This window comes from Peromyscus leucopus, chromosome 5 (genome assembly GCF_004664715.2).
Source record: "Peromyscus leucopus breed LL Stock chromosome 5, UCI_PerLeu_2.1, whole genome shotgun sequence".
Classification (NCBI taxonomy): Eukaryota; Metazoa; Chordata; class Mammalia; order Rodentia; family Cricetidae; genus Peromyscus; species Peromyscus leucopus.
This window is the reverse complement of record NC_051067.1, coordinates 62,558,198-62,846,555: the sequence shown is the minus strand read 5'-3', so window position 1 is coordinate 62,846,555 and position 288,358 is coordinate 62,558,198. Positions and strand designations below refer to the sequence as shown.

At 40.5% G+C, this 288,358-nt stretch overlaps 5 protein-coding genes and 2 long non-coding RNA genes across 16 annotated transcripts; 3 read left to right on the top strand and 4 right to left on the bottom strand.

Annotated features, from left to right (window-relative positions):
• Positions 1 to 1,249: 1,249 nt before the first annotated feature.
• On the bottom strand, positions 1,250 to 53,322 carry Cdc123 (cell division cycle 123). Of its 2 annotated transcripts, XM_028891745.1 has the most exons (13): positions 52,957 to 53,322; positions 49,385 to 49,456; positions 45,520 to 45,577; positions 44,914 to 44,946; positions 37,033 to 37,128; positions 35,520 to 35,626; positions 20,831 to 20,879; positions 17,622 to 17,697; positions 14,337 to 14,459; positions 13,332 to 13,360; positions 6,070 to 6,198; positions 2,101 to 2,238; positions 1,250 to 1,529 (listed from the first exon to the last, which is right to left on the bottom strand). In XM_028891745.1, exons 1-13 carry the CDS (start codon positions 53,151 to 53,153, stop codon positions 1,503 to 1,505), a joined length of 1,134 nt encoding a protein of 377 aa, XP_028747578.1. In that variant the 5' UTR covers positions 53,154 to 53,322; the 3' UTR covers positions 1,250 to 1,502. The 2 variants fall into 2 exon arrangements, with proteins under 2 accessions (XP_028747578.1, XP_028747589.1); XM_028891756.1 differs by lacking the exon at positions 44,914 to 44,946.
• Positions 20,379 to 31,517, top strand: LOC119088049. The gene is made up of 3 exons (XR_005091621.1): positions 20,379 to 20,417; positions 23,992 to 24,091; positions 31,379 to 31,517. It is a non-coding gene; the product is annotated as an uncharacterized LOC119088049 (long non-coding RNA).
• Nudt5 (nudix hydrolase 5) lies at positions 52,428 to 77,761 on the top strand. Of its 3 annotated transcripts, none has more exons than XM_037205976.1 (10): positions 52,428 to 52,509; positions 63,535 to 63,640; positions 64,887 to 64,954; positions 68,442 to 68,491; positions 69,917 to 70,024; positions 71,521 to 71,616; positions 72,226 to 72,327; positions 73,986 to 73,994; positions 74,127 to 74,180; positions 75,742 to 77,761. In XM_037205976.1, exons 2-10 carry the CDS (start codon positions 63,578 to 63,580, stop codon positions 75,849 to 75,851), a joined length of 660 nt encoding a protein of 219 aa, XP_037061871.1. In that variant the 5' UTR covers positions 52,428 to 52,509; positions 63,535 to 63,577; the 3' UTR covers positions 75,852 to 77,761. The 3 variants fall into 3 exon arrangements, with proteins under 3 accessions (XP_037061871.1, XP_028747599.1, XP_028747615.1); XM_028891766.2 differs by lacking the exon at positions 52,428 to 52,509 and adding an exon at positions 53,377 to 53,512 and having other exon boundaries at positions 75,742 to 76,185; XM_028891782.2 differs by lacking the exons at positions 52,428 to 52,509; positions 63,535 to 63,640 and adding an exon at positions 67,108 to 67,198 and having other exon boundaries at positions 64,885 to 64,954.
• On the bottom strand, positions 68,498 to 71,526 carry LOC114708473. The gene is made up of 3 exons (XR_003736804.2): positions 71,435 to 71,526; positions 71,081 to 71,222; positions 68,498 to 69,465 (listed from the first exon to the last, which is right to left on the bottom strand). It is a non-coding gene; the product is annotated as an uncharacterized LOC114708473 (long non-coding RNA).
• Positions 77,762 to 78,186: 425 nt separating the features above from the next.
• On the bottom strand, positions 78,187 to 104,788 carry Sec61a2 (SEC61 translocon subunit alpha 2). The gene is made up of 12 exons (XM_028891739.2): positions 104,620 to 104,788; positions 102,805 to 102,872; positions 100,794 to 100,859; positions 93,924 to 94,002; positions 90,521 to 90,652; positions 90,284 to 90,393; positions 85,105 to 85,258; positions 84,068 to 84,228; positions 83,616 to 83,813; positions 81,836 to 82,027; positions 81,032 to 81,108; positions 78,187 to 79,253 (listed from the first exon to the last, which is right to left on the bottom strand). Exons 1-12 carry the CDS (start codon positions 104,624 to 104,626, stop codon positions 79,067 to 79,069), a joined length of 1,431 nt encoding a protein of 476 aa, XP_028747572.1. The 5' UTR covers positions 104,627 to 104,788; the 3' UTR covers positions 78,187 to 79,066.
• Positions 104,789 to 110,862: 6,074 nt separating this feature from the next.
• Dhtkd1 (dehydrogenase E1 and transketolase domain containing 1) lies at positions 110,863 to 149,845 on the bottom strand. Its single transcript, XM_028891729.2, has 17 exons — positions 149,574 to 149,845; positions 141,850 to 142,005; positions 139,628 to 139,839; positions 138,449 to 138,643; positions 133,345 to 133,614; positions 132,007 to 132,178; positions 129,437 to 129,635; positions 127,096 to 127,408; positions 125,847 to 125,931; positions 124,884 to 125,023; positions 122,026 to 122,176; positions 120,841 to 120,947; positions 116,420 to 116,584; positions 115,408 to 115,490; positions 114,835 to 115,004; positions 112,436 to 112,521; positions 110,863 to 111,091 (listed from the first exon to the last, which is right to left on the bottom strand). Exons 1-17 carry the CDS (start codon positions 149,725 to 149,727, stop codon positions 110,987 to 110,989), a joined length of 2,763 nt encoding a protein of 920 aa, XP_028747562.1. The 5' UTR covers positions 149,728 to 149,845; the 3' UTR covers positions 110,863 to 110,986.
• Positions 149,846 to 161,459: 11,614 nt separating this feature from the next.
• On the top strand, positions 161,460 to 283,151 carry Upf2 (UPF2 regulator of nonsense mediated mRNA decay). Of its 7 annotated transcripts, none has more exons than XM_028891689.1 (22): positions 161,554 to 161,640; positions 166,909 to 167,288; positions 171,159 to 171,938; positions 182,171 to 182,331; positions 189,455 to 189,649; positions 195,468 to 195,617; positions 198,008 to 198,111; positions 208,427 to 208,512; positions 224,456 to 224,564; positions 231,585 to 231,698; positions 239,741 to 239,857; positions 241,581 to 241,766; positions 245,457 to 245,660; positions 246,561 to 246,836; positions 249,163 to 249,346; positions 255,005 to 255,144; positions 262,259 to 262,360; positions 262,599 to 262,697; positions 268,105 to 268,269; positions 272,030 to 272,171; positions 273,381 to 273,501; positions 281,873 to 283,151. In XM_028891689.1, exons 2-22 carry the CDS (start codon positions 166,927 to 166,929, stop codon positions 281,880 to 281,882), a joined length of 3,807 nt encoding a protein of 1,268 aa, XP_028747522.1. In that variant the 5' UTR covers positions 161,554 to 161,640; positions 166,909 to 166,926; the 3' UTR covers positions 281,883 to 283,151. The 7 variants fall into 7 exon arrangements, with proteins under 7 accessions (XP_037061870.1, XP_028747522.1, XP_028747515.1 ...); XM_028891682.1 differs by having other exon boundaries at positions 268,102 to 268,269; XM_028891709.2 differs by lacking the exon at positions 281,873 to 283,151 and adding an exon at positions 162,536 to 162,726 and having other exon boundaries at positions 161,591 to 161,640; positions 268,102 to 268,269; positions 273,381 to 273,505.
• Positions 283,152 to 288,358: the final 5,207 nt, after the last annotated feature.

The window sequence follows — 288,358 nt, the reverse complement described above, 5'->3', positions numbered from 1 at the left end:
TGGTTCCTTGATAGTGAGAAATCTCTTACTTGTCCTTGTAAGTATGCCCAAACTGAGTTAAACTCCAAGGAAAATTAGAATTTTCAAGTCAAGAAAAATATTTCCTATCGTAATATAAGATCCTACTTTTATATGGGAAAGTAAAGAGTAATCCACTTCTTTTTTTTATTTTAAAATTTGCTTATTTTATGTGTGTGCACATGGTGTGTGTGTGAGTGCATGTGTGTGTGCACATGGTGTGTGTGTGTGAGTGCACGGACGTCAGAAGGCATTGGGAGTCAGTTCTCCCCTTCCACCATGGCCTCCATCAAACTCAGGTCGCAGGCTCACGCACCTTTACCCACTGAGCTATCTCAGTCCACACTCAGGTCGCAGGCTCACGCACCTTTACCCACTGAACTATCTCAGTCCACACTCAGGTCGCAGGTTCACGCACCTTTACCACTGAGCTATCTCAGTCTGTAGATGTAACCAACCGTCTTATTAAATAAGAAACACAGAACCAATGTAAAAGAGAAAGCCGAGAGGTCAGAGCTCAGAGCTAAAATCTTACCCTTCCTCCTGAGAGCTCCTAGCTTCCCGAAAGAGCTATTTCCTGTGTGTAAGTCGTTTCATAGTCTTTTGTTCTGCCTTCTCATTGGTTGTAAACCCAAACACGTGACTGCCTCATCACTGTCTGTATGTACAGCCCTCTAGGTCTTAAAGGCGTATGTCTCCAATGCTGGCTGTATCCCTGAACACACAGAGATCTATGGGATTAAAGGCGTGCGCCGCCGCCGCCGCCGCCGCCGCCGCCGCCGCCGCCGCCGCCGCCGCCACGCTCTGTCTATGGCTCTAATAGCTCTGACCCCCGGGCAACTTTATTAACATACAATCAAAATCACATTTCAGTACAATTAGAATACCACCACATCAGTCCACACTCAGGTTGCAGGCTCACGTACCTTTACCCACTGGGCTATCTCAGTTCACACTTCTTTACTTTTTAAATGAATGTTTTTAGGTCAGCACACAAAATAATGTGTTTCCCCATAGCAACACTATAGCTTGTTCTGTCATTCCCCTGCCCTGCCCTCACACTGGTCCCTTTCCTTCCCTCAGCACTCACTCTGCTTTCTCTTTACATGACATCTACTACCCTCCCCTTCCCACGTCATTCAAGCTCTCTTCTTCCCTCTCACCCTCTCTCACTGTTTCTGTAAAGCATAACTCTGACCACGGACCGGACAGGTATAAAAATGGAAAGAAATGTATTTCATAAAAGTCATTTTATTATCAGAACAGTATGCTTCCTTATGTTTAAGGTCTGTTTGTTATGTGATTTTTTTACGAGTACCAAAGTGCCTTCATCTTTCCCCAGGTGAACACACAGGAATATAAAAACCTATGACTTTGCACACTGCCCTCAACACTCCGTCTCGCTGGATCACTGGGAGTTGTGTTCTACAGGCAGCCTCCTGGGGAGCTGTGTTTCCCTCTTCTATTTATTCTCAAGGCAGCACTCAGTCGTCCTCTTGCTGATTTCTTTTCTGTAAAGGAAACCAAGAGTATGGTGAAGCAACATATTCTAACTGGAATGTTTGCCCAGCCAAGGTCACTGTTTCTGTCAGAATGTGTCATTTTCTGGAGGTCTTCACAAAAGGTGTGGCTACAAATTATGGGAAAAAAAACACGCTTTAACCAATTTGATAGTGACAACCCTCAGGCATCTGAATACTTTCTTCTCTTTCTTACATGGTGCACACACTCCGACAAAGAAACATACATGGAAACACATATATTCACAATCACCATGTAGTAGCAGAGGAGACTTGGTCTTCGGACCCCACAACAACATACATACTTAAAAGCTGGCAGTATGCAAATTTTTCAAAATGAGTATGTGGCATAAAAGTATCTTCTGCCATCCTGACTGATAAATTACCCCTTCAGCTCATAGTTCCTATTTACTTACAAAGTGGCCTAATTCTTTCATTGTGGTCCTTTAATTCATAATTAGCGATAAAAGTCCAGGTGGTTCAGGACTAAAAGGAAATGTCACAGAGCACACTTGAACCCCAACTGAAAAGGATGGCCCGCACATGAACGTCCATACTCTACCAGCTTAAGAAAATCGATGAGCTTGTGAGCATCCTCCCCGGTGGAAAGGTCCACGAAGTCCTTGGGCAGCCGGTAGCTCAGGTAGGGGCTGGGCTGTACTGTGACTTCACTGTTGGTGCAGCGGAAAGCCGGGGAGTCCTTTACAGAGGAAACAGCAGTCTGTCATTGTTCTTAAGGTCTATTTTCCAAACTTAAAAATGACACTAGCACAATCTCAATGCCATTGTTCTCTTCTGTACTACAGAAGGAAGAAAACAAGATCCTAAAGTAAGAGAAGGTGCCAGAATTTAAAATAATTCTACATGGTCACTAGAAAGGGAATAGAAAGCCTTTCAAAGTAGCGTTCCATTTAGAGCTGAGTGGTCTCTAAGGGCTGCCTGCGTACACCACAGTGTGCTATGGAGAAGCTCCTGAGCAGGACAGGGCCCAGGATTAGTACCCTCGGTGTCCAAGCACTCCCATACAGGCCAGAACTCTAATAATTTCACTTTCTACAGGTGTGCAGTTGGGAGGTATGCTCCTGCAAGTACTTTGCCCTTGGAGAAGTAATTTGCCCTTCATCATGAGGGCAAATGAGTACCCTGGATTCCATAATCTTTTTATACCCCTCTTAAATCATCTGCCATCACACTGTCTATATGAACTGCAAGTTCATAGGTCACTAGTCTTCCAACTCATTCTTTAGTACATTTGGTCAAGTCTTGCGTATGATATTTACATGTTGCCTTGTGCCAAAAAGGAGTCCAGAGACAAAAGGTCTTGGCTTTAGACTTCCCAGGTGGCAGTTATCTAGGTGAGGATGGTTGGTGTCCAGCAGAGGAAGACAAGACAGGAACCTGAACAGGTCGGGACCAGGTAGCCCTGAAAAGCAGGCCACACCTTACACAGATAACCCAACTACTTGACAAGAGTCATGTGCTCTGTGGGGACTTTGTTCTGGGGATGGGAGACAGAGTGGGGGACCGGAGACAGATGGTCAGTAGTGAACAAATCAATGACCAGACATGTCAGACAGTGAAGGAGTTATGGGACCAAAGAGCTATGTGCTAAGACGACGACGACCATCTTAGAGGGACAGTCTGGAGGCTCTTTAGAGAGGGGCCATCTGGGCTGAGAGATGAACAGGGAGCAGAGCAAGCTTTGGAGGCCGTGGAGATGACTAGATCAAAGACTTTCAGGCAAAGCTGGGCTTTTCAGGCTTCTTAGGTTTCTAGAGTAGAGGGAGGTCTGGGTCTCTATGGTCCAAGGACAAGCAGGGCAAATATTATGGAAAGAGCCAGGAACCAAGTCCTGTCAAGTCCCAGCCTCTAAGATTTAGAAGTAAATGAAAGACTGTGTGGAGAACAACCGTGTAAAAGTACTTCTGTTGAACAACTATGTCTCTCCTACTTGGGCAAGTAATTCCGTCTTTCAGTTGAACAGCTCATTACTCTAAAATACCAACAGTGACAAAGTTCCTTCACTGGTTGATATGACACACACGAGCAGTGTCTGGCACTGTGTTAGCCCCACAGATGTACCAAGGACAGGAGAGACACCGTCCTTAGAAACCTGAGTGCAGGAGGAAGCACATCAACAGGTGCTTGAGAAGGTTTGGCAAGGACCGCATTCGGCTGAATATTGACCTCACTCAGAGGCGCAAAGGGAAGACCAAAGAGGGCCCAGGACAGAAGGATGACGACAGTAAGGGGAAGCTGAGTGAAACAGAACTGGCTCCTCATAAAGGCAGAGAAGCGGCCGGAAGAGCAGGAAGAGAGCGTGTATCCCTCCAAGACAGAGATGGTGAGAACAGAAGGGCACCTGCCAAGCATCAGTAAGAGAAGGGCTGTGTGTGTTATCAGAGGTCAAAAGTCACTCAGGGCCTTTGCCAAAGGCAGGGTCTACGGAGTGCCAGAAGACGAGGAATGTGGGGTGACGCAAGTAAGGTCAGGCAGCAAGGACTAGGGAAGTGGCTGTGAGGAGACACCGCTCCCAGCTCTTGCAGCAGTTCCCTGACTGGACTTGTTAGAGTCGGCTGTTGAGCATGGGTGAACAAAGGCAACTCAACTGCAGCCTCCACTGAACAGAACTCTTCCTCCTCTCCCAGCAACCATTTCCTTTGCCTGTAGCTCCTCAGGCAAGCATGTTTAAGGATAGAAAAGGGTAATACAAATTTGTTTAAAGAAAGGTTAGCTGTGAAGATGGGAAAAGGAATGAGTGTAGTTGCATAAATAAATGTTGTTAAAGAAAAAAAATTAAGATGGGAGCTACATGAACCTGGCTGACCCCTAACAGACAGGAGTAGACAACAAGAGGGTGGAAAGGAAGGAAAGAAGAGGGGAAAACACAACATGCTAAGTCCAGCAGAAAGCTCAGGGCTCAGGAGGGCAGGCAAGGTGAGCTCAGGTCTTAGGAGGACAGGCAGGGGTGAGCTCAGGGCTCAGGAGGACAGGCAGGGTGAGCTCAGGGCTCAGGAGGGCAGGCAGGGGTGAGCTCAGGGCTCAGGAGGACAGGCAGGGTGAGCTCAGGGCTCAGGAGGACAGGCAGGGTGAGCTCAGGGCTCAGGAGGGCAGGCAGGGGTGAGCTCAGGGCTCAGGAGGGCAGGCAGGGGTGAGCTCAGGGCTCAGGAGGGCAGGCAGGGGTGAGCTCAGGGCTCAGGAGGACAGGCAGGGGTGAGCTCAGGGCTCAGGAGGACAGGCAGGGTGAGCTCAGGGCTCAGGAGGACAGGCAGGGTGAGCTCAGGGCTCAGGAGGGCAGGCAGGGGTGAGCTCAGGGCTCAGGAGGGCAGGCAGGGGTGAGCTCAGGGCTCAGGAGGGCAGGCAGGGGTGAGCTCAGGGCTCAGGAGGACAGGCAGGGGTGAGCTCAGGGCTCAGGAGGACAGGCAGGGTGAGCTCAGGGCTCAGGAGGGCAGGCAGGGGTGAGCTCAGGGCTCAGGAGGGCAGGCAGGGGTGAGCTCAGGGCTCAGGAGGGCAGGCAGGGGTGAGCTCAGGGCTCAGGAGGGCAGGCAGGGTGAGCTCAGGGCTCAGGAGGGCAGGCAGGGTGAGCTCAGGGCTCAGGAGGACAGGCAGGGTGAGCTCAGGGCTCAGGAGGACAGGCAGGGTGAGCTCAGGGCTCAGGAGGGCAGGCAGGGGTGAGCTCAGGGCTCAGGAGGGCAGGCAGGGGTGAGCTCAGGGCTCAGGAGGACAGGCAGGGTGAGCTCAGGGCTCAGGAGGGCAGGCAGGGGTGAGCTCAGGGCTCAGGAGGGCAGGCAGGGGTGAGCTCAGGGCTCAGGAGGACAGGCAGGGGTGAGCTCAGGTTTTAGAAGGGCAGGCAAGGGTGAGCTCTGGTCTTAGGAGGGCAGGCAGGGGTGAGCTCAGGTCTTAGGAGGGCAGGCAAGGGTGAGCTCAGGTCTTAGGAGGGCAGGCAGGGGTGAGCTCAGGGCTTAGGAGGGCAGGCAGGGGTGAGCTCAGGTCTTAGGAGGGCAGGCAAGGGTAAGCTCAGGTCTTAGGAGAGCAGCCAAGAGTGAGCCCAAGGCTTTGCAGACAACTGAGCTGAGTAACTTCTTCCTCTAGAGGGACTGAAAGGATCTGCTAAGAGGAAGATAGGAACAATGGCTGGAAGAGGTGGAACCAGCCTGGAGACCATTGAGATGAACGCTGACCAGGGACAGGCATCACGAAAGAAAGCAGAGGTCACACTGTGAAGAGACGCTGCTCTGGGTCGACATGCAGCCACTACTCTCTGTGAACACTCAGCAGGAAGCAAGGACCAGAGAAGCAGTGATAAGAACTGAGGGTTAAGGTTCTTCCAAGTGAGCATGACAGGCAGAGCTAAGACAACTAGAGTAAGTAGAAAAACTCTGCTTTCCGGGTAAAGGAATGAGCCACATGGACTCACTCTGACAGGAAGTAACAGCCAGCAAAGCTGTGTCCACTGGACTCCTTCCCAGTGGTCCAGGTCCTGCGTACTCAATCAAGGGCATGGTGAATGGACTGAAAAGGTTGGTCTTACCTGCCCCTGATCGTCCCCTTCACTGAAGTCACCTCTTAGGTTGTTCTCAGATGTTAGCTCTTCCCAAGTAAACAACAATGAGTCTGTGACTTCCCCAAATGGATTAAAATCAATCAACCATACCTTTCCCTAGAGCACAGACAGAAAAAAAATCAGCTAAGTATAAAATAAAAACAAACACAACCTATACTCTTTTATTAAAAAGGCATTTTCCTATTATGGTCCCTTAACTATCATCTTAAACTCTTGGAAACTACTTCAAAAGATCATTCCTCAGTGTCCCTTCCAAGAGTCCCCTGTCAAAGCAGACAGAGCTAAAGGACTGACTGATGTGGAGGGGAGAAACCAGTCAGAAGGGTCCCATGAAGGCTCACTTAACACACTACAAAGAGTACAGAAATTTTTATTTTATTTTATTTTTTAGTTTTCAATATGGCATTTAGTTTGCACGTATGACAGATCTTGAAAGCACATGAAGGGGAGATGAAAAAGATTCTATCAGCTTTTAAAAGGAATTTCTTCTCTTCAAAGACAGTCTACTAGATGTCACCTAAGGGAAAGAATGCTCTAACTGTTCAACTGTGCCAGAGTCAGGGAGAGCTGAGCAGAAAGTGGCCAGTAGAGACTTATCTGAACTGAGAATGTGTGCAACCCTAGGAAATCAAAGCCAGTGCATTTGATCACAGAGCCATGTGGGACAAAGTAGACATGTTTACTTGAAACTTTCATCTTTCTTCTTCTGGATTGCTGTGTGTGTGTGTGTGTGTGTGTGTGTGTGTGTGTGTGTGTATGTATGTATATTGGTTAGGGGTACATGTATACAGCCAGAGGGAGATGTCAACTGTCTTCTTCAAATGCTCTCCCCTTACTTTTTGAGACAGAGTCTGTCACTGAAACTGCAACTCACTAATCAGGCTACACAGGCCCAGCAAGTCCCAGGGACTGTCCTGTCTCCCCTTCCCCAGTACTGAAATTACAAGCACATGCCATTGCACCCAGCTTTTCATATGTGGGTTCTGGGGACCAAACTTAAGCCCTCATGACTGTGTGAGAAGCCTTCTGAACTGAGCCTTCTCCCCAATCCCTGATTTTCTACTGACATGTTCACTTATTATAACAATTAGATGTTTTATTATAAATGTGAAACTCTCATGTCTTGATCAGATAGCTGTATGTACAAATTTGGACATGCCAAAGGAACGAGAATGCTGTCTTCATCTAGGCTAAAACAAAATTTTAGAGAAGATGAGATACTTTAATAGAGCTTACTTCAGAAATATCCAGTCAGTGGCATGGAGGCATTAAGAAGTTGTCACCACATGTCATGTGAGCAAGGTTTCTATTTAATATAACCCCAGGAGAAATCCTACAAGCTTCTCTTGCCACTTGAGTCACCGGCCATCAGTCAGCCTGGCATGGCACCACACTTGTTTGGGGGGGGCTATGAGTAAGACAGCTTTAATACACTGCCTGTTGTTTTAACAACATGGTTATCTTCCTCTCCAAATTCTTTCTTCTTGACTTTTGTTGGTTTGTTTTTCGAGACAGGATTTCTCTGTGTAGCCCTGGCTGTCCTGGAACTCACTCTGTAGACCAGGCTGGCCTTGAACTCAGAGATCTGCCTGCCTCTGCCTCTGTGTGCTGGGATTAAAGGCGTGTGCCACCACTGCCCACCTCTACTTGACTTTTTATCACCAACAAAACCATCTCATTATCAAAAGAGGAACTCTCAAAAGTGTGACACCTGTTAGCATAGGAATATTGACTTCTATAAACTAAACTATATCTCAATATAAAAACCAAAGTAATCTAATTTAAAGACAAAAACAAATCATCGGTAGCTGACAGCATTTACTCCAAAAGTCAGATGCCATTTCCAAAAGCCCCCAAAATAAAGTAAGGCAGCTGTATCGATAACATAAAACTGTGCAGAATTTTATGGTTGAACATGCTTTTTATGTGACATCTCAAGCCCCAGTCATCCTGAGCAGATAATTCCATTTAGGGAAATTCATAAGAAACAGAGTCAGACTAATGTTTCTAGTATCAACCAAATGACCACTCATCAAGTAAATGTCTCTGAACTAGGCACTGCATACTGCTTTGGAATATAAAGACCAATCAATAACAAGATCACAATACATTTCCTAAACAACCAAAACCCAACACCACCCACAATAAAAAGCACACTGGTTGGACAGAAGCAACTTCAGGGTGTTTATACCTGAGATTACAGCAGAGCACAGGATCACCTGGCTGGCTCAGGGACTGAGACCCACCCTGAATGTGTGCACAAAGTCTGAAGAATGGGGTCTTGGAGGGAGGGAAAATAAAAAGCAGACAGAAGCCCACAGCGCAGTGCTGGGCCCATGCACTCTCTGTTTCTCTGCTTCCTAGCATCCACGAGCTGAGCAGCTCTGCTCTAGCACCTTTCTCTGATGTCTCAGTCACCAAAGGCTCACAGCGATGGCCCAAATGGCCATGGACTGAAACCTCTGAAACTGTGAGCCAAAAAATCCATATTTCCTTTTATTTACATCATATGTTTCTTCAAATAATAAAAGGTTGACACAGAAAATTTAGTGTTATCTAAGAACATAACTTCAAAGTATATTACTTAGAAACCAACAAAATTAGAAAGTAAGATATTTTAGCATACATTGTTGCTCAGTAACTAATAAATCAAGTAGCCAAAAAAATTAGGATTTTTTTCCATGTGATAAAATCTACACATATATAAAAATAAACAAATAGCACAAAAGACTCCATTTTCTCCTAGTCAGTTGCATCCGTTTACCACTCACTGCCAATACTGTTCATCAGCGGTCTCATCCCCTCCCCCAAATGTGTTGATTTTCAAGGGATCCTCAAGCACCATTTCCTCCAGGAGCTACAGATTTTAGCAACAAATTTGATCTAGATATAGCTACCAGTAGAATACAGCACACACAAGCCAAACCTCCTTTGGCAAGCACATACAGAAAGTTTCCAAGGGCATGATCAAGTTACAAAGCCAAACTTACACTAGCAAGACTCAAAATTAAACATAGATTCTGTCCAGAAAGGAATGAAACTGCAAGTTAATAACAATACAGCACGTCACAACTGAAAAGATGAGAGAGGGACAAAAATGATTTCTTTAAGACTCTAAGAGGCAGGTAATCTCTGCGAGTTTCAGCCCAAACTGCTCCACACAGTGAGTTGTGAGTTCCAGACCAGGTAGAGGTACATAGCAAAACCCTGTCTCACAAAAAAAAAAAAAAAAAAGGGAAAAGAAAAGAATGTACATAATGACTCTCAATTCTACCAGTATATTATTATCCCTGAGGGAGCTTCTGAAAACCTTTTTTCAATGCCCCATCTCAGACTTATTGAATGGGTGGGTCACCAATGTGCCAAGCACAGAACAGTAAGACTGTAGCACTGAATCAACTTGCCCAACCACAATAAACACAGACGTGTCAAAGTGTCACCAGGTACAAACTCATTTCAGTTGTATTTCATGAACCAGACCACTTACATACATGAGTTAGCTTTCTACAAGAATAGCCACACAATAATATATTCAAGAAAGTGTCTAGCAAACTCTTATATATGTGCCATTGAGTAACTGCAAATGAGTTTTACAATATGGTCTAAACCTCTGAACAGAAACTGTCATGATGTTTAGACTGGCGTGCTTCTCACTTTTAAAAATGTAACATGCTTCAGATCCTCAAGATCTCAGCTACCATTACTCTTGTACTCGTCCAACTTCACGTTAAGAAATTCCTCAACTCTTTTTACAGGCTAAACAGCTGCATCTACCTGTCAGTCCTACTAAGTCAGTGATCAGGACACTTGCCAGGGACAGAAGGAGACAGCTTGCCAGATTCCAACATTTTCAACTGCCGGTGTATGAAATAACCGCTTTAGTATCTGTACAATGTGGGCAGAGAACACATACCTTACAGCATTATAAAGAGAGATATGGATTTCAATGATACTAAAAGCCCTCTGGGAAAAAAGCATGTTCTAGACCATAGACTGGGTTTATCCTGCTCTAATTGCCCTGATGCTGCCTGCAGCAGTCATTCTTCACAAGCATTTACATGTCTGCCACTTCCATGTCAAGATAATAAATTCCTCCACTGTCCGAGGTTGTCTTGTTCAAAGCTTCCTGTCAGAATCGCAGCAGCTAGCACAGTACAGATTCATAAATGATGGCCCTGTGAGTGATCTGCCAATGTCTGTAGTAAGAAGCAGAGCTGAGCGACAGCAGGGACTCCTGCCTGCAGGATCAGGTTTCTATCCATCAACTCACCCCGCCTCCCACTCTTCTGAGGTTTATCTCCACAAAGCTGAAACTTTCTAAAATATCATTCCTTGTCTTTACCCCATTTCATCTATCCTTTTGTGTATGTGTGATGTGTATATATGTGTGATATATGGTCACATATGTACATATATGTACACACGGAAACCAGAGGCTTACATCAAGCTATCTTCCTGGATTTCTCTCCGCTTCACTTATTGAGGCAGGGTCTCTCACTGGACCCAGAGCTGGCTGATTTGGCTACTCTGGCTGCCAGCCTGGCCCAGGAACTCCTCGTCTCTACCTGTGGAGAGCTGTGTTTACAGGAGTTACGCCATGACCTTCTGTGTGGTTCTGGGGACTGGACTCCGATCCCCATGCTTGCACCACAAACCCTTTATCCACCGGGTTCTCCTCCCAGCTCCTACCTCACCTCACTTTATAACCCTTTCTATTGCTTAGTTTCTACCATCACTCTAGAAGACAAGGGGTGACGGACTGGAAATGTTTTGACTTAACAGGAGGAAACAGCTAACAGTTAATAGGAGGCACGATTCTATGGGCCACAGTCCCTTGGTCAAAAAGAATTCGAAGTTGTGAGAGGCACCACAGTCACAGTGGAGCAGGAATGAGACCCCTGATGGTAAACGGGCCAGACATGAGAAAATATATTTGCTATCTTCTAATAGCTCAGTCATCAAGCAGGAATCACAGGACAATCTTCAGACCAAGGTTTCTCTGAGATCACGTGGCTTAAACAGTGAACTCCCTGCTATGGGAAGCTTGGATTAAGTCAAGCCTTTGTTTTCTTCTCATTGAACCAGTTTGCAACACTTTTAAGATGTTAATTGAAAGTGTTAGAAGTTTCTCAAAAGAAGACATACAGATGGCCAACAGACACAAAAAAAATGCTCAAAACCACTCACCAGAGGTGTGTAAATTAGAGCTCCAATGAGATACTACCTCATGCCAGCCCGAATAGCTGCTATCCAAAAGAACAAAGGTAACAAGCGTTGGCAAGGATTGGGGGACAATGAGTGCTCATGTATTTCGGGGAGCAATGTAAGCTATCCCAGCCCATGAGGAACAGCATGGAAGTTCCTCAAAAAGTTAAAAATAGGCCTGCATTCTTTCTGACAATGCTGATGACCTGGGTTTGATTCCTGGAACCCACATAGTGGAAAGAGAAAAGCACATGCAAGCGCATCCGCCCTCTCACACATTATCAATGTAAAGATACAATGAAAATGGAAGCACCGTATGACCCAGCAATCTCAGTCTTGGCATCCATCCGAGGAGGGAGGGAGTGCCTGAAGAAACTGTTGTCCTCCCATCTGTATTTGCAACACTGTTCACAACAGCCTCAAGTGTGGACAGCCTAGGGGTCAATCAGCTGATAAGTGGATAAAGAAAATGTGATCCAAATACACAACTGAATAGGTTGAGCAATAAAAAAAATTGCTAGCCAGTTGTCTGAGCCAATACGGGTGAACTAGAAAGCCTTACGTAAGTGAACTAAGCCAGGCAAGGGCAAATACCACATGATCTCATTCATATTTGAAATCAAACCTGGGACCTCACAGGAGTCAAGAGTAGAAAGGTGGCTACCAGAGGCTGGGTAGAGAGCAAGATGGGCAGAAGTTGATCAATGTACAAAGTTAATAAAGAGGAATAAGAAGTTCTGATGTGCTATTGCATACCAGGGTGACTATCAGGATGTTCAACCTTTTAACAGTGAGATAGGATATTGTCACCTCAAATGTACTGGGTCCCATTCATAGCTATCCTGGGACACATGTGACCACAGGCTGCCGTTTGGAAATGCCTGCTAGATAATGATGATGTACTGTGTGGTTCAATGAACCAAGAGAATTTTCAATGTTCTTACCATAAAGAAATGACAAATATTTGAGTAGAAAGATGTTTACCCAGAACTAAACATTACACAGTGCAGACATGTATTGAAACGCTAAATTCATTTAATTTTTACATTTTTATGTATTAGATAAAAAATAAATTTAAGTTTAAAATGTCAACCTGGGGCTGGGGAGATAACTCAGTTGGTAAAGTGCTTGCCTCACTGCCATGGGGGCCCAAATTTGATCCCCAGAAACCACAGAAAAATGTCAGGCATGGTTGGTACACATTTGTAAGCCAGTACTGGGGAAGGGAGACGGGAAGACCCCTGGGGCTCACTGCCCAGCCGGCCTCATTTAATTGATGAGATCCAGGCCGATGACAGCTGCTGCCTTGGTGGAGACAGGCAGCATTTCTGAGGATGCTACCCGAGTTTATCCTTTGTCTATGTGCACAACCCACATCCACATGAATACACATAAATACACATGTGCAGCTTTCACTCACTCTCTCTCTCACACACTCTCTCTCTCTCTCTCTCTCTCTCTCTCTCTCTCTCTCTCTCACACACACACACACACACACACACACACACACACACTTATTAAAGGAAAAAATAAAGAATAAATGTAAACAAATTCACATCTTTAGTCTAAAGCAAGTCATACAAAAAACCTTTCAGTTGGCTTTAAAAAAATTAAGTACCAAATGACAAATTCCTGGCCACTTAAACTGTGTACAATGAATCATTTTCAGCAGAGCCAGATCTCCCAAAACTTGTGAAGAAAGACATAACGTAGCCACTTATTTATCTACTTGTTCTTTTACTAGTCCCTGCATTTAGGGCACATGGTCATAATCCTAACACACAGGAGCAAAGGCAGAAGGGGTCATGAGTTTAAAGCCAACCTGGTCCGGGCCAGCAGAGCTACATGGAGAGACTGTTGCAAAACCAAAATTACTGAGTTTATTCACGTTGGGTATGCTACTGTAAGGAACAGCCTCGGCTTGAGGACACATATCCTGAGCAGCAGGCCTTTCACAACCTTAATGGCTGGGAACTATGCTCGCCATTCCTGATTTTTAAGCAAGTCAACTACAGGCTACTTACCCTACTGTCTCTGTATATATCGAACACAACTGCAAAGAAGAAAAAGCTCAGTTACTAATAAACTAATACTTTTATAATTAACATCTTTTTTTGAAAACTCAAGTATGCTTTATTACTAACACAGCAGATCATTAGCCTTGAATACTTAATACTTCTAAATCTCCAAACTCAGTCAGTAATGGTGGCCCATGCTCCTTAGCACTGGGGAAACTAAGGCAGGAGGATTGCTACAAGGTAAGGGTCAGCTTGGACCAGTGGTATCCAGGCCAGTGGACTACAGTGTGAGACTCTGCCCCAAAACCACAACCATTTACTGACTCACTGATGAAATAAAATTCCAGACATAAAAGCACCCTGGGCTGTGTTCCTTGTGTGACTGCCTCCTCCTTCTCTGCAAACCAACGCCAACATCATCTGAACCAGCTGCTTACATGGGCAGAGGAAGCTATCACCAGAGAAATACTAATAAAAGGAACATCCATCACTTATCTGAGGCGTGAAATGAGTAAAATTTGTCATAAGAAAGCACAAAATGTAATTATGAGACAGCACAATTCATCTTCTTTTTTAATTAAATCTGCTATGGAACCCAGTCGTGGCAAGTAGAAAAGGCATAAATCATAGGTCTAATTCTAGGTTATTCAAGAAACTCTCTCAACATACCACAAATTTTCAGTTCCTCAAAACAACCCAGCTGTTTGCTCTGCAGTCACTGCTGTCTTTGATTACACAGACAGAAAGTAAAAGGAGAAGAAGCACTCTGCTCTCCACACAGATTCTGTGAAACGCACAAACATCTCCAAGCACGGAGAGAGAACTGCCTTGGAATCAAATAACATTATCTAATTAAATGAGGTGAAATGGACACAAATCATCAGGGATAACAACTGGTAACATAGTAACATGCTAAAAGCAGGGACCTTTGAGCTGAGTGTTAAAGATGGACCATAGGGAGTGAGGCTCAGTAAGCAGTCTCACGTGACTGCACAGACAGAGAATACTCACAGTCTTCATCTAAGAATTTATACTGTATGTGTTTCTTGAAAAAGTCTTGAATGCATCTGCAGATTTCTTCTTTTTGTTTAGAAATATGGTCATAGTATTGCGTGTAGTCCCTCTGAGAAATACCTGACAAGAAAACATTCCACGGCTGTTAGCAGACAGTACTCCTAAAGTGCCAACACGTAATTCAAAGTAGTAATCAAAGCCGTTGAAGCTGGCCAAAGACCAAGCAGGTGAGCCCTGCAGCACAAGGACTCAACTACAAAGGTCACGTGGACAAGAAAATCTTAAGCTCCATACTGCCATGCATTCTTAATTTTGAAAGTAGTTTCTTATTTAGCAGAATGGAAAGAATTCAGTTATAAAAAGGCTTGCTGACTAAAACATGCAAGTGACAATTCTAAACCTGTGCGTATATGCTTTTATTTTCCTAAGACCGTCTCTTCAAATTGAGATCCTCTTCCATTGTGGGAAGGGTAAAACAGCCCTCTCACACACCTGTCATGTGCAGTGTGGGAGGGGTAAAATAGTCCTCTCACACACCTGTCATGCGCATGCTGTATTTATAAAGCAGTCTACTTTTCCTGTTTTGGGGAAGCTATCTGTCTTCAGAGGCTGATCTTTCAAGCTACAGAAAATCAAACATTCCTTTTTTTAAAAAGTGATTTCCAAATATACTGAAGGGGGTGTTGTATGAAGCCCTCAATATATTTAAGTCCTAGGGAAAAGGTTTCTGCTGTAAAGAAAGGCTTCCAATTCCTTAGTCACACACTCAGGTCTCTCTCTTCAGCATACTTAAACTAAGGAGTATCTACAGTCAACTGCCTACATTTATTTCAGTTCGGGAAATGAATGCCAATGTCACATTCAATGAACAGTGGCGAGCATTCAGTTACTCTTTGTCCCCTTTATTAACAAACTTTATAGAAAACATGCGTTAGCTGATGAGAACAAATGCAGAGACCCACAGCCAAACATTAGGCAGAGCTTGGGGAATCCTGCAGATGAGGGGGAGGAAGGATTGTAGGAGCCAGAGGGGTCAAGGACACCACAAGAAAACCCACAGAATCAACTAACCAGGGCTCACAGGGGCTCACAGAGACTGAAGCACCAATCAGGAAGCCTGCATGAGACTGACTTAGGCCCTCTGTATATGTTACAGTTGCATAGATTGGTCTTCTTGTGGAACTCCTAACTGTGGGAGCAGGGGTTGTCTCTGAGTCTTTTATCAGCTTTTGGGACCCTACTCCTCATACTTAGCTGCCTTGCCCAGCCTTAATACAAAGGAAGGTGCCTAGTCTTACTACAACTTGATATGCCATGTTTAGCTGGTATCTATGGGAGGCCCGCCTTTTTCTAAATAGAAATGGAGGAGTGGTTTGGGGCGAGGGTAGTAGGGAAGACTGAAGAGAGGAGGGAGGGAAAACTGCAGTTGGGATGCAAAATAATAATAAAAATCACTAAAAAATGTATTGGAAAAATTTTAAAAGAACAAATTATCTTCAGCATTTAGCCTGAATAAGTGATAGCTAACAAAACAAGCAACGCATTTGTTTGTTGAATATATTTTCTTTTGCTCATGTAATAAATAGTGCCCTAATAACAAAACAAAGATTGTAGGGGACATCTTAGGGCTCCCTGTAGCTTCAACTCCAGGCAGATTCTGTAGTAGAATATTATTTTAAGGTGTATTACTTTTGCTTATGTTGCATTTGTTTAGCTCTGTAAAGCTGTGTTACTGTGCCTATCTAAAACACCTGATGGTCTAATAAAGAACTGGCCAATAGCAAGGCAGGAGAGAGATAGGCGGGGCTGGCAGGCAGAGTGTATATATAGAGGGAGAAAACTGGGAGGAGAGACCTGATCTAGGAGCCAGAGAAGGAGGAGGACTCCAGGGCCCAGCCACACAGCTACACAGCAAGCCATGGAATAAGAGTAAGATTTACAGAAGAGAAAAGCCCAGAGGCAAAAGGTAGACAGGATGATTTAAGATAAGAAAAGCTGGCTAGAAACTAAGCCAAGCTAAGGCTGGGCATTTATAGTTAAGTATAAGCCTCCGTGTGTGATTTATATGGGAGCTGGGTGGCAGGCCCCACAAGAGTGCACGATCCAAAAAATACCAACAATAAGATTCAACACGTCTGAACTCTATGGGTATCTGCACTATGTATACATACCCTCCACACAGAAACACACATACACATAACTAAATAAAATAAATCTTTAAAAAAAAGAAAAGATTGTTAAAACTTGGCTAAGATGTTTATAACAAGCACTTTATTGCTAGTAATACAAAACTTTCTTTCTTTTTCTTTCTTTTTTTTTTTTTTCCCCCTTTTGGTTTTTTGAGATGCCTGTCCTGGATCTCACTCTGTAGACCAGGCTGGCCTTCAACTCACAGAGATTCGCCTGGCTCTGCCTCACAAGTGCTTGGATTAAAGGTGTGTGCCACCCGGCAGTAATACAAAACTTTCTAACAGCAAGTAGGTAATATTACAGATATTGTGTGTTGAGCATAGTTAATAGCTGTGCCCTCCAACTCTAGAGTCCAGACAAGACTAACAGTGCTATCTTCCTGTGTGGAAATTGAACATATGCCCAGGAACCTTAGTAACACAGAGCTCAAGACTCAATACCAAACAGAGGCAGCAGCTGGCAGCAAAACTGACCATTCCCCTGGTCACTGAAGTTATTCCCTTCAAAAGCTTTGCCTTCTTTCCTTTGGTTATTTTATTTTTTTAATGAAACATGATAATTGTACATATTTATGAAACAGTATGACATTGTGATATATATGATAAAAATAATAAATATTAATATATTCACACAATGAAATACAATTCAACCATAAAAGAACAAAATTCTAAAATTTACATCATAGTTCTCTTCCTCTTTTTCAAAAAACAAAAATATTTATCATTGATTTGTTTAACGTGTGTGTGTGTGTGTGTGTGTGTGTGTGTGTGTGTGTGTGTGTGTGTGTGTCTGCCTGCTCATGCACGTGTGAACACACACCTGTGAGCAGACAAGTCCGTGTGATAATCAAAGAACAACCTATGGGGACTAGTTCTCTCTCTCCTTCCACCATGGAGGCTGCAGAACTGAGCTCAGGTCACCAGACTTGGTGACCTGTACCCACTGAGCCACCTCACCAGCCGTCTTCTTTTGAAGATTACTTTGGAACTAGGGCTAAAACAGAGCACTTGCCTAGCATATACCAGGATCTGGGTTTGATTTCTGGAAACATGCACACATTAAAGATCACCTTCAAGGATGAAAAGAACTCACCAATAAGCTTGTTTTCCTTGACAAAACATCGGAATTCAGCCCCAGGAATTAATTCACACCATTTTCGGAGGACAAGCTGTAGATAAAAAGAATAAATATAACAGAGGTCTACAAGAAGACCCTTTCACACCAAGACCTTATTATGATTGCCATAAAAGTGGTTTTGAGAAAACGAGGCCACTCAAGACAGGAGATGTGACAGGAGATGCAGGCAACAGAGCTGTGACCATTACTCTAACAAGGAAGATTTGTTCTGAAACACTTTAGGACAAAATGCATCTTGTCAAAATTGTGTGTATATTGTGCACCTCTTGAAGAGTATCAAAAAATAAATAATTTTAGCACTGAGGCCCTGTGTTCCAGTGAAAAACAGCACAGTGTTTTTCAAAGCTTTAAGATGGTGTATGAACTACTTCGGAAGAGTCTCAGTCTCCCTCCTCTTCCTCTACCCTTCTCCTCTCCTACAAGAAAGGGAAGGACCAAAATGTTACCAATGAGGACATAAGTAGGTAGTGTTTCCTCAATTTTTCTGGTATTTAAACTTCCTGGTAATAACTTCCTCTTCTTAAAGAAAAGTAAGTTTTTTTATTAAATGTCTTAAGACTTCAAAATGCATTGAGTCCATCATTTATTATTGTGAGCTCTGGGTTGAGCCTTGCAAATGTGGTATTTTAAGGAAAGATGGTTCAGCAGTTAAGAGTACTTGTTACTCTTGCAGAGAACTTAGGTTCAGTTCCCAGCAGCTACATGGAAGTCCACAACCTCCCATAGCTCCAGTCCTAGAGGATCCAATGCCCTCTTCTAACCTCCATGGGCACCAAGAACACATATGATACATATATGATGGTACATATGTATACATGATACATATATGTTGGTATAAAAGAAAATGAACAAATTAAATTTAAAAAAACAAAACCTGTGAACCTCAAACTAAAATACTATACATTCTTATGAATTAAAAGTTGACCTTGGGATAGGGTGTGTGCAATATGGCTATGGAAATTTTATTTAGCAACAAATAAGCAACTGTAGCACACTAACAGCAACAAATAACACACACACAGTAGTTGATTTCTAAAGCACAAAGGATAAAGCCTTTCTCCTTGCCTAATCTTTCTGTTGTCCTCAGAAGCAACCAGAGCTTTCTGGTTCTTATTTGTCTTTCTAGAAGTAGTCCAGGAATACATAAGTATATAGCATATGGAAACACTTTTAAAAATACAGACAGAGGCATATGCTACACGGCATTCTGCTTGCAACATTTTTCACTTTAATTACTTGAGGAATATCACTTCGCTAGCCTTAACTTTCATATCTTACCATGATGCTGCTGTATCAAAACAAAAGCAATACAACAGCAAAGGACTGGTAAGTAGATCTTAGCTTTAAATGACGACATTTCAACCAGTATTATACCTCAGTGAAAGACGGTTCTTATGCAGCTAGCACCAAGTGCCAACACAGAGCAGGTGCATCACAGGAAGTTGTTCAGCAAAGCAGGAGGTGTAAATATGTAATATGCATACAAATAATGCTATAAAAGATTGGATGATGGCATGGGTAAAATACACTATGGAAATCAGTGGTGGAAAAGCTCACATTTGCATGTAAAGATCCCAGGAACGGACACTATTAACTGTTTAGTGGCCTAATGATAAATTCAATGTTCTACAATAATCAGTATAGCTATTCAACACAAAGAATATTCAATACAGTGAGTATCAGTGGACAATATTTTTTCTTTGTAATGCTGAGGACAAACCCAGGGCCTAAAGCATGGCACACAAAGTAGGTTGCATCCCCAGTCTGTAGACGAAAACGTGTATTATACAGAGATGTCTAGAAGCAAATAATAAAGAAAAAAAATTAATCATGGCACTAATTCTAAGATTATAAAACCAAATATGAAAATGTTCTGCAATTAACAAGCAAAGGTGATCACACTTGCTTCAAATTTTTCAGAAACTGTGTTTTAATGATGCAAATTCAAAACCAATCAAGAATAATTACAAGTGATAGCCTACTATGTAGCATCTAAAGGACAAGAAAACTCCCGATTTAATTAATTAGTTAAGAAATTAGCTGTATTTAACAACAGTACCCATTTGAATACTTGTATGTACATTTTCAAGAACTGGAATAAAGCCTGGAGTTTGCAATGACTACAATCTCTACTAAAGCAGCATCACTGCCCTCCACTCTTCTCATGTTCTCTGTAAAATGAGGGAATGATGTAAAGAGGCAGAGGGAGGAGGATGACTTTCCTGTTAGCGTAGTTTGGACCCTACTTTCAGGGCTTGATCTCCCTCCGGCTTGTGGTGCTGTTTTGAAGCTATGGATGAGCTGAGCTAGCTATGGTAGGTGGTGGCCCTGGCTAGCAGACACAGGTTACAGTACGGTGCAGGCTCTGAACCAGATTTGGTGGGTGAAAAGTACAAAAGCATTTATTTTACTCAAGAATGTGTCTATTCTCTGTGTACAGTATTCTATATTCTGTACATGTATTCTAATATATAGCCTATAAATAGTACATACTCATTTTCTTTCTGTGGTGGCTTGAATAAGATTTGAAAGCTTGGACACAAGGGAGTGGCTCTATTAGGAGGTGTGGCCTTGTTGGAGAAAGTGTGTCACTGGGGTGGGCTTTGAGGTTTCAAATGCTGAAGGCAGGCCCAGAGTCTCTTCCTGTTGCCTGCCAATCTGGATGCAGAACTCTCAGCCACCTCTCCAGCATCTGTCTGCCTGTGTGCCACCATGCTTCCCACCATGACAATGGACTAAAACTCTGAAACTGTAAGTAAGCACTAATTAAATGTTTTCTTTTATAAGAGTTGGCCATGGTCATGGTGTTTACAGCAACAGAACATTGACTAAGCCTCTCTCTTTCCCTCTCTTGTTTGTTTGAGATAGGGTCTCACTGTGTGGCATTGGCTAGCCTGAAAATTGCTTTGTAGACCAAGCTGGCCTTGAACTCAGTGATCTCCCTCCCTCTGCTGAGATTAAAGATATGTACCACCATGCCCCACCTGAATAATACATTTCTTCTACATGTAGGATAAATTTCTTTTATTTAAATATTTAAATTTAGTATTTCTATGTTCCCAGAGAAGTTAGTTCAATTATTTGTTTTCATTTACAAATAAGCAGCACTATTCCACGACCTATGACTGGGACTCTGAGTGTCATGAAGGGGAAGAGATGCTTACCTCATATTCTATACAAGGATCTGGAGAATCATCAGTACAATGAATGAACCTTTGGAGAGAAAAATTCAACTGAGTATTTTTTTAATGTTTGTTTATGCATAGACATGTTCTTAATTAATGTGAGGATCAGATTTCATAGAAATATCCAGAAACAAGGGACTAATGCAAATTCAGCCAACACTTATTAAGCATTACTTGGTGTTATACACTATGTTATCTCATTTAATCCTCAAAACAGCACGAGAACCTCATATACATATAATCTCCGTTTTTCTATTAATGGGCAAAGAAACTAAAATTCAAGTGTCCAAGCTTTATAAGTAAGTTAGGACTATATACAACACAGGCTGCCCAGCTTCTCAGTGAAGGCAGGATGCCACTGTCCGCACTCTCAGTGTTGGTCCAGCTGCTAAGTTACCAGGCTGTATACTGTTCTATGACCACGAGCTCTGCCACTGAGAGCCACACAGTGACCACACTCCTTCTTCAATGGAGGTAGGATGACATGCCATTATCTACCTTAGTGCTCACTCTGTGGATGAGTCAGCATGCTGACTATTGCTCCATGAACATTAGCTTGGCCACTGAAAGCCACACACAGTGGCTGTCATTTCAAAACTGTTTGAGAGAACAATTCCACCCTCCACTTCACACTCCCCTCTAAGTGTTGTTTCATGAACAATAACATACAGGAGTATAAAAACACCCATCTGTGCCGAGCACTGGGCCAGGCACCAGAAGCACAAAAACACCTAGGACTCTGGTGTCCTTTAGGAGGTGTAACAGAGAAAGCTAGCAAGTGCACGGATAACTTCGGAACACTGGGTGAATAAACTAAAATACTCTGACATCACAAATGAAGAACCAGCTGGCTGGCTGTCATGTGAGGAAGGGAGAGGAGGAAGTCGAAAAGGAGTTTGTGTGAAAGGCAAAGGGAAACGTGTCAAAGAGGAAGAGGAGGACGAAGGCAAAGAGTACATGCAATCAGCACTGGTGGGGTCAGAACACAGGGGACGTGCCAGTGATAAGACGCATGACAATCTGGATGGAGGGCTGCTTAGATTTTTTTTCACTTTGACATAGACTAAAGTCACCTGAGAAGAAGGAACCATATTGAGGAACTACCTCCATCAGATTGGCCTGTGGACAAGTGTGGGGGGCATTTGTTTTCTATTGATGGCTGATATGGGAGGGCCCAGTCCACTGTAGACAGTGATACTCCTGGGCAGGTGGTCCTGAGTTGTATAAGGAAGCAAGCTGAGCAAGCCATGGGGAGCAAGTCAGTAAGCAGCACACACACACATACACACACACACACACACACACACACACACACACACACGCACGCACACGCACGCACGCGCGCACACGCACGCACACACACACCCGCCCCCCCATGCTCTCTGCTTTAGTTCCTGCCTCAGCTTCCCTTGATAAAAACTGTAAACAGTAAGAAGATAAATGAATCCTTTGCTCCTTAAGTTGCTTTGGGTCTGTGTTTTGTTTCACATCAAAAGAGAAGCAAGCTAAGACAAGGAGAAAATCCAGACGATGCAGCCCTAGGGGTGATGGCGGGGACTATAAGGGAGATCGTTACACTTCAGTGCATTAAAACTGCCAAGATGGCCACCATGTTTGAGGTGGTGTGGGGGAAAGACTGGCAATGTGAGGCAGACAGTGAGAAGGCTTACTACAATAGTCTCAGGAAGTGATGGGAGGCTAAGTGAGGCGACCGGAGGGGTGGGGGAGAAGAAAAAGCACCATACAAAGCCATTGAGAAGGCCAAGTCACTCTAACTTAGCGAGGGATTAAAAAGGAAGGGATGGGGCTGGAGAGACGGCTCAGTGGTTAAGAACACACACTGCTCTTGCAGAGGACCCGAGTTCAATTCTTAGAACCCACAGTTCACAACTGCTAGTAACTCCAGCTCCAGGGGATACATGCACATATACAGGCATACACACATGTAGACGTACATAAATAATAATAATTTTTTTTATAAAAAGGCATGACAGAGTGACCGGGATGCCTCTGGGATCCAGTGGCTAGCACAGGAGGAAAGCAGGTGGTGCACAGTGAGGACAGAGCAGACTGCTGGAGCAGGGACAGCTGGAGACTGGGAAACCAGAGAGAAGCTGAGCAAGCCACTAAGATGAGGAGACCCCAGAGAGAGGGGAAAGACAAAGGGATCTAAGAGCTGAGCCAAGGAAGGAAACCTGGCAGATGACAGGATCCTAGAAACAGCAACATCTAAAGAGTGAGTGACAGAAAAAAACCTCAGGGAAGAGTAAGTAGGAACCATGAACTGGCACCCTGAAAGGCAAAGGTTATACAAAGAAAATAGTAGCCAGAGCAATTTTTAGAGGATGCCCAAAGTCAGGACTGGGGAGATGGAGAGGCCAGCAAGGGTGGGAGGTAAGAAAGAGGAAGTTTGCCCTTAGGAGCAGCTTTGCTATGGAAGGCAGGACAATTCGCTGAACCCAGAGCTTGCCAGTTCAGCTAGACTGGCTGGCCAGTAAGCCCTATGGATCTCCTATCTCCCCAGAACTACAATTACAGGTGTGTGCCACCATGTCCAGCTGTTTACCAGCTGTTTACCTAGTTCATCTGGGGGTCCAAATGAACTCAGGTCCTCACGCTCCCATGGTAAGCATTTTACCGAATAAGCCCTCTCAACAGCTTGTTTTTATTTTTAGTTTAACAGTGACATGAACCATCGGATATAGTTTGACAGATTGGGAGCTAAACAAAGGATGGTTGTGAAATGGCTTGTACATGTATATAACTTGTAATATATAATATACATAACTTATAGTCAAGAGGTATTTGTGAAAAAATAAGCATGAACAAAACAGAAAGTACTTTCCCCCTCTGTGGCTATTATGGTTTGAATATGAGATGTCCCTCACACGCTCCTGTGCTGAACACTTGGTCTCCAGCTGATAGTGGAGTCTAGCTGACCATTGTGGGGGTGGGTACTTGAAGTCAGACCCAGTCTAATCCCTGTCCGGCTCTGCTTCCCAGGCACCATGAGGTTCGCACCTCTCCACCATGACACTGCCTTACCACAGGCACACAGTCATGAGGCCACAACTCCTGGGATTAAAGCCACACACTGTGAGCTGAACTAACTAGACCTTTTTCCTCTTGCCTTCTCACAGCAGTTACGATTCACCTAACACAGATGTGCTGGCAACCAAGTGCTCTACCAATGAAGACACAGAAATTCTCTGGCACCATTAAAAAAAAATCATTTTAAAGGTATCTTGAGCCTGGCGGGTAGTTAGGTTCATGCTTAGCAAGTAGGGAGACTTGGATCCATTTTGGAGGAGGGGAGTGAGCATCAAGTCATTCAAACGCATACCCAAGTGTGAAAGCCTTTTACTTCACTGAATGTGTGGTCATGTTGGTATATCTGCAATCATTTGTTTTACACTGCAACAGTAATAATTTTAGTATACCCGATTGGCTAAAATCTAGAGAAAACAGACTTTAATAACCACTAATAACTGGGAACCAAATGATATAATCTACAACACATTTCAAGAGGAAAGTACACACTGTACTTGGTTAAGCGGCCAGAGGACTGTTTTCACAGTAGTGAATGTTTACATGTGCCACTAGAAGCCTTCACACTGCCATCCCACTGAATCCTTGCAGTGAGTGATATCATTATCATCTCCATTTACCAACTGAGCAACCAAGGCTAAGAAGGGTGAGGTGATAAGTGGGAAAGAAGCATCCAGTCTCAAGCCACACCATGTCTCCCAGGGACGGAGGTGCTGGCACTCTCACTGAAACTGTTAAGTTTAGTGAGTAGGCAGAGAGAGAGAGGTACACACACACACACACACACACACACAAAATATACATACTGACAAGACTTTAGCTTAAAGCTGTATCAGTGTTAAGAAAAGAAGCTGGGCAGTGGTGGGGCACGCCTTTAATCCCAGCACTCAGGAGGCAGAAGCAGGAGGATCTCTGAGTTTGAGGGCAGCCTGGGCTACAGAGGGAGTTCTACAGAGGGCTACACGGAGAAACCCTGTCTCAAAAAAGGTTTAAAAAAGGGAGGAGGGGAGGGAAGGAAGGAGGGAGGGAGGGAGGGAGGAAGGAGAAAATCTATCATTAACCAACATTATTTCCATGAGCAAGTTGGAAAACCTGTTTTAACATGCTCCAGCATACACTGGTGCTATCTGAAGACCTCATTTTCCCTTGAAAGCAAAAATCCCTTGCTTCAAATTCAACTAAAGTATGTTACCCAAAGGAGCTATACTCCAACACCAGCTTTGAGTATTTTTAAAATTTCTTAAGCAAAACTAAGTCTTACAGGTTGCTTTATATTAATCAAAATTGAGGCCATGAAATGTCAGGTTAATAAAGATTAATACACTTGTTCCATTCTTTAAAAATAACCACCCTTTCCCCACCAGGACCAGCAGCATGATAGACTAAGAATATTAATAGAGTTCCTATGTTTTGACAGCCAGTCACACAGAGACAACTAAGTACTCTGGATTAGATTACCCACAGAAATGAGAAAAGACAAGGAATCCAATGCACGGTAACAAAACAGGAACTGCTTGGTGTGGTGGTACATGCCTGTAGTCCCATGACCCAGGAGGCTGAGGCAAGAGCACTACCATGAGCTCTAGGTTAGTCTAGACTACATAGTAAGTTCCAGACCAGCCTAGGATAAAGTGTATAAGAAAATAAAACTAAAAAGGGAAGTAAGGAAGAGAGAGGAAAAAAAGAAGAGAGAGAAAGGGAGGGAGAAAGAAAGGAAGGGAACAATCAAAGGACCAGAGGTCAAAAAAAAAAAAAAAAAACCATAATCAAGGCCTTAGGTTCTATAGTAAGTGCCTTAGCTACTTTTCTATTGTCAAAACACCATGACCAATTTGGGGTCACAGTTCCAGAGGGTTAGAGTTCATGATCATTATGGCGGGGAGCACAGCAGCAAGCAGGCAGGCAGGCATGGCAATGGAGCAGTATCCGATAACTTACAGCTTGATCCACAAGCACAAGGCAGGGAAAGAGAGACACCGGGAATGGTGTGAGCTTTTGAAAACTCAAAGCCCACCCCCCCACCCCCCATGACACACCTCCCTTAACAATCCGAATCTTTCCCAACAGTTTCAACTGTGAACCAGGCACTGAATGGCTATACTAGCTAGCCATCAAGCCCATGTCTCACCTCTCCACCCCCAGTGCCAGGGTTTCAGGCAGGAACCACCAGGTTCTCTGTGTAGCTTTGCACCTTTCCTGGAACTCACTTGGTAGCCCAGGCTGGCCTCGAACTCACAGAGATCCGCCTGGCTCTGCCTCACCAGTGCTGGGATTAAAGGCGTGCGCCACCACCGCCCGGCCGTATCTGTCTTTTATTTGGGTGCTGTGGACCCAAACTCAGGTCCTCATGTTTGCACTTTATTGACCAATTCATCACCCCAGACCATTTTAAAAATGCTTCTATATTCTTACAAATACTGATTCAGACCCTTAGTCATCATATTACTACTCAAAAATAAGTGTATTTATACACATATTTACATTCTACCACCTTATAACATTATTTTTAACTGGTTTAACATTTATGTAATTTTTAAAATGAGTAATTTGAGAACATATGTGGTACCGGAGGTTATTGATGTAGCTTTTTCTTACTGAGATGATTAAACAGATGGCCAAGTACATTTATGAAAGGAGAGGGTGGTGCTGAGCTGTCTAGAGGCTGAACAGAAAAAGTCAACAGGAGCTTGTCCAGGGGCTCATCTTGAGCAGATGTCAACCATATCATAGTAAGACCTCTCTCTTCAGAAAAGAAAAGTTGGAAAATTACAATATTGTGCTTCACACTAAACAAGGTCTAACTATATGAAAAAAAAATACATGATGGGCAGAAAGACAAAGGACAAATTTTGAGCAAGGAGAAAATAATGTATCAAAGTTTTGGTGGTATAACTTTTCTTGCTGTTCAGAAAGGCAAAGCAGAAGTTTTGGCATGCAGATGCCATTTCTTTATCATTTTAAACTATGGTAGAAAGGGAAAGATAAGAGTGAAGTAAGGTGATTAGATATGTTCATTAAAGTTTTCATTGATCTTTTCTCCAAAGAGGCAAAATACTGTATTTAAAAATTAAACCACCTATGGTGGTTTGAATGAGATATCCTCCATGGTCACAGACACTGGAACACTTGGTCCCCAGCTGGTCACACTGTTTTGGGCTGTTTAGGAGGTGTGTTCTTGCCAGAAGTCTATTATAGGGTGGGGTGGGGTGGGGGGGTGCTTTGAGGTTTCAAAGCCCCACATCATTCCTAGTTAGCTTTCTCTACTTCCTGCTCATGGTCTACAATGTGAGCTCTTAGCTGCTCCTGCCAGCATGCCTTCACTCTGCCGTCAGACACTGACCCTCTGGAACCATAAGCCCAAATGAACTCTTTAACAAAGTAACCGAGACACCATCTAAAGCATATACACTGTCATCTAAATAAATGAAGCTGAAAAATAATAGTGGCAGTTATATCAGGTCTACTTGTGCACAAAATTTTGCTCCTGAGACTTTTGTTGAACTTCATTGAATTATAGAAGTCTTATCAACAGTTTTAGTTGCCTATGATTATAATCATTTATTAAAAAAAAAAAAGAGAGAAAAGAAAAGAAATTCCAGCACAGCAGCAGCCAGCCAGCCAATCCCACCTCACCAGCTGGGCACCACTACAATGAACAAATGTGTGATGGAGAGGTGGGAAAGATGGGAAAAACAGAGTGTGTGTGCACTGTGGAGAGAGGCAGAACTGGAGACAAGATGGTGGTGACAGGTGTGAGAGACCACTGAGGTTGACAGTGAACAGGCCATTGTCCAGTAGGGTTGGTGGGGTGGTGTGCAGCAGCATGGAGCTTACACAGACACACTTAGTCCCCAAACACACCACCGGACTGTGGGATCACCCTGGCTCCGGTCAGTGATGGAGGCCCAAGATAAGGAACAGTTCACTTTCTGGATTGGACCTCCTTGAAGGACCACTGTGGTCCATGATGCCACCAGAGGCCGTGTTGGTGTATGTGGTCCATGCTGCTGCCCTAGGCCATGCTAAAGCCTGAGATGAATGTGGATCCATGAGGTCTGTGCCGCTGACTGAAGCCTTGGTGATGTCCTCCACCTTATTGCCTCAGGGAGCCATGTTGATGTGAGTGGCCTGAGCTGCCAGCTGAGGCCATGGTGATGTCTAGGTCCAGGGTCCTACTGCAGCCAGGGTCTGTGTTGATGTCCATGGCCTGTGTTACCACCATAGACCACTCTGATGCCTGTGGTATGTGCTGCCACCTGATGCCTTGGTCTGTGTTGTTGCAGGGGGTGGGGTGGGTGGGGGAGGTAAGGCATACTGATCTGAATGGCTGCACAGCCACCTAAGGCCATGGTGATGACCAGGCCCATGCTGCTACCAAGGGCCATGTCTAGGCCTACGGTCCTACTGCAGCTGTGGTCTATGCTGATGTCCGTGGCTGGGTCCATGATCCTACTACAGCCGGGGGCATGTTTATAGTCTGTGGAGGCCCATGATTCCATGTTCTCACTGACTGTGGCTACTTCTACTATGATACTGATGACTCCAGAAATTAATTGAGGGAGGGAGATGGAAGGCTTTTATGACAACTGCCCCCCACCCCACCCCACCCCCCAAAAAAGTAACAGCCTAGACAGGAAGCCACCAAAGAAAACTCTCTAAAAAGTGTGATGGGGATGCTGAAGTGTAGCTCTCCACAATTGATGGTTTCTGGCAGGGGTGCAGGAAGGGAAGGACTCAGTTCTATTTAAGGGGCAGGCCACTGAGAGTCAGACCATGCCCCCATCGGTATATAAATAACACATATTGGACTTGAGTTTTCTTGTTTGTTTTTTCTTATTTTTTTAAAAAAGATTTATTTATTATGTATACAGTGTTCTGTCTGCATGTATGCCTGCACACCAGAAGAGGGCATCAGGTCTCATTATAGATGGTTGTGAGCCACTATGTGGTTGCTGGGAATTGAACTCAGGACCTCTAGAGGAGCAGCCAGTGCTCTTAACCACTGAACCATCTCTCTATCCCTGTTTTTTCTTATTATTCTTATTTTTATTTTTACTTTTTTGGTGGGACAGACATGGAAGGACTGGGAAGTGAGTGTAATTGGGGTACATGATACAAAATTCCCAGAGAATCAATAAAAATGTTATATTGGAAAAACAAAACAAAACAAAAATTAATAGCAATTAAAAAACATTCGGTTTAAAAAAAAATTAAGCTGGAAAAACCATGCTTACTACTCCTTTCAAACATTGTCTTGGGAAAAGTGAAGATTTGAAAGTTCATTTTTTTTTAAAAAGTGGTCTTCTTCATGCCCTCCTGCCTCTGCATATTCGCTGACCCACACCATTCTCTCAAATCATCCAATGATCACGGGAGAAAAAGACTGAGTATCTTATTCTTTACTGGTTCAGTCAAACAACTGTTCTTTGTGAATTCAAATAAACACACAATACATTAAGGGCTTCTCAAAAATAAAACCAACAATAATATATAAAATAGAAGAAGAAAAAGGAGGAGGAGGAGCACTCAGAATCTTGCCTGTGCAACCAGTTTTTCCAACTTTACGTAGTAAGTGCTGTGGTGTTAACTCACAGTTCTTGTCCACATTTCCCAAACAATGCCCATTCTTTGACCTCATCATGATCGCCATCATTCACTCATGACTATCTTATAACTGATTTAATCTTTTTCTCATATTCTCAACATTATTTCTTGTACAGACTTTCACATCACTAGTTTTTTTGTTTGTTTGTTTTTGTTTTTCTGTACATAGAGCCTGGAGGGGAATAACTTTTAAACTTGTATAGCAGTCTGAGGTAGAGACATAGTTCAATGGTTTAAGAATAGTTACTGCTCTTGTAGAAGACCAGAGTTTGGTCCCCAGCACCTATATAGGAAGGTTCACAACCTTCTGTAACTCCAGCTCCAGAAGATTCTATGCCCTATTCTGAAATCTGTGGTTCAGATATACACATAACTTTGAAAAATAATATCTTAAAAAAAAATTCCAGAAGTGAATAACTTCCAAATTTTAAGCTAAGAGCCCTTCTGTGGGGCGTTTACCCACCACCCCCACAGCTTCCCAGAGTTTTCTTGAGTGCAATCAGCAGGAAATATTAGATAGAAGGATTTATAGCAGAGAATCTTGCGGAGATAAACAGATAAAAAGTAAAGGATAGCCTCGAGAGGGCCTGGAACGTATTCCAACGGGCCCAACTGTCTCTGGCCCAGGGTTTTTATAGAGACGCCAAGGGGTGGAGCAAAAGACCTCCTCCCCCAGCACAGCCAAGTGCAGACCATCTCAGACACCTGCACTCAGGCCTGTGGTCCTGATCATCCTCTATTCGGACCTGCTGGGTAAAGCCACGAGGAACCCAAGAACGGGCTCCCACACCCTTCTGTATTTTGTTGTCTCGCTCCATACTACCCAAGATGAGACCTTGTCCAGTGTGTCTACTTCGTATATACTAACCACTTGTTAGTAATGTAGTATCTATTTTAGTTATCAGTTTGACTACCTTGGTATTGTGATGTTTATGTTCAAGTAACCCCATTTTACATAATAATAATAATAATCCTGAAATGCTAGCAAGTTAAATATGCCAAAAGAAGCCATAATGTGCCTCCTGGAAGTAAAAAGGTGGGGTTTAGTCACATATATATAGGAAAAAAAAGTATGCATGGCATTTAGTACTCTCTGTGGTTTTCAGGCATCCCCTGGAGGTCTATGGGCATATGTCCTGCAGATAAAGGGGGACTTACTTTAAAATAACCAGTTTTGTGATAATACTAAGAAAAGTACTGCACTGAATGTAGCTAAGTGTAAACTGCCAAGACAAATAACAATTCCCCGGTCAAATCTATTTCTCTTTAATCTGAACCCTTCATGAATGGATTTACTTTTCTACCCACTCAGCCTTTTCTTCTGTTATCTGAACATTAAGTGTTTCTTTTTTTTTTCATGTTTGTCCTACTGAAGTGACGATCAATAAAACAATTAATGCAAGCAGTCTTGTGACTCAATAAGTTTAATCACAGAGAATGCTGATGTGTGGGCAAATAATGCAGTCAGCAAATATTAGGCAGATTCATTGTGCTATAATTCAACCTCCACTTTCTAAAACATCTAGTCTACAGTCACCAAGTAAGACACAGAAAAAATCGAAGTCAGAACTTCGGCATTCTATGGGAAATTTTGCCTATAGCAGACACTGGGTAGATGCTCCAGCTATTCCCGCCTGGCAGCCTTGCTAACAGAATCTGATTGTCCAGACCCTAATGCACCCGTGCTTCACAATCACCCCTGATAGAGCTTGACTCTTGAACGCCCCCTAAAGCCCACGTGCTAAGTGAAGTCAGTTCATGTGTCCTGGAGCCTCTAGTATGTGGGACCTACTAAAGGAAGGCAGGTAACTGAGGGGTGTGCCCCTGACAGAGATCTTAGGACCCTGACCACCTCCTGTCTTACTCTGTTTCCAGGCTGCTGTAAAGTGAACAAGCCTCTTCTATCACACATTCCTGCTATGATGTACTATGCTGCTACAGACCAAAAGAAAATGGGGTAAACCAACCACCAGCTGAAACCTCTAAAATTGTGAGTCAAAATAAAGTTCTGCACTTGTAAGTTGTTTACCTCAGGTATTCTGTCCATGACAAAAGCTAACTAACACATCCCTGCTTCCACTTCATATAAGCAGCCCTCAAAGCACAAGCCTGGAACTGCCAGGAAACATGTTAGAAATAATATAGTCGGGGCAATAAACCCTATGTGTGTAAACTATTTTCAAATGGCTTTTGCTAACTTAAAACATAGGGAGGGACTGGATAGAGAGCTCGGTAGTTAAGAGCACACACTGTTCTTAACTCCTTTGTGGACCTGGATTCAGTTCTCAGCACCCACATCAAGCAACTCAGCCACCTGTAATTCACCTCCAAGGGATCTGACGCTCTTTTCTAGACTGTCTAGGCACCTGCACTCATGTGCACATACTCCATCACACAGACATATACATAAAATTAAAACTTAAAAACATCCTGTGTTATAGCTGTTCTGCCTATGACTTTGAAGTACATGCCCCTGGGGCATGGCCTCTTGGTGACCCTTAAGACCTGAGATGCACATAGGCATCGCTCTCTTGGCTCCCTTATGGGACTGGCTGCAGGACTGATTCAGGCGGCTGGAACAGCGTTCCAGAACCTGTGTCAATTCTGTTCTGTACAGTGAGTTTTCTCCCTTAACAAATTCTTTTGCCCTTTAAACAGACTCCGTGAATTTCCCGTAATATTCTTGACTATATCACAATATTGATTTCTTTAGCCAAGGTATGACTCAAAGTAGTGTAATCAATACAAATTTATTTTTATGATACAGTAAAAATTTGCACAAATCAACAATTGTGTATTAGAATAATCACTGATATCTCATTCTATTATATAATTTAATGGGAATTCTGAAAAGGACCTATAACTAACAGTAGCCAGCAGTGGGGCTTTGAACCACAGAACAGACTTAGGCCTCAGCAGAGTAAAACAGTGCATGATCTTGTCGAACCTAAAGGATTACACTCTTAATCTCTGAGAGCTTCTGAAAGCTGACATCGTGACAAAAGTTCCTTTTGATTTTTTCTACTTTGTGGTGCTAGGAATCAAACCCAGGGCACCAAGAAGGCTAGGCAGGTGCCCTACAGCTGAGCCACACTTCCAGGCACAGATCTTCATTGTTCACAAGTTTTACTAATAAAGAATTTTGTTATAACGGCATACACACTGTTAAGTACTTGGCTTATTGCTGGCTATGCCAGTGATTATCAACACTATTTCTAGGAACACATCAGTAATGCCCAACTAAAGGGCTGGAGGCTGAGTGCACAGCAATTGTTCTCTCCGATACCCTAACTGGTGATAGTAGAAGCATGGCCATTTATGGGTGAGCACCCTAAATCCAAGGCCTCACATTGACTTGCTGACTTTTCCTTAAAAGTCAAAAAGAACAAAATGTAAAACATGACTGATAGTTTTACCATCCACTGATGAATGTCAAAGCTGATTTTTAAAACCATCAGCTTCAAAATGAAAAGTAATGTGAAACTATTTTTGGAAAGGCCAAGATGTCCTCACATTCTTACTGCAATGAATACTAAAGGTCTGTAAAAGTCTGTATCAATTAATTAACAGATACAAAGCAGTCTGAATGTGATAATAGTTCAAGATCTCTTACTCAAAGCATTAGGTGTTTAAAAAAAAAAGCTTTAAAGGGGCGGGGGAGTGAAGCAATGACTTTCTCCTAACCAGAGCAATCTGCCAGAATACAAATGCTGCTGCAGTTATTAAAATGAAAACTGAGGGCCACCAACTCCCAGTAATACCTGTGCCTGTGCGACCACAAAAAGTCAGCAACTGCATGTTAAAACAACACGTGAAGCTGGGCAGTGGTGGCGTACGCCTTTAATCCCAGCACTCAGGAGGCAGAGGCAGGCGGATCTCTATGAGTTCAAGGCCAGTCTGGTCTACAGAGTGAATTCCAGGACATCCAGGGCTACAAAAAAGGAACTCTGTCTTGAAAGACTAAAACAAAAACAATACATGCTTGGGTTTTTGTTGTTGCTGTTAATTTTAATCATTTCTATAAAGCCAGAAATGAATGGCTATAGAAATTCCTGGATAACTCTCTTCCCTCTACATGCTATTTTTCATGATGCCAGAGACTAAATGTAGGGCCTCATGCATGCTAACCATATATGTAATGACTGAACCACACCCTAAATAATAATAAACTTGGGATACAAACACACTCGTCAATGGCTACAACACATTGTTTTCTCTTATCAACACTCTAATCCCATATACAGAGCCCAGGTGTAACAGAGCTGATTGTGACTGTCAGGCAGTGGACATACCTAGCCATGCCAGGATCCCTTCAAAATAAGAGCTGAGGCTGAAGCAGAGTGAACTGCCAGAACAGACCCCACTGCATGGTTAGGAATAAGGGTGTGCATCCACATGCAAACACTGTATTTTTGCAGCTTATAGCAGAACTTACAGACTAGTTTAACTGAGAAGATGTTTAGAAGATTAATAGGAGGGATGTCAAGAATGGCTGTTGTTTGGTGATGAGACAAAAAAAGATTGGGGTGCACACACACACACACACACAAACACACACACACACACACACACACACACACACACACACACACACACACACGCTTTTGCTTGCTCACTCTCTCTCTGTCTCTCTCAGTGGTTGGTGCTCTGCCCTGCTATGATTAGCAGCAGCAGCTCAAGTTTTGTTGTTTTGGTTTTTTTTTTTTAAGACAAGGTTTCTTTGTGTAGCCCTGGCTGTCCTGGAACAACTACTCACTCTGTAGACCAGGCTGGCCTCAGACTCACAGAGATCCACCTGCCTCTGCCTCTGCCTCTCGAGTGCTGGGATTAAAGGCATGTACCACCACCCGACATAGCTCAAGTTCTTTAGCCACACAGTTATCATCAAGGAGACAGTAATTCTACTTAACAACAACAAAAAAAAATCCTCAAGACTTACTTTAAGGATCTTTATGGCAGAGCTTTATAAAAGAAAAGAGAATTGCTCAAACACATCATGCTACCAGTATCTAGTGGCAAACCATCGAGATCAGATAAAATAATGATAAATGTAAGTATGTAAAGACACAGAAAGATGTCATGATATGCTGATAACATACTGTCACTATACACTGCAAACATAACCTACAGAGCAATTTGAACAACTGGATCCCACTCTTCAAGTTGGGCTGGAGAATTGGCTCAGCAGTTAAGAGCACTGGCTATTCTTCCAGAGGACCCAGATTCAATTCCTAGCACCCATATAACAGCATACAATATCTTTAACTCCAGCTCCAGATCTGATACCTTCTTTTGGCCTCCAAAGGCACCAGGCATGCATATGGCACACAGACATATACACAAGCAAAGCATCATATACATAAAACAAACAAAAAAGTCCTAAATTAAGGAAAAAAAATAGGGCAGGTGGGCTGGCAAGATGGCTCAGGAAGTAGACAGAGGCAGTTGCTCCCAAGCCTTGCAACCTCAGTGCGACCCCTGGGATCCATATGGTAAAGAGAGAGAACCAAGTCCTATAAGCTGTTTCCTAACCTCCACAAGTGCTCTATGAGTTGTATACACACATATACACAAACACATACACACACACACAAAACACACATATGAATAATTTAAATAATCCTTAATAGACAAAGACAGGTATATTTACATTATATCTATGAATCAAACAAAATCTGGAAGTATATACAGTTGATTATATAATGAGCTTACCATGCTTTCCTGTTTTTCCTCATTAGTAGTTACTAATTTTTTATAAGCATATTTGAATTTTATAATAGGAAAAAATTACTAAAATGTTTAATACACACACATACACACACACACACACACACACACACACACATTCTTGATAGTTAGGCATAGCCACTGAATAGCATTTGCTGTAAAAGAAAAAGAAAGGTTTGCTTTAAAATGCCACTTGAGGGCCACAAAGTAGCTCATGACACAGAAATGTTACAGCACAGCTCTAGAGAGTAGAATTTTACCAACAGGAGGCTACTCACAAGACACTTACGGCTGTGTGAAGTCACGAGTGATGAAATCAGAACTCTTGAAAAGCAGGAAGATGTCACTGAGAGTTTTACACTTCAGAGAACTATTCATTGCTATCCAGTATGCATCCTAAATAATAAACATGTGTGAGTTAAGACACATCCCACAACTGCAGCACATAAATGAAAGCAATAATGCACTTTACTTCAAGGGTTTAGAGAACACAGCCAAGCAAATTTTAGCAGAACTGTCAGATGTCAAATAGAACTGTCAGATGTCAAATATACTTCTCAACAAAAAGAGCATGACCAGTGCACGCCAGACACTCAGTTATGCATACTGAAGACCAAGATGGTTCAGTAGGTAAAGGCATTTCCCAAAAGCCTGGATCACCTAAGTTCAATCCCTGGGCTACACATGGGAGAGAACCAAGTTCTACAAATTGTCCTCTGACCTTGAAGTGTGCGTGCACAAATATACCCACAAAACAAATAAACCAATATAATTTTTTTAAAAAAAGTGTAGTTATGCACACTGACATAGTAGGATCCACACATTTCAGCCCAGGGCAAATGCTTTCCAATGTTTTTCATGTTAACATGGAAGGCAAGTTAATGAAGTTACATACATCAGCTAAAAGATTCAAATGGTAAAGAAACAGCTACTCTCCAGAATAAAAGCAGTCATTTCCATCCTTCCTGTTTAGGGAGACTGACAGACAAACATCCAGACTTGGATGGTCAGCACAGTTAAGACCCTATTTATTCAAACAGAAAGGAAGAAAGTGAAACAGTCTCAACCATCGCCTCCTAAAACAGCGACTGTGCTGGACATGTGGACATAAGGGAACAAAGCTCAGTGGGGTGTGACTAAGTCACACTTCCATAGACAGACCAGACACTGGATAAAATACACACTGAAAAACACTGGTAATTACCAAAACTACCCAATTATCCACACTACGTGGAAGAAAGCACTGGTGTATACAAGTCAATCAATCAATAAAGGGACAAGTAAGGAATTTGCAACCAAAAATAATCTTCCCATCTTAATTGGAAAACAAAGAAAATTTTAAACATTACTCATACAGACATGAAAAGTTGACTGGGAAACTAAAAATGAATTTAAAAAGTTCTACATGATATAAATTTCTCCCAATGAAAAAGACAATAACTTCTGGTTAAAGAGAGTATACCCATCATATTTACTTATTAGAACTTTTCAACAGAAAATCTTGCTCTACTGAGTAGGTGATGGTTTAGAACATGCAGACTATGCACAGAAGGCGGACTCTGGCACAGCTGACAACACAGGAGGTCAAACTGTCTTTGGGCAGAATACATAGTATTGCGCAGACGCAGGGTAATACATGCAGAAAAGTCAAGAGAATAAAGCAGAGGGAAAATATAATAAACTCAACAGAATTTTTCTGGAATTAGGAATATAATCAGATCTTCCATGGAGCTATAAAATGAAGTAAAGAGCAAAACAAACAAGTACTCAAATAATAAGATTTTTTTTTTATGTGCGCCTACCCTTGGGGCACTCCAGTTAAGTTTAGGGAAGACATTACCCCCCAGCAAATTGATAGCTTCCTGGACTTGAGTGTTGAACTCAGGAAATTCTGGTGCCTACAGAGACAGAGAACAAACCATGAGCAAGTCAACAACACCAGACACGGAAAATATGATCAATAATTCAAGGTTATAGTCAGAATGTTAAAAACAGAATTATTCAGGATACAAATTATTGTTCTTATTCCCCCACTCGGTTAAATAAAATCAGCAAGGAAATAATATTTACCAGAAAGAGAAATAATCAATTTCTCAACAGGTACTTTCCAAAACAATCAAAACTCCTATCTCTGAAAACACAGCTGTAACCGAGTACATGGTCCCTGGAGAACAAATCACTGGCTCTTTCTGAATACTTACATAACACCGGCATTTAAAGCCATCTCTGATGCCATAAGCCCTGAAATCCCACCACTTGGCAAGTAGAAGCAGGAATTAGGAACTCAATATATATATTGGCTATATAGCAAGTTCAAGGTCAGTCAGGGCCAAGGCAGTGTGTAAGTGTGCTCTGCACAACAAAAGTAAAGACTTCAGTTTAGACCCTCAGTACAAAAGTCAGGCATGGCTGCCCACACCTGTAACCCCAGCACTGGGAGGGCACAGACAAGCAGACTGCAAGAGCTCGCTGCCCAGCCAGCCAGCTCAAGCTTATTGAGACCCCCTTTTAAAGGCAGTGAGATGAAGAGCAACAGAGGACCACACCCAGTATCTTCCTCTGGCTTCATGAACATGGACGGGGACACACACACACACACACACACACACACACACACACACACACACACACACACACACGGACTAATGAGAGCTAGTATTTTTTGAAAGAAGAGACTGGGGTATTGCTTGTACATACATTCCCGGTCTCAGAAATAACACCCAATGTTTAAAGGGCCATTTATGGAAAATGTTCAGTGAAAACAAAAAATACATAATGTGATAGACTATACCTAAATGCTACTATTTACAGGCAAGTTTTAATACAAAGAGTACCTCGGTAAGTTAGAACGTCCTTTTCTTTTTGGTTGAGTTAGAGACAGGCTCAGTCTGGGGCTTGTTTCAAGCAGGAAGTGACAGAAATACTACTATTCAACAGGAAGATAGGCTTGACTGCCAACGGGCCCTGCCTTAGGCTTTAGGTAAATATCAAGGGGGATGGAAAGAGGACAAACTCTTCTGTCACTCTCCGACTGCATTCGCCTCTAGGAAGGGGGTTGCTGCCCCCTACTGGGCAACTGCAGGTTCTGAAAAAAATTAACCAAACTCCATAGTAGAAAAATATTCTGACAAAGTCTAAAATTATCTATACACTACAAAAGCCAGATGGCTCCTATGGACTCTCAAAGATCTAGCTCAGTGAAGAAAGAAAAAAACTGAGAAGATTCTGGGAAAAAGGCCAAAAGAGTAAGTTCTTAAAAATGGAAATGTATTTCCCAATTAGAAACAACTCATGGGTAGGTTTCGTTTGATTTGTAGGCTAAGACTTGATCCCTGGTCTGTGCGTGCAGTCAAGCACTCTAACACTAAGAAACACTCTCAGCTCTAGAAAGGGCTAAATGTAAGCAAGATGCCAACCTATAGGCTGGTTAACAAGTTCTTTCACTATTTGATAGACTGTACCATATCTCTCTTCCACTAGACTACCATCAACTCAGCTTAGACACAGTCATGAAGAGCTGTCTATGAACATTTGAGTTAGGAATCCTGTATTCCCACTTGTCTCTCCCATCAAAAGGATGTAGGATTGGTCATGCAAATTACTTTCTCATAATCACCAGAAGCTGCTGGTCTGGCTGTCCTTGAGCTGTCAATAAAAGCCACTTATCTAAGTTCTGCATCAGCAGTAGTTTCTATAAGACATACAATTGGGGCAATAGAGATGGCTCAATGGTTAAGAGCACTGGCTGCTCTTCTACAGGACCTGGATTCAATTCTCATCACCCACATAGCAGTTCACAGCTGTCTGTAACTCCAGTTCCAGGAGATCCTAACCCCTCTTCTGACCTCCACAGGCAACAATCAGGAACGTGGTACATAGACGTAAAAGCAGGCAAAACACCCATACACATAAAATTTAAAAATAATAATTACAAAGACAAAATAATTTCATTTTCCTACTCCACAAAGCATTGCATGGAAGGACTGCTATATATTTCACACATTTTGCTTTGGTTTTTGTAGTGCTAAACATTGACTCCAGGGCTATGTGCACTTTAGGCAATCTGCAAAAACCCTTGGGTTTTGTTTTTTGTTTGTTTGTATTGTTTTGCTTTTTTTTTTTGGAGACAGGTTCTCATGTAGCACAGGCTGACCTAAAAATCACTATGTAGTCAAAACTGGCCTTGAACTCTTGACCCTCCCTCTTGATCTTCATTTTGCTGGAATCACTGCCATGCACCACTATGCCCAGGTCTGTTTATAACATTTTAAAAGATTTGACTGGTTCTCTCAATCTTCAAAAGCATTCAACCTTATGAAATACTAAACCATGAATCCTACAGAAAAATTTAAATTATAAAAGTTTACATATAGCACACCATTATGTGATTTTCACTGTGAACAACTTGGTAAACTATAGCTAACTCATAATGATGAGAATCAAGTCCTATGGGTATCCTGAAAGGGATCCAGTTACCATCTCCCATCCCAGAGGATTACATATTCACTTAATACACCTGATCATTATGCCTTTTCTTTACATTCTATTTTTAACCAGTTTTAATACCTGCACCTGGTTCCTCCAAAAGTTAAAAGTAAAATCTTTAGAAATGTGTTAAATAAAGTTTCATATCTGCATTAGAATCATGATTTTTATACTCTGAAAATGACTAATAAACAGGTGACATTAATATTATTGTTTCAAGCTCACAGCTCAATTGCCAGTTTTGAACACAGACACCAGTCAGTTGTCCAGGGGAAAGTTCCCATTGTGAGTGGGATAAAAACCCACACATTCATTTGATATCCCTAGACTTTCTGATGTCTCATCAGCTGCCTTTCTAACCTCAATTCCTCACCACAATCATTCAAAGGCTAGGTTTCTTTTTTCCTTTTTCTTTTTTTTGGTCCTAATTGTTTTTAAGAACTACAAAATATATATAAAAAGTTATATTTGCTCATGTTCCTAGATTGAAACATTCAACAATGTGGCATATTTAACTCGAACCCTTATGTGTTTTGCTTGTTTTACTTTTTCTTTTTCCAGTGAAGCAAAGCTAAATTGTTAGTTGTAGATTTCTTTTTCTTTTTTTTTTCTTTGTGGAGCTGAGGATCGAACCCAGGGCCTTGCGCATGCTAGGCAAGCACTCTACCACTGAGCTAAATTCCCAATCTCAGTTGTAGGTTTCTTAAAGGAAAAATGTTCCTGAGAGCAATAAAGATCCTGACCATCATTATAAACCTAGTGTATATTCTTCTGCATTCATGACTTTAACTCAATAGTACACATACTTGTCCATAAATATGGCATTCTAAGAATTTTATATAACACTATCACTTGCTATGCACACTTTTATTTTTTTAAGATTTCATTTTTTTTATCTTATGTACATGACCGTTGTCTGTCTGTATGTATGTACGGTGTTGTATCCAAGTCTGACACCACAGAGTCCAGCAGAGGTCAACAGGTCGCTCAGAACTAGAGTTATAGCTGGCTATAAGCTGCCATGTAGGTCCTAGGAACCAAGCCTGGGTTGTCTGGAAATGCAACCAGTGCTTTTGACTGCTGAGCCATCTCTCCAGTCCCTATGCACACTGTTAACAACTTGATTTGGAGGAGGAACACTGAGATGAATCCAAGTTGCATTGTCTTTTAGCTGTATTTCCCAATTACAAGTTCACCACGGTGCTTTTGAAGTCTGGATTATTACTTCTCTCTTTGTTTTTGAGACAAGGCCTTTTTCAGCCCAAGATGGAGCCCAGATTGCAGTCCTCACACCTGAGTCTCCTGAGTGCTAGGATTATATGCATGTTGATTCATATTCATTCTCTCTTTGGCATATGGGGGTGTTCCTCATTTGATAGCTTTTTAATTATACTAATGAATGATTTACTTTGGATTTTCCTTCAATGGACGAGGCTTCACTATCTCCTCGACTAAGAGTTATCCATCCATGAGTGTTCCTACTGCCCATCTCTACTTATTTCTACCCGGAGAACCTAATTACTTAAACAGACATTAGTTTTTATTGTAAAATGATGTCAGACTTCCAGAAATGTAAGATCAGCAAGAATGCTCACATACTATTCAGACTGTCCCCTTTTCACCCCATCGGCTTTATCATGGTTCCCCAAGCCCTATCTATGCATGTCTACTTATTTATCTTTACATTGTGTAATGAATTCTTTTCCCATGCCATTTTAGAAAACACTGCAATCACTAAGTCCCTTTACCCCTAAATATGAATATTTATTCCCTAAAAAGCTGTTTAAACATTCTTTTATAAAAGAGTAAAGTGATCGCAATCAGGAGGCTTACAGAAATCGAACATCATTGCCTACTTTCTAGGTTGTATTGAAGCTTGCCTACTGCCCTAACAGTCTTTTACAGCAAAAGAAAAATCAGAACTTTTTCCTTATCTAGAGTCCAGTCCAAAGCATCCACTGTAGTTAGGTGTCACATTTCATTAATTTCCTATAACCTCTAACAGTTAGTTACTCTCTCTGTGGTACTTACTGCATGACTTTGATATTTTTAAAGAGTAGATAAAGAGTTGGTTTCTGGCTCTTTTTGTCATGTTCCCATCATCCTTTTCCATTTCTTTAGTTTCTGGCATAGCAAGCTACTGTGGGTCATTTTACTTTCCCAACTTCAGTCCTAGGTTTCTCTAAGAAGTTTCAGTTTAGTGGTGAATAGTTTTCAGAAGCAAGCATAATGGCATGAAGTATGTTCCCTGCTACCATGAAGAATGTCACTGATTCTATACCTTCTCAGTACACAGGAGTATGGAAAACAAACACACACACACACAGAGAGAGAGAGAGAGAGAGAGAGAGAGAGAGAGAGACAGAGACAGAGAGAGAGACAGAGAGAGAGAGAGAGAGAGAACTCTGATTGCAAGACTTGTCTATTTATTTATTGTATGAGTTTATGTGCAATGTGTGTGTAGGGGTGCCCAAAGGCCAGAAGCCATATAGCATGAGATCTCCTGGAGCGGAAGTTACAGGTGGTTATAAACCACCTGATATAGATGCTGGAAATTGAACCCAGGACTTCTATATTAGCAGCAAACATTTTTGCCCACTGAGCCATCTCTCCAGTTCCCACTGTTCTGATTTTAAAGTTTGTGTTTCTCCAAAATTCATGTCAAACCTTAATCCCAACCACAGTGATATTGGGAGGTATGACGTTTGGAAAGTTAAATCATGAGGGGCTAGCTATACCTTCATAAATAGAGTTAATAGCTGCAGAAAGGACATCAGAGAACCCTCCAGCTCTTCATCTCCCCTGCCTCCTTAGCAACAAGGGGCTACCTTGAAGCAGACACTCTGTGTACCTTGTTCTTGGGTTTCCTCTGAAAAATAAATCTCTCTTGTTTCTAAGTTACTCAGTCTGGGAAGGGGACACATGACATGAGAGCAGAAAGAGAAGCTCCTTGAGAAGGACGGGAGCACAAGGAGAGGGGAGAAGACACTGGGGAAACAAAGAGCCAAGTGTGACAACACACATGCATGGAGAGGTCATGATGAACCCCATCTCTTTAGATATGGGAAGTACCTGCTTTCCATGAGCGATCCCCAGAAGTCACATAAAAACTCAAGGCCCACATCAAGGTAGAGTGGGAATAGGAAGAAACCTGGGGCTTACTGGTCAGCCAGCCTAGCCTAATTGACAAGTTCCAGCCAATGACAGACTCTGTCTCAAATGAAGTGAATGATGTTCTCTCTCTCTCAATCTCTCTTTTATTTCTTGTTTTTTTCAGACAGGGTTTCTCTGTGTAACAGTCCTAGCTGTTCTGGAACTCACTTTGTGGACTAGGTTGGCCTCGAACTCACAGAGATCCACCTGCCTCTGCCTCCCAAAATAGCATTCTTAATAATGATAAGGTTGTCCTCTGGACTCCACATGCACATGGACATGTGTGCATGTGCACCTATATACATGTGCACCTGCAAACATACACATAATGAATAAATATTAACAAACAGAAATAAACTGTCCAGTTATAGTAATACATTGTCTATCCATCTATATTATTTAAATGTGAGCTCATACACTAATTAAGATCCAGGTCAAATGTATCAGTGGATTATGGTGGTATTCTATTTGTACTGAAATGTGATTTTAATTGTATGTTAATAAATAAAGTTGCCCGGGGGGTCAGAGCTATTAGAGCCATAGAAAGAGTGTGGCAGTGGTGGCGCACGCCTTTAATCCCATAGATCTGTGTTCAGGGATACAGCCAGCATTGGAGACACACGCCTTTAAGACCTGGAGGGCGGTACTTACAGGCAGTGACGAGGCAGTCATGTGTTTGGGTTTGCAACCAATGAGAAGGCAGAACAGAAAGACTATTTAAAGACATACACACAGGAAGTAGGTCTCTTTGGGAGAGATAGGAGCACCGCAGGAGGTAAGATTTTAGCTCTGAGCTCTGACCTCTTGGCTTTCTCTTTTACATTGGTTCTGTGTTTCTTATTTTAATAAGATGGTTGGTTACATCTACAGTGGATGGATGGCTCCATACCCATAAGTACATACATAGCACAAAGTGGGTGGGTAATCAAAAAGAGGACATAAAGTTGGGAGAGGAGATGAGAGTGGGTCTGAGAGTTAGGGGGAGAAGTAGATATGAATATGATCAAAATGCACTGTATGTAACTATCAAATTCTCAAAGAGTTCATAGAAATATTTTATTTTAAAAATCCTGGCCATGGGGCTGGAGAGATGGCTCAAACAGTTAAGAGCACTGCCTACTCTCTCCTAAGGTCCTGAGTTCAATTCCCAGCAACCACATGGTGGCTCACAACCATCTGTAATGAGATCTGGTGCCCTCTTCTGGCCTGCAGACAGAACATTGTATACATAAAATAAATCTTAAAAAAAAAAAAAAATCCTGGCCACATGTTGCTTCCCATTGAAGCATTTCTAGATGTTCCCAGTTAACTGTTCCCTCTGTTTTAAAATCCTGACCATCTCCCTCCTACCTTAAGTCATCCTTCTCCCTGGTTAATAAACCCTCTGATGGCAGAAATTGAATAAATACCTTTGTCCCACAGAGCCCAAGTGAACGGCCTGAGTATGACAGAATCACACTGATCTGAATGGGATTTTCATATATAAGAGTGATATGTATGGCATCTGAAGTAAACAAGACAAAAATTCCCATCTCCGCATCTGTTGGCATGGTAATCTAAGGAAATAGCATCACTTTTAGACATCTCCATGTCTTCTCATGTATCCTTAAAATTGTATCTCTTTAATCGAAATAAACAAAGTACTTTTGAGTAGTACTTCAGTCTCACTTGAAAGAAATAACTTTATGCCATTTAAATATCCTTGAATAAATGAATACAGACTTTCCACTTTAATTCCTCTTCATCTGGGAACCTCAGAGCTAATATTTGGCTTGATTCCATCTTTCAGGATCTAACAGAAGCAAGTTGTGCATCAAATGTGTACTCTTGATATTTCTTTTGTAAGGAAAAGGGGAAGAGAGCGAACTATGCTTGCCTGTTAAGCAATGATATAAGCTGTTTCTACAAACAGTAAGTGATCACCCACAAACAGTGAGGCACCCCAAGGCACACTCATCACACTCAGAGGCAGGCACTTAAGCCTTGAGGCTCATTCTTGTGCGACAGTGTGAGGCTGCCCCATGTTGGTGCGGCTTTGCTCTTACCGTAAGTGTCGCTGTGTTCTCATCATCGGACCACTGCATGGACGAGGAGAGAAAGAACACATTCAATTTGAATACCATGTTGGGATAGCAAAGGCAGTATGCTACCTAAAAATGACATACAGGAGACATCTCTCTCTGAACATGCTATATGAGGAGACGGCTCAGTAAAAGCACTTGCTACTCAAGCATGAAGGCCTGAGTTCTAATCTTCAATTCCCACATAAAAAGCCAGAGTGGCTGGGCACATGGAACCCTCGTGATGGAGTGGGGTTGAGGGTAACCCTGGGGCTTGCGGGCCAGTGTTAGCCTAGCTGAAAAGCAGTGAGCTCCAAGTTCAGCAAGAGAACGTCCCAAGGAAATACAATGGAGACTGACAGAGCAGGATACTGGATGTCCTTCACTGGCCTCTGCAATGCACACATATGGGGCACATACATAGTATGCACAAACATATATACCACACACATACACCACATATATGTATCTATGACATATCTATGTCAAAGTAAGACTTTCATGTAATAAAACGTAAGGTAAGATCTGTCAAAAGCATTTCAGAGATTGTCTAAATGAGAACAGATACTAAACAGACTGTTCTCTACTGACCTGTGTTTCTTCTGCCTCATTGTCACTGTCTGGCTGGGAACATGTTGGCGGATCTTCCCTAAGAAAACATAAAGCAAAATTTAACTAAGAAAAATACTTTGGTGCCATGAAGTCATAATTTTAAATGTACTGAATTTATAAATAAGTAAATTAGTAAGTAAGTAAATAAATAAATAAGATAAATGCAAAACAGATAGCTTTAGGTTTGGAGAGTAATATAAACAAATGTTCACCTCTTGAGACAGAAGCTAATAAAAATATGGAATTAAAATAAATAAAAGCCAGGAGGTTGTAGTGCACACCTTTAATCCCAGCACTCAGGAGGCAGAAGCAGGTAGATCTCTGAGTTAGAGGCCAGCCTGATCTACAGAGCGAGATCCAGGACAGCCAGGGCTACACAGAGAAACTCTGTCTCAAAAAACCATAGATAGATGGATAGATGGATGTATGAATGTATGAATGTATGTATGTATGGATGGATGGATAAATAAATAAAATGTGGAATTAATGGGAGTATACTGCCAGTAAGAAATGGCAGAATGAAAATGTTCTGCCTGCTCAGAAATCACTCAAACCAGGAAGGAAAAAAACCAAAATCCACCTTTATTAACACTGTAAGAATCATGTACAACTTTGATCCAAATATTTGAGGAAGTGGTAGTAAAGACAGGGAAGATAGGATGAGGGCAGATACAGAGGGGAAATGGGAAGAGCTTTCCACACAGCTAACGGAACAGCACTGGGCGCAAAACCAAGACTTCTTGTTTGTACAAGGAAAACTGAGCATGTACAATGGAGTCAAGATTACTCTGGATCTCCACAAGGAAGAAAGTAAAAGGCGGGATGGAGAGAGAAAAGGAGGCAGGTAGGCAGGCCCACAAACTTCCCACATATTTCTCTGCAGGGTTATTCTGACTTTCCACCCATCACATTCCAGAATATATTTCCCCATCCCTCTAATTTAGACTAGCTTCAAGACTCATTCTGACCCACACAATTTATCCAAAGCAATAATAGCACCTGATTCTGCACTAGGCTAACAGCAGTCCTCACAGCCTTTCCTCACACTGCTCTGTAAAGAAGCTAATGCTAGTATTACTGAGGATGAGGAGGTCCACATGGAAAAGGAGACCCAAGTGACAGCTTTAACTATCAGACCTGTGAGGTAGTCCATCTTATGATGACCCACCTCAGCCTGGTCACCAAATGACTACAGCCATGTGACTTTAGCAAGACCAACAGAAGACGTGCCCAGGGCTAAGGATGAAGAAGATCAATTTTTCCATATGTACCAGTTAACAAGAGCGCCGCCCACAGTTGGTTGGACATTAGCAGATATCATGAGATTCCCGACTCAGAAACAAAGGGCTCTGTTACTCACAGGACAGCACAAAGCATCTCTGAATTAGTTCCCTCTTGACCCTCCAGTCTTACAGGGTCAGCACGGAGTGGCCCGAGTGTCCTCTTAAGGAATCTCATCTTTTACAAAGAGATCCAAGTACACCTGCTCCATGCATAACCCAGGGAGATATCTAACCTGCTTTTATTCTGGAGGGAGACACCCTGTCTCCTCCTCAGGATGCCTGCTTGTATAAACACTCCTGGAAAGATGGTCAAGAACAAAAGTTGGCCGTGATTCTGCTTGCAAGATACGCAGCAATGTGAGAGACGCTGCCGGCAATCAGTGACAAACAAAATGGGCCCTGGTTTAAGCTGCTAAGTTTGAGGTGCTGTGTTATGCTGCAATAGATAAGGGGTCAAGACAATTATTATGCAATATGAAATATAGAACATAAAATCCCATACCATTTACCTAGGGAAAAAAAGCAAAAACCAGAATGACATGGGACTTTTAGATCGAAAGATAGCAAAAAGAAGACAGACAGAAACATAGGATAACTTCGGGACCTGGATCAAAATCCAACAGTCCCTTCTGCCTCTTCAAAATGGCTTTTTATACAATGCCAAGGGACGAAGCAAAAGACCTCCGCCTTGCTAGATCACAGCACACCGCACAGACAAGTGTAGACCCTTCCAAACACCTGGTAACCAAGCCCCTGGTCAGATCATCCACTTATGCAGCCCTGCTGGGTAAAGCAAGCTCAGATTCTCAGACCCTGAATAAGTTCTCACTAAGAGGCCTCTGTGGGTCTCTACAGGTACTACATTCTTGTTTCTCTTAGTTTACCATTTTATTGAAACAAGCTCTTGAATGCAAATGGGAAAAGCTTTTGAATATATATATATATATATATATATATATATATATATATGAAAACATTTTTATTCCTATCTCTCATACTCATGTTGGTGAGTGGAGTAGCTGGCTTAATATGAACTTCTAGGCAGAAAATTGCTCAAATTCCGACTTTGAAGGCACAATTCACCGTCTTTCAATATGCTCTACGGTCCCATGTACTATGTTCTACAGTCCCAGCTTTGTGAGCTGTCACTTGTGCTGGGAAGGGCATCTGGTGATACAGCTGTGAGTCATTTCTGCTCCTGGAAGTAACCCCTCCCCCATGTTCTTCTAAGTGGCTCCAATATAACAAATTAGTTCACCAAATTGGACTCAGGTCTGTGCCCAGTCCCCTATGTGGGGTGAGTAGACACCGGCTCACATCTCCCCATGAATGGTGTTATAGAACACCCTCAACATTCCACATGGTGCTTGCCAATACCTGATACTCATGCACGCATCTGACGGATGAAAAGTCAATACAGAAGGCTCTTCAATGTCCACAGCATGGAAATGTATAAAATGTCTTCTAACATTGGGGTCAATAATACTGTGAGTTATTATATATACTACACTTGGGAGTAGCAGTTTCCTTTTCAGTGCACAAGATTCAACTCAGAACTTAAACTTACCATGTTAGGCAGAACCCTAATACTGAGCTTGCAGTCTTTTTTCTTTCTTTTTTTAAAAATTATTTCCTTATCCTTTAATTACACCACACTAATGAGACTCTACTTTAATGATTTTCAAGTTATTAAAAGGTTATCAATGGCCAGGGAGTGGTGCATAATGCCTGTAATCCCAGCACTCAGGAGGCAGAAGCAGGCAGCTCTCTGAGTTTGAGGCCAGCCTGGTCTACAGAGCAAGCTCCATGACAGCCAGAGCTACACAGAGAAACCCTGTCTTCAAACACAAACAAAAAAAGAAAGAAAGAGGGGGATGGAGAGATAGCTCAGGGGATTGGAGAGATAGCTCAGCGGTTAAGAGTACTGGCTGCTCTTCCAAAGGACCTGGGTTCAATTCCCAGCATCCACAGGGCAGCTCATAATTGTCTATAACTCTAGTTCCAGAGAATCTGGCAACCTCACACAGACAAAACAATGGACATAAAATAGGAATAAATAAATAATTAAAAAAAATTTTTTTTAAAGAAAGAAAAAAACAAAAAAAGAAAAGGGGTAATCAATGCCAGAAATACAATCCAGAAAGCTACACTAAAAATCCAGCAGGCAATAACAGGCCAACTTGCACACACACAGTAAAGTTCAGGCCAGTGTGGGATATGACAAAACTATTTCAAAAACACAAACAAGGGGGCTGAAGAGGTGGGTCAGGAGCAAAAGCACTTGCTGTGCAGACATGAGGACCTGAACATCAATCTCAAGGACGTGCTTAATTGTTTCTTTATTTACTTTGAGATAGGCTTTTACTGTGTAGTACAGGTTGACCTGGAAATTGCTGTGTAAACCAGGCTGGCCTTGAGCTTACAGAGGTCCATCTGCCTCTGCCTCCTGAATGAAGAGGATGGTATGCCTAGGCTAATCTATTCACCCATGCAAAAATATTGACTTAATCAGTACACCATTTCTTTATGATTATAAAGAATTGTTTTCTGATATACTTTACCTTCCTGAAACCACCAGAGTCCCATCGTCGAGTAAATAGTCTTTCACATTCTGAGGAAGTGGGAGAATGACACTGGAAAAAAACAAAATATACCAAAAAAGGGCATCATTTAAAAGGACTAGCACAGAGGAAAGATGTAGACAGATTTTTGGGAGGGGAAGGGGCATCAGCTCAAAAAAAAACACCACAGGGACTTATTATTAATTATAAAATCTTGGGTTATAGCTTAGGCTTGTTTCTAACTAGCTCAGTATAATATGAATACACACTTCAGTTTACATAATTACCACAGTAGTTCTTACAGTGAAATAAGAAAAAATACCAGCCAAATCCAGAGAACCAGATAAAAATCACAACTGATCAGAATGCTGAGAATGAGTGACTACGGAATGCTCACCTCTAAACGGGACATCTATATCAACCTCACACCTGAGGCTCAGGGAACATTGCTAAAGAGTCAGAGGATGGGGAGGAGCACTGTGGAATGCTGTTTTCTGGACATGATGTGGCACTGCACTCATGAACTCCCAGCAGCTGTGGTTACCAACAAAAGATCAAACAAAATCCCAGCATGAAGTGGGGTGGGGAGTTCACAAGCCCCACTCCCAGCTGAGAGCTATTGACAATTGATGGTTGCTGTGGGAAAAAGGGTCATTTTCTTAGGTGATGTGGATACTGGAAGACTGCCCAAACTCCAGTGGGTGGCCTTACCCCCATGCACACACAGGCATCACTAATTGAACTGAGATATTTAAAAAAAAAAAAAAATACAGGATAGGAAGTTGGGAGGTAGAGTGTGTTACTTAAACCTGAGAGTATAAGGGGGAAATGGCATGAATAGGATCAAAATACATCATATACATACATGAAGTTCTCAAGGGATAAATAAAAATTATTTTTAAAAATAAATGTGCATAACCAGCTCTGAAGCAAAAATAATAAAACACTAAATAATAATTCTAAGACAATAGTCAGAAGGTGTATTTTCAGCACTAAAGCAGACAATGGCTGCCATATGCCTTCACTTGATTTGTCTGGATTGTGGAAGGGCTGTCTTGTTGGGTGCTAGCAACATCACCAAGTTAAATAGAGGGCATGGCTTCAAAAAGAATACATGCTTTTAGTCTGGACAGGTAGGAAGGCTTAGTGGGTAAAGGTACCTGCCATCAAGTCTGATAACTTGAGGTTCAATCCCCAGGACTCACATGGTGGAAGGAGTAAACAGACTCCTGTAAGTTGTCCTGTAACCTCCACATGCCCAACACACACACACACACACACACACACACACACACACACACACACACAAATTAAATAAATAAATGAATATGAATAAACATTTTAAAGGTGGGTTTAGGTAACACAGCTTAGTCATGGACTGCTTAGTGATGCCATAAAAATCCCACTTATTGGCTTATTTCCACTATCATCTTCGTATACGTGGCATACATTTTAAGTGAATTAAAATATTAAATCCAAAAGGTAACAAGCAACATTTTTGTGTGTGTTTACTATGTATTAGAAAGAGCAGCAGCACTTTAAGTATTTTATTTTACGTAACACTCATGACAATCCTACTACTTCCTGCATTTTCCAAATGAGGTTTAGGGAGATGAAGTAATTTGCTCAAGATGCTGATAGGACCAGAATTCAAACTCAGACAGATGGTTCTGACTCTACAGTCTGACTGTTAATCACTGTATGCTTATTCTGCTTAAGGCGAAGGCACACTATGTCAGAGGTTACAACAGACAGTTACACACACACCAAAGGACAGTTCTTAAGAAAATTCAGGGCCGGGCTGGGAATGGTGGTGCAGTCTGTATCCCCAGCACTTGGGAGACTGAGATAGGAAGGTCACCAGTTTGATAACCAGACTCTTTCAAAAAGATAGACAAAATGAACAAAAAAGGATTTTCAGCACAAAAATAACTGACAAGTTCACAAGTGAACCATCTGTCATACCAACGCCAAAGAAATAATCCAAACATTATTTCAGACCCACAGCTTAACTTTAATTATGTAAGTTAATGAAGGACTGGAATTTCAGCTAGGAAAGATAACTAGTGACAGACAGCAATTACTGCTGCATCAACAGCTCTTCTTTGATGTGACTGGCCATCTTCAAATGCAAGAATTATCTTATTTTGTGTTACTATACATTCCATTACCACATGTGTAACTAGAAAGAGAACCTATGTTTGAACAGAACGATGGAAAAGAAATGTCTTTTGAATAACCTTGGAAGTTATTCCAAGAGCACTGGAAAGCAAGTGCTCTTCCAAACCTTCAAAATTCAAAAAGAGAACAGAATGAAATGGGAAAGACAGATGATGTCCAAATAAATGACAATCTAGGTAAGTCTAAAGGAGAAGTGAGCAAAATGCAAGAAATCCTACCTACCCATGGATACCCACGGCCTTTGGAGATATATATATACTATCTATCCCTGTTAGTGAATGAAAGTCTTATCTACATCTTTCATATTTTATTGTTGCTTTTGAATGGCTGGAGGCAATTCACCAGAGGCATTCTGCAAACCTGAATAGATTCCTTGTTCTAGGCCAGGGAACTAGAGGACAAGTACAATCCCATTCTCTTTCCAGATGGATTGCTGCTTCTCAGAACACTGGGTCATCAGTAGCAATGCAACCATCTAATGCTTCCTGTACATTACCATAACGGAGCTTCACAACAGACTTAGGTCGGGTCAGTATCCCTGCCCTCATTTTACAGTGATGGAACTCAGTAACTGTCACCAGTCGGGTTAGTCAGTGGCTCTTGTAGAATATTATTTTAAGATGTGCTACATTTGCTTATGCTGTGGAACATTTGCTTTAATGATGCAAAGATGTGTTGCATTCCTTTGCATTTGTTTAACTCTGTGAAGCTGTGTTACTGTGCCTGTCTAAAACACCTGATGGTCTAATAAAGAGCTGAACGACCAATATCGAGGCAGGAGAAAAGGCGGGGCTGGCAGGCAGAGAGAATAAATAAAAGGAGAAATCTAGGAGAAGCAAGAAGAAAAGCAAGCAGAGGAAGACATCAGGCGCCAGCCACCAGCTACACATGTAAGAGTGGATTAAGATTTACAGAAGAGAAAAGTAGAAGCCCAGAGGCATAAGGTAAGACGGGATAATTTAAAGTTTAAAAAAAAAAAAAAAGCTGGCTAGCAACAAGACAAACTAAGGCCAAGCATTTATAATTAAGAATAAGCCTCTGTGAGTGATTAGTTAAGAACAAAAACAACCAACAAGTGGCAAGGTGGACCACCCAGTTTTGCTTTGTTTTGTTTATCACCTTGTGCTTCTGTCAATTCCAAAAGTATCGATCTCAATTTACCCTGCCTATGACCCTCACTGCTTTCCTACCTCTCTTGACACGCTCCAAGGACTCGCAACGGGAAGCATGGTAAATTCTGATCTTCTTTGCTAATCTTGCCACTTCAAATCTAAGAAGTCGACAGCTCAACGCCGACGCTCCCACTGAGTCGTTGGAGGGCCTGCCTTTTTTAGTTTTCTGAAGGAGATGGGATTAGCCCAAACACCGCAGTTCGCCTCCAGGTATCTTACCTCTTGATGGTAAGGCTTCGGAAGAGCGGGTACCAGGCGGAGAACTGACAGTGACTAACATGCTCCTTCTTCATCCTCCACCCGCCGCGAGAATCGCTGCCTTTCTCCTCTCCCGCCAGTACTCTCCCGGAACGTGGCGTGTCACTTCCGGGGGTGCCCACCGAGCTAGGTTGATGAAAGGGACTCTTCCGGTCCATAAAAGTCAGGAGGCGCTAGAAGCTAAAGTAATGGTGGAGGTTCCGCTTAGCATGACCGCACAGACTCACGACACACAAAAAGAATTTGAGTCCGGGAGAGAGGAGTCATGAAAGTGTAGAATTTTAGGAAGCTTACAACTCCTCTTTCGTCTCTAAGCACCTCGACCCGGAAGGTAATTCTCCGAAGCTAGGAGTTTCTACGGGTGCCGGGAGGAGGACGTGTGCACATCCTCCTTGCACCACGAGAGGCGCCCGGTGTCTCTAGTGGTAGCTACTGCTTCTACGAAGAGACTGCAGCTTCTGTCTGATTGTTTTTCCTTTCCTCCTCCATCCCTTCCACATCCCACAGCTTAGTATAGGTAAGTGGGCGCAAGCCAAGCTCGGTACTGAGTGTCCTTGGAGAGGGGAAGGGAAAGGAGGGCGCGAGCACCGCTGATGGTGCTTAGAATGCTGCCCGCCGCGCGCGTGTCTCCCAGTCCGCGCCTGAGCGCGAGAACCCGAGATCTAGGCGAGCCAGCCTAGACTACTAGAGAACTAGGAAACGGCACAGTGGACGTTTGAACATATTAGCCCAGGCATCTACAAGAATGGTCCCTTCTCATTCGCGAAAGTAGATTTCAAGAGACACGGGGAAGAAATCCCCCACGTTCAATCCTAGGGAGGAGGCACGTATTTTACGGTCCTGGAGATGAAAGGAGATGTTCGTCTGAGAAAGCAAGGAAAAGAGGAAAGTTGTCTTTTAAGCTTAAAGTTCATTTAGTCCAGTCTCGAGAAAGTTACCAGTGTGGAAAAGCACAGATTTTTACCAGTCTCTGCAATGGTGAAATGTGGTTGAAAGAGTTCATACGTGGACTTACGGTATTTTTCTCCCTACTCCTTTTTCCATCTACCTCCCTACAAAGTTCAGTTTTGTTTTTTAAAAGAAGGAAAAACCACCAGCTGCAAGAGATAGGCCTTTAAAACCTATCTCTTGTTGCTTCCTATAATTTACAAGTCTTGGGCTTGTTCCAAGCACGTATTTGTCGAGAAGCACCACATTTCAGATATCCGCCCCCACCCAAAAAAAATTTTTTTAAACTGCCTAAGCAGTTTAAGTTAGAAAGATAAAACCCTAGCCACTGTTGACTTCTTTAGAAAGGTGTTTGTCAGAATTAATCAATAGAATACTTTGTATTTTGAGTTAGAATATACACACATACCAGAAGTATAACTTGTTTAAAAAGTACAGGTGAAGTGGTTGGAAGTATTGCTTAAAGAATATATTTTCAAAGCCAAGACAAATGTGTTACAATGTTGCAGTGTACGTTGGTGGGTTTTGGATGGCAGAGATTCCTATTTAAGTACTTGTGAAATCCAGAATTAATCAGTCCCGTGTTTTTGTTTTGTTGTTGTTGTTTGTTTGTTTTGTTACTTTGAAACAAGGTTTCTATAATCCTGCCTGTCCTGGAAGGTTCCATGTCAGTGGTTCTCAGCCTGTGGGTTGTGACCCCTTTGGGTCGTATGACATATCCTGTATAGCATATGTTTACATTACGATTCATAACAGTAGCAAAATTATAGTTATGAAGTAGCAACGAAATAATTTTTTGGGGGGTCAACGAAATAATTTTATGGTTGGGGTCATCACAACATGAGGAACTGTATTAAAGGGTCACAGCATTAGGATGTTGAGAAACACTATAGACCTCAAGGTAGCCGCAAATGAGATCCACCTGTCTCTGTCTCCCCGTACTAGGATCAAAGGGATGCACCGCCAAGTCTGGCTTGCCCTTTGTGTTTTGAAAAGCAAAGCAGCAATAATCCTTATCTTCCTTTCCCTTTATCTGGAGATCGTGCTTGCATAAGTGAGAAGCCGCTAATACTTGTTTTTAATTGACCTGGAAACAAAGTTGCAGTGGGAGGAAAGGTTAGCACTGGAGTGTATTTGGGTAAAGTGTTTTTTGTCGAAGATAGGAATTGATATACCGGAGAAAGCAGATCCCAGGAATGTTACTCATTTTGGTAAAGTAATACTTCAACAGCCCAGCAAACATTTGGGCCCAGAGACTGAGACCGTTATTTGTAGAGAATCAGCTAAATTGTAAGCATCAGGAAGAGGACAGGACAGAGAAGGAAACTGGAACAGAGTCTTGTCTATTTGGTGGCTTGTTTTGTGGTTTTTTGAGACAGGGTTTCTCTGTGTAGCCCTGGCTGTCCTGGAACTTGCTTTGTAGACCAGACTGATCCTGAACTCACAGAGATCCACCTGCCTCTGCCTCCAGAGTGCTGGGATTAAAAATGGTGGGCCTACATTCTGTGTTTTCAATAACTGTTTTTAGTACTGCAGTAGATTCTGCTACAGACTTAGCCAGAACTCAATGAACTGACACCACAAATAAAAGATGCTCAAGTTTTGAACAGTAGGGCTAAATTATCTATTTTTAACTACCATGTTTGTTTTATATTTAATTTTTTTATATTCATTTTCTTCAATAAAAACCTTACAATACAATGGTGGAAGTAATCCTATTTAGTGTGTACCAGTGCAGGTGGGCAGTGAGCAGGCATGTGGAGATGGAAGGACAACTTTTCAGCTTTTGGGAGTCAGTTCTCTCTCCACTGTGGGCTCCTAGGATTCCACTTGAATACTCAGGCCTGCACAGCAAGTGCTTGCTGAGCCATCCCACCAGCCCCTCAGGTGTGTGTGTGTGTGTGTGTGTGTGTGTGTTAATGGTTTTAATGTCAGTATTGTTAGGAGCAAGGGGATTTACTCAATGATTCCGAAGTGAAAAATCCTATTTTCTTCCTTGAATTCATAGCATAACTTCTAGGTAAATATTTCTAAACCAACAAGCTCAGTGTGTCCAAATACGAACACTGACATCTTTTTTCTACTGTTCCAGTCTCCTTTAAAATCTTCTGGGAACCACCTTGTATTCACTTCCCTAAAATAATTTGCTTTTAGGACAAAATAATAAGCTCTCACTGTTGTTTGTTACTGCTAAAACCCCACCACACACTCGAATCCAAACTATCTCTTGTCTGAACTATCACAAGAAGTTCCTTACAAGGCTCATTATTTTGCGGCTGTAGTCAATTAACCTACCCCAGGGTCATGACCATCAGTTTCCTTTTGCTCATCTAGAATTAAGTGGTGTATTAATAAACTGGGGTAAATGATTTTTTAAGTCCCCAGTCTCAATAAATCTCAGTCCCTTTCCTTCCTGTCTATTGCCCATCCCTGCCGGGAGAAGGGGCGCATTGTACGCTTGAGTGGCATTCCACCCTTACCCATGTGAGTACAAGATCTCTCCATTAGACTGAGAAGAATTTTCAGTGAAGGGAAGGGCACTGAAATCCATTTGATTTGGGTACCAAAATTTTACCATGTATAGTACAAAAGAGTGTGTATTTTCTGTTTTAAAAAAGTAAACTTTTAAAGTTGTGATAATAGCTAAAATTATTTAATATTTCTATACTAGTTATTCCATTCTTGGTTCTTTATTAAATGATGCGACTTTTCTATTTTTTTTTAATTGACATGTATATACTGATTACCTTCTGGTTACTGTTTCTTCAGACCCTCTCTTATCTCCTTCCCATCCATGCCAACGCCCCTCCTCCCTACTTATGCCTTCTCCAGATTCATGACTTTAGGTCTTGTTGTGTGGACTTTTAGTCAGAGTCATCTGCGTGACCATTGGATTTGGGTTGTCCATTGTAGCCTGGAGGGGGTCACCAGTGGCTGCTCAAATGATGACAGTGATTCTTTCTTTCCCTGAATTTATGTGTAGAAAGTAGTTCAACAGTGAGGGTTAGGGGCCCCCTGAGTCCCTCCTCCATCCTTGTCTGGCTGGTGAGCAGATTCATTGAGGTAATCAGTAGTTTGGAAGAGTCCTTGATCGCAGTGGCTGCCGTAAGATGGCATTTTGCAGCCCTTCTTCCTGTCTGCCAGCTTTTTCTTTTCTCCCATTCTTCCCCAGAGCTTTGGCAGGAATGCTATAAATGTACTGCTTGGGGTTCAGCACTCAACCGTGATTTACTCTCAACACTATATACAGTCGTAAAACTTCATCTCAACTCACTGGAAAGAGGCTTCTTTTGGTTGAGAATGGTAATTGTCTATGAGTATATATGTGCATTTAGTCAGGCAGTGGCACATGCCTTTAATCCCAGCACTCTGGAGGCAAAGACAGGTGGATCTCTGAGTTCTGAGTTTGAGGCCAGCCTGGTCTACAGAGCAAGTTCCAGGATAGCCAGGAATACAGAGAAACCTTGTCTTGAAAAAACAAAACAAAACAACAACAAAAAAGTTCATTTAGACCTATGTTCTTCCTCACTATGAGCTTTTGAGCAGGTTTGCAGTACCAATAAGGATTCTATCCTGTGGAGAGTAGGTCTTCTCAAATCCAATAAAAGGATAGTTGGTTGTCCCATAACAGTTGTACCACTGTTGCCTAAGTGGGCCAACTTAGGTACAATCTTTGCCTGGCCAGCCAGTGTCCGTTTGTGGGACTTACAGCTGGGTGAGACTTTGATGCCCTTTCTTCCCCCGCAGCCTGCATAGCACATTCTGGCATTATAAAAGCCGGCAAGGAGGCTTCCAGCTCAGTTCCAGCTTGATTATGTCATGCAGCCAAGATGTGTGGTGACTTTAGCATGAAGGGCTTATCATCCAGTTAAAGTGGGCAGCCAAGAGCAATGGCAAGAACCTGTATTGTTTTGTGGGCCCCTAAGGCCTCCTGACTAGCAACTCATAGTGAGCTGTCCTGCGTCTGACATGGCGATGTTTGATAACCCATTTCAAGGAGGAGCTTTTTTTTTTTTTTTTTTTTTTTAAGCCTTGCAGGCTATCCAACTTAAAAAAACAAATATTTTTTTTGGTTGGAAGATTATACGTTTCTATGTGGCTTTTTTTATACCCCTTTTATTTTGGTTGTCCCTCCCTCTTAAAAAAAAATATTTAGTCCATGCATATGAGAATGCATACATACACAGCAGGTGTATGGAGGTCCTACCTTATATCTTGCTTGAGGCGGGGTCTCTCTTGTCTGCATATTTCATGGTAGTTGTCCTGCAAGATTCTTTGGGGTGCTTGGCCTCACAGTCTTAGGAGTGCTGCTGCTACAGAGAAGGGCCACCCTGTCCTACTTTTTGTGGGTACCAGGGATCTGAACTCAAGTCATCAGACTTGCCCAGCAAGCGCTCTTACCCAGTTAGCGACTTCCTCACCCAAGTCATTTGTTTGGAGGTGGGTTTTTTGTGGGCCAGGCTGGCCTCAGACTCACTGTAGCTGATGATTTTGAACTTCAGTCTGCCTCCCTTTACTTCCTGAGTGCTGGGAGGACAGAGCTGCACCACCACACTCAGTTTGTATAGTGCTGGGACTTGAACCCAGAGTTCTGTGGGTGCTGGCGGAGCACTCTACCAAGTAACCTGTAGTCCTAGTCCCTTTGGGTGTTGTTTTTCTTTTTTTAAGACAGGATCTCGCTGTACAGCCCTAGCTGGCCTTAAGCTCACAGAAATCCCTCTGCCTCCCAAGTGCTGGGCTTAAAGACGTGTGTTGCCAAGTGTGGTGGCGCACGCCTTTAATCCCAGCACTTGGGACGCAGAGGCAGGTGGATCTCTGTGAGTTCGAGGCCAGCCCGGTCTACAAAGCGAGTTCCAAGATAGCTGGAGCTTTTACATAGAGAAACCCTGTTTCAAAACAAAACAACCAACCATACTCAATTATTTCTTCACACTTTTTAATTCAAGTTTTTAATTTATTTTTTAGGGCTAGAAGATAGCTTAGTCAGAAAGCGCTTTCTGTTCAAGATACTGGAGTTTGATTCCCAGCACCCTTGTAAAAAGCCAGGGGTGCTGGTTCAGTTTATAATCTCAGAGCTCAGGAGGCAGAGACAGAGGGCTTTCTGGAACATGATGCACAGTCAGCCTAAGCTAATGGCTAAGCCTGAGGTCCCACAGTGTCAAACCTTGTCTCAAAAAATAGGGTGGAAGCCGGGCGGCGGTGGTGGCGCACGCCTTTAATCCCAGCACTCGGGAGGCAGAGGCAGGCGGATCTCTGTGAGTTCGAGGCCAGCCTGGTCTACCAAGTGAGTCCCAGGAAAGGCGCAAAGCTACACAGAGAAACCCTGTCTCGAAAAACCAAAAAAAAAAAAAAAAAAAAAAAAAAAAATAAGGTGGGCAGTTCCTGAGGAACAAACGCTGCAGGTTGACTTCAGGCTTCCACACACTTGTGCACATGCATGCATGTGTGCACACAGGCTTATATACACCCCACAGAGAGATGCAAAATTTCCCCCACTCTTTCAAAGTGCCTTGTTGATTTCTCTATCATTATATAACTGTCTCAACTGCCTGTTTATCAGTCAGGGCTTGGCTTCTGGTTTGAACGTCTACATTCTTTTCTTCTGTCTTTTTTGAGCTGTTATCTCACCATATTATCCATGCTGGTTTCAAAGTGGTGGCCTCAAGCCATTCTCCTGTGTTGGCCTCCTAATTGGTAACGTCCTACTTCTTAAAGAAGACACCGATGACATTACTTAATTTTATCAAAGAGAATGCAGTGAACATGTTATCTCTTGTTAAGAATCTGTTTCACTTTCCATTTTGAACAAGCTGCAGCAGTTCAAGGAATGATAGCAGTGAGCCGGGGTCCAACTCCACAACCTAGCTCTAGTTTCTGGTTTCCCTTCTCACATCTTAACTCTCACCTACCTCTTTTATAATTTTTTAAATTTTCTGAGATTATAATTACAGTATTTCTCCCTTTCCTTTCCTCCCTTCAGGTCCTACCATATTCCCTTCCTTATCCTTTTCCAAATCCATGGCTTCTTTTTTCATTGTTATTGCGCGTTATATTCCTAAATAGAACCTGCTTAGTCCATATGCTGTTAACTTGTATGTGTGTTTTCAGGGCTAACCGTTTGGTATTGGGCAACTAATCGGTGTGTCTTCCCTGGGGAGATGATTCCTCTCACTCTCAGTTTTCTTTAGTTGCCTGCAGTTCTTTGTGCTGAGTTGGAGCCTGTGAGATTGTAGTCAGGCTTTTCTTTGGCCACCAGCTCACAAAAAAACAACACATAGACTTATATTAATTTTGAAAGCTAAGTCTTAGCTTAGGCTTGGTTCTAACTAGCTCTTATAACTTAACCCATTTCTATTCATTTACTTTCTGCCTCACGGCTTTATCCCTCATCCTGCCTGCTCGGTGTCTCCTGGTGTCCCTGCCACCTTCTTCCGGTGTCCTCTCTGCCTGAAAGTCCTGCCTAGCTATTGGCCATTCATCTTTTTATTAAACCAATCAAAGTGGCACATCTTCACAGTGTACAAAAGGATTATTCCACAATATGAGATTGTGTCTCCCACTGTCTTAGTTAGGGTTTCGATTGTTGTGAGGAGATATCATGACCATGGCAACTCTTCTAAAGTTAAAGCACTTAAATGGAGTGGGTTACATTTTTCAGAGGTTTAGTCCGTTATCATCATGGTACAACATGGTGGCATGCAGACAGACATGGTCTAGTAGAGAAGCAGCTGAGTGTCCTACATCTTGACTTGCAGGTAACAGGAAGTGGTCTGAGACTGGGCGATATCTTGAGCATATTGAGACCTCAGAGCCTGCCTCCACAGTGACGCACTTCCTCCACCAAGGCCACACCTCTTAGTGCCACCCCCTTAGGGGCCGTTTTCTTTCAAACTAACATTCCACACTCTGGCCCCCAAACTCATGTAACAATCACATAATGCAAAAATGTGTTCAGTCCAACTGCAAAAATCCCCAGAAGTCTATCACAGTCTTATTTAAAAGTCTGAAGGTCACTGTTTCTTCTGAGATCCCTGCAGTCTCTTAACTGTACTCCCCTGAAAAATCAAAAATTGAGTGATTTCTTCTCAGTGGAGTACTCCCCTGCTTTCTTGGCCTCTGATCAGCTGTCACTATTAAACCACCTTTTAAAAGTTCTGTAGTCTTTTCCTTAAATGTGTGTGGTTGCCCCACCTCTAAACATCCTAGTATTAGTTGGGTGTGGTGGCTCACACCTGTTTTCCCAGAACTTTAGGATGTAGCAAGTCCCAGGTTCCATCAATCCAAAAAAAAAAAAAAAAAGAAAAAAGAAAAGAAAAAAAAACTAAAGAAAATTTTAAGGAGGTAGGACTTAGTGCAGGAATTTTGTACCATTCTAGGCAGTTGAATTTGTCCATTCAGTGGGGCTGCATGATTGCCTAAAAGTTATTTTTCTTTAGAATTAGAATTCAAAAGTTTTCTTATATCAGCACATTTCCTTGCCTGCTGTGTGTTATTAATTAGAAAGAATGGATATCTAGAAGGTAAAAGGACCTCTAGCCCAGACATAATGGACAACAGGTCTTTATTCCCAGCATTTGAGACGTGGAGGCAAGAGGATCATCTAGTGTTCAAGTCCAGCCTCTGCTACGTAACAAGTTCAAGGCCAGCCTGAACTACGTGAGACCCTGTCTCAAGAAACAGTCTACAGTTCTTTTATGTAGAGTGTGCAAGCTGATGTCACTTTCTGTCTTAGAGGGGTGTGTGTGTATGCATATATATGTATGTGTGTGTATAATAAAAGGACTTGTTGTTCAGGCTAATGAGATGGCCCAGTGAGTAAAAGTGACCTCCAGAGGCACACCATGGCACACATGTACACCCACACTCATACAACAATATAAAAATAAAGAAATAAAGCTAGGGATGTTTCTGGAGAAATGGGTCATCAGTTAAGTCCTTTTCCAGAAGACTCAAAATCCGTTCCGAGCACTCACATCAATAGGGTTACAATCCCTCCAATTCCAGCTCCAGAGGATTTGGTGCCCACTGTCTTCACAGGCACCCGCATACACATAGCACACATAAACTCACACAAGCACACATGTATATAATAAAAATGAATCTTGATTAGAGGGGGCGAGCATATAGAAGTAGACTGTTGTGGAATATTAAAGATGTGTTACATTTCTTTAAAAAAAAAAAGATTTATTTATTTATTATATATACAGAAGAGTGTACCAGATCTCATTACAAATGGTTGTGAGCCACCATGTGCTTGCTGGGAATTGAACTCTGGACCTTTGGAAGAGCAGTCGGTGCTCTTAAACTCTGAGCCATCTCTCCAGCCCAAGATGTGTTACATTCTTTTGTGCTGTGAAACATTTGTTTAATGATGCAAAGATGTGTTGCATTCTTTTATGTTGCATTTGTTTAACTCTGTGAAGCTGTGTTACTTTACTTAAAACTCCTGATTGGTCTAATGAAGAGCTGAACTGCCAGTAGCTAGTTAGGAGAGGGATAGGTGAGGCTGCCAGGCAGAGAGGATAAATAGAGAGAAAGGGAGGAAGGAGAAAAGAAGAGGAGGATACCAGGGGCCAGCCACACAGCCGACATGAAATAAGAAGGAAAGAAAAGATATACAGAAATAGAGAAAGGTAAAAGCCTAGAGGTAAAAGGTAGGCAGAATAATATAAGTTAAGAAAAGTTGGGGCGGTGGTGGCGCATACCCAGCACTCAGGAGGCACAGCCAGGTGGATCTCTGAGTTCAAAGCCAGCCTGGTCTACAGAGATCCAGGACAGGCACCAAAACTACACAGAGAAACCTTGTCTTGAAAAACCAAAAAAAAAAAAAAAAAAAAGAAGAAGAAGAAGAAAGAAAAGAAAAGCTATCTAGAAACAAACCAAGCTAAAGCCAGGCATTCATAAGTAAAAACAAGTCTCCATGTTTTTGTTTGTTTGTTTTTTGGAAGCTGGGTGGAAGGCCCCTAAAGAGTAAAGAGTGAGGGGGGGAAATACTGCAGTAAACTATTTGTCTAGCATAAATAAGGCCCTGGGTTCAACCCCAGCACAAGGAGGAAAAAACAAAACAAACAGACATAGAGCCTGAAATTATTGAAATGTTAATTTGGCTTGCCCCAGACTTTTACAGAGGAGACCTTGAGAGGTAGAAGTGCCATCCTAGACAACTCTGTAAGTTTAAGTGTGATGGTGCTGCCCTCACTGAGAACCCTGAGGCAAGGAGTCAAGAGTCTAAGGCAGCCTGGGATGCACTGCAAGACCTTGCCTCAGAAAAACAGCTAAACTGTAAAGCATTGGTAACTGACCATAATGAGAAGTGGGTATGGAGAGTGATGTGTCATCCTTTGGTGGTTTTTCTCTGGAAAGAGTGAAATTTAAAGTGAGCAAACCTTAGTGGGAATGGACTCTGGTTAATGCAAACTGAGTCTAAGTAGGATGGCTTTGAATTCTTGCCTGGACGTAGCTTCTGCATGAGGCAGTTCTCAGAGTCACATTCAAGAAGATGCTTTGTTAGTAGATAATTGTTTTAACTATTCAAGTACTTTGACTAGTGACCATGTTTGGGGAACCTGAACAAATCTCACTCCCTTACAGCGGAACTTCCCACCTGAGGACTGCGGAGACCAACTAGATTGGAATGGAGAACCAAGAATCCACAGACCCTCCTCAGAACACCAGACAGCACATTATTTCAGAGGAGGTAGAGCTGCTTTTTCCTGCCCTTTCCTTTCCCCCATAACACTAAGTTTAAAATGAATGTGCAGGCGTTTTTCTTTTCTTTTTTTTTTCTTTTTAGTTTCATGGGGTTTTCATTCTTGAAGATAGTTTTCAAATTATTCCAAGGCCAAGCCACATTTTGCTGTTGTCTGAAAACAGTGGTTTATCCATCTTAATTAGATGTATTAATGAAATTGAGAATAAGTGGATTGTGGCTCCTGATAGAAAAATTATTTCTAAAAATCACCTTGGATAGAAAAACAAATGTGGTTTTGCACATAATAATGTGGTTTTGAGATTTCATATTTAGTAATTACATCGTAAGTGTTTGTCATCCCAGCATAAATGTTTAAAATAATAAAAACTTAAATTGTTCGCCATTCAAATTCCCCTGAGTTCTAGAATTAATATTATTGAACAAACAACTAAAGTTACTGAATAAAGCTTTTAGGGCCTTTTCCTCTCAAGAACCAATTGTTGTAGTGGATAACTTTTAAATATTCAACCTGGAACTCTGGTCCTGAAACTTTTCTGGAATTCTTTTTGATTTAGAATCTTTCCATGTTGTCTGTGAACAGATCTGATGATTCGGTCGGTGTTGGCCAGAAGGGGTGGGTAGGGGCTAGTGAGAAAAGGCTATTGCTTTAAGTTCACAGTGAACATCATCTCAGCTCGGCCTGGTGCCATAGGTGAGTTATGCTCCCAGACTCCGTGGTGTGTGGGCAGAGCGGTTCTGATGCCTGTCTTGGATTGGGTGGGAACTTGGTCAGAAAGAAAATCGAGTCTTTATTTTCCTAGTAAAATTTTACATACAACTACACACAAGTGTGGCCGGCTTTGCACATATCCCTGGGGTCAGAACTTGAGAAACAGCCGGAAGCTCTCCCAGATGTACTCCCGTCTGTTTCCGGTTTTTCCCAGCCCAGATGTGGCTTGTTTTTCACATAACAGGTGCCGACTCTCACCGAGCCACACCTGCTGTGCTCCCATCCCTAGACTGTCTTTCCCCTCTTAGTTCTGCCTGAACCCCCCCCCAAAAGCCCCACCTTAGAGAAACAACTTTGAATACCTATTCCAAGCTAGAAGCTTGCCCACAAATAGTATTGGGAAGGAAGCAAACTGGGGGGGAAGGGACATAGAGAAAATTTGAAACACAATTTGATTTTTTTTTAAAAAGACCAACTTGGTTTGAAAATTTCCTGCCTTCTAAATATCTGATTTTGTTTTAGTTGATTTCAGAAGGAAAATGGGTCAAATTTGAAAAAACAACTTACATGGATCCTACTGGGAAAACGAGGTAAATGTTTTTCTTTGTCTGGTTTCTCCAGGTCTCTCGAGTGTCTGTGTAGACACTGGTGTTTCATTGTTGTAAGCTCTTCTCCACAGAGTCGAGTCCAACTCTTCCTCCATTGCTAAAGCGTTTGGGTCATTGATAATCTCTGAATACAACTGAATTACAGTTGTTACTATACCTAATCTGGAACCCATTTTAACTATTCTCCATAGTATTGTGGACCTAAAACTTGTGATTCTGGCTTAACAAGCTACAGAATATTCAACAGTGTCTACTGCTTCCTTCTGATAAAACCAAATTTTTTTTAAAGATTTATTTATTTATGTATACAGTGTTCTACCTGCATGTATGCCTGCAGGCCAGAAGAGGGCACCAGATTTCATTACAGATGGTTGTGAGCCACCATGTGGTTGCTGGGAATTGAACTCAGGACCTTTGGAAGAACAGCCAGTGCTCTTAACCTCTGCGCCATCTCTCCAGCCCCAGAACCAAATTTTTAATGTCTGAGTTAGAAGCATTAAAAAGAAAACAGAACCATTGCTGACTATTATATTTAGAAGGAACTGTGGATGCAGCTCCGTGGTGTAACACTTGCCTAGCATGGACAAAGCCCTGGGTTTGATCCCAACCACCACAGAAAAAAATGTAAATCAGGAGGAAAAAAGTAATGTATTAAATAATAGGTTTACTATTTACTCAATGAAATGTAATAAGGAATAAAATAAAATATAATAAAATGAATTTAGTATCCAGACTATATCATACCAAATCATTAGAAAAAAATTCCATTTGCTACACAATCATGGAAGAATCATGTTTTTGTGTGAGCAAATGCATTTCTCAAGGTGACAACACATAGATTTGTTGATGATTGAAACAAATTTTAACTGTTTCTGCTGAACTAGCACAAACCTTACTAAGGCCCATTATTAGAGAGCTCTGGAGGCATACTAACAGACAGCAGACAGACTAAATGTGGAGTAAACAGAGGGTGGGTGCAGACCCAGGACAAACCTGTGGCAAGACCTGAGCGGCAGGGGGTGCATTATGTGCAATGGATTTATACTGTGAAATTTGTAGACACTAGAACTCAGGATATGAAATAGTTTAGCTCTGTTTCTCCAAAAATGAAGTTTATAGCACAAAATACAACCTTTAACACTGAGAAATCTAAAGAATATATGTCAGTTCACGGCCTCTTGTGTCTTTACCTGATCAGCCTTCGGGTATTTACTGATGAGGAAAATATGTCTAAGTCATTGTCCCAGTTAGGGCTACTATTACTGCAGTTTAACAGCATGACCAGAAGCAACTTGGGGAGGAAAGAGTTTATTTGGTTATGCTTCCATATCACTGTTGATCATCAAAGGAAGTCAGGACAGGAACCTGGAGGCAGGAGCTGATGCCGAGTTCCTGGAGGGGTGCTGCTTACTAGCTTGCTCCCCATGGCTGATTTGCCTGCATTCTTATAGAACCCAGGGATGGCACCACCCATAATAGGCTGGACCCTCTCTCAGCGATCACTAATTAGGGCCTGCACATTTTCTCAATTGAGGCTACCTCCTCTCTGGTGACTCATAGACTGTCAAGTTGACATAAAACACACAGCACAGTCACTGGGGGATGTTTTCCCCAGGATTCCTATATCTAGGTTTTATTCCAGAGAGTCTATTCTTTAACTTGGGAATGAGTTTTTAAGTCTAACTACCATGTTTTTGCTGCCTGTGTAGAGCATATTTCCTCCTGGTCTTTGACGAAGGGTTATGTACAGCATTAATAGCTCTTACCATGGTGTCAAGCTTTCAAGTATGACTATAGACCATGTTTCATTAATTTATAAAAATTCATTCTCTGTTACCTCAAAGAAAAGCATATGTATAAAGGATAAAAATAGCTGGTTTATTCATTCCTGAATTACACAAAGAAGGAAGCTGTCGTAGCTTTGGGTTTAGCTGGAGGATAAGTAGAAACTAAGCTTTTCTCTCCCGCAAGGATATGTCTGTGAGTTCTAGGACAGTGTCTGAGCTGTCTGGGGCATTCTTGCTGTACTGTTTTAAATGTTTATATTCTCCTGCACATGATGTATGGCTCCTTACTGCTCGTTTACTTCACCTTAACCACCGTAATGATGCTACTCTTGTTTTCCTTATTCCTAGTGTATTTGGGATGGGACCTTCAGTGCTCTTCCCAGCACTGTCTCCAGTCTTTAGGACTAACCTAAGAGGCAGCAGAGAACTATGACAAAAGGTGTTTTGTCTCTTGTCATCTCTATTACTTATTGGAAATTGCTTGTTGGTTGGCTTTCTTGCTACTAACAGGAACGTTAGGCTACTGTGCGTTGTCACAGCAGTTTGATTTTTATTTTCACACGTTTGTCTTGTAAAACTTGGTGTAGTGCTGAAAGGTGTATAGTTTTCAGAAAGGGTTTTTATTATTATTATTATTATTATTATTATTATTATTATTATTGTTCTTGTTTTAAGCCAGATTAAATGTCTGGAACTTTTTGTAGAAATGTGGTATTACCAGATCTCAAGGATACCGGGGAGAAAATGTATGAGCAAGAGGGTCCCTTAGAGTAGGATGTTTATAATTTACTGTACTTAACCTAGTCCCTAGAGCCATCCAGATTATAACCCCACAGCCTAATATTGTTCACCTTCCAGCTCCATCGTTACCTTAGCATTACTTTTCGCCCCAATCTATGAGAACCAAAGGAGGTGAAATTTCCCGTTGTCCCTCCCCCTTTTGAACAGTGTGTTTTGATTTTTTTCCCCCTGTGACGAATTTCCCATATAACTCTACCTGATGTTCCTGTAAGAGCAGGTAGAATGCAGAGATTTTACCAAAACCTGAGAACAAACAGCCAGGAACAAATCACTAACACACAGTGAAGCCATAAAAGGGAGCAAGAATATGACGTCAAGTACTTCACTGCTTCCTCTAGGGACCCATCTTTTTTTTTTCTTACATAAGGCCACACATAAGGCAAAGAGAATCTAATTCCTCAGCTATGTGGAAAAGATCTGCTTTCTTGAATTGTATAGTTTAGTCACCTATTTTAAACCTGCATAATTTCAGTGGTTCATGTTGTGCATGGCATCCTTTGTTCTTGGAAATGCATCTGGAATGTCCCTAGGGGCTGACTGCATCACTGTGGAAAGGCTGGACAGCTGCACTACCAGCTTATGCTGCACACTGTGGACTTAGGATTCAAACCAAAGCATTCTGAGGGTGCAGTGACTCCAGTGCTCGGGCACTCGCTGCTTAGATGGCAGCCAGAGGCTGAGGTGGAGGGTGACAACCATTCTCTTTCTAATCACATGTACTACAGGAAAGCACAGTTGATCTTTACTGTGGTCCTTGACTGTTTTCATTAGCATATTTGCATGCATTCCATTTATGAAGTTGTGCTAGTCACCAAAAAACATAAGGAGATTCTTCCCACTGCCACTACTGATTTGTTTTTCTTTGTTCTCTGCCTGCATAGAACTTGGGAAACAGTGAAACTTACAACCAGGAAGGGGAAATCTGCTGACGGTATGACTATCATAACTCTTTCTGAAGGAAGTTAGCACATGAAATCGTAAGATGGTGTTTAATATAACCAAAGACCTCAAAGCAGAATTACCTTCAATTAGGATTTTTTATGTGTGAATCTCCTGTTTTTACAATGCTATGTTCCAGAGCTTTCTGTATAAGTAACTTCTGACTCCCATTTTCTAAGCTAAGAACAGTTTTGAAAGAAAGATGTGTTAACCTTTATAGCCAAACATATGTCGGTATAATTTGAAGCTACATGCTGTGTATTCGTATATGAAGACCACTGGAGTCCTTTGTACTCGGAAGGTGAGTGCCTTTGGGTGTGGTGAAATGATCTCCCACCTTCATGCTTCAGTTGAGAGGAAAGATTATTGGGAAAAGGCTCCAGTTCACCTCCTCTTGCAGGCATACGTGGCTTGGCTGCAACCGCATCAGAAACATCCTGTAGTCACATGTGGTGTGGAAAAGCTGAGCTTTTTGTTTTTCCATCTTGATTTGGTTTGTTTTTATAAGCGACAAACAGTTGCTTTGCTACAGCTGCTCTTAACTGTTAAAGCATTTGGGAGCTGCTAACAATCGTCCCCGGTGGTGGCTGTCTCCACAGCCAGTAGCTTTCTGGTTTTGTTTTAAGGCCAGATTATTTAGAGGGGAAGAACTTATATTCTAAAACAGCAAAAGTCGGTCCGTTGACATAGAAGACGTGGTGGGTCTCCACTGGCTTCTCCCTTAGGGGCCTCTAGCAGCATGCAGACCACCCTCTTCACCAGCTGCCACTTCAATGGCTGCTGCGTGGGGAGCTGAGGCTTCCCATCCTTGGCCCTGTGTGACATGTTCAGTTTCAATTTTGACTTCCTTAAGAATGTGGCTGGGCCTGGTGGTGCACACCTGTAGTCCTATACACTCGGGAGGCTGGAGCAGGAAAATCAGTTTGAGTTAGCCTGGGCAGTAGAGACAACATAGTCAGACTCCATCTAAAATAGAAAAAAAAATAGAAAAAAAGAATATTGTGACAACTGAAAACGATCTTTATAATTAAAGAGTATTTTAAAAATCTGACAGAAGTGTTACTTTTTGTTGCTGTTGTTGTTTCTTCGTTTTCTTTTTTTGAGACAGGGTTTCTCTGTGTAGCCCTGGTTATCCTGGAACTTTGTGGACCAGGCTGGCCTTGAACTCAGAGATCCGCCTGCTGCTGCTGGGACCACCACCACCTACCTGGCTTCCTTTTTACATTATTAAATGAGACTAGTTTCAAACTTGGCTGCCAACACAGAAGATGAAGTTCATTGCTCACTGCTTCAGCAGCAAATTCAGAGTGATGTGGCTGCATCTTCAAATCTGGAGTCTGTGTCGAATTGCTGTGGACAAGTTGCTAGCCTGGCTGACCTTTCTCAAGGATTCCTTAGCTTTGTTTCTGTTTGACAGCCGTGTCCATCATCCCAGTGCTGCAAAGAACTCTTCATTACGAGTGTATTGTTCTGGTGAAGCAGTTCCGACCCCCAATGGGTGGCTACTGCCTGGAGTTTCCAGCAGGTGAGTAACTCTTACGTAGGTCCTTGGCCTGGGACTAGCACTGCATTGCTTAAGTCTTAATTCCTTATGTCTTAACCTCTTTCCATCTATCCCAGTAACTGAAAGTAAATAATAAACATTTCTAAGGCAAGGGAAATGACTCAGCCGTTAAGTCATCTTGCTCGCATAGCAAGTGCTTTGAGTTTGGATCCCTGGAACCCCATGTCAAAGCCAGGGAGTTTTGGGGGCTTTTCTAGAATCCAAGCCCTGGAAGGTGGACAAGGAGGTCACTGAAACAAGCTGGCTAGTGAGACTAGCCGTATCAGCAAGCTGTAGGTCTGACTGAACGATGTTGGGTGGAAGAGTGATTGAGGAAAGAGTTTTACATCAACATCACTCCTAGACATGCCAGAGCACGCGCACACACACACACACACATATATATAAAAAAAATACCATGTTTCTATAATGAGACTCCTTCAAGCCCTGGCCACGTTTGGGGTTAGGCAAACCTATGTACATGATGTGCAGCTCAGTGGACACACTCCCTTTCCACCTAGCTCTCTGACCTCTGTCTCCCAGTCACTGCTGTCAATCATTTATCCATGTAACTCCCTCTGTCACTCACAGTCATTCACAGGAATTTAATAGTAGTCAGTAATTCAAACTCTAAATGGCAAAGGCCGTAACTAGAAGACACCTTGGTCTGCCATAAACAAACAAGTCAAGAAAATTCTTGATTTTTATCAGAGGTATTTTTTAGATTCATTGTAATTAAAGAAGCCATCCAGAATTGGATACACAGTATTATAGCAATTTATCGGACTGTACCCATATGAAGGAATGAATAAACCCCATGTATTTATGGAAAGTGGTATACTTTACAGCCAGGTTTATGAAGCCCAGTAGGATTTAGGTACAGTGTTTACCCAGTATGCACAAAGCTCTGTGCCCCATTCCCAGGACTGAGGTGGGAAAGCCCAGTTCACACTAATATATAGTTAGCTCTTTTCTTTCTCACTCGCCATTTCATTAAGAAGTTAATAACACCAAAAGTGATTTAAAAATTGAACCTACGTTTTACTTGTTCTTTACACGGTTGTATCCCATTCAGGAAGATGAACCTGAGTTGTAACTTTCCCTGTTTGGTCTCTCTGTTCCTCATATGGCCGTACGGGCACTCCCTCCTGGCTCTTCATTGCTGGGCCGAGGTAGTTTTCTGTGAGGAAGGAAAGCAAGATAACTGTCACCATAGGGGGAAAAAAAAATCGCATCAGCCTCTTGTACTCTAGTCCCATAAACTGGCTCCAGAACCCAGGCCGCTTGGCCGCCACATCATCTTTCCTCAGTGCTGTCCCTCTTGTGCAGAACAGGGTTGAGGTGTTCATGAGAAACACCTAGATGTAAGCAGGAGGCATGAGTAATACCTACCGCAGCCTGCTCGGGATGGAAGGGTCACTGTGACTTCCACTGTGAGAAAGCTGTTCAGAGAACTCTGGCTTCCTCCTGTCCTCCAGGGCTCATCGATGATGGTGAGAGCCCAGAAGCAGCCGCTCTCCGGGAGCTAGAGGAAGAGACCGGCTACAAAGGTGATGTCGCTGAGTGTTCTCCAGGTTCGTATTGCTTGGCAGGTGTCATTGTCTTGGACATGAATGAAGCAGGAGTTCCTTATGGAGTCAGGCAGAGAGGAGCCAGGGATTTAGACTGGTCTCCAGCCACGTACAGTGTAATTCTAGTCCGCCAGAGCTGAGGCCGGATTGTGAGACGAAGGTCAGCAGGGGCTCCCCAGTAAGCCAGTGTTCATTGCCCCTTCCCCCAAATTAAAAAAGGAGGGTTATTCTCCATCAGGGAGTGAACTGCCCTTCTGCACGAGAGCAAGTTGGAGGACCTGAAATTGGAAAATTATGAAACCAAGTTGTCTTCAGAACATAGTAAACCTTGCTGCTTGCTTACCTGTCTCGGCCGGAACTCCTCACTGGGTTGGTTTGTCACCATCAGACCCCTCCCTCTAGCCCCTCCGACTTCCCAGACTGATGCAAGAACTCCAGGAAGTTTGAGAGCTTTGGGAGTTGCACACACGTTCTACAGTCTGGTGGCATCTACCGACTAGATACCCGTTGAGTGACCCCTGAGCCCCAGCTCTTCTGTGTCGTTAGTGAAACAAGTGGCAAGGGACTAAGGTGCCTGCCTCATTCTTAAGACAGTTGTCACTTTTTTCCCAGCTGTGTGTCTGGATCCAGGCTTGTCGAACTGTACCACACATGTTGTCACAGTAACCATCAATGGAGATGATGCGGAAAATGTAAGGCCGAAGCCCAAACCAGGTGAGGGTGTGTTGGATACATTCAGGCTGGTTGAGCTGCATTGAGGATCTTTTAACTTGCTAAAATAAGCTTAGTTTTCATTGAAAGAATCATAGTCTGCCACAGGTTCTTGGTATGTACTTGTCTGCTTCCCAGTGTTGGATAGGTATTTTGGCACATTCTCTTCAGGATAGCATTGATCTTGTATGTGTTTTGTTTCATTTTTATAAAATGTTAAACCACAAAAATCAAAATATGTTCAGTTTTATAAAATGTTCAATGTCTTTTTTTTTTTTTTTTTTTTTTTGGTTATGTGGAAAATTGATTCCCATTTAATGAGCTACAGACCCAACTAGAAAGTGAGAAACTTCAAAATCACCTTGGTTTTGTCTTCATGTGTAAGAACAACATATGTTAAAGGCTGTAGTCTTTTATATTTATAGAGTTTGTAAGGTTATTCTTTGCACTAAAATATCCCCTAGCAAGTTGGGGTCCAAAAGCATTAATACGTTATTGATTCCCTGTCCTTTCTCCTACCCTTTTGAAGGTGGGTTAGTGGATGGATGGATGGATGGATGGATGATCAATACACACGGTTAACAGTACACACACACAGGGACACACACACACACACACACACACACACACACACACACACACACACCATAGTAAATCATGTTTGAGTGAATTTCTTATCCTTGTAAATTATTCCTGCATATGTTTCATTAGTCTCTTGTAGCCGGTTTTAAATGCTTAATTGTTTAAACTACAAATATTCATAAGACATGGAAGACATTTAGGAGCCCCTCAAAGTTAAACATAGAACTATCTAAATTCTATTACGTGTGGTAGCACACACCTTTAATCCCAGCACTCTGGAGGCAGGGGTGGGCAGATCTCTGTGAGTTCGAGGTCGGCATGGTCTACAAAGTGAATTTCAAGACAGTTTGGACTATTACACAGAGAAACTCTGTCTCCAAAAACAAACAAAAATTATCTAGAATCCAGTATTTCCAAAGGAAATAAACTAAACTGAAAACAAGAGACTCAGATTCTAATATATGATAGTTTCATCACTCAAAGCAGCCGAAATAGAGACTAGTCAGGATTCTACCAGCACTTGAATGGATAATGAAATGTAGAATTTTGATAAATGCTACACTATGAATGAACCTTGATAGTATTGTGCTAAGTGAAAGAAGCTATATTCAAAAGGGCAAATGTGATTCTATTGATATTAAATACCTAGAATAGACATTCATGGAGACAAGAAAGTGGAAATTGCCAGAGATGGAGAGTTACTGTTTAGTGTATTCCAACTTTCAATTTGGGGTGACAAAATTGTGAGCTTAAGAGTAGTGATGTTTATACAACTCTCTTAATCTTGCTGAATTTTAATGTAAAAAACGGTTAAAATGATAAATTTTGTATTGTGTATTTGTCCACAAGTATAAATGTAGCAAACATACAGTACAGGATATACTTTAGATTTTGCTGTGAAATGTTTGATCTGAAGAATAACAATGTTATATCATTGATACTGACTTTACTATGATATAGTTAATAGTCTTAGGCTTCTGTTAGATTCTTTTCCAGTCTTTATATTTGCACTGGAGTCTTCCAAAGGCTTGCCACAGCAAGCTGTACTAAAATATGTTCTTCCCTCTTTTTATTTTCAGGGGATGGAGGTATGCTATTCAACTCCCAGTGGCTGGCCCTGTGATGGCTTAGTGTAGTGGTAATGATGGCTGCAGACATTTGGGGCTGTTGGGGTTCACTCCTGATCTTCAGCTTTGTTTTACTGTATTCTGTTTGTTTAGAATTTGTGGAAGTGATTTGTTTCCCAAAGAATGACCTAATGAATAGACTTGACGGTAAGCACCCTAAGCTTATTACCCAGCCTTCTCTTGGTTCCCTGCCCCCATCTCTGTCCACTGTGGCATTATTATAATTCCTTCATCTTCATCTCTTAATGTCAGACACCTAGAAACTGTTGACCAATGCTAGTTTTCCTTTTCAAGTGATGTACAGTTTAAAATTTAAGAAAAACATTGTGTCAAGGGAAAGCTTTAATAGGGGCCTTTTTAAATTTTTTCCCTACATAAGTGATTATTTTCTTGCTATCTAACCAAAACTATTGAATGCTTAAGATCTTTGATCCATACCAGTGCCAAGGTGTAAATATGTAGCTCAGCTATACTGTCTTTGTAGACAGTCAAGTTAAAGACTCTTACAGCAGTTCTCCAACACATACTTGACTGAGAAGCTGATGTAATGAACCCTAGTAAATGTAAATCAGTGGTCAGTTGGTTAGATCAGTCCATCCCACAAAGACAGTGCAAAAGTCCTGTTAGATTCTGTGAGATAATATTAATGAAGAGGTGACAGAGATCCTCCGAGGTGCCCCAGCTTTGTGGATCCCCATTCACCCATTTGTGAAGAAGCGGAGCCTTTCATGATCCCAACTTCTTATGCATTCTCTGCTAGGAAACTAATAACATTTCTTCTACTGTTTTTAAGTAGCTCCTTTGAAGATTAGCACAAAATAACAAGTATTCATTGACCTGAGACTCTAAGAGCAGTCCTTAATTCCTCCCATGCCAGTCAGTGGCTTATGGCTTCACTTGAGAAGCCGAGAGCTCTATTTTGAAATGTCTGTAACTTGTTTGAAAAGTTAAGTGACTATCAAAAAAAATATGATTTTACATTCTCAGACAGGTTCAATTTCTTTACCTTTTCAAAAAGTAGAGCTGAGATAAAAATCATCACAATACCTCCAAGCCAAATTAAATGTCGTCATTTATTCAGATGGCAGCCAATATTAGGTAGTACAGCTAAAGATGGGACAGGCCTTATGGGTTTGAGGTCTGCCACTGTTGCATTACCAGTACTAGCTTCTTGTTTTCCTAAATCAAATAAGCCCTTCCGGTGAGGATGCGTGAGAAAAATGAAACATAATGAATGTAAGTGAAGCACTTGGCCCCCAGGTGCTTAAATAGTATGTGATGGATGTTTTCTTTACTTATAGAATATCCCTTATAGAATTCCTTCTTTCATCACCTGACTCCCCTTCTGGTCTTAGAAGGGGATAATTCAGCAAGAAAGAGGAGAGGGAAACAGCCAATTTACCTAACCAGTATAACCAAACTATAGGAACCAGCTTTCATCTTCTGCCATACACAGGTGAATAGGACATGAACCCTGACTCAAGGGTCAGTAGTCTTTGAGCTTATCCCCAAACACATGGCTCGGAGACACTGGGCCACTGAGATGGCTGAGTGCTGAGCCTGATGAGGCGTCTGTGGCGCTACTTTTAATCCTTTACTCTGTAATTTTAGTGTCCCCAGCATCTAGTATAGGAACTGGCGGAGTGTGAACAGTGATTGACTAGGCTCTCCTGTCATTGTCTCTAAACTGTCACCTTTGCTTCCTTAGCTTTGGTTGCAGAAGACCATATTACAGTGGATGCCAAGGTCTACGCCTATGCTCTGGCACTGAAACACGCCAACTCGAAGCCATTCGAAGTACCCTTCCTCAAATTTTAAGGCCAAGGAGGACACTGGCCATGTTTTGTAAATGAGACCATAAGGCCTTCACTATTCAATGTATTCAATTAAGTTTAATGTAGATCGGAAATCAGCTTTTTCATAAAATAAAAGCACAGACTGCATGTGGTATGGAATTATAATTACAGAGAGGATGTAACCTTCATTTAAACTTGTTAAATGCTCATGAAAAAAACAAATGTAAGTAGGTATGTTAAAATTTCTTAACTTCACCTAGTCTAGAAGGTGAGGGTATTTCTCAGGAATAGACTTGAGCTCCAAATTAGGTCAGCTATTTCCACCCTCAACTCCTAAAATAAAAATGATGTACTTAGGTCTGCAAATATTTTGAAACATATGAACCTAATAACTAAAAGGATTGGGATTTTGTTGAGACAGGGTCGCTGGCCTGGCACTTGCTTTATAGATCAGGCTGCCTTTGAACTCCCAGAGATCTGCCTGCCTCTGCCTCTCCAAGTGTTGGCATTAAAGGTGTACACTACCACACCAGGCCAAAGTAAGTTTTAAGAGACTCTGATAGGGACTTAATTGGCTTCTCCCAATTCTAATTGACTTGCCATATGGAATTTATTTGGGTAGTAGCTGTAAGATCAACAAGAGTAACATTTGTGGGGAAATATGTAGATACTTGTTGTACATGGCTTGTAATCCACCTCCTTGGGAGGCTGAGGCAGGAGATCATAAATGTGGCCAGCCTGGGCTGCATAATGAAACTATCTCAAAAATTTTTTAAATGTATTTAATATCCTTATAAGGCCATTTACTTCCTAAAAACATACCAAGACTAATGCTTCAGTAGTGAAGATAGTTAATTCTTAATATATTAAGGCTAAGCTAAGGCTGAAAACTCAGGGCCCTTCCCTCAAACGTGCACATACTTTAATTTCCTATCCTCAGAAAATTGTTTTCTAAAGCTACATCCATAGTCTAAAGATTGGCATGGACTCCACTTGTGTATGGATGTTGACAGTCATAGGTATAGGCAGATATATTAGCCAACTATCTGAAACAAAAAACATGACACTGGAAATGCAGCAATGGTTTCGAGTGCATGCCATACCTAACGCTCATCACCAAGAGTTCTGCCAGTGTTGTGGGAGCACATCCTTGATCTGAGGAACTCCGCTCTTGTCTGGTTACTGTAGCTTTCAACAGCTCAGGGATTGTTGTCTTGCAGTTCACTAGCAGCACTCTCAGCATGACGAGGTCGGCCAGCTCAGTATGTCTGCAGCTGGGTCCAGGGTCAAGGCAGACTCGGAACCTTCCAGGAGCAGTTTCCCATGTACAGTCCAATGCTAAGTGTTATCACCGACAGGTATTTATGAACAAAACTGTAAGGTCTTTATATAAATCTTCATATTGGACTTCTTAAATAAGGATAGAAATAATTCTGGAACTTTATAGACCAAGTCTGCTTTCCTAATGAATGTGAAAATTAAGACCCACCCCTTTATATCACAGTAGCCTTCCCTGTGATTCTAACCCTCTTTAAAAAAAAAAAAATTTTTTTAATCATGGCATTGTATTTCTCCAGTGATACTAATTTTTCCCATGAGTTCCCCGGGATCTCTATTTCTTGGTGTTGCTTCCGTCCTTTGAAATGAAGACACAGGCTCCACACAGTCACCCTTTCCATAGAGCGATTCCAGAGCCGGTGCAATGGGAATGGCCTTTGGTATTAGCGAGGACACAAGATTTGTCCCATTCTCCCTGGCCTTTGTCTCTTTCCTCTAGGAGTGCAGCTGAGCAGTGACAGCTCCCTCCTAGACTTGTCCTTAGTACCATTTGTATCACTTATGCACCTCGGAAGTCCTGCCTTGGAGGTGAAGTCAACTCAAGCAAGCTGGCCATCTGGGTCTTCACTCCTCACACTGTTTATTTGCCTACATTTTAAAAAGCTGTCCTTTTTGCATTTGTTTGTAAAACACACAACGTGGGTTCTAATACCCCAGGGTGTTTCCCAGTGCCTGACCTTCACTCATGTCTTGCCTCTATAGTTATGACTTGTGATCCAACCTAAGGCAATCCTACCTCCCATTCCTACTAAGGAAATCAATGACTGAAACTGTACTTCTGAAAATAACTTAAAAATTAAATTTGGTAATTTTTTTTTTTTTTTTGAAAATAAAGTATGTACTCTAAAAATACTAGAGTATGTTTTGAGACACTTTGCCTGTCCCTTTCCAAATATGCCATGAGTACCCTTCATGCTACTGTCTTTCAGTAATTTAGAATTGAAGGATGGTTACATTTAACTTCTTAAGCCTATGTGGATGGGTTCCATATAAAATACACTGAGCCTACAGAAATAATCTTAGAGAACACTTAATACCACATCTCTTTATTTTTCCAACACAACTGCAACAGTTTATTAAATAAACGCTTATTGTCTACTGTTTACTTTTGGGTCCTGCTATGCATGTAATAGACAGTCCTAGTATGAATTATTCATTGTTCACTTCCACTCAACTACAGACACTGCTTGAGAACTGGATCTTGCTTTAGGGACTTGGGGAAGGGAGAAAAAGTACTCATGGGGCATCAGACTGAGTGACTGTTGGAAGTAGAAGGCATAGCCAATACAGCTGGACAGCGCTCAGCTGTCACTGGGAGGACAAATGAAAAGCAGAAGAGGAATTAGAAGCAATTGTTTCCAGTGACAGAAATAACTTCAATGCTTGATTTTTGCCCATCCAGGCTGAGTGGCAGTTTGAGGATAGGACAAATAAAGAGGGGCTGGGGAGGGAGGGTAGAGAACATGGATACGATGAGTTAAAAAAGTATAAAAATTATCTAAAATATACATCAGATATAAATGCTCCATAACTCATTAGGGAAGCTCAAAAATACTGGAAAGTGGCAATTTGCACTACATTTATTTTTAAACAAGGGAATAGTCCGTGTTCTGAATGTTGTGTGCAAAGCTAATCCACGTCACTGTCTTGCTAAGCAGATACACTGCTTCCCAGCATCATGGGCAACACTAGATGGACAGTGTCAACAAATAATGTAAACTTCAGTTTTAAGGCAGCTGGTACTAATGCTGCACACAGGCTTAGCTCGGTGCCCATTTCAGAATGGGACAATTAGCACTGAAAACAAACTGAGGGAAGAAAGGGGAACCAGCATTGTTTGACAGAAACAGTATGTCAAAGTATTTTCCCTTTCATACACGCAAAGAACTATATGAACATTTAGAAAAACAAAGCACCCATCCCTCCAACTTCAGCCTGTTCCTTAACAAATATTTCAAAATACTGATAAATAATAGTGACTGCAAGCAGAATCCCAGTGCCAGAGCCAATAGCCCCCAGGAAGTCTGCTAACACCGACAGGGCACCAATGCACAAACCCCCAAAGGCAGCTGCTGTGGGGATGTACCTGAAAGACAAAAGAACTTTCATCAGGCAGTGGGAGGGAATGGGAAGAACACAATAGCTAGAAGCAATGCAACTTCCAGTTATGCTTGAAATGGTTCCCTCTAAAGAGAGAAACTGGTCAGAATAGGTCCTCACTACTGAGACACTGTACCCAGCAGATGGGAGATTAAGGCAATGATTTCAAAACGTTAATACCTGCAAGGCAATGCAATTTTTAGGACAGATCATTAGATTTTAGACTAAAATTTATTATTTGTTATCATACAAATGTATATATTGTATATATTCATACATATGGAATATATATTTTGTATGTATACAAAATATACTCTATATGTACATATATGTTACAGTGTATATAAAGTATATTTTTTCAGACATGTCTATAGCCTCAAGATGGCCTAGAAATAGCAATCCACCTGCTTCAGCTTCCAAGTGCTGAGATAAACTACCATACCTGACTAAAATATGGGGGTTTTTGTTTAGACTGGATCTCATGTAATGAGGGCTGGCTCTGAACTCATCCAACCTCCACTTCCAGTGTTTCAAGATCAGAGAGACCTGTGCCATCACATCTGACTAAATTATGTAATATTCTTAAGTAGGTATCCTTTAAGTTCCCTCTTGTAGGGTAAAAAATTTCAAACCAGGCATGTATATAAACACAGAGGCAAAACACTCATCCACATCAAATAATTGAAGATAGGCACACTAGTGCCAGTTCAAGAAACTGCTGAGCAAATGAGCAATGGACACACAACTGAGTTACACTGTACTGGTTTGGTACTCATTAGGTAGCCCAGGCTGGCCTTGAACTTGTGGCAATCCTGAGCCTCCCAAGTGCTCAGGTTAAAGATGTGGACTATATATTTCAACTGGATATATTAAGTGATATATGAATTTTTTTTTTCCAAGACAGGGTTTCTCCGTGTAACAGCCCTGGCTGTCCTGGAACTCACCCTGTTGACCAGGCTGGCCTCGAACTCACAGAGATCTACCTGCCTCTGCCTCTCAAGTGTGCCACCCATGCCCGGCTGTGGTATATGAATTATCTCAATAAAGCTGTCACCAAATACCTAAGGCCTGGGAACAAATCTTGTTTCCTGGATGTGAGGGTACCAGTGTTTTACGTGTCCCTGGTGGCTCATGTGCAGCCAGCCGACACTGAGAACTGCTGCTATGCAGTATTCTAACCCTGAGGTGTGAGCTGTGAAAGCACAGTTTCAATTTAAAATTATATAGGCTGCCTCAACAAAACCTGTACAAGGACAACACCAGTAGACATGCTAACACAGAAGGGGCCCCAACCCTAGACAAACAACTATAGGCAACTAAGGAATACCGAGAGCAGGAGAAGATAGCCTTCCCCGGGGAAGAGCCCCAATTGGCTACCCAATACCAAATGGTCAGCTCTAAAATCATGTACATATAAATAACACTATAAAGACTGAGCAGACTGCTTAAATATTTAGGAATGAGTAGATATATAGATATATAGATATATATACATACACACAGGAGTGTGTGTGTGTGTGTGTGTGTGACAAAAATGAGGCAAGATGCTGTGAACTGAAGAGATAGCAGGTGGGGGGAGTACTCTGGAGGGGAGAAAGGGAAAATATTTTCAAAAAATTTTTGAAGATTATAAAAGGGCCAATTTTTATGTGGAGAACAATTCAGATTTAGTTAAATTTTAGTTCTCTTGTGAAGAGTAGAAGACTATGACTTTGAATAAAGCAAAGAGCCTTATAGATTTAAGAAATGACCTTGTGAGCTTACCTGTTCAGCTCGTGGACCATGGAGGTATCTCTGTGGCCTCTCATCACCATCTGCTGCTCTTTAAGCTGCTTAGCCACCTGGCCGAGAAGAAAGAAAAACTTGAAATTAAACTCCTCGCATTTTGTTGCTTCCTACACTGAAAATATGAGAGCCTATACACTGGCCATTGTATCGCTCATATTAAACATAGGGAAAATGAGGTCTCAGTCCTGCCAAACATATGCTAGCCATACCTTACATCTTTACTCTCAGCATTTTTGTTTGTTTTTTGAGACAGGGTTTCTCTGTGTAACAGCCCTAGGTGTCCTGGAACTCACAGAGCTCCACCTGCCTCTGCCTCCCGAGTGTTGGGATTAAAAGCTGCTCTCAGCATTTTTTTGTATTAGCTCTGTAAAGAGGAACTGAATACTAGAGAAAACGTTTTTTTGAGTCAAACTGAATTTTGGAGGATCACAAAGCCCCAAATAAGAGTTCAGAAGAACCAATTTTTAGCCTGTTAAGGACAGGTCTAAGAATATATGAACAAAGCTAAAAACTATAAAAGTAACTTATTTTGGCACCCAAATACTATGACTTTTACAAAAGGTTTTTTTTTTTTTTTTTAATTTTTATTTTATGTTCATTAGTGCTTTGCCTGCATGTATGTCTGTGTGAGGCTGTCAGAAGCCTTGGAACTGGAGTTACAGACAAGTATGAATTGTGCTGAGAATTGAACCCAGGTCCTCTGGAAGAGCAGCCAGTGCTCTTAACGGCTGAGCCATCTCTCCAGCCCCACATAATATTTTTAACTAGTCACATACTTACATCTTTGGCTGAGGAACCAGACACTTCTATCCATGTCTTAGAAAAGAATGCACATGATCCCAACATGAAGATGATGTACACAACCACATGGACAGGATCCTCAAATATGGCACCCATGGACTCAGGAGGAGATAGGTAGTAACAAAGGCCTCCAACAGGGTAAGAACGAGCAGGTCCTCCCCCACTGACATCCTATCAAACAAGAATAAAAAAGAACAAATGGTCAACCAGACTAGTTGAGAATACTAGGGTTTTGGTTTGTTGGTGAGGATTAAACCCAGGGCCTTGAATGTTAAGCATGTACCATACAATAAATTGCACCATAAACCTTAAGATTTGCCTCCATTTTGAGATGAGGTCTCACTATGTTGCCCAAGATGACCCCAAACTCTTGAAGTGATCTCCTTCCTGCTTTAGCTTCCTGAGTACTTGAGATTATAGCTGTCATGACCATATATATGTTTGAGTTTTTCAAAATTTATGATGGTTTAACTTTTTAAAAAAGAAGCTTTGCTATTATTATGTGAGTATATATGATGCCTGTGGGTTGGTATGTGCAGTATGGCTCAGTGCATACGTGGAGGTCAAGGGACAACTTTGTGGAACTGGTTCTCTCCTGACATCCTTCCATGGAATCTGGGGATCAAACTAGTGTTAGACTTCCTCCACAGCAAACACCTTTACCTGCTGAGCCACTTCACCAGCCCATGATGTTTTGAAACACCTACAGCCAACAAGCCCATAGAATCTAGGGAGTTAACTTTGCATCCTTCATTCCTTCAAAATATGTACTTTATTTTGTGCGAGACACTTTGCACAGATCATTAACAGAAGAGTGAGTTTTAAAAAATATAGATCTATGAAATCTGGAGGATAGAAATACAATTTATAATTAATCTGATTATATTTAGAATCTGAATGTTTCAACTCTAGAGATGACCATTGCATTTTTCAGTATTAAGAAAACAATCATGCGGGGCTATGAGATGTCTCAAAGGTTAAGAACATTGGCTGCTCTTTCAGAGGACTAGGGTTCAATTCCCAGCACCTACATGGCAGTTTACAACTGTCTGTAACTCCAATTCCAAAGGATCTGACACCTTCATATAGACATACATACACACAAAACACTGATCAATGTTCATAAAAAAATAAAAGTAAAAAAATTTTTTTTAAATAAAAGAATACAATCAGGCTTTAATCCCAGCACTCAGGAGGCAGAGGCAGATCTCTGAGAGTCTGAAGCCAGCCTGGTCCACAGTGAGTTCCAGGACAGCCAGGGCTATACACACAAGCTTCACTGAGGCAGGCAGCCTGCCTACTCAGCCTGGGCTGTAGCGTGAGACCATGTCTCTAAACAAGGACTACAGAACAAAAATCACTTTTGTGAAAGCAACACTGATTTTTAGCCTAAAAAACTGTTCAAATGATATATGAAAATGCTTTCCATATAATCAAATATTAAAAACTACCTGGCCAGCCGGGCAGTGATGGCTCACACCTTTAATCCCAGCACTGGGGAGGATCTCTGTGAGTTCAAGGCCAGCCTGATCTACAAAGTGAGTTCCAGGACAGGCTCCAAAGTTACAGAGAAACCCTGTCTCAAGAAAAGAAAAAACTACCTGGCCAATCTTACTCTTACAACATTTATCAAATTTTCCAAATAACAAAATGGTACAGGTAAATAAATTCCAAAATGCTTCAATATCTATCTCAGTCAGTTGAAAATACAACTATAAAACACCAATTTTAAATATTTAATAAAAATAAACATACTCACGGCCCACTGTCCTAGTAAGTTTACTAAGAAGTTGCCACTAAATCGAACAGACAGCATCTGGGAAATGACATACAAGTTTGAAACTAGGGCAGACTGGAGGATTATGGGAATATTCGATGTGTAGAAGAGCTTGATGGGATAGCTACTGTACTGTCCTCGATACCGGGCCGACTTAATGGGCAAGTCAACACGAAACCCCTGAAAAGGAAGTCAAGAGAAGAGGAACTGCATGTCAGGGCGCAGACAGAGGAAGGGTGGCAGCAGAGAGTTGACAAACCAGCGATAAATCTGCCCCTCCCCAAAGACCCCTTTTCTCCAATTTCATAGCCAGTATTTCCCACCTTCAAATTTGGGTTGACTGGTTCTTGAAAAACTGACTATGCCATCCTTTCAACCAGCATTACTTTCACAAAAACAATAAGCAGTTTCACCAGTGAAAAGGTCATTCTTACCTGGAAATATATGACAACAGCAAACACGAACACTGTGGCAATGAGGTTCATGAGATTGGGGAGGTTCTGCCGATAGAAGGCCTCCCTCAAGGCTCGGACTTTGTCTGTCCTGGTGGCCAACAAATGAAATAGAGCTATGACTGCACCCTCAAATTCCGTACCTGAGAAATCAAGACAGAAATGAACTGTGGATGCCTCTTCCAAAGTCGCCTCAAAAGTCTAAACAAATAACTTGAACCTCGAGTCAACTGACCAATTTATGACTCTATATTGTATCTATGTTGTATGGCTTTATGGCATAGCCATGTGTGTGGGTTCTAAACATAGTTCTATCATGGAGGCAAGTGTCAACATAAATCTGCAATTTTCACTCATAAAGGTTTGCCTCTCCTTTACTCTAGGGAAAAGAAGGAAGTACTTTTAGGGATAATAAAAGCAGCAGCAAAGCAGAATAAAAATGTCAGAATCAGAGCAGGTATGTTTATCTACCATGCTTGCCTTTAGTTGACTGCACCAAGAATGTTAATAAATTATCAGTACTATTTTCTTAAGTCTGGGGTCAAAGTTAGACATTGACTACTTAGGACAGGATGACAATAAGAAGTGGAAAGGGATGCGGGAAAAACAGAGTGAAATCTTTCAAACCTCAGATGCTATTACAAAGCCAGTTAGAGAGGCAAGGGTATGAGTGCTCTCAGAGGACGGCCAAATCGTAATCCACTACCTTTCTGTCCCTCCCATAAGGCTGCAATCGGGGAGGTAAATGACTCTGGCAGCAATGGCCTAAGCAAGGTCAACCAAACTGTAATACTGTTTGCAACCACTGGAACTTTGAACGAGCAGAGGTTAGGATGCACTCTCTTGGACTTACTACTGCATACTTCACACATCTCTGCTCGCTGAGTTTTAACAGTTAGCACTCATGGTCCCCTAGGGTGGCAAACTGAGTGGCTCCAGGCATGTGCTGCTGCATTATTGACTCATTTTCAGCATACATCCAGCAAAACTCGTGCAGTTGCAGTCACTGTGCAATGTACCTCTGCCAGTGTTAATGGTAGTGGGACTAAAGGCCTTCCAGACAATGGTTTCACAGATGTTGGTGGCAATAAAGAGGGAAATACCAGACCCCAAGCCGTAACCCTTCTGTAGCAGCTCATCTAACAGCAGCACAATCAAACCAGCAACAAACAACTGTGGGGAAAGAAATGCACGTAAGCGGAAGCAAGAATCAACTCAGGAAGGGGCAGACGAATGGCTATTTCACAGTCTGTGCATGCCCAATACCAGACCTACGCATGGCTCCTCACCACTGCGGCAGCTGCAGCTTCTGACCTGCTCTAGTCTAGTTGGGCCAGTTCTAAAAATCAAAGGACTGCTGCCTCATTACATAGCGAACATTTCACCACAGAATTCTTTTTACACCAGCTTACAGTGTTTAAATTGTGCCCATGGTGGGGGGCACTAAATAATAATCACAGCTTGGAATTTGAAAGGAAGAAACAAAATATTACAAATACCTCCATGTAAGTAAAAGGCCAAATAAATTACAGAAAAATTAAAAGAGATTCTTCACTCCCTAAGGGATAAGAATAAGATTGACATTTTTTACAAAGTATTACATATATCTTCTATATAATATAATACATAGAGAATAAGCCAAAAACTAGAGCACAGCTGAATATACAATTTGTACTATAAAAATTCATGCTATACTTATTATGACCAAGATTGCATTGAAAAGTTAAGATTTCACCATGTTTTCTAGTTCATCATTTTCGTTTTGTTTTGTTTTGTTTTTGGAGACAGGGTTTCTCTGTGTAACAAACAGTCTTGGCTGTCCTTGAACTCTGTAGACCAGGCTGGCCTCGAACTCACTGAGATCCACCTGGCTCTGCCTCACAAGTGCTGGGATTAAAGGCGTGCACCACCACCACCTGGGTCATCTTTTTTTTTTTTTAAATGAAAACATACTAATTTTAGCTATGGCTATTCTTGGAGAAGATACATTATAAAAACATGTACCACAGTGTCAGTCAAGTGGCTGACTGGAATAACCTTATCGAGAGGGAAATAAGGCATGCTTGTGAGCCCCAACCTTACTACCTCACAGGGCTCCCTACTCTACACACTCCCCTAGAGAAACAAGGAAGTAGTTCCAATTCCTCCCAGATCAAGGAACCCACCCTGATTCCATACTTTACCTATTATCACCTGTCAATGAACACATCAAACTGCATTATACCCTCTGAGCATGCTTACCTTACACACTGTAGTTGGTTTTTTTGTTTTTGTTTTCTTAACTATCATTTCGCTTATATGAAACCTGACTTTTGTTTGTTTGTTTGTTTTCGGTTTTTGAAGACAGGGTTTCTCTGTGTAGTTTTGGTGCCTGTCCTCGAACTCACAGAGATCCGCCTGGCTCTGCCTCCCGAGTGCTGGGATTAAAGGCATGCGCCGCCGCCACCGCCTGGCCTAATTTGTCTTTTTAAAGTTTCTAGTTTGAATATCCAACAACTGGAAAAGGGACATAATCCTCAAACTCCTAAGAGAGGTCATGGGAACCTTCTACTGTTTGAAAATCAAATTTGACATTTTGACAAGGGAAGAGAGAAGTTAGGGCTGGGTTTTATTTTGAGTACAGTTAGGTAATGAGCAAGTTGAGTATTCCCAGTCACAAATACAGCAGCAACCCATCCATCCCCACTGAAGGGGAGAGTACCTACTCATAAATCAGCCAGTCATGGTTCTGATAGCTAAATGGTCTGTCCAAAGACACAAGCAGTCCTACAATAACTGAGGTCCCCTGTGCAGAATAATGCTGGCCTACAGAGTAGTTCATGAATACCTTTTGAAAATGAGACCTCTTTTCCCAGGAGGAGTAAGAAAGTATAAATAAATCTAAATGAGAAATAGTTTGTGCAATTTGAGGACTAGGAGAAAAGGTAGCAAAAAACCATGTATGCTTATGAAAGAGGCAGCAGACAATGACAGCAGCATCTCCATGAAGCCCAGTGAGAACTGACCCGTGACCAAGCAGACATGTGGAATGCACACCATGAACCTCTGAGTGGGTGTAAACTGGATGTCAACCTTGGGCAGGCATACTCGCTCTACTTAGTTTGACAAAACATACTTACCTTTACTATGTGCCATTCACAATGACACTTTCTAGTTAGTTTTTAATTTCAATCAAGACCCAATTTAGATTTCAAATTCAATTAGTGGAAAGAGCACTATGTGAGTGAAACAGAAACAAAGTGAGAAATACCTTCCATAACAGCATGCAAACAGTTCTCAAAAACCTATGTTTCTAGGTGAACACACACTGATCCAATCATAGCTCTTCAGTGTAGCCACATAGTCTCAATGTTAGCAAGCCCTTGAAAAGACACAAATGGGTCACTGCCCACCAACAATCAAACACGACATTTTTCTTTATACATTAACACTAAAAGAGTTCATCACAACACCGATATTTATATACCAGAAGTTATGTCAAAAAGCTAATACATATTTGCTCATTTCATTCTTAGAAATAATGAGATTTCTGATTGTGCAAAAGAAAGATTGAAATAGCCTGAAGTGCTGTAAAAGCTACCTCACCCAACCAGCCTAGAGCTGCTAAACTACATTCCGTGACTCTAAGCTTTTGGAAGGTCCCAGAGAAGTTACACTGGTACAAAATGTTCTGAGGGCTTGGTACTAGTTCTGAATGTCTTTTTAAAAAGAATTCAAGGCTACTTCATGCTAAGGGAGTATTGCTGTAGTAGTGTATATTTAGTGTTTTCAAGGCCCTGGATTCAATCCTCAACTCCAGAAGAAAACAAAAATTAAAACAAACAAACAAAAAACAAAAAACAAAAAAAAAACACCATAAAACTTTATTTGCTGCATAAAGCAAATGCTTTAAAACAGTGGTTGTCACAGGGCAGCAGTGGTGGCGCACGCCTTTAATCCCAGCACTTGGAAGACAGAGGCAGGCAGATCTCTGTGAGTACGAGGCCAGCCTGGGCTACAAAGTGAGTTCCAGGACAGCCAGGGCTGTTACTTGGGGAAGCTGTCTCAAAAACAAAAACAAAAAAGCAGTGGTTCTCAACCTTTCTAATTCTGTGACTCTTTGCTACTGTTATGGATTGTAATATAAATATCTGATATGCAGAATTTCTGATATTTGACTTGTGTCAAAGGGTCATTCGACACCCTGCCGTGGGGTCATGACCCACAGGTTGGGAACCACTGCTTTAAAGAAACCAAACCAAGCTTGAGGTTCTATGGATAACATCCTCAGCCCTGCACCAGCATCTGAAGAAACCCTAAGCACTGAAGGATACTAAGTCAGGATCCAGAGGATTCTTCTCTGCCCATCCTCTGCATCTCTCTCTTCTCCAGCTCCCAATGGCTATGTCAAGCAAGTATTTGTAAATGGAGAAATAAAGGAACCATTATTCTCTTGGGAAACACATCTTATACTGGAAGAGAATGCACTAGGCCTCAGCAAGTTACCAAAGACTCGATAATACATTAAAAATCCTGTCCTAGAGCACAAACAAAATAGTTACAACCCATTGATGGGCATCCTTATTAATCATGTCAACAGATTCTTAATAATTTAACTCTCTGTCCTGAGTCAGGCTCACTGAATACTCTTTCTTATTTTACTTGCTTCCTATATAAGGTTTATTTTTTTAAAAAAATAAATTATGCACATCTGAGATAGTCATATGTCTCAAATACTGGCATTTGAGACTATTTCAAAAATATTTTCTGAACTTGATCTTTTGAACTATTAAAAAAGAAAAACCCTAAATTAATTCTAATTTCATATAATAGATAAAATGAATTTCCACAGTAACCAGGATCCCAGTAGACATATTTTATTAACATAAAACTTTAAAAAGAAAAAAACTCTTCTGAACATTATACACACTCAAAATATGTTGGTCTTTTAAAAAGTTCTACTCCAAAATACTCATTTTGGAACTCCATGGGGGGCTGGGGTGGAGCCAAACTGGCAGTTGCCTACTATGCACAAGCTCTAGGTTGGATCCCTAGTACTGCAGAAACCAGATAATGGTTTATGGGTAATGCTAGCACCTGGGACATGGGGTCGGAGGACCAGAAACTGAAGGTCATCCTCAGCTCAGCTACACACTGAGTGTGAGGCCAGTCCAGGCTATATGTCACTGTCTCAAGTAAATACATAAATAAATACCTCCATAGAACACTTGTACATGAGTATATATGGTATTTTGCAGGCACTACAATTATTTAGAGCATCATGGTTTTGCATTCCACCAAGGAAGAAAAGAATAGTTAGATGCCTTGGTACACACCTAAAATCTGAGCACTCAGGATAAGAGAGGATTCCAAGTTTGAAGCCTGCCAGTTAATCTATGACAAAATATCTTTTTTTTTTTTTTTTTTTTTTTTTGATTTTTCGAGACAGGGTTTCTCTGTGTAGCTTTGTGCCTTTCCTGGGACTCACTTGGTAGCCCAGGCTGGCCTCGAACTCACAGAGATCCGCCTGCCTCTGCCTCCCGAGTGCTGGGATTAAAGGCGTGCGCCACCACCGCCCGGCGACAAAATATCTTATTACAACAACTTAGGTATTTCAGACTTAGCTGTTTTTCTGTAGACTACATGTTTCATTTCAGTAACAATTTAATGTCACATAGCTTGTTTCTAATTGGTGGTTCAAGAACTCCTCCCCTGCAGCCTCCCAAATAACTCACGCTAGAAGTCTGTACCACCGTGCTGGGTTTTCCGAGGTGACTTCAGCCAACAAGTAACCTCAGATATCTACTATACCAACAGTGCATAGAGTAACCAACAGCGAGGTTGCTAATCTCAGCAGCTTTGGCCAAGCCGACAGCCACAGAAGGCTGCTGCGTGCCCCACCACTGCCACCTGGCTGGCAACAGCAGGAATGCACTGTTAACTGAGGGAATACAGCAGGATTTCAGAGACATCAGAATGTGGAAAAAGCATAACAAAGAACAATCATGGAGAGATATCCATAACTCTTTAAGTAACAGACTATGAAGCTATTAGAATAAACTTTTTTTAAAAATCAAAACAACATATATGTCATTTCAGTAATAATATTGTAATTAAATAAAATAACTCAGAAGAAAATGATTCTACCATTCACCTAAAGAACTGTTGGACAAAAGGGACCGAACTTGTATTAGCATATGAAAACACAGTATGTCTTACCTGTATGATGATAAGGAGACAGATGCCAGCACCCATTTCCGCAGGGTCCCCGTACATCCCCGTCATGACATACACAATGGCTTGCCCAATGGTAATGATCATACCAAATACTGACAAAAAAGGAGTACATGCTTACAACCAAAGACAAGAAACAACACAACCAAAAAGCTATAGGGACATCTTTCCCACAAACATCCTCAAATTTGGATAAAGCTCTTTAATTGTATTATTGCTCACGTTTCTGGGCTCCATTGAACAGAGCTCTATCTTTGGGTGTATCTCCAACTTCAATGATTTTGGCTCCAGCTAACAACTGCATAATCAAACCAGATGTTACAATTGGGGAAATACCCAATTCCATCAATGTTCCTGTAAAGGAAGGAAAATGAGTAAACAACTTCTATACCTAATACAGATCAATTTAAATCATCCCACTCCTGAACAACACTTAATAAATGTGTTTAAATATTAACAAATTTCCACTGATTCCTTAAACATTAATAAAAGATCATTTATTAGCAAACCAGCAACAATGCAATGGATAAAAAGTACTATTCCATAATAATTTTAATTTCTATAAATTGTAAACTTAAAATACTAAGTCCTCTTTAAAAGAAACCTTCTGGGACTGGCAGGTACAGCAAAGCTGTAGATAGCATGAGGCTCTGGGTTCAATATCCAGCTTCGGAGCAGAATAAAAAGATGTCAAGGCTAAGAGGCCAGGGGCCAGCAAGATGACTATGTTAGTAAAGGCACTGCCACCAAGGCCAACACCCTGAGTGCAACTCCCAGCAGCCACATGGTGCAAGGCGGCAACTCGCTCCTGAAAGTTGTCGTCCAAACTCTAAATTCACGCTATGATATGCAAGCGCACATACACAAATACATTTTAACTGTTGTGATATAATATAGCTTTGTGATAGAGTGCCATCTAACATGTAAAGCCCTAGTATTTAATTACCAGCAACACAAAATTTAAAAAAATAAGTAAACAGAGGTGGGGTGTAGGTAGAGTACTTGCTTGGAAATGTAAAGCCTTATATTCCATCTCCAGCAAAGAGAGGGAGGGACAGAGGGAGAGAAAAAGCGAGAGCTTCCAAGACTTCTGTCTAAATCATTGTTTTTAAAACTTACACTAAAATTGGGGGTTATTTAATATTTTATCATATTTATTTACTTATTATACTCTATTTTCTCTTCAGATCATACAAACCTTTCACCTTTTATTTATTTACACTATTTATTTAGTGTTTGAGAAAGTGTGTGTCTGGGCTCACACCTGACACAGCGCGTATGTGGAGGTCAGAGGGCAACTTGTATTCCTTTAGTTCTCGTTTTCCACCATGTGGGTCCTGGGGAATACACCCTCAGATCATCAGGCTTGGTGGCAAGTGCCTTAACCTTGCTGAACCATCTCACCAGACCCTATTTGCTTCTCTGACAGAGGCTTGGTATTTATACCAGGCTAGCCTCAAACCACATACATGGCTAGAGATGACCTTGAAGTTTCAATTCTCTTGCCTCCAATTCCTAAGTGCTAAGATCACAGGTGGGTACATCCTTAGGAGGCTCAGGATGTTGCTTCATGTGCTACTCTACACTTAGCAGGTGGTACATCATAATAACTCAAGAAATGCTTGTTGAATCAGTGATGAAATAAATTACATTATAGCCTCATACTGGAATATGCCCATTAAATGAAGTAACTCATTAAAAACATTTAAAAAAAAAAAAGACAAGTACATATAAATGTGTGAATATATAGATTTGGGTATATATGTATATCATATCTTTCGAACATATAAATTTAAATGTAAATGAATATGTAACAAAAAGGTCTGGATGAATATTTGAAATTTATCAACATCCCAGGAACATGCATCATATATATTTTGATGCATTTTTATAAATGTTGATGCACTGAAACAATAATAAACCTTCCAAGCAGCAACTGCATAGACCAGTGTGCTATGCTCAACCTTGATAAAAGTCGCTCCTCTCTACAGGGAAGAGGGCTTATACAGAGACAGATGGCTGGCCAATGTGCTGGAAACAAGTGACGACTGAATGTTCAGCCTTCAAGAGGAAGAACCCTATTACCACCACCATCCCCATGCTCAGAAAACATCTCAGAAAAAGAAGAAAGCTGTGAAATGCTGTAGTATGTACATGTTATGGCCATGGCACTCATTAACCCACAGCAGATACAGAGCTTGTAAACAGTCTGCACAAGACTGAACCACTGAACATTTGTCCTCAGTGATATAGCCACTGTGACTTACTCATGTTCCAGTGGATAGCTCCACACCCATGCCCTGGTTAAGCCCACTAGGTCACGAAGCAAAAATAAAAACAAGATGGCTAGAGAGATGGCTCAGCAGTTAAGAATAGTTAAGAATACTGGCTGCTCTTCCAGAGGACCTCAGTTTGATTCCCAGCATCCGAACGGTAGCTCACAACTATCTGTAACTCCAATTCCAGAGGATCTTGTGCTGGCCTCTGTGGGCACTAGCCATGCACGTGGTGCATAGACATATATCCAGGCAAAACACCCATAAATATAAAAATAAACTAAAGAAAGAAAGAAAAAAGGGGGGGAAAAAGACATGAAAATGGGATGGGACTTGATGGGAGGATGGGGCTAGTAGGGATGGGGGGGTTGGTGAGTGTAACCAGAATATATGACACTATTAATGAATTTGGGGGGAAAAAAAGGAGAGGGTGGTGCTGATGAGATGGCTCAATGATTAAAGGCTTTGTGGCAAGCCTGGCAACCTAAGTTCAATCCCTGCAACCCATGTAAAAGTGGAAGGAAGGAACAGCTCCACCAAGTTGTCCTCTGACCTCCATATGCTCATTGTGACGTGTGTGAAAATACATACAAACACGCACTTTTAATAAGTAAATAAACCAATATTACTCCTATATCTAAAACTACCAAAAAACCTGCCATCTGGCCAAAGCATTTCCCTCAAACATGCACTCACCAATTCTAAAATTCAAGAGGCCTCCCTGACGCTGAAAATCAGGAGATTTTAATAAGGAAAAACTCATAGGATATGGTTGAGGAGATGGCTCAATGGGTAGAGCTCATGGCACAAGCTTTAGGTACAGAGTTCAGATCTCCAGCACCCACACAAACACCAAGCTGGTATGGTGGCCCACCTGTAATCCAAGCTCTCAGGATACAGACATGAGTTGTCTAGAGTAAGCTGGCTAGCTAGACCACCACAACTGGCAAGCTCTGGGCTCAAATTAGAGATCCAACCTCAATACATAAAGTAAGTTGGGCATGATGGCACATACCTTTAATCCCAGCACTTGGAAGGCAGAGGCAGGAGGATACCTGAGATTTCCAGGCCAGCAAGGGTTACATAGTGAGACACTGTCTCAAAAATATATACAGTAGAAAGTGACTGAGGAAGACTCTAGTCAACCTCTGACCTTCACTGTGTACATACACATATATGTGACCACACACATTCAAACACACACACATACAAAACACATACAATAAACTCAGTGTTGTCATTATTTCAAGCTGGTTTCTCCTCCTAAGCAGTGGGTTTCTGTTCTAGCTCCCCCATATAAAGCTATAAAACAGATGCTTGCTGGCAGGATGGAAGTCAGAAGTGCATACCTCTGTTGGATGCAAGAATAACTCTCATCCAGTAGAAGGGATCTGCAGAATCCGATGACATGATCCCAAACAGCGGAATCTGAAACATCACATAAAACACTTTAAGAAATGACAAGGGCGCTCTTAATTTAAAATGCACTTGCTTATGACAATGCCTGTTAGCTACTTCTTATGATTTCTAATAAGACAAGCTTACTTTAAAGTCTCTAACAAACACCAGAGATCATTACTTAGTAAATACTCCTGTAAGTACAGAGGAATATGCCTAACACTGCTATACATTTAAAAGTAGCAAAGAATATCAACTTTGTTATTTTTTCACCACAATTTAAAAAATACTCCTAACAGATTAACACATGTATTTGTCAAGGCATGTAACAACTTTGCAAAACTTAGGGTATTCACCAACTAGAATGACCACAATCATGATTTAAGATCCAAGGAGATGTATAGACCTGGAATAGTATGCCACCACTAAGAACAATGCTTATGAAATTGTCATCATATTGCAACATAAATGCTTCCTCAAGCTAAGAATAGAATATTGGTTCTCAATCAGGCATGATTTTCCCTTCAGGAGAACATTTGAAAGTAGTTGCATAGCGCACACCTTTAATTCCAGCACTCGGGAGGCAGGGGCAGGTGGATATCCGTGAGTTTGAGGCCAGTCTGGTCTACAGAGTGAGTTCCAGGACAGGCTCCAAAGCTACACAGAGAAATCCTGTCTCAAAAGAAAAAAAGAAAAGAAAAGAAAAAAGTAGTTGCAAACATATTTGGTTGTCACAACTTGGTGGAGCAGGGTAATATTGGTACCTAATGAGCAGACCCAGGAACAGCTCCCACCAAAGGAAGATGTTGCCTAAAATTCAGTAGTACCAGTATTAAGAAATTCTGGAATAAAAACTAAAATTCAAAATTGTATACAGTATAAGTTCAAAACTAAAAAAAGTACAGAAAATAATACTGGAAAAACATCCTTTTAAGTGCTAAATACTGATTATATCTAAGAGGTAAGATTATGATTGCTTTTTCTTCCTTATTTTTTTTCAGGAATTATCAAATATTCTATCATAAGACATCATCTCCTACCCAGTTGTTTTGATAAGGTCTTTCTCTGTAATGCAAACTAGTCCACAACTTGCTATGTAGCCCAGGATAGCCATGAATTTGGAGCAATCTAACACACTCAGAAACACATTAACTTTTAATGAGAAATAAACAAACAAAAGCCCTTAGCTAGACCTGGTGGGTCACACCAGTAATCCCAATACTTAGATAGGAGGATTGAGGCAGGAGTATTACTACAAACAACAGCAGAAAGAAAAAAAGAGAGAAAGGGAAGGAAGGAAGGAGGAAAAAAAATCTTTCAATTTTGCCCATGATAGGACTCTTGTTTAGTTTCCTTACCATACTGGGGAAGAACCAAGGGCCTGGCACATGCTATATCTCTGGGCTCTATCTCCATGCCAATCCGCATATAAGACACAGCATTTAGTGATACCTCCTTCTTAAACATGATATATTCCTTTCTCAAAGTGCAGATTCAGCACAAAGAAAATTATATTGCTAATTTCAAAAGTCTATAGTGACTGAGGAGATAGCTCAGTTGTTAAAAGTGCTTTCCACACAAGCATGAGGATCTGAGTGAGTTAAGGTTCCCAGTACCAATGAAAAGAACCGTGTGCCAGTGCATGCCTGTAACCACAAGGCATGAAGGAGCAGAGACACGGGGATGCCTGTGGCCTGTTTACCAGGCTCTCTAGCTAAGCAGGAAGCCATAGACCTCTATACCTGCACACACACAATAAATGCAAAAACAAAAACTGTAAAACAATTTTAAAATGTTTTTAAGTTCCAAAATATGCTGCCAGAAATTTTAAGTGCCTGAATCTCTGGGATATTTGAATCTTGTTAAGCTAGGCGACAGAACTGGTAACACGGGAGGCAGAGCTAGTTTGTGTGCACCCTGTGTCTGTGAGAAGTGAGGAGTACGGAAGTCACTGTGTAGGAAGCCACTAGCACTACAGGACAGTCCCTATCTGAGGCCCCTGGAACAGAACCCTCTATATTTCCTCTGGAGCTCTTGGATTGAGTCCTTAAATGTCCAAAAAGTCACTAACTTTATTTTCTATAAAGTCTTTCTTTTAACAAACCTGACAAAATAGTAATACGATACAGTACTCTGGAGAACCCAAACACTCCATGTTCTAATGGACACCTGAGCTAACCATATGGAGATACAGAAAATGAGCACTAGAAGTCTTCAAAAGCAGTGGGAAGTCAAAGCTAAAGAAGGCACGTCTGGGATGGGACTGCATGTTGCAGGCCTGGAATGTGGCTTGGTATTTGCCTAGCATGCTCAAGGGTCAGGGTTCACCCTCAGTGCTGAAAATGAACAAGATGGCAAGTTGCAGTTACATTAGGGGACTTTCCCCCTCTGGCACATAACAAAACACAAACATGAAAGAATAAAAGCTAATGCAAATTTTAAAAAGCTGGAGGAAAAGGGAAAAAAATCTCCAAAGTGGCTGTGATGTTAAGCTTGACTGTTAACTTGGTAGGATTTAGAATCACCTAAGAAACAACTCAAATAAGTCTACAAAAGTATTTTTAGAGACATTTAACTGAGGAAGAAAGAGCTCTCCTGAAAGTGGGAAAACCACCCCATGGGCTGGGTCACAGAGTCAAGCAGGCTGAGCATCAGCATCATCTCTCTCTGCTTCCTGACAGCAGACACAATATGACCGGCCACCTACGCTCCTGTCACCACACCTTTCTGCCACTGTGGACTGAACTCTCAAGGTGTGAGCCACACTAAAGCATCCCTTACTTCAGTTGCTTCTGTCTAGTGTTTTGTCGCAGCAATAAGAAGAGTGACTAATAAGCCACTACACAAGAAAAAGGTGGTAGATTCAAAGCACCACTAGCCACGGTGCAGCCTACCCAAGAAGATCAATAGACAGCTCCTACCTATTACCATGCGATGCTAACAGTCCCCCAGAATGCCGACTAACATTCCAAATGTGGAGAAGGAAACTACAGACTCCTTCATTCTTCCTTTTCATGAAGAGAAAGGAGAAACTGCAACTGAGAAGGAAGGGAAGGGAAGTTGAGCGATGAGGGTGAGTCTGTGGGATGGAACTGAGATTGTGGGACTATGCTAAATTTAAGAACTGAGGGACAATCAGAGCCTAGAATGGAGAATAGACCTCCACAGTTAGCTTGTGAGAAGCTTTCAAGACAGCCCGAAGGGGGGAAAAATCAAAGCAGAGCCTTGGAAGCATCTAATGTAATGATCTCAGCTTATCTCACCTCCCACCATTCCCTCAAGCTAGAGAAAACTGGCTAGAACTTGTTTTATGTTCAGTTGAAATCACCCACACTGGGCAGATCTGCCCAAACGTGAGAAAGACAAAAAGCAGCCATTTAGCAACTATATAAACACAGGGAAACTAGGTAACACAAAGGCGTAAGTGGGCCACAGCATGAGCCATTCCTGAGAAACAGCACTGGTTTCTAGATAGAAATGTTGGGGGGGCGGGCATTTTTTGTGCTGGGAGACTGAATGTGGGGCTTACATAACAACCTAGGCAAACACCCTAAGGAATCAGGAGAGGGAGTGTTTTTTGTTTTGTTATCATTTTACCTTTAGAGACAGGATCTCTCTACGCTGTCCAGGCTGGCTTTCAACTGGAGACCCTCCTGCCTTAACCTCCAGAGGAGCTAAGATCCCAGGCCAATGACACTAGGCCTGGAGGTCATTCTTCTATTTATGTTTCCTTCTTGGGATCTGGGTAATGATTTAAGACCCAAAATTCCACTCTGTGCTTTTACAGGTTAACGTTTGCTGACCACTATATTAGAAGATTCAGTATTTTCAAGATGACAATTCTCATAAATCAACCTAAAAATTCTCATAAATCAAACTAAAAAGTCAAAGCTGCATATATATCTCATATCCCTAATGGATTTTCTTACAAAAATACACACAATGACTCTAGCTGTTTCTATGGAAATATAAAGGACCTAGAGTTGGTCCTTCTCAATAAAGAACAAAGCTGCAGAACTTTTCCTAACTTACCAGTTTAAGAATGTAATGTCAGAATCCAGCAGCTGCTCAGAACACAATATATCCAACAGCTTTCCCCTGTCATAGATACCAACAGGCATCCTACGGAGACATTTGAGTCCCTAGCTAACAGACTTTCAGGTGCCAACATCTCTCTGGCCTGAAAATTAAGTCTACATCAAAGTGAGCCCTGATGGACACCCATCTTGCTCCTTACCCTCTTCCCTGCCTCCTGCTTCAGAATGAAAGAGCCTGACTGTAGGCTCTGGCTATGAAACCTCCTCCATTCTCAGAAACATATAAAAGGAGACCCACACTTCCGCCATGGGGAGGATTTATTTTCTTCAGAGACCCCACCAAGCTGTCTCTGATGCTGACACTGTCAACTTTCCTCACAACCCCCACCATGCTATTGCCCCTCTTTCTATCCATCTACTGCATTAATAACTCATATTGCCTGTATTAGTTAGGGTGTCGATTGCTGTGAAAAAACATCATGCCCAAAATCAACTTGGGGAAGAAAGGGCTTATTTTATCATCTACAGAAGTCAGAGAAGAAACTCAACAGAGGCCGTGGAGGAGTGATGGTTACGGGTTTGTTCTGTTTTCTTATGCTATCCTGGACCATCTGCCTCAGGAGGCACCACCCACGATGGGGTGGGCCCTTCCACATCAATCATTAATCAAGAAAATGCAAAGGGCGTAGTGACATGTGCCTTTAATTCCAGCACTCGGAAGGCAGAAGCAGGCAGATCTCTGTGAGTTCTAGGCCAGCCTGATCTACACAGTGAATTCCAGCCAGATAACTAGTGAGACCCCTCTCAAGAATAATAGTATTGATGTTGGGCAGTCATGATGAATGCCTTTAATCCCAGCACTCGGAGGCAAAGGAAGGCAGATCTCTGGGTTCAAGGCCAGCCTGATCTACAGAACAATTCAGAACAACCAGGGTTACACAGAGAAACCTTGTCTCGGAAAAAAACAAAACAAAAAAGACACTTTACCAAATATGCATCACACAAAAAAAGTTGCTGACTATCATTTGCCAAGGGAATTCAAACTGAAACCACCCCTATTAAGATGGCTACTATTCACAATAGGTGAGCTAGTTGAAAATAAGCAAAAACTTAGCAAGACACAAGGGAGTCTCAACTAGGGGTGCATAGGCAAAGAACACTGAACATAGTTACCATGCAGACCAGCAACCTTTCCTAGCCATGCACTCCTTAGAGCAGAAAGACTCATACACAAGCATTTACGGCAACCTGTTTTCAGCCAAAAGTTACACACACACACACACACACACACACACACACACACCCCGAATATCAACACATAAGTGAATGTGCTGACATTCACATAGAGAAATAAAAACTGCTGACAACCTGGCTAAATCTCAAAAATATTGTAAAATCAGACTCTAGACACCCTGACTACAATATGTGAAATTCTAGAAAAGACAAACTATAGTGATGAAGGGAGATCAGAGCTTGCCTAGGACTGGGGGTAAGATGATAAACAGTGGATGAAGAGTTACAAGGAATGTTGGAGGGTAACAAAAATGTTCTGTACCCACTTAGGTAACAGCTTCTTGGGTGTACACATCTGCAAAAATTCTTCAGAATGTACAGTTAAAACTGTTACTATGAACATATACCTCCCTAGAGGTGACTTTTTTTAGTGGGGGTACAACTTCAAAGATGTCAAATGCATATGGTAGAAATATAAATGCATGCTTTTTTCTCTGCATTTTCTGTGCGGTTTTTTTTTTTTTTAAACTATTCTCTCCTAAACATCCAAAAAATAAATAAATAAAGTAGAGTAGTAAAAGTTCTTTAATAACCTGATCATTTCCTTCTTCAACACACATGGACCAGCAAGACGGCTCAGCAGGTTAAGGCAATTACAACCAACCCAGCTGACCTGAGGAGTTCAATTCCTGGAACCCACAGGATGAAAGGAGAGAACCAACTCCCACAAACTGTCATCTGATCTTCACACACATACCATGGTGTGAGGTATGTATGCATACATACACACACACACACACACACACACACACACACATATTTATAAAAAAAAAAAAAAAAAAAAAAAAAAAAAAAAGCTGGGCAGTAGGCATATACCTTTAATCCCAGTACTTGGGAAGCAGACATGCTGATCTTTGAGTTCAAGGCCAGCCTGGTTTACACAGAGTTCCAGGACAGCCAGGGCTACACAGAGAAACCCTGTTGTACACGGTAGGGGGTAGAGGGGGTGGATTTCTGTAAGTTTGGCTACAAAGTTAGTTCCAGGACAGCTTTGAAACACCATAGACAGAGAAAAACTGTCTGGGGGGTCGAGGGGGGGGGAGTGGGGGGGAACCAAGCAAAATAATAATACTGCTCAGCTTATAATGTAACTTAGTCATACAGTACTTGCCTTCATGCACAAGGCCTTGAGTTTGATCCCCAGATCACAAAGAAATAAAACCAGCAGAACTCGGAGCCAGAGATGGCTCAAATGCTAAGAGTCCTTGTGCTTTTCCAGAGGACACAAGTTCAATTCTCAGAACTGACATTAGATAGATAACTCACAACTAACTGTAACACCAGCTGTAGGGGATCTGACTCCCAATTCTGGCCTCCATGGGCAACTGTACATATGTTTTTTACACACACACACACACCCCACATAAATAAATCTTACCAAAACAAGCAGCACTCAATATAACTCAGTATATTATTTTATCAGTTTTTCAAATCCTTACCAATCAAGACTTAAAATAATACAGACGTGTATTCAATGATTTGGTTACATACCTGACAGCAGACTAAGAAAATGAAGAGTGTTATAGCCGTCCATAGTACCTTCTCTCTAAACTGAATCTGTATAACACAAGTACAAGAATGATCAATCAAATTCAAAGCAAACTCCATAGTAAGGCACCATTACCATTCCCCATTGGGCATGCTCATTGTTTGCACACCCTAGCTTGTTCCAGCTAAAATCAATAGCCAAGCATCTCAAATGCAAGTCTCTTCTTTTCCAAGAGGAAGGTATTACTTGTAAGCTTTCCGTGCTTTTTGTATATCCTAGGTAGTAATCCTCAATCAGTTGTACAGCCAGGAAGAATTTCCTCTCATTCTGTTGCTGTCTCTGCATGCCTTTCCTTTGCTGTGCAGAAACTTTTAACTTCATGAAAATTCCATTCGTCAGCTGTTGGCATTATCTTCTGAGTGACTGGAGTCCCACCCAGAAAGTCTCTGCACAGGGCTGTATCTTAAGGTGCTTTCTCTACTCTCTCTTCTCACAGTTCAGAGTTCCAGGTGTTACACTAAGGTTTTTGATCCATTTGGTGTTGATTAAATTTGAAAGATTGACTATAGCTTGTAATAGTTAAGTCTATATCTCCAACTAGCTCCCATGTGCTGCCACAAAAAAAGATAATTTAAATATAAGCATGCTTCATGAGTGCCAGGCAGTGGTGGCACATGGCTTTAATCCCAGCACTCAGGAGGCAGAGGCAGGTGGACCTCTATGAGTTTGAGGACAGCCTGGTCTATAGAGTGAGTTCCAGGACAGCTAGAACTAAGACTACACAGAGAAACCCTGTCTCAAAAAACAAACAAAACAAAATGAACAAAAAAACATGCTTCATGTACACTGTCCAAGGGAAAATAACTGAAGAGGAGGCAAAGTAAAGCAGATCTAATGCACGTTTCAGTCAAAAAGGGAACTGCATGAAATACTGAACAATTTTACACAGGAATCCTAGGATATCCATAAACTATGAAAAGTTACACTTGGGTATGCCTAAAGTAAAACTGAGTAGCCATCTCTAGCACCTCAAATCATTAAAAATTAAAAGTACTTCTAAATAAAACAGTAAGCCCAACAAAAGCTTTATCAATCTCTATGACCCTATTTTGTTATTAATTTCCTAAGAACTAAAAGGACGGACAGGATAGTCTAAGAACTGAACATTTTTAAATTAATATTATTTCTGGAGTTTTAAATATCTCAGTTCCAAATATGCTCAATGATTGAAGAACAATGTGATTTAGTTATGATACCTTCTAAACACATTGCTGCTATTTCTTTCCTAACAAGAAATTAAAATATGGGAGGTATATACTCACACAATTGCAATTTATTGTGTAAAACAGTTGGTACTCACTAAAACCTACCCAGCAAATCATAACATCAGCTAGCAATATATACATCCTACACTAAAGAATTATAAAGTACCAACATGGCCAGGAGAATAGTGTATCTTAACTAACACACAGGTCAAGAACTTGGGTTGGAAAAATAACTTAGAGCAACATTTTTGATAGAATGAAAATCCTACCTTCTTTAAAAAGTCTATAACAGGGCCAGCCAGATAGATGTGGTGGTTTGAATGAGAAAAGCCCTATAGGTTCATATATTTGAAAGCTTAGTCCCTAGGATTAGGGGGTGTGGCATTGTTGGAGGAGGTGTGTCACTAAAGGTGGGCTTTGAGGTTTTGAAAGCCCATGCCAGGTCCAATTCTTTCCACCACCAGACCCACATGGTGAGAGAAGAGAAACAATTCCCAAAAGTTGCCCTCTGACCTCCATATGTACACCACAGTACACTGGTGCACTTGTGAGTGCACATACATATATATGAGAAAAATTAATATAACTTAAAAATTAAAAACCAGTCTATAGTTGTTTGCAAGATGAGGAAGTAACATTTTTCCACTTACAACCAGAAATGGTTGGGGTAAGCAAATCAACCTTGGTGGTTTGGCAGAGTAATTCACCTGTAAAGTTACCTTCTGTATTAGTAAAATATTATACTTACTTTCCTTTCAGGCTTCTGAATTTCTGGTAGAACTGCACAGAAAGGTTTGATAACTTCTAAAAACTTGACTGTAAAAAAAATTATCAAGTTTAAAAATGTATCTTTTAACAGTTTGAAAAACAAATTGTCTTTAACAGCTGTTTATCCTGTCCACCCAAATTAAATAATCATGATGTTCTCAAGTTCAAAGAAGTAGGTCTGCAATAGATAAGACCATCCAAATGGCTAGTGAGTAAATAATGAAGGAAAGTCAATAATGAACCAGGACTTTGCTTCTTCATGCTTAAACCCAATCCTTGTATATATACAGAACAGGAAATATTCAGATCACCACTATGAAAAATAAGTAAATGCAGTTTACTACAATACTTCGATAATGCACTAATAGATGGCAGGACAGAGAGAGCCTTTCCCAGGGATGCTATAGAAGGAAATGAGCTTAACCTCAAGTACTGACTTAAACAGCTTAAAGATGGCAACATTCACTAGGCAAAGAAAGAGGAAAAAAAAAAAAATCAGGATCACTTCCTACAGGCAACTTTTTAAAGCCTACCAACTCTACTTCATTTCAGTTAGCCGCATTTCACAGCTTGGTCATTCTCCAAGTAACCACATCCAAGTACTTACACATAAGAATCAGCTCAGAGAATGGCAATTACATTTCATTATAAAGTACTGCTTTCCCAAGCTACTTCTGAAGTAATATAAAGTAAGATAAACCAAGGTTTAGGGATCGACGCTATCTCCTAAGTCCCGCTGGACTCACAAAGGTGTAAGTCACTGATGTCAGTTAGAATTTATAATTGTCATGTTTGCTATCTAAGTACAAGTTTGGACTATTTAGAAAGTAGATCTAAAATCTGAAAACATTCACCTGTAATAATAAAAAAAAAAAAACTATGGGTCACATCAGGAAACTCCCTAGAGTCTCCTTATTCCTTTTCCTTACCAAGCGACCCTCCGGGATTTCTTGGCATTTTATGATTCGCTGTACTGGCGTTCGGGTTCAAACAATGCTGTTGCGTGCCTCCATGTATTTTTCCTATCCTGAGAATTCCATTTATCATTCTAACTCAAGGCCAAGGGTCTTATCTATTCCCTTTTCCAAATGTCTACCAGTTGTCCAAAGGGTGTATGGCTTGGACCTTCAGTTAGGCACCCCTTTAGACACAAACGTGTGAACTGCTAGGTTAAGTATTTGCATGAATACACATGAGGATGGATGTTTGGGGCAGGGCCCTCGAAGGATCCCCACAATACGAGGCCTCTTCCCTACCGCGCGCACCAACTTACAGTTTTCAATGAACACCACAGAATGACTGGGATGAATATTTCAAGGAAAATGCTGAGCTACCGATCACACGCCTTTCCTCCCCTAAAACACATGCTATGAATCACATAAAAAAAAAAAATGAGGGAGACTTATTCATCGCAACACGCCAAGGAAGCGTGATTCAGGAATTTAAAAAAAAAAAAAATGAGCTTCCTAAGATGCAGAAAAATCCCAAGTGGTCCAAGCTAGGGAGAGTGTCCTAACTCCCCGCCCCCCAGCCAATGGCCTCCCCGCGCCATCCACGCTCCTAGCCGCCTAAGGGACGCAAACCGGGACCTCTGGGTCTCCGTGACCCGCCAGGCAAGGCCTCGCTGACCGGAGGCGCCTCGGCGGAGGCCCCCAGCTCGCGCCATCCGCCGCGACCCCGGCGAGGCCTGCGTATCTTCAGCCCCCCTAACGACCCCCAGGGGGAAGCCGCTCCACGGCCCGTAGCCCGGAGGGACCCGCGACCCTGAGGTTCCCGCTCCCGCCACCACACTCACTGCCCATGGCGGCGGCTCGGGACACCCGGCGAGGAACGGCGGCCTCGCAGCTGCTTCTGCTCCGTTCCTCACGACTCTGGCCTAGGCGACGGAGGCTTGGGACACGCTTCGTCCGTCCCCGCACAAGCTCCGCCCACGAGTCATGTGACTCGCGCTCTCAGCTCCTCCCAGACCCGCCCCCAGATCTGGCCCCAGCCGTTGGACGACGGCCACCGCGTTGCCATGGCCACCACTGGCGCGGCGGCAGGGGCGGGGCTGCCACAGTGGGCGTGTCTTGGTTGCCCTACCCAGTTCCATGGCCTCCCAGAGACAGGCCTTGGGGACCCAGGGTTTTCCTTTTCGGAGCTGTTTTCCCAGATTAGGTTTCCTAGTTCAGGCATCCTGCTGGTCTCCTATGGCCTGCGGCTGAGCTTCCAGAACCAACCTTTTCTTTCGGGCCCATCTTAAGTGTAACTTCTTAGAGATTTGTAAAAATTTGGTGACACACTGTGCATTCAATAGCTTACAAAAGTACTCTCCAGTTTACTATCACGCGCTTTCCCCATCTCCGAAGTACAGACATCAAGGTTTTATGCCTCCTGAGATTGAGGAGTTGACTGAAATCAGTTCTTTGACCCCTCTGGTGGATCCTCCTGCTTCTCCAATTTGTGTCTTCTTGGACAGCATGTGGTTAAAAAACAAAAAACACAATATTAGAATTCAGTCAAACCAGCGGTGGTGGCGCACGCCTTTAATTCCAGTACTTGGGAGGCAGATGCAGGCAGAGCTCTGCGAGTTCGGGGCCATCCTGGTCTACAAAGCGAGTTCCAGGAAAGGCGCAAAGTTACGCAGAGAAACCCTGTCTCGAAAAAACAAAACAAAACAAAAAAGAATTCAGTCAGCCCTACATTTTAATCTCCAGGAATGCCTTTGGGCAATCAACCTAGATGAGCTACTTTGACAAAATATGGACAACAGCAGCCACCTTATGCGGGTGTAAAATTTGAATTGAGACACTAGCATACACGAAGGCTTTTAGATTAATTTTCCTTTCTCAATCTTTAAACCACTCCTCGAAATCAAGTCTGTGTTCTAATGTCTGCTGTAACAAGTCAAAGGTAACATCCTATACTCAGTCAGTCATCAGTCAAATCCAAAGACGTGTTCTCCTGTTCAGATCTATAACCAAGAAGGAAACAAGATGAGCACCTGGGTGGGGGTGGGGACCGTTAGGGTTGTCTGGCAGGGGCCTGCAAGGGTTTTTCTCACCGTGTTTGTAGCCAGCTGGGAAAACTCAGAGGATTAATATTTGCACTTGCAAAGAAAGGCTCTCTCACTCAGATCCGGCCATCAGTGCTTATTGTGAGCATTGGCATGTCCGTTTGGCTTCCCAATGTGTTCTGGGCCTCCTCACAACATTGTAACTTAGTGCCAAGGGATGCCACTGGAAATGTGTCTCAGTTATTGTAGTGTGTAGAGGCAGCCAGGAAGGTCTGCTCAAGTTCTGGGAGAGGAGAGAAAAGACCTAGGGGAGGGTGTGATGCAGCTGGAAGACTTGAGTGATCTCCCATCCTTTGAACTCACCCTGATTTCATCCTACTTAGTTGGCCATTCTTTTTCTTCCCCTCACCCCACCCGTTCCTCCTCCTCTTTTTCTTAATAATCTCATGTACCCCAGGAATCGGTTGATTTCACAGATTAACTTGAGTAACCCCTCCACTATTCTTCAGTCTTTCTGGACTTCCCAAATGCTACCCAGAACTTCCTTAACCTATGTGTCACCAAATCTATATCTATCAGGAATATCATTCTACCTATAGTCTTCCAATTGTTTTAGCATATCCACCCAGGAAATCTCTTGGGTTGGAGAGATGGCTCAGCAGTTGAGAGCACTTATTGCTCTTTGCAGAGGACTTGCGTTCAGTTCTGTGCTGGCTAGTTTTATATCAACTTGACACTGGCTAGTCATTTGAGAAGGAACCTCAAGTGAGAAAATGCATCTCTAAGATTAGCCTGAGGACAAACCTGTGGAGCATTTTCTACATTGATGATTGATGTGGGAGGTCCCAGCTCACGGAGGGCAACGCCACACCGGTCCTGGATACTGTAAGATAGCAGGCTGAGAAAGCCATGAGAACAGAGCCATTAAGAAGCATTTCTCCTCAAAGAGACCACAGAGACTTCATCCAGCAACTGATGGAAGCAGTTACAGAGTCTGACAGCTAAACATTAGGCAGAGCTTGGGGGATCCTGCAGGGGAGAGGGAATGACTGGAGGTTCTAGAGAGGTCAGGGACACCAAGAGAACACAGCCCAATCAATTGACAGAGACTCATGGGGGCTCACAGAGACCAAGGAGCCTGTAGGGGTCTGACCTAGGTCCTCTGTATGTATGTTATGTCCGAGTAGCTTGGTGTTCTTGTGGGATTCCTAACAGTGTGAGAGGGGGCTGTCTCCGACTCTTTTGTGGGCTTGTGTGACCACCCCTTTCTTCCTGCTGGGTTGCCTTATCCAGCCTTGATGTGATGGTATGTGCCTGGTCTTATAGTAGCATATTATGTGTGTTTGGTGGATGTCCCTGGGAGGCCTGCTCTTTTCTGAGGGGTGACAGAGGGAGGGTGGATCTGGGGGAGAAAGTGGGGGGGGGAGAGTGGGGAGGGGAAGGAGGGGAAACTGTGGTCAAGATGTGATATATGAAAGAATTAGAAGAGAAGGAGAAAAAGAAGAGGAGGAGGAGGAGGAGGAAGCATTCCTCCGGGACTTGTGCTTCAGTTTCTGCCTCCAGGTTTCTCCAGGTTCAGTTTTCTGACTTCCTTCAATGATTGTCTGTGACGAGGAACTGAATGCTGAAATAAACCCCTTTCCCCGCAAGTTGCTTTTGGTCACAGTGTTTTATCCTAGCAGTAGGAAAGTTCCCAGGACCCACATGGTAGCTCACAGCCATCCATGACTCCAGTCCCAGGCAATCCAATGCTTTCTTCTGACCTCTGCAGTCACCACTCATGCACATGATACACATACATACATGCAACACATACATGCAGGAAAGACACACATACACATAGACATAAAATAACAAAACGAATTTTAAAAGCCCCTCTTGCCAGGCATGGGAGCATACACTTTAATCCCAGCACACAGGAGGCAGAGGCAGATCAGACCAGCCTGATCTACATATCTAGTTCCATGGCACCAAGGGTTACACTGTCCTAAAAAACAAAAACCACTTTTATTTATTTATTTGTTTGTTTATTTATTTATTTATTTATCTGCAGACTGCTAGTTTGTCAAGGACCAAAGCCTTCTAAAGCAAAATAAAAACAATGTTATATGTAGAATATTTCTTGATGAAATATCTTTTTACTCTTAAATTGTTGTTTCTTATATTCTGATGTTCATTCTCTATATCTGGCTGTCCATATGAGTAAGAGAAGATAGTGAGCAATACTAAAAATAAAAAGTTCAGTAAAAGTTTTCTAAATTAACAGATCTTGTAATTTAGGGGAATTAGTAGAGATTTGGGGTTTCATTTTTGTTTTTTGAGACAGGGTTTCTCTATGTAGCTTTGGAGCCTGTCCTGGAACTTGCTCAGTAGACCAGGCTGGCCTCAAACTCACAAGAGATCTCCCTGATTCTGCCTCCTGAGTACTGAAATTAAAGGCATGCAGCCACCACCACCTGGCTGTAATTAGTAGGTTTTATGTTTCGTTTTATCAGATGTCAACAAAAACATCATAGAGTTGTTTAAGGGTTATTTGTACAGGGTGTGTTATATATTTTATGTAAAATGAACTCTCTGAAAAGCTGAGATAAAAATTAGACATCCAAGTATATCCAAGAGAAATGTACAGAAGCTTCTGGAATGTCAAGACTAAAAAGCATTGATCCAGGCGGTGGTGGCGCACGCCTTTAACCCCAGCACTTGGGAGGCAGAGCCAGGTGGATCTCTGTGAGTTCAAGGCCAGCCTGGGCTACAGAGAGAGTTCCAGGAAAGGCGCAAAGCTACACAGAGAAACCCTGTCTCAAAAAAACCAAAAAGAAAAAAAAAGAAACCTAGAGATCTGAGAATAAAGATATGTTACGCTTTTTTTTCTACCTAAATATACACTATTATTCTTATTCAACAGGCCTTTGAAATTTTACTGATTTATATAAGTGTACTCAGTTACATGATTTATAAGGCGTGACACAGGAAGAAGGACTAAAGAATACAGAAAGAAAAGGGAGGTAAAGGTTGCGGAAATGGCTCAATGGTAGAATTAGTAAGCACAAGGCTCTGGAACTGATACCCAGATCCAGAGAAAAGTGAGAGGAAAAGGAGAGAGAGTGAGAGAGAGAGAGAGAGAGAGAGAGAGAGAGAGAGAGAGAGAGAGAGAGAGAGGAAGGGGAAGCAAATACTAGAGAAATGTTAAATAATTACACTAAAGAATTATTCTAAAATGTAACTTGTAGTTTGGCATGGTGGTGTGCACCTTTAATTCCAGCACGCAGAAGGCAAAGGCAGAGAGATCTGAGTTCCAGGCCAGCTAGAACTGCATAGTGAGAACCTATCTCAAAAACAAACAAAGAGGCCAGGCGGTAGTGGCGCACTCGGGAGGCAGAGGCAGGCGAATCTCTGTGAGTTCGAGGCCAGCCTGGACTACCAAGTGAGTGCCAGGAAAGGCACAAAGCTACACAGAGAAACCCTGTCTTGAAAAACCAAAAAAAAAAAAAAAAAAAAAAAAAAAGAACTATTACTAATCTAGAAGTGCCTATACATTAATGATGTAAGACATGGCCCATTGCTGGAAAAAATGAAAAGGAAACAGATGCATTCCAGCCCTTCACAGTCCCCATCACCTTTTAGAAAAACAGTATCACAAAGCAAGAATAGTACATGGTAAGCGCTCCTCAAAACCAACTCAAATGAAGCCACACAGCTACTGTTTAGATTTGCTCCCAACATTAGGTTTAACACCAAATGGAATGGGTCACTTGGTGACCTCTGAGGAACCGAACCCCCAGACCTAACTTTGGTAAGGTAGCTAAAAATTAATGTACTTAATAGCACAGACATACATCATAGTTGTACCTGGAACTTTTAGAGACTAAAGTGATTAACCTGATACTGAAATCCACCTATCAGAAGTTAAAAACATCACAGCAATATAACTGGGGGGAAGGGGAACTTAATGGTAAAATAAACCACAGGTCAGTTTTGATACAGCTAACACTTCATAATTTAAAAATTATTAGCGGCCAGGGCTGTAGCTCAGTTGGTAGAGTGCTCCCTACCATTCATGAAGACCAGGGTTTGCTCCTCATCACCAGCATTAACTAGGGATGGCTGCACAAATAAATAATCTTGGCACTCAGGAAGTAGAGTCAAAAAGATCAGAAGGTCAAGGCTGATCATCCTCAGGTATACAGTGAGTGTGAGGCTAGCCTGGACAACATGAAACTGTCTCAGAACACTGCTAGACGATCTTACAATCAGAAATCTGTATTTAACAGAATTTACTTGTAAGGATAATGGATAAAACCTGAAAGAACATGAATCTGGAATGTTCTAATTTTACTGGTGTCAGATGGAACATTTCATAGAGTGACTCAGAGATGACATAAAACAAAAATATTGCTGTTCAGAGGACTTTGAAAAGGGGGAAATTAGGGAAAGTTATGTGCGTTAAACTAATTAAGTGGTAATGTTGGGGCTGCCTATACACTGAACTTGCCTTGCTCATTTATGGTCAGTTATAGTGGAGTCTGAATACACCTGGTTAATGACCACCTTTTCCAGTTCATTCATATCTAACCAAAGCATAACAAACACTATTGTGCTGCAAAGCATACAATTGACTTATCTGTTTCATTACTTATAAAATCAGTTTCCCCCTTATTCCATGTATTCCAGAGTCAGTTGTCCAAATCACTCCAGACTTCCATGCTAGCTAGGGGAAACGGGAAAAGGTGGGGGAGGCAGGTTTTCCTTTACAGCACTTTTCTTTTTTCTTTTTTTTTTTAAAGATTTATTTATTTATCATGTATACAGAAGAGGGCGCCAGATCTGATTACAGATGGTTGTGAGCCACCATGTGCTGCTGGGAATTGAACTCAGGACCTCTGGAAGCGCAGTCGGTGTTCTTAACCTCTGAGCCATCTCTCCAGCCCCTCCCCCTTTTTTTTTTAAAGATTCATTTATTTATTTTGTATACAGCATGTATGACTACAGGTCAGATGAGGGCACCAGATCTCATCACAGATGGCTGTGAGCCACCACGTGGTTGCTGGGAATTGAACTCAGGACCTCTGGAAGAGCAACCAGTGCTCTTAACCTCTGAGCCATCTCTCCAGCCCTACAGCACTTTTCTTAAAAGGCAATCCTTTTTCTCCTGTTTTCTCAAAGCACATTATGAAGCGAAGGTCTTGGTGAGGGTGTCTTCATGCTGCTGCTGGTGCACTGTGCCAATTCCCACCGCAGGTGCTGGCAAAGGGGGCCGGCTTACAAGACGGAGCTGTCATTGGAGCAAAGAGGAAATCAAGTAACGTTTTGAGTGCATCGGAGTTCTGCTCAGTTCCACAAAAAGGTATATATATTCTCTGTTAGCTTGTTCAAGCTAAGAAGAAAATATTGAATTACAGAGAATAGATTAGAGGGAAATATCTACCCTGCCTGAATTCCAGGCATGATAAGGTGAAAAAAACTATCTTTTGATCTTAGCTGTAGTTTCTTTAACTAGATGTATTTCATGTGAAAATTATTTCCACCTAGCAAACTCATACTAAATGAATGAGCTATGTTCTAATGAACATAGAATAAAAAGATAAGCAGAGGTGTAACTATTCTTATTGGTTCTCCTTTCCTGAGAAAAATAAAGACATACAGTCTAGCAGCACTATAAACATGTCTGCAATAAGTGTGTTAACTGGATGTTTCTGGCACCAAACTAAAAAAAAAAAATCATCCATGAACATTTTTCTCTGGCACTTGGATGAGACATGATGAGGAAATAGTAGAAAAAGTAACAACATGAAAGGTTCATAGTTTTTTGAGATACAAACACATTTTAACATAATATTACAGGCTGATCATCCTTAATCCAAAATCTGAAATTCTCCAAAATCTGGAATTTTGAAATTATCATTTCAGCCCCTAAAAGGTCTTGGGTTTTTAAGCATTTCAGATTTAGATATTTTGTTTGTTTGTTTGTTTGTTTTTTGTTTTTTTGAGACAGGGTTTCTCTGTGTAGTTTTTTTGGTGCCTGTCCTGGATCTTGCTGTGTAGACCAGGCTGGCCTCGAACTCACAGAGATCCACCTGGCTCTGCCTTCCGAGTACTGGGATTAAAGGCATGTGCCACCACTACCCAGCAGATTTTAGATTTTTTTGAGGCTTCTCAGCCTAGAAAATGTACATAAATACTCCAAAATCTGAAAAACTCACATATCTGAAATATTTCTGGTTTTGAACATTCTGGATAAGGGAGACTCAACCCTGTAATCTGAATACATAGACAGCTCCATAAACTCAACATTTTCCTCCAAAGGAATAATCTAAAACTAGATTTTTCTTTTTGCATGTATCAGGATCTGACTATGTTGCCTCAGCTGATCTCAAACTTACAAACTCAAGTGACCCCAACCTTCTAATACAGGCATGCATCACCATGACCATCTTAAAAATATAGTTTTTTAATTTCACTTTATCTTTAAATAAATGAGCAAGCTGGTAATAGAAACCCTTACATTGTTACTCCAAGAGAAACGAGAGAGAGAGAGAGAGAGAGAGAGAGAGAGAGAGAGAGAGAGAGAGAGAGAGAATATGAATGAATGAATATAAATATAAGAATGGGCACTCACCTTGCAGGCCAGTTGTTTTTCAAACCTTGGAGAAACAAAAAACCATGGACCCATGTTCTGAGGCTCCTCCTGACTCCAAATGATATCTACAAAAAGAAACAATTTACTTCAACACCTCATATAAACTTGTATACCAAGAAGTGGGGTAGAGGAATGGATGGATGGTAAATAGATTTCAACTTCAATTAAATATGTTTTTCCAACATGTTAGCAACTTAAAATTTTTCATTAATTATGTGTACATATGCATGTCTGTATAAATGTATGCCATGTGAGCAGGTGCCCAAGGAGGCCAGAAGAGGACATTGGGTCCCTTGAAGCTGGAGCTACAGGTGGTTGTGAACCACCAATGTAGAAACGGGAAAGGACTCTTAACTCCTGGGCCATCTCCCTAGCTCTTGATGTTATCATCTTTTTCTCTTTCTTTCTTTTTTCCTTTCTTTTCTTTTCTGGCAAGTACATAGTTACGTGTTCACCAGAACAATCATGATGCAAACTAGTTCTTTTAACCCCAAGTCTCCTCATCCTGATTGCAGTCAATATGCTTCCGAGTCCCAAAGTTAGCAACAATCAGTCTTCAGTCTACCATGCAGTTTCACCTTTACCAAAACGCCATATAAATGGAGTCATACAGTGTGTAGCCTTTGGGGTCTGACGTGAATTACCAAAATATATTCGTGATTTATCCAAGTTCTTGTAGATAGCAACAGTTCATTTCTGAGGCTCAGTGCTAGCCTGCTTACTTTTAGCATCTTTGAGGCCCTGCACAGCATACAGTACCTCCTTCCTGTTTTATTGAATATGATATTACACATATTTCTTGCTAAGGGGAACTGTGTTTATTCATTCCCTAGGTGAAGGACAGTTTGACTGTTCCCAGCTTGAGGCAATTACAAATAAAGCTGCTACAAAAAAAAAAAAAAAAAAAAAAAAAAAAAAAAAACCCATAAAACAAATAAAGCTGCTAAAAATACCTGTATGCAGATTTTCCTGTGAACCTATTTTCATTTTCTGGGTAAACCAGCAATGGGGATTCTGGGTTACATGGTAAATTGGGGATTATATAACAAGAAACCATCTTCCAGAGCTGTTGCAACCACTTTCGATCCCAGCAGTGGTGAGTGAGGGTTGTTTTGTATCCTGTTTGTTTTTTTGGGGGGTGGGGGTGTTGTGTTTTGTATTTTAAATATATGTGGGGTATGGGTGTTTTGCCTGCATGTATATCTATCTGTGTACCACATGTGTGCCTAGTGCCCTTGGAAGCCAAAAGAAGATGTCAGATCCTTTGAAACTAGAGTTAGTTAGTCATTAACCACCACGTGGGTGCTGAGAATTGAGCCAGATACTTTGGAAGAGCATCTAGTGCTCTTAACCACTGAGCCATCTCTCCAGCCCCTACAATAATTTTTACAATGAAAGTTTTTCATGTTGATCAAGCCCAATTTTTAATGACACAATGGAAAATTTTCCATCTAACAAAACTCAAAGAGGTTTTCCCCTAATAGTGTTACAGTTACATTTAGGTCTGTAATTACTTAATTTCTATAAGGTGTATACAGATATCAAATTTTCCAATCCTAAGTACTGAAAGTGCTTTATCATTTACAATTATATTGCAATTATTGCATATGATGTCACAGCACTAATGACCCACAAATTCTCAAGAAATTATGTTTAGATGACAGTAGGAAGACTGAGTGAGACACAAGAGAGACATGGCTCTAGGTACTTCAAACCACATCCTCAGATTCCATGAGATTTGGCTTTTTGTACCTTTCACTTCCCCTACCTCTTTCCATCTTAAATAGCGTGAACAGGTTTCAGGTATCTGAAAAGCAAAGGGCCCTAACAGGAGCAAGTATTGTGGAATATTAGTTGAAGATGTGTTACTTTCGTTTATGCTGTGGAACATTTGTTTAATGATGCAAAGATGGGTTGCATTCTTTTATGTTGCATTTGTTTAACTCTGAGAAGCTGTGTTACTTTGCTTGTCTAAAACACCTAATTGGTCTAATAAAGAGCTGAATGGCCCATAGCTAGGCAAGAGGAAGGCTAGGTGGAGCTGGCAGGCAGGGAGAATAAACAGAGGAGAAATCTGGGAAGAGAGATCAGGGAGCTAAAGGAGAAGGAGAGGGGGACTCCAGGGACCAGCCACCCAGCTACAGAGCAAGTCACGGAGTAAGAAGTAAAGAAAGGTATATAGAACAGAGAAAGACAAAAGCCCAGAGGCAAAAATGAGATGGGATAATTTAAGAAAGGCTAGCTAGAAATTAGCCAAGTTAAGGCCAGGCATTCATAAGAAAGAATAATTCTCCGAATGACTTATTTGGGAGCTGGGTGGTGGGCTCCCCAAAGATCAAAGGGTAAAAAAAAAAAAAAAAAAAAAAAAAAGCCTTTACCTTTCACATGTTTGTATTTGCTCATCTCTTGTTGTAATGAATCCAGCGGGAACGGGCAGAGTTCCTCTATTCGAATGATGGCAAAGTCATGCTTCTTGGTCCCCAAAGATTCTCTTTGCTTCAGCAGGGCATAAAAATGTTTACCACAGCAGAATATGAGGGTTTTCACGCTATTGGGGACAAGGGAGGTAATGGAGTGGAGAGAAACATCCTTAAGGATTGTGTCAGAAGAAAGAGGATTCTAGATTTCAATGTGTTGCAACAAAGTTGCTCAGGGCTCTGCTTCTGGGTTCAGTCATCTGCTGAGCCCTGCAGTTTTCCTTCTGCGATACCTGTCCCCAGGGTTCACTCTTTCATACACGCTCCCTTAACATGTGACTATAAGGAGAGGGGCCGAGATATAGCTCAGCAACATAATACTTGCCTATCATGGTAAGGCAGTGTATTCAGTCCCTCACACGTTTATACATACACACAACACACACACAAAAATTTTTTAACATGATATAAGAAATTTTGTTCACTTATTAAAAACCCCTACCCACAGTAGGAAACAGAGAAACATCAAATTACTTTTTTGGATCTACTGATGAGTCACCAATGACAGGTTTGAATGCTGTTCCTGGGGCCATTTCCTCAAGAGTTGACACAGCTGCCTGAGGGAGAGAAACAGCCATATTCATGTCAACAAATGCAGAAGAGCTACAGCTGTAACTCAGAGCAGATCTTATGAAAACAGTTCCAGAATTCTGGCACAGAACTGCACTCAAGCATGCCCACTAACACAGTGTTCTCCGAGATACAGTTCTGTGTGCTTCAAATTAAAATGAGAAGAGCTTGCCTTGTCCCTACCATAAGGCAGTTTTCTTTTGTTTTGTTTTCTGAGACAGGGTCTCACTATGCAGCTCAGGATGGCCTGGAACTCACTATGAAGACTAAGCTGGTCTTGAACTCAAGCAATCCTCCTGCCTGTGTTTCTGCACCCAGAAGAAACTGACCATTGTAGTAATTTATACTTTGACTTGGCTTGAGACTTCTGTTTTAGAATATCTGTATCAGAAGAGCCCTTCCAGAAAAAAAATATTAATAAAAATAAAACAACAGCAATACACACACACACACACACACACACACACACACACACACACACACCAAACAACAACAACAAAAACCAACCTGTCCTAATGGGATTGTATGACTTTTCTTGAATTTCCTGTGATGTCTCAAGACCCCTGAGAATATTGGTGAAAGGAATCACAGAGAAAGCCACAAAATAGCTTCTTAGGACTGAGCGATAGCTCAGAGATTAACAGCACTTGCTGCTCATCCAGAGGGCCTGAACTCAGGTCCCAGCACCCACACTGACTGGCTCATAATCACCCTTAAGTCCAGCTCCTGGGGATCTAACACCTCTTGTGCCCCTGCATATACATAGCGCATACACACACACACACACACACACACACACACACACACACACACACACAGCAAATAAAACTTAAACAAAATAAATACAGAACATAGAGAAAATAGAATACAAAAAAAGGAGGGGGGAAAAAAGCCTACGAGAGCTCTTTCTACTTACAGGGTACCTGAGTAACATCTTGGGAGAAGCCACGATGAGAGGTTTTCTGAAGTTCCGGACCATCTGTCTTCTGAGCAGGTGGAAATACTGAGCGGGAGTCGTCGGGTGGACCACGAACATGTTCACAGTGTCACTGTCCACCCCTTCTTCCACACTGTCACACATCTAGGAGGGTGACAGGAAGAGAACACAGGCACACTGAGATCGTCTACTTTAGTCCCAAACACCCACTAAGGGAGGCACGTATTCTCAGGCAATAATTCCCTGACCCTAACCCTAACCCTGAGTATTAACCAAATGAGAGACAGAGGGTTGACTCCAACCACTCATGTCTAAAACAGCTACTTCCAGACAAGGCTGTTTGAAAACAGCATCTGGGAAAGATTTTTTTAAAAAACATATTCTGGCGACTTTCTCTTGAGCAGTCAGTACCCACACATGGGTTTGGAAGGTAGAGGCAAAAGAGTCAGATGTCCACAGTCATCCTCAGCAACAACTGAGTTCGCGGCTAGCCCAAGCCACATGAAAACCTATTTAAAAAAAAAATTGGATTCTCTGTCTTTGCATGTTGTGCTCCTATCTTTTTTCCCTCCCCCTGTGTGAAGTTAAAAGCAATAGTTATCTGGCACACTTGTTCTCTGGTGCGTCTTACTTTCTTCTGAGTGCCTCTCCCCTTTTCTTAATGCCTGTGTTTAAGCTTATATTAAAAGCTTGATGATGCCAGGTGGTGTTGGTGCATGCCTTTAATCCCAGGCAGAGGCAGGAGGATCTCTGTGTTCGAGGCAGCCTGGTCTCAGAGGGAGTTTCAGGACATCCAGGACCACATAGAGAAACCCTGTCTCAAAAACAAAACAAAACAAAATCTTTCTGCCTCCACCCACAATCTTCTGGTTACTGTCAGATTAAGATGGTAAGAGGGAACACCATCAGAATTTCACTCTCTTGGTGAAATAAAATCATAGTGTGCACATTTCAAGACAAAAGAACAAACAAATGTAGATTGAGTCCAGTGTGGTGAAATCCCAGGAAATGGAAGAAGAGGGCTGGAGTGAGACTGAAAAGTTGGGAGTTCAAGGTCAGCCTTGGCTACAAGAGTTTGCCCCCCCACACACACAAAAAAATTAAGATGCATGTTTAAAAGTTGAAAGCAAAAGAATAACCTCAGGAGATCCTGCTGGCCCCAACCCTAATTTAGAAGCAGTGTGGGAATGGAAATGGGATTGAAAAAAAACCCTAGCATCTCAGAAGAAAGGCAGTAAGGAGCACCCTGGGAAAAGTCAAAGGCACGATCCTCTCTAATAGGAAGCCCCTACAGAGCCTAACGGAAGTGCCATCCATCCCCGAAGACAAGGTGGATGTTTGTAGGCAATTACTGAATCTCAGAGGAACACCCAGTCCAAAGAGTTCTTTCCCAGCTACATCCTCAGGACTCAAATTCTGGAGTCCGTCCTCAACTATTGTTCTAAGAGAATATATTGTGCCCATTGTTCAGGATATATAGAGATTCACTCATATGGATTGGAAAACAGAGAAGGTCTTTGAAGAGGTCTACATAACCAAGACAAGATGAAATGAAATAGCATAAGGGTAACATAAATACCATGTAGCCAAATAACTGTATGAAGGAGGAAGAAAAGGAAAGGGAAGGGAAGGGAAGGGAAGGAAAGGAAAGGAAAGGAAAGGAAAGGAAAGGAAAGGAAAGGAAAGGAAAGGAAAGGAAAGGAAAGGAAAGGAAAGGAAAGGAAAGGAAAGGAAAGGAAAGGAAAGGAAAAAGGAAAGGAAAAAGGAAAGGAAAAAGGAAAGGAAAGGAAAGGAAAAAGGAAAGGAAAGGAAAAAAAAAAAAGAACACAGCAGGCCAAGGGCAGAATTTGAGGAGTTTTTTTGTTGTTTTATTTCAGCAAGGATGAGACAGCGTCTCATATAGCTCAGGCTAGCCTCAAAATCACTCATACCTAAGGAGGATCTTGAATGTGTAACTTTCCTGCTTCCGCTTCCCAAGTACTGGGATCACAGGCATGTGCCATGCAACCATGCCTGGTTTTGTACAGCACAGAGACTGAACCCAGGGCTCCACTGCATGATAGGCAAGCACTCTACCTTCTGAGCTACATCCCTGCCCAGGACAGAGAGGTTCAAAGAGAACAGAACAAAGTCGGACAACAATGAAGAACATAAAACCAAGAAAACAAAGCGAGACCTCTACTCTGAAACTGAGGTATTGACTAAAGAAGAAGTACCAAGAACAAGTACTGGCGAGGTGCCTTGGTAGTTAAGAGCATTTACTCTTCCTGCAGAGGACCTGGGTTCAGTTTCCAGCACATACATGGCACCTACCAACCATCTGTAACTCCATTTCAGAGGCTCTGTTGCCCTCTTCTGGCTTCCATGACACTGGGCATGCGCATGGTGCACATACACATGTGCAGGCAACACTCATATACATAAAATGAAGTTAAAACAATGTCAAGAACAGGCAAGGCTGAAAATATAAATGACACAGAACTCTTGGCATAACAACAATGAAAGGAGAAGAAATAAGCAGACATTTAGATGAGCAGCAAAGACTCTTCTAAGTCATGTACATATGTGTGAGGCTGGAAATAAAATTAAAAGTATAAACAAAGGACTTGAGATAACCACAGTGACAGTAGATGAAATGATGTCAATAAAGATAAACAGCAAAAACCCAGAGTCAACTGGTTTGTTTTTCACTGAGTAGCCCTGGCTGTCCTAGCCTCTAATGTGCCTTCCTCTGCCTCCCTGAATGCTGGCATCAAAGGCATGTGCCAACACTCATACCTACAATTTTCAAGTATTGTAAGAAAGGACCTGTCAAATCCTCAGGGATGAAGTTCTTGACACTCAAAGCTTAAAAGGCATAACACTGGGGAATGGGGCTGGAGATACGTCAATATGTCTCAGTAGTTAAGAGCACTGGCTGCTCTTCCAGAGGGCCCAGGTTCAACTGTCAGCAACCACAGGGTAGCTCACAACAGTCTATAATCACATTTCCAAGGGATACAATGTCCTTCCCTAGCATCTGTGGGCAATGCATGCAGTGGTTCACAGACATACATGCAGGTAAAACACCCATACACATCAAATAAAAATAAACAAATCTTAGCCGGGCGGTGGTGGCGCACCCCTTTAATCCCAGCACTCGGGAGGCAGAGGCAGGCGGATCTCTGTGAGTTCGAGGCCAGCCTGGGCTACCAAGTGAGTCCCAGGAAAGGCGCAAAGCTACACAGAGAAACCCTGTCTCGAAAAACCAAAAAAAAAATAAAAATAAATAAATAAATAAATAAATAAAAAACAAATCTTAAAAAAAAAAAAAAAAGGTTTTAACACTGGCCTTTGCTCCCTTGTTATCAATGCTAATTGCTGCTACAGGGCATGGACCACTACGAGTCACCAATAGTCTGTGGTGGTTTGAATGAGAATGGCCCCCACAGGCTCAGTGCCAAGAAACTGGGTAACTTTTCCATGTTATGGTTTAAGACAGTGTTTCATGTCTTAAATAAATATATTTACTATAAATATACTATATATTTACTATATAGTCAGATGGCTTTGAACTCCTAATCCTCCTGCCTCTACCTCCCAAGCGTTGGGTTACAGGTATGTTCGACCATTCGTGGCTAAGTCCAGATTACTTAGGAACAACATAAACGTATTTCTCACATTTATGGAGGCTGGAGAGTCCAAGATCATGGAGTAAACCTGGTGTCAGATCAAGGCCCATTCCCTGACATGGTGTCTTCTCACGGGTCCTCACATGGTGTGAAGAGCTAGTATGCAGCTAGGGAGCTCTTAGCACATTCCCAACTCTAAGAACTTTATCTTTAGAACTTCATCACTTATCACAGGCCTCACCTCCTAATTCCATCTCCTGGTTTTGGATGAGGGGTATAATTCAGTGAATGAATTTGAGGAAAACACATACAGATTATGGCACAAGATCTTTGATATAATCAACAGGATTTTCTCCATAAGCTCCATTTTGTGCATTCCCCTTTCTGATCACCATTTTTCATCTTTCTAGCTTATTCTTTTATTGTTCTTAGTGGTGTGTGTGTGTGTGTGTGTGTGTGTGTGTGTGTGTGTGTGTGTGGTGCATATGCATTCATGTGCGTGTGAAGGCTAGAGGTCAACATTGTGTGACAAAGAGCTCAAATCACAGGCATGCACAACCATGCTTGACTCCAGAAACCATTTTATTTTCCACAGAACTGTGACATTATAAAAGCCAAGACATTACGCTTCCAAGGAACAGTCACATAGCACTGAGTTGGTTGCACTCACCTATAGCATCTTACAGTTAGAGTGCACATGAAGCTATCTATCTACAGGAGGCAGTCTAGGGAAGGGCGAAGACCCGGAAAGAGGAGAACATTTGTTAGAACCCAGTGCACTCTACATACCTGCAAGAAGCGCTCGATCCGACAAGACGAGTGGTCAGGTCCAGCCCCGTCGTAGCCATGTGGGAGCAGAATGACAATGCCACTCTGCAGGAGCCACTTGGCCTCTCCTGGGAACACACAAGACAGGGGTTCTCTGTGACGCAGAACAAATGACACGCATCTTCTAGCGCTGACCTACTGTACTTAAGTGGAGATGCCCATCCATCACATGCTTCGGGCTTTAGTCACCGGAAGACCATTTCAGTGGTAAATGTCCCAGTGCCTCAGACAACATGTGGCACTCTGATTTCACCATACAACAACTCTTCACAAAGACAAGCCGCTCCTGCCATGTTCATAGCACAACAGAGAGCACTGGCCACTGTCCTCAAGACAGGGAGAGCAGTAGACATTTGAGAACAGTCTCTGGGGGCAGGGAAGACAGCTCAGTTTATAAAATACTTGCTGTGTGAGAACGAGGACCTGAGTTCAATCCCCAGCACTCATAAAAAGTCAGGCATGGTGCACACTTGGAATCCTGGTGCTAGGGAAGCAGAGAGGTGGCTCCCTGAAGCTTGCTGGCCAGCCGGCTTAGCCTAACTGCTGAGTCCCAGGTCCCAGTGAGAGACTCTGTCTCAAAAAAAAACCAAGGTGGACAGCTCCTGAAAAATAACACCTGAGGTTGATCTCTGACCTCCATATGTTACTACATACATATGCGTGTACACCAGCACACACATGAAGACACACACAAATAGTTTCTGGACATGTCAAAATCCAGGCTCCTCAAGCATTCTTTTTCCTTCTAAAAAATTTCAGATTTTCAAGGGAGTCATCAATCCCAACCATAAAGTGTCACTGTGTCACCACAGAATGCTGGCTCATTATGCTACTCAACACTCCAGGAACAGGTGCAGAACCACACAGCCTAGGCATGTGCCTGCCAGGTACATCTGTGCTCCCTGTAGCTACACACATTTCTTAGGAGGTGGGGACAATGAAATGCTGACAGAAAGCTAAGACACGCTTCCCAGAAGCTCATTAGACTGCCTGAAGGCTGCCACGTGCCTAAAGAGAATAGGTCGATTCTCCAAACTCTCTGGAGATGCTGTGGGACAGAATCTCAGAGGCAGTGATGGCTCTTTTCCACTTACTTATGATATGAGACTGGAACCACCCACCACCCAGCCACTCACTCACACCAACCTCCAGAGATGAATGTGTCAAAGATGATCTGGGCGCCATTGAAGAAATCGCCGAACTGAGCTTCCCAGAGCGGCAGCAACTTTGGGCTTTCAATGCTCATTCCATATTCAAATCCCAGGACAGCCTCTTCTGACAGGGGGCTGTTGCTAACCTAACAGCAAAGAAGAGAATCAGACGCTGATGTGCATGAGACCTGAGAGAAGCTGGCAAAAGTGAAGCCCCACAAGGACACAAACCTCTCAAGAGGAGGAGGGGCGTGGAAAGGGGCTTTGCTCTCACTCATCACCTCATTTCTTCGCAAAAGGAGACCTACTGCTCAGTGTCACTGGCATTTGGAGAAAGTTAGGACAAAGAGAGGAAAAGAGAAGACATTGGAATACAGTCATTCAGGATTTTCTTCAAGAAGAAGTAGTACAGGGTTAGGAAATGGTACAATGGTAGAGTACTTGTCTAGCATTCATAAGGTCCTGGGTTCAATCCCCAGCACCACCACATTTAAAAAAAAATGGGAAAAAGGAGGGAAGGGGGATACTTAGGGGATAGCAAGATGGCTGAGAAGGTATCACTAAGCCTCAGAACCTGAGTTAAATCCCTGGAAACCAGAAGACGAGAGAACCAACTCCTGAAAGTTGTCCTCTGGCCGCACGCACACATGCATGCGCAGGAATTATATAATTTTTAATTACAGCTATAAAATGTGATTTATATAGATAAGAACTAAATGACAAACATAAAAATGTCAGTGGATTATTTTCTAGCATGGTGGGTGGAATCCTGCTTAAGTTACTCCTTTAGATATCCATTCTGGGGGCTGGAGAGATGGCTCAGAGGTTAAGAGCACTGACTTCTCTTCCAGAGGTCCTGAGTTCAATTCTCAGCAACCACATGGTGGCTCACAACCATCTGTAATGAGATCTGGTGCCCTCTTCTGGCCTGCTGTCACATAGATATCTGTTCTGGCTTCAGGTCTCAGGTTGATGTGTGTTATAAATGCGTTTTAGCCCAGGCATGCTGCATGCATCTCTCTGCTCTCACTTCCTCCTTCCCTCTCTTCTTATCCAAGATTGACATGCCCACTATCAATTCATCCCTTCTTTCTTCTGTTCCTTCCTTTCTGAACTTGACATCACCAAAGAGACCATCAAATCCTTAAAAATAAAACAAAAAGAACTGACCTGAGCTCCCTCAGCCATTGTTTTTGTTTTGTTTTCTGTTTGTTTTTTGCTTCTTTTCAAACTTCTAGAAAGTAACTTAATCGACTTGTCTTCAACTCTTTTACTTCTGTCTACCCTCTACGTAAGTACAGTTGCTCTGTGACTTGTGATGGGGTCATGTGCCAATAAACCCAGTGTATTGGTTTGAAAATAGTGTGAGCCAACTGGGCTAGAAACATAGCTCAGCGGTTAAGAGCACTGGCTGTTCTTCCAGAGGACCTGGGTTCATTTCCTAGCACCCACATGGTGGCTCACAATTGCCTGTAATTCCAGTTCCAGGGGAGCCAATATCCTCTTCCAGCCTCCTCAGGTGCCAGGCACACAAATGGTACACAGACATACATGCAGGCAAAGCACTCATACACAAACAAATAAAGGTTAAAAATATACAGTCAAAAGTGCACTTAGCATCTAATTAGGGAGCACCCTACCTCACCCTTACTACTACCTGATTAACAGGAGCTGTGGCTTGAGCCATAGCCTGGCAATGTATCATAACTGATACTAAATGACAAATCACAGTTCAGTGAAAGCCTAATAAGAGGTGGGGTGGACACTAAACACTTCTACCCTGGCTCATAAATCTGATTTGATACAAAGATAGATTTTAGAAAAATAAAGAAAGGGATGCATCTCCTTCAAGTCACCTTGGAAGCATGCGTGAGAAGAGGAGGCCCTCAACATCCCACACCTTCTTTCACCACTTTCCACCTTATTTTTGGAGTTAGATTATCTCCCTGGACATGAAGCTCACAGATTCTGCAGGACTGCCTGGCAAGTAAGGCTCAGCTCCTTCTATCTTTACCTCCGTAGTGCTGGGACTGCCGTGCCTGGCTTTTTACCAGGTGCTGGGGACTGAACTCATGTCTGCATAGGAAGAACTTTATTGACTGAGCTATCTCCCAGCCCCACCAAACACACAGGTTATATTCTCAAACCAACAAGTGGAACAGGAAAGAAGGCAACAAGCTATTAAGTTTACCTTAAAGGAATAATTTGTTTTCATAAATATCATGTGCTGTTCACTAAAGTAATTGTTGAAGAAACAAAAATGAAAAGACCCTGTTCTTAAGATCTATAAAATCCAAAGAAATGCCTGTTAAACTTTAGAGAGCAAGATAACCTGAAGGAAGTGTTTCTGTTGTATTCCGTTTTGTCTTAGCAGGCTAGAAAGGTTGGCTTACTGTCCACAACTTTGACAAAGTTTAATAAATCAGACTGCAATGTTGATTTTAACTTGACAGAATTCACACCTAGGTGACATTACATAATTACAGGTAGGCAGCCAGGGTAATTGCTCTAGTCCTCAAGTGCCAGCTCCAACATGGCTCTCAATTGTTTCTTCCATTCCAAATTTACAGACCTCCATTGCCTCAAGTATTGAGCATAAAGTTTCTGACATCTGAATTTATTGTCTGTAAGAACCCCCTAACTGAAGAGTGTGATAGTGCACATCTATAATCCCTAGCACTTGAGGGAGAGTCCGAAGAATCAAGAGGAATTCAAGGTCACCTTCAGCTACTGTGGAATTAGAGGATAGCTTGGGCTATGTGAAACTTTGTCTCAAAAACACAAATCAAATCAAATGTTATAACTGTAACAGTTGGCACACCACCACATGGACTTTATATATAAATGCCTTACCTCCAGAAAGCCCTTCTGATTAGGGTCCATATGGTTCAGAGGAATGTAGGCATTGTCTGTGTTCTGGCAAACCACCATTGCATGCCTTTGACTAAAAGTTCCGCGGCCAACATCTTGGCCACTCAGACGAACGTTGAAACCTAAAGCAAGCAAGTAGGGGAAGAAAAAAGATTGCCATGAACAACCAGTACAAAAATAAGACACGGTAGCCCTGGAGTCCTTTTTATTTTGAGACAAAAATCTCTCAATGCTGTCCACACTGGTCTTGAACTCCTGGGCTCAGTCTCCTGTGGAGCTTGGCTATAGATATGTATTATATACACAGCTATCTGATATCATACACTGGCTCATTCTTTAGAATATGAATTCTCCTTAGGATAATAGATTCTCCCTATTAAAACATATCTTTCCTGATGCTGGAGAGATGGCTCACTGGTCAAGAGCACCTGCTACTCTTCTGAGTTCAGTTTCCAGCACCCATATAAAGCTGCTTGCAGCTACCTATAATTCCAGCTAAAGAGGGGTGTGAAGACTCTGACCTCCTTGGGCACTAGGATACACAGATAGCCATATGCAGACACACAAGTACACATAATTAAGCATATGTAATATATAATAAAGCAGTATGTCTTTATATGTGTATATGTATCTATCTTTCCTATATGCGAAGGTATATTGTCAATGTAATATTTGTAAGAATTGAGAGTCAATTTTTAGAGAAACATCTTTCCAGTACATCCAGGAGTGAGTCCTGTATATCTCCGTTATGGCTGCAACCTTGTCTATATGCTGATAAAAGTGCTCAACATGCCTTATAACTAAGAAGTATTGTTAGGTAAGATATTTTAGAACCCTTGAATCAATGAATGCGACAAGTGGCCACTGAAACTCAGAAGATCATGTATAACAAATGTAGCTCAGAGCATCTCCTACCAGCTGTGCAGCTAAACAGAAATGTCGTACCTTGAGCAAGTAAGGAGCCCAAGGCAAGGGTTTCTGCTGTGGCCCAGTCTAAATTTGTTCCACTCTTCACTTTCTCCATTCTTGACTGAAGAAAAAAAAAAAAAAGAAAAGAAAGGAAGAGAATAAAACAAATTCTTAAGAATCTATATCCTGCTAGGCAGTGGTGGGGCAAACCTTTAATATCAGCACTCAGGAGGCAGAGGCAGGTGGATCTCTGCATGTTCCAGGCCAGCCTGATCTACAGAGTGAGTTCCAGGACAGCCAAGGCTGTTACACAAAGATACCATGTCTCAAAAAAAAAAAAAAAAAACATATCTTGAGGGCTGGAGAGATGGCTCAGCAGTTAAGAATACTTCTTGCTCTTGCAGAGGACCCATGTTCAATTCCCAGCATCCAAATGGTAATACACAACCATCTGTAATTCCAGTTCCAGGGGATCTGACATCCTCATCTGACCTCCACAGGTGCCAAACATAAAGGTAGCACATATACACAAAATACTCACACACATAAAATAAAATGAATAAATCTATTTTTAAAAATAATTTCTAAAAGAATCCACATCCTTTTCCATCTTTTTTTTTTCCTTTGTCTTTTTTTCTTCAGCATTGGGGTCTGAACCCAGGGCTTTATATCTAGTAGGAAATTACTCCATGTGTTATACACAGTTTTAAAACAGGCAAAATAAGCCTGACTCAGGTAGTGGTCACCTCTGCTGTGGTTTGAGGAGATGGAAGCAGAGAGGAAAATTTACTCATAATGTAAATTTTTTTAAAAGATTTTTTTTAATATTTATCTATTTTTATTTTATTTTACATGTATAAGTATTTTGCTTACATGTATTTATGCATACCAGGTATGTGCCTGATGCCCACAGAGACTAGAACAGGGGTCAGACCCCTGACCTGGAGCTACAGACAGTAGCTACCATGTGAGTACTGGGAGGTGAACCAAGATCCTAGGAGGGAACGGCCAGTGCTCTTAACTGCTAGATCATCTCTCCAGCCCCAAATTTTCTATTTAAGCCAGACAATGAGTGCATTTTGTTTGTAAGAGTTCTCTAAAGTAGGGTAGAAGAGATGGCTCAGTGGTTAAGAACACTAGCTATTCTTCCAGAGGACCCAGGTTCAATTTCCAGCACCCCACATGGTAGCTCACAACTGTCTTTAACTCCAGTCCCAGTGGATCTGACATCCTCACACACATACATGCAGGCAAAACACCAGTGCACAAAGTCAAGGCTTCCCACCTGAACATACATCTTGAGAAGGTGGCTGTGCAATTGGAGTTCCTCTGGAACCTCCACGGACTTCACACCAATAAACCGAAGGAGCTCTAGAGGCACACCTGTGTTCCAGGTGGTGATGCGTGCTTCTGGCTGTGCCAGGCCCCGCCAGTGGGCCTGCAGGTTAGTGGCTGGGGGACTGTAGTGGGCCACGTTGGTTAAGTGGTCATTTAACTTGGTATAGTAGGAGGTTTTTATGTCAGAAACCTCCTCCTGGGTCATGAGTCCACTGGCAATGAGATGCTCTGCATAGGTATCAGGGATGCTCTTTCGGGCTCTGTTGGAAAAGAGATGGGGCGTGAGGGATGGAGACAGGGTCAATCAAATACATACAATTATAAGAGATAATCATTGCCAAGGGCACTGCAGGATGTTATCACCTTTAAAAGTCACTTGAGAAATGTTTTGGTGGGACTGGGGAGTTGGCTCAGAGGTTGAGAGCACTGGCTGTGCATTCAGAGGTCTTGAGTTCAATTCCCAGCAACCACATGGTGACTCATAGCCATCTATAATGAGATCTGGTGCCCTCTTACGGCATGCAGGCAGAACACTATATAAGTAATAAATAAATAAATTTAAAAAAAAAGAAAGAAAGAAGAAATGGCCGGGCGGTGGTGGTGCACTCGGGAGGCAAAGCCAGGTGGATCTCTGTGAGTTCGAGGCCAGCCTGGTCTACAGAGAGAGATCCAGGACTGGCACCAAAACTATGCAGAGAAACCCTGTCTCGAAACACACACACACACACACACACACACACACACACACACACACACACACGAAATGTTCTGGAACTAGATAGATGGTGTTTGTAAAACACTGTAATATATTAAATGTTACAGAATTGTTCTTTTCAAAACACTGCAGGGGGATGGAGGTAGACCTCAACAGTTTAGAAATGTTTGCTGCTCTCATGAAGATCTGAGTTCAGATCTCAGCATCCATGTCAGGTGGCTCACAAATGCCTGTAACTCCAGCTCTAAGGGACAAGACACCTGTGGGAACCTGCTCCCACACATGTGTATACAATTTCACACAGATAAACAAACACACATAAATTAAAATTAAATAAAACTGCTGTGGATGCTAGCTAGTCTAATCTAATTGGTAAACTCTAGGCCACTAAAAAAATCCTGTGTCAAAGAAGGTAAGTGGCATTCCTGAAGATGACTCTACTTCTCTCCCCAAGCTACCCACACACAAATTAAAAAACAATTTCTCAAGCTATTTCCTCTCAAGGTAGAAGCAGGTCCTTGGGTACAGTTTAAAGAAAGGAATCATGGAAGTCCTACTCCTAATCCTGCCAAAGTACTACTATCTAGCTTCAAGCAAGGTTTTACCCAGTCCTCTTACCTAGTCTTACTATCTGCTAAGTAAGCACAGTTGCCCATTCTCTACTTAATGAGGAGACATGAAGTATGAAGAATATGGGGCACTCTGAGCCTTGAAGGACGACCACTCTGGTTTCTATAGGACAGGCACAGTTTAGCTGTTCATCCCACTTCAGAGTATCCATCAGAAGGTAATGGAGCCAGGTGGCGGTGACACACACTTTTAATCCCAGCACTTGGGAGGCAGAGGCAGGTGGAACTCTGTGAGTTCGAGGCCGGCTTGGACTACAGAGCGAGTTCCAGGACAGCCAGGGCCACACAGAGACACCCTGTCTAGAAACAACAACAACAATAAAACAAAACACAAAAGAAGACAACAGTGGGGAACACAGGCTGGCAAAATGGCTCCACTGATATGGGCACCTGGGTCTGTTCCAAAGGACCGACATGGGGGGAACCAACCACCACACACTGTGGGGCGTTTACCCACCACCCCCACAGCTTCCCAGAGTTTTCTTGAGTGCAATCAGCAGGAAATATTAGATAGAAGGATTTATAGCGGAGAATCTTGCGGAGATAAACAGATAGAAAATAAAGGATAGCCTTGAGAGGGCCTGGAACCTATTCCAATGGGCCCCGACTGTCTCTGGCCCAGGGTTTTTATAGAGACGCCAAGGGGTGGAGCAAAAGACCTCCTCCCCCAGCACAGCCAAGGGCAGACCATCTCAGACACCTGCACTCAGGCCCGTGGTTCTGATCATCCTCTATTCGGACCTGCTGGGTAAAGCCACGAGGAACCCCAGAACGGGCTCCCACAACACACCACAAGTTGTCCTCTGACCTACACACACACACACACACACACACACACACAGCTCTAATTTGAATTTCCACTACCACAAAAAATGACTGCTTGATTGACTGAGGAAGAGGAGGAGGAGGTTAGCCTGTGTATTAAAGGAAGATTCCAACGGTACCTGATGATTTTGTACATGACTGGGTTGGTGAAGAAAGGTTCATCCAGCTCATTATGACCCCACTGCCTATAGCACAACAGATCAATAATTACATCCTTTCGGAACTGGCGCTGATATTCAAAAGCAAGTCGTGTGGCTCGGACCACTTCCTCTGGACTGTCTCCATTGACGTGGATGATGGCACAGCCTACCACCTTTCCTAAAGAAGGCAAGACCAAGATAAAAACGGCCAGTTAGCATGGGCTAATATTAGCCATTTCCCAAGACCTACTTGCCTAAGTGGAAAGACAGCCCTGTAATGCAGAGGTAGTTTAGCCTGGGTGTTAAAAATGCAAGCTGGGTGGTAGTAGTGGTGGTGGGGTGGTGGTGCACACCTATAACCCCAGCATTTGGGAGGCAGAGGCAGGAGAATGTCTGTGAGTTCGAGTATAGCCTGGTCTATATAGCAAATTCCAGGACAGCCAGAGAAACCTTGTCTCAAAAAAAAAAAAAAAAAAATGCAAGCTTTGGAGTTCAGCTGACTAAACTCAGCTCTATGACTAACTGTGTGACCTTGGAAAAGGTAGAAATCTCAGTCTAGAAGCTAGAGAGCATGGTTAGGAGCACTGACTGCTCTTCCAGAGCACCTGGGTTTGAGTCCCAGCACCCACACAGTAGCTCACACTGTCTGTAATGGCAGTCTCAGTGAGATCCAACACTCTCTTTTGGTCTCCTCAGCTGCTGCATGCACATGGTGCACAGACATACAAGCAGGCAAAACACCCATATACATACAATAAAAATAAGATAAAAATTCAGAAATAAATTATAAATGAGTCCAGTCTGGGCTCTGAGTAACACTGTCAAGGAACAAAGGAATATAGTGTCAGTGTTTGAAAGTGCCTTGTACAATGACAGTTAACACATATTTTGTTATTGTTATCATTACTATTATCTTCTTTCATGAGACAAAAGGTCATTAAAGCATGAATCCTAGGAAAAGTTTTTTTCCCAAGAGAGTTCTGGAAATTATCTTTCCTGTGCCAAACAATTTAAAAGGCATCCAGTCCAGACTCTAGTTATAGAATTGGCTGACAGTGCCTATAATAGTTTATGAACTAGGGGTAGACAATGAAAGTCCTGACTTGTGCTAAGATGTTATTTCCACAGATTAAAATAAGTTGACTTTGATCCTTTACAACTTTTTGTTTGTTTGTTTGTTTTGAGACAGGGTTTCTTTGTGTAACCCTGCCTGTCCTAGAACTCTCTGTAGACTGGGCTGGACTTGAACTCACAGAGATCCAACAGCCTCTGACTCCCAAGTGCTGGGATTAAAAGCGTGAGCCAGCACTGCCTGGCTACAGCTTATTTCCAACTAGACTACTTTAGCAAAGTTACTGAGTGAACACAGCCTTTTTTACTGAGACTCTGAGCACTCTAAGTTTGAATAGTCCAAAAGTAATTACTCTAGTATTGTACCGACGGCACTGCTCTTTGGTTTCTACCAGATAAACCAACTGGCTGTGTAAGCAATATGGGATTGAACGCTCTCAGCGCCATCCTTGTCTAATATTCTTTGATTTAAAAGCTGACAGTTGAGAGGCTGGAGAGATAGTTCAGAGGTTAGGAGCACTGACTGCTCTACCAGAGGTCCTGAGTTCAATTCCCAGCAACCACATGGTGGCTCACAACCATCTGTAATGAGATCTGGTGCCCTCTTCTGGCCTGCAGTCATACTTGCTGTATACATAATAAATAAATAAATCTTTTTTAAAAAAAAAAAGCTGACAGTTGAGGCTGAACTGTAGCTCTGTGGAAGGGTGCTTAACTAGTGTGCATAATGCTCTAATGCAGTTCTGTGGTAGTGTGTAGTTCACGATGCCTTGTGTTCAACTAATATTATATAAAATAAATAAATAGCATACTCAAACTAAAAAAAAAAAAAAAAAGAATGTTAATTGGGTAACTTTTGGCAACCACTGACCATATCCTACTTCAAAACATTAAAATGGCTGGTAGTGGTGGCACACACCTTTAATTCCAGCACTTGAGAGTGTGGTGGCTTGAATGAGAAAGGCTCATATGTTCCAGTGTTTGATTCCCAGGTGGTGAACTGCTTAGGGAGGATTAGGAAGTGTGGCCTTGTTGAAAAGGTTTGTCACTAGAGGTGGGCTTTGAAGTTTCAAAAGCCCACGCCAGGCCCAGTCTCTCACTCTCTCTGCCACATGCTTGTGGGTCAGATGTGAGCTCTCAGCTACTGCTCCAGCACCATGCCCACCTGCCGCCTGTCATGAGTCCGGCCACGCTGGTCGTGGACTCACCATCTGAAACGGTAAGCAAGCCCCCAGTTAAGCACTTTTTTTATAAGTTACCTTGGTCATGGTGTATCTTCACAGCAATAGAACAATAACTAAGACAGGGAGGTAGAGGCAGGTGGATCTTTGTGAGGCCAACCTGGTTTACATAATAACAATCTCCAGGAATTAAAACGGGATAACAAGCAAGACTCATTACTCTGAATGAACTAGAAGTTTCTCTGCAAATTCCTGGTCTGACCAGCATAGCAATGTCAAGTCTAATGTGCTACATACCAATATCACTGCTGTATAAGGAAGACCTTCCTCTTTCTGCTGGCGTGGTGTAACCCAGCTGGTTATTGACTATTAGATGGATACTCCCACCAATTCTGAAATGTGGGAGATTAGAGAGCGTGAAGGTTTCAAGAACAATCCCTTGACCACAGAAGGAAGCATCACCATGAACCTAAAAACGTGTGTGAGATGGAGAAAATAAGGAATTAATCAGCTTGGATTTTCTGATTGAAATAGACTGTTTTAAAATACTAATAGGAATACCAACAACCACTGTCTCTTGACTCTCCAGACCTAAAAATATGTGTGTTTCAGGACTTTAAAACTTTAGGGTGTTTAAACTCATCTCACAGCACTTTTCAAAGATACCTTATCATTTCTCCTTGTTAACACTGTACCACTTCATCCACCCCACCCCGAATCTGACTCCTCACTTCCACAAGCACCCTAGCTTCTACACCAGCACCACGGGAGGAATGGCTACTACATATGCAGTGAAAGCATCATTCTAGGGAATTTTTTTTTTCTGTGCTAGGGATTGAACCCAGGGTCTCATGCCTCCTAGGCAAGCACTCTACCACTGAGCTACAGGTCCAGCTTCAGCTCTAGGAAATTTTGCGTGAAAATAGCTTTACGGTATGAGAAACAGGAGCATGAGATGACACAGAGGGTAAGAGTCCTTTCTGAACAAACCTGAGTTGGATCTTTGGAGCCCAGATAAAGGTAGAAAGACAGAACTGACTCCACAAAATTGTCCTCTGACTGCCACATGCATATTGTGGCATGCATACACCCACACACATCACACACAGACAAGTCTAGGAGGAACAGTGCACACCTCTGAACTCTTCCTCTCCCGTCACTCACCCATGAAAAGAGACAGAGAGAAGCAGCTCCCATCTCCTCCGAATCCTGCCTGCTATCATGAATATAAGAGAGTAAGGTGATGGCACACAGGAAAGCCAAGGTGCAGGAAGAAAGACAATCACATATAAGTAGAAAAGTACTATTTAGAAAATCAAAATGTTATTATGAAAGGATGTCTAAAATATGCTAATCTTTTAGAATATTCAAAGCTGCTAGATTAAAATATCACCATGAAACTTGGTAGACAAGGTGGGTGGGGTGGGGAGCTTTTTTTCTAAACCTGCTGCAAATAATAAACATATCGTGGAAATTTTCAGAAAAATATTTAAGCCCCGGAATCCTCTTTTCTCAAAATGTCACTTCACTTCACTTTCCACTTGAACATCTGCAATCTCCTGTTCCATCTGTTCCATCTCCCAACCCAGACATCATTTCCAGGTTCCTCTTTCTCCCTTTCCCAGACTCAAGTACCTGAAGGCAAATGACTTTGTCCCCGGGCTGAGAGGAACCATGCAGTGAGTAGTCGCCATCTTCCCGAGACTGCTGCCTGCCACGAGTTTTCCCCACAGCCACGGGGTTAACAGCTTCCAAATGTGAGGGATTGGGCAGCATCGTCACATGGAGGGGACGGTGGGCACCGAAGTCTAAGTCCACTGAGGAGGTCAGATGGGACAGGACATCTCCAATGGCTGAGACATTTTCCGGAAATTCACTTAGGCCTCGCATTTTACGGAACATCAGCTATTAGAACAAACATATAAGGTATCAAACAAGTCTTATTACAGTGGAGTCTAAGGTGAGCTTAAAGAAAGATAAGCATTATGTATATTCTTTTATAGTTATTACAAACATGCAGTCAAAGATAGGTACAGAGTTCTAACTGCTGGGTCACTCAGAATCACTTGGAGGTCCTCAGAATCAAATGAGTGTCACCATTTTTTTACATTATTTTTATTGTTAATTAGTTGTATATATGTATGTGTACCTGTGTGTAAGTGCACATGAGCCCAGAAAAAATTGGACTCTTCTGCCAGAGAAACACTTCCCTGAAATGTGGCTGGTAGGTAGTTTCCACCAGACACTCCAGTAAGACTCCCTGGGGTCCACCACCATGGGTACTGGGAACTAAACTCATGTCTTCTGCAAATGGGTTCTTAACTACCTATACATTTCTCCAGATTCTAGAGACAATATTTTAAGAGGAATCTAACCCAAGATAAATAGCAGTTACCTCTGCCTTATGTAACTTTTAAAATATGTAATCATTAGCAGTGATTCCAACCACTGTATCATCTCTGTAAAAACCACAATTTAGTCTTTTTGTAACTCTGTTTGAGGGAGGTGGAAATTTTAATTAGCTTTCTACCCAACCAAATTTCTTCTTTGAAATTTCTGCAGTCTTAACCATATTAAAGCATTACTATGGCTTCAAAGAAGCTATTGATTCTGAAGCTATTGATTCCACTGACTATTTTTTAAACGCTGCTTGGGTTTTTCCCCATGGCTTCTGGAGTGATAAGGTCCTCATGCTGCAAGCAAGCACTTCAACAGCTGAGTCGTCTCCCCGCCCATATCTACTTTTTCTAAGTTCTTCTCTTCTTTTTTCTGGGTTTTCAGCAAACTCCTTTATGTTACTTCTCCAGTCATGTCACCCAAGTGCAGGAGGCAGGTCCCTGGAGGGAACGTGCAGGATTCTTAGGATGTGTTGGGACCATGCACCTCTGAGATGTCCACTGAGATGATGAGTGCAGAAGAGCCTTATGTGTCTGCCTCCTTCTCCCTCCTCATCACTGAGAAAGCCAGGGGCCATCTCACTCAAACATGTACAAACCTCACAGCTTTTCCCACTAGATTCTGCTTATTTGCGGAATCTGAACATTAACATGGGTCCTGCAGATACGATGAACTGCCGACTTCAATCTACTCTAGACACTGTCCATGTGACACCATTCCCAAAAGGATGTTGAAGATGGTGGGGAGGTGACACTCACACATACCAGCTAAACTTGGGCCTTTCCTTCACAGTGCTAACGGTGTGTCTTTATAGGAACCAAAAACCCAGTGCGGTGACCATGAGTCCTCAGAGTTTGTAGTTCTCACCTGTGTTTGTTCTTTCTCTGTCTCTCTCTGTGTCTATGCCTGTCTGTCTGTCTGTCTGTCTGTCTCCACCCCCCCCCACACACACACACTGGCTTGGGTCACCTGCACAATGACAGAGATACACAATTGACCCTTCCACTGTCCCTGAACCTAGCAATTGAACATTTATGTACACATAGATTAAAAACTCATAGGAAACACAAACCCAAAGCACAGTGGGTACTCTAGTAAGATCTGGGACTCTTCTGCCAGAAAAACGCTTCCTGAAATGTGGCTGCAAGGTGGTTTCCAACAGACACTCTAGTAGACTCAAAGCCTAGCAATGGGTTATTCCCAGGCCTGTTCAAGCCTTAGGGTTTCAGCAGGCAGTGAGGCAAGCAGATCCATACTCTGTGGCTGACCCAGAAGCCCTTCTCAGCTCTCCAGACACCTTCAGCTGTATAGGAAGTTCCATAGCCCAGATAGGTCTCAGTTAGGAGTGATGGCGACAGGTTGTCTAGGCCTCTCCTAAAGCCAGCTGAAGTGTGGGCTACAGGCTGTCCCTGCCCTAAGACAGGAAAGGTTCCCTGGGTGTCACTAGCTCTGGGACACTGAAAAAAATCAAATGGGTCTGTATCATGGACTGAGAAGAACATGAAGCCTGCCTACTGCCAAAGGAACTCACTGCAGGCTAGAAAAGTATCCTAACAAATAACTGGGAGGGAAAATAAATCTAGGAAGCATGCACTAAATGTTCTCCTGCCCAGTGACAGAAGGAAAGAGGGCCCTGTCATGACAGGAAACCTCTTGGAGAGCACTTGGCTGAGGCTGGTTTCTGAGCAAAGGTTCTGGTTTGGACTGCCTACAGTCCACCTGGGCCCCTCTTGCAGGCTCCAGCATTGGAAATGTTCTCATCATCCTTGGACCCAAGATGAAGCTGAGGGCCTTCTTGGCGGCTGCGATGTTGGGATACCACAGATCCACCACAAAAACGCAGTTATTGTTGGTCGAACTTTTGTGGCACATATCACACAAGGAAGGAGGAGTCAAAGACCAAGCAGCTGCCTTCTACTCAGTACTGATTCACCCACCCTTCCAGCTAGCACACACTGAGAGTCTTGAGACCTAGGAAACACCCATGGATGTTGGTGGGTCCACAGTGCTCTGTGATCACAGCCTTGGGGCTCAGCACAGAGAGGTGCATTTCCCCAAAACACTGTTTCTAATACAGTGGTACATCCATAGTACTTCTGATAATTCCTAGGGATGCAAACACTCTGGTTGACAAAGCAAAAGGTGAAACATCCCTGTGGAGAGTGCTGTGTACTTTCCAACATGTGGGAGGCTTCAATTTGAGAAGATGCTTATGAGAATATTGTAGAAGAAAGTCTAAAATTTCCACTCTATCAGCTTCACATTGGGATTCTAGGCATCCTGGGAGAAGTAAGGTATGGTCCAGAGGTCAGAGAGAAAGAAGATCCCAGACTTCTGGATAGAGAGCCCTGCTCTCACGTTCAGATGCCCACCCTGATAAGATCTTCAGTACAGCGTACTCAATGTGACCGAGAATCCCATGCACTGTAACACTGGTAGCACATAGCACCAATATGCAGTCCTTTGGTATCTATGTTCTGTAAGATGGAGTTGAACAAGGCCTGGTACTGGGGCTACTCTCCACACATAGATAATAGTACCACATGAACAGGACCAACAGGCGGGCCACTATGACAACAGTAGTGCTGAAGTGAAAATGCAGTGAGCCAGGCCATCCAGAGACCAGCTCTAGTCCAGCAGCCATTATCTTGGGGATTCGGGTCTAGGGGCAGGGGACAGTAAAGCGGGCTCAAATCATCAGTCCTCTGGGAGTCTCTAGGGCACCTACACCATACAGGTTGTGGAGGCGTGCTTCTGGAGCAGCCATTAAATCATTGTCCCTCTAATCCTGATGGGTGGCAGGTCAGCCAGGCCTTCCTGTCAGCCTCAGCAAAAGCCACTGCAAGTGGGTTGTGGATGCTAGTTTATTTCACAGCAACAAGTGCATCTGATCATGGGAAAGGATATTTTAAGAAGTCCAAACCTGCCCCTAGGTCTAAAAGAAGGGGCAGCTGTAAGTACCCACGACATGCTGGAGGGCCGGACATGGGATGTTCCCATGAAGTCCCCTGCCTTCTAGACCCTTGAAGCCATTGCCTCTGGCTTCCATGGTTGGTCTGTGGTGGTTTAAATGAGTGGCTTCCATAGCCTCATATTTGAATGCTTGGTCCCCAGTTGATGGAATCGTTTGGGAAGGATTAGGAGGCGTGTCCTTGCTGGAGGAGGTGTGTCACTGCGGGGGTGGGCTTTGAGGTTTCAACAGCTGAGCCATTCCCAGTTAGTCTTCTCACTGCCTTGTGCTTGGGGGTCAGATGTAAGCTCTCACCTGCTGCTCCAGCATCATTCCTGTCCGTATGCCTGCTGCCTTGCTCCATCCCCACCATGATGCTTGTGGACTCACCCTCTGAAACTGTAAGCAAGCCACCAATAAATTCCTATGTAAGCTGCCCCAGTCATGCTGTCTCTTCATAGAAACAGAAAGGGAACTGAGACATGGCCAATTCTTCAGTAGCCGGAACCTAAGCTTTGTGCTAACACTGCCGATAACAATGTGCTGTGCTCCACCAGGTACTTTATTTTTTCTTTATGTGGTGTGTGTGTGTGTGTGTGTGTGTTGGGGTGGGGAGGGCAAAGGACAACTTTACTTATCATTCTTTGACCACCATGCATGTTGAAGAAGCAAACTAACCTTTAGTTTCCCTGGGAGAAGAAAGAATCCATGAGCACATTACAGAAAAGTCAACTTCAGTTCTACTTGTCAGAATAAAGTTCCACCCACTCACTAAGCTATCTCCCTACTAATGGCTCACAGGCTCCAGTAGTTTCTAAAGGAAATTACCACCATCAGTTTTATTCTGCTCCGGTCCTACTCTGGCAAGAACCACAGTAAGTCTCCTAGAGATATCAGAAAAGCTACGTCCATGAAGTCTCCCCAATATGGCCACCTAAACAAGACCTAACCAACATCAGTGGGCATGCTAACATGGAAGGAGGGAAGCTCCAGGGCCCTCAACCTGAGACGAAGAACTACAGGCAGCTGAGGAATGCTGAGCGTGAGAGAAATGGTCTTCCCTCAGGGAAGAGCCTCCATTTGGTTACGCAATACCAAGTGGTTAGCCCTAAGATCAGATACTTCCACGTAACATTATACGGACCGAGAGGGTTGTCTGATATATTTAGGAGTATAGGAGTGTGGAATAGGGTAGGGTATATATAGAGAAAAAGAGGCCATGAATTTGAGGAAGAGCAAGGAGGTACATGGGAGGGTAGGAAAGGCAAAGAAGGAAGGGGGGAAATGATGGGATTATAATTTTTTTAAAAAAAGCTAAAAAATTATTATAAAAAGACATGGACTTTAAAAACAAACAAACCACAACAAAAAAGACATAGAAAGGAACCTTACCTCTGGGGGTAACTGCAGAAGACCTGTCAACAAATTCAGCCTTCCTCTATGGGGCATCCCAATAATGATATCAGTTATACCGCCATAGGCTGACAATTTCAGTAACTCGTGAAAAAAGCCCATCATGCTTTCGGCCCCTTCACCTCCATATCTCTTCACTGTGGCAAACTTGGTGGCCAAAAAGTGGTCAAACTCCTATGGAACAGACATATTAGCTGCTGGAAGACAGTCAAGTGCTCGGGCGAAAGGAAGGTAAACTCTGTGTTGTAAGAAGGCCCCACATTATTCCAGTGGTCATATCTGTCCCTTCACTACACATCCACGGAGAGAGGCATCACGACATAGCACAGCTCTGCTAAGGACCCTTGACACAGAAGAAGCTGTAAAGAGAAGAATCTGAGTGGTAGAGTCATGTATCTGGGAACAACCTCCTTATGTATTTGTTTTCCAGACTTGAGGCCAGGCTTAGCTTTCTGCTGCCTTGCCCAACATAACAGTTTTCATAGAGGCTCTATGGTATTATGTAACACTATCCAACTACTCAAACTGGTGGGAAGCAGCTACCTATCAGTTTGACGTGCCTGAGCCCTTACCACAGCCCTGGCGATGATTTGGCTCCACTAACTGACATTGAGAACATCTGTTGAACAGTTTATCAATCTCTCCAGGAAACAAAAGGAGTTGTACAGTCTTAAGGACTTTATTAAGTTTTATAAAATAAGCATATGAAAACATTAACAGACTTTGATGCTGAGGAAAACCAACAGCTCAAATGTCTAGTGATCTGCTTTGCTTGGGGTCAAGCGCTGTTCAGTCTGATGTGCTGAAGCAATGGGGAGGGACAGGGGCAAGGTCTAACGTCTTCCTTTCCTCTCTCCAGTAGCTAACTATCTGTGCAGGAAGTGAGAAGAAGACTTGGTCCACTAATATTGGCGAATACTTATTTCTACCTTTGTTTTTACCATTTCTAATTTTTATAGTTGTATCTATATGTCAGGATGTGCATATGAGTGCAGGTGCCCTCAGAGGCCATAGGTATTGGATCCTCTGAAGCTGGATTACAGATATTTGTGAGGCACCATGTGGGTGCCGGGAATTGAGTCTGGGTCCTCTAGAAGAACAGAAAGTGCTCTTAACCACTGAGCCATCTCTTCAGCCCCTAGCTGATACTTTTTATACCTGAGATTCTAGCAATAGTTTTGCCAGGTATTTTCGCTCTTCTGTAGTAAATGTCTCCTTTTTCAGCTCCTCAAGCCTTCTGGCAAACCAGTCTTTTTCCTCCTGGCTCTGGAGCTGGGCGGTTTCAATAGAAATTGGCCCGCAGTAGACATGGTTCAAATAGGCTAGTACTTCCTCAAGAGAAGCCTCTTCTTTGCCCATGTTCAACAGTCCTATGAAACAGAACAAAGGGTGCTGTGGATATCACTCTATATAAATAAAACACTGATGGTCAGTGACCAGGCAGGAAGTATAGGCGGGACAAAGAGAGAGGAGAATTGGGGAAACAGGAAGAAGGAGGAGAGACACTGCAGCCACCGCCAGGACAAGCAGCATGTAAAGACGCTGGTAAGCCACCAGCCACGTGTCAAGGTACAGATTTATAGAAATAGGTTAATTTAAGATAAAAGAACAGTTAGCAAGAAGCCTGCCACGGCCATACAGTTTATAAGTAATATAAGCGTCTGAGTGATTATTTTATACGTGGATTGTGGGACTACGGGGCTTGGGGAACCTGGAGAGAAGCCCTCCAGCAACAAAAGGGGTCATTTCAAACAATAATCAACCACACAGAAGATAAGTTGTGGAACAGAACAACAGTGTTACTGCTTCAATTCTGAGCACTCCACTACAGACTGAATCACTATCAATGATTATTCCTATTTCCTTTAAAAAAAGATTGTGGAAAATTATATCCAGGATCCCTCACATAACAAGCAAGTACTCTGCCACTGAGGTACAGCCTCTGAGCCATCTCGGCCTTTTCTAAAAGCAAAATTAAAATTATGGTTGATGGCCATAGGTAGAAAATGAGATAGGGAGAGGACCTTCTCAAGGACACAGCTCTATCACATTATGCAAGTTTTGATACTATAGTAATTTCAAACTAAAACTTGAAACTTCTGGGATAGGAGTACATCTCAGTGGTAGAGCTGTTGCTTGGCATTCACAGGATCCCAGATCTCATCCTTACACCACAATAATACTAATAAAATAATATAAGTAACACGAGATAAAACCCTAAAACCATGACTTGTGATCCAGGCACACTGTTTTTGTTTGTTTTGCTTTGTTGTTGTTTTAGTGCCCAGGCTGGGAAAGAAACTGGAATGAGGGGGTTTAGGCTTTGGAATGAAATCAGACCTAGGATGTTTTCCTGCCTCTGCCAGGTAGCACCTACATATTCCTTAAGTTCTCTGAATCTGTTTCCTTCTGTGGTAGTTTGAATGAGGAAATCCCCATAGGTTCAAACATTGGAATACTTGGTCCCCAGGAAACGGTGTTGTTTGTGTAGTTTAGGAGACCACACTGGAGGAAGTGTGTCACGAGGAGTGGGCTTTGAGATTTTCTTTCCTTTCTTTCTTTCTTAAGATTTATTTATTTATTATGTATACAGAAGAGGGCGCCAGATCTCATTACAGATGGTTGTGAGCCACCATGTGGTTGCTGGGAATTGAACTCGGGACCTCTGGAAGAGCAGTCAGTACTCTTAACCTCTGAGCCAACTCTCCAGCCCGGGCTTTTAGATTTTTCAAAGCCAGATGCCCCTCCTAGACGTGTGCTCGCAGCTTGTTGCTCCAGCTTGATGCCTGCCTGCTGCCACACTTCCCCTCTGTAATGGTGATGGATTCTTATCTCTCTGGAACCCCAAGCCCAAACAAACCCTTCTTTCCATAAGTTGCTTTGGTCAGTGTGTTTTATCACAGCCGTGGCAAAGTAACTAAGACATCATATTTAAACTAAATATGGTAATAATGACTTTTAGGTACAGTTATGAAAACGAGTCAGCATTCTATATGCAAAATGTTTGGCACCTACAAGTTTGGATTTTTAAATACTGTTATTATGTATGGGGAGACAACATGTGCATTCCATCACACACGGTGTATGAAGGTCAGAGGGAAACTTTGGGAGCTGGAGATCACCTTCTGCTGTGTATATACCACTTGGTGGCAGGCACCTTTACCCACTGAACCATCTTGTCAACCTGCTCTATATGTTTTTAACCACAGAGAAACGACCACTCTAGAACTTCAAGACAGCTCCTATGTGAAGACAACTCAGTGTGTCCTTCTTTGTCCCTTCACCTGATGGAATCTCTAATCCAGGGCATCCAGTTCTTCAAGAACAGAACAAGACACTTCATCTGACAGTTCCCCTCTCACACCCAGGTGCCACCTTACCTGTGGTAGTGAAGGGTCCCTGCAGTGTCTGTACGAGGGCTTGGATTTCAGGCACAATATCCAGCAGGGCTTGTCCAGGGAAGAGAGGGTTGATCTGGGCAGCTTTGTGGCCATGCTCACAATATACTGTCACCAGCCTGGCAAGGGCATGATCAACTACATTGGAAGAATGAAATAGCACAGTTGAGGAGATGCTCAGAAACCACAGAAACACTTGTCACAGAAGAACATTCACCTCGCAGTTCCTATTCACACCACCAGTGGATTTCAGGGTTAAAGACTGTCAGATGCTAGGTAAGCACACTTACTTTCTTAAATTTATCTCATGGTAGCTAAAGTCCAAGGAAGCAAAACAAAAGAATACAGGAAGGAGCTAGAACCATGAGCGCATATTTGTAATAATAACTGCACATGTGATAAACATTAGGAAAGAACATCTGAAACCGAGAAGCATTATTTCTACACTGACATTAAAGACATTGTCCCCTTTCTTTCCTGGCTAGTACAGGTGTTTTTAGATCTTAGACTGAACATTAAAGACAGGGCTAATGCTGGGTGTGGTGGCACTCAGGAGGTAGAGGCAGAGGCAGGTGGGTCTCTGTGAGTTCAAGGCCAACTACAGAGCGAATTCCAGGACAGCTACACAGAGAGACCCTGTCTCAAAAAAACCAACCAACCAACCAAACAAACAAACAAACAAACAAACAAGAAAACAGGGCTAGAGAGATGGCTCAACAGCTAAGAACACTTGCTGCTCTTGCAGAGGACCAGGTTCAACTACGGTCATCAACATGGCGGCTCACAACCATGTGTAATTTCAGTTTCCGGAGACTCAGAGACCTTTTCTGGCTCTTTCAGGCACCAAGCACATGCATAGTGCACATACATGCATACAGGCAAAACCTTTATACACTTAAAATGAGACTATCCACCTGTCTGTCTCTCTCTCTATCTATCTATCTAGACATAGATATATATTTATATCTATCTATACCTATATATCTTTTTCTCTGGTTGGGGGTTACACCTGCCTTTAATTTGGGAGGCAAAGGCAGATGGATTAAGGCCTACATAGTAAGTTCTAGGCCAGCCAGGGCTATATGGTAAGACCCTGTCTCAAACAAACAAAAACAATAGCAATAATAAAGCTAGATAAAACCCCAAAATCAATGTTACATTTCCTTTTCCCCTGATCAGTGCTGAGAACAAAAAATCCAGGGCCTCACATTTGTTAAGCAAGTACTCTACCATAAGGCCAAATACCTAACCTCATATGTCCCTTGTTAAAATATGTGCATTTATTATTTTGGCAAGGGGCACATGCATGCATGCATGTGAAAGTGAGAGGACAACTTGCAGAAATCTGTTCTCTCCTTTTACCGTGACAGTTCCAGGGGCCACATTCAGGTGCTCAGGCTGGGCAGCAAGCTCATATATCCCAGGAGCCATCTTACTGGCTCTCTTCTTATAGACTCCAGACACAGTTATTTTATAAAACTGTAGACAAAGAAAGAACCTTAATAATCCTCTTGTCACTCACATAGTGCAAAACTACAGATAAGCCGGCCATAGTGGCTCACATCTGCAATCCAGGCATCCTGGAGGATTGCTATGAGTTCAAGGCCATGCTGGACTACACAGTGAGGTCCAGCACAGCCTGAGCTACAGAGTAAGCAAAGCACATATAGACCAGGGAACGGGACTACAGCTCAGTGGAAGAGAGCTTGGCTAGCATGTGTGAGGCCCTTGCTTAATCCCAGTAAAGTTAGGCTGATGTGGTGGTACATGCCTTTGATCCCAACACTCAGAGGAGAGGAAGTGACTTTCTATGAGTTCCAGGACAGTCAGGGCTACATAGTGAGCCCCTGTCTCAAAAATCAAAGCTCTTCAAATGTCTGTTTTATGAACAATTACTGCCGTGAAATGGCTTCCCAGCAATACAAATGCTTCAGTCTGCATTCTATGTGTTCGCCTCTTCACACACAGCAGGTACAGTGAGAAGAGAGCAGGGATGTTATCATCAGAGGACATCTTTGCGTCACTCCAGCAGCTAGGCAGGTTCACAGTATGCCATATGGCCAGAGATGGCTCTGGTTTGCTCCCTTCCTGAGTCTTAACTGCTGAACATGTCCTCTAGTTTGAGGAGACACCCTTGTAGTTTTCAGATAGCATTCTTTGCTTAAGATAGCCAGAGCTGGGCTCTGTTGCTTGTGACTGACAGAAACTTGTCGAAAACAAAAATGTTTATGAAAAAGACTATAGTAAAAACATCAATCTACATTGATTACTTTGTTGTTTACTATAAATAAAAATGGTAGTGAGGCACATTGACCACAGTTCTATTTCAAGAAGGAAAATGCCAAGTTAGCCAGCATGAAGTACACTATCAGCTAATTTAAACTAAACTTGGTGTTTTAATTAAAAGTCAGGCACAGGGGAGATGGCTTAGTAGTTAAGAGTACAGGCTGCTTTTCCAGAGAACCCTGGTTCAATTCCCAGCACTCACATGGCAGTTCACAACCTTCAACTCTAGTCCCAGTGGATCTGACACCCTCTTCTGGTCTCTGTGGGCAGTATGTGCCTCCTCCCCTCATATCCAGACTGTTTTTTCAAGTGCTAGGATTGTAGGCATGTACTACCCTGTTTAACACGTTTGTTTGTTTGTTTTGCCTTTTGAGACAGGGTTTCTCTATGTAGCCATGGCTGGCCTCAAACTCAGAGATCCCTGAGTTCTCTGTGTCCCAAGCGCTAGGATTAAAGGTACGCAACATCACCTCTACACCACCACCTCCCAGTTAGGTTAAGTAATTTCTAAAAAGTGACACTGGTAATAAAGAAGCTGGAATTTGAACATAAGTATATTTGACTTCAACGTTCCATTATGTATGTGAGCTCGCGAGCACACACACACACACACACACACACACACACACACACACACACACACACACACACACTTTTTCCCTTAAGATAAAACCTAGAGCCCAAGCATACTAAGCAGGCATTCTGCCACTGAGGCCAATCCCTGTCCTTCATCTGTTATAGCAAAAGCTGAAGAGGGATGTCTTGAACCTACAGAAAAAAAATGATTTGAGAACCAAATCAGTAAGCTGTCTTTTTAAGTGTAAGGGCTAAAATTGTATACGTTTTGCATCTGCATTAGTATTTTAGAATTTTCTACAGTTTTGAAAATCACTAATGCTTTCAGTTTCTTCAAACTATTTCTTTACAATTCCAATAAAGGCCACGGTGAGTTGTAATACACAACACCCCCACAACCTCACTTCAACTATCAGAGCTCGCTGACAGAGACAGTAACCACCAGCCTTAGTCTAGAATCCAGTGGCTTCCATCTCTTGAAGGTCTCTGTTGCAGGTTGAATGGGATTGAATGTTCCCTATGGATTTATGTATTTGAACGTGTTGTTCCTAGCAGGTCGTGCTGTTTGGAGAGCATCTGACCTATGGGGACTAGTGTTGGTGGATGTAGGCCCGTTGGGCCAGGCCTTTAGAGTCACAGTCAGTGCTTCCTGATCCAGCAAAACGTAAGCAGTGGCCACCTCATACTCCTGCCGCTACGGTGCTGTCCAGTTGCTGTGCCTTCCCTCCATAACGGACTGTCTCCCCTGAAACGGGAGCCAAAATAAATCCTCCTCCTTTGACCTGTTTCTGCCATGTACCTTGTAATGTAAATAAGAAAAGTAACCACAATCTTTAGTTCTTTGTTTTTTGTTTTTTTTTTTGTGTGTGTGTTTGTTTTTGGTTTTTTTTTGTTTTGTTTTGTTTTTGTTTTTGTTTTTTGTTTTGGTGGCAGGATTTCTCTGTGTAGCCCTGGCTGTCCTGGAACTCACTCTGTAGACCAGGTTAGCCTACAACTCAGTGAGATCCACCTGCCTCTGCCTCCCGAGTGCTGGAATCAAAGGCGCATGCCACCACTACCTGGCTTCTAACCCAGTTTTTAAAAGATGCTAAAAAATAAAATAAAATAAAATAATCAGATGGTGGTGGCTCATGCCTTTAATTCCAGCACTTAGGAGGCAGAGGAAGGAGGAACTCTGTGAGATCCAGGACAGCCAGGGCTACATAGAAAAACCTTGTCTTGAAAAACCAAAATAAATAAATAAATAAACCTACATTCCTTCAGGATAAAATTTATATGTGAGAATCACTACTCTTAACCTCACCTCCACTGTAAATTGGGAATTTAAGTAAATAAAACCAAAATTGATGCATAATATTCTAGGTTTGATACCAAGCACAAATAAAATAAAATAAAATAAAATGACTTAGAAACTAAGGTTTCCAGAGGCTAAAGTACAAGCCATTACCAAGAGTAAACTACAAAAAAACACTCAACCTGGGTCAAAGTTTAACTGCTGGAAACACTAACAATCACCTCAATCCAAGAGGTTTCTAAAGGCAAATTTAATATTTCCTTCAATCCTCCGTACAAAGGAAGGCTTAGGGAACGGCATGGGCAGTTTAGGCAGGAGCTGACTTAACCAAGACAAACATATGAAGGGTAACAAAGGGAGCGAGGCTGTACAGCCTGGAGCAGCCTTGACTTTGTTCTCTCTTGGTGCTTTTCCTTTAAGACACAATCCTGCTAGGTAGTCAAGGCTGGCCTTGAACTTGTTATTCTCTTATTTCAGCCTGTGAATGAATTACAGGCATGTGTCACTAGCTTGGCCACTGTGTCACTTCTGAAGTGTCAACATGTCCATTTCCAGAAGGGTTTGTCTTTTATTTTATAAATACCCCAAAATTAAATATATGAACCACAATAGAAAATTATTACTCTGGATCTTAATCCAGATTGCACTTTCTTTCATTCTTTCTTTCTTTCTTTCTTTCTTTCTTTCTTTCTTTCTTTCTTTCTTTCTTTCTTTTTTTTGTTGTTGCTGTTTTTTGAGACAGGGTTTCTCTGTGTAACAGTCCTGGCTATTTTGGAACTCTCTTTGTAGATCAGGTTGGCCTCAAACTCACAGAGATCCACCTGCCTCTGCCTCCCCAGGTGCTGGGATTAAAGGCATGTGCCACCACCACCCAGCAAGATTATACTTGCATAGCAACTGATTAAGAAATAAAAAAAGTTATTATCCTTCCCAACAAAATTCCTTAAGCCAGATACTGCAACTGTGACACAAATAACTGTTTCCATCATTGACTTTGCTCTTCCTTCACAGTGTCCCTAGCCCACATAAACTCATACCCATGACCTGAAGTTATAATTCAACACTGAACTTTCAGATGTTACCAGGTATCTCATAATAAAGCAAGTTCTCTGTTAGGAGGATGTGGAAAGCTATTTGATGATAAGGGAAGAGAGAAGGACTTACACATAAAATCAACTGCAGAGATGTTTTTCTAACCATTCCAGCCTGAAGTCCCCAAAGTGGTTCTCATATAATTTTCCAAAAAGTAACTATTAGCCTAGGGTTTTCCATGACAAGCATAATTCATTAGGTCCGTAGGATGTGAAAGAAAAGCTCAAAGGCAATCACAGTAGCTGTACATCGAGTGTCCACAAACAACCTTAAAGGCTTTGTCCCTTCACATACAACATATCCCTGAGGACTAGCCAAAGGTGGACACACACACACACTCACATAATTCCTAGGCTGAGGGGATATGCAGCTAAGTGGTACAGAGTTTGCCTAGCATGCACAAGGCCCTCAGTTTGATCTCCAACACTATAAAAAGAAAAGGGGGAGGGGTGTTCATGTTTCTGAACCTCATATAAGGTCACTGAATCAGAATCTGGGTAAAGAGAAGAGATCCAGAGTAAGGAACTGGCATTCTAAGCACCAAAATCACTATTAATAGACATATAAGTTTAAGAATAATAGGTAGGAGCCGGGCGGTGGTGGCGCATGCCTTTAATCCCAGCACTCGGGAGGCAGAGGCAGGCGGATCTCTGTGAGTTCGAGGCCAGCCTGGGCTACCAAGTGAGTCCCAGGAAAGTCGCAAAGCTACACAGAGAAACCCTGTCTTGAAAAATCAAAAAAAAAAAAAAAAAAAAAAAAAAAGAATAATAATAGGTAGGAATTACAGGGAGCTCAGCAAGTAGGGTTATCGGTTTGAACAACACAGAAAAAAAAAATCTACACGTTGAATTTGCAATGTGAAAGAAAATATCTATAGCCTTGTAAAGCTAGAATTAACAATCTAGGTGGTCAAAATGCTTTCCCTAAAAAAAATTTGTCTACAACTAGGTGTGGTGGCCCATACTTTTAATATCAGCACTCAGGCAGAGGCACGTGGATCTCTGAGTTTGAGTCCAGCCTGCTTTACAGAGTGAGTTCCAGGACAGCCAGGGCTACACAAAAGAGAGATGCGAGATATATTTTCAATGGTCCCAAGATAAAGAGCAAAATAACTAAGGTTCCAATGTGTGAAGAGGCAAAGGGTCTGGTCAAGCACTTTTTAAAAGTGCTTTTTAAAAAGAGGATTTGTTTGTTTGTTTTTGTTTTAGTGGAAACGGTCTCACCATGTAGCCTCAGCTGGCCTGGAACTTGCTATGTAACACAGGATGGCGTTGGACTCACAGAGACCCAAGTTGCCCTTGCCTCTCCAGTGATAGGATTAAAGGCATGTACCAAGCCTGATAGAGGGGATTGTCAACATTAACATTAGGATCAAAGACACCAATTTGGGGTGGGGGTGGCACACACCTTTAGTTCCAGAGCTTAGGAGTTTGAGGCCAGCATGGTCTACACAAGTTCCACACCAGTCAAGGTTACATAATGAGACCCTGTTTCAGACAAACAAGAAGCTAATTGGGGCTGGAGAAATGGCTGAGTAGTTAAAAGCACAGTTGCAAGGGAACGTTTAGATTCTCAGCACCCACATGCTGGCTCACAATCATCTGTACCTCCAGTTCCAGGGAATCCAATGCCTTCTGTGGACATAAATAAATATGAACGATAAATAACAAACAAGTAAATGCAAAATTTTTTTAAAGATGCCAACAGTTTTCTCCAATAACCTGCATTTTTCTACTGTATGAGAACAAATAATGATAGAATAACTTAACTTTGTAGCACAAACCGAATACTCGAAATTATTCTTGGACACGAGGCTGCAACATAGTTCCAAAAACTGATATTCACGTTGGCTAATACGTCAAAACACACCAGCTACATGGTTGCGAGTTCAGCAGAGTTTTAAATCGCAAATAAAGTAAAAGGCTAGCTAGATCCAAGGGACAAAAAGTACCACTGTTGTCTATGATCATGTGCCAACTGCCCTCCTGCAAGTAGCACAGAGACGTCATCTGTATGTTTAGCTGGCCCTGGAAATATGTCATCCGGTTAAGAGCTGGGAGATCTTGGAACCTGTCTCCTTCCACAGACTGGTTAAGAGCTGGGAGATCTTGGAACGTGTCTCCTTCCACAGACCCATCTCCACAAAGAGCTAAGTCCCCACTTGTTGATGGGTGAGGAATGGAAAAGAGAAGCCGTTCCCAAACTAGGACCCAACAAGAAAGACAGGGAGACTACGTGGAAACAAAGCCCAGGGGTGCCCAATTGTGGAAGCTGGAGGGTGGGGTGACCTCGACACTGACAACTCCCACGGTTCCTCCTACTGTCTCCTCAGCTCTCCCAAGCTGCTCCTTCACAGACAGGCCAGAAGCTCCCAGGTGCCCAGGACCCACATTCAAGAGCACCTCACCACAAATCGCACAGGTGTCCTCCACCAAGAGTGTCCGGCCGCATCCCTAACCTGAGGGGCGTGCACGGTCGCCTGGGGGCTCGCTGCTCTCCGCTTTCCTAGGCCGGTAGCCGTAGACGCCCCTCTCCGTCTGGTAACCGCGCCGGAGAAACGGGACAGCCAGGCAGAGCGCTCTCCTTGCAGCTGCCATAGTGGCCGAAGCCATGTCCAGTCGGGGCCCGAAGACGCTGTGGAAGAATGGAAGAAACAGGAGCTGCAGCCGAGGTCAGAGTCAGGGTCGCAGATGAGGGAGACCCTGAAGGCACCACGTGAGCCAGAGGATCCGCCCCCAGGACAACGCCCCCGGGCTTCATTGGTCAAGGGGGCGGCCTCTCAGAGCCAATCAGAGGCTGGAACCGGAGGCGTAGCTAAGCCCAGTATCCAGACTGGTCCCTGGGCGATTCCAGGGCCAAAGGCCTTCTGGGTTTGGACCTTGTGCAAGGCTGGCAACCCAACAGCTTTCTGGTGCTAAAGTAGAACTATATGTACATCCTGAAGTCTCCGCCTTAAAATTCACCCTCTGCCTGAAGCTCCAGAGTACAGCAATGTAGTTTTCCTTACAGAAAGGAAAAAAAAAAAAAAAAAAAAAAAAGGGTGGAGTGGGGTGGGTGGGAATACAAAAAGAAAGGATTTGGGGGAAAGAAGAAAACTCAATTTCACCATCTTGTTTAAAGTTAACCTATAAAGTGATGAATTTCATTGCTGCATTTTCATTCATGCTTTGCTCTCAATGATCCTCCTTCCTTACTCCCATGCCCCTCCCCCTTTTTTTTCTCCTGGTTTTTCAAGAGAGTTTCTCTGTGAAACAGTTCTGGCTGTCCTGGAACTCACTCTGTAGCCCAGGCTGGCCTCGAACTCAACAGAGATCCACCTGCCTCTGCCTCCCGAGTGCTGGGATTGAAGGCATGCACCACCACCACCCGAGCTCTCTGCCTTTCTTTTTCTTTCTTTCTTTTGGTTTTTAGAGACAGGCTGTCTGGGAACTGGCTCTGTAGACCAGGCTGCCCTTGAATTTACAAAGCTCTGCCTGCCTCTGCCTCTCTGGTGCTGAGGTTAAAGGTGTGCGCCACCACCACCACCGGGTGCATTTTCATGGTTTTTATACTATTTTATGTCTGTGGGTGTTTCGCCTGTGTTTATCTGTGTACCATGTGTAAGCAGTGCCTGTGGAGGCCCAAAGAGGGCATTAGCACCTCAGGAACTGGAACAACAGATGATTGTGAGCCACCATGTAGGTGCTGGGAATTGAAGCCAGATCCTCTGGAAGAGCAGCTCATGCTCTTAACTGCTGAGCCATCTCTCCAGCCCTTAACCATCTAGAATCTACATACGAAGGGGAAAAAGGAAGTTTTTTGCCTTCTGAGCCTGGCCTACTTTGCTTAACTTGATGGGGTGGTTTGATAGGAACCACCGATCAACTCCCAGATTTGGATGCTTGGTCACTAGGGAGTGGCTGTGACTTGACAAGGATTAGGAAGTGGCCTTGTTGGAGTGGGTGTGGCCTTGTTGGAGTGGGTGTGGCCTTGTTGGAGTGGGTGTGGCCTTGTTGCTGGAAGTGTGTCTCTAGGGGTGGGCTTTGGGGGTCTCAAAAGCTCAAGCCAGGCCGTGTCTCTCTCTTCCTGCAGTCTGCTGACTCAGATGTAGGAATCTCAGCTACCATGTCTGCCTGCATGTCACCATGCTGCATGAGGATAATGGACTAAGCCTCTGAAACTGTAAGCAAGACCCAATCAAATGCTTCTCTTTATAAAAGTTTCAATGGTCGTGGTGTCTCTTCATTGACTAAGATACATGATAGTTTCTATTTTCCCCACAAATGACATGATTTCATTCTTGATGGCTGGATTCTCCTCTCCTCCCCCATCTCTTTCTTTCTCTTTCTCCACCCCGCCATATGCGAGGTGTGTGTGTGTGTGTGTGTGTGTGTGTTTAATAACTTTATTCATTCAACAGCTCATAGGCTGATTACATAGCTTGGCTATTGTGCACGCTGCCATAGTGAACACAGTGTGTAGGTATCTCTGCTATATGCTGTCTTTGATACTTTTAGGTTTATACCCAGGAATGGTATAAATGGATCTTGCAGCAGTTTATTCTTAGGGTTTGTTTGGGAATCCTTAATTACTGTTATATTGCTGTAGACAGACATCACAACCAAGGCATAAAAGAAAACATTTAATTTGGGTCTTGCTGTAAGTTTCAGAGAGTTAGTCGATAACTATCATGGCAGGACCACGGCAGCAGGCAGGATGACATGATGCTGGAGAGTGTCTGAGAGCTTATATCCTGATCCACAAGCAGGAGGCAGAGAGAGACTGTGTCTGGTGTGGATAGTGAACCCTCAAGCCCACCCAGTAACACACCTCCTCTAACCAGACCACACCTCCTAAACCTTCTAAAACAGCTCACCAACTGGGGACCAAGTATTCAAACGCAAGAGTCTATGAAGGCCATTCTCATCCAAGCCATTACGAACCTCCATGCTCATCTACTCATTTCCATAGAGTCTACAATAATTTACATTCCTCTTAACAGTGTATAAAAGTCCCTGCCTTTTCTACCCTTGCCAGTGGTTAGCATTTTTTCCTTTTCTTTTGTGTTCTTAGCTTTTTGAAACAAGGTCTTACTCCATAGATCAAGCAGGCTACCTCCCCAATGCTGGGATTAAGGGTATGATTACCATGCCTGGCTTTTTGTTATCTGTTTCTTTGATAATAATGTGTTAGTCAGTCTGACCCAGGTCTGGCTAAAGATCCTGAGCACTTTTAAATGTATTTATTAGTCATTTATACTTCTTCTTTTGATATGTTTAATTTATATGCAATTTGTTGGTTCGATAGTTTGCTGTTTGTGTTTAATTTTTTAGTTATCTATATATTCTGGACATAGTCCTATGTCTGATAAATATCTGACATAGATTTTCCTCCCATTCTGTTGGCTGTCTCTTCCCACTGGCAACTGTTTCCTTCATTGTTTAGAACCTTTTTTTATAACTTATTTTTATTTTATGTTCATTGGTGTTTTGCCTGCGTGTATGTCTGTCTGTGTGAGAGTGTCAGAAGCCCTGAAACTGGAGTTATAGCCGGGTGTGAGCTGCCATGTGGGTGCTGGGAATTGAACCTGGGTCACCTGGAAGAGCAGACAGTACTCTCAACCACTGAGCCATCTCTCGAGCCCCTGTTCAGAACCATTTTAATCTGATGAAATCCCACTTGTCCTTGGTTCTAAAGAAAACTACAAAATACTCAGAGAATAAGCAGTGGGGACTAGGGCATTTAATATCTTCATTGTGTCCCGGGCACTATCCAATTGTTTTCCCTGGAGGAGCTTCAGTTGGTGGGTTTAAGGCAAACAGGCACCTGGATTTGGTAATGCACAGTTGTAATCCCAGCACTCAGGAGAATGAGGCTAGAGGATGGCAAAGTTGAGGCTGGCCTAGGTTATGTGGCATGATGTTGTCTCAAAATAGCAACAAAAACAAAAGTAAAAAACAAAGCAGGCAGGCAAGCTCCAGATCATGCTGTAACTGAAGGATGGCCGCTTGGAGTTCTTGGACAAATGGTGAACAATCCCTTTAAACAGAAGTGGTGGGAAAGCAGGGATTCCAGCCTGGGAGCTGCAAGAGACGCCTCAAAGGTTTTATCTCTGGCCACCAGCTGGCTCCATGCTGGCGGAGTCTACCAGAGACTCAGTCAAGGGTGACCGAGCGCTGCTTCTGCTATGAGGATGTTAAACTTAGGCTGCCAAGGCTATATAAAATTGTCTGCACTCACTTCAGAAATACATCACACCTATCAAATACATGGGTATAAATGTATGTATATGAAATATTAAAATAACAATGATTACTATTGTTTTTGCTTATCTATTACCCCACAATTTAGAGCCTTGAAACAACAAACATATTACCTGAAGTTTTCATAGGTTAGTACATCAGACAGTTTACTTCAGGGTGTCTGGCTCAAGATTTCTTAGGAGGACACTGTTGAGTGAAATTTCCATTCATCTGAAGGTTCACTTGGAAAAGATCAATGTCCACATTCATTCATTCACATGGAAACTGGGAGACCTGAGTTCTTTGTAGGCTGTTGGACAGTTCCTTGCCTTGTAAACCTCTCCAAAGTATACTCAAAAGCAGCACCTTTCTTTTCAGCCTTTAAAAAATATGCATTTGCCAGGTGTGATGGTGCATACCTCTAGTCCCAGCACTTGGGAGGCAAGGGCAGGCAGATCTCTGAGTTTGAGGCCCAGCCTGGTCTATAGAAATGATGGGGGGGTGGGTTGGAGGTATGTGGAAAAATACCTACATGTAGAAAATAAGTTCTAAATGTTAGCTGTTATTATTATATTGAGTTGTTAGTTTGCTTTTTTTGTTGTTTTTTGTTTTGTTTGTTTGGTTTTTCAAGACAGGGTGTCTCTGTGTAGTTTTGGTGCCTGTCCTAGATCTCACTCTGTAGACCAGGCAGGCCTTGAACTCACAGAGATCCGCCAAGCTCTGCCTCCCGAGTGCTGGGATTAAAGGCATGTACCACTGCCACTTGGCCATTGAGTTGTTTTAAAGTAGAGAACAAATGTACAGAAACTGCCCCATATTAAGTACCTAGAGGATGGCAGTGATTGTTATTAGCTTATTAATATTGATATTGACCTTTTAATGTGAAAATATTAATACAAAATGATATCTATATTTAGATGAGTCTTTCATTAAATAGGAGACAATGGATTGGCTCTTTCTACAGCTTTCATGGGGAAATAAGATTATTGTGTCTACAGTGCAGAACCTTCCAGAAGAAACACATGCTAGAAATGATAACTTTGTCTTTATCTGACACACAAAGTGAGACTATGACATATTCTCTTGGAAAGAACTTTTTTTCCACTGAAATTTTCTCAATGCAACAATATCACTGAGTTATGAACACAACCACTTTGCTTTTGAATTTTAAAATATTTGGAAGCAATGATGATAACATGTTGCTAGGAGCAAAAATAATGAAGTATAAAATTCTAACTTTATGCCTAAAATAAGGCACCTGAATCACAAAGTTACAGTGACTTGGCCTCTTCTATGAGCCACCAAGTCTCTGCAGTCCATATGGAAGACTACAGGTGCATGCACCTGGCCCAGCTAAGATGACAATTGCTGTAAAAAAAAAATCTCATTTATAATATACTTTGTAAAGAGATATTCTTTCCAAGACTGCAAGAAGAGTGTTTAACTCTCAGAAGGCTGCCTGCTAGAGATGGTGTTGACAAGCTGATAAAGAGCTGGCTGTGAAAGAATTCACCAACACAGAAAAAGGCAGAAATAGAGTATATTAAATATACTGAAACTGGGCATGGTGACACACACCTAAGGCAAGCCAATCTCTAAGTCCAACACTAGCTTGGTCTACATAGTGAGTTCCAGGACAGCCAGGGGTACAGTAGAGAAACTGTCTCCACAGAGGTATTGGAGGGGTGGAGAGAGTTCCTCCACAGGCAGTCAGGCAGTGTTTCAGAGTCATGGTTAGGCGTTAGGGAGGAGACAAGTATGGGCCACTAGGGGGTCCAACTCCTAATGATCTGTGCATATTTATTTTTATTTCATGTGTATGGGTGTTTTGGCTGCATGCATTTGCCTGTGAGGCCACGTTAGGTCCTTTGGAACTGAGCTACCATGTGGGTACTGGGAATCAAACCTGGGTCCTTTGGAAGAGCAGCCAGTGAGTGTTTTTAACCCTTGAGCCATCTCTCCAGCCCCAGTGCATGCTCATTAAAGAGTGAGTTCTTGCCAGGCAGGGGTGGCACACACTTTTAATCCCAGTACTTGCTGGGGGAGGGGGGAGAGTCAGGTGGATCTCAGTGAGTTCAAGGCCAGCCCAGTCTACAAATCGAGTTCCAGGACAGCCAGGACTGTTACACAGAGAAACCCTGTCTCAGAGGGAAAAAAGTGGGTTCTTAGGGTACCCTAAGACAGGGTACAGCCAGGGCTTGTTAGGGTTCCCTTCTTGACCCTGGTGCTGTGCTCTGAGCCCAGCTTGTTCTGAAGTACAATAGCCTTTTTCTGAGGCTAGAATGGCTCACTGCAGTCAACTGTCTTGGAATGGCACCCATAAAATATACTCACCGTATTAACTGATCAACGTTGACAGCTTTCTAGCTGATGTGGTGATCCATACCTGTAGTTCCAGGGGAGGGTCAGTACTTGAGGATCATCGCTGGCTACACAGTAAGTTTGAGGCCAACCAAGGCTACATGAGACTCCTCTGGCACACAAGTATACAAGGAAAGGCCAATATGGAGAGTAGGTGGGGGTGAGTAGGAGGGTACTGCGGCTGAGCCCATTTGAGGGATGGTCCTGGGCCTGAAGGACTTGTCAGGCACCCTTGCCCATATGGCAGCAATTCTAAAGCGGAGGCCTTGAGCTTACCTTCCCCAGACTGAGGCCCTGGTGCCACATTTGGGCCCTACAGAAAGTACTGGGAATGTATTAGTGAAGAACCTGAAGAAGAGCTGGAGGGGACAGAGGCAGGCCTGGTGGGCTGCTCCCACCAGCCCCTCAAACAATATCCTGGACAAGAAGATGTGGAAATGGCACCAGTGACTGAGGAAGGTATCGCTGGTCTTGTAGTTGGTGATATCCAAGCCCAGGATCCAGGTCTTGGGGTTCCATTGCCAGACTCACCATTAGAGGGGGATGAAGAGACATAGGGAGCCTTAGCACTGAACAGGCACAGAAGAGAGAAATCTGGTGGAAAGAATGTCAGGGAAAGCCTCCCTGCACCAGGGTTCCTGTCTGGATCCATGGGAGAGATATCAGTGAAATGTGAGACTGAGAACCCCTCAAGCCTGGCACGCATCTCCTGCCTGGACAGGACCACAGTGAGGGCTTCCTTATCTCCCCTCAGCCCGAGTCCTATCTCCACTCCTTTCCAGAACCAGCATTGGACACTTCCTTGTGTGTAACAACCTTTTCCATCTTTCCATCTCCCTTTTCAAGGAAAATTGAACTTCTGAGAGATCCACTTTATTCACTTCTGTACATATGCTGACATTAGCCCAAGCCTTAGCACATAGCACTTCGTGGTGAACAAAATGTCCAACACAGACACAGACACACAGATACACACACACACACACACACACACACACACACACACACACACACACACACACGGTAAGTGTGATAGGAACCAGTATTCAATTGCGTTGGAAATTTTAGTTCTGAATTATGTGTGGAATCACAGATAGCCCACACCAGGGACCTAGAAATTTCCATGACTCTTAACAAGATGTGATTTAAACTGGTTAAATTAAATTGAGCTGGAATGTAGTTCAGTGTAGAATCCTCGACTAACATACATTTGGATTCTGGGTTTGATCCAGTCCGTGATAGGAAACAAACAAAACAACAAGGAAACGAACAAAAACACAAAACCCCAAACTTGGTTATGTGCGTAGCTCTAGTTCAGACAGACACCAATACTGGAACCAGGCCTTGAACTCATGCTGGACAGTTGCATGGCTGCAAATTCATTACTCTCCATCACTGCTTCCCAAACAGTTCTCTTCCACACTCAAATTCACTGAAGTTTAGGGTCCTCTTCTGTCTTCTCTGCAATGCTTAATCCCATTAGCCTGTTTACCCCCCTGCCCCCGCCCAAACACACACTCACATAGTCTTCATTTGACTCCTCTTCCCTCCTTCCCCAGCTTCAATCCCATGCCCGTCATTTTCATCCTCTCTTGTAAACGTTCTCATTCCTCTTACGTTCTCTTCCTCTGGCATTTCTCTCCTGGGGCACGAAAACATGTCCTCAATCACAATTAAACCTACCTGTGCATTCCTTCCAGAGCAATTGGCATATATCGTCTTGATGGTTTTCCTTCAAGTTAATGGTTATAAAATTCAAGGAGCGCCTCAGCCTGGCATGCCAATCCACTGCGAGGGAGATGTGAGCAATTCCTCACAGTGGGTTTCACATGTTCTCTCATTTCCTATTTCCCCACTCTCGTCCCTCACCCTCCTCTTAGCTGATGACGTTGCTTTAAATATATCACTAATTAGGAATCTCTGGCATTCATGAGGCTATGGATTTGATGCTGAGCAACTCTCAAAAAGGAAAGGGAATAAAAGAAAAATATGAGCGGATTGAGGAATCTCAGCGAAAGTGCTTGCCACAAAAGAATAGGCACTTGGATACCATCCCAGCACCCATGTTAAAAACAAAAACTGGGTAGGGTCTATGCCTGTAAGCCAGGGCTGGGGAAGCAGAGACAGGACTCCTGGAGCTGTTGGCCAGCTGGTCTAGCCGAGTGGACAAGTTACAGGTTTAGCGAGAGCCCTGTTTCAAAAAGTAAGGTGGAGAGTGATTAAGGAAGACATTTGACATCAACCTTGGGCCTTAACATGTGCACTCACATATGTCCAAAGTAAGATCAAGGAGAAAGTCCTTCCTAAATTCCCTCCTAATCTGCACAGTCACGTTTACAGGCGCCTATTGCCTTTGCTGTCTTCTACCATAGAATGCCTCTGCTTCAACTCAGGGCACCACTTTCTGCTGCACTTCCAAGTCCGGACCTTCATTCCAACCCAAAAATTTGTCCCTACAGTGGCCTTTTTGCTCTCTTCTATATCATCAGAAATTTCCCTTCTGTTTGGATCATTTTCATTAGAATATATTCTACATTTCTTTCTCTCTCTTTTTCGTTTTGGTTTTTCAAGACAGTGTTTCTGTGTAGCCCTGGCTGGCCTGGAATTCACTCTGTAGACCAGGCTGGCCTTAAACTCAGAGATCTTCCTGCTTTTGCCTCTCAAGTGCTGGGATTATAGGCATGCACCACCACCACCACCACCACCACCACCACCCACCATTTATCTCATTTAAAAAATACTAAAGGAAAAAAGCAGGGATACAGTGTAGCTTTGTGATTGAGTACTTGCTGAGCACGTGCATGACACTGGGCTTGATCCCAACACTTGGCTACAAAAATCAAACAAAACTCTACATTCTTTTATGGCTTATTTTTTCTACTGGTCTTCTCCATAAAATCCCCCAAATATGTCTTTCCCCCCTCTGTCTCCAACTTAATCTTCAATGATCCTAATATGTCCTATCATTTTGTTAAGCTGCCGTCTGCAAGGCCAGTACGGTTCCTGAAATGAGCGCTTGTCACCGTGGTCTTCATTCTCTCAGGGACACTGACAGTGACTTCCCTCCCTGAAGCATCTCTTCCTCTGCCTTTCATGACGCCAACACTCACTGCTTTCCCTTCATCTCCCATTACAGACCTAACTTTTACATATTTAGAAGTTTCTCTGGGACTGCTCCTGAGCCTTCTACTTGGTATTTTCTTTGACAATCTTACCCATTTTTATGGTTGCACAGATGGTCCCCAATGTAACTATGGTTCAACTTAGGATTTTTGACTTTAGGATGATACAAAAGTAAATTTACATTCAGTAGAAACTCACATTTTGAGTTTGATTTTTTTTTTTTTAACCTCAAGATAGCAAATTTAGCCTGGAAGCTAGGCAGCTGCAGTTTCCAGTTACTTACGTAAGTGCTCATGAGAGGTAACAACTAATACTCTAAGCATATTGTGCTGCTGAGCTAGAATGTTTACTAGATTTGGTAGGTGAAATATTTTCAATTTATGTTAAACTTAACACAGGTTTGAACAGGATGCAAACCTGCTGTAAATGGAGCAGCATCCATGTTTAGTTGATGATTAAATTTTCATCTCCCGGGTAGAATTCCTTCCCGTGTTTCAACTGTCCTCTTAATTATATCTATCTGGATAATTCAGGCTTTAGTGTATTAAAATACTATGATTTAGTGCTGGGGAGTAAAACCAGGGTTATTTACATGCTAAGCAAATGCTCTACTACTGAGCTATATCTTAGCTCTTCTCTTTTGATCTCTGTGTTTACAAGGTTTCATAATAACATCTGTTAACAAGACATGGGTTGACTTGTTTAGGATGAGAACTTGTTCATCAATACAGGGGTAAATCTTTTCTTTTTTCTTTCTTCCTTTAAAAGTCTTTTAAAAATTTATATATGTTTGTGTGCTTGGATGTATAGATTTGCACTGCAGAGGCCAGAAGAGGATGTCAGAGCCGCTGGAACTGGAGTTAATGTTGGTTGAGCCACCTTGTGGGTGCTAAGAACTGAACCCAGCCCTCGGCAAGAGTAGCAAGTGATTCTAACTGATAAGCAATCTCTCCAGCTCTCATTTTTTTTTTTTTCTGTTTTAAAGTGGGATCCTGAGTTGGAACCCAGGGCTTCAGGCAACGTAAGACAATGCCCCAGGCCCAAGAAATAAATACTTTGTTTGTTTTGAAATGGGATTTTGCTATGTGTGCCAAGCTGGCCCCTCACTTGTGTCAATCCTCCTGCTTCAGCCTCCCAGGTGCTGGTGTTACAGATGTGAACCACACTAGATCTGGAGCAGGATAAGACAGTGAGATAAAATAAGAAAAGGAAAGTGGAGAAACGTGCTGTACTCACTTGTGTGGTGTCATGAAAAAAAAATCTCATAGTTATTTATCAATGGTACAGAATGGCAGTATTCCTCTTTGGTACCCTTTATGTGATTGACCTAGTAGTGGTTGTTTTGAAGAAGAAAAAATTAACACAGGAAGTGCACAATTTGAAAGAGGATTTACTTGCTAATAACGAAAGGGTGTAAAAAAAGAAAGAAAGAAAGAAAAAGAAAGAAAGAAAGAAAGAAAGAAAGAAAGAAAGAAAGAAAGAAAGAAAGAAAGAAAGAAAGAAAGAAAGAGAAAAGCGAAACCAAACGGGCAAAGGCTGAATAAACAGGAGCCTAGACATCTCAAGTAGTTTGCTTGGTAGCCGATCATTGCATGGGCTTGAACACTGATGGGGCTCCTGGGGTAAAGCAAGATTGCAGGCTTGTTTTGCACCTTTGTTCCTTTGGCTACCGGCCAGCCAGAGCGGAACCATATGCACATCCTGGCAGATCCACAATTTCAACAAAAATTGGAGGTCAGATGCACAATTACATTCTCTTAGGAAAACAGTAGGTCGGGCAGTTGATAACGCATTTCAAAGTCTATTTGGTTCAAGTTCGTAACCCCATCCCTTTAAAAAAGGGTGATTCATTCCACCGTAAAACTTAAAATGCTTACAACACAGGACTTTCTAGAAGAACTATATGGGGAAAACCTTGATTGTTCTCCAGGCGAGTTGTTTTTCAGGTCCAACACCTGAAACTGATTCTGGAAAGTCCCCCACGAGACTTTCAGTCTAGTCTTATTCCTAAGCAACCTCTACCTTCCTCACCGGCCATATTCTTTTGCTTCTCCAGTTTTCAGTTCCTTAAGTCTTCAATCTTTCGGTATTAGTCCGATCAAACTTTGTCTCCTGGAACCTCTTCCTTACGTTCACCAGGAAACTCCTCCGAGAGTTCAGTGACCAAACTTGTCCTCGCTAGCGCTCCGTAATTCTACTATCCCACCACTCTTCCTCGCCTCCTTTTAGTTCCGCCCCGCCTCATTCCGGCTCTCCCTCCCCCCCCTTCCCCGCCCCCCCTCCCGGAGAAGGGCTTGCGCCTGCGCATTTTCAATTCAGGCGCTTTCCCTTCCCTGACGACCAATCCACTTCCCGCCTCCGGTCCTTGGAACACCCCTCCCCTCTGCTGAGGCCCTGGTTGGAGGCGCTGGTGGCGGTTGCCCTAGTCATTGCCTGTATTAAAGAAAAAAATCCATCGGGAGAGGAATTGAACGAGTCCCTGAGGCGGATGGCCTGCTTTTGAGATGTGAGCCCCTAGGTATCACTTCCGAGCCAAAATGAGAGCCTGAACCCGGAGCGAGGGCCGGCGACGCGGGGCCTTTCGGATTGGGTAATCGGACGGGCAGCCTTTTCCTTTTCCCCACCCTCCGCCCCGCCCCCCTGGCAGCCGGGCCGCGTTGGTGAGTGGCGGGCGGGAGGGCCGGCGGGCGGAGGGAGGAGGGGGAGCTGAGGGGAAGGCGGGCCCTCGGCTGCGAGATAGGTGGGGGGAGGGGAGGGGAGAGCCCGAGCGCTGGAGTTGGTGCTGGGAAACCCGGGGCTAATGTTGACAACAGGCTCTAGGTGAGTCCCAGGGAACCTCCTTCCCCTCCGCTCCGGCGATGGGTAAGATCTGGCGCCGAGGGGTACCGGCCTGGACTCCTCCTCCCGGAGGGACCCGAGAGGCGGGCGACTCCGCACTCCAGCTCTCCGGGGGCGGCGAGCAGTGGAGGGACCAGCGGGTCGGACGTCGTTCTCCCCAGACCCCTCTCCCGGAGGGGCTGGTCAATGTGGGGGATCTCTGGGCCGGGCCGGGGCCGGCGTGAGGGGCGGCAGGAGAGCTGCCTGCCCCACATGCCTGGGCCGGGCCTCGGGGCTGGAGGCGGGGGAGCCTGCTGTGGAGGGGGCAGGTTTTCGGGGGCGTGGAGGAGTGCGGAGAGAGGCTGGGGCGAGCTCCGGACTCCCGGAGGGAAGCGGGGACGGGGACGTGGGACGGTGGAGAGTCACCGGACGCACCCGGGAGGCTGCGGGGCTGAGGGAGTGTGGGGCGAGAAGTTAGGGTTAGGGCTAGGATGCCCCCCAAGGATATGGGAGTTGTGGCCGGGAAGTCTGTCAGTGGTGGGACGCTGAGCCACAGCGGAGGTTTGTGGGAGATTTGTGGGAGATGCGTGTGCAGGGGAAGAGGCTTGGGGTGGACCCGCGGATGGTGGCGAGTGGGGCTGTCAGGATTTACTTCCTTTTAATCAGGTAGGCAGGTTGAGTCTTCGCCTCTTCCCTAAGGCTCTCAGTGCTCTCTTACTAGTACTGTTGAACTAAGGCGATCACATGATGTTTGGTGTGGTAAGCTAAGCAGAGGCTGCTTACAGGTTTGGGGGTACGCATGGTAGCGACTAACCCTGCTCCCTTAAAAAACTTACATGTAGTGACTGACACATTGGACGAAAGTAAGACTGTTACTGACCCTTCTCGTTTGTCATAGTTTTTAGGTGTTCATAAAAGTCGTACAAATCGACAGGAAAGCCATTTTTGAGCTGTGGTGAAATTTCTGAAAATTGTGAATGAGTCTCATATATATAAGGACTTTGTAAAAGAATAAAGTCAGAGACTGGAAGATATCTCTGTGCTGTTCTACCTTTAGAACATTTTGAGTTCAAAACACAGACTTGAAAGGTAAACTAGCATTCTCTTACTCGGTAGTATTTTCAGAGCAGTCTAATTGTGATTTCATACATAGACCATATGGTACCTAGCAAAGTTATAGCTTTATTAGGGAAACACCTCCGTTCTCTGTCCTCTCTAGTACACTGCACTGGAATCTGTTTTACTAGTAAAATCGTTTTTACTTTCTTTTGGAAGTTTAGAATATATTTAGAAGGCCAAATAAAGTAATACAGACCAAGTGTCAGGGTACTATTTTGGGAGCTAGAAAGGTGGTTTTGAACCATACTTTCCTTTTACGGGCTATCTGAATAAAATTGTATTCAGTAAAGTAGTTTGTAAGCGTTATTCATATTTCAATTTTAAGACCACTAGCTTTTATATTTTCATATAATATTACATGGGAAATTTGGAAACACCTTAAGTGAATTATTTAGCAGTTGTTAAAGTTTGAGTTATTAAAGTAAGAGTTTATTGTTTTATTAAATATGTGCTCAATTTAATTTTTTAAAATTGGAAAGATACAGATGTGTACCCATTGGCTTCATGCTTGGTTTCTAGTTTATTTGGTTTTTAAAATCCTTTGAGTCTGTGAATGTAGTGGAAAAGAGAGAGAACTGGGTAGCCACTGGGCAGATGATACTGCCTTCAACACTCATTGTGAAAGCTGAAGCTTGGAGTGGGTAAAATCTGACAGTCCTGATTCTAAGGGTCTCTCATCTTGTAATGGTCTTTTTAGTATTAGGCGTGAAAGAGAATTGACATTTATTTAATGGCTATCTTTATGGTAGCTACTGTACTCTGAGTTTAGTAACTCTTTAAGATAGGTAGCAATAGCTCCATTTTATTGATGAATAACTAGAATAAACAGAGGAGTTAAGCTGTCTGATTTCCATAGCTAGTAAGGTATAGAGTTGGAAGCAAACCTGAAATCCGGCTTGAAAGTTGTTTTCACAAGTTGCATTGTTGCCTGTACTTTTTGTTACAAATTTGTTAGTTGAAATTTAGTTCTAACACCAAGACTTACAGATCTTAATTGGGAATCTGTTTTCTCATCCTCTGAAACATGATTTGTCTCAATTTGTCATTGACTATTACCATCTATTAGTGTGGTAGTTATTTACATTTAAATGAATTTTGGAGAGTCACAAAAGTTTGGGACCCTGTTGAGATTATAAATGATGATCTTTCATGGATTTGTCAATTAAAAAGCGAGTTTGTTGATGTTTTAGAAGAATTTAAGATTTAATTTGTAAGCAACACCTTAGCTATAAATTCTGATGTCCTCATTTTTGTTGCCTGAGATTTGTATGTTCTTGTCATCCTTGAAATATCTTGTTGATACTTCAAGTCACAAAATTCAAATTTCCTCGCTTTTTTTGCATTTAATGATTAATACTCTTAAGTAAAATTGTATTATTACCTTAGACATGATGTTGCCTCTGTACTTTCAGCCAGTGTGCCAGTAAGTTAAAACCATTATGTAGCAAGTGCTTAACCATTATCAGAGACTCCACTGAGATTCACAATTCTATGATTTGTCATAGTCAAGTGTCTGTGATCAAGTCTTCCATTTCACAGTTGGGTACTCACAGGGTTCTTAACTTTGTTAAGACTGTGGGTTCACACTCCAGTTCTACCACCAGCTGTGCAGACCTTGGTCAAGTTACATGCTTAAGTCTCAATTTACTCATTTATAAAACAGGGAAAATAATACCCACCTCATAAAGATTTTAGTATCAAGTGAGAATGTACATACAATGTTTAGTGTGGTACCCATGACTAGCTATTGGTGGTATACTGTTTGAAAGTTTATTTTAGAGTGTGGCATTTTCACAATTAAGGTGGGTATATACTGGAAATAATAAAGTAAAAGAAAAAGGGGGAGGCTGAAGGAGGTGAAGACTGTGACTACTAAGCTGTCTATATACCTTCAGAATTCTGGTCTAGGTTGTTTTTCTGGTATAATAGTTGAGCATGTTCAAGTAAATTTCTTACTTGTTTATACTTTATTTATTGTTGCAAATGTTTTAGCAATTAGCCTGGGGTTTCGTGCTATAATTTAAATGCTGTAGTTGAAAATATGTAAGAATACTATGTATAGCCTTAACTTTAAGACACCAAGAAGTTTAAGTAATTTTACACCTTGTAAATTAAATTGTAGTTTTCTTATATGGAATTTATAGATTATTTAGAAATTAAAACATAAAAGTATTGCCCAAAAAATTTATATTATTAGTTCTAGGTAGAGAAATATATTTTTAGAAAACTCCTATGTTTTGGTGAGATATACAGGTTTTTCTCCTTCTGATATTTGTAGTTTCCAGTTAAGGGTGTGATTTTGTTTAGTGCTGTCCAAATAGCACTTTCTATGATGGTGGAAATGTTCAGTATCTGTACTGTTCTTTCTGCTAGGTAGCCACTAGGCATGGGGAACTGAGGACTTGAAATATGGTGGTCCTGAGGAACTGAATTATAGATTTTATGTGTAAGTGGCTTAGTGCAGTGGTTCTTCAGCCAGTGATACTTTTATCCCTCAGGAGCATTTATTAGTATCTGAAATAATTTTTGTTGTCATATCTGTGGAGGGACTGAATGGAAGGCACAGAGGTGCTTAGTTGCTTCAGGAATATAGGATAACTTTTCTGTTCTACAAAGAGTGAATTATCCTGTAGGCTGGGGATATAGCTCAGTGGTAGAGTACTTACCTTGTAGGCAGAAAGCTTGGGTTTCATTTCAATTCTTTATCACTGCTAAACAAACCAACACCAGGCTTGCTCTAAATGGTAGTAGTGCTGAGGTTTAGAAACTCCTGTGCCACTGGCTGCCCTACTGACAGATGTAGAACAGAATATACAGATTTAGTAATCATTATGTTTATAAATATTGCCTTGTACTAATGAGATTGAAAGCATGGTCTGATTTTAGATAATAAGTTTTTTTGTTTTAAAACTTTAATAATGGGGTAAAATTTGTGACCCTTCCTTTCTCTGTCCATTAATTTGTAGGTAGCAAGCGTTTTTGCTTTATACCTATTCTCTTGTATAAACACATCCCATGAATTTTATATAAAATAGTAAAATAGTATCTTTCTCTCTTCCCTTGTCCTTTGGGGTTGTTGAGGGTTGAACCAGGTCTTCACTCATGCTAGATAGCATTCTCTCATGGAGCGACAATCACAGCAAAAGAGACAAACTTCCTTACTTGTTTCACTGTGCCAAGGATCAAATTCAGGGCCTAAAATTCAGGGCTTAGCATTCTTCCACTGAGCTACATCTCCAGTGCTCAGTTTCTTATTCTTTTAAAAACTTAAAAAAAAAAAAAAAAGATTTACTTAATTTATTTAGTGTATGTGGAGGTCAGATGCCAACTTGTAAGAATTGGTTCTCCTTCCACCATGTGGGATCCTGGGATGGTCAGACTTGGTAGGGCCACCTTGCCAGCCTATCTTTTTTTTTTTTTTTTTTTTTTTTTTTAAAGTTACGGACTTAACCATATAGCTGAAATTGGTGTGCAATTCACTATATAACACAGGTTGACCTCTTAACTCATGGCAGTCTCCTGCCTTGGCCTACAGGGTATTGCTCTTAACACACATAAAAAACTTGGGTTTAAACTTACTCCTGATGTTTCCAGTTGCAGTGATGAATTGTTTTGGAGTTGATTGTGGTTGGAGCTGGATGATGTGTCTAGAATTTCCAAATGTGCTACCACTCTTTCGTTATGCTTTATTTTTTGAGACTGGCTGTCTTGAGCCCTGGTTATCCTGGAACTTGATAAGTAGATCAGGATGGCCTAGAACTCATGGAGATCTGCCTGCCTCTGCCTTGCAAAGTGCTGAGATAAAAGTGTGCACCACCATGTCCAACCCGCTTTTATGCTTGAATGTTTCCTTAACCAAACCAAACAAAAATACTTAGATATAGAAATAACTAATAATGATAAAATGTGGAATGTAACTAACAACTTTTTTAGTGTTGCTGGAGATTGAGTCTTATGCATGCTTAGGCAAGCTCTTTACCACCAGTACTCTCCTAGCTCCCCAAGGCATTATTTTTCGTCACAGCAATATTACTTTGAATGCATTTTCAAATTTCATAGTTGCCAAGCTTCATATGTTTGTTTAAAATATAATGTCATATCATTAAGTAAAAGCTTCTCTGCCCACAGTACTGACATTCTTTACTCTTACAGATTGTCCTGGGTCACATAATGCCAGCTGAGCGTAAAAAGTCAGCAAGTATGGAAGAAAAAGAATCTTTACTAAACAACAAGGAGAAAGACTGCAGTGAAAGGCGGCCAGTGAGCAACAAGGAGAAACCAAAAGACGATCTCAAGATCCCTGCCAAGAAGGAGGTCAGTAAAGTCCCTGAAGACAAAAAGAAGAAACTTGAAGAAGATAAGAGAAAAAAGGAAGACAAGGAACGCAAGAAAAAAGAGGAAGAAAAGGTGAAGGCAGAGGAAGAATTAAAGAAGAAGGAGGAGGAAGAAAAGAAGAAACATGAAGAGGAAGAGAGAAAAAAGCAGGAAGAGCAGGCCAAACGGCAGCAGGAAGAAGCAGCTGCTCAGCTGAAGTAAGAACCCTTAGTTAGGCGGGAAAGAGTCAGTGGATGGTTGTTTCCGATAAAGCACTGCCTGCAGCTTGGTGGGGTTTGGGAGGATGTTAGCTTGTTTGATTAGTTCTCCCCCAGACTAGGGCCACGTTTGAGGTGCTTTACATATTGCAGTCCTTAATGTTTTATGAGGTCTAGGGTGAGCTGGGATTTTTGTTTGCCAAAGCTTTTCTCATGGAGCTTCCCCCTTGCCCCTCAATGGCAAGGATTCAACCTTGAACCTTCTACAGGGTAGGCAAGTGCTCTTCCACTAAGATTTACTTTGCAATACACTTTACAAACCCTCAATCGCTCCTTGATTTATTTATTTTAATATATATTTTTTATTTATGTGTGTGTCAGTGTGTATCGTGTGTGCAGATGACCCAGGAGGCCAGAAGAAGGCATCAGATCCCCTGGAGCTGTACACAGGTGGTTGTGAGTCACCTGATATGGGTCCTAGGAACCAAGCTTAGGTCCTCTGGGAGAATGGCAAGTCTTCCCTTAACCACTGAGACATTTCTCCAGTCTCAGTCTCTCCCTTTTTAATAAGAGAGGTCTGGAAGGCAGTAGTAGTGGCCAGAATATTCACAACCATCATTCTTAAGAATTTCTTGCTTACTTTTCTTCCAAAACTAATTTTTTTTTTTTTTATCAGACTCAGTTGTCAGGCTTGTGTAGTAAGCACTTTTACCTGCTGACCCATCTAGCTGAAATTTTAATTGGTAAACATACTTGATTTCACAGTACTTTCCTTTGCCCCTTCAAAGTTAGTTTTGTTTGTTTGTTTGTTTTTGAGACAGGGTCTCACTATGTATGTAGGTCTGGCTATCCTGGAACTCACAATGTTGGCTGGCCTCCAACTCAAGAGATTTGCCTTCTCTGTCTCCCAAGTGCTTGGATTAAAGGCATGCACCATAACACACCTGGTTTCAAAGAGCGTTTAAAATAACCGAAAACAACCATTTTTGTTATTGTTGGAAATTTTTATTACTTTTATTATTTTATGTGTACAAGTGTTTTGCCTGCATGTTTGTCTATTTACCACATGCACACAGTGCTAGCTGAGGTCAGAAGAGGGTGTTGGAGCCTCTGGAACCAGTTATAGATGGTTGTAAGTCACCCTGTGGGTGCTGGCAACTGATTCCAGGTCCTCTGGAAGGACAGCTGGTGCTCTTAACTGCTGAGTCAACTCTCTAGCCCCACTACCAACCTTTTACTGGAAAAATTTTAAGTATTTACAATAATAAAATGTTATGACAAACAAGTCTTAGCCCACATCCCTCTCTGTGTTAATCAACAATTACCTACTTTTTTCCAAGAAATTATTTTACTTTTCAGTGGTGTTGGACTTGAACCCAAAGCCTTAGTGTTTGAAAGGAAAGCACTCTGTCATGGAGCTGTATCCCCCAGTCCTTTCCTAAATTATTTTAAAGCATTGTGTTACTTGCCCATAAGGATTTTATGTTTTCAATATAGGAGAAAATTGATTTGCTTAATTCAAATACATGAGTTAGACTTTTGTTTTTTAATTTTCATTACAAGTCCTGTAGTTTATGTGACCGAAAGATTTCTATATTCAAATGCAACCAACCCCTCTGATAATACATCCTAACTTTCAGCAGGGGGTAGGAGTGGGGCATGGAGGTAGAATAGACTATTTAAGAAGTGATTAATGTCAGGAAGAGGAAAATTACTTTTTTGCAGATTTATATTTTAAAATATATATTCTAAAATCTTAAAATCAAATTGTCTCTTGTTTCCACTACTGGCCCAAGTCTTTACTTCCCTTTAAATTTATTCTCGCCGGGCGGTGGTGGCACACGCCTTTAATCCCAGCACTCGGGAGGCAGAGGCAGGCGGATCTCTGTGAGTTCGAGGCCAGCCTGGGCTACCAAGTGAGTTCCAGGAAAGGCGCAAAGCTACACAGAGAAACCCTGTCTCGGAAAAAAAAAAAAATTTATTCTATCTTCTGAGTGAAACAATGGGTGTCAGCTTTTAGCTAGTCTTTTAGGTTAAATTGAGTTTACTTGCATTCATTCAAGGAGTTTAAGCCGGTAGAACTTCCTAAGTCATTGAAAGGACATTGAAGCTAGCACTAGATACCAAGTTCTCAGCACAAAGGAGATTTATTTGCCCCAGAGGAACAAAGGGCAGGGAATAAGAGACAAAGACCGGAGACAGAGGATGAGGGAGAAGGGAAGAGGAACAAGGGAGATAGGGAAGGGGTATTTGCCCTGGGGGACAAAGGACTGCCTCTGGATGGAGACAGATGGACGAGGCTGAGTTGGTTAATTTTGATTGGGCATGTTAAATAGTATAGTCGGCTGGGCGGTGGTGGTGCACGCCTTTAATCCCAGGACCTGGGAGGCAGAGGCAGGTGGATCTCTGTTTGAGGCCACCCTGGGCTACAGTGTGAGTTCCAGGAAAGGCTCCAAAGCTACAACAGAGAACCCTGTCTCGAAAAAACCCAAAATAATAATAATAATAATAATAATAATAATAATAATAATAATAATAGTAATAATTCAAAAAACTAAAATAATAAATAAATAAATAAGTTAATTAGTTAATTGTATAGCCAAACCGGGGTTCTTGATTGCTATACTTCAATACTTTGATAGCTGGACCTTGGTTGTCAGCCTCAGGAGGAGGAAGTGGCCAAATAGGGACTAGACCTTGGTGGCTAGTTTTAGGAATGTAATCTAACAGTTTAGCAAGGTAGAGGGAATAGGGGAGAAAGGTAAGGCAAAAACTGTTAGAGCCATAGTTGCCAGCTCTGTCAGTCATGGTTTTTCCTTTTTATTGATGTGCCTGAAGAAAAAATTTGGATTTTATTTTTGCTTTATGTATATGAGTGATTGCCAGGATGTATGTCTGTGCGTCACATGTATGCAGTATCTTAGGAAGCCTGAAGAAGGTAAGAAATCCTCTGGGACTGGAGTTCCAGATTGTTGTGAGCTACCATATGGGTGCTGAGAATTGAACCTGGGTCCTCTGGAAGAGCAGCTAGTACTCCTAACTTTAAGCCATCTCTCCAGCCCAGGATCTTCCTTCCTTTTTTTTTTTTAAGGCAGTTTTTTATGTAACTCTGGCTGGCCTTTACTAACGGTTTGATAAATGCTGAGTATGGAAAAACAATTCTTAGTAATTCAGAACATTTAAAATATATTTTATTTTATTTTTGGTTTTTCAAGACAGGCTTTCTCTGTGTAGTTTTGGAGCCTGTCCTGGAACTTGCTCTGTAAACCAGGCTGGCCTCAAACTCACAGAGATCCGCCTATCTCTGCCTCCTGAGTGCTGGGATTAAAGGTATGCATCACCGCTTCTCAGCTTAAATATATTTTATAATGGTTGTTCTTTAACTGAAATGTTTCTTGTGTCAATTTTTTTCTAATTGCCCAGTGCTTCTGTTGGACATTTTATATCATTCCCAGGCATATCATTTTATATTTTACATATTGAACCTTATGTCTTAATCAATTGAACTTTCAAATTGACAGAATGAGTAACAATTTGGATTAGTTATTTAAAATCATTCTACCACAGTAGGTGTGATAATTTACTCTGCTATTATTATATTGCGTCATTAACAAGATACCTTTGAAAGTAATGGAAGAGGTGATGAAGCAGCTCAGTGGTACCGTGCTTGCCCAGCATACGCAAAGCCCAAGGTTCTGCTGTACCACAAGATGAAAATACAAAAAAAGTAACAGTCTTTTTGTACCTTTTGTATGTACATCTTGGATTCTTTTACTTAGATCATAGTTTTTCATTGGCTTTTACTTTTAAGTGATTTATAAATGATGCTTCAAAATGTGTATTTCTATTTGTGTTTTGTCTTTTACATAGAGAGAAAGAAGAATCCCTTCAGCTTCATCAGGAAGCTTGGGAACGACATCAGTTACGAAAGGAACTCCGTAGCAAAAACCAAAATGCTCCAGACAACCGACCAGAGGAAAATTTCTTTAGCCGCCTAGATTCGAGCTTAAAGAAAAATACTGCTTTTGTCAAGAAACTAAAAACGATTACGGAACAACAGAGAGACTCCTTGTCTCATGATTTTAATGGCCTGAATTTAAGCAAATATATTGCCGAAGCTGTAGCTTCCATTGTGGAAGCAAAATTAAAAATCTCTGATGTGAACTGTGCCGTGCACCTCTGCTCTCTCTTTCACCAGCGGTATGCGGACTTTGCGCCCTCTCTGCTGCAGGTGTGGAAAAAACATTTTGAAGCAAGGAAAGAGGAGAAAACGCCTAACATTACCAAGCTAAGAACTGACTTGCGTTTCATTGCAGAATTGACAATAGTGGGAATTTTCACTGACAAGGAAGGTCTTTCCTTAATCTATGAACAGCTAAAAAGTATTATTAATGCTGATCGGGAATCCCACACTCACGTTTCTGTGGTGATTAGTTTTTGTCGCCATTGTGGAGATGATATTGCTGGACTTGTACCAAGGAAAGTAAAGAGTGCTGCAGAGAAGTTTAATTTGAACTTTCCTCCTAGTGAGATAATTAGTCCAGAGAAGCAGCAGCCTTTCCAGAATCTTTTAAAAGAGTACTTTACGTCTTTGACCAAACACCTGAAAAGGGACCACAGGGAGCTTCAGAATACTGAGAGGCAAAACAGGTGATTTTCAAATGTTTCTCAGAATTGAGAATTTATTGTGGAGCTCGTACTTAAAGTGTTTAAAGTCTTCATGCCACTGAGAGAACTAATGGAAAAGGGCTCCTTACAGGTGATTTCTTAGCATTCCAGGAAAATGTCAACAGTATCATAGTCTTAAGTACTCATGTGTAAATGTGACTCTACAATAGATTTCATTTCTGATGTTTAAAAGAAATCTGCCAAAACGGTGGTAATTTTTGCTTTGTTGATATGTTTTCTTCCTGTGGTATAAAAACAAACAAACAAACTCATGAATGTTGAGGAGTAAATTTTCTGTTTCTGTCACTTCAACTGACCAGCCAGTGTTTTTCTTTGTTTCACTGTGTCTCCTCACAGGTTTGCTTTCATGGTTTTGTGGTTAAGTTGTTACTGTCACTGCTGCTGCTTGCTCTTGTAAAGAAAATGAGTCATTCGTTAGCAGTGGTGCTTCAGATCAGAATTTTGAGAAATAGTGTATGAAGTTAGCTGTGAAAACTGTCCCTGGATAAGTTTTAAAGTGCATTGACAGGACTCTTCTTCCTGAGGGCTGCTATTTACAATTTTAAAGGTGCCTGTGGTTTGGTAAAAAGACCCTTTTAAGGAACCAGTTAAATTGTTAGAAGATACTGTAGTTACTAATGTCTGCACTGAGGACAGTTTGTGAGCATTGGGCCAACTTTAATGGGGATGTTGGTTTGATGGAGGGCTGGGGTATGCAGAAAGGAGTAATATCAGTTCCATTTAGCTGAATACTTTACCACTAGTTAAATTATGTGCTTAGGAGTCTAGAATTTCTATTGATCAACAATTGATGAGAAGACATATCTTTTTCTGTCCTCCTGAGCTTGCAGCGGGGCAGGACTAGTGTAAGTAATTACCCCTGGAAGGTGATTGATTTAACCAAAAAGACAGTGATTGTGTATGATAGTAGTAGTACAGGGTCATGTTGATGTTCAGACTATGTGAAAAGTCCTAGTGACCAAAGTCACTCAGGTGAGAATTAGACTCTGGGCAACATAGCAAAATAACATCTCGAAGAAAAAAGTAAAATGGAAACAGAATTACCGTTCTTGTTTATAGTTTTGAATGTTAATTTTCACATATTTAAATCTTCTTAATTATGATTTGCATAATGCTTTGTCATTTTCATCCTCCTTTCCCTAATACATCACAACTGACTTGTAATATAACAATTGATGAGTTTTATTGACTTCTTCATGGTTTTATAGGTTACTTTAGAGTTTATGTATTTAGTTTTAGCCTTATAGCATCCTAGTAGAGAGAAACTTCAGTGATTTAATGCCAATATGAGACACAGTCTCTGATTCCTGTGACTTCAGTTGCATATTTGCTGACTGCCAGATGCTTTCTTTTTTCAGGATAGCTATCTTCAATTCTGTACTGTTCCAATCATCTTCAGGCACTCTCACTATCCCTAGGGCATTTGTTATTTTGATTCATTCTTTTCTGTGACCACAATTGCTTTTGCTTATTTAGCTGTCTTGTCATTTGTCTTTTTGTTAGGCCTTTTTACACTGAAGCCTGCTTTTCAAATGAACTCCTGTTGTTTTTTTTGGGGGGGCGGGGAGACAAGGTCTCTGTAGGTAGCCTTGGCTGGCTTCAAGCTTTCCCAAGCTGGCCTCATCCTCTGAGTGGTGGGACTAAAGGTGTGCACCCCTACACCTGGTTCAAGTGATCTACTTTTAAGGTAGTTCTTTACTTTGAACTAGTGCAACTTTTTATCCTGAATACACACTTGCTGAACTCTTTATTTTTTGAGGTGGTATCTCACTCTGTTTTCTTAACTCAGACTTATTTAGATGATTTGGATATGCTATTTTAGCCTAATGATTTTGCAAATGATTTTATGTGTGTTATTAAATACTCAGGTTAGTAAATGGGTTGGTTGGTTGTTTTTCAAGACAGCATTTCTCTGTGTAGCCCTGTCCTGGAACTAGCTCTGTAGACCAGACTGGCCTTGAACTCACAGATGTGCGCCACCAACGCCCAGCAGTAAATGGGTTCTTATCTGCTTGTCCACCTACAGTTTTGATAGACATATCTTCTGTTCATTTATTATTGTGGCCTTTCTTGAAAAACTTACCTGCTTTGAAAACAGAACTGTTTATTTTTTATATTTTTTGGTTTTTTGAGACAGGGTTTCACTGTGTAGATTTGGCTGTCTGGGAACTCACTCTGTAGACCAGGCTGGCCTGCCTCTGCCTCCCAAGTGTTGGGATTAAAGGCATATGTCATCACTGCCCAGTAATAACAAAACTATTCATCTATAGTTTTAGAGTTTACTTCCAGGGTAGATTGACATGTAATCTCTTGGAAGTCATTTGTACTAGCATACTTTGTCTACTTACAGATGCAATAATTTGGGGATGTGAAAATCTTAATAGAAAATATTTGATATCTGGCTTAGTAAGTTACTTAGGGCTCAAGATACTTTCAGTTGCTAATCAACTTCAATAGTGAAGACGCAGATAACCTCACTGAGGAAAAAAATTAACTTGGGAAATGGATCAGTGTGGAATCCCTTTCTCCTGAAAAGGCTCATTACAGTTTACTTCTGAAGTAATCAGTTTTTGAAAGTTTCTCCTTTGAAAACATGACCTAGTACTTGCTTACATAGGAAAAAAATCAATCATGGACAATAGTTTCTCTTAGGTGAGATATCCTAGAAAACTGAGTAATAAGTGAACTGATACTTCAGACTCACATGTAATTAAAATTTTTTTTAATCCATCCAGTGTCTTAGGAAAATTATATGCACTATTTTCAGTCTAAGAGTCATAAATGCTTTTAGTAATTTTACTGTTTGTTAGAAAGCACTGTTCTTAGAGCTTAGGAAATCTTACTCTGTGCATTAAAAGTTTATACTTAAAATTTGATTCAACCAATTTTTTTTGTTGCTGTCTTTTGGAGTCAGTTTTATTGTGTAACCCATACTGCCCTCCAGCTCAATAGCCTCTTTATTTCAACCTTCCAGGTATTGATATCAGGTGTGTGCCACCAGAGCAGTTCTGTCCATCTAATTTTTAAACATAAACTGACTCAGAATTTCTGGTGCTTTCTTGGCCAGGCTCAGTGGCGCACACATTAAAACCCGCCTGGGAGGCAGAGGCATGCCGATCTCTTGAGTTTGAAGCTAGCCTATTCTATAGAGCAAGTTCCAGGACAGCCAGGACTACACAGAAATCCTGTCTCGAAAAACAAAAAAAATTCTGGTGCTTTCTTAAAGTCTCTGGAATGAATGACTATTAGTGATAATGAGTTTTCTAAGTATTCTTTTCTCATATGTTGTCCTATAGTGTATACATTAATACTACTTCTTAGCTCTGAAGAATTTACAGTTTTGACTAGCAGTGGAGTTAGAGTAAGGTGAATTTTGACAAATTTGAATTATAAATGTTTTTTGCTTTACAAATATCATGTTTTATTATACAATTTGCTTAAGTGATCTTAAGCAGCTCTGGGAAGTAACAGCATGTATTGATTTTAAAATTAATATTTGCCAATTGGAGTTTATATATAGCTTTATATGTATGCTTGGTAAGTGTTGCCTTCTGTTGTATGCAATGATCATTATGTTATAGAGGTCTTACTAGTTTTTGACATTTAATGAAATTGAAGAACTACTTAATTTTTAGTAAATATAATAATGTTATAATTAACAGAAAATTTTCTTTAATAGAGTGAAATAATATATTGAAATATTAAGTAGTCATTTTCAGTACTTAATTTTTTGGGGGACGGGGTGCTGGGACAAAAGCCAGGGTTTATTCAGGTACCTCTATCACCAAACCCTAAAGAAGCTGTTTTCCGCCTGTGGGTCATGACCCCTTTGAGAAGTCAAACTATCCTTTTACAGGGTAGACCTGTAAGATGCCTAAGATCCATCAGAAAACAAAAACATTTACATTATGATTCATAATAGTAGCAAAATTACAGTTATGAAGTAACAATGAAAATAATTTTATGGTTGTGGTCACCACAATATGAGGAATTGTATTAAAGGGTCTCAGCATTAGGAAGGTTGAGAACCATTGCCCTAAAGTTTATTAATCCCTTCCCACCCTGGTAATTGATGTAAAGAGTAGCAAGTTTTGTTTTAACACCTTTAAATTAGTTCTGTCCTGATTGCTCATATCATTGGCAGTAAGTGATTTGATTTTAAAGTTTAGTCAAAGATGTAATGAATGTAAACATTCTCCATTGTTAATAAAATCAGAAAAGTAGTACTAGTTTGACTGATGTTGAAACTTAAATGTACTGATTTGAAATTAAGTAATGCTTTTACTCTACTTTCCTTCAAGTGGGTTTTACCTATTCTTACAGGTTGATCAGTTCATAATATTTACACACTATATTTTGGCGGGTATAGTTTAATCCCAGCACTCAGGCAGAGGCGGGCAGATCTCTGTGAGTTGGAGGCCAGTCTGGTGAGTTTCAGAGCAGCCAGATCTACATAGTGCGACCTTGTCTTGAGAACAGCAACAAGGAAAGATATTGACTCACTGAATTTTCTCCTTAAGCAAGCTCTAACAGTGTTAAATGAACCCTACATTGTCACCTCTTCTTAGGTTTAACTTTGTTTAAATGATTTGACATAGTAATTGAACAAATATTTGAATAAGTACTATTATATTGCTAGTGTCTTTTTATGAAATAAAATAACCATAACAAAATTAAAATGAGATTGTAAGAAATTTAGTATAATTCTAGAGCATATTTTTGTGATGATTTGACAATGCAGGAGCAAATGAGAGGTTAAAAACACAAAATTTTTTCTTGGTTTAGTCATGACCATATTTTCAAGGTTTTATGTGTCCTATTTTTTTGTTTTTTTGAGGCACGGTTTCTCTATGTAGCCCTGGCTGCCCTGGAATTCACTCTGTAGACCAGGCTGACCTTGAACTCAGAGATCCACCTGTCTCTGCCTCCCGAGGGCTGAGATTAAATTGTGTGTTCATACAGCCTGGCAAGGATGTTTGTATTCTTGCTGAAGTTTTTAAAAATTTGACTTCTAGAAGATCAAAATAATATTTGGCATTTAAGTTTCTTACCTTTTACAATGACATTGGTACTTTTTCCTCCCATGAAAACACCATTTTCTATCAGTATAAGGTGTCATATGTATAATCTTACTGATGTCTTCACAATATCCCTAAAGGAAATACCTGTATTTTGAAGGTGACTGATGGAGGAATTTGAGGACTTGCCCAAGGAAATGTGAAGAGCCAATGACAAAATCAAGTTATTTTTTTCAGTGCTGTATTTCTCATAGCTATACAGCACCCATTGTTGTCACTACAGGTACTATTTTATAGAATTTCTGCCTAGCTACTCAGTCCTTCCCAACTCAGATGCCAGCCAGAGGGAATTCCTTTTTTGGTTAAAAAGAGGACTTAAAGTAAGCACCTTGCGGGGCTGGAGATATGGCTCAGAGGTTAAGAGCACCGGCTGCTCTTCCAGAGGTCCTGAGTTCAATTCCCAGCACCCACATGGTGGCTCACAACCATCTGTAATGAGATCTGGTGCCCTCTTCTGTATACATAATAAATAAATAAAAAAAAAAAAAAAAAAAAAGTAAGCACCTTGCTTTTGGTGGCTTGCTTTTGGTATGTACAGTTAAGAGGGATTGTAATTCTAATATAATGTCCAAAATAGATTAATTTTAGAGGCATCATGGTCTAGTTTTTAATAATGCAGACTAGAACTCTAGAGTACTTGGGTTCAAATCCTAGACCTGTCATTTGCTCTGTATTATTGGGCAAGTTACCTCACACACTTGTGCTTCAGCATTCCTATCCTTCAAATGGAGAAAATAGTGGTGTTCTACTTCTGATGTAAATGTGGGTCATATAGTGAATTCATATGTGGAAAAGTATTTTAACAGCATCTGTCACTACTTTAAGGGCTTTGTGAAAATGTTTGTTACTTAATATATTGACAGTTTGATCTTTCTGAAAAACTTCTGAGTCATTATTGTTTTGAAAATTGGTATGTTAGTCTTTTTAAACATCAATGTTTAAACATTGAACTCTGATAGGCTTACCTCAGATTTGCTGAGCTATGCTCATAGCTCCCTTAAAAAATTTATTTTTAAGACAGTTTAAAGCAAATAAGCAATCAATACAATAATAAAAAGTAATAACAAGTCCAATCATAAAAGTGAGAAATCGGAAAAGAAAAAGTATGCCTTTTATTATGAGGCATTAATGGATTAATGTTTGATTCAAATGTTAACTACTTGATATGTTCTGTCAGTGTTACAATAGTAACATTAAAAAAACCACTTCAAGGTTGGAGAGATGGCTCAGTGGTTAAGAGCACTGGTTGTTCTTCCAGAGGTCCTGGGTTCAATTCCCAGCAACCACATGGTGGCTCACAACCATCTACAATGGGATCTGAAGCCCTCTTCTGTCATGAAGATGTATAGGAAGACAGAACACTCACACACATAAATAAATCTTAAAAAAACAAAACAAAACACTAAACTGAGTGTGGTAGCCCAAGCCTTTAATCCCATCACTCTGGAAGCTAAGATGGGCAGAGCTCTGGGAATTTGAGGACACTTTTGATGATTGGTTTCTGTGCTTAAAGTCATAATAGTCTTATTGTGTGCTGTAGATTCAATCAATGAACTGTTTAATAAGTGTGTTAGATAAGTGATCAAATTAGATAGCACTTTGGGTTCTGTTTGTAACAAAACTCATAATTCTACTCTTTGGTATCCTGTTCTGTTTACCAAGTTCTCCATGTATGATGTAGTTAAAAAACAAACCAAAATCTTAGTTTTTATTTTCCTAAGAGCTCTTTTACTGAATACTTAATCTAAATACATTTTTATTAAACAATTAGATAAACTAGTGTTGTTAAAGAATTTGATCATGGTCTGGGTTTGGTGCATGCCTGTGATCCATAGCATTCAGGATGCAAAGGCAGGAGGATTGCTGATTCCAGACCATCTGGGTATTATATTTAATTGAAGGCCAGGCTACACTACAAGGCCCACTGACCTCTCCCTCCCTCCCTCCTTTCCTTCCTTCCTTCTATTCTAGTGGTTGAGCCTAGGAGCTCATGGGTGTTAGACAAGTGATCTACCACTGAGCTATAGCCCTATCACTGAGACCCTGCCTCTAAAACGAAACAAAACAACAACAAAATAATTAAGATTTGAGGGAGGGTTAAGGAGTATCTCTGAAGTGTTAAAGCCTTTTTAAGGTATATTTTATTTTATGTGTATTTTGCCTCCATGTATGTTTGTTCACCACATACATGCATGGTGCTCACAGAGTGAGAAAAGGTGTTAGACCCTTTTGAATTGTTACAGATAGTTGTGAGCCACCATGTGGGTGCTGGGAATCCAACTCAGGTTCTCTGGAAGAGGAGCAAGGGCCCTTAACTAGCGAGCCATCTGTTTTTATTTTATTTTATATGTATGGATGTTTTGCTTGCATATGTGTCTACACTGCATGTATGTTTGGTCATCCCCAATTTTAAAGTTTTAATTTGGTCCCAGTGGAACTGTAGAAGAATCAGAATCTAGATACATGGAATTAAATTTAATCATTGATTTGAATCATGTTCAGTTGATAAGTGCAAAGTCCCAGGCAAGTACATGAAGTTGATCCTGAAGTAGCTCTGTTTTCAGTTGTGATAAAATGACTATCACTTCACTTTTTTTGTGCCAGAAATTTTTAGTATTGTTTATTTTAATGGACTTTATGTATGCTCTTCAGATGGCCAGAAGGTTAAAACTTCTTAAAGAAATACATTTCTAGACTGTATTCTAGCCTTCCCCCACCCTGGTTTTATTTTTAGGGGATTTTTCCCCAAAATACTGTAATAGTGTTACATCTTTCTTTCTTAAGAAGAAATTGTGTGTGCACGCACAGGTTCTGTAGTGCATGTGTGGCTAGAGGACAACGTGTGGAAGTTACTCTCTCCTTCCATCGTGTGTATCCCGGGAACTTAACTTGACCGTCAGACTGTGTGGCAGGCACTTTACCCTTTGAGCCATCTTGCTGACCCCAGTGTTGCACGGTCATTTTCTTTAGCTGTACTGAGATGTCTTAGAACCGTGATTCTCTTTCCTAACAGAATTTACATGAGATTGAACTCCAGTTTTTATCACCTCTGATAATAATTTGCACATTATTAATTACATTTATGGGTGGGGGTGGGGGTGTACATGCTGCAGTGCACATCCATTTTTCTCTTTAACTTTATGGGTCCCAGAGATAGAAATTGGGTTTTCAGACTTGATGGCAAATGTGCTGGCTGACTATTTTGACAATCCATTGTGAATATTTGAATCATTTATTTGTTTTAACTAAAAACTTTTCCAAATTTGTTTTAGAACTGACTAAATAGTCTAAGAAGTTCATAATAATGTTAATAGTTTCTTTCATGAATATACATATTTTTTAATTTTTAAAATCCATGAGCTTATTGAAATAAACTTTTATTTTGCTTGTCACATTACTTTGAAGTAAATAACAGGGAAAACTTTTAAGACAATAGTTTTGGTCTTTATCGAGAAATGCTTTTAGCCTAGATAATCATGGTTAAACTGTTTTGACAGAGTTGCTAATACATTTTTAAATCATAAGAAAATTAGTGAAAATTTTTAATTTATTTTAAGCGTATCTGGTAGTAAATTATTTTTCCCTCCATTACTCTCTCCATTACTTTTTTTTTTTGGTGTTCCTATGGTTGAAGTCCAGGGCTGTGTGCATACTAGGGAAGTGTTCTCCCACAGAGTCACACCCCTGATCTCAACATTTCTCACTGTAAATCCAAGTAAGATTTGGGAAAGTAAAGAAATGATTGATTTAGTGAATCCAGCTTATAATGCCAGCTGATACTCCAAATATAAAACTAGTATTTGTTACACACAGAAAAGGTTTTCCTAGGTGAGTAATTTGCGATGTTTGGAGATTGTTCTAAGTAGGCAGGGAAAAGTGAGTGTAGGCATGGTTTTCACTTTATTTTCTGTGACTTTTAAGAGGATAACACCTCAAAAAATAAGTGTTTATTTAGTTTATAAGAATACTCAAATGCTAAGCAATTATAAACTTTACTTTTGGGAATGCTTTAATTTATAATTCATAGTTGGCTTTTAAAAGCCTATATTGAAAGTTGGGTGTGATAACACAACCCAGCACTTGGGGGCGGGGACAGGGGGATCATGGAGTTGAAGGCCAGCCTTGGCAACAGTAGTGAGCTTGAAACCAGACTGGACTACTTGAGACCCAATTTCATCCAACCTATAAAACTTTTGTTGTATGTACAGTATTGTTTATAAATACCAATTATACTACAAATACATATTTAGAACAAATTGAATCCTTCTGTATAAGTCTTAACTTTATGTTAATATGGTGGGAATTTTGATTTATACATATTGGTTATTTTCTAATAGTTTTACATTAGTAATCAAGAATGACTTATTGGTACTTTTGTGAAGTAGGAAAAATTATATCCTTGGGCTTCCCCATGAAAGCCTGGACTTGAGTAAGTGGGCTGATCACTTACTGTTTATCCATTGAATAAATAACCAGTACTGTAAATTGAAAACTGACTATATGGGAAAAAATGGATTTTTACAAAAGGTAATCTTGATTCAAATCATAGAAGTTTATGGATGACCAATTCTGATTTTGAACCTTTTATATTTAGAAACTGACTTTTATGAATGTGAGTATTTTTGGGTAACAGTATGTCTTAGGAAAGTATAATATAACAAAATAACAACATTGGTTATTTTACAGTAAATTGTTAAATACATTTTCTTATGAAATCATTATTGAGATATAAGGATAATTGTTTCTTTTCATGACATGTTGCTTTTAAAACCAGTTAGTGAATTGGAATTAAATTTTTGGTTGACCATATGTCAGAAGGTTCTGTACTTGTAACAGAATACTAAATTATCTTTTGTTGTTTAGTAAAGTTAAATACTATGATGATTCTGGATGCATACTTCTCAATCTTTGAGTAAACTTAATTGCTTGGGTGATTTTTTTGTTGTTGTTGTATTTTAATTTTCAGATATAGCCAGAGAACGTGAGATTAAAAAAAAATAAGTTAGCAAAGATCATTATGTTAAATTTCAGTGGTAAGATCAGATTTCATGGACCATTTTCCATGATCTTGTCTACTTTGACAAACTTATCAGTTTATTTCGTCATTGTTTATAGGCGTATTCTGCATTCTAAGGGCGAGCTAAGTGAAGATAGGCATAAACAGTATGAAGAATTTGCAATGTCTTACCAGAAGCTGCTGGCAAATTCTCAATCCTTAGCAGACCTTTTGGATGAAAATATGCCAGATCTTCCTCAGGACAAACCGACACCAGAAGGTAAGATACTAACTACCCGGGGACTCTGTGTGTGTGTGTGTGTGTGTGTGTGTGTGTGTGTGTGTGTGTGTGAGAGAGAGAGAGAGAGAGAGAGAGAGAGAGAGAGAGAGAGAGAGAGAGAGGCGGTGGGGGGGGCAACTTTGGAGTTCTCTGCTTTCACTGTATTAACCTTGAGATTGAGCTCAGGTCATCAAGCTTGGCAGCAAGCATATTTGCCCATTAAGTCATCTTGCCAGTGCACTATATCCTTAATCATGATTTTTTTTAAAGCAGTTTTTATGTATATGTGTGGGAGAGTATATCTTTGTGATGTATGTGTGCACATGTATGTGAAGGGACATAAGAACATGTATGTACGTGTATATGGAGTTCAGAGATAAATGTCAGGTGTCTTCCTTAGTTTCTACCTGTTTGTGTATGTGTGTGTTTGGTTTATGCATTTATGGATGGTTTGGTGCACATATGAGTTGAGGCCAGAGATTGATGTCAGGTGTCGTCTTCTTACTTTTTCCTTCCTTCCTTCCTTCCTTCCTTCCTTCCTTCCTTCCTTCCTTCCTTCCTTCCTCCCTCCCTCCCTCCCTCCCTCCCTCCCTCCCTCCCTTCCTTCCTTCCTTCCCTCCTTCTCTCCCTTTCCCCCTTCCCCCCCCCCCCTCCCTCCCTCCTTCCTTCCTTCCACATTCCTTTCCTTATTCTCTCTTTCTGACAAGATCACTATATAACCCTGGCTGAAAGGCTGAAGAGATGGCTCAGTGGTTAAAAACACTTGTTATTCTTGCAGAAGACCTGGATTTGGTTCATAGCACCCAAATGGTAGTTCACAACCATCCTTAACTTCAGTTCCACAGGATACAAAGGCCTCTTCTGACTCCTAAGGCACCACATGTGCACGTGTTACACATAACATACATGCAGGCAAAACATACACATAAAATAAATAAATATAAAAAAAATTTATAGTCTTGGCTAAGCTTAGAATCCCAGAGATCCACCTCCTCTTCCTCCTGAGTGCTTAGGTTAAAAGCATGTACTACCATACCTGGCCACCTTAATTTTTAAAGATGATTTCTTATTGAGCCCGGCACGTACTTATTTGGTCAGACTGACTGGCCAACAGGACCTAGGGGCCCATCTGTATCACCCCAGTTCAGGATGGCAGGTGTGTACCACCACACTAAACTTTGATGTAGGTGCTGCTGGGCATTTGAACTCAGGTTCTGAGGCTTGCATGGCAAGTACTTACTAACTGAGCAGTCTTCCTAGCCAGCTCATGATGAAAAAAAAAAAAAAAAAAGACCACTTACTTTCACTTACTTTAAGGTCTGTTAAATTCACATTAATAAAAATTTAGGCTTTATAAATAGCTTCACATATTTTTAAATTAGATATTACAATCTAATAACCTTCTACTGCTACTTGAAACACATCCTTGAATAGAAAAGACTCTGTGCTTAGAGAATACTCTTTTGCTTCTATCATATTATGAGTTCCTTTAAATTCTTTTGTTATAGTTATCCTCAGATGATGTCCAATAGGGACTTGCCTCAAGCAGCATTAAGGTTACAGAAAAATTTATAATTGTCAGATGTGTAATAAGAAAGTAAATTCAGTATTGCACTTTTAATATTTCTGTACTTTTTTACATTTACTTAATTATGTGTGTGTACGGGTCAGGGGATTGCTTCTGCAATTCAGTTCTTTCCTTCACACCATGTAGGTTTCAAGACCAAACTCAGGTCATCAGGCTTGATGGCAGACACTTCTACTTAAATCTTGCCAGTCCATATATTCTTATTTATTGTTCCTAATTTTTATTTTTAATTATGTATGTGTGTGTATAGTATGGGTTTGTGCACATGCTTGCAATTCCCACAGAGACCAGAAGGGAATGTCAGATTTCCTGGAGGTGAGGTTGCAACCAGTTGTGAGCCACCCATGTGGAGTGCTGATACCTCTACCAGAGTAGTACATACTCATTAACTGATGAATCATCTCTCCAGCCCCAAAGATGATGTATCTATTATTATTATTGTTATTACCATTATTATCATTATTATCATTATTATTATTATTTGTTTGGCCTTCAAAGTCTAGAAGAGGGTGTTGGATCCCCTGGAAGTGGAATTATGGACAGTTGTGAGCTGCTGTGTGGGTGCTGGGAATTGAACTGGGGTCCTCTGGAAGAGCAACCAGTGCTCTTTAGCTGCTGAGCCATCTCTCCAGCCAAGAAGTTATTTCTTTTTCCCAAAACAGAGTTTCTCTGTGTATCCCTAACTGTCTTGAAACTTACTTTGTAGACCAGGCTGGCCTCAAACACACAGAGATCCGTCTGCCTCTGCCTCCTGAGTGCTGTGACTACAGGTGTATGCCATCACAACTAGCGGAGAAGTTACATTTTTAAAAAATTATTTTTTACTAGCCTATTATTTTTTTAAAGATCTATCTATCTATCTATCTATCTATCTATCTATCTATTTAATGTGCACTGGTGTTTTGCCTGTGTATATTCTGTGTGAGGGTGTTAGATCCCCTAGAACTGGAGTTACATACAGTTGTGAGCTGCCATGTGGGTGCTGGGAATTGAACCCAGGTCCTCTGGAAGAGCCAGTGCTCTTTACCGCTGAGCCACCTCTTCAGCCCCAGTCTATTGTTTTTGTATGTGTAAATAACTTGCTCATATTTTAGGATTAAAAAAAAAATGAGGATGGGTGGTGGTGGTGCTTGCCTTTATTTCTTTATGTAACCCAAAATATATGTAGTCTGATAGATATAAATGTAGCTTTTATAAACTTAAGTAGAATATTGCTTTGCATGTTTTTTTCAACAAATATTTTTGAGAACTTCTTGGCTCAGTTCATGTAGAATTATATTGTCCCTCACTAATTCAAATAATACATCATTAATGTTACCTAATTGGGAGCTGGAGAGATGACTCCACAGCTAAGAGTACTTGCTACTTTTGCAGAGAACCAGTGTTCTATTCCCAGCACCCATGTGGTGGTTGGCAATTGTGTGTAACTCTACTTCTAGAGATTTGCTATCCACTTCTGGCCTTTGGGCACTAGGCATGCATGTGGTGCACAGACATCATGCAAGTAGAATACACATAAAGTTTAAAAGTTTTAAACTGTTACTTACTTGTCTTAATCTGTTCCAGCTGTTGGAACAAAGTATTGTGGTGGGGGTAATTTATAAATAACAAGTTTAGTGCTCTAAGTTCTGAAAATTGGTAAGCCTGAGACCACAATGTCGGTATATCCAGGGACTTCTTGTCACCCTGTTACTTTTGAGGTATGCATTCTTTGAAAGAATTTTGTAGAAACAAAGCTATTTTGTAATCTTAAAGGCTTGAAGTGATAAATGTGTGTTTCTTACCTTTATCCCGATTAGTGCTGAGATTTGTTATTCTCTTTTATTTACCTGCTTGGGCACTATCAGTTTTTGTCTTTTATTAGTCTCTCTCTCTCTCTCTCTCTCTCTCTCTCTCTCTCTCTCTCTCTCTCTCTCTCTCTCTCTCTCTCCCCCCCCCTCTCTCTCTCACACACACACACACAGACACACACACTTTTCTACATTCTCCCAAAGAACATTACTGTTGCCATATCTGTGGCATTTTTTATCATACTAACCAGTTCTCTGATATAATTTGTATGTCTTTTTTTCCCCTTTTTATTTATTTTTAATTTTTATTTTTCAAGACAGGATTTCTTTGTGTACCCCTGGCTATTCTGGAATTCGCTCTGTACTGTAGACTAGGCTGACCTCAAGCTCACAGAGATCTGCCTGCCTCTCTGTTTAAAGAGTTCTTGGATGAAAGGTGTGAGCCACCACCACCTGGTGTAATTTGTGTATCTTAAACTTCATTTCAGAAACTACCTAGAATTAGTGTTAACTCTCACAAAGAACTAGATTCCTGCCAGGTTTGATGGTGCTTGCCTTTAATCTCAGCACTTGAGAGGTAGATCTTTGTGGATTCAAGGCCAGCCTGGTCTACATAGTGAATTTCAGGACAGCCAGGGGTAAGTAGAAAGACCTTGTCTCAAAATACCCTTCCCACTAAAGGACTATAATTCTCTTAATTTGTTGTTTGTGATAATTGTTCAGGAGTCCCCACCTAAGACGCCACTGCAAGTCTGGCCTCTTGTTCAGGATTCTAAGCAAGGTTTCTGTGGGTACCTTGTGTGATTTGATAATTTACAAAATGGCTCCTAGAACTCAGAGAAACATTGTAAATTTACCAGATTATAATGAAGAATTGTAAAGGATAGAGATACACAACCAAGAGGATGTGGTAGGAGACTGTTTTTGTGTAGTGTGGGTGAGTAATCAACCCTTTTTGTGTATAGAAGTGTTCTTTCACCAACCTGGAAACTCATCAGATCTCCCTGTTCCAGGGGGTTTGTTTTGTTTTCAAGAGAGGGTTTCACTGCACAGGATTTTCTCATACTTTCAAACTTCCTGTTGCAGAACTTTTTAAAGCTAATCTTAATCATTTTAAGGTCTGTGGGTACTCATTTTTTTTCCTGGTGACTGGACTTATTCTGAAGCTAAGTGCCCCACTCCAATTTATTCTATTAGCATAACCTCAAGTAATATAAACTATGAATAAAAATAACATACCTCAGGGAATTCCAAGGGTTTTAGGGGGGCTTTGTGTAAAGAATCAGGAGCAAAAAACATGTTTTATTATAATACACATATATAGCTTATAAATAACTTTTTATCATTGTTATCAGTATTGTCTAGTTTGTCTTTTTCTTTTGCTTGTATTTTTAATTAAATAAAACTTGTGAATTTGTCAGTGTTTTCCTTTTTGGTGTATGGGTTTATTGTCCTATTAATCCTCCATTAAAATACATTATTTATAGTAAGTTCAGAGGAATTAAGGAGCCAGTGTTTTTGTTTTGCTGTTCTTTTTCCTAAATTATATTTAGTGAATAATTTTCTTTGGGGTTCATTTTAATCCATATGACTGTTTATAATATTTATTTACTTAGTGTGTGTGTGTGTGTGTGTGTGTGTGTGAAGAGCTTGCATGTGTCACAGCGTACATGTGGAGATTAGTGGACAACTCTATATGATTGGTTCCTTTTTCCACCCTTACATGCATTCTGAGGATCAGACCTGTGTGGCAAATACCTTTTACCCACTGAGCCATACCTCACATGCCCGATTATTTATAGTTTTAGTTTGGAGACAAGTACAGAAGAAATAAAGCCTATGGTTGGCCTCCTGATTATAACTAGGAATTTCTTCTTTTCTTTCTTTCTTTTTTAATGTTCTATGCTTATTACTCTATGGTTATATGTAAGGAGAGATTGAGGAGGGGATAAGAATGAATACAGACATAGTTTTCCATTCTCTGCTAAGTGATTATTTTGGGAGGGAAGGCTGGGGATAATAGTTTATTGATGGAATGCTGATTTTGGCATGCCCCAGGCCCTGAGTTCAATACTGAGCACCTCATAACCTCAGGAGAAAAGAAAGATTTATATGTTTATCTTTCATCCCTCCTTTTCCAGCTATTTATTTATCAATTGGTATCACATATAGTAATGTGTCAAGGATTACACTAAGAGGAAGGATCTTCTGAATTCAGTGTTTATGATGGTCTTCTGCTCTTATCTGATTTGGAGACTTAACTAAAACTTATGACTTGCCAGGTGGTAGTGGCACACTCCTTTAATCCCAGCACTTGGGAGGCAGAGGCAGGCAGATCTCTGTGAGTTCGAGACCAGCCTGGTCTACAAAGCTATTTCTAGGACAGCCAGGACTGTTATACAAAGAAACCCTGTCTCGAAAAAAACAAAAAATAAAAGTATGACTTGATATTAAAGATGGTCACATGCTGGCTGATGAGATGGCTCAGTGGGTAAAGTACTTGCCTCACAAGCCTAACAGTCTGAATTTGGTTCACAGAATCCTCATGAAGTTGGGAGGAGAGAACTGACTCTTGAAAATTGTCTTCTGACCTCGAACACACATTTGCCCACATGCACACACACATGAAATAATTATAATTGCAATGGGTCTGGCAGTGGTAGTTTACACCTTTATCCCAGCACTCAGGAGGCAGAGGCAGATAGATCTCTGAGTTTGAGGCCAGCTTGGTCTATGGAACGAGTTCCAGGTCAGCCAGAGCTGTTAACAGAGAAACCCTGTCTCAAAATACCAAACCAAAAAAACAGACAAACAAACAAACAAAAAACATCACTGGCTGGAAAGATGGTGTAGTGGTTAAGAGCACTTACTTACTGCTCTTCCAGAAGAGAGAGGTTTGATGCTCAGTACTCACATTCAGCATCTATAACTCCAGTTCCAGGGAATCCGGTAAACTCATGCAGGCACATGCATACACATAAATAAGAACAAATAAATAAATCTTTAAAAAAAAAAAAAAAAAGCCAAACATGTTGGCACTAGCCTTTAATTCAGCGTTCAGGAGGCAGAAGGAGGTGGATCTCTGAGTTCAAGACTAGCCTGGTCTACAGAGTAAGCTCCAGGAAAGCCAGAGATACACAGAGAACCCCTGTGGGCTTAAAAAAAAAAAAACAACAACAACAACAAAAGATAATTGTAGCTAGAGTTTTTCTGCCTTGCCTACAGTCAGGACAAATCTTTGTCACCCGCCAGTCCCACAGTCACTCAGACTCAACCAAGTAAACACAGAGACTTATATTGCTTACAAACTGTATGGCCATGGCAGGCTTCTTGCTAACTGTTCTTATAGCTTAAATTAATCCATTTCCATAAATCTATACCTTGCCACGTGGCTCATGGCTTACTGGTGTCTTCACATGTTTCTTGTCATGGCGGTGGCTGGCAGTGTCTCCTTCTGCCTTCCTGTTCTTTCTTTTTTCCTCTCTGTTAGTCCCGCCTATACTTCCTGCCTAGCCACTGGCCAATCATTGTTTTATTTATTGACTAGTCAGAGTAATTTGACATATAGACCATCCCACAGCAGATAATCATGTGTAATCTCAAGTGCTTGTTGATTAAAGAAATTCTAGTCAGTTGAAGCAATAGAGATTCAATAGCTGCAAAATTAAAAACAAAAGGTATAGTGCTATGTTTACCATGGTATTTCTGAAATAATATTATCTACTCATGGTTTGTTTTATTGTAGAGCATGGACCTGGAATCGATATATTTACACCTGGTAAACCTGGAGAATATGACCTAGAAGGTGGTATATGGGAAGATGAAGACGCTCGGAATTTTTATGAAAACCTCATTGATTTGAAAGCATTTGTTCCAGCCATCTTGTTTAAAGACAATGAAAAAAGTCAGAACAAAGATGCTAACAAAGATGATTCCAAAGGTAAATTATTTATTATTATTTATTTATTTTATTATGTTATTTATTATTATTATTGTGCATATTTAATGTCTGCCAGGGGCTGGGGTTAGTGCATGTAGATCAGAGGACATCTTTACAGAATCGGTTCTCTCTACCTTCATGTGGATTCCAGGGATCATACTTGGTTTTCAGCCTTGCAGGGCAAGTGCTTTACCAGCTAAGCCATCTTACCCTCCTTCCAAAGGCAAATTCTCAAGGAAACAGCTGACATTCCATGTGGTAGGAATGAGCTTCAGAATGGTATGTGTTTAAAAACAGTGTACGTGCATTAGATTAAATGAATGAAGTAAAAATGAAGAACAGAACATTAAAAGGTGTTGGTTACCATGTTTTGGTTGCTGTCCACACGTATAGATAGATGTACAGGCCCATGCCCCCATATGAAAAGTCAGAGGAGGACACAAAAAGTCTTTTCCCTGTTACTTTCCATGTTACTCTCTTTAGACAGGGTCTCTTAGTTTTTCAAGACAGGGTTTCTCTATTTAACAGTCCTGGCTGTTTGGAACTCACCCCATAGACCAGGCTGGCCTTAAATTCACAGATCTCCCTGCCTCTGCCTCCTGTGTGCTAGGATTAAGCGTGCAGCACTGCCACCGTCTTAGACAGGGTCTCTTGCTGAATGTGGAGCTAAGCTGGCAATGAGCAAGCCCTCTTGTCTCTGCTCATGTCATTATCTTGTGTCTCCCCCTCCACACCCATAGTGTTGGAGTTAGAGGTTTAAGTGGCCAAGTCTGTTTTTTATGTGAATGCTGGGGATTAGAACTGATGTTTGTACAAGTGCTCTTACCCACCGAGCTATCTTCCAAGCCAGGGAACATACTTTTACTAGAACCAGTATCTTCACACTGGTTCACAATGATTTGGAAGTGTTTATTTTCAGTATCTTAAAATGAAGTCATATAAGATCTTAGAAGACAAGATTTTCCCCTGAAAGCATGGGTTTTGTATAGTTACCTCTCCACATAATATTCTTTATAGGCTAGATCTAGCCAGGTCTCTGTGAGAGAGTTAATTGACAGAAATCTAAAAGTCTGAAACTACTGATGAGAGTAGGAGGTACTGGCCAAACCTTGTTTCTCAGATCCATCTTTATGCTGCTGTTCTAAACCAAACTACTATCCTGTCTTTGTGCTCCTACCTGGATGCAGTTTTAGCTACTACTCTTTTCTTAAGAATTCTTTTTAATCCTCTTAAGAATTATTTTTACTCTCCTTACTAATATATTTTTTAAGATTTATATTTATTTTATGTGTGTGAATGTTGCCTGCACATATTTAAATGTCCCATGTGTGTGCAGTGCTTGAGGAGGACAAAAGAAGTTGGACACCCTGAAACTGGAGTTATAGGCAGCTATGAGCTGCCATGTGGGATCTGGGAACTGAATCTGGGTCCCCTGTAAGGGCAGCAGGTGCTCTTAATTGCGAAACCATTTCTCCAGCCCTCCTCACTATTACTATTCCTTTTTTCTTTTTTCCTTTTTTTTTTTTTTTTTTTTTTTGGTTTTTCAAGATACGGTTTCTCTGTGTAGTTTTGGTGCCTGTCCTGGATCTCGCTCTGTAGACCAGGCTGGCCTTGAACTCACAGAGATCCGCTTGTCTCTGCCTCCCGAGTGCTGGGATTAAAGGCATGCACCACCACCACCTGGCTTCCTTTTTTTCTTTTTTTTTTTTGTTGGTGTTTTTTGGTTTGCTATAGGACTTTTTTTTGAGACAGAGTCTCACTTTGTGTCTTAGGGTTTTTATTGCTGTGAAAAGACACCATGACCATGGCAACTCTTATAAGGAAAACATTTAATTGGGGTGGCTTATTTACAGTTTCAGAGTTTCAGTCCATTATCATGATGGGGAGCATGGTGGCATGCAGGCAGACATGGCGCTTAGAAATAGCTGAGAGTCCTATATCTTGCAGGCAACAGAAAGTTGACTGACAAACTTGATGGTATCCTGAGCATAGGAAACCTCAAAGCCCACCCCCATAGTGACATACTTCCCCCAGCAAGGCCATACCCACTCCAAGAAGGCCACACCTCCTAATAGTGCCACTCCCCATGAGATTATGGGGACCAGTTACATTCAAACTACCACATTCCAGTCCCTGGTCCCCATAAGCTGGTAACAATATCATAATGCAAAATGTATTTAGTCCAACTTCAAAAGTCCCCATGGTCTATCACAGTCTCAATGTTTAAAGTCCAAAGTTTAAAGTCTCTTCTGAGATTCATGCAGTCTCTTAACTGTAGTCCCCTATAAAAAAATCAAAATCAAAAAACAGATCACATACTTCCAACATAAAATGGCATAGGATATACATTACTGTTCCAAAACACAGGGAAGGGAGCATAGTGAGGAAATACTGGACCAAAGCAAGACCGAAAACCAGCTGGGCAAACTCCAAACTCTGTATTTCTGTGTCTGATATCAAAACACTCTTCAGATTTCCAATCTGTTCAGCATTTTTGACTGAAACACACTTCTTTCTCTTGCACAGTTCCTCTCTCTGTTAGCATTTCTCATTGGCAGGTATCCCATGGCTCTGGCATTTCAAACATCTTGGGGTCTCCAGGGCAATCCAGGCTTCAACTTTATAACTTTACACAATGGCCTCTCTAGGCCTCCATTCAGGGACACCTGACACATGATTGGCCTCAGTAGCTTTATTCCATAACTCCTTTCTTTTATCATTAACTCTAAATCCAGAACCATATGGCCAAAGCTGCCAAGGTCTGCTCTTTCTGGGGCTAGAACATGGCCCCCTTGTTCAGTTAACATCTTCACCAGCTTCCTGTCCTTCACTGCCTAAGTTTGGCTGTCCTGAAACTTGCTCTGTAGACCAGGCTGGCCTCAAACTTAAAGAAAATTAACTGCCTCTGGTGTGCTGGGATTAACGGATGAGCCACCATACCCAGTAGACTCTCCCCCAACCCTTTTTTTTTTCCTATGTAGCCCCAGCTGTTCTGGAACTCAAGAGATCTGACTGCCTCTGCCTCCTAGTGATAGTTTTAATGGTTTAATGGCTTTAGTCAAGTTTGGAACACAGTTTAAAATTGTTATCTTTGTCTCTAAAACACTGCATAATTTGTCTCAGACTTAACTACTTCATCATGTATATTATACCTTGACTTTTCTGTCCTAAACGTTCAGGTCTTGCTTTGCACCTTTCACACATTACTTACATGTTCCCTACCATACCCTACTTGACTTCTTCACGATTAGTAGTTTAACTTCCTCAGGTAAGTTATACATTTTCTAAGCATAGGAGTCATATTTTCACATTTTGTTTCCTCTCAGCATTCAATAGCTTAATATAGTTGTGAATGTATAGTAGCTAATCAGTAAATTTGTTTGTTTTCTTTTTGATACTGGAGATTAACCCTCAGTTAATTAATAACTAAAATATATTAATAAGGAGAGGGCCTGAGGCATGCTAGGCAAACACTTTACCACTGAGCCATAGCCCTATGCAGTAAATGCTTTTGTAAAATAAAAAGATGCTTCTTCCTTTCTTTTTTCCCTGTATGTGTACACATGTGCCATGGCACACATGTGGCAATCAGAGGACTACTTCTGAGAGTTGGTTCTCTTCTTTCCATAGTGTTGGCTCCAGGGATCAAAATCAGGTTGGCTTGTTAGCAAGGGCCTTTCCCTGCTGAGCCATCTTTCCAATCTATAAATACTCCTTTGATAGCCAGATGTTATGTTTATTACAGTCAAGTTATATCTTTGGTGTTTAGAACAATATATAGCTGAATAGTAGGAATTCTGCAAATAATTGCTGAATGAAGAAATGAGCCAGTGTAGTCTCTACATTTAAAGGCAGCCAAAGCTTTCATTAGCGCTTCCTTACATCTTTGGTTATAGCATTGAGTATCATGATATAAAGCATTTCTTCCTTCATTGCAGAATTTAGAGGATAGAAGACATGAAACTGATAATATTTTAGGTGTTTTGAGTATACATTTAAAAATAATTTTATTTATTTTGTGTATGTTTATGTGTATGAGTACATAAGCATAAATTTTTGAACTTGAATTCTTAAATTTTATTTATTTTTTTGAAACAGCATCTCTCTCTGTAGCCCTGAATGGCCCAGAACATTATCCCAGACTGGCCTTGAACATGTATTAGCTTTCCTGTCTCAGTCTCCTTAGTGCTGGTATTACAGGCATGAGCCACAAAAGCACACATTTTCATTCTTATTCTCTCTATCACTTAATAGATTTTTTTTTATATCTCAAGGAGACAAGAAAGGCTAGTATGGTGAACTTATATTTACCTATCACTTAACTTCTACAGATATCAACATTTTGGCAATTTTGTTGAAGTAAGGTTTGGTTGTATTTTATTTATTTCCAGCCATTTTTCCTTTGTTAGATCCATTTGTTTCCTCTAACCTCTTTCCTGATTATTTGTTCACTGCATTTAGTCTTTTCTAATTTATTTAGTATATTGGTACTAAGTTAATTTTTATATCAAATCATATTTCAGTGTACCTCCTGCATAACCCATTAAAGATCATACTGCATATACAAATAAAAGAGAGGGAACTGGAGAGATACCTCAGTGGTTAAGAGCTGGCTGTTTTTCCAGAGGACCCAGGCAGGTTTGATTCCCAGCACCCACAGAGCAGCTTATAACCATCTCTAACTTCAGTTTCCTGGGATCTGACCCCTCCTCCAGTCTCTACAGACATACATTCAGGCAACATATCCATACAAAGAAAATAAAATTTAAAGAGAGAGGAGAGAGAGAGAGCTGGGCAGATGGACAGACCTGAATTTATCTTGAGTTTGAGAGATTTCTTATGTGAGAGCACTCTAATGAACTTTATCTCCTATCTTTCACATAGATCCTGATAGCGTGGAAGCTAGCCTGCCTCCATCCCTCCTTTTTCTTTTCCCTTGTTTTTTTTCTTCCGCTTTCCAGTGAACAAATACAGAACTGAAGACGTTTGGTAGCTTATTCCAATGGGCACTAGGAACACAAATATATATATTTATATATATGCCAAACACTCATACACATAAGGTAAAATTTTAAAAAACATTAAGAGCCGGGCGGTGGTGGCGCACGCCTTTAATCCCAGCACTCCAGAGGCAGAGCCAGGCGGATCTCTGTGAGTTCGAGGCCAGCCTGGGCTACCAAGTGAGTTCCAGGAAAGGCGCAAAGCTACACAGAGAAACTCTGTCTCGAAAAACCAAAAAAAAAAAAAAAAATTTTTTTGAGAGAAGTTATACAGATTTTGTGAATCTTTAATATTTTTATAGCAGAATTAAAACATTTTGGAGAAGTTACATAGAGTTTGTGAATCTTTAATATTTTTGTAGTAGGATTTAAAAAGGTTTTTTTTTGTTTTTTATGTCTGGATATTTTACCTGCATGTATATTTGTGTTCCACATGCATGCCTAGTGGACTTGGAGGACAGAAGAGGTGTTGTATCCCCTGGGACTGTTGTTACAGACAGTTGTGAACTACCATGTGGATGCTGGGAACCAAACTTAGGTCCTCTGGGAGAGCAGCCAGCGTTTTTTTTTTTTTTTTTTTTTGGTTTTTCAAGACAGGGTTTCTCTGTGTAGCTTTGCGCCTTTCCTGCAGCCAGTGTTCTTTAGTTGCTGAGCAATCTCTCCAGCCTTGTACAGGATTTTGAACTGACCTTGAATTCAGATATATTTGTTTGTTTTTATATATTTTAATTATTTTTGCTATATTGAACCCAAGGTCCTCTGCATGCTAGGCAAATATTCTGCCATTATACCCCAGTTTCTTATTTGTTTTTAAACAGAGGCAAAAGAACCAAAGGATAATAAGGAGGCTTCAAGTCCTGATGATTTGGAACTTGAGTTGGAGAATCTAGAAATTAATGATGATACCTTGGAGTTAGAAGGTGGAGATGAAGCTGAAGATCTTACAAAGAAACTCCTTGATGAGCAAGGTAAATGGTTATTTCATCAGTTTTTATTTTTTGTAATTTTTCACACAAACCTCTTGCCTAAAAATATGGATCTTTTCTTTTTAATTCTCTGTTATTTTATTAATGTTTTTTAAAATTTATTTTTATTTTATGTGTATGAGTGTTTGGCATGTATGTATATATGTCACCATTTGTGTTCCTGATGCTCATGGAATTCAGAAGAAGGCATCAGATTTCCTGGAATTGGAGTTAGGGAAGGTTATGAGCCATTGTCTGGGTGATGAGAACCGAACCCCAGTTCTCTGCAAGAGTAACAAGTGTTCTTAACCACTGAGCCATCTCTCCAGCCCCAATTTGGTCTTTAATTATTTTTTTTTCTGTTGTCTTTACTCAGTCGCTATATAGAATTTGATTTAGGATAGAATCTTACTTAATAGTATGTGACTATTAGCTTTACTGATCATGTGTATTACAAACATTGTAATTATAAATATGTTAAAATATTTCTTAATACTTTCCCAACAACTTGCTAGCATTGTCCTAATATTTAAATTTGTGTGTGTGTGTGTATTTAGAAATCAGATGACAACCTGGAGTGTTGGTACTTGCTTTTTGCCTTCTTTGGGACAGGGCCTCTTTTTTGTTCTCGGCCTCTAGGCCAGCTATCTGGCCTGAGTTTGAGGATTCTCCTGTCTTCAGCTCCCGTCGTCCCTAGGAACAGTGAGATTTACAGATCGGTGTTGCAGTGTCTGGCCTCATGTAGATTTCTGTGGAGTCAAACTCAGGCTCTCATACTTACCCCCAAGTACTTTACCTACACCGAGTTACCCCCCCCCCAGCCTCAAATATTTTGATTCTATTACAGTCTTTATTAGGACTTGCCGTAAATATGTTTTAAAGTTACTCTAAAATTGTTGAGATAGAAATGACTAGAATTTCATTGTGTCAGTGTTAATTTTATGTCTTTTAAATTGAATTGTTTTCTACTTATTAATTAAAAAGTACATTTGTTTCTAAACATTTTCTTTTGATTTTTTTTGTTTGTTTGTTTGTTTTTTGAGACAGGGTTTCTCTGTGTAGCTTTGCGCCTTTCCTGGAACTCACTTGGTAGCCCAGGCTGGCCTCGAACTCACAGAGATCCTCCTGGCTCTGCCTCTGGAGTGCTGGGATTAAAGGCGTGCGCCACCACCCTCTGACTTGATTTTATTTTTAATATCTTGTTTTTGCAGTGTAAGGGAATGAAATCCAAGGCCAGGCAAGTGCTAGGATTCTTTTTTTTAAAGAGTTATTTTTATTTATTTGTACATGTATGTATCCATGTGAATGTAGGACACATGTGTGTGCAGGTGCTCACAGAGGCTAGAAGGGGGTGTTGGGTTCCTAGAGCTGGAGTTATAGGCAATTGTGAACTGTCTAATGTGCCTGCTGGGAACTGAATTACTGTCCTCTAGAAGCACAGCAAGTGCTAACTGCTGAGCCATCTTTCCACTTCTCGTTAGGATTTTTAATTGGAAGGATACCACCTATTAGTATTTATTTTCTCTTTGTTTGCTTCATTGTTTTATATAGCAGATTTTGTTTTTCTGTATCAGCAAGGAGAGGGATGGGCATGGCTAGTAAATTCCTCAGGCCTAAATCATACCAGCTAATGACATCAAAAGAAGAGTTTCTTTCACTGACTGTGTATCACTATATATATATTGATATACAGTTGGTCCATCGGATGATAGTGTGCTGTGCTTTGGCAGTTTCTACCCTCAAAATTACACAGAATGAGGAGGCTTAGTTCTTTAAAGGCAAAAGTTGGTAGAACTATTAATTGCAGAACGTGAGAAAATAAATGTCAGACAGATAAAAATACTAGATTTATTGTAAAGCTGTGTGAATTTTTTGAATTTTTTTGTGTATGTTTAGGGTAAAAATTGTTTATTTATAGTTAGTATCTGAAATAGTGACTTGATAGTATGATTTTAGAGCTATCCAATATCCTCAGCCCTCTAGAAGTACTTTACAAAATGTTTTTTTCTGGACTGGAGAGATAGCTCAGTGGTAAAGAATGCTAGGACCAGAGTGTGGATCCTAGCACCTGTATAACATGTTGGACATTGTCTTCCTCATGCTTATCACCCCAGTACTCTGGGGAGCAGAGATAGGATCATTGGCACTTGTCAGCCTGGCCAAAAGACATAAGTTCTAGATTCAGGAAGAGATTGGACACCTGACTCCCCTCCGCCTCTCTGACCTCTGTACAGGCATGCACATCTGCACATATACATGTGCATATACCATACCACACATATCCTCTAGATGGTCCATTTTTCAGATCACTTAATAGTTGGATACTTTTGTTCTTACAACCTCTGTTTATTTATTTATTTATTTAACCTATCCAAAAACTAATTTTGTATTAGAACAAGAAGATGAAGAAGCCAGCACTGGATCTCACCTCAAACTCATAGTAGATGCTTTCCTCCAGCAATTGCCCAACTGTGTCAACCGAGATCTAATTGACAAGGTATTCTTTTTTTAAAAATGACCTTTTTATTTCATTAAATTTGATAATTTCTAGAAAGTTAAAATTACATCATTTCCTTCTATTCCCTTTCCTTCCTCCAACTCCTCTTATGTTGTCATTTCCCATGCTCTCATGTTCCTGGCTTTCTCTTTGTTACTGTTAGGTATATATGTATGCATAAATAAAGCTAGGAGACTTCTTCCCTGGTGTGTGTGGGACTGCTTCTGCTTTCAGCATTTCTTAGTTGCCTATAGTTCTTTAAAAGATTTTCCTATCCTATATAATTTTACAAAAGCACATAGACTTTGAAGAGTCTTACACTGCCAAATATCAGTGGTGTCCCATCCCCGTGTCGTGTGTGTCCCCCCCCCCCCCGCCCCCCAGGGTTTCTCTGTGTAGCTTTGCACCTCTCCTGGAACTCAGTCTATAGCCCAGGCTGGCCTCCCGAGTGCTGGGATTAAAGGCGTGCGCCACCACCGCCTGGCTTATCAGTGGTTTTTAGGCTATTTCAGCCATACAGTGAACCATTTTATTTTCAGAGGGCGTCTTTTGTCAGAGTAAATAGAGATAAAATTGGAACTAGTTGTATATTCTGTGTTGGGAAGTAGAAGTAGCTCCAGATTCCTGTTGGCCTGATACCTTTCCCCTTCACACAGGGACCTTCAGTTTTGAAAATAGGTTTTAGGTGAGACTTTCTTAAAATGTGCTATGTAGATTTCTGGTGGCACCCAAGGCCACCAATCTTTTCATGACACTCAGAACTTACAGTTCTGGTGTTTGCAAACATGGTGGTGAGGAGCGTCGCTAGTGCTGTACATGAAGGAAGGCTCTAGCACCTTTTTAGTCTTTACACCTGTGAACTGTAGCTTTTAAAAGCACCAACTTTCATGTAATGTCCTTATAATTCTATAAAAATGAGTGGTTTCATTATATTTCAACTTTAGATTATACTTCCATACATGTTTTCTTTTTATTAATGATTTATTATATTTTTTATTTTATGTACATTGGTGTTTTGCCTACATATATATGTCTGTGTGAGGGCTTCAGATCCCATGGAACTGGAGTTGACAGACAGCTGTGAGCTGCCATGTGGGTGCTGGGAATTGAACCTGGGTCATCTGGAAGAGCTGCCAGTGCTCTTAACCTCTGAGCCATCATTCCAGCCCTATGTTTTCCTTTCATTATCGTCAGATATTTGTTTTGTTTTGTAAAACAGGGTCTTGGTATTTAGCCAGGCTACCATGGAATTTGCTAGACCCAGGATTGCCTGCCTGGAATTTGCAACCCGTCATATTTGGGTTCTAGTTTGTACTATTCTAGTTTGCTTCTCTGTTGCTGACCAAAAGCACCTTGGGGAGTAAAAATTCTTTGTCATCCTATAGGCTACAGTCATCCTTGGAGGAAGTTAGGGCAGGTACTGAAATAGTGCAGGAAGTGGAAGCAGAAGCCATAGAGGACTGCTTGCTTACTGGCTGGCTTCTGGGTTCCTGTTCAACTACCTTTCTTTTCTTTTTTTTTGGTTTTTCAAGACAAGGTTTCTCTGTGTAGCTTTGCGCCTTTCCTGGAACTCGCTTTGGAGACCAGGCTGGCGTCGAACTCACAGAGATCCTCCTGCCTCTGCCTCCCAAGTGCTGGGATTAAAGGCGTGCGCCACCATGCCCAGCTGACTACCTTTCTTATACAGCCCTAGCCCACATTTCTAAGGGTGATGGTGGTGTGCGGATAGTGCTTCCCTCAATAGGTTGGGCCCACCTGCCTCAGTTAGCAATCAAGAAATGCCCCACAGTTATTCCCACAGGCCAGTCGATGGAGGCAATGCCTCATTTGAGGTTTCTTTTTCCCAGGTATGTTAAGTTGACAACCAAGATTAGTTATCATGTGTATACATCCTTTTAATCTAACAAAATGGGAATTTATGTCAAGCATTTCTGTCTCAAGGAAAATACTGGTTTGATTGAGTTGCAAGTTCAACAAGTTGCTTTCATCATAGAATGCCATTTTATTAGGAAATAACGGCCATCTGTGGATACTCAAACATATATTTAGTAGAAATTTTTTTTTTGAAATTGACAAAATGCATTCATTACTTCAAAAAAAAACAACTAAAAATATTTATTGCCAATGGTCAGATTAGAGTTTCCAAATCTCTAATCATCGTTTAGTTATTTTTTGAAGAAATTTTATTCATGGTATTTTTCTCTGGAAGATTTCTATGATGTTAAATTGTGTAATTTAAGAATATCACATGTGTATTTATAAGTTATGCATGGCTGTAAACTGTTACTTTATTATCTGTGTACATTGCTAAAAATCATGTATGAGGGTTAAAGATCCACTCACAGTGCAAGATAAAACAGTGGATTTTAATGTAAATGAACATGAAATGCTGATTGATAATAGTTTTAGATTCCACTTTGTAACTACCTTTAAGTAACTATTACATGTCAAATTTTGGTATAGTATAAGAGAAAAGTAATTACAGAAAAAGTATAAAAGTCCCACATGGTGGTGCAATCCTATCATCAAGAGACAGCGGTAGGGTATAGAGGTTGAAGATAGTCTGGGCTGTGTATTTATTACTATATAGTAAAACCCTGTCTCAAAGAAAAGAAAAGTAATTGTGATGACTGAGGTTTTTGTTTGTTTTTTCTTTTTTGTTTTTGCTTTTAGACATAGGGTTTCTCTGTGTAACCCTGGCTGTCCTGGAACTCGCCCTGTAGACCAGGCTGGCCTCAGAAGTCTGAGATTTGCCTACCTCTGCCTCTGCCTCCTGAGTGCTGGGATTAAAGGCATGTGCCATCATTGCCTAGTGTAGTCCAGCTCCTTTTTAAAGCAGTATCTGCCATTTTTTCACTACTTTATTTTTGTAAATTTTAGTTTTTTTTCCCCTCTTAAAATATTTACTGCAGCCGGGCGGTGGTGGCGCACGCCTTTAATCCCAGCACTAGGGAGGCAGAGCCAGGCGGATCTCTGAGTTCGAGGCCAGCCTGGACTACCAAGTGAGTTCCAGAAAAGGCACAAAGCTACACAGAGAAACCCTGTCTTGAAAAACCAAAAAAAAAAAAAAAAAAAATTTACTGAAGGCCAGTCAGTGGTGGTGCATAGCTTTAATCTCAGCACTCAGGAGGTAGAGGCAGGCGGATCTTTGTGAGTTTGAGGCCAGCCTGGTCTACAAATCGAGTTCCAGGACAGTCAGAGCTGTTACACAGAGAAACCCTATCTCAAAACATCCCCTCCCCCTGCAAATTTACTAAAAGATTTATTTCTATTTTTAAGTGAATTTATGTTTTTAGAAACTTCTCATTGTTTCTAATATAATAGTTAGCATTAAATGTTGCCTATATAAAAAGGTGATAGCTCACATCTTTAATCCCAGCACTGGGGAGGAAGAGGCAGGCCAATCTCTTGAGTTTGAGGCCAGAGTAAGTTCCTGGACAGTCAGGGCTACATGGAGAAACCCTGTCTTGAAAAACCATAAAAAACCAACCAAACAAACAAAAACAAAGAAAAAGGGGATAAAAAAAAGAAAGAAAAGGTCTTTGAAGTTTTGAATGATTTTTTTAGTGTAAAGTACTCATGATAGAAAATGTATAACTATCATTGATATCCTTTTTACTTTTAAGTCAAGTTATTCCTCTCTCTCCTATTCTTCCTCATAGTGCTTAGAAGATACCCATAGTTATATAATTTTTCTGTTTCTAGGCTTTCTTCAAATGATTTAGAGACATGTTAGTAACCTTATATGTGATTGAAACACATTCTAAATTGGCTCTTCTCTAGAGTTATTCAGTCAGTGTAGTTTTCAAAAAGTTAGTAATTGTAGCATTTACCTCTGCAATCCGTTTTTTTTTGACAGCAGTAAAAGTACCACTTTTGTTCAAAGTATGTACAGTGTTATGAATATTAATTATTATTATTTATTTATTTATTTTTTGGTTTTTCGAGACGGGGTTTCTCTGTGTAGCTTTGCACCTTTCCTGGAACTTTTTTGGAAACCAGGCTGGTCTCGAACTCACAGAGATCTGCCTGCCTCTGCCTCCCGAGTGCTGGGATTAAAGGTGTGCGCCACCACCGCCAGGCTGAATATTAATATTTTAAGCAGTTTGTCCAAAGAACTCTAACTGATGTAGAGAGGAAGCATCCCTCCTAATCTGAGATACTTTTCTAGTTAGAGTCATTACTGACAGGTTTATTGGCAGTAATCTTATAAAATTTATTTCTGATATCTGGTATTACAAACTTTAGTGTCTATAAGCTATGCATGATCTTTTGTATGAAACTGACATAGACCCTGTTGTCTCATCTTTCTTAATTGCTTCTGTTATTTTTTTTTCCTTCACTAAGACCTATATATGCCTTCTGTAAATGCATCCAGTAAATAGAGATGTAAACTGAGACAAAGCTGTACATTCTTATAATCTACATATTTCTCACACAAGATACAGGTCTTGAGAGCTTCCTTATTATGGTTTTCCATTGGAGTGAGATTGACCTGGTTACCTGTTTATCTACTCAAGAGCACCGAGTAAGTTCTGTGATCAGTGAGGCAGATAGCAACTGTTGTCAACATCTTCCTCCCTACACTACACGGAGCAGCTGTAGCCTCCATGATTCCCTGTCTTCTTTTCCTTTTCCCGAGCAGCCTCCTCCACAGGTCCTTCTGTCGGTTTAGAAGATGACTGAATCTGTCCCCTGCTCACTTGATGCATTCTTTGGCCGTGTTTCCAGAGTGAGAGCAATATCTTGGCTTTCCTGCTTACCACCACTCCACATTTTGGTTCAGTATAAAGCTGCAGATGGAGAAGCAGCTCAACAGTAGTGTATATTAGTTACATAATTACTACAACTCTCAAGCTGTACTCCCCTAGTTCTCAACTTGGTATCAGAGCCATTTCCAATCAGTTCTGAGCTAGCTTTCTGAGTGCCAGATAGAACAACAGGAGCCCATTTCTTTCTTTGGACCATCACTTCCTCTTGAGGATTTCTTCCATAGTTGCTGTCAGGGTGCCAAATGGCTAAAGAGGGAAAAATATTTGACAATTCGGCAGAAAAGTTTAAGACTTTTAAAAATGTAATTCAATAATTTTATGAAGCTACAAATAATCTTAAGCTGTATATTTAACCATAAAAGTTTATAAAGCCAAAGTTTTTCTTATGGATCTAAGTCTGTGCTTTCATTTTACAGATGTGAATGTAAGAGGCTCTCAAGATACATAGGCAGAATCATATATGATCCAAATACCTGATTTTATATGTTATGCTGTGTTTATATTAATTGATCATTGTCTTTGAAATGTGGTTGGGCGCTCTCCCCCCCTCCCCATTATGGAACTTGATGTGTGTACTGACAAGATAAAAATGCTGGTTGTTGCTATCTTCATTGTGCTGTTGCCAGTTAGAACTCCTTACAGGGTTCTAAATATCAGTTCTTACACCCTTGATAGACTGAAGAAATAGATCTTTAGAAGACATTTCCTGTTATATCTTTTTATTCATTTTGTATGTATGTGTGAGCACACAAATGCCATGGCATGCACGTAGAGGTCAGAGGGAAACTTTGGAAATTGCTTCTCCTTCCATGTGCGTTCTGGGGATCGATCGCAGATCATAAGCCTTGGCATCAAGAGCCTTTACCCGCTGAACCTTAGTCTTATTTTTCCAACTTTCAAATGACAAGGTTGAGGGACAGTAGGACCTATGTACCATTCATATGCAATGAACAATGTAAAATTATTTGTGTATGTATGATGTCATTGACTATGAATGTTTTCCTAGGTTTTAATTCCCCTAGCCATAAATCTAAGGGAATAAATTATTCTTTTAAAAAGAATTTTTTAATGATTTATTTTTATTTTATGTGTCATGTTGGTGCTGAGAATTGAACCCAGGTTATCTGGAAAAACAGCCAATGCTCTCAACCGCGGAGCCATCTTACCAGCCCCATAAATTAGTTCCTATCTCAGTCAGAAATGTTTTATATCAGTATTTTTTGCTTTTTGGATTTATTTTTAGTTTATTTTATGTTTAGTTATGTGTGTGTGAATGTATATGATGTTTGTTGGTGCCATGGAAGCCAGAAGAGGGAGTCAGATCCCCTGCATCTGGAGTTCCAGGCAGTTAGTGATGGCAAATGGGTCCTGGAAATAAAACTTGAGTCGTCTGAGGGTTTTTTGTTGTTGTTGTTGTTTTGAGACAATGTTTCTCTGTGTATCCCTGGCTGTCCTGGAATTCTTTGTAGACCAGGCTAGTCTCTAACTTAGACATCTGCCTGCCAAGAGAGCTAGGATTAAAGACATGCATGTTCCCAGCACTTGGGAGGCAGAGGCAGGCGGATCTCTGTGAGTTCAAGGCCAGCCTGGGCTACCAAGTGAGTTCCAGGAAAGGCGCAAAGCTACACAGAGAAACCCTGTCTCGAAAAACCAAAAAAAATAAAAAAAGACATGCATGCATTGCCACCACCACCCAGCACTTGGAACTTGGGTTCTCTGGAAGAGCAGCAAGTGCTCTTTACCCACTGAATCATCTGGAGAGGTCAGCCCTCAGTAGTTTCTTTCTTTCTTTTTCTTTCTTTCTTTCTTTCTTTCTTTCTTTCTTTCTTTCTTTCTTTCTTTCTTTCTTTCTTTCTTTCTTTCTTTCTCCTCTCCTCTCCTCTCCTCTCCTCTCCTCTCCTCTCCTCTCCTCTCCTCTCCTCTCCTCTCCTCTCCTCTCCTCTCCTCTCCTCTCCTCTCCTCTCCTCTCCTCTCCTCTCCTCTCCTCTCCTCTCCTCCCTCCCCTCCCCTCCCCTCCCCTCCCCTCCCCTCCCCTCCCCTCCCCTCCCCTCCCCTCCCCTCCCCTCCCTCCTTTCCTTTCCTCTCCTTTCTTCTCCTTTCCTTCCTTCTTTTTCTTTCTTTCTTTCTTTCCCTTCCTTCCTTCCTTCCTTCCTTCCTTCCTTCCTTCCTTCCTTCCTTCCTTCCTTCCTTCCTTCCTTTCTTTCTTTTTGATTTTTCGAGACAGGGTTTCAATGTGTAGCTTTGCGCCTTTCCTGGATCTCGCTCTGTAGACCAGGCTGGCCTCGAACTCACAAAGATCCACCTGCCTCTGCCTCCCAAGTACTGGGATTAAAGGCGTCCGCCACCGCCACCACCACCACCACCCGGCTTTTGTTTTGTTTTTTTAAAAATTTTCTTATTGTGTGTGTATGGACACCTTTGCCATGTATTTGTTTGGCAATAGGAGTTGGTTCTTTCCTGTAGGTGGATTCTGAGGATGAAGCTCAGGTCAGGCTTACCTTTACCTAACTCAGATCCATTGGCCAGTATATATAATAATGAGAAAAAAAGTTTTATATTTTCTTGATTCTGGTAACCATTCTAATCTTTTTAATTTTCTTTGCTTCCTTTTAAAGTTTACTTATTTTTATGCGTATGGTGTTTTGCCTACATATATGTCTGTGTACCATGTGTGAGCCTGGTGCCCACAGAAGCCAGAAGAGGGTGTCAAATTCTCAGAACTGTAGTTACCCATAGTTGTAAGCCTCTTTATGGGTGCTAGGAATTGAACCCAGGTCCTCTGAAAGAGCAACCAGTGTTCTTAATTGCTGAGCCATCTCATCTATGTTGTTATTTTTTGTAGTTTTTCTAATCTTTAAGTAAATCACAGACATATTTGTGTTCTCTAGTTACTGTGTTATTGTTCTGAAATCTGCTGATGGAAAAATATTCCCAGACATGGGTCACTCAGTATCCATTCAAATGAATTCTGAGCCTACTTGATTCATATGTTGTTTCCTTCACAGGAGGTGAATCACTTTTGTGGATATTCACTCATAAGCAATTCACTTTTGACTTTTTAGTTTCTCTCATAGCTTATAATTATGTATATACCATTTATCCCAAAGTGGAGAATTTTCTTAAATGACTTCTGTAAGGAATACCATTCTTTTTTTCCCCCATGAATTTGATGACCAGAAAATTTATCTTTGCTTAAAGTAAAACATTGATTATTGAGTTCTATTTAATTTACTTGAGCATTTGAAACAAGTTTTCAAAAAGCTGTTTAATGAGTTGTCATGCAACAGACAAATCTGACCAACCTTACTTGCTTCCCATTTATCCTTATATGGCAGGCACCGACTGGCCTGGAATTTTTAACATCTTGCCTCTGTCTCTTGAGTACATGGGTGTGTGCCACCATGCCTGGATTCTTTTTTTTTTTAATTATAAATGCTCAGCCAATAGCTTAGACTTGCTTTTTTTTATATTTTATAATTTAATTAATTTTACATATCAGCCACGGATTCCCCTGTCCTCCCTCCTCCCGTGCCCTCCCTCCTCCCAGCCCACCCCCCATTCCCATCTCCTCCAGGGCAAGGACTCCCCTGGGGATTCAGCTCAGCCTGGTAGATACAGGCAGGTCCAGTCCCCTCCTCCCTTCACCCAGGCTGAGCAACATGTCCCTGCATAGGCCCCAGCTGGCAGTGGTTGAGAGAAAGCCCGAACTGACCTAGTCTGGTGATCGGATGGCCAAACACCCTAAACTGTCATGCTAAAACTCTCATCCAATGACTGATGGAAGTGGATGCAGAGATCCACGGCCAGGCCCCAGGTGGAGCTCCTGGAGTCCAATTGGTGAGAAAGAGGAGGGATTGTATGAGCGAGAATTGTTGAGACCAAGATTGGAAAAAGCACAGGGATAAATAGCCAAACTAGTGGAAACACATGAATTATGAACCAATAGCTGAGGAGCCCCCAACTGGATCAGGCCCTCTGGATAAGCTTGATCTGTGTGGGAAGCCCCCAGGCAATGGGACTGGGACCTGTCCTTAGTGCATGAGTTGGCTGTTTGGAACCTGGATTCTTGTTTTTAAAGCTATCTTCAAATATACTAATTCTGGTAGTTTTCCTACTCTAGTGTTTTTATTCATTTCACATAAACCCTGTGTGTACTAGATACTTACATTCTGTACTTAGCTTCTAATATGTGGAACATTAAAATTTTTTGTTATATTTATTTAGTGTGTGAGTGTGTGTATATGTTTGTGGGACAGACAGAGAGACAGAGAGCCAGTACTGCTCCAGGGAATTTAGAGGATAGCTTATGGGAGTTGATTCTCTTCTACTGTGTATTAGATCCAGGGGATTAAACTCAGGTTGTCAGGCTTGGCAGAAAGTGCCCTATTCTTTTGAGCTATCTTGCCAGCCCCCCACATAGAACACTTTAACACAGCTTTCTGTGTGTGTCCAACTGGTCTTTGATAATTAAAGTAAGAAAAGTCTTAGCTGGGCAGTGGGTGGTACATGCCTTTAATCCTAGCACTCAGGAGGTAGAGGCAGGCAGATTTCTGAGTTTGAGGACAGCTAAGACTACACAAGAAAAGTCTTTATTGCCTTGTCTATTTTCCTGAAATTCATTTAGATAGATAATAGAAAGTTAAGTAGACATCCTTCTATTGGCTGGTTCCACCTCTGTAGATTCAACCAACCCTAGGTAGTAAATATTTTTTGAGGGGAAAAACTGCATCTGTCCTGAACACATACACTATTTTAGGTTGACATTATTATCTATAATTATAAAGCATTTACATTGTGTTACTATCAGTAATCTAGAGATGACTTAAAGTATATGGGAAGATGTGTCTAGGTTACATGCAAACACTATACTATTTTACATAAGCAACTTGAGCACCTGTAAATTTGCATATCCTGGGAGATTTCTAGAACCAATCTCCTGTGGATACTCAGGGACAATGGTACCAGCTAATTAATGTTTCTGTTTTCTAAGAACTTTCTAGAATGTAAATCTTGTCTTGTTTTTCTTTTTATGTTTATATTAGATTTAAGACATTGATGAAATACTAATCTCAGTTTAGTTCCTAAAATACTGTTTTGGTTGTCTTTATTAGCACTAGTAGCTTTCTTTACTTATGTTAAATATTCTTGATGTAACCCAGGGCCTCCCACATGCTAAGCAAGCATTTTGCCACTGAATTGCAGCATAAACTCCTTATACTAGTACTGATTCACTTGTTTTTAGACACCTACTTGTCAAATACTCATGGTAGGTTTTGAAGCTACCTTTAAGCTCTATTCTGAATACAAAGTTGCATTTTTTTAAAGTAGGAAATATAAAGTTTTAGACTTGTAGAAAAAAAGGACTTTTAGGCTTAATGATTTTGTAGTTTGGGATATGCTTATTGTTTATAATACTGATATCTTAAAAACTATTTTGGGATGTTTAAGAACAATTAAAACATTGATTTAGGGTTTTTACTTTTAGTAACTAAGTCGAGGATTTTTTTTTTTTTTTTTAAAGAAAATTGTTCTTTTTCTTTTAGGCAGCCATGGATTTTTGCATGAACATGAACACAAAGGCAAACAGGAAGAAGTTGGTTCGGGCACTCTTCATAGTTCCTAGACAGAGGTCAGTATTTAAAACAGTAATTTGTTGGTAGTGATGTAAGCTCAACATTCTTATTGAGTTATTTCTTTAAAATGATCGCTTGACTTAGTTTTATTAGTTCAATAGGCATTATTATTATTATTAGCAGATTCCCAGGACTTTCATTGATTTTTTTTGTCTTGTTTTGCTCTTATGGAAGTATTTTCTTCTAACATTTACATTCTATTCTAAGAGAAAATACTCCATACTAAAATAACTTGGTGCATGTGGTGCTGCACACTGTGATCCCAGCGCTCAGGGGAGGCTGAAGCTCATAGATGAAGTATTTGAGGACAGCCTGGGCTATGCAGTTGAGACTCCTACCTCAAAAAAACAAAACAGGCTGCAATTGGTGGCTTACGCCTTTAATCCCAGCACACTAAGGCTGAAGCAGGTGGGTCTCTATGAGTTCAAGGCCAGCCTGATCTATATAGTGAGCTCCAGGCCAACCAAGGCTGCATACTGTCTCCAAAAAAACAAAAAAACAAAAACCCAGAATGAAACAAAAAATGCTCAAGTGTAGTGGTACACACACCTTTGATTTCAGCACTGTGAGGCAGAGGCAAATAGTTCAGTTCAAGACCAGCCTGATCTACATAGTGAATTCCAGGACAGCCAGAGCTATGTAGAGAGATCCTCTCTCAAAAAACAAACAAAGCAACAACAAAAAACCCTAAATAATAAACTCAGTAATGACTAGAATTAGTTACTTAGTTTGTATTTTTCCCCTGTGATAAAAATAAAACATAAATTATGTAGGTTTTTTGGAAGAATTTATATTTTGTATAGATATGATAATTTAGTGTATGTAATTCTTAAGCTTAAATGGAAATTTTCAAGTTGAATTATAATGTTAGAGAAGAGATAACCTGCCTAGAGACTTCCCTCTGTGAAATTGAAAGCTACATTAATGATGGTGTTGTTCATAACTCAAGACACTCAGTTACATAACCCACAGAGAATTTTGATGCTCTGTTATGCTGAGTGAAAAATCTCTACCTGTATCTTTCAGAATTTTTCAGACCATTTACCTAGATCTAAAGGAGGCCCATTTCTGTTTTTAGATTTTTTTTTTTTTCTCTTATGAGACAAGCTCTTCAATATTGAGACTGTCCTGGGACTCTTTATATGATCCAGTCTACCTCAAATTTGAGTTTCTCCTGCTTTAAACTTCTGAACAAAAGGATAATGCGTGTGACCACTGTGCCTGGCCATTTCTGTTCAGTAAAAAGTTAGCAAGTTTGTTGGGGCTAGAGATGATGCAGTGGTTAGGAGGACTTGTTCTCCAGAGGAGAACCCAGGTTTGATTCCCAGCACTCACATGGTGGTTTATAAATGTCTGTAACCCCAGTTCCAGGGGATCTCATCTAATGCCTGACTCTACCATGACTGGTGGGCACTAGGCACACATGTGGTACTTTATGCATGCATGTAGGCAAAATACTCATACATGTTAAATAGAATAAATGAATCTAAAAGGAAAAGAAGTTTGTTAACTTCTGTGAAAGCTTATAATGTAGTTAAGATTGGTTCGTGCCCCCAAAGATAAGGATTTTATTGAAGATTTTCTGATCCATTGGTACATAGAGATTAGAGTTACTTTAGTAATACTAAAATTTCTCAGTGAAACCAAATTCTTACTTTTTCCTTTATCTTACAAAAAAATTATTTTTTTTGTTATGGGTTATGAGTGTTCTGCTTGCATGTATGTGCCTGGTACCCATAGAGACCAGAAAAGGTATTGGATCCCCTGGAACTAGATGTAGACTTGGTGGTGTGCTGTCATGGATGGGTGTTAGGAATCAACCCCAGATCCTCCGAAAGAATAGTCAGTGCTTTTAACCTCTGAGCCATCTCTGTAGCCCCTCTTTATCTTTTTTAGAAGTCTTTTCTCAGCAGTGTTATTATGAGCATGTTTTTTCTTTTTTATAGGTGAAGGGAGAAGGAATACTAATACAATGAGATAGTAATTAATAATTAATATAATTCAGAAAGATGGCTTTATGTTACCTTTAGCTATTAGATAGTAAATGGGGAGGGGGGCTGGAGAGGTGGCTCAGTGGTTAAGAACATTAGCTGTTCTTCCAAAAGACCTGCACCCACATGACGGCTCAAGCCTGTAATTCCAGTTAGGGGGTTTCTGACACCCTCACATAGACATACACTCAGGCAAAATGCCAATGCACATAAAATAAAAATAATTAAAAAATATATGAAATTGTATACTTTATCAAATTTAAGGTGCTACCAATTAATGTGTACCATTATCTTATGTACAAGTAAGAGAAAAATGTCCATATTATGGTTTTTCTGTGAGGTTCTGATTTCATACAGATGAAAATAGGGATAATATATACACCTTGAATTCATGAAAACTCAAAACAGTTTTCTCCCAATATCTTGGATTACTTTTAAAAAAAAACTATATACATACATATATATAACATTTTATTGATCTGTTTTGTATTCGGGCATGTAGGTGGTACATGCACATGCTTGGTACAGTGTGTATGTGGTCGTCAGAAGACAACTAAAGAGAGTTGGTTTTCTCCTTCTACTATGTAGGTTCTCGGTTTGAACTCAGGTTGTCAGGCTTGGTGGCAGGTACTGTGATGTTGTCTTGCCAGCCCACTTGGACTAATGTTTTCAAGTGATTTTTACCTTATATCAAGGAATGTTTGCTTTCATGCTTTTTTCATTTGAATAAAGACATATATCAATACTTATCTAGAGTTTGCAAAATAAAAATATCATTTAATAGAAGGAACCATTCGATGATGTGGCTTACCTATAAAAGACCAACTTTTTTCTTTGTATACTGGTGCCTCCTCCTAGATCAAACAAAATGAAAAAGATCTTTAAAAATTGTATACTGTTATTATTGTGTGTACATGTGCACACATGTGGAAACCAAAAGTTGATGTCTTCAATCATTCTCTACCTTTTTGTTTTGATTTGTTTTGTTTTTGCTTTTCTTTTTTCTTTTTCTTTTTTTTTTTTTTGATATATGATTTCTCACTGAATCCTGAGCTCAGATTCTACAATGGTGACTACCTAGTGAATGCCAGAAATTCTCCAGTTTTCTTCCTCCCTAGTGCTGGGATTTTAGGTGCATACCAAAGCACCCCCTTGTTCATATGAGTGCTGAGCTGAAACTCAGGACTTCATGTTTGTGCAGTAGGCACTTCACCAAGTGAGTCAGCTCCCAAGTCCTATTATTTGTTCTTTCAGAATGAAATTTGTCTGTATAACTTGTGAGTAGAAAGTTGTAATAGTTCCATTCTGCTAGAAACACAGACTTGAAAATAGTAGGAATTTACAAGTTGAGAGCAGTGATTCTCAACCTCTGGTCCTCGACCCCTTTAGGGGACAAACAACCCTTTTACATGGGTCATCTAAGACCACTGGAAAACATAGACATTTACATTATGATTCATAAGTAGCAAAATTACAGTTATAAAATAGTCATGAAAATAATTTTATGGTGGGGGGTCATCATAATACGAGGAACTGTGTTAAGGGGTCACGGCATTAGGAAGGTTAAGAACCACTGGTTTAGAAGAAAGAAGAAAAAATGTGAAAGAAAAAGGATGCATTTAAACCAAGGAATTAGCTATATACAAAGGATGGATAAGGAAAGTAATACAGAGTGGTTCTGATAGATAGCAGTCTGTGCATAGAGATAGAAAGGTCATGGCCTCAAACTGTAGCAAATTCCCTTTCTTGGATTCCCACCCATGTCTGGAGGACATAGTTTTGTATTCTGTAAGCTGTAGGAAGGAAGCCATATTTGCTGCTTTATCGCTAGCACTTGACACAATGTTTGATATGCAGAAGTTGATAAAAATTATGTGACATGTTTAGTTTTAATGCCCTTTTTAAAAATGTAGTTTATAGACTGAATCTTAATTCTTTTTTATTTCCGAGACAGAGTTTCACTGTGTAGCCCTCGCTGACCTGGAACTCGATCCATAGACCAGGTTGGTCTTGAACTTAGAGATCTACCTGCCTCTGCCTCCTGAGTGCTGGGATTAAAGGCAGGTGCCACCACCTGCAGGCTCAATCTTAATTCTTAATTCCTCTTTTAAAATCCTGATATCTATAGAGTGACTTCTATAGAGTGACCTAGTGAATATCCTCTGTTTTCCCCACTTCCAGAGGGGAATGCTTTTTACTGTGTGGGATTCCTTTGTTTTTTATTGGGAATGGTGACTCACCTTTAAGCCTTATCACAATAGCTGTCTAGCTGAACAGCCGCTTTGTTTTCCCTTGTGTAAAATAAATGCAGTGTTCTTTAGTGTCCTTTTAACATTTTTCCATGGAAGAAAACAGGTACATCCTATTACAGTTGGTTGACTTGCCGAATGTATTGTTTCCAGACTATGAAAACAATCAGCTCTTCAGGAGACAGAGAATAAAAGCTTTGAATTTTGCACATATCTGTAAATAGCTGGGTATTGTAGTATGTGCCTATAAGCCTAGAACTTGAGAGGCAGAGGCAGAAGGTTTGCTCTAAGTTTGAGGCTTGCCTGGCTAAATAGTAAACTAAAGGATAGCTTGGGCCACAGAGCAAGATCTTGTCTCAAAATGAAAAACAAAAAATAATGCTTTGTTTTAAAATATTTGAATTAGTTTTATATCCTATTTAAAAAATTAGTTACGCTGGGCATGGTGGCGCTTACCTTTAATCCCAGCACTTGCGGGGCAGAGGCAGGAGGATCTCTGTGAGTTTGAGGCCAGCCTGGACAGCCAGAGCTGTTATACAGAGAAACCTTGTCTCGAAAAACCACACACACACACACACACACACACACACACACACACGCGCGCGCGCGCATTCTTTCTCTCTCTCTCTCTCTTATAGTCTCAATACCAGAATTCTAACACATCTTTTAGTGAAAAAGTATCCCTCATCTCATCTCCCTATTTACCCAAGTTCCATGTCTGCTACTGGAAGACTACTGTCTTGGTTCTTAGATATATCCTGCTCAGGTTTCTTTTTCATATATAAGAAAATACAAGTTTAGATTCTTACTTCTTTTTACACAGAGAGTAACCTCTTATGTATACCTTTCATTACTATGAAAAGATCTCCTTTATTCATTTTTATAAGGCTGCATGCAGTGTTTCTCTTCATGGATGTATCATATTTAACCATTCCAGGCTTTCCAGCCCTTTCCTGTTATTGACAAAACTATATTTGTACTTCCTTTTTCTCTTATTTGTATTAGCCAGTGGCTTATCAGTTTTGTGTTTTTTTCCTATGAAAACTTCCCCTAGCTTTTAGATTTATCATTAATTCTATTGTTTTCTATTCATTTTTGGCTTTTATTTTTATTTATTTCCTTCTTTGGGATTATTTCATTTATTTTGTTTCTTTTCTGTTAACTTCATATATATCTTGGCCTTTGAGTGTGGATCTAGCTGTTCTATAGTTTTTACATATGGTGACTTAATGTTTTCTAGAAATTCTGCATCTTTCTATGATACATGTATAATTTGGCTTGTCTCTGAAGAAGATGGTCTGGTCCCTAGTGATGCTAGAATTATAAGCACCCACCAGTCTCTTGTTATTCTAATTCTCAGTCTCCTCATTCCCATAAATTCAGAAACTTCTTTATCCCTGAATAAGAGAGATAACTGGAGCCCTCAGGTGGTTAGGTGTCGGGGTTGGAAGAAGTGGGGGAAGAACACAAGAGTGGGGCTTAGTATAAGCTGGTTAGACTATTCTGGGCTAAGAATTGTTAGGGGTAACTCTTTGAGCTATCTGGATCCTATAAGGTTGGTTTGAACTCTCTTGAAAGAGCAAGGAAATTCTTTTTATCTGTTTAGAATTCTGACTTCCTTAGCCATCCATGCATATATCTTCTTTGGGCCTCCTGCTTTAAAATGCTCCTCCTTCTTATTCCTTTTGTTCAAGCTCCTCCCCAAAGAGGAGTTATCTGGCCGAATGTCTATTCTCTGCTATATCTGGGATTCCTTTCATCTAACTGACCTGGCCAAAAGTATGCTAGCAAAACCAGAATAGATTGTTTAGTAGTTGTTTTACTGACTATGACCATGAGTCCGTAAGTTATATGTGGGATCATGATAGCTGTTTTATCTAGTCTATACAGTTTGTTGAGGAAAATGCTGAACTCTTAAGTACTTTTTATCCTTCTTTTCCCTCTTTAAATAAGAACTTCGGGGACTGGAGAGATGGCTCAGCAGTTAAGAGCATTGGCTGCTCTTCAGGAGTACCTAGGCTCAATTCCTAGCACCCACATAGCAGCTCACAGATGTCTGTAACTCCAGTTCCAGGAGATTCTCAGACATACTCAGAGATCCTCACACAGACATAAATGCAGGCAAAACACCAATCAATGCTCATGAAATAAAAATAAATTAATTATTAAAAGATTAAAAATATGGCTGACAACCATAAAAAAAAAAAACTTTGTAGAGAAGTAATTCACTGAAGTATATGATTTGGGGTTGTAAGGATATGCAACCACTGCAATTCATTTAAAACATTTTTGTGTTCTAAAAGGAATACTTAAGACCATAGCAGTTTCCTCTCTGACTCCTTCTGCAGCTCTAAGGAATCACAAGTCTGCTCTGTTGGTATGGTTCTGTCTGTACTGGACATTTCTTTTAAGTAGAATCGTACAGTACATGACCCCTTATGCCTGACTTTCCTTTAGCATAGTGTTTTCAAGATATACAGATTTCCTAGCAGGGACCTGCGCTTCATCCTTTCTGTAAAGTAGTGTCCCATTGTTTTTCAGCATCCACATTTTGTCTGTTTATTAGTTGATGTTATTAATTTGGTTATTTGTACTTTTTTAACTATTAAGAATAATACATTTTTGATTGTTTGTATAGGATTGGTGTAGACATCTGTTTTGGTTCTTGGGTATATACCTAGGAGTAGAATTACTGAATCATACAATAACTCCATTATTTATTAGTCATTTTAAGTAATTGCCATATATTTTCACAATGGCTGTGCTGTCTTATATCCCCACCTGCAATGTGAGAGATGTAGTTTCCTTAAATTTTTTAAAATTTATTTTTTTTAGTTGGTTAGTTTACTTATTATTAGTGTGCATGTACACGTGACTAAGTCACTGCACTCATGGAACAGTTTTGAAGAGCTAGTTCTCTTCTACCACATGAGGATGGAACTCAGGTTATCAGGCTTGGTGCCAAGCTCCTTCACTCAATGAGCCATCTCACCAGCCGGAACCTAGTTTCTCTATGTTTTTTGCCCACAGTTGTTACAATCAGTTTTTACATTGCAGCCAAACTAGTGGCTATGAAGTGAACCTCATTGTGTGTTTGTGTGTGTGTGTGTGTGTGTGTGTGTGTGTGTGTGTGTGTGTGTGTTTGAATCTTTCATTTCTTGAGATGAGGTCTTGCTGTTGACCATTGCTAGTCTTGAGCTCATGGGGCATCAAGAGGTCTACTTCCCTTAGCCTTCTAAGTTCTGAGGACACAGATGCAGAACACCATAGCAGCACTTATTATGGTTTGGGTGGTAATATTGCCTGATGGCTAGTGATGTGTTTTTTTTTTTTTTCCATAAGCTTGTTGGCCATTTATTTACCTTTGGAACAATGTCAATTCGACATATACACTTCATTTTTGTCTTTTTGTTTTGTTTTTCTTTTGAGGTAGGGCCTTTTGTAGCTCAGGCTGTTCTAGAACTTGCTAGGTAGCCAAGAATTATCTTGGCTTCTTACCTGGACATGTGCCACCATACCTGGTTTTATACAGAACTGGGAATTAAACCTTGAGCTTCATGCATGCTAGACAAGTACTTTACCAAGAGATCTATATATATCCCTCACCCTTCTAATTATATTTGTCTTTTTAATGATACTCAGAGTACCTACCTTCCCCTCATCAGATACCTAATTTGCAAATTTTGAATGTTTTGTTGTTGTTACTATTTTTTGAGTTGTTTTTGTATTTTCTTGATGTAATGTGTAGGACAAAAAAAATTAAATTTGATATAGTCCATTTTTTACAATTCTCCCCGCCTCATCTCCCCCGCCCCATACAGGGTTTTTTTTTTATGTGTCCTGACTGTCCACCTGCCTCTACCTCCCAAGTGCTGAGATTAAAGGAGTGAGCTACCACTGCCTCATTTTTTTACAATTCTTAAAAGTGTGAGCTGGAAAAAAAAAAGTGTGAGCTGAAACAAGATTTAACTTTCAGTTTTGTTTGTCAGATTATGGTAAAAGCTTTTCTACAGGCTGCTGTTGTAGCTCTTACCGTATTATTTTGAAAGACTCCTCAGAAATGAAACCTAGGAATTTTCTTAGACATTTGCATACCATTTTATAGTTAATTTGTAATAGCCATACCACATAGAGAATTGAAGCTTTACATGAAGTATTTAATCTTTAAGTATACTATGTGTCTACCACCCAGATCAAATTATGCAACATTTTCATCATTCTGAAGACCATTTACCTAAGCTAGATTTTGAGTTTAAAGTGAGAATCAGGGAAAGTACCTTAAAAATCTTTTTCCTTATTTTAATTACTGCTATACTGTATGTTTCTTTTAGTGACTTTAAATCCACATGGAGTTGCAAGTATTGAGAGGCAGATGCGAAGAATATCCTTAGAGTGATGTAAATACAACACTCTTCACATGTAAAATTTACACTGGATTCTAGAGTAGGTGTTTTGTTTTGTTTTGTGCGACAGGGTTTCTCTGCTGTCTTGAACCTCACTCTGTAGACCAGGCTGGCCTCAAACTTGCAGGGAGCCGCCTGTCTTGCCTCACAAGTGCTGGGATTAAAGGTCCAGCTGGTTTTTGATGTTTTTTTGTGAGATTTTTCAAATTGGGTTTTCTCCCTCACTAAATTTAAAATGGAAAGAATCAGAGATTTTTTTGATTTGGTTTTGCTTTCTCCTTTTACTCTATTAGTATGCTATACCACATGGTGGCACTGTTTTATTTAGAATATCAGGACTGTAAGAAAAAAAATGAACAACTTACTTGGATTTTAGAGAAAATGATTCTAGTCTTTATTTTATGTTGCCACTTTTGAATAATATCCTACTTTAGTATTATTTTCTAATTGTGTGTGTGTGTGTGTGTGTGTGTGTGTGTGTGTGTGTGTGTGTGTGTGTGCGTGTCCCAGCCAGGCCACAGCATATATGGAAGGTATAATAGGACAACTTGTGAGAGTTTTGTCCATTCTTCCACCTGGGTCCCTAGGATCAAACTTAAGTTGTCAGACTTGGTGACAAGTGCCTTTTCCCACTAAGCCATCTTGTCAGCCCCTATTGTAATATTTCCCAAGCTGAAATTTTTTGTTGTTATTGTTTTGTAGTGTTGGGAATCAAATCTGGGGTTTTAGTCATGGTAAGAAGATTCTCAGCAACTCTGAGCCCCTCCAGTTTTTGTTTGTTTTGTTGTTTTGGTTTTGGTTTTTCGACACAGGGTTTCTCTGTGTAATCTTGGCTGTCTTGGAACTCCGTCTTTAGACCACGATGGCCTCAAACTCACAGACATCTGCCTGCCTCTGCTGGGATTAAAGACATGCGCCACTGCCGCCACCATCTGGCGGCACCCCTCCAGTTTTTAAATTGAACTATAACAGTATTCTTTCATATTCAGTTTTTTCCAAGGCAGTTTTGAGAAGAGATAAAATTAATAGCTTCCAACAGTTAAAAAAAATTGCAATTTTTTAAAAAGAGGTAAGCTGAAGCAAGAGGTTTGTGAGTTGGAAGCTAGTCAGGCCTAGGATGGTAGCAAGTTTAAGGCCAGCTATATAGTAAGGCTCTACCTTCAAGAGAAGAAAGAAGAGGAAGAAAGAGTATTTATTTGAAAAGGCTAACTCATTAGTAGATTAAAATGCCTGAAAGACTTTCTCCTCAGGAACAAGTATGTGTGAATTTCTGGTATTTGTATTTCTTGAGCTTAGTGACTGAATGGTGATCATTAACTGCAATAGTATATGTAGGTTTGTGATTCTTGGAAGTACAGGTGAGGTTTTATTGTTTTAGGAGATTTTATTTGTTTGTTTTTGTTTTTTTATGAAAGAATTTCTCTGAGATACAGCTCTGGCTGTCCTATAACTCACTTTGTGGACCAGGCTGGCCTGGACTCTGCCTCCCAAGTGCTGGGACTAAAGGTATGTGCCACTACCACCTGGAAGGAGAGTTGTTTTTAAGTCATTTACGATTAACTATTAAAAATAATCAGTATCAGAAGATTATAGAATTCAGCTTTGATAAGAAGGATCTAAGTTATTTCCCATTTACTTTTCAGAAAATTCAAATTAGATGGACTGTTAGATGGACTGTGTCTATGACTTTATTAGATGAACTGTCTTGCTTTTTGATTTTGTTGCACTCTATTGACATGTAAAAATTTACTCTTGGTGAGGCCTAGTGGCATGGGACTACAATCCCTGATGTTTCAGAGAGTGAGTGAAGCAAAAGAACCTCAAGTTCAGGGCCAACTGATCTTGAGAAAGTTTGGTTAGCCTTTTCAACTTAGTCAGACCTTTTCTCTAGAAGCAAAGTGAGGTCAGGATGTTTGCCTAGAACAAATGAGGTCCAAGATTCAAATTCCTGTTGTGGATGAATGAGGGAAGGAGAGAACAGAGAGGAGGGAAGGAGGGAGAGAGGAAGAAAGGGAAAAAAGGAAGTGTGCTTCATAAGTTAATTAAAATACCTCATTTTGTAGTTCAATAACTTTAAAATGGTTGATGCTATGTTTTGCATTTTAGCCCTTTACGCTTGTATTTATTCTTAGGAAGGAAGGACAGAGCGTTCTTACGTGTTCTGTGTTGTCCACAGAATGATTTATGATAGCCATGCTTGCTATTTTGAATTAATGAGTTATTAGACAAAAATAAAAGAATAGCTAGCAAGTGGTAGATTTATAGAAACAGTAGATAAATAGCAAAATGTCATCAAATTAGGCAGAGACAACTAAGTAGCCTCACTTGAAGTAATCCTGCTTGAGTCTGGGATAGGAGTCTGCTTTCAATAAGCTTAATCAGCACGTCACAGTTTACTAATATAATGTACAATACAGTGAACCATGACTGTCAGTGAGCAAGTAATTCACTATCTTATTTCCAGTGAAGGAATTTTATTTTATAAAGTAATGAATGACACAGAACTGAAGCTACCGCAGGGTAAACTTTAGTATAAGCTATCCATTTTATAGGAATAGAACTCTGAGAAAATGGAATAATTTGCTGCTACATGAAACAAAAGTTAGGATAACTAACTACCTGGAATAGTTTAAAAGATGAACTGTTCTTGAATCCCTAAGCCATTTAAAAAATCCTCAATATAGCCAAAAACACTTATTGTGTGATTAATCTGCCAATCTGTGTCTGAACAGATAACACAAACTGCTCACTTTAAGATGAATAAATGGGAGCACTTTCGTTTGGACCAGGAAAAAGCCTTCAAGTAGATTTAGCTAATTGGAGAAAGAAGAAAGCATACATGTACTGCTGGCTATTCTTAGTTGCCTACTTGACTGCATCTGCAATTAACTAAACCAAAATGGCTGGACACTTTATGAGGGATTTTTTTTCTTAATTAAATCATTTATGGTGGGAAGATACACCTTTAATGCAGATCTTTTGAGGTAGGAAGATCCACCTTTAATGTGAGATAAATTCAAGAAAAATTCTTAAAAAAATCCAGGTAGATAATACAGAAAAAAGATATTAAAGCCATATATGTATCAGACTATGATATGTTTGCAATATTTAAGAGCCACTTGAGGACTAGGGAGATGGTTCAGTGGGTAAAAAGCTATTGCTGTATAAGGATGAGGCCTGAGCTTGAATCTTATTTTTAAAAAAGGGTGTCAATTATTTAATATGGTGGGGCAATATGCATTTTAGAGAATATGTTAAAAGTGCACTTGAATGAAATTTGTTTATAGAACACATGAGCATAACACATAAAATATATAACCTTTGTTCCAATAACCACTTTTGAATGTTGGCAAACCACCTCCATGGTAAGTGGCAAGAAGATAAAAATAATTTAGCAAATAAGTAATTTATATATGAAGTTAAAAGATTCTTTTGTTTTTTAATTTTTTATGAATAGATATTTTGCCTACATACATGTCTGTGTAACACAGAGGCCAGACGAGGGTGTCAGATCCCCTGGGACTGGAGTTACAGATGGTTATGAGCCACCATATGGGTGCTGGAAATTGAACTCAGCTCCCCTAGAAGAGCACCCAGTGCTCTTAACCATGGTGCCATCTCTCTAGCCCCTAGTATTTTTGTTGTTGTTGTTTGTTTTTTGTTTTGTTTGTTTTTTGTTTTCTTATTTTGAAACAGAATCTCTGTGTGTGTTGTCTTATCTGGCCTGGAGCTTACTATGTAGACCAGCTTGGCTTCAAATTCATGGGCAGTCTTTCTCTCTCTGTCTCTCAAGTACTAGGGCTATGGACATGTGCCATCACACTTGACTAAAATTCCATTTTAAAAATGATTACAGAATAAAAGGTGGAGGGGGGCATCAGAGAGAAAGGCAGATTTACAAATTCACTGGGATATTCAGATGGCTTTTACTGAAGTGGCTTGGATGCAGTGATGGAATAGAGTACAAGTGTTGGGGAAAGTATATTCTACTTAAAAGGAAGGAAAAATGCCAAGGATTTGAGTGAGATTGATGAATGCTAGCATGCAGGGAGAACAGAAGGCTTGTCAGGTTGGCCCTAGAGTCACAGAAAGCTATTTGCAGTGCCTTAGCTAGGTTTTTCTGACTTCTAGCTTGTTGCTCTTTGTTATTCTACAGCCTCAGCTCTTGAATCTCTGATCTCTGCTTATGATGTCAGGAATGCAAGTGATCCAAGGCATTGGCTTAAATTCCTATATTTGAATGTATCCATGGATTATTTTTTAGACTTATTTATGTATATGAGTAGTTTTTTGCCCAACATATATGTGTTTGTACCATGTGTGCCTGGTACCCTGAAAAGTTAGATGTGAGTGTTGGATTCTCTGGAGCTAGATTGTGAGCCTGGACCCTGGGCCTCTGGAAGAGCAGCCAGTGCTCTTAAGCACTGAGCCATCTCTCCAGCACCCCTGACAATTGATTATTAATTGAAATAGAGCATTTGCTGTTAAAATGAGTATAGAAAACAAAGAACCTAGTATTTTAAAGTAATTTATACTTTGCAGGTTAGTATAAGTCCATCTGTTAATACAAGAAAATAGTTTATTTCAGGCTTTTAAAAAATTACATATTTCAGCCAGGCAGTGGTGGCACATGCCTTTAATTTTAGCACTTGGGAGGCAGAGCCAGGCAGATCTCTGTGAGCTCAAGGCCAGTCTGGTCTACAAAACAAGATCCAGGACAGGCACCAAAACTACACAGAGAAACCCTGTCTCAAAACAAACAAACAAACAAACAAATAAACAAAAAAACAAAAACAAAAAACCACTAAAAAACAAAAATAAATAAAATTATATATTTCATATATATGTAAGTTTGTGTGTATATATGTGCCTGAGTGTGTGTGTATGTGTATATACTGTTTCTGTGCATGAGCCATTGGAAGTCAGAAGAGAGAGTTAGATCCTTTGGAACTGGAGTTACAGGTGATTGTGAGCTACTATGTGGGTGCTGAGAACCAAACCTGGATCCTTTGCAAGGACAGTAAGCATTCTTAACTACAGAGCCATCTCTCCAGTCCTCCAGGATTTTTTTTTTCTTTTATTTAAAAACACTAGCAATACCCAGGAAATCTTAAAGGAATACCTTAGTTTTGTAATATCAAGAAGTGATGTGGCCCACATCATGTCCATTTTGTATCTCAGATGCTTAACTTTCAACAGATAAACCTTTAAAATATTTTAAATAAATATCTAAAATTTGATTATAAATGTTAGGGTTCAAAACACTTTCAAATTTTACTTTTAAAAGTAATGATTTTTAGCTTGGCAATGAGCACTTGGGAGGCAGAGGCAGGTGGATCTCTGAGTTCGAGGCTAACCTGGTCTACAGAACGAGTTCCAGCACAGCCAGGACTACACAGAGAAACTCTGTTTCAAAAACAAAACAAAAATAGGAGTTTTAGCCGGGCGGTGGTGGCACATGCCTTTAATCCCAGCACTCGGGAGGCAGAGGCAGGCGGATCTCTGTGAGTTCGAGGCCAGCCTGGGCTACCAAGTGAGTCCCAGGAAAGGCTCCAAAGCTACACAGAGAAACCCTGTCTAGAAAAATCAAAAAAAAAAAAAAGGAGCTTTAAATTTTATTTAAGACATGAGTCGATAGCTGCCATAGTCTTCCATCTATCTTGTTATTTCTGAGTTGGTGACTATAATTGCCATCTCAGAGAGAAGGGTTATTACTATTAACAAGTTGAATAATACGTGTGTGTGTATATATTATAATTAGGACTAGTCTTACTACATTAGTAATTTTTTTAACTTTTAAGTTTTCTTTGAAAACAATCTAAACTATACTCATTTAAATGTGCAACAGTGTTTGTGTGAAGATTAGAGAACAGCTTGGAGAAATTGGTTCTTTCCTTCCACTTTGTGGATCATGTAGGTTGAATTCAGGTCTCCTGGCTTGGCAGCAACTACCTTGTTAAGCCACTGAGCCATCTCTCTGGCTTTCAGGTTTTGGTGTTTTCATTTACAAAAGTATTTGCCTAACTTAAGGATAGTTAGGCAAATAAAAAAATCTTCCCTTTTTATAATGGTAGAAATTCTGATGTTAAGGGATAGTCTATCACTCATGAAAAGGTTTTGTTTAAAAACAAATGTTAAAACACAAATGTTTTAAAAGAAATTATAGAAGTCAGAGAAGAAAACCAAGTTTTTAAGATTTTAGCTATGAATTTACTTTTCCTTCCTTAACACCATATCTCCTTTACCCTCCTTGTCTCAGGGTCAATCTAATTCTAATTGCAAATCTAATTTGTAGCCTGCTATGACAGGTATACCTTTAGTAATAATGACCTATTTTCCTACACCAGTCAGTCATACAAGCACATATTTGGGGATAGTTAAGAACTGTAGGATTATTTGTTTGTCTGGTAAGAGCTTCCAGCTGGCACAGTTTCCATCTGCTCTTTGTAGTGTTTAGCTTCCCTGTCTGCATTGCTGGCCCTACTGCTGCCAGCATAGCGGCGTTTGTTTCTCCTTACGGCTTCTCATCTCCAGCCTGTGCGATCCACTGAGTGCTGAATAGCTAAATAATCAAATCATGTAACATAATAGCTGTGATAGGAATGGAAAATAAATTGTAGTTTGTGTGTTGATTCCAGTTAGCAATAATTGCCTGGAGTATTGGATTAAATAAGATGAATTCTGGAGCTGCAGCCACATTTGATGGGACAGAGTGCTCTGTCAGTGGAGTGAGGTGACAGCATGAATGCCACATACTGCCCTTGGCTAGAGTAAGATCTTACATGAGGATCTGAATGGGTTTGGTCGATGAACAGAGGTTATTTGCATCTTTTGATATTATGTTAATATCTTAGGTACTTTTTGGTTCTTGGTTACTTTCTTACTTCAGGAATTGGTATTTCCAAATGACTTACCCCTGGATAAATGAAGGAAGTAGTTTGAAAGGATTCTGACTTGCAGTATTTAAGTTGCCTTTAGGTTTGTAAATAATCTGTTACTGGGTAATTATATAATTAAAAATTTAAGCCATGTCAGAATGCATTTTCTTCACAAAGCATTTCATGTATCAAAATTACATACCTAATCAAAATACAGACTAAAAAATGCCAGGTTATTAATACACTTTTACAAGGCTTACTGAATTTTCAGAAACTTTATAATGGCAATGAATTGGCATGTGTGAATGGTTAGCTTTTTAAAAATTATTTACTATGTGAGTAAATCTGAGAAAGTTTAAGTTTTAAATGAATTCTGGTATGTCTTTCCTTTTACACATATCACATATAACTTTTGCAGGTTGGATTTGCTACCATTTTATGCAAGATTGGTTGCTACATTGCATCCCTGCATGTCTGATGTAGCAGAGGATCTTTGTTCCATGCTGAGGGGGGATTTCAGATTTCATGTATGTATTTAAGCGTTTATTTTGTAATATGTATATATTCTAGTAAGTTGAGTGAGGATTCTTTGGTTGAACATAACAATTTTGTTGATAAGTGTACTTTTGAAATTGATAGTGGCATAGTAGTTGAGAATTTATGGAATTTAAAATTTTTAAAGTGTAGGTGTACTTAACAACGCTTAAAGTTGATAATGCTGCTTCAGAGAGGAGGGGAGCTGTTATTTTGTCCTCTCATTATAGGTATTGTATTTTTTCTTTTTACCAATTAAAAATCATTCTTCAAGGTCAAGACACAGGCCTTATTGTTGACCCCAGTAAAAAAGAGAATTAGCCCCAAAGAAAGTTGGATATGCTGCCTCACAGGTGTCTGTTGAGGTGCTGAGTTCCAAAAGTGGGAAGTATAATAGCTTTCATAAATCCTAAGATATCAGTGAATTCTTCTGTTGCTGTGTTTTATTGATTCTTGAAGAATTTTATCTTGGATACTGTTAAGTTCTTTAAACAGCTCTCCGGTAAATCCCAGAGATCTCTTACCAGGCAGCTTCCCTTCCTTTCCACTTCTACAAACCTGAACAGACTGTATTAGTAGTTCTCCTGTGTCTTAGTTACCCAGTCACCTTATGGAAGTGATATGATCGGTGGGTGAAATGACACTGCTCGAGACTGGTAGACTTGGAAACAACTGAAGTTTAGATGTCACCATAGCCATTGAAAGTTATATTACAAAACTCTACAGTAAGTTGTTGGGAGTGTCAGTAAAATTATTGTTTACTGTGTTCAGTAAACACTATTGTACTCAGGATTTACAAGTCAGTAGTATTGCTGAGCACTCAAAAAAGATTAGATGATTCCTGAGGTCATGAACCTCACTCTATAGCTCACAAATAAGATGTAAATATAAAAGCAAGAGTCAAAAAATAAATTATGATTATGTACTTGCAAAATGGCTTATTGGGGAGTTCAGAGCAAGAAAATTTCATGAGGGACAGATTGATCTCTAATTACTTCTTCTTTACTGTGTTTATTTATTACTATCTTTGTGATTAAGATTTTCCTGGACCATGTTTTGCTTAAATGTGTTTTAGATTTTTATAGGCAATAGTGAGCCAGGTAAGGTTTCTGTATTTAGAGAACTTGGGAAACACTGGGCTTATTAAAGCTTAACAGTTTTGTTTTGTCTTATTATAAAACTTATCAAAACTTCATGAGGGTAATTGTGCTCTGTAAATGTACTAGAGGAGTATGAGTATATATCCCATAAAGAACACACTTTGATAAATGCTGCTACTTCAGGAATAGATACAGCAGAAGTCATATTCTTGGTGATATAATTGATCCCTTGTACCAATGAGGATATATTATACCAGTGAGTACTATGAAAGTGCTATATCAATTATATGCTTCAATCTCTCAGCCAAACCCTAAATTAAGCAAATTGTTGGACTAAGTATGATTAGTGCATTTGGTGAAAAATGTACAATTAAGGGTATTCTATACATGCATACTTCTCTTACCCTGAAAATTGAAGTAGAAGTTGAAGACATTGGCATACTTTATACTGCTGCAATCTTGGGAACCCACTGTTCTCAGAATAGAAAAGAAGGTAGTTGAAGTAATTGATTACTTTCCGTCTCTCCCAGGACCTCTCCTTCCTAACTTCCTAATCTGCAAACTCTACCTAACTTATTTCTGTTAGGCTTTATATGTGTTTAATGTACAACTATTATCAAATGAAAACAAAGTAACAGCTACAACACTCATCTTTCATTTCTTCCTTATTTTGAGAAAGGGACTCATGTATCCCAAGCTGGCCTCCAGTTTACTGTGTAGTGGGGGATGACCTTGAACTTCAGATCCTCTAGCCTCTACTGGGATTATAGGCATGTGCCACCACATCCTGTTGTTTTGTTTGTTTGGTTGGTTTTTTTGTTTGTTTGTTTGTTTGTTTTCCTTTTTATTGGGATTTTTTTAAGATACAATTTTTTTCTTAAAACCATCATGGCAATATTCTTAATAGAGATCACTAAATTTCCTCATTACCCATTAGTTGATGTCCTTGTAGATTCTAAACCACTGGACTCTCCTGATTTTTTAGAAGACGTAATTCTGGTTCCACCATGTTAACATTGTGACTAGAGCTTAGTTACTCAGATGTTAAACAGGTATATTTAATGAGAATAATTTTGCTCTTTGAAGCAGTACTTGTCCTAAGAATTAAATGAGATAATCTATATATAGTACAGTACCTAATATAAATACTATCCTGGATCTTACGTTTATTATTGTTAATCTTTTTAAAAGTAGATTTATGTGTTGAAATTCATTAGTCTTCTTTTGCACCTCTTTGTTGTTGTTGTTGTTGTTGTTAGAGACAGGATTTCATGTAATTTGGGCCAGCTTTAAACTCATAATTGTAGCAGAGGCTGGCTTTGAATTAATCCTCTTTATTCCACTTTCCAGTGTGTACTATCTTCAGTGTGATTCCAGGTGTGTACTGTCACACCTGGCTCAGTCCTGCTTTTTGAGCGGGAACATAATTGTCTGGCTTCAATTAATGCTTGTTTCCCAACAACTTCATGTCACCAAATGTGTGTATCTTGCTACAGCCTGTCCAGTGCATAGACAGTATTTTTGTTCTTCTAGAAACCAGTTGTATCCACAAAACAGACTTATTATTTTCTTCTACAAACATCGTTATATTTTACTTCATTGAATGTACTTCTGTATTTTCCCCATAAATACAGTATATTTTATTGAACTGTTAAGGTTCTCTCATATTCAGTATCTATGTTCACCAAATTCTTGTCACAACATTCTGAAACACTCTAGTTCTAGCTACTTCTCATCATACCCGCTGCCACTGTCTTTCATTATCCACAGCTTGAGTTATGACAATAGCTCTTTAACCAGGTTTCCCTGTCTCTGTCTTCTATCTAGGTCCAATATATTGCCACAATATGATCATATTTGCCCCCTTAAGAATCTCAGCTGAGAAGTAAAGCTGATAAAACTATATGTAGTCAAAGAAATTCTAGTTAAACAATGGATTTGCTAATTTGACAGATCAATAAAGCTAATAGAAGTGAGAAATCAACATTCTTATATACTTCAATCAGGTAAGAATTTAGATAAAACAGTTCGGCAATATGTTTCAAGATCCTTAGAGACATTCATAGATTGAACAGCTCTGAGAAAAAGAAATTAAAAAGCTTTGTTTACATCATGAACTGTACTAGGAGAAACTGATCATCTCAAAGCCCAACTGTAGGTTTTTTTTTTTTTTTTTAAAGGGCCAGATAATCATGGTGCCAATGTGCCACACTGAAAAAAGGTTTTTCATAAAATTTTGTGTTCTGATAGTGTAACTATGAGGAGTATTTTTTTAATTTATTTTTATTTTACATGCATTGGTGTTTTACTTGCATGTATATCTGTGTGAGGGTGTCAGGTCCCCTAGAAAATGAAGTTACGGACAGTTGTAAGCTGCCGTGTGGGTGCTGGGAATCGAACCCAGGTCCTCTGGAAGAGCAGTCAGTGCTCTTAACCCCTGAGCCATCTCTCCAGCCTAAGGAGTATTTTTGTTTCTAGTATTCTTGGTCCTCCAAATTTTCATCAGAGTCTCCTTCCTAAATGAAGGCGAGGGCAGCTTTTGTTTAAGCAAATCATCCTCACTGACATTCTAAAAAATGGTCTTTCTACTTGGTTTAATTAAAATTCATTATTGGTGCATTAGCTTTTCACAATTGACCCGAATACCTCACATAAACAACTTAAGAGAGGAAGGGCACATTTTATTCATCTTGGAGAGTTGAATTGATGATTGCTTGACTCCATGTGTTTGGGGGAGAGCATCATGGTGGCTGAAATGTCACAGTAGATGGGAACTAGAGAAGGAACAAGAGAGCAGGAACCAGGTATACCCTTCAAAGGCACACCCCCCCACCCCCAGTGATCTGCATTTCCTCCCACTTAGGGCCTGCTTCCCAAAATTTTCCACAGTGTTCAACATATAAGCTTCTAGAAACATTCACAGTCAAACTAAAACAGTTGGTTAAGATAAGTGGAATACAAATATGTTTATGCAGTATATCTATTTTTTATTATATATACATGATTTTAAGCTTACATTTGCAATTATAACATTTTATGTACAATATAGAACATAAAAAAGTAAATGAAAACTATGAGGCAAAGTATGTGAGTAAAAGTTTCAAATTTATCCTCACCTTCCCTCCTAGTCCCAGAAGATTGACTGTAAACTTTTGAGACTAATGTTCCACCAAATTAAAAAATATCTATGTAAATTATGGCAAATTTACTTATTTATAGGCTCAGAGCAGATTACAGGGTTAGCATATAATAGATTTGTAGAAAAGTGTATTGAATTAGTGGATAAAGTTAATGTTAAGTCAAAAGAACAAATTATAGAGGGAAAAAGTGTCTTTTTGGACAAATATCTATTGGCCCTTCTAGAAGGACCAGCAGTTTCTTTTTTATAGGGGAGTAGTAAATGATGGGCATAGAAAAGTTTTAAAGATTTATGGGTGGACATATCTGCGCTTATTTGGTGTTGCACACTAACAGTAATAAATTTAGTTTCATCTATCTTTAAATAACTGAATTGGAAGCAGCATTTTTGTTAAAGATAATGTAAGGAAAAGTAATAAAAGTAATGTAAGTAAAATTTTACAATAGTAATCACTGAGCTGATAATATATAAACAAATGCATATTGTTGATCTGCATTTAGTTTTACAGAAGTATTGATTCTCAGTCTTTTGGCTAAGAGAAAGTATAGTTTTGCATAAATTTTTTGGTATGCCTTTGATTATAAGTTTTGAAGAAATGATGGTGAAGAATACTGAATAAGTAGTTGGGATAAGTCAGTGGGGTTGTTCCCCCCATCCCATTACAGTCTTTTAAAATGTTTTCAGCTTCTTTTCTGAACATCAGGAATGGAGATAATTGGTCTTTATTTTTAATATTTTCATAGTTTTGAAGGGAAGAAAAAATAAATCGCAGAGAAATAGGGAATAAAATAGTGATTTCTAGGTCAGGAGAGATGGCTCTGTGGTTATGAGTACTGGCTCCTCTTGGAAAGGACCTGGGTTTGGTTGCCAACGCCCACATGGTGACTTACAGCCATCTGTAACTTCCGTTCCAAGGGATCCAACATGCTTTCCCAGCCTTCACAAGCACCAGGTACACACATGGTGCATATATATACTTGTAGGCACTTGGACATACACATAAAATAAAAATAAACATTTTTTAAAAGAGTGATTACCAGAATCTGGGAAGGGGTGAAGGTGGGGAGAAATGCAGAGAGTAGCTAGTAGGTACGTGGAGTGCAGTTGGGTAGCAAGAATAACTCTTAATGTTCCACAGTACAGGAGGTTAACTGTAGTAGGTACCAAACTTCAAAATAGCTAATAAGGCTTGGTAGGAGCTCAGAGATAGAACATGTACTTGTTCTGTTCTGGCTGTATTTTCTGTTTGTCTCTAACCACACATATCTTTTTCTGGAAATAATATGACTAGAATGAAGTTTTTTGGCTCGTTTGTGATTTTGTTTTTGCTTGATATGCTTTTGTTGATACTTCGGGTTAGGTTTAGTATTGATGACCTCCTAGTTTGCTCTGGAATTTTAGTAAACATGATTTTACTTTAAAGTCATCACTAAAGAGACTGGGTATGGTGTCACACACCTATAATCCTAGCATCCGTGAGGCAGAGACAGGAGGACTGTTGCAAGTTTAAAACTACCTGGTCTATATAGGAAGCTTCAGGTCAGCCAGGGCTACAGAGTAAGAAGACCCTGTCTCAATCAATCAATCAATCATCAATCAATCACTAAAATTCTAAAAAGTCTAAATACCCGTTTGCTATAGAAAGTAGATGCCTGAAAGTCAAAAATTCCATTGCGTGTTTAGTTGTCTGGTTTATAAAAGTTCAATAAAATAATGATCATGAAGTATATGGCTGCTGATGAGATTAGCCCCTTTTTTTAAACTTGGAATTCCATCATATTATGGATGAGTGAAGTAAATTTCAGTTGATATTTGGGAAATTTGAATCTTGGTATTTACCCTAGTCAAGTCATATGACACTTTTGAGATCTTTCTCCTTCTTTCTCCCTCTTTCCCTGTCTCTCCACCTCCCTTCCCCTACTGCACCAGAAGAGTAACAGCTATCATTTATTTCCCTGAATGTTATCAATGTTCTGGATAAAATAAGTGGGCAATATTATGGAAAGAGCATGGAATTAATTGAAGATGATACCATTTCATGGTCATTGTTTACATAATAGATTTCTAGACTGTAAATTTGGATTTCTTATGAAAATATAATCAATCCTACAGTTAAATCTAATTATACTTATCTCAGTGTATCCATATTAGACTGTTTTAATGGAATTTTGCTACATTTGATTTTTTTAATGTATGCATCAGTGTAGAACTCAAACTTGCAAAGGATTTGAGCTTTGACACATGATTATTTCTGGTAATGAAAACAACAGTGAATATATTGCATGTTTCATTGTAATGAATTATACAAAATATGTAATATAGTTCATGGTATAACAACATCTGAAAATATTTTTCACTTAAATGAGCTTTTAGCATTATTATTTTTAAAGCAGCATTTCCTAAAGTGTGTTCTTAAAATATTGATCTGATGTGCTGTTAATTGATAGTGGTTAATATTACATAAAATTGCCTAGATTACTAAATAAACTTGAGAAATACTGATTTAAATTAAACAGGTTACTTTGAGGTCTTCTTTAAGCCTGAAAAAAACAATCAGTTGGTTCCCCAAATTACTTGATCATGGAGCAATTTTGCAAGCACTTCCTAGTACTGGTGTGGACAACATGGCCAAATTTTTCCTTAACTTAAAATAATTTGAAGACAAGAAGTCTTTCCCAATTTATTTGAAATATTTGAAGTGAATTAAAATATATTAAAGTAGTTCTTATCACAGATATTCAAAATGTTAATTATCTAAGCAATGTCTTTTATAGGTACGAAAAAAGGACCAGATCAACATTGAAACAAAGAACAAAACAGTCCGTTTTATTGGAGAACTAACCAAGTTTAAGATGTTCACCAAAAATGATACACTGCATTGTTTAAAGGTAAGTGATGCAATGTTTTTAATAGAAAATGTTTTTATATATAAATTATAGATAAAATGTTTAAATATTTGATTAACTTAAATCAAAGTTAATTTGTCAAGAACAGTAAAAAGGAATATTTTTAAATATGTGAGTAAAATAGAAAACAAATGGTAAGATGGTAGGTACAAATGCAGATATTTCAGTAATTGAATAAAAGGGACAAAATATATCAAATAAAATCCATATAAGTACAATACTTAGTTAAAATAATTTGATGCTACCTACAAGAGGGATGGTCTTAAAGCTATAGACAAAACAGGCTAAAGTAAAAAGACAAAGTGTACTGTATAAATACTAGTCAAGAAGACTGGGTCTCATCAGACTGTTTTCAAAGTCTGTGCAGCAGAAAGCATATTGGACAGAATCACTCTCATTTATGGAAAGGCCATCTTAACAAGAAAGTATTATGCATCTGGCAGCATAACTTCAAAATATATGAAGAAATAATCACAGTAATGAGTAGGAAGAAACAGTGTATACTATTAGAGTTTGATGAACAGTTTACCAAACCTTTATCTAATTGACATTATATTTGACACCAAGATAATCTCTTCAGATGTGCATGGATTGGTTACTGAAATACTTCAGATTATGTTTTCTGTCCATAATGAAATTAAATTAGAAATCAAATAATAACATTAATTATATATGGTAAAGTTAGAGCAGAATTGATAAACCTACATTTTAAATAATCATTTTTTTTCTAAAATTTTTTTCCTAAAATAAAATTTTACTTAAACTGCATGCTTTTAATGTTTAAAAATACTAATATTCAGAGCATTGTACATATTCAGAGCATTAAGCCTCCTAAACTTCCCTAGGGAGTCTCAGGAGAGTGCTTAACAGCAGAGGATGTCTCAGGCAAACCTCAGGCAGCTAAGAGTGACTGGGAGCCACGCCAGAGACTGTTTAAATATATTAATGCATTTTTGTGTAATCTTAAATTATGCAAACCTATGTAGGAAGTATACATGTTTCCTGACATAGAATTTCTGTTTCCAAGAATGCATTTTAAGAAAATAATCATCAGTCTATGCACAGATTAATCTGCAGGGATTTTTATCATAACTTTTTGATTTTTTTTAGTCTCTTAAGCTTACTATATTCTTGCCTTGAGTACTAAGATAAGAAGCATGTGACACTAAGCCCAACTTTTATACCATTTTCGGGTTTTGCATTTGTATATTTGTTTTCTGTCATTTTCAACAAATACTTCATATGTGAAGGCTGACTTTCTGCTTTACGCAGTCTAGTGAGGGTTTCTATTGCTGTGAAGAGAAACCATGACCATGGCAACTCTTACAAAAGAAAACATTTAATTGGGGCTGGCTTACAGTTCAGAGGTTTAGTCCATTATTATCATGGTGGGGAACATGGCAGCATGCAGGCAGACATGGTGCTGGAGAAGGAGCTGAGAGTTCTACATCTGGATCAGCAGGCAACAGGAAGAGAGAGGGAACCACTGGGCTGGGCTTGAGCTTTAGAAATCTAAGTCTGCGCCCAGTGACACACTTCCTCCAACAAGACCTCATCATTTCAAATAGTGCCACTCCCTAAGAGTTTATAGGAACCATTTACATTCAAACCACCACATGCTCTTGAAAAGATTTACATTCCTACCCTTTTTAAAGTCAGTGTTTTGACTGGCATGCAAAGAAATGGGTTTTATTGTAGCATTTTCATACATATATATTATTATACTAATTCCTTTTTACTCCTCCCCACTATCCTCTTTTCCTGTTTTTCTTAGTCTCCCTCCCTCCAAATAATTACCCCTCAGCTTTCATATGTTCTGTTCCTTTCTTATTCTCTCCTTACCCCTCTTTAGAACTCTTTCTTCTTCCTCATTGTTCTCTTTCTGCATATATACACACATAAACACACCATTCAATCTAGATTTCACATGATAGAAAGCATGTCTTATTTCTCTTAACATAATCATCCATTTTCCTATAAATGATATAATTTCATTCTTACAACTAAATAAAAGTTCTGCTGTGTATCTTTACTGTGTGAGTTCCATATCTTGCCTATTGTATACAACAATACAACAGTAAACATGGATGTTCCAGTATTTCTGTAGTATATCCATTGGCCATATGGTTAGGAGTGGTATATAGTTGGTCATTTGGCAGTTCTGTTTTTTGGTATTTTGAAGAATACTGACTTCCATAGTGGCTACACAAGTCTGTATTCTTACAAGCTCTAAATAAGAGTTCCTCCCTGCCCAGTTCCTCATCAGCCCTTTTTGTCATTTGTTTTGTTTGTTTGTGTAGGTACCTGCCTGTGTATATGTGCATGTGTTGATGGTGGTGGGGATGTGCCAGGTTGGGTGTGTAGGTCAGAATGGACAGCCTTTTACCTTGCTTTGGGCAGGGTCTCTGTTGAGGTTCCTGCATGTTAAACTAGCTGACTCACAAGTTTCTGGGGAGTCTCTTGTCTCTACCTCTCTCTGGCTGCTGGAGTATTGGGATTACAGGTACACACTACCATGTCTGGGGGATCCACACTCATGTCATCACAATTGGCATTGCAAGTGTTATAGAAACATCTCTCCAGTCCCAATCATTGTTTTTATTTGTTTGTTGGTTATTCCGATGGGTGACATAAAATCTCAATGTAGTGAGGTTTGGTTTTGTTTTTTAAGATTTATTTATTTTTGTGTGTGGATGTTTTGCCTACATGTTTTGCCATTTGTGTGCCTGGTCCCTACAGAGGTCAGAAAAGGGCATTAGAACCAGAGTTGCAGATGGTTGTGAGCCACCATGTGAGTGCTGGGAACTAAACCCGGGCCTTTGAAAGAACAGTCAGTGCTCTTAACTGCTGAGCCATCACTCCAGCCCTTGATGTAGTTTTAATTTGCATTTTCCTAATGGCTAAGGATTTTGAACACTTTTTCAAATATTTCTTAGTCACTTGTATTTCTTCATGTAAGAATTGTCTATTCAGTTCATTAATGTAATTGTTGATTGGGTGTTTTGTTTTTCACTATTTAATTTTGGAGTCTCTTTATAGATTGTAGATATTGCTCCCTTGTCAGATTTTCACTTGTGCTGTGTGCTGTCTGTTCATTCTGGTGTTTATTTCTTTTGTTGTACACAAGCTTTTGTTTTGTTTTTTGAGACAGGGTTTCTCTGTGTAGTTTTGATGCCTGCCCTAGATCTCACGCTGTACACCAGGCTAGCCTCGAACTCACAGAGATCCACCTGGCTCTGCCTCCTGAGTGCTGGGATTAAAGGTGTGCACCACCGCTGCCCGGCTGTGCACAGCTTTTTAAAGTTGTGTGATCCCATTTGTCAGTCCTTAATGTTGGTTCTTGAGCTATTGGAGTTCCTTTCAGTTATTTTCTGTGCCTTATATGTTGAAGTGTTTTGCCCATGTTTTCCTCTAACACTAAGGTCTTTGATCTATTTTGAATTGATTTTTGTATAGAATAAGGGGAGAGTTAGATCCAGTGTGTGTGTGTGTGTGTGTGTGTGTGTGTGCGCGCGCGCGCGTGCGTGCGTGTGCGCGCGCGCGCGCTAAAGTGTTTAGTCCACTGAGAAATTTCTCCAGGCCCCTTGTTCATGATTTCACATATGTCTGTCCAGTTTTCCTGGCACCATTTGAAGAGGTTTTCTTTTTTTAATTTATGCTTTTGACACTTTCATCAACAATTAGGTGAGTATCTGTGTGAGGGGAGGTTACTTTTGGGTATTCTGTTCTAGACCATTGATCTATGTGTTTGATTTTGTGCTAGTACTTTGTGCTGTTTCTTACTTTGTCTCTGTAGCATAGTTTGAGGTCAGAGATTGTGGTACCTAGTGTTGTTCTTCCTGCTTAATAATTGCTTTGACTGTTTAAGGTGTTTTGTGCTTCTTTATGAATTTTAGGATTTTTTTCATTCTGTGAAGAATGTCATTGGGATTTTGATGGGAATTGCATTGTGTCTATAAATTGCTTTCAATTATATAATCAGTTTTTTTTTAAATTATGTATGAGTGTTTTGTCTGCATGTATATCTGTGCACTGGTTGTATGCCTGGTGCCTTGGAAGTCAGAAGAGAGTATCAGATCCCCTGGAACTAGAGTTACAGATGGTTGTGAATCCACCATGGAATTGAACCTGGATCCTCCAGCCCCTTGATATATAATCATTTTCACATATTATTTCTGCCAGTCCATGAGTATGGGAGGGCTTTCCATCTTCCAGTGTCATCTTCAATTCTTGTTTTGACATTTCAGATTTTCATTGTAGAAATCCTTCACTTTATTGGATTACCTCCTGCCTCAGGTTGTTTGTTTGTTAAGCTTTTGTGAATGGGATTTTTTTACCCTCCGATTTCTTTCTCAGCAAGTGCCTTTAGCCACAGAGCCATCTAATTAGCCTGGTTTGTAGTTGTTTTTTTTTTCTGAGAATTTTTATATCCATGTTCATCAAGGAAATTGGTCTACGTAATTTTTTGTTGTTGTGTCTTCATCCAGTTTTAGTATCAGGATAAGACTGGCTTTATAGAATGAGTTTGGTGGTGGTCTTTCTCCTGTTGTAGGGAACAGTTTCATGAGCATTGGTATTGGCTCTTCTTTAAGCACTTAGTAGAATTTAGCAATGCAACTATCCTGTTAAGGGACTTCTTTGTTAAGGGACCTCTACTATTTCAGTCTTGTTGCTGGTTAAGGGTCTGTTTAAGTTGTTTGTGTCCTAGAATTTTACTTTGGTATGTGATATATACCTAGGAATTTATTTCTTACATATTTTTCCAGGTTCTCTTGGAATATGAGTTTCAAAGTATTCCATAATGATATTCTGGATTTCAGTGGAATCTTTTCTAGTTACAAATTTTTATTTTAATAATTTTATTTATTTTACTTTATGTATATGAAATTTTTCCTACATAGTTCAGCATCAACTCTCTTGGAACTGGAGTTAAAAATGACTGTGAGCCATCACGTAGATGGGGGGAACCAAACCCAGGTCCTCTGCAAGAGCAACAAGTACTCTTAACCACTGAGCCATTGCTCTAGCTTCTCCTTTTCCATTTCTATTATAATTAGTTTAGGTCTTATTTCTCATTCTTTTGTTTAGATTGTCTTCTGGTTTGTTGATCGATCTTAAATCTTTTTAAAGAACCAACTCTTTGTTTTATTGAGTCTATATTGTTCTTTTTTTAAATTATTTATTTATTATGTATACAGTGTATGCCTGCATGTATGCCTGCAGGCCAGAAGAGGGCACCAGATCTCATCACAGATGGTTGTGAGCCACCATGTGGTTGCTGGGAATTGAACTCAGGACCTACTGGAAGAGCAGCTGGTGCTCTTAACCTCTGAGCCATCTCTCCAGCCCTGAGTCTGTATTGTTCTTTTACCATCCATTTTATTAACTTACCTGATTTTTATTTCTTGCTATTTACTCTTTGTGTGTTTGTCTTTTCATTTTTCTTATACCTTGTGTGTGTCATTAGATTATTAATTTGATATCTCTGACCTTTTTCAATAGATTAATTTGTGTGTGTATGTATACATGTGTGGCACATGTGTATATGCTACCTGTGTGTGGTGCCTGCAGAGACTAGAAGAGGGCATTAGATCTCTTGAAGCTGGTGTTACAGGTGTTGTGAGCCCCACTGTGGATGCTGGGAACTGACCTAGAGTTCCCTGTAGGATCAGCAAGCACATTGAATGCTGAGCCATCTCTAGCCCTGATATCGCTGACTTTTTACTGTAAGCCTTCATAGCTGTAAACTTTCCCATTAGAACCATCCCAAAAGTTCTGGTAACTTTAGCTTGCATTTTCATTTGATTCTAGGAATTGAAATTTCCTCCCTGATTTCTTCAGTGACCTACTGGCCATTTAAGAGTGTATTCCTCAGATTAGGCTTGGTGCATGACATTAATCCCAGCACCTGAGAGGCAGAGGCAGAGACAGGAGGATCTTTCCAAGTTCGAGGCCAGCCTGTTCTCCATAGTTAGCTCCAGGACACTCGGGACTATATAGAGAAACCCTGTGTCAATAATAATATATTTATTTTTAAAACGAGTGTATGTGTGGTTGATGTCTAATAGTATTTCATTATGATAAGATATAAAAATTACATTTCTTTTGTATTTGTTATGACTTTGTGGCTTAGAATGTCGTCTGTTTTAGAGATGGTTTTATAGGCTACTGAGAAGAATGTATATTTCATATCTGTTGAATGACTATTCTGTAGATATTTGTTATATTGATTTAACCTGTGTTCTAATTTAACGCTTTTACTTTTTTCAATAGAGGGTTTTTCTGTGTAGCCCTTCCTGCCCTGTCGAACAGGGTGGTACCACCATGCCCAGCTTCTAACTTAATTCTTAAATCTCTTTGTTGATATTAGTTTGCCTGACTTATGTAAGGATGAGCATAGAGTTTGAAATCGCCTGCTCTTTTGTCTTTTTTACCTATTAGTTTGTTTTATGAAATTAGGAATTCCCAACGTTCCCTACATATCTATTCAGTATTGTTAAATCTTTTTTATTGTTGTTATTTTATATATATTTTTTGTATGAATGTTTTGACTGTATATGTCTGTCTACCACATGTGTGCCTAGCCCCTCTGGGGGTCAGAATAGGGCATTAGATCCCCTATGAGCCACTATATGGGTGCCGGGCATTGAACCCTGGTCCTCTGCAAGAGCAGCCAGTGCTCTTATCCTCTGAGCCATCTCTCTAGCTCTTTTTCATTGTTGTTACATGTATATTTGTGTGTGTGTGTGTGTGTGTGTGTGTGTGTGTGTGTGTGTAGCCAAGGTTGATGCCAGATGTTTTCCTCTATCTCTCTCCACTTTGCATGTTGAGGCAGGGTCTCTCACTTGAAACTAGTGCTCGCTGATTTAGTTATTCTAGCTAGCCAGGTTTCTCTGGGAATTAATTATCTCAGTCTCTGAAGCACTGGGATACAGGTGGCCACCATATCCAGTCAGCCCTTACGCTGGTGCTTGGAATCTGAACTCTATTGCAAGTGCTTTACCTGCTGAGCTGTCTAAGCCTATCCTAGCCCATTATGTGCTTTTTGTGAATTGTTCATTTCATTATTATGTAGTTACCTACTTTGTCTCTTTTGACTAAATTTAGTTTGAAATCTATTTTTCTTAAGGTAAATCTACTTTATTTTAATTGTTACCTTGAATTAACCTAGAAGGAAGTCTCAGTTAAGGGATTGCCCAGACCAGATTGGCCTGTGGGCATGTCTGTGGGACATTGTCTTGGTTGGTAATTGATATAGCAGGACCCAGCCCCCTGTGACAACACCATACCTTGGGCAAGTGGTCCTGGACTGTATAAGAAAATTAGTTAAGCATGAGCCTATGACTGAGCCAGCAAGCAGTAGCCTTCTTCCATGACTTCTGCCTCAAGTTCCGCTTGAGTTCCTTCCCTGACTCCTCTCAATAGTGTACTATAACCTATAAGCTGAAATAAACTCTTTGCTCTTCCAAATGTGGTCAGAGTGTTTTATTACAGCAACAGAAAGGAAATTACTACAGTGAGATATTGGAATAGCTATGCCAGTTTGTTTTCAGCTTTTATTTGCTTTATATATTTGCATATACATAGATTTCCATCCTTTACCTAGTCTGCATCTTTGTTAGTGAGATGTGTTTCTTACAGACAAGTAGTTAGATCTTGTTATGTTTTATTTAATAAGCTAGTTATATTTTTTTGTATTGATGATATGAGCCCATTTACATTTAAGGTAAGCCATCTACATGAATGCACACATATACATAAACTACACACATACATAATAAAGAAAAATAAATACATAAATATAGAAAAGTATTTGATATCAGTTTCCTTTTCTGAAAAGAAAGATGTTAAGTATATTTAAGTTTTTAGTAAAAATTTGATGGTGAACAAAATATTCAGCAGTAAAACTTACTAAAGTAGGCTTGATTTTCATCATTGACATATTCAGAGGCATGTATTATTTTCTTTCTCTCTTAGAATTGATGTGTTGTCTTTGTAGTTTTTCATCATTTTTATTATTCCAGATGCTTCTGTCAGACTTTTCTCATCATCATATTGAAATGGCGTGTACTCTACTGGAGACTTGTGGACGATTTCTTTTCAGATCTCCAGAATCACATCTGAGGACCAGTGTGCTTTTGGTAAGGGCTTGTAGATCCTGGTAAGAAGTTGAGGGTCTTGATACCTCAGTGTTTCAAAGTATTAATCAGTGTTGGTTGTCTTCCTTTGCCATTTGAGTATAAGCATTTCTGCCTAACGTAGAACATCCTACACAAATGAACTGCCATCCTGGAAAGTCAGGAATTTTTTTTCACCTTGTTGCCAGTTCAAAGAAGAATTAATGAGCTGACAGTACAGTTCGGTGGTAAAGGCACTTGCTGTGCAAGCCTGGTAACATGAGCTTGATTCCCAGAACCCACACAAAAAGATACGACAGAACCGACTCCATAAAGTTGTTCCCTGGCCTACATACCTGTGCTGTGACACATGAATACATTGCATGTGCACATATGCATACACATACTAATAATATAATTTTTTATTAAAGGAGAATGAAGCTACCCCATAAAAACAGACAAATTATTCAAATGAGTAGGTATTTAGTACTATTAGGTAGAGATCATCTTTGTGCTATGTTTTTACCCATTTCTAATGTGTCATGTAAACATATAAAGTATAACCTAAAAGTTATCAAATTAATTTTTATAATAAAGTTATAAAATGGGGCTTTAAAGATGGAGTAGTGGTTCAGACCACGTACTGCTCTTACAGAGGACCTAAGTTTTGTTCCTGGCACATGGTTTAGGTGATTCACAGCCTCCTGTAACCCCAGCTGCAAGAGATCTGACACCCTATTCTGGCCTCTACAGGCACCACACACATATGCACATGTGTACAAACCGTTTATACATAAAAATATATTTTAAAATTAGGAGGAAATCATAAAATATAGTCTTAAATTTGGAAGAGAATTTGTTTAGCTGATTAGGATTTGAAATGGCCATCAAGTTTATTAAGCATTACTACATTTATTAATGATATCTAAGCATCTGCTTAAAGACTTTGGTGTAGAGAAAGGTAATGCGTGTAGGAGTAGTTAAGTAGATTCTGTAATATAACCCACTACACATGTCTTGGTTGTGACATTTTATCTCTCTTACTTTATAGTCTAGTTTTGAGGATGAATAGTTTTCTGGTGAGATTTGAAATGAAGAAATGTGAATTTTTTTGTATGATTTCTTGGCAGAAACTGTTCATGTAATGACCATCAAATGAAACCAATATGCTAGGATTCTCTATTCCTAGCTTAATTTCTGTTCTCAATAGTAAGGCTAAAAAAGGGGGGGATGGGCAAGGAATTCACTTAACTTCTCAGGATGCAAACTATTGTGCTGCTACAATTTTTAGAACATACTAGTTCATGACTACTTGGCCTTAGATGGTACCCCATAAAATAGTAAAAGAGTACTGCTATAAATGTGACTTAATCTATAACTATGCAAGCCTATATTAACCTAAGGAGTGTAAGGCTCAAATGTGTAAGTGAAATTAAGGAATAAGAATCAAATAAAAGTGCAACTCTGACTTGAGCCGATCTGTGTGTAACTGATTATAAATACCTTCTCAGAGTTTATGCCATCCAGTATTATACCATTTAATCTGGAATATCTCTACAGACAAGAAAACTATTATCCCCCACGGTCTTAGAACTTAGTGTGCTCAGCTTCAGCTTGAAGTGTGACTGGAAAGGTCTCGTCCTCATCAGAATTTTTAGTCTCTATACCATTGCCTTTTCAGAGCAGGTAAGTGGTTTTATTTCGTGCATTGTGGAATGTTTTGGTTAATCTAGACATTTTCTTCTAGGAGCAAATGATGAGAAAGAAACAAGCAATGCATCTTGATGCACGATATGTTACAATGGTTGAGAATGCATACTACTACTGCAACCCACCTCCAGCTGAAAAGACAGTGAGAAAGAAACGTCCTCCTCTTCAGGAGTATGTCCGCAAACTTCTGTACAAGGATCTCTCTAAGGTCACTACTGAGAAGGTAAAATCTGAATCAGATCATTTAGTAATAGTTGCCTTGAAATTTGTGATGCTGCTGCACTCATATATATTCTAGAACAAGTAGGGGTTGATCAGGGTTCTAATATGAATGATTTTGTTTAAGTCATCCTTGGAAAGAATTCATCTGATGCTACAGAATATTTAAGACATGTGTTTTATATTTTATATAACTTTTTATCATTAAAATGTTTCACTTCTAAACTTAATTGTGATACTGTACATATTTAAAACTTTTTATCTTTTTTGTTGTTGTTCTTTTTGTGTTTTTGTTTTTGGTGTTTGCAGGGGTGCTGGTGGTAACCAGGGCTTTGTGCATGCTAGACAGGTAACTGGTGCATGATCCCTCTGAAATTTCATAATTTGGGATATCTATTTTTTTTTTCTGGAGAGAATCCCAGCAGGATGATTTTTTTTTCCTTCAGAAACTAAGAATCACTTACCTTAATTGTTGTGGTTACCTTGTTAAAAACTTTACTTCTACAATGGACAGAATGTTTCTTTGTTAACTTTAAAGTTGGCACATTATAAAGTGCTGAGCTCCTTTTTGTTTAGGGTAGAAAGTGATAAGAAATGACTACATCTTTGAAAATTGAAGCTGTCTTTCAGAGTTGTTTAAAACAGTTTTAGAATGGAAAGCATTAAAAGCTTCCATAGTGATGAAGTGATGACATTTCTAGTGAAAGTGATGAGGAGAGCATGCCCAGTACTTGAAAGATGGTTACAGAAAGCAGATAGACATGAAAGGACTGTTTCACAATCTGCTAGTGGTATCTGTTTTCTTCCATAGCAAAAGTGGAAACAGTCTGTCTTCAGGGAGAGCTCTGCTGATTATCTTGTTTCTAAGAAATTTTGAAATAGTAAAACTAGCATATAGAGCATTTTTATTTTACCAGATACTTCAATATGCACTGCACATATGTTAACTAGTTTAATTCTGTGAACTAGGAAATAAGTGTTAGTACTTTTATTATTTACCATTTTACACACAAGGAAACGGAGGTTATCCTCTCTCTTAAGTGACTTAAAACATTTGTGTATGTGTGTATGTATACATGTTTGTGTGTGTTCATGTGTATGCACATGCATGTGGAAGCCATAAGGTTAATGACAGGTGTTTTCTCTTGCTAAACCTGGAACTCACAAATTCAGCTTTCCTGGCTTGTCAGCAAACTTCAGGGAGCTCCCTGTCCCTGCCTTTCCAGCATTGGAATTGCAGGAGGGTGTGGTCCTGCCTGGCCACACTTTTTTTATGTGGACTTTGAGGCCCTCACGATCGCATGGCAAGCACTTCATTGCTGAGCCTCTTCCCCAACTTGATTTTTAAATTTTTTAAGGCTATCAAATAATGAGTCTCATTATGGCTTTTTCATACATAATGTGTCATTATATTTTTCCCTACTTCTACCCTCCCCTAAGCCCTCTTGTCTTCTTGATTCCCTTCTGCCCTCCCGTTAGTCTCTTCTGCTTTCATCTCATGTATTCCTTTACCCTCCCTTATTCTTCGATTCCCCTTCATCTATGTCTTCATCCCCCAAGTTTTCTTTATACTTTGTATCCTACAATACACACACACACACACACATAAATTTAAATTTAAGAGTCCACATGGGAGGGAACATGTGATATATGTCTGAGCATGACTTACCTTGCTTAACATAATGATCTGTAGCTCTATTTTCCTACAAATCTCTTAAAATCTTTCTTTCTTTCTTTCTTTTTTTGGGGGGCGGGTTTCAAGACAGGGTTTCTCTGTGTAGCTTTGCGCCTTTCCTGGAACTCGCTGGCCTCGAACTCACAGAGATCCGCCTGCCTCTACCTCCCGAGTGCTGGGATTAAAGGCATGCACTACCACCGCCCGGCCTCTTAATTTCATTTTTACAGAGTAAGATTCCATTGTGTACTGCATTTTTTTATTCATCCTCTGTTGGTGGGCATCTTTATTGATTCTCATAACTTAAACTGTTGTAAAAAGTACATCAGTAAACATGGATGTTCAGGTATCTCTGTGGTATAGTAACTTAGAATACTTTAGATATATACCCAGGTAGTATATTTGGTTATATGATAGTAGTTCTGTTATTAGTTTTCTTGAAGAATATCCACATTCACTTCCATAGTGGCTATACTAGTATTCCTACCAGTTGTGATGCAGGGTTCTTATCTTTTCTCCTCCTCCTCATCCTTCTTTCTTCTTCTTCCTCCTCCTCTTTGTCTTCTTCCTTTTCTTCTTCCTCTTCCTCCTCTTCCTCTTCTTCCTCTTTCTCTCCCTCCTCCTCCTCCTCTTCTTCTTTTCCTCTTCTGTTTTTTTTTTTCTTTTTTTTCATGCAGACAGGGTCTCTCTACATAGTCCTGACTGTCCTGGAACTTACTATATAGGCCAGGCTGACTTTGAACTCACAGATCCACCTGCCTCTGCCTCCTGAATGCTGGAATGAAAGGCATGTGCCACCACCACTGGCTCTTCCTACATTCTTTTTTTTTTTTTTTTTTTTTTTTTTAAAGATTTATTTATTTATTATGCATATAGTATTCTGCCTACACACCAGAAGAAGGCACCAGATCAAATTACAGATGGTTGTGAGCCACCATGTGGTGCTGGGAATTGAACTTAGGACCTCAGGAAGAACGGCCAGTGCTCTTAACCTCTGAGCCATCTCTCCAGTCCTCTTCCTACATTCTTACCAGCATTTGTTGTCATTTGTTTTCTTGATGATAGTCATTATGATTGGGGTAACATGAACTCATAGTGTAGTTTAATTTGTCTTTCTTTGATGGCTTAGTATTTTGAATACTTTTTCACATATTTATTGCCATTTGTATTTCTTCCTGTTTATTTATTTATTGATTAGAAGATATTGTCAGTATTTAACTAAACAATAATAATCAATTCGCATTCCCTCTATCTCTTCACTCTGGTGATTTTTTTTCACAACTCCTTTGTTAATTTTTGAGATTATTTCTTATGCTTATATAGTCCTTTCAAGAAGGCCTTTCCTGTGTCTGTGTGTTGACGTGTTTCCTCTGTTTTCCTCTAGCACTTTCAAAGTTTCAGTCTTTCATTACCATCTTTAATCCATCTTAAATTGATTTTTCTGAAGAGAGACGGATGGATCTAGTTTCATTCTTTCCCTAGTGGATATTCAGTATGATTTGCTGAAAAAGGCTGTCTTTGGTTTTGTTCTCTAATGTGTGTTTTTGTGCAAATTTATTTCTAGGTCATCCATTCTGTTCCATTGGTCTAAACTTGAGGTTTTTGTTAGAAATTTATTTTTTAAAATAAGATTATTTATGTCAAATAAGTTATAAGAGAACACTAATTTTGGCAAACTTTGGCCTTTTTCTTTCATTGAGCTGAGTCTTTGTATACTGTTAGTTTGATTATTTTTTATTACATTTAAATTTTTTTATGTGTGTATATGCCATGTAATTAACTACTAAGTCATCTCATAAGAACCTAAATACTCTAGGAATTTTTGGAAGTTATGGAAAGGTTTAGAGAATATTGATAATACATTTTCATAATTAATAAATCTTTTTTTACCCGTTTCTAAAGTAAGAAAACTGAACTATTTCAGATTTTAAAAGTTCTGTCCCTCTGCATGAAAATAAGGCTAAAGTACTTAAATTATTATACATACTTAATAATTTAAGCAATATTTTCTTCATGTAGGTATTGAGACAGATGCGAAAGTTGCCCTGGCAAGACCAAGAAGTGAAAGACTATGTTATTTGTTGTATGATAAATATCTGGAATGTTAAATACAATAGCATTCACTGTGTAGCTAACCTCTTAGCAGGACTAGTACTCTACCAGGAGGATGTTGGGATCCATGTTGTGGATGGAGTACTCGAAGATATTCGATTGGGAATGGAGGTAACAGATTTCTTTTATAGTCACCAGAATTTGTGGAGAACATAAATAGTCTCTAAATCCTACTATTAAAAATAATAATTTGAGTTGGGGAGTGGTGGCACAGGCCTTTAATCCCAGCACTCAAGAGGCAGAGGCAGGTGGATCTCTGTAAATTTGAGGCCAGGCTGGTCTATAGTGTGAGTTCCAGAACAACCAGGGCCACACAGAGAAACCCTGTCATGAAAAAACCAAAATAAAATAAAATAAATAAAAAAAGACAAAGAAAAATAATAAAGAAATAATAAAAAAGAAAAACTATTCCTTTCTTGCATTAAATCATTTGCTGCTCCTTGGGAGTTACTTATGAGTAAATGTGTGTATTAAATTTCCTGCTACAACCTCAGACAATCATTAGTATTTTTTCATTCTTTTTCTGAAGTTCTTTTAAGCTTATTTTGTCAGATTATACTAAATTTTCATTATTTCTAGGTTACTATTGAGACTCAACTTAATCTATAAGCTTATTATTTAAAAAATTCAATAATTATAGGAATTTTCTTTAAGTACTTTCCTTTTAATATAAATCTTACATAACCAGCTGCTTATGTTTCTTGATTCATAGGTTACAAAGAAAACAGGTTGAATGGGCTGATAGGAAGAATTATAGTGTAACTATTAAGAAAAAGTTCATTTAATGATAGCTTAATATTCAACTTAATATCTAACATGTTCTTTATATGCTTAGAAAGTGACAGGATATTTAAAAGTGGCCACATTATTAGGCAAGGAGTAAGGAAAGTGTCTTCATTTCTCTGTTGGATGTTCTTTGAATACTTGATACTATTAAGTTAGAATTAACCCCTCCAGTTAATATTGCTACTCTTCAGTGAAAACCTGTGGGGTGTTTTTTTTGTTTTTCAGGTTAATCAACCTAAATTTAACCAGAGGCGTATCAGTAGTGCCAAGTTCTTAGGAGAACTTTATAATTACAGAATGGTGGAATCAGCTGTTATTTTCAGAACTCTTTATTCTTTTACTTCATTTGGTGTCAACCCTGATGGTTCTCCAAGTTCACTGGACCCTCCTGAGCATCTATTCAGAATTAGACTAGTGTGCACTATTTTGGATACCTGTGGCCAGTACTTTGACAGAGGCTCCAGTAAACGAAAACTTGACTGCTTCCTTGTATATTTTCAGGTATGTAAGCACAATATGCAATTTGGTAGCTTTGAATGAATATACAACAGAAATTTTAGCAAAGAAATGATATAGTTTATATATGTTCATAATTAGGTTTTATTTATTGTAGAGACCTTAAATTGTATGATGGATTCATACACTGACACAATCTAATTTTTGTAGCATTTATCATTGATAATGATTGGTTGCTAATTTTGAGAATTGTATGGATTGTGAATTTGGCATAATATATACATTATGGTATTTGATACAGTAATTCTTAAAGTACCTGAGGGTTTGGGGGGTATTTGTTTGTTTGTTTGTTTGTTTAGAAAGTGTGTCACCATGTAACCATGTAACCCAGGCTGGCCTTCAATTCATGATCCTCCTGCCCCAGTTTCCCAAGTACTGGGATCATAGATGTACGGTGCCACAACCAGCTACTTGGAACTTGATAATATTCTTCTCTCTTGTCTTAGTTCATATCCAAAATGCTTGTTTCTAAAAGATCCAATTTATCTGCTTACCTGTTTACTTACTTACCTATTTAAAGAAATAGCAGATCACGTAAGCATTTATAATACAAAAAGCAAATGTTTTTATTAGTAAACTCTTGGGTTGTGCTTTTCATATTTATTTTTATTTATTCCATAATTGGTGATTTAGAGTAAGTATGATGTAAATTAAATTCAATACAAATATGGGGTAATTGTACAACTTCTATAAATTTTGTATCACAGAAGTTAACTTCTAGGTTGGTTGCATATACTTCAATCATCATTTCCTGTAAAATACAATAAGAAGTACTAATTAGAAAGGACAGCTCATCATCAAGTGCTTAAGATGTTGCTGAGTAAATATCAATAGTATTTGATTCTACCCAACCACAGTAGTTAGCAGTTTATCTCTTGAGAAGAAAGAAGTATTATTATAACTTGAGGCATCAGAAATGTATCCACATAGTAGCTAGGATTGATCTGGGAATAAATAATGTTGGGGAATTTCATTTTAACTTTCTCATACTCCTATACCTTCTGCCTTATTTTACAAATTTATGAGCAAGAAATGAGGAAAGGAGTTTATAGGTTTGAGGGTGAAAGTCCCTGTTTTATAGAAGGACTGTCTTAAACTGGAGATGTTTATATTAAATACCCGAGTTTTGCTAGAAAAAATGGTTATAAGTATTAATATCCAAGGTAGAATCTCTTTGAGAAGAGAATCCTTGTTTGACATCTGCTATTCCAGCTTCAGAGAAAAAAGAGCTACTCAGATAGACCCAGAACTGAAAATTAACAAAAGTGTGTTTTCCAAGTTATTTTGACAGAAAAATGTGGCAGAGATATAGGTAAGGACTGAGGGTTTGAAATGAGTTAGGCTTCAGATGAGATTATTGTATTCTGCCTAGAGTATAGAATGTCAGTCCTCTGTGATGAAATTGTTATATCTCACTAAAATAGAGTACAGGTTATGCTTTAGAAGGAAGGTAGGAAGGATCAGCTGGAAAATGCTGAACTTCCAAGTGCATGTGTATTATATGGGACATCACTAAGATGGTTGGAGTTTAATCTACATTTCAGTAAGCTTCCTGGTGAGGCCTACACTTTGAATAGCAAGAGCCTAGGCCAGGAGGTGAAGGGAAGATTGAAGCACCCATAACACGTGCTACCAAATATATATTTATATTTTTTATAAAACTCACAAAAATACATATGCATAGATTTGTGCTGCTTGTTAATATATATTAGGAATTAGAACAAGAACAAGGTAGGATGAGGGAACACACTAGTGTAGAGGAAAAATATCTACTTAGTGTTTATGTAGTAGCTGCTTAGTAAATGTTCATAATTTATTTTTATATTTTTCAAAAAGTTTTATCCTCAAATACTTTAATAGACTTTTTTCTTTTAAATTGAAGCAAGTAGCAATAGAAAAAATAATGAGAATTTATCAAAACTGTGGTATCAAATCTGCTTTTATAAAGTTAAATGTATCAACTCTGGGGTATGGAAGTAGGTTTTCTACCTTTGTTTCAGAGTACCTGAAAGTGTATTTGGCATTTTGTTTATAGTTTCTCCATGTCTGTTTTTTTTTTTTTTTTCAAACCTATGACAGCCAGAATAAAAAATGTTTAGACTAAAGTCAACAACTGGTTCAAAAATTATATAGATAAGAGAAAATAATTGGAAGTAGGGTCATTGCTGTTGACCTTTAACAAAAAGTATAGGTTTCTTGTTCAACTTTGTAACTTAGTTATTATAACTAGGTAACATCACAATACAACTTACTATTTTAAATTTTTGTTACTAATTTCTTATAGCTAAATTTATTTTTCATTTGTTATCAGCGTTATGTTTGGTGGAAGAAAAGTTTGGAGGTTTGGACAAAAGACCATCCATTTCCTATTGATATAGATTACATGATCAGTGATACACTAGAACTGCTAAGACCAAAGATCAAACTCTGTAATTCTCTGGAAGAATCCATCAGGCAGGTACAAGACTTGGAACGAGAATTCTTAATAAAACTAGGTAAGCAATTCATTACAGAGAGAAAATGAAGGGGATTTGGTTAGATTGTCTATAGTCTGTTTTGTAATGTTTCCAGTCAGAGTTTTGTATTTGCATACCTTGTGTCTTTGATGTTGAGTACTACATAATAGGGTTAGGTGAGACCTTTGTTACCTAGTTAGTTTCACTAAGTGATCTCAAATTGAAATAAAATGGTCAAGCAGGACTTAAAGCAAGTGATAGTGAAGAAAAAATACAGTTTTGTGAACTGCTTTTAATTTTAGACTCTGGTTTCTGATCAAACCTTTGGATGAAAGTGTCTCATATGTATAGTGTATTTTTAGCTGCTGTTATTCCTGAGAACACACAGGCTTTGGAGTTTGGAATAACTCTACAAAATTTCAGATCTCATTCATTAGTGGAGTTGACTGAGTCTAGAGAAAATGTGCTGCTATAAGATTATCTGTATAGTTCTCTCTATCCTTCTGAGTTGGCTACAGAAGACTTAACCTTTGAATGTCACCCCCAGGGAATATAGCAGTATATTAGTTTTGTCACCAGGTAACAAGTACAAGCTCTAGTCATACCAACCTAGTTTACATGCTAATAGCTCTTCTGTATCATCTTTTATTGTACTTTCAAAGTTTTCAGTTGGTAAAGCTATTTTATTTCTCATTAGTGCTTGGTATGTTCATGCACATCTTTACTTTCAGTTACACTTACACTATTACTTTATTGTGTTACATGTCTGAAGAACCAGCTTAAAGAAAAGGCATAAATAATAGTCCCAGCCTTACCCCAGGCATCCAGAATATTGATAAACTTGCTATCTCCAAGGTAAATCCTCATTTGGGGAATATGCTTATGCTTGCCTGATTTTCAATCCCTGCCACTACCTGTGCAAGTACTGATTTGTCATATTGCTCACCTCACAAAGACCTAGGATGAGTCTTGGCTTTTCAGCCTTGACCTAGATTACCCAATTTCTTTTTCTTTTCAGATTTTCAATTACATAAACAATCATTTCAGGCATAGCATTATCTCTTAAGTATCCACATTCTCTGTATGTTTGAAATTGTTAAGATGCAGCCTAGGGCCCAGAAATTTTCATAAATGGTTCAACTGTATATAGGGACATAAGGAGAGAGAAAAGATTGTTTTGTTGTTGTTGTTGTTGTTTTTATAAAATAAAGAGTAAAAGACTTTGACCTTCCTATGAGGAGCCTGAAGAGGGAAAAATGAATCACTATTTATGGTTTGAAACTCTAAAGATAGTGGCACTTAAGATGGGTCTGTGCCCAAGTTGTCTCCATTTTCCTCCTGGTTTTAGAGGTTAGATAAAAGGTAGAGGTTGTTTGCAGAGAATATTTTTTAAGTACGCTTTCTGTTGATAGACATAGCATCGTGCGTTTTTTGCCTTTCATTGTTTGTCTTTAAGCACCTGGAAACAACTCATGTTAGTTTCATAGCATCCAGTGCAAAGAGTGAAGCTAGTGGGGATACTAAAATTATTTCTAATGTCTTAAACTATTTACTGTATTGTCGTAGATAATGTTTATAGCAGTAATTCTGAAAATACAAAGAAAATCACCTGTATTGCATTCAGAAAGAAGGATGTGTTAATGTAATTGGTGTTCCTTTTTTTAATTTTTCATGGTTTTTGTAGTTTTCTAGCTGGACTTCTTTTAAATCTTTGTGTGTTTTTTTTTTAATAGATTATATTTCTTTGTTTGGATATGCCTTAATTACTTAATTCTATTGTTTGACTCTAAGATTTTCAAATTTTACATCATTGTGTTATTTTTTTTAAATTGACTTTAGTTTCTTTAGGTACATAAAAAGAAAAGGGGGCTAAGATATTTTTCTTTAAATTACGAAAATTAAAAAAAAAGCCAAAATGATTATCATTTAATTTTATTTTGGAAGTTCCAAACTAGTACTGCAAAGAACAGAAATGAGAGAAGCAAAAATAAGATATTCAAGCCAGGTGGTGGTGGCACACACCTTTAATCCCAGCCCTCAGGAGGCAGAGGCAGGCAGATCTCTGTGAGTTTGCGTTCTAGGACAGCCAGAGCTACACAGAGAAACCCTGTCTTAAAAAACCAAAAAAAAAAAAAAAAAAAAGAAAGAAAGAAAGAAAGAAAGAAAGAAAATAAGGTAGTCATATTAATAAAAATATATTTTAAAGCAAAAGAATATATTTCTTAAATTCTAAACAAAGCCAAAAACTATTAAAGGTCTAAAACTAATTCTAATTAAATATAAGGCAATTCAGCATATAATGAATACAGATTCTTGAAAATAGAATAAAGAAAACCAGTGAACCAAATGGGTTGAATATTTATTTTCTAAAGGCTTAAAATGATCTAGTACTAGTGTTTCCATTTTAAAACTATAGAAGAATGTACCCAAAATTAATAAATTCAGGCGGTGGTGGCGCACGCCTTTAATCCCAGCACTCGGGAGGGCAGAGCCAGGCGGATCTCTGTGAGTTCGAGGCCAGCCTGGGCTACCAAGTGAGCTCCAGGAAAGGCGCAAAGCTACACAGAGAAACCCTGTCTCAAAAAAAAAAAAAAGAAAGAAAGAAAGAAAAGAAAATTTTCATATATGTGGTCCAGTGGCATATACACCTGCACCTGGAAGGCAGAGGCAAAGAGTCAAAAGCCAGTATGAATATTAAGGGAGACTCTGTCCTAGAAAAACAAAATAACAAAACCACAAAATGCACACATTTTATACAATTTGAAATTAAGAGAAAAATTATTTCCATGCCAGGTTATTACCACTTTTATATGAACTGCACAGGCAAACTGATAGAATAGCATCTGTAAGGATAGGTAAATGAATATGACATAATGTAAACCAAGAAAGTTTGTTTTAATGTGTATGATTTGTTTGCCACAATGATTCAGGTGTTATTTGTGACCAACAAAGCTCAAATTAAAGCACCAGTTAATATATAAGACAGGATTAAAAAACAAAACAAAAAACAAACAAACAAAAAACCATGCTCTTAGCTGGGCGGTGGTGGCACACACCTTTAATCCCAGCACTTGCGGGGCAGAGGCAGGTGGATCTCTGTGAGTTTGAGGCCAGCCTGGTCTACAGAGCGAGTTCCAGGACAGGCTCCAAAGCTACACAGAAACCCTGTCTCGAAAAACATAACAAAAAAACCCACAAAAAACAAAAAAACAAAAACAAAAACACATGCTCTAATGACTTCCAAATATATGGAGGATAACTTCAGCTAAGCAGAGAAATACAAGTTAAATGACCTGAAAAGAGGCATTGTAGCTATTACCACTCCTGTGATGAGCAAGAAAACTGAGTTATCAAGCAATTGAAGTTGAAAGATAAAATGTGTTTTATTTTGTTCCCCAAGTATACTTCTAACATTTTAATATTCTAAATTTTGTCTGTATTTTACATTTTGTTATCTATATATCCTTTATATGGTTCATATATATTGTTTACATTGACAGTTTCCTAGGTATTCGGAGTTTGATCATTCTTACATAGTTGAACAAATGCAAAAGGCAGTACTTACAAATTATTTTTGGAGCTTTGTTGCAGTACAAATGCAAATGTTAGAAATAATATTATTTTTCCTGATACTTTGGAAGCATGAGTATCAAAACAGTTGCTTACATAATGTTTTCTCAGTGATGCATATTTAAAGGAGGGAAGACAATAATGTGATAATGTTTCATATCACATAAGTTATCACTGTGTTGATATGTTTACTGATAACATTTAGATTGTAAACTCCAGGCTTTACATTGTTTGCCTTTGATAATTATTAGTCACATATTTTTTTTAATATTATTTATGTGCATTGGTACTTTGCTATGGGTGTGAGGTCCCCTGAAACTGGAATTGCAGACAGGTGTGAGCTGCCATATGGGTGCGGGGAATTCAACCTAGGTCCTCTGGAAGAGCAGTCAGTGCTCTTAACCATTGAATCACTTCTCCATCCCCCAAGTATTTTATTTTTAAAATCTAGTTAGGGGTCTGCAAGGTGGCTCAGCAGGTAAGGATGCTTGCCACCCAATGTGACCTTGACTTTGATTCCTGGAACCCACATGGTAGGAGAGAACTGACTTCTGCAGTTTATCCTCTGACCTCCACACTCATGCCATGGCATGATACACACGCAACGTACTTATACACATACACAAATAAATAAATATTTTAGAATCAAACATATACATGCATAAAATCTGCAACTTTTATGTATGAAAGATAGTAAGCAATAAGTAAATACTTTTATTAATGGAAAGGTAACCTGAGACACCATCAGTTTTTCTTCAGTATCAATTTCACTTTAAAAACAGATACTTCTGAGCTTAGTTCATCTATTCTCCTTTTCCATCCAGACTGAAAATAGGTACTTTAATTTCTCGGTACTTGTATAATTTCACCAGTTGCTTAGGCTTGGAGAACTAGAGTAAATTTCTCTTGTTACTGATTTGTCTAGTTATTCAAACTCTCACATTCAGTATTCATAAAATGAGAAGACTAATAATACACATTACCAGTAATTCTTCCTGTATTTCACTAAAATTCTGTAACTAGAATTTATTTATTAAATACCTATTATATTATCAATTTATAGCCTCTGCTATAAATTTGAAGTATGTAAACTAAGTTCTTTGTCCTTAATGGTCTTATGCAACATTTATGGAATTAGAAAAGAAGTAAGATGTCATAGCATCAACATGTGCTTCAGGAACAGGTAGTAGATAATCTTACAGCAGACTGGAGGAACAGATGAGATTTCAAGCAGCATATTCCATTATACTCCATTGGAAAGAATAGTGAGTGGATGAACAACATTAAAGACAACATGTTCTGTGCAAGGTGTGGGAAAGAGTTGGGAAATAGGTCGGATAAGACCATGTCATGTGTATCTTTAAAGTAGGACGGTTGGTTGGAATTCAGTCCAGTATGAGGAAGAGCTGCACTGTGAGATGGAGAAGTAAGTGCGCAGGAAGGGAAAGATTCGGGCCTGTAAGTTCCCAGAGGGAGAAAATGCTGCTACTAAAGAAAAACTTAAACTGTATAACAAAGCTGTCATGTCCTTTTGCCTCTTTCCTCTTAAAAATGTATTCAGAGCCAGGCGGTGGTGGCACACGCCTTTAATCCCAGCAGAGGCAGGTGGATCTCTGTGACTTCAAGGCCAGCTGGGCTACAGAGCGAGAGCGAGATCCAGGACAGGCTCCAAAACTACACAGAGAAACCCTGTCTTGAAAAACCAAAACAAAACAAAACAAAAATGTATTCAGATTGATAGCCAAATGTAATTTCTCCATTAAAGTGACATGATTTTTACTCATTTATTTTGTAGTCTCTGAGATTGTTGAACTATTATTTGTAGAGTGTGGGCATGGGGTCAGTTCTATATATGTCTGAGACTGAGTTTAAACAGGATAATCTTTTAAGTATTCGAAGCTATAAGAAAGGAGAAAAGAGGTATATATACATATTTTCTTTTTTTCTAGTCTGGTGGCTTAGAAATGTACAGTTTTTTACAGTGTTTCTCACAATTATTTTCAATTCTGATTATTCTGAGAAAATGGCTATTATTTAATTCATACTTTTTATGTGATGTGGTATAAAAGCAATAGTATAGCATTTATCTTTCTAAATGTATTTTTCTACTTTTGTCCTGTTTTCAAGGCCTAGTAAATGACAAAGAGTCCAAAGATTCTATGACAGAAGGGGACAATCTTGAAGAGGATGAAGAAGAAGAAGAAGGAGGAGCTGAAACTGAAGAACAGTCTGGAAATGAAAGTGAAGTAAATGAGCCAGAAGAAGAAGTAATTACTTTTATTTCTAACAGATAAGTTTGTGATATATGTGTAGAAGAATATTTTGATTGAGTAAATATTTTAAAAGCTTTTTTTATTACATTAGTCTGTATATATGTACACACACACACACACACACACACACACACACACACACACACACACACACACCTGTGCCACAGCACCCAAGTGGAGCTCAGGGATCAATTTGTAGGAGTGAGTTTTCTCCTCAGGTTTGGAGGTTGTACTCAGGCCATTAGGTTTGGCAGTCAGTGCTTTTCCATGCTGAGCCATCTCTCCAGCTTGAGTGAAGACTTCCTAATTAATAGAGATCTTCTCCTTAGTTTTATTGCTGAAAATGTAACTAATATATGTCTATTATAACATCCCTTGATTAAAGGTTTTTATAGACACTAAAATTAGGTTGATCATAGCATTTTTATTTAATTAGCAATTTGAGAAAAATATTGTTTTGATCTCCTATGTATCTTAATCTTATTGTTGAATGTGAACAATCTGTGGGCTTTACAGTCTGAAAAACAATTGTATTGACTAAATATTCATATACTTTGCTTTATTCTTACCAACTTGAGTAGTTCTGAAATCTGAAATTCATTGTACATAATAATTAGTTTGCCCTTTTGGTATTTACGACTCTTAGGCCAAGTATGTGAAATTGCTCCTCTGCCATTTATGATCCACTGAAATGTTTTCTTGGTCCTGGGAAAATAGCTTACTTTGTGATGTGCTTGTCATGCAATCAAGAGTACCTGCATTCAATCCCCAAAATATAAGTACAAAAAAATTTTTTTTTTAATACAAACAAACAAACAAACAAAACAGGCATGGTGACATGTGCCTTTAATCCCAGCACTTGGGAAGCAGAGGCAGGCAGATCTCTGTGTGTTCAAGGCCAGCCTGGTCTACAAAGTGAGTTCCCGGACAGCTAGGGCTACGTAGAGAGACCCTATCTTAAAACAAATAAACCTAAGCCAGATAGGGTATTTAGTGCTTGAAATTATCGATCTGCAGAGTGAAGACAAGTGGATCCCTGGAGCTCATTGCCCAACCGGCCTTGCCTACTTGGTGAGTCCCAGGCTAATGAGAGACCCTGTCTCAAATAAAGAAAGGGCAGGATCTGGAATGACAGCTCACAAGTTAAGAGAACACACTGCTCCTGCACAGGACCTGAATTCAGTTCTCAGCACCCACTTCAGTGACTCAGAATCACCCCTATCTCCAGCCCCATGTTCTTCTTCTAGTCTCTGTGGCCACATGCATATACCTGTACACAGACAAACACATGCATGTAATTTAATATAAAGTAGAAGCTGGAGAAATGACTCAGTGGTTAAGAGCACTTATTACTCATGTAGTGAACACAGGGTCACTCCCTAGTACCCACTTATAGGCAGCCCACAAATGCCTATAGTTCCAGTTCCAAAGGAGACAGCTCCCTCTCTGTCCCCAGGCACTAGGCACACATAGTGTACATATGTGTATACAGACAAAATAGTCATGCAGATACAATGAAAAAAATACATATATATATTAAAAATAGGACTTTTATTTTGTTTTTAAGTAGGCTAAATATAAGGTAGAATAATAATGAGGGTAAATTTTAAATCAGAAATTGAACAGTTGTTCCCTGACTTTTGTATACATCCAAATTACAAAATGATTATGATTTAAGTGTATATGACTTTTTGTGTTGAGTGCTTAAGGCATTTAGGATAATGTGATAGCTTAGAAGTATGACTTTCATTCAACATTGAAAAACAGCTTATAATTAATACTTAAGTATTTGAAGAAATTGAGTTTGAGTTTTAAAGTTTTGGTTTGAGTATATGGAACCTAGATATTTAGAGAATATATGTAGTTTAGTGTTTAAAGGAATATTAATTGTTCTTAGAGTCATAAAGTAGATATTTTTAAAGCTCCATTTAGAATTAAAGAGTAAAGGGCCCAATAATTTAAGGTAATTAAGATTTTTTGCAGGGAAAAGTGAAAATCTGCAAGACCATGTTTTCTTTAAGCCCATAAGTTCTCTAGCTGTTAACAAACATGTGGTGTGATTTAACTACACAAGTAATTTTACTGTTAGTTAGAAATGAAGGATTGTGAAAAGCAGAAGAGTCAATATGTGTGGCTTTCATAATTGGCTAGTATTCATAGAAAGCAGGAATGTACTTTTAAATATTTATGTGCTGCTGCTTTCTTTTTCAAACCTACAGCTCCCTTAAAGTAGATAAAAAATAAATTAACAATTGAAAGCTGGAGTATGTTTCCATAATTGGTTTCAGCATAATAGACAGATATTATGTTGATTTATTTTCAAAATGAAATTGCTATAGAAAAATTCTATAATATAAATTTAATTGGCTTAAGTACTTTATATAACAAAGGGAAATGAGACAGCATTTCCTTTTAGATTTTGAGACTAATAATTGTCTTCGTATTTTTCTGTGTGATTAATTAGATGGACAAAGTCTAATGAATCTAACATCCTTAGTATAGATGAAACAGCTTTCTTACGTGAAGAATGCAAGGTGTATTTTTCTTTTTAAATGCATTTCTTTGTTCTCTTGAAACTCTTTTTTTAAAGATTTATTAATTTAATGTACATTGGGGTTTTGCCTGCATATATGTCTGTGAGGGTGTCAGATCCTCTGGAACTAGAGTTACAGACAGTTGTGAACTGCCATGTAGATGCTGGGAATTGAACCTGGGTCTTTTGGAGGAGCAACCAGTGCTCTTAATTACTGAGCCATCTGTCTATCCAGCCCCCATTTCTTTGTTTTCATTATTGAACTTTTTGCTTTGGAAGAGTATTACTTATATTTCAAATCAAAGATGGTAACATTGCACATGATATATCTCTGCTAAGGAGAAATACAAACAAAATGTTTAATTGCAGGGGTTATGTGGCTGTCTGAAAAGATGTGTTGACTTTGAGAAAAATGAGATTGGAATGCTTCTCCTCACCCTCCAAGGTCACTCACTGTTCCCTATAGCTATCCTCCAAATCCAAGCAGGGATTATTGAAAAGGAAAGATGTGTTGTGGATTAATAAACACGGGGAGGGGTATTCTAGGGCCTCATAAGGATTTAGCTCAGTGGTATATATATATATATGTTTAGTGTGCGTCTGACCTTGAGTTCAGTTCTTCAGTACCCCTCCCAACAGAGCTACTGTTCTGTTTTTATCTTGGTTCTATTTTTTTATGTGTATGAGTGTTTTACTTACATGTATGTATGTATGTATGTATGTATGTATGTATGTATGGTTATACCATGTATGTTCAGTGCCCCCAGAGGCCATAAGAGGACACTGAGCCTAACAGAGGGTCAGCTGGACTAATAGACCATTGTGAGCTGCCATGTGGGTTCTAGGAACTGGACCAGGATCCTCTGCAAAAACAAGTGCTCCTAACCATTGAGCCATCTCTCCAGCCCCATCTTGGTTGTTTTATATGTCTTAGCACCTCCCAACCAGGATATTTTTTTTCCGTAAATATCAGCTATAAAACTCAAATAACTACTGAAGATTAAGTAGATGATCTACTAAAGCATGATTTTCTGCAGCATGTAATTTATCAAAGGAAAGTATAAGATTCATTGTTATAATAGCAATAATAGTTATTTACTGAACATTTGCTGTTCTGTTCACTATCATAGGTACTCTATGTGATTGTTTCTTATGAATACAGTTGATATTACTGAGAAACAAAGTGCAAATAGGGTAAATAATTTGCCCACACTCTCAGAGTAGTAGCAGATCCAGTATACATCATGGGCACTTTGTTTTTTATTACCAGCTCAGTTTTATGGTGTATTAATGATCACTTTATAATTCTACCCATTATTATGTTAGTATTTAGGGATATCAGGACAGATGTATTCTTATTTTTCTTTTTTTTTTTTGTATTCTTATTTTTCAAAAATGAATGTTTTTATCCAGTTGGCCCTTCTTCTATGCATTCAACTATTCACATATAAAAAATATTCGAGAATCATACATTTGTTCTAAACATATGCAGACCATTTTAGTTATACCCGAGACAATGCTGTGTAGCACTTACATTGCATTAGATAGTTTAAGCAATCTGGAGATACTTGTACTCTGTGGGAGTCCTTGAACCAATCCTGAGATGCAGTTTTATTGACTGAGAAAAAAAGAGGGTGGTGTTAATTCATTTAGCTTAGTTTAATTTAGTTTTTTAATAGGAAGCATCTTTTATTATTAATTGATTCATGGGAGGGACTGGGAAGATGGCTTATTTGGTAAAGTGCTTGCCTTGCAAAATTCGAACACCTGAATTTTATCTCCAGCACCCACATATAATCCCAGTTCTGAGGCTGAGATGAGATAATCCCAGAGGATCCCCTGGCCACCCAGTCTAACCAAATCAGTGAGCTCTAGATTCATTGAGAGACCCTGTCCCCTAAAATATACTATACACACAACACAAACAATAATTCATTTTCTTCAAGGGCAAATATAAGATGAGCTTTTTGTTTTGTGTGTTTTTGTTTACTTGCTTGCTTATTTTTGAGACAGGGTCTCATGTACCCTAGGCTGCTCTTGAATTTACTGTGTACCTGAAGATGACCTTTGTCCTTCTTGGGTTTTTGCTGTTGTGCTAAACACCACCATCAAAAGCAGCTTGGGAAGGAGGAAGGTGTAGTTGATGTTACAGGTTGCAGGCCTTCATTGCGGAAAGTCAAGACAGGAGTCTAGATGCAGAGAGTGAAGCAGAGACTCTGGAGGAATACTGCTTACTGGCTTGCCCAGGATTTTGTTTGTTTTTTGTTTTGTTATTGTTTTATGTGCATTGGTGTTTTGCCTACATGTATATCTGTGTGAGGATGTCAGGTACCCTGGAACTGGAGTTACAAACAATTGTGAGCTGCTATGTGGGTGCTGGGAATTGAACTCAGGACCTCTGGAAGAGCAGCCAGTGCTCTTAATTGCTGAGCCATCTCTCTAGCTCTGCCCAGTTATTTATTTTTTTTAAATAATCCAAGACCACCTGCCCAGAGTGGCCTGGCCCATCCCACATCAATTATTAATTAAAATAATGCCCCGCACACATGCCCACAGGTCAATCTGATGGAGGCAATTACTCATTTGAGGTTCCCTCTTCTCAGGTGACTCTAGCTTGGCTCAAACAGTGACTCAACAGTATAACCTTGAGCTGACCATGCTCCCTTAGCTACTGGGATTTATTATAAGCATATACACTATGCCTAACTAAGAACATCATTTGTGAATTTAATTTTAAATTGCAGAGCTACCTTAAATAATTCTTGCATTTAGAAAATAAAGTTTATGCTTTTGTGTTTTTTTTTTTAACTTTTATTATTTATTGGAGGTGGTAGGTAGGTATGGGTTCATATGTACCACAGCACTTATTTGAAGGTCATAAGACAGCTCGTGGGAGTCAGTTCTTTCATTCCACTATTCCAGGGATCAAGCCCAGGTCATCAGGCTTTCTGGAGAACACTCTTACTAGCCATAGTATTCTTTATGCAATCCTTCCATGTATAACTCTAAAAAGTTTACAGATGTTTGTAGTAAGAGTATACTTTTGGGACTTTGGAATTATTCTTTATGTACGCACTGCTAACAGTAGTATAAATTTGTTGTAGCCTACTAGGTTTCCTAGTGGCTGTGCCCAGCAGGACTGCATAAGAGGTTGATTGGACCACAGGCCTGGGTACCAGATGTTTGTAAGGGTCTACACTTGACTGTAACTAGCGGGAGCAGGGGGGGGGGGTGGCATTGTTATAAATAGACCTTTGGAATAAAGTTCTGGGCCAATGGATAAGGATCCAGGCCCACTCGAGTCTATCCTGTGTTTTCTCTCTGTTTCTCTCCCCTCTATTTCTAACTAAGTCTCTTATACTTCATTCCTCAGGAGTCCATGGGGTAAATAATAGTGGCAGCTGGTCCCCCACACAGATTTAAGTCATTTATTTAGGGAGTGTTTCTCACTTATCTTGGCACACTGAGTTTAGGATAGTGGACTTAAAACTTTTATTGACATCTAGTTGACCTAGTTACTGACTGTATTGTTTGTGATACCTAGATACACTATGTAATGATCAGGTTGGTAATTATTAATTCTGTCTCAAATATTGATGATTTCTGTGGTTTAGAAGAAAATATGGTATGCCTACATTATGAAACATTAATCCTCTTCATGAAAAATGCTGTCACTTGTGCCAGTGTGAATGGAACTGAAGGGTATTGTGTTAAGTGAAATAAACCACAGAAAGAATAGCATATGTTTTCACTCATTCAGGGAAGCTAAAAAGAACGAAAGAAAAAGAATCTCATGTTTGAGAGTAAAATAATGTGTCTATTGAGTAGCAGTGGGTCCTTGGGCAAGTTACTTAACTATTCTGAGCTGCGCGGGCGGTGGTGGCACACGCCTTTAATCCCAGCACTCGGGAGGCAGGTGGATCTCTGTGAGTTCGAGGCCAGTCTGGTCTACAGAGCGAGATCCAGGGAAGGCGCAAAGCTACACAGAGAAACCCTGTCTCGAAAAACCAAAAAAAAAGGGGGGGGGGCTGAAGAGATGGCTCAGAGGTTAAGAGCACTGACTGCTCTTCCAGAGGTCCTGAGTTCAATTCCCAGCAACCTCATGGTGGCTCACAACCATCTGTAGTGAGATCTGGTGCCCTCTTCTGTATACATAATAAATAAATACATCTTTAAAAAAAAAAAAAAAGTGGGAACAATCAAGTAGAAGATAACATTTCTAAACTAAAGTACCTTGTAAAATTTAGTGCTATATCATGGCTTTTTAACTGGTGATATTAAATTTGAACTTTGTAGAATTAGATGAATATTAAAAAAATAACTACAGTGAGAAATTTCCTTAGAGGTGAGAAAGACTAAAGGTTCAGGAAATGCTTCCTCGTGTAATTTAGGTTTATGCAACAGCTCTGTGCACTGTTTGACCTGTGACTAGTTTTTAGCTTCTGGCATGTAGGAATGTTGCCTTCTGACTTTGTCCTGTCATTCATTTTGAACAGACTCCATAAAAGGAAGCTTCTTAAGGCATGTAAAGTCCTCTTTCAAAGGGTTTTAATCATCTACTGATGTTAATTTCAGGAGGGTTCTGATGATGATGATGAGGGAGAGGAAGAGGAAGAGGAGAATACAGATTACCTCACAGATTCCAACAAGGAGAATGAAACTGATGAAGAGAATGCTGTATGTATGGCTGGATATTTTTTTAATTGTGTAGTGTTTTGAATATTTGAATTTTAGCCCGTGATTATGGAAGAAAAATAGCTTTCTTGGGAACTCACTTGCATTCAGTTTTCCCTTTGGTAACAAGTTCTTTTAACCTTTATTCTTTGGTTATGTTGGCCACATCTGTATAGAAAACCTCTGACCTGTGAAGCATCACAGTAAAAATATGTTGTGGCATTTTCTTTGTTTTGATAAGGAGGTGATGATCAAAGGAGGTGGACTGAAACATGTCCCTTGTGTAGAAGATGAGGACTTCATTCAAGCTCTGGACAAAATGATGCTAGAAAACCTTCAGGTATGAAATATTCTCTATTTAAAGACTCTTGAACACAAAACATTGTAGTGCACAAAATTCTGATTGATGTAAACAACCACCTCTGTAGCATATCTCCCTCATGTACATAAGTTGTGACTACCAGCACCTCCTGGGTGCCTGATTTGCAGTTAGGGGAGAGAGAGGTGGGGGGATAAATGTAGTTAATGTAAGACTGGGAACAATCATTTTTAAGAGCATGCACTACCCTTACTGAGCTTGGTTCCCACCATCAGTGTTGGACAGTACCAGGAGATCAATAAATCTTTATGTCCACAACATTAGTAAACTAGATTTGTGGGGGGAGGGTGAGACAGGGTTTCTCTTTGTGGTCCTGGCTGTCCTGGAACTCACTCTGTAGACCAGGCTGGCCTTGAACTCAGATCCACCTACCCAGCTAATAAACTAGATTTTATCAGAACTCACAAGGCTGTTTGTTTTTGATTTGGTATGTAGTGCTGGAGCTCAAACCCAAGACCTTGTGCATACTAGCTGGGCACTGAACTGCATCCCTAACCCTCCATATAGTAATTATTAAAATACCATAGTAATTTGGAATAATTACATTTTTCTATAATTGGAGAGAAAATCCTTTGGGTTGTTTGCATCTGCTTATTAAATTACTGTCCCTCTTTGGTGATATAACAGTGCTTTTGTTAGAACATGGAATTGGTGAGGAGCAAGTGCTGTGGTAGGTTCAGTAAAGGGAAGAAGTGACAATGTTCAATGTAGATAAATATTGATCAGTCTGTGCTAGAAAGGGAAGAGAAACAGGGAGTGGCTAGGGTAGGCCATAGAGCAAGGTGGTTTCTTATCCTGTTTTTGGTTTGTTTAAGATATTAAGTCACTGTTTGCTGATGAACTGGTTCTTTAAAGAAGAAATACTAGATTTTACTAATGACATAGTTATTGAAGGGTTCAACATATCTCCGTCATCCCTCCCCAAAGTATTAACAAAATAGTTATTATTAAGTTTATAATATCATTATACATATATTAGGTATTAGGCCAATTTGCTTATATATCCAGATGTTCTGGTATATATATTTGGGGGTGGTGATGTTTGGTTAGTTGGGGTTTTTGTTTGTTGGTTTTGTTTTGTCCCCAACATAATATTTTTATTAATTATTTGGGAATGTCATACAGTGTACCTTGAACACTTGCCTTCCATTCCTCCCAGGTCTACCCTCCCACCCCTGTGCTCCTTCCTCCCAAAAAACTAAAAAATTAATTAAAACACCAAGTCCAATTTGTGTTGCCCATATATACTCACTGACACTTGGTCATACTCAGCCCCTTAAAGAAAACTGAGTCCTTTCCCACCCACCTCCATTGCCTCCTACCCCCACCAGAGGCCATCAGCTGTGAAGAGCTACACTTTAGCATCTTTATCAAAATTTTTAAGGACTTTCTTCAATAGCTTCTTGTCTGGACTGTTCCTTCCCTTTTTTTGGAGTGGGGAGGTTTTCACAGAAGCCTTCAGTGTTTGTCTGGTTTTTGTTTTGTTTGGGGGTTGTTGTTGTTATTGTTGTTGTTGTTTGAGGCAAAGTCCTGTTCGGAGGCTGAGGCTGGCCTCAGACTTATTAGCCCAGGCTGGCCTTAAATTTATGATCTTTCTGCTTCAGCCTCCCAACTGTTTGAATTACATGTACATGCTACCATAATTAGCCCAAAAGCCCTTAATTTATGAAGTAAAATCTCATGTCATTTTAGAGGCATGTCAAATAAAGCATAATTAATTATTCTGATCTTCTGAAAGAGAAATAAAATAGTTTGTATAAAGAAGCTTATGGAGTCAGTACCATTTAATAACTATTGAGCAACTACTATGTGACTAAGATTGTACAAGTAGTAAATAAGATAGACACTCTTCCTGTTCTTAGAGAGGATAGATATTTTAAAACTACCAAGTACATTACTTCTAAATTGTGGTAATTGGTAAGGATAGAATGTTTTGGTTTATAGAAAAGGAAGATCCTTAGGTGGGATGGTGAAGACAATTTTAATATCACAATGGAGCTATTTAAAGGTGGACTGGTGAGATGGCTCAACGGTTAAGAGCACTGGCTACTCTTCCAGAGGATGTATATTGCTGAAATTATTAAGGCCACTCCATGTAGTTAAAAGGAAAGTTTATTAGTGGCACAACTTACAAATGAAGGGATAGATAGGTCACAGGGTCTGAGGAAGGTGTATCACAGTCCAGCGGTGTTCTTTGGAGCTCTGCTCAGTCAACCTCCACCATCCAGGGTCCAGGAACAGAGAGCACCATTCGTCTTGGGTCTTCAGGGCCCTCCCTTGGTCCCGCCTTGTAGGCGTGATAGTTACCGAAGCCTCAATGGGGGTTGGAACTTCCAGACCAAAGCTGGAATGGCTACCCACTACAGATATAGGTTCAATTCCAAGCACCCACATGGTTGTCACAACCATCTGTACACCAATTTCAGGGGACCCAACACCTCTGCATGTACCAGGCATACAAGTGGTACAGAGTCACATGAATGCAGACATAATATTTACACACATAAAATAATTTTTTTTAGTTACAGGAAGGTAGAGAAAATTTCAGAAGTCTTGAGACAGAAAAGATCTTGCCTTTGAAAACTAAATAGAAGCTTAGTATCGATGAATATAATCTACAGGAAAATGGTGACAAGAACAGAGAACCATGATGGGAACCCTTGGAAGAACAAGTCCTATGTGGAGGTAGTTCTGATGGAGCAAGACTGCAAAAGCTGAAAGCCTGGGTAGAAAGCTATTGGTAATCAATAGGATAACAGATGGTGATCTGTCTAGCACAGTATCAGGAAACAGACATCGATTGCTTGACTAGATACAGTTTGTGGGTTCGATCTTTTGCAGCTGTGACAGACAGATGTCTGAAAGAAATAGTTTGAAGGAGGAAGAATTTGTTTTGTATCTTGGTTTCAGTCCTTGATTGACTCCATTACATTTAGGACTATAGCAGTGCAGAAGCATCATGAAGGAAGTGCATGGTGTAGGAAGCTATCATCCCAAGGAAACATAAGGGACCAGGGACAAGATACATTCCTAAGAACATGCCTCCAGTCACTTGCTTCCTGCAGCCAGGCTTGTGTTGGTTAGACCTTTTGTCAGTGTAACAACCACCTGAGAAAACAACTTATAGGGAAGAAAGATGACTTTTAGCGCCATTTCAGTCCATTTCTGCTTTATGCCTAAGATGTGGTAGTAGGGTGTATGATAAAGACTGTTTACCTCAGAGAGGCCGGGAAGCAGAGACAGAAGGGGTCAGGGTAAAGACTCTTCAGAGGTACTTTCTCCATAATGCATTTCCTCCAAAAAACAAGTTCCCACCTCCTAAAATTTCCAATACTTGCCAAAGTGACACTCTTAGATGGGACTACAGAATGAGTTCAAGGCCTCCCTGGGCATCTTAGTGGGTTCAAACATGTCTCAAAAAAATAATAAAAGGGTTGAGGACGTGGCTCAGTGGTAGGATGTACCTAGACATGTTCAAGGCCCTGAACTCAATCTCTGGCGCTACAAATTAATCATATGTGTTTAATGTAGGACAGTTTGCTTAGTACTGGTTGTTTGGTTATATGTGTATGTTAGCATATGTAAGAGAAAGTCTGGAGGAATCTAACCCAGTGGTGATGGTGGTTGCATCTTCGACTGAGGCAGAGAGGTAAGGTAAAGGAATTAGTCTATACACTAATACATTTTTGTATTTAAATATCTTACAAAGAGAATGTATTAATTTTGTAATCATTAATAATTTAAGAAAAACTTTTCATTTTTTAAGTAAAAGATCTTTATAAATATAATGAATCTGGGACTATATCAGGCCAGTTCTAATAAAGTATAACTTAGAAAACAAAAATCAATAAAACTGTCATTTTGTTTGATTGGCAAGTCTCTTGAATATATGAAGCTTGTATCAAAAGATGATTTAGGTGTTCAAAGAACAATTTTGAGACCTTGAAAGGAATCAGGCCTGCTCCATTCATCAGGATGTAGACAGGAATTGTTAGCATAAATTTAAGATTCCTACTTCATTAAATACATCATTTCAGGTCCCTGCTTTTACACTTGTTCTTCTGTTTAAATTTTTTTCTCTATTTCCAAAATTGCTATTTTACCATCTGCTTGGAAGAAGTTACACTAAGTCTTTAATATTCTCAAATGTCCCATTTCTGTTCAGTCTTTCATGAAATTCCTGTACCTACCTACTCCCAGTTAGGCACAACTAGTCACCTCTATACAAGCAGTAAGTACCTCTATAATGTATTATAGCTTATGTATATGTCTCATTTAAAAGTTTACAGGCTTTTTGAAGGTACACTAAATAAATCCCCCCACCCCTGCCCTGTGTGTGTGTGTTAGACTGATAGACATTGTGTGTCTTCGTCTGTCACTCTTCACATTATTTTTTGAACCTAGAGATTGGCTTAGACTGTCTGATCAGTGAGCCCCTGGGATCTTCCTGTGTCTTCCTGCCAACTCTGGGACTACAAGTACTACTGTACCCAGCCTTTTATATGGGTGCTAGTGATCCAGACTTAGGTCCTCATGCATGCATGGCATGCACCTTACCTACCGAGCCATCCCCCCACCCCTTGACTAAATCCTTTTACTCTTACCTCCAAGCTTAACACTAAGTAAGCATCAATGGAGGCTCGTGTAATTAATCACTTGGAAAATTCATTGTAAATTCTAAAATCAGTTGATACTACAGCCAAGAAATTAATATGAATTGCTACAGATTTCATTTGTTCTTGAGTGTTTGAGTGCCTGTTGTATGTAAAGTACTGCTGTGGGTGCTGGGGAGAGGGTAATAAGCACTCAGTCTAGTGGCAGAGTCAGACTTCACACACTGAGATTTTCTGGTAATTACAAAAGCAGATGTGTGCATGAGAGTGAAAGAACAGAATGCATTTGAAGAGCTCAATCGGTGGGACCTGCAGTGCTGTGTGCAGGAGGCTGGTGCAGTGAACAGAAGCCAAACCACGTGGTTCCTTGGAGGTCAGACACAAAGGCTTTTTAGGTAGTGAGGAGAAATAGTCCTTGGCTTCATTTGTGTTTCAAAGTCCCTGCATCTTATGGTTGTGTTTTAAGAAACACCATGTTGGCTAGGAGGTGGTGGTGGCGTATGCCTTTAATCCCAGCACTTGGAGGCAGAGGCAGACGGATTTCTGTGAGTTCGGGCCAGCCTAGTCTACAAAAGTGAGTTCTAGGACAGCCAGGACTGTTACACAGAGAAATGTCTCAAAAAGAGAGAGAGAGAGAGAGAGAGAGAGAGAGAGAGAGAGAGAGAGAGAGAAATAACCATTGTTTGCAGTTTATGTTTATATTTCTCTGTGTTTCAGAATATTTATATACTTTTTAAATTTCTGTCTTGAAGCAGAGAAGTGGTGAATCTGTTAAAGTGCACCAACTTGATGTTGCTATTCCTTTGCATCTCAAAAGCCAGCTGAGGAAAGGGCCCCCACTTGGTGGGGGGGAAGGAGAAACAGAGTCTGCAGACACAATGCCATTTGTCATGTTAACAAGAAAAGGCAATAAACAGCAGGTAAGAAATGTCCACTGTGTAGTTAATTGTTGGTTATCAGGTATGAGAATTAACTTTGTTTAATAAATTCTAAGTTACTCTTTTCCTACAAAAAGAAATGGAAACTTTTAAAACATTCAGTGGTAGAAATATTGTCCATTATATGTATGGAAATGCATTGATTGACTTTTACAGAATGGATACGAGTTAATGGAAAGGACATTTAAATCCTAAGTGCATCTATATTCGTAAGAATATATGAATTTTTTATCTTTACGTGGCAACTATATATAAGGAAGCTCAGTGTGGGTAGAGAAGAAGATATTGACTAACATCTTGGGAAAATGCCGAGCTGCCAAACTTCCCCTTGAAATCTGTTCCTGACCCTGTACCTTCTCTTATAGTCTTACTAGACTCTCTTTCTTTGCCATATGTTACATATGGTCCCTCGAAATCATTTCCCTGGCTATTAAGCCATTATTTTAGGGATTCATGTGTTCATTTAGCAGATATTTACTGAGCATCAACTCTGAGCCAGTAAGCATGTATATGTGTCTAGGTCCTAGGACTATAGTGACACACGATGGAATATCTCTCCTCATGGGTCTTATATCCTACTGAGATAATAAGACATGGCATACAAGGATAAAGGCCAGCTCTCAGAACAGCTCCTGGATGCACATGTATTGGTTGTTTTTATGTTTTATCATTTCTGATATCAGGTTCATTTCTAAAGTTGATTAAATCATGTAATAATTAACATATTTTTCCATTTTAATGATAAGGAAAATAATGGTATATATTAAAATTAAATACTAGATTTTATGAAATAAGATAGCTGCCACAGGTAGAAAAGTCTAATCCTTGGTTTTCATGTTATTCTCGTAGCCATTTGTTTGTTTTCATGCTAGGCCCTTTGTATAGAGTAAGTTAAGCAAATTCTTCCTCTCTTGGAGCTTTCATTCTGTTTAGGGAGGTATACAGTAAAGAAATTCAGTGTCAGCTTGGGGTAATGTGAGGGTACTAAAGCAAGGTGGAAAGAGATGTGACAGGAGCAGTGACAAGGAGACTCGGTGATTGTCATCTGTGATGGAAAGAATAGTCTCTTCAGAGTAAGGATACCAGCATAGTGAGGTGGCTCAGCGGTGACAGTCTGATTTCAGCCCCAGAACCCACCTGAGAGGAGAGAACTGACTCCCGGAAATTATCCTCTGACATACACACTCTCTGTCTGCCTGCCTGCCTGCCTGCCTGTCTCACACATAGAGAGACAAATTGAATTTAAAAAAAAAAAAAAAAAAAAAAACTTAAAAAAAAGCAATCAAAGGTCTTCCTGGAGATGGAGGCTGAAAGTCCCTAGGCAGAGGATAATGGTAAGCAGGAGTCCCTGAAAGATTAGCAGGGCTAGCTCATGGTGAATGTCCATAATTTCTTGTTTAGATAAGGGATCATGGAAGTCCTACTTTATACCATTCTTTTGCTAGCTGATGTATAAAGAGGTCTCAGTTACAAAATAATAGGGCCAGAGACTTCACATGGTTGTCCGCTTCTCTGTCCCTTTCTCCTCCACAACCCTAGGCCCAGCTTGCCTCCCTACTATCCTTTCAGATTTAGCTCCTTCTGGATCCAGTAGCTGAGGCCCAGTCCTGTCACGTAGAGAACAGAGAGTCACCCTTCCACAATCCCCCAGGTCTTCCAAGCCTAGCTCCAGCCCCGAATTGGCTTCTTGAGGACAAAGAACAGCTCTACAGCACTATCCTAAGTCCCCAGTGCCAACAGATGGAAGCCAAACAAAGATGCTGACTCCTTGCACACACCTGCTAAGACCTGAACCTGGAATTAGCCCCTTCTTGAACCTGGGGCTCAAAATGGGCAGCCACCTACATGCCCTTAGCCTTGTTTAGTAAGAGTTCTAGAACCTAAAAACTGTGTCACACTGCAGTATCCCTCTGCACCTTTCCGAGGAACTGGAATGCAAGTACTCAAACCTTGGGAGTAGGCAAGATAGGGGAGTCATTTAGCTCCCTAGGCAGGAAGAGGAGCCCTGACTCTTGACCTCCAGGAGTCTGGCTGGGAGTCTATATTCTTAGCTGTCAAGCTACTAGGCAGGTATGAGGACTGAGGGCCTGCCCCTTGGAAAAGACAATGCCCACTTAGGTAAGACTTCTTTTCTTTTTAAAAAAAAAAAAAAAAAAAGGAGAAATTAAGACAATCACTAGCACCCTAGCCCCAAGGCTGAGGGTCACAGAGGCTTGAAGAACCTTGCAGCCATGCTCACCCATCCTCCACACTGCTGCTCAGTCTGTCTGGTGTTTGGGCTATGTGACTAGATAAAATTCCCCTCTGCGTTTTTTAAAATTTCTAAATGAGTATGTCTGTTCTTGTCCATAATTTCTTGTTTAGACAAGGGATCACAGAAGTCCTACTTTATACCATTCTTTTGCTAGCTGGTGTATAAAGAAGTCTCCATAATGGCAAAATAATAGGGCCAGCAAGGACTTCACATCATGACTAACGTTAAGGTTAACATGTTAAAATCAAACACTAGCTTCCTCCATCACCCCCACCTTCTCGTCTGTGCAGGTGTGCATGTGTGTGCATGCACAGGTTTCCTTGTGCTTTCAGAAGGCCCACCTCTCTGCTCTCTGTAGACCAGGGTTGTGCTCTCCGTGTTCACTCAGTCTCTAAGGAGGGAAGTGAGAGCTGGTGTTGGTAAGAATCCCAAATTAGGTGTTGTACCCAGATCTTTGCCAAAACTGCCTTTCAGTTACCTGAAGTTGCTAATTTACCACTGTAACCAGGGTTCTCAAATCCCAGAGATTGAACTTTTTTTCCTAGGCCTACTTAGTTTTTGAATTAAACTTTTTTAAAGAAAATTTAGTCATCACATTTTAGGTCTCCCTTATTCTCCTCTATGCTCTTTCTCTGTACTCCCTACCCATGCCAACGGCTTTTCTTGGCACAAGAGAAGTAAGTCTGAAAAAGTCATTTAACGTTAACATTTTAAGGCATGTACAATGCACAAAGCCTTTACATGTGGAGGAGGGCACAAAGGGCAGTGTTTAGCAACTAGAATTAGATATTTCTTGGTTCCCATTACTGCATAGCTACTAATGTCTTGACATGTGCCTTGGGTCCTGAATTTTATTAACTAAGAGGAAGCTTAGTAATATCTTTTCTGAAGAAAAGCTATAAAACAATAGTTTTCCTCTTTGTTGCATTCAGGTACACATAAAAATCTGTTGTCATCAGCTTGCACATGCTGTTTAGTTCATATACAACTTGTAGGCTTTGACGGTAAATCAAGATGTACCTTAAGGCCAGGCATGGTGATACATACCTATAATTCTCAGAGGCAGAAACAGAGTTATTGATTTGAAGGCCAGTTTCAGGAAAATTACTTGAAGAAGCATCATGGTATTTTCTGGTCTGAATAAGTGTATTTTGTTCTGATTTTTATTTTCTTATTTGGCTTTTGGGTGTTGGCCTTCTAGTGCCATGGCTTTTGTACAAGTGTGAAATTTGTTACTGTATAAGAATGTTTAATTCTTCACTTCAGTGAAAGATCTCTTTGTGTACTAGATTTCTGTTTAGAAAAATCTTACTGTGGCAGTCACCTGCAGAAAAAATTCTATCAATGAAGTGAGTTGGTGATTAGAACTGAAAGAAAAACAATATCAACAATTAATGTCTACATTTATGTATTTATAAACTAATATATTTAATTCTACTTAACTATTTTATCAGACTATTTGTGATTCCAATGTTATTTTTCCTCCAGTTTAAGATTCTTAATGTGCCCATGTCGTCCCAACTTGCTGCAAATCATTGGAACCAGCAACAAGCAGAACAAGAGGAGAGGATGAGAATGAAAAAGCTCACATTAGATATCAATGAACGACAAGAACAAGAAGATTATCAAGGTATACAAAATTTATAGGCCAGGAATGGTGGCATAGGCCATAGGCTTACAGTGCCGTGACTCTGGAGCTGAGGCAGGAGGATCACCATACATTTGAGGACATCTTAGGCTACATAGTAAGACTCTATCTCAGAAAAAGAAAAAAACCTGTTAATGTAGAGGGGCTGGAAAGATGACTTAGCAGTAAAGAGCACATACTGTTCTTCCAGAGGACCTGAATTTGATTGCTCAAAACTGCATCTGGAGGCTCATAAACTGCCTGTAACTCCAACTCTAGGGGGACCCACTCTGGTTTTCCTTGGCATTCATGGGCACAAAACTCTCTCTCACACACAGTTAAAATTAATTTTTTTGGAAGGAGGGGGCTTGGTTTTCAAGACAGGGTTTCTCTGTATAGCCCTATCTTGGAACTTGTTCTATAGATTAGGCTTGCCTCGAATTCAGGAGCCACCTGCTTCTGCCTCCTAAGTGCTGGAATTAAAGGCATGTACCATCACTCCCAGCTATAAAAATAAATCTTACCAACAGCGGGGCCATCACTCCCAGCTATAAAAATAAATCTTACCAACAGCGGGGCGGTGGTGGCGCATGCCTTTAATCCCAGCACTCGGAAGGCAGAGACAGGCGGATCTCTGTGAGTTCGAGGCCAGCCTGGTCTGCAAAGTGAGTTCCAGGAAAGGCGCAAAACTACACAGAGAAACCCTGTCTTGAAAAACCAAAAAAATAAAAAAAAAATAAAAAAAAATAAATCTTACCAACATAAATAAAAATGTGGAAATTTGGCTATGAAGTTCAATTTGTACCACGCTGAGGACTTGAGTTGGAATTCTTAGCACCCACATAAAACGCCATGTGTGATGATTAACGTTTGCAACCCCAGTGTTGGGGAGGCAGATCCCTGGGGCTTGCTGGCCAAGCCACCTCAAGTAATAGGCAAGGCCCAAGTCCCTGTGAGAAACCCTGTTGAAAAAAACAGGATGGACAGAGTGCCTGAGGAGGAACAACACCCCTAAGTTGTCCTAGAGTATTTGAGATGTAGCTATCAAAATTGTTACTTCCTTAGCTTTTCATGCTTTCAATTCTTCATAATCGTTAGCCTATATAATGCTCTTTTTTGAAAGTTGCTACCTACGTACAAACACCAATGTACTTGAACTCCCTGTATATTTACAAGAGCTAACAGCATTGTTCTCTTTGTTCCTCATCACAGAAATGTTGCAGTCTCTTGCACAACGCCCAGCTCCAGCAAACACCAATCGTGAGCGGCGGCCTCGTTACCAACATCCAAAGGGAGCACCTAATGCAGATCTAATCTTTAAGACTGGTGGGAGGTAAACAGCCTTTACTTGCCTCTTCCTCACAGGAGTTTCTGTTCATGTTTTTGTGAACAAATTGAGAGTTTGGCATTAGACTCAATACAGTTAATTTTACTGAAGCCTGTTACATCACTGCTAAACATGCAAAAATAGCTTAAAAGGCAATGAGAAATAATAGTTTCTTGCCTATTCCATAAAGTGTATGTTGTAGTATTTTTTTGTTTTTTTTTCTGGATCTCGCTCTGTAGACCAGGCTGGCCTGAAACTCACAGAGATCTTCCTGCCTCTGCCTCCCAAGTGCTGGGACTAAAGGCATGCACCACCACTGCCTGGCCTATCTGTCCCTTTTGTAATGTCATCAGAAACCAGAACTGTAGAATGTTTTTATTTTGATATTTACCATAATACTGACATTTCCATTTGATAGGCTAACTTCTCAGGTGTTCTTGTCAATATCCAAGACTTTCTCAACTCAAATAATGTCTTTTTATTATTTTTATATGTTGGGTTGTCAAAAAGTATAAGAAATCAGTTTCCATACTCTCAAGGTTCGAGTCCATACCCTCAAGGCTGGGAAAATGAACCTACAAATACTTGAAAGTTAATTCTGCCCTAGCTATTTTTGGTTTGAGGTTTTTTTGTTTTGTTTTGTTTTTTGGTGGGGTGAGGGTATGTGGGTGTTCAAGACAGAGTGTCTCTGTGTAGCTCTTGATACCCTGAAGCTCACTGTAGACTGGGTTTGCCTTGAACTCATATCTGCCTGCCTCTGCCTCCCAAGTGCTAGGATCAAAGTTGTATACCACAACGCTCAGCTTAGTCATTTATTTAAAACCAAACAAAAATTAAAAGACTTAATACCAAGTATTTCCTAGGAAGTGGGAAACAGATAAGAAATGGGGAAACAGGTACCTAAATATATAAATGCATATATAAACACACTTTTTAAAATAACTTCACATGCATTGCCATTTAGCATGCATGTATATCTGTGTGAGGGTTTCAGATTTCCTGGAACTGGAGTTACACTTATGAACTGCCATGTGGGTACTGGGAATTGAACCCGGGTCCTCTGGAAAAGCAGTCAGTGCTCTTAACCACTGGGCCATCTCTCCAGCCCTGTTTATGCCTTTCTTAGTCTGTTGATGGTGTTGCGTCGTTGTCTTTCCAAAATTCTTTAACATTGTTTGGTTTCCCTTTGCATTTCCCATTGAAAGAGGTAGCTTTGTTTGTTCTTCCTTTCCTCAAAGTAAGGCTATAACTTAGCATTGCGGGTTCACTGAAGCTTCACTGGGAACCCTTCCTGCCTCTTGGGTATTGTCTTAGTCACCCTCACAGTATAAGCTTTGTTTTTTGGTTTTGGAGATTTAAAAATGTAAAAAAAAATAATTTTATGAGTGTTTTGCCTGCATGTACGTCTGTACACCACATACGTCCCTGGTACATGAGGAGGTCAGAAGACACTGGATTCCCTGGACCTGGAGTTCGGGATGGTTGTGAGCCACCATGTGGGTGCTGGGAATGAAATCAGAGTCCTCTGCAAAAGCAACAAGTCCTCCAAACTGCTGAGCCACTCTCCAGCCCCCCTCCCCTTTTATTTACTTATTTTGAGATAGGGTCCTACTATGTAGTTCTGGTGGCCTGGAACTTACTATGTAAACCAAGCTGGCTTTGGACTCAGATCTGCCTGCCTCTTCTTCCTGAATACTGGATTAAAGTACTGCCCCTTTTTTTCCTTATGTACCCATCCCTTGGTTTCTGTAACTGCTGGCATCTGCTTTTTTCCTTCTCTCCGTAACTATGAGCATGGATTGACAGTAAATGTCCTTGTTCCTTGGACTGAGCCTTCTCCTTGCCATCTATACTCTGGAAACGGTTCATCCCTGCTGTGGTCCATTTGCAATCCAGAACTCTTACACCCAAACCTTGAACTTGAGCTTCTGACTACTCAACTGTATATTTGTGCCCTGGCCCAATCCCTTCTCCCACAGTATTCTCCAACTTAGTTAACAGCCAACCCCATTTGTCTACACTGAAAAGGAGGTTTGGGGTTTTGCTCATCCCTTTCCTTCAATTCCCTTGTCTACATAATAAATTCATTTGTGTTCTTCTACTAAGTAACTATTAAGTAATGTTTTCTACCTGAGTGCCAAGATTTAGATCAAGAGCCCAATTGGAGTACTGCAACATTGCTCTTTTAGCTAAGATCAAGTGTAGATTGCTATTGTAGCCCCTCATCAACTTTGTAGTCTGTTTCAATCCTCCCAAGTCATTCTCTTCACTGTTCTGAGATGCAGTCTGCCATATGACTTAGTGACCCCTTCTACTTAAAGCCCATCAGTGGTCCCTCATGCTGAGCTTATAGTATGAACTCTGAATTACACAACTTGGTTAACATTTCTTGTTGTTCTTTCTCATATTCTCAACCAAGGTGGCCTCTTGGTTAACTGTATTCCTTTCTCCCTCTCTCTGAAACCATATCCTGTTTCTCCCCAACCATGGTAGTAGCTCTGTTCCTCTTTTAGGGCCTGCCTTGATATTCTCAGGACTGACCTAAGTAAATAAAGATATGCTGCCATAACACTGTGTTCTACAGAGCAATGCCTACTTAATTACCTGTAGCTTGTCTCCTCCATTCCCCTCAGGAGATTGCTGTAGGGGTAAGGACTGTGCTTTGTCTTTGCTTGTATCTCCTATGTGGCACTTACTTGCTGGCATCTAACTGAATAAATAGGAGTTGAGTATCTTTGCTTGTATCTCCTATGTGGCACTTACTTGCTGGCATCTAACTGAATAAATAGGAGTTGAGTAGATAAAGGGACTTTTTACAGTCTATGTTTAATCACTTAATTTTCTTCAAGTCTCCTCCAAGCTCATTCCTTGTATCCTTTATTTGTGAGAGTCATAACTCTTCAGCTAACTTCTTTAGCCTATTTTATCTAAAACACAACTTTAAAAAAAAAAAGAAAAGAAAAGAAAACCCTAACTTATTCATTTCCTTAGTTAGGTTTTCTATTGCTGTGATGAAACACCACTACCAAAAAGCAAGTTGGGGAGGAAAGGGTTTATTCAGCTAAGACTTCCCAAATTACTGTTCATCACTGAAGGAAGTCAGGACAGGACTCAAACAGGATAGGATCCTGGAGGCAGGAGCTGATGCAGAGGCCATGGAGGGGATGCTACTTACTGGCTTGCTCCCCATGGCTTGCTCAGCCTGCTTTCTTATAGAACCCAGGACCACCAGCCCAGGGATGGCACCACTCCGCCATTGATCACTAAATGAGAAAATGCTTTATAGCTGGATCTCATGAAGACATTTCTTCAACTGAGGCTCCTTCATCTCTGATGACTCTAGCTTGTGTCAAGTTGACACACAAAACCAGCCAGCACAACTGACCCCTTGTGACTTGACACACAAACACATCGCTATTAAGCCACAGCCCTTCCTTTCTTATTCATCCCCAAGATGTCACATTAAAAACCTAAATAACTAAAAGTCCCACAATCTTTACAAATTCAAACACATTAAAATTTCAGTCTCTTTAAAATATCCAGTCTCTGAAAATCCAAAATCTCTTAAAAGTTCAAAGTCTTTCAGCTGTGGGCTCCTGTAAAAATCAAAATTAAATTCTTCCTTCCTTCCTTCCTTCCTTCCTTCCTTCCTTCCTTCCTTCCTTCCTTCCTTCCTTTTTTTAGATTTATTTATTTATTATGTATATAGTATTCTGTCTGCATGTGTCCCTGCAGGCCAGAAGAGGGCACCAGATCTCATTACGGGTGGTTGTGAGCCACCATGTGGTTGCTGGTAATTGAACTCAGGACCTCTGGAAGAGCAGTCAGTGCTTTTAACCGCCGAGCCATCTCTCCAGCCCACCCTTTCTTTCTTTAAGAGGGAAGAAGCAGGGCACAGTCACAGTCAAACCAAAGCAAAACCAAACCCCAGCTGTGTGAATGACACAATGTCCAATGTCTGGGATCCACTCGCACTCTTCTGGACTCCTCCAAGGGGCTTGGGTCACTTCTTGTACCCTGCCCTTGCAGGACACACAGCTAAGACTCTGGCTGGCTCCATGCCACTGCTGCTGCTGTCCTTGGTGGTTGTCTCATGGTATTGGCATCTCCAAACTGCTGGTGTCCTCTGCTGCAACTGGGTTGCACTTTTCACCAATAACCTCTTATAAGCTCTCTTCAGGGTGCCAAACCTCAGCTGCTCTTCATGACCCCTTCAGTCCTGGGCCTTGAGTGCTACTGAGGCTGTAGCTTCACTAATGGCCTCTCCAGTTTTCTTACAGTGCCAAACCTCAGCTGTTCTCCATGACCCCTCCATGCCTTCAAAACCAGTACCACCTGGGTGACTCTTACACTACTAAGTTCTGCTTCCACCTCGAGATACAACCTTGGCTGCCTTTGGAACACAGCTTCTGTGTGCTGACTCTCAGGAAACACTTACTTGAAGATTTCACCTTAGTGAAGCTGGTCTCTTCTTTATCACTACTAAATTCTCATCTCCAGCTGACAAGCATCAAGTATCCAGCAAAGCAAAGGTTTTGCTTTAGTAGTTCTGGTATCATGTTAATCATAGCTGACTCTTCAGCCCAGCTAACCAGAACCATAGAATCTTAAATCAAAATAGCAGATGCCCTGATAGAGTCTTTAAACTTCTCTCTGAAATTTCACAAGCCAGGCTTCCATCTTCTGCACTGCTCTCAACATTATCTTCCAAGCTCCTACAGCTAATCCCACTGAGCTTTCAACACTCAATGGCTTCTCCAGTCCAAATTCTAAATCCTTCCACATCCTCCCAAAAACATGGCCGGGTCTGTCACAGCAATACCCCACTACGCTGGTACCAACGTCTTAGTGTTTCTGTTGCTGCAATGAAACCATGACCAAAAAGCAAGTTGGGGAAGAAAGGGTTTATTTGGCTTATACTTCCATATTGCTGTTCATCAGAAAAGGAAGTCAGGACAGGAACTCAAGCAGGACAGAAACCTGAAGGTAGGAGCTGAAGCAGAGGCCGTGGAAAGGTGCTGCTTACTGGCTTGCTCAGCCTGCTTTCTTATAGAACACAGACCAGCCCAGGGATGGCACCTCCCACAATGGGCTGGGCCCTCCCTCATCAATCATTAATTAAGAAATTCCATACAGCCCCAATTTATGGAGACATTTTCTCAATTGAGGTTCTCTCCTTTCAGATACCTCTAGCTTCTGTATCAAGTTGACGTAAAACTAGCCAACATATCCATCATCTTTAAGAATGGCCCTCTGAGCCTGTCATGGTGGCACATGCTTGTCCTAGTACTTGGCCAGGCAGAAACAGGTTATTTCTTTGAGTTCAAGGCTTGCTTGATCATAGCAAGTTCCAGGCCTGCCAGGGGTATATAAAACCCTGTCTCTAAAGGGACAGGGTGGGGGGTGGCATGTGGTGGGAGAGTACTTGGCTCAGTGGTTCGGAGTACTTAGTACTCTTTCTGAGGACTTGAGTTTGGTTGTGGCAGCTTACAACCATCTGTATGTAACTCCAGTTCCAGGGGATCTGACACCTTCCTCTAATCTCCATGAGATCAGGCATGCACATGGTACATATATGTACATACACACAGGCAAAACATTCACATAAATCTTTTTAAAAGCCCTTTGAAAGTATAATGAACAATTTAAAGATGTAGGTGAGCTGGGCAGTGGTGGCACATGCCATTAATCCCAGCACTCCAGAGGCACAGGTAGGCGGATCTCTGTGAGTACAAGACCAGCCTGGTCTACATAATAAGTTTCAGAACAGCTAGGTCTACCCTGTCTTGAAAAACCAAAAAGAAAAGAGAAGAAAAAAAAAAAAAAAACAGGAAAGAAAAAGATATAGGTGTGAATGAACATTGTAAAAGAGAAGGCAAGTGTGTAAACAAGAGGTGTTGAGCTTTTTGGAGTACCAAGTGGTCTCTGGTTTTCAATTTTAAATTCTAAGTGAAGGGGGGCTGGAGAGATGGCTCAGAGGTTAAGAGCACTGACTGCTCTTCAGAAGTCATGAGTTCAATTCTCAGCAACCACATGGTGGCTCACAGTCATCTATAATGAGATCTGGCGTACAGGCAAACTTGCAGAAAGAACACTGTTTATATAATAAAATAAATTTTTTAAAAAAAATTCTAAGTGAAGAGGAGAGAACATCAGGATGGAATCTTCTGGTGGTTTGGGTCCTATTTATTTTCTTTGGTTTTCACTTCAGGATAGCATTGGTAAAAGAATGTGGCATCAACAGGTGTCTTAAGTGCGTTGTAGTAAGGGGCTTTCTGTGTGAAGGAACCTTGAGCCTACATGATAAACACCTGAGAAACTGCCTCCAAATAGATTCTTAAGTTGATGGATTGTTTTTAAAGTCAGTTATTAATATTCATGATTTTACATGTCAGTTAAATGAGATTTCCTTGCAGATTGGTTACTGAAGTAGTGGCAGCATCTTTGCCTAGGGATTTGATCGGCCTAATCAAGAGTTGATAGGAATGTAAATTAAAACTTCAGCCCTTCAGAAAATTACAGGCATTTACCTTGAATGGGGTAAGATGCTTCAAGTAAAACTATTTTCTAAATTTTTCTGTAGTGCTGACCAAGTTGCTTTCTATTCTGTTAGTGTTGAAAACTGAGATTGTGGTGTCTTTCACAAGTGTTGGTACTGATGTCTGGATGCTTCCGTTTCATGTGGATTATTCCAGTGCTCTTCAGACTTTGCAGATGCACATCAATTAGTTCCTGAAATGCATCCTGCCTACTCTTGTTTTTGTTTTGAGACAGGGTATTGCTATGTTGTCTAGGTTGATTTAAGTAATCCCAAGCCTAGTTCTCCCATCTCATCTTTTCAAGCAGTGAGGACATCTGGTTTACAACTTTTATTAATACTCCCCCCCTCCTTGACAAACAAACACATTGCTGGATAATTAACCCAGCTAGGAATATGTTCTACCATTGAGCTAAACCCCCAGCCCATAGTTTTTTTTGAGACAGAATCTCTCTGTGTAGCTCAGGAAGGCCTTCAGCTCTCATAATTCCAGTATAGAGACTGGGATTGTTTTGTTCCACCACACTCCATGTAGGAACTTCTTTATTAGTTTTTATGAAATAGTATACCTCCTAGAATAACATTAACCAGTGTGTGTTAGAAATACTTTTTTCAGCTCTTAGAATCACTCTGGATGATTCCTTGCCTGTAAACTAGTCTTGTGACGCTACTAAAAGTCTGTCTTACAAAGATTTTTAACATTTTCTCCTCTCATCCACTGCACTTATTCCATTTTAGACAGTTGCTTTGTGTTTACTTCAGGAGAGGCCTTTGCATCTTTGAATTCTTTCTTTTAGGGAATGCTTGTGTTGATACACACACACACACACACACACATACACACACACACACACATACACACACACACACCGCTCAGTTAGTCAGTTAGTTCAGTTCTGGGAGGTTTTTTGTTTGTTTGTTTGTTTGTTTTTTCTTTTTTCTTTTTCTGGTAGATAACAGCTCAGGATATACTTCTCCATATTTATATTTTATCCCTTGAAAGTTTCTTGCTGCTATAACCTGCTGCTTGTAAAACATAATGTAGAAGTTCATTCAAGCTGCCATGAAGTGCCACAGATTGAGTGGTTTCAGCAGCAGAAGTTTGTTGTCTAAGTTTTGGAGACAGGAAATGTGAGGCCAGGGAATCAGCAAGGTTGATTTCTTCTGAGCTGTGAAGAACATGTTCAGGCTTCCCAGCTCCCAGAAGCTTGCTGGCAGTCGGTGGCTTGTAGATGTATCACCCTAGTCTGTCGTTATCTCCCCATAGCATTCTTTCTGTGCCATACTTTCTTTCATTTCATCCCTGTGTCCATTCTTCATTTTATAAGAACATAATCATGTCCCACCCCATCCCAGCATGGCCACATTTTAACTCATTCCATATGCCCAACAGCTGTTTACAAATAAGATTACAGTCTGATGTTTTATAGGTTAGACTTCACCATATGCATTTTGGTGATACACAAATCAACCACTCATAAACTGTGATTTCTTAACATCTTAGAAATTAGTTGTAGAGAGCCAATATGGTGGCACATGCCTGTTATAATCCTATGACTTGGGAGCAGAAGGCAGGAAAATCAGGAGTTCATAATTATCCTCAGCTACATAGTGAGTACAAGGCCAGGTTGGGCTCCATATGACCATATCAAAAGTATGGGAGAGGGAGAAGGTGGAAGACAGAGAAATTAGCTGCAAAGGGTTGTAGGGGCACACCTCCTATGGAGAACATGTATGATCTTCGAAAAGCATTTACTTGGAGAAGTCAGTGTCAGGTGCCTTACTCTTCCTTGTCCTGTAGTAGTAAAGTTCCTAACGTCACCCTGTTTGTACCTTTAGGAGACGTTGATCCAGCAGCACGTGTCATTTCATTAGGTCCTGTATCTGATGTTGTGGATAGTGGAGTCCTCCAGCAATTGAATGAGAGCAGCGGACACATCTCAGCATGTCGGTCTAGAGAGTTGCGAATCTAAACCTGGGACAGGCTGGGGCCAAGAGGCAGAAACACCAGCCTCTGCCAACACCGGAACAAGCCGACGCTTCCAGACAAGGCAGAAAGGCCTTTTGTAATGGAAATCACGTGAGGGTTAATCTTCTCTTGAGAATGGCAGTCAAGAAATGAGAAGGTTCACTTGACTACAGAGCAGTTACACCAGGAAGAGCGTCAATGAGATGACTGAGCCAGAGAAGACACGGTTGAGATGGGAATGGTATGGGGGAAATGAACTTGAGTTTTAAACTTGATTTAAGTTACAGTGTCTCTGAATTGAACATCCCATGTTGGAAGAAGATACACTTGGGGGCTCCAGGACTACAGTAGAAAAGTATAGAGCAAGCAGTAAAATCTTCTAGTAAAAACTTACATGCAGGACAACAAAATGATGAAAGATATACAAATGCCAGATAAGCCACCAGGAAGGGTTTTGTTAAGGAGTTTGTTTTAAGAGGAACAATGGATGAGGGAGGAAAAACCTGTTTTGTCCATCAGAGTCAGTGATGTAAAATTGCCTATTATAGTGAAAGAAAATGTGAAGACTGTTAATATGCAGAGCATTAATTCAGATGGTTTAGAAAAGTCTGACACCAGCTAAGAACGGGGATACAGTTGAGCCCATTGTAAGTATCATTGAAAACCAAGCGTGCCAGGGAGCATGTCACGGAAGAGCAACAAGGACAACAAGAAGTGGATCAGAGTCTTTTGTTGACCTTCATGGGTTTACAGCCTCTGTGTCTAAACAAAATATGGAAACAAGTAGAGCTCTTACTTTGCTTTTGTTTTCGTTTCATTTTGTTTTCTCCCCCTTCCCCCAGTAGAAATGAGGGTTCTTAGTCTGTTTCTGACAGTCTGTTAATTTATTAGGATAGGTATCTTTCATTTGCTTTCAATAGGCATAGTGATTTAGTTAAAGAACACATCTGTATGCTACAACTCGATTACATCTTTTTTTCTATTTTGCATCTTTCTTTTACCATGTTTCAGTTTCTGCATGTAGATTTCAATAAGAAACAAAACTTGTAAAGTTGTAACATTTCACATGGAAATGCTGCCCAATCTTCACCAGCTTCAGGAATCTGACCTTTGCCGATGCTGCAATAAAGTGTTGTAATTTGGATTTGGCATGATTTGTTTTATTTGGTTTGGGAAACCTTTCAACTGATCAGCTAGGATCACCCATGGTCGTCTTCATGCTTTATAAGAATATTCTCTGATAGATACGGTAGTACATGACTCTAATCCCAGAACTCACTGCTGAGGCAGGAGGATCACAAGTTGGAAGGCTAACCTGAGCTATATAGTGACCTGAGTATATAGTGAGACTTTGTCTTTATTGTTATTTTATTATTATATTTTAAATAAGGTCCTCCTATAGCCTTGGCTGTTTGTACTCATTCTGTAGACTTTGGAACTCAGTACATAGACTTGGGAATCCGCCTGCCTCTGCTTCCCAAGTGCTGGGATTAAAGGCGTATGCCGCCATGCACAGAAGACATTGTCTTTAGAAACCAGGTAGTAGGTGTCTTGCCTAGCATGGCCCAGGCCCTCTGTTGCATCTCTAAGGAATATGAAACAAACAAAGGGAAGAACTTCCTCCCAATGTTGGTAAGTTAGTCCCTCACACATGCACATTTACCAAAGATAAACATGTTCACAAACCCAGCTGTCAGACTTCTTCCTTCCTTCCTTCTAGTGATCCACCTTTAAGAACTAAGGAGCTGCCGGGCGGTGGTGGCGCACGCCTTTAATCCCAGCACTCGGGAGGCAGAGGCAGGAGGATCTCTGTGAGTTCGAGGCCAGCCTGGGCTACCAAGTGAGCTCCAGGAAAGGCGCAAAGCTATGCAGAGAAACCCTGTCTCGAAAAACAAACAAAAAAAAAAACAAACAAACAAACAAAAAAAAAAAAAAAAGAACTAAGGAGCTTAGAACCCACCTGAGAACCTTTCTCAAGGTAAGCCCTGCACTTTCCTAGCAGGGCCTCAGACACCCTTATATATATTGCCTTTGCAGGACAGCCATTGCAGAATTGACCCACTTAAAACCAAGCAGCCAGCCAGGGGGATCGTCATAGGCAATAGTATATGGTGGGAAGAACAAAGAAGGATAAGATGAGAAAAGTGGAGGAAGAAAAAGAAACAAAAGAAGCAGCCCAAGGAGCCCAGTAATGGGTGGGATTGTAACTGCCCGGCCCTAGGTTTGAACCCCAGTACCACAAATAACAAAAGTTAGGACTGCAATAAGCCCCATCCTGCCAGTAATAATAATACCAACCCAATAAGCCAGTGGGATATTACCCTAGAATATAATAAAAATTAGCGTGGAGAGAAGCATTCATTCTGCAGGTGAGTCATCCTGAGAGGGGTCCTGTCAATCAGTGTGAGTACTTGTTGGGAATCTAAGGTCAGCAATTGTGGAGATTGCTGTGGGATGTTTTGTGTGCTGTGAATATGTGTTGCTCTGATAGGTTGATAAATAAAATGCTGATTGGCCAGTAGCCAGGTAGGAAGTATAGGTGGGACAAGGAGAATTCTGGGAAAAGGAAGGAGGCTGAGTCAGGAGTTGCCAGCCCACTGTCCAGGGAGCAGCATGTAATGGCACACAGGTAAAACCACGGAATGCATGACAACATATAGATTAACAGAAATGGGTTGAGTTTAAGTGTGTAAGACCTAGTCAGTGGTAGGCCTGAGCTAATGGCTGAGTAGTTTTAATTAATATAAGCCTCTGTTTACTTGGGTCTGAGCGGTCAGGTGGGACACAGGAATTTTATAAGTGGGACCTTGGTTCCAGGTGAACACAGGAAATTTCATCTACAGGAGATTATTTATTATTACAGCAAATAATTTCACTATAGGAAGTAAGTGCTGGAATATTGAGACTACTTTACTAGTAGTAAAAAGAGAGCCTCCAGGCTTCCTAACGATTCCAACTGTATATAAGCTCTTTATCCACAGTGAGAAACTAAAGGGCAGAGATTAAATGTGTCCTAGGTCCTCATTTGGAAGTGATTTTAAAGTATTTAAAATACTTACACTTTCAGGGGATGGGAGAGATGGCTCAGTGGTTAAGAGCATTGGTTTTTCTTTCCAGAAGACCCAGATTGAAGTCCCTGCACCTACATGGTGCCCAACAACTGTGATTCCAATTCCAGGAGATCTGATAACCTCTGGCCTGTGAGGACATACATACATGGTACATAGATGTACGTGAAAGCAAAACATTCATATACAAAGTAAAAATAAATTATAAAAAATTAAGGTGTTTATGACTCAGGGATTAACTTTGAGCTATCTAGACTTCAATATGTTATTTACTTAAAAGATAATTTGAGTTTGCTTAAAGCAAAGGTGATTATTATAAGGATTCTAAGTATAAGGCAGTGTTCAGGAATCTGTGGACGTTAGACAAGTAAGTGCAAGCAGAAATGTTCTCTGCTCCTACCCATTGTTCATGCTCATGGTAGACTGCTCTTGTTACTTAACAAAATGTCACAGACTGGGCAGTTTAAGCAATGGCTCTGGAGGCTGCATGTCCAAGGGTAGGCAGGGTTGGTTTCTTCTGAGGCCTTCTTTTGTTCTGCAGAGGCTTCTTCACTGTGTCCTCACACAACCTTTTTATGTACAACATCTGTCTTTTTTTTTTTTTCTTTCTTTTTTTTTTTGAAGACGCATAGCCCCCTCTTTTGTGTTGTTGTTGTTTTTTTTTTCTTCCGGTTTTTGGTTTTTCAAAATAGGGTTTCTATGTGGAGCTTTGGTGCCTGTCCTGGAACTTGCTCTGTAGATCAGGCTGGCCTGGAACTCACAGAGATCTGCCTCTGCCTTTCAAGTGCTGGGATTAAAGGCATGTGCCACCACCGCCCGACGCCCATTCTGCCTTGGAACTTGGTATGTAACAAAAAATCGTCTTGAACTTCTGATCTTCCCAGGTACATGAGTCACCATTCTTGGTTTCTGTAGTGCTAGTGATCAAAGCCAGGGTCTCATTCATTTTAGATATGCACTCTGCCAGCTAAGCCACCTCCCCAGTCCTTTCTTCACAACAGTGCTCAAATGTCTGAGGGGTTGGTTTTATTTTGAAATGGTCTCTATATAGCTCAGGCTGGCCTGGAGCTCATGGACTGTGCCACTACACCTGGCATTTCCATAGGTGCAGAGACCTACTTAATGGACTGCAACCAAGTGTGACTATGTGAAGAATGGCTGGCTGTCTTGGCTGGGACATCTCTGGACCTGATCTGATCCCAGGATCCCTGTGAACTTCCCAAAGGAAGAATGCTTTGTATACTTGAGCTAATACAAAAATTTAGATGTGAAGTTTCCCACATAGTTGTAAGTTTCATTTCTAACTTTCAGCTTTTCTAGAACTCCCAAATATTGTTCATAAACAACTCTAAATATCCTTTCACTCTGTATGGCTGGCACCAGCATTGAAGCAGTCAAACCAAGGCTTTAGACTTTAGGCAAATATAAAATACAGGTAAAAATCAATTTCAAGTTTTATAAATCCTGTTGTGTAAACATGCATTGATGTTTATATTCTGCTTCATATATGACACTAAGAATTAGGTTGTATAGTCAGCCTGACGTTACGATTCATGAATTTAAACATTTCTATAAATACTTGGAAAGGATAGGAAAACAAGACAAATGTTTATGCAGTCTGTTCTACATACCAAGCACTGTTCTAAGCAATGGAGATACAGAGGTAGGAGTTGAGGGGTGTTTCTCCCTATAATGGATTAACTTGCTAACAAGGACACAGAAAAGTAATGTAAGCAAGTCAGTGAAACGAAGCAAGATGTTTTCTATACAGTGCTTGGGACAGCATTTGGCCCATAGGAAGTTTGTTTTGTGGTTGTTGCAGTTTACTCACTTTTTCATGTGGTGTCTCCCCCTCTGGAGTATCTAACCTGCCCTTTTTGGCCTGCTTGTCCTACTTGCCCTTCAAGGTCCAGTTCAAAGCTGAGTATGGTGGTGGCACATGCCTGTACCAGCACTTGGGAGGGTAAGGAAGATTTAGTCCCGGGCCAGCCTTGTATATTCAGCAAGACCTTCCCTTCTCTTATTGATTTAGCTCAAGCACTACTCCGGGAAAACCTAGCCATTATCTTTTCAGTTTAAGGTGGTACTCTTGTGCCTGCCTTCCTGCCCCTGGAGGAAACAGAGAGCACAGCCCATGTGTAGAGATGTAAGATGAGAAATAAGGTGCGTAACAGATGCTCTCCCTCTGGCTTCTAAGGAAATGTGCTTAGGAGAGGGTTTGTCATGTCCAGTTACCTGCTGGCCTCCTTGGTTTGGAAAGGGCCTTACTACTCTACAGGTTCAGGCTCCCTATCTAGTTTACCTTGACTAGTTGAGCTCATAATTTGGAAAATAGAAGCAAGTGCATGGGTCTGTTTCTCCAGCTGACACTTGACTCTGGATGTTAGCATAGCCATGATGACTTAGAGCCTATTTGGGTCCATCAATGCTAGCCGAAAGCATCTTCATAGGCAGAGAGTAGCATTCTGATGACGTGAACTGAGGCAGTCAGGCCTCAGAGATGCTTGCTCTGATCTAGAACATTTCTACAAGGAAGCCAAAGGCAAAAGAAATGTTTTCTGCTTTCAGGGGAACAGAGGAAGAAGCAGACTGGCCAAGGTTACTCTTTTTGTGTGTTGAGCATCAGCTGCAGCACTGTCTGTCTTCATAACTTCCAGGAGTTATTATTGGTCTCAAACCTTCAGCTTTTTCATCTGTAAAGTGGGGAAAATTTAGGGTTGTGTGAGAAAGGAATAGGATGATGGGCTGGAGGCTCAGCACAGCGGCTGAGTGCTCCAGAGACATCAGTGTGAGCAGTTGTACCATTTCTTCGGCATCTGTGTGCCTGATACAGTGCATACAAAGTGAATTGAGCAAGCTGTGTCCTTGACAGTCTCATAAACCAAGTACACAGAGCCAACATGAGGTTCAGTCCCGGCAGCCAAAGTCACACAGGCAGATCCAACTAACAACTCTTCTTCATTGCTTGTAGTAAAGTGTTTGAGCAGTAATGAGTATACTACCCTTTGGATGAAGCTAGGCTGGTCAAGCTGTGGTTCCTTGCCAAGTAATATCCCCATTTCCCCAGAGATCTGCAGACATAATTTTTTTTTCTGTGCACATCTCCCCTAACCACTAACAAAGGCTGATAGTTAAATCAACACTATCGAGAAGTATGTAGTAGTTCCAGCTTATGATTTCCATAACCATAAAAATCTTGACTTTTTTTTTTTCCTGAGCTCTCCAAAATACCAGGCAAAAATGCTTGTTGTAGGGCTAGGTAGATAGCTCAGCAGGTAAAGGCACTTG

What these genes read in the sequence shown, in the direction of transcription:
- Cdc123 (XM_028891745.1), bottom strand. Translation starts at nt 53,153, where the DNA reads ATGGACCGGAAGAGTCCCTTTCATCAACCTAGCTCGGTGGGCACCCCC. An exon ending in ACTCTGGTGGTTTCAGGAAG is followed by an intron (nt 45,578 to 49,384) that starts GTAAAGTATATC and finishes ATGTTTTCTTAG; the next exon opens with GGAAGATCCGCCAACATGTT. An exon ending in TTAACTGGAGTGCCCCAAGG is followed by an intron (nt 35,627 to 37,032) that starts GTAGGCGCACAT and finishes TTTATTATTTAG; the next exon opens with GATGCATACTGGATAGCAAT.
- Nudt5 (XM_037205976.1), top strand. Translation starts at nt 63,578, where the DNA reads ATGGAGAACCAAGAATCCACAGACCCTCCTCAGAACACCAGACAGCAC. An exon ending in GAAGGGGAAATCTGCTGACG is followed by an intron (nt 68,492 to 69,916) that starts GTATGACTATCA and finishes TCTGTTTGACAG; the next exon opens with CCGTGTCCATCATCCCAGTG. An exon ending in TGTCGCTGAGTGTTCTCCAG is followed by an intron (nt 71,617 to 72,225) that starts GTTCGTATTGCT and finishes CTTTTTTCCCAG; the next exon opens with CTGTGTGTCTGGATCCAGGC.
- Sec61a2 (XM_028891739.2), bottom strand. An exon ending in TATTCTTGCATCCAACAGAG is followed by an intron (nt 90,653 to 93,923) that starts GTATGCACTTCT and finishes CTTCCTTTACAG; the next exon opens with GAACATTGATGGAATTGGGT. An exon ending in CTGGTTCCTCAGCCAAAGAT is followed by an intron (nt 81,109 to 81,835) that starts GTAAGTATGTGA and finishes CTTCTCGGCCAG; the next exon opens with GTGGCTAAGCAGCTTAAAGA.
- Dhtkd1 (XM_028891729.2), bottom strand. Translation starts at nt 149,727, where the DNA reads ATGGCTTCGGCCACTATGGCAGCTGCAAGGAGAGCGCTCTGCCTGGCT. An exon ending in CTTATACAGCAGTGATATTG is followed by an intron (nt 129,636 to 132,006) that starts GTATGTAGCACA and finishes TGCCTTCTTTAG; the next exon opens with GAAAGGTGGTAGGCTGTGCC. An exon ending in AGATGTTACTCAGGTACCCT is followed by an intron (nt 115,491 to 116,419) that starts GTAAGTAGAAAG and finishes TCTCTCCCTCAG; the next exon opens with GCAGCTGTGTCAACTCTTGA.
- Upf2 (XM_028891682.1), top strand. Translation starts at nt 166,927, where the DNA reads ATGCCAGCTGAGCGTAAAAAGTCAGCAAGTATGGAAGAAAAAGAATCT. An exon ending in TGAGGACCAGTGTGCTTTTG is followed by an intron (nt 239,858 to 241,580) that starts GTAAGGGCTTGT and finishes ATTTTCTTCTAG; the next exon opens with GAGCAAATGATGAGAAAGAA. An exon ending in AGAACAAGAAGATTATCAAG is followed by an intron (nt 272,172 to 273,380) that starts GTATACAAAATT and finishes TCCTCATCACAG; the next exon opens with AAATGTTGCAGTCTCTTGCA.